This window comes from Dryobates pubescens, chromosome 17 (genome assembly GCF_014839835.1).
Source record: "Dryobates pubescens isolate bDryPub1 chromosome 17, bDryPub1.pri, whole genome shotgun sequence".
Lineage (NCBI taxonomy): Eukaryota > Metazoa > Chordata > Aves > Piciformes > Picidae > Dryobates > Dryobates pubescens.
Genome location: NC_071628.1, coordinates 16,275,552 through 16,563,909, shown reverse-complemented (window position 1 = coordinate 16,563,909; position 288,358 = coordinate 16,275,552). Strand labels below are relative to the sequence as shown.

The following is a 288,358-nucleotide window of genomic DNA, read 5'->3' as shown; positions in this document are numbered from 1 at the left end:
TACTACAAGACTTTGTACAAGACACAATAACCTTTTTTTTTTTTTTTTTTGGCATAAAATGGCATTGTTTCCCACTGAGCTACAAAACCTCTTTCCAGCTTTCACTTAACAACTTTTGCTTACCCTGTTCATGGCTTAAATGATAGTAACTATTCAAGCATAAACCAATTCTGCATCCCCTGCGATAGTTCAATGTGGTTTTCCACTGTGCAGTACTGTCTGCTGATTTATAATGGATAATTATAACCTATTCATAGACCCATACTTAACTGCATATAACTGTATTTATATAACACTTATAGCCATGTTCTGGAGAGGATGAACCAAAGCATGTGTTGCAGGTATGCATCCAGAGTAACAGCAGAAACTAGGAATAGATTAGGGTCACTGAGAGCTTTTTACAGCAAATCTCTATAGAGCATTTGGAAGATATATTACTCAATGAAACTGTCTGGAAAGAGCAAATTATACCGCGTGTGAAAATGTTACTTAATCTTGTAGAGTGATCCATGTCTTACAAGTGAAGGAAATTGTCTCCAGAAGATTTCCTCCTGCTTCTGCTTGCACTGTGAGAGACCTATAAGGATCAAGATAGGTTTGGGCACAGATGACAAGTCTGTAGTTTCTTTCATGAAACAATGCTTCCCACAAGAGCCTTGGATGCAAGCTAAAAAAAAAATAAATAAAAAAAAAAATCTAGTGAAATGCCAGTGTAAACAAAGGACAGTTAAAGGTAATGTCCAGTGTATGTATGTGTATATAAAATATCTATATATGTAGAATATATATTCATACATATACTCACATATCTATGTGGACTCAGTTTTCAACCTGTTGTTTTCTGTACTTTGGGAAAAGACTCTATGAACTTTGTCTTGGGCTCCAAGGTGGCCCATCATAGCTAGTAAGTTTCTTGAAAACATAAGCCAAGAATTCTTTGTACCATTTGCTTGGAAGTGGTGCAGAGGGAGGATAGCCACTTGTGGAATTAGTTGTGTTATCTGTAGTTGTTGCAAAGTTGTTTTTAGTAACCAAGTGCATTATTTTGACACATCTGACAACTATTTATGAACAGTGCAACTTAGAAGAAGCTGAAGTATTGTTCAAAGTTATAGCAATGATTGTCTTAATTTGACCAAAGGAGGGGGGTGGGATTTAAATGTTTGTTCCATGTTTGCCTTTTCAGATAGCTGTGCTTGAAGTAGACATTTTTTCATTAAATGTGCCTGCAGAAGATATCATTAGATCAATTCTTTGATTCAAAAAGGTAGAGAGAGAATATTTATGAGGGAAGAAAAGAAATAAAATCCTTGTCGTTAACGGTTTGCAGCAGTGAGGAACAAAAGCTTTAATATTTCATCTGTGAATTAATGATCATTGAAGAGGTATTGTAGTTGTGTTAAAATGATATGATGCTCTTCATGTTTCTGGCATATTGCTAGTTCATTGTTTCAATGCTTTCTTGCGATGAATTATGCTGTATTCTGTGTGCCGTTGTCATTCATCTCTAAAGCTGTGGTCTGTTATTGTGGCTCTTAAAAGCTGGAAAGAATTTAGTATAAGTACTTTCAAAATAATTGCTAGGAAAAGAACTACATCAGTGTCGTTGGTGTCAGTGTAGAGTTTGTATCCATTTACTGTCAGATTTAATATCCTTATGGTCTCAATCAATAGGTATGTTCACTTGATGAATAGTTCCATCAGTGAACAGAGTCCTTGTCCCTAGGTGCTGGCAGTCCATGAGTGGATGAATTTGTAGAAGCACTCATAAATTGAGGACATTTTAATGGTCCGTGTTGTGAAGCTGGTCTCCTATAGAAACCAGCTGGCATCCTATAGAAACCATAGAGACAGACTCCTCCAAGGGACCTCTCCAAGTAGCTTGATGAGTCAATCCCCTTCCTTGGAGAAGCTCAGCCTTCCACTGCAGCTTCTGAGTAACTGCACCAGCTGGTGAACATCTCTTTGAATATGAATATGTGTCTATAGACTCTTCCATTCTGTACAAAGCAAGATACCAAAGAAGGATGTTGGAAAGATTTCTCCACGGAAAGGGGATGCAGATTTCACTTACAATAAAATCCAGATGAAAGAGAGATTGTCAATGATTTAAAAAAAAATAAATATTTCAGTGTTAGGAGTGTGAGTTTATGCAAGTATGACCTTTATTCCTGCTTTAAGTACAGCTTAAAAGCAGAACATGTTTGAGATGCTGCAAACAGTAGGAACCAGTTGATTCAGTTTAAATGTGCATCCCTCCTGCTGTGACAATTAGCAACAAGATGATAGAGAATTAAGCATGAAGGTTGTTTCTTCAACATTAGGTTCTGGATGAAGCGTAAATACTGAAGCCAAATATTTGCATAATTAATATTTTGTCATCCCTACTGTTCAGTGAGGATCAGTTCAAACTGTAGGCACACCAGAACATTAGGTAATTGCTTCTGCTCTTTCAGGAGCTGATACCAGATTTCTGTTCACACTTTTTGTTTTGAAGGCTATAATGCAGACCTGTTTAGAAATGCATAAGTTGTGAAGAATTCAGCTTCATGTAGTATTGGGAATTAATTAAAAATTATCTCCTGTTCACAAGCACACATTCTAGAATTGCCTGGCAGAAATTCAGAGTAGATACTTACTTTCCAGAGTGATAGTGAGCAATGTCTTCTCTGCTGACTTTTTGAAATTTTATTATGGAAGTGAAATTGTATATTAAGTGGTAGATGGGTGGACTCATTCTGTGATAGTGGAAATTGATCTGAAATGTAATTCTTTTCTGAAGAAAAAAAATCTGAGCTTGCTTTGTGAGTTTGGAGAATGGTAAAGAAATGTTCTTTGAAGTGCTATCACTCATTTCTGTACATACAGACTAAATATATGTAAGTATATAAAGACCTAAAAGACTTTTTTCGTAGTAGTAATTGCTAGACTTTTACTCATTTAGGAGAAAGCATTTGTGGACCTGTTGGCTTTCTAGTGTATAAAATTCATTGTAAATCATTAAAAAATGTGAATATATCCATGTATTTTCATGGATACATTTTCAGTTTATGACTAGCTCCTTTTGCCTGAATCCTATCACCGAATTGTAGCAATTCAGGCACTACCTGTGTCTTCATTTTGCCACGCTCATTGCTTGGTGAAACCAGCATGTTGCCTCCTGGTTCATATTAGTACTCTCCTTTGGATTCAAAAGTAGTAGAATATGGGAAAATAAAAACCCTGTTCTAAATCAGTGCAATTTGTAAGCTAACTCAGTGAGAGCTTTTGAAATGAACACTTGTCTGGACTGTGGTTGAACTTTAGATAGGCTGTGGTTTTGTCATTCAGTCTACTTGTCTAATTGGACAAGGGATTTAAAGAAAATGCATCAATGGCAACACTCAAAGTGTTGTGGGACTTATATGCCTGATTTTAGACATCACATGAGGGGAAGGATGATCTGAAAGTAACAGGTTTGGAGGACAGCATGATGGAGGGCTGAGGGGGTGGGTTGGTTGGCTTGTTTGCTGGTTGTTTTGTCTAATGTAAAAGCAGATTTTTCCCCTTAATATCTAATTCTTGAATTTGAGAATCAGGCAAAGAGCCTTGCTGGAAGAGAAAACTTCTAAGTTGTTATGCTGGGGCTTCTTCTGCATCAAGAGCTTCTGTAACCTGCAACTGTCATTTGCAGATGAAATCCCTAAATGCAGGTATGCTTTGAAACAAGTTGCTTATTAGAATGAGCTATCCAAATTCCTTTGCATCTCATTTAACATGAGAACAAATTTCCAGTGTTGGTGTGCCTTCTATACCCTTGCAGGCAGCAATCCAAAGTCAGGTGGCACTGCTACTGCTAATGTGTCCACTCTATCTTTATGAGCATGTAGTAAGACAGTCAAGAAAGAATCAGTTCTTTCTGTAGCCTTGCACAGACACAGGATGCACAAGAGGCTGAGTAAACAGCAGCTTTAATTATTCTTCTAACTCGGGGGGGGGGGGGGGAAACATGTGGCACTACAGTGTTTTAGGAACATCATAGCTGAAAAGTTGTGTTTTATATTAATGTAATTAGTTTTAGCTTGATAATTACATGGGAGATCATGCTGATTGAAGTAGAATAGTCTGGTCAAATTATTTTAACAGTGGCCTGCATTGCTTTACAAAATGTTTCACATTTGGTGAGTTCAGGTCATTAAAAGAACATAATAACCTTGGATCCATATCTCCAGATTAATTTCTAGTGAATGGGATGCTGTCTGGGTGAGCTTTGCTTCTTGAAATCTGTTTTAAGTGAAGAACTTTCAAGTGCATTTCTCTTAATTTGCAGCTTTGTAGATTGTGGTTTGCAGTTCTGATACCAAATTGTATTGAACTGAATTGAACCCTTTCTAACATGATGTCAAATTCTGTTTCATTTTTATCTTGTGTAGGGTGAGGTGGTTGCTTTTTCAGTACCAAACTGAATAAAAGATCAAAGAGTACTCTGTGACTCAAATGTTCCAAGTATTGATATTATGCATTTACCCATCCATTTCTGGATACTTTGCCTAGGCAAATGCAAAGAAGTATGCATTCTAGAGAATGAATTGAGACTTTCCATTTCCCAGTACTCCTTAAAATACTCTTTGCAACTGTTAGAGTTAACCAGAAGCAGAGTAGATTAAACTTCAGCTCACTCAGCTGGCTTAGTTGGTATATTAGAAAGAAACACAGTTTCAAAGCCTTGTTAAAAGGCATGAAACTTTTAGTGTTGTGTTCTTACTGATTTTTCATTACTTGCATGATGTGCTAGATTCTATGGTCGTGTTCTGGCAGGGGGGCTATACTCGGTGATCTCTGGAGGTCCCTTCCAACCCCTAACATCCTGTGATACTGTGATTAAACCTAGTGATGCTGGCTATGACTGGTTCCCAGTGTCTGGGTAAACTAATACTAGAACAACACTTGTACTGCAATATATATGGTATAATCATGGAAGAGAGTGACAGGGACACCTAGAAATTATAGTAACATTCAAAAAGCCCTTTGGAAGGCAGTGGCTGCACTGCAGGATGAGTTTTAAGAGGTGTATTTCTTGCTTAAGTGCCATATGTTTGGGATTTTTTATCATAGCTAGTGTTATTTTGAGCTTCTTTTGGCACATGTGGTGAGGTGAAATGGTTCAAAACCCTGCTACAGTCTATTGCTGATAGACATAGCTCAGCAATAACCGCAGTATACCCCACAGCAGGTCCACTGTGCTCTTCAAGTAGCATGGACTGTATCTGTTGCATCTAAGCTAGTGCTACAAGACTAACCATTGGGGCAGCTGATTCCCACAACATCGTCCAGGTGTAGGCTTGGACATCTGAAATCAGAGTTAGCTCTCTTGGATTTTATGATGCTTTTTAGTTTTATTGATTTTCAGCGTCATTATACTGACCATTATCTCAGAACAATAGTTCTGATTAAGGGCAGAAATAGACATTGCAGGTTATATAACTGTCATTTCTACTTGAACTTCAGCTGCTTATATTGACAAAGGTGTATTAAAAATGCAGGATTGTATTAATCACAGAATAGTATGGGTTGGAAGGAATCTCTGGACATCATCTTGTCTAAACCCACTGCTAATGCAGATTCACCTAGAGCAGGTTACACATGATCACGTAGATGCAGATTTTGGAAATCTCCTGAGGAGACTCCACAAACTCTCTGGGCAGCCTGTTCCAGTGCTCCATTACTCACACTGCAATGGCCACTTGATATTTGAAAGTGAAGGAACTCTATTATATCTATGTTCTGTCTTCTGATAAAAGATTCCACTCTAGAATCTAGTTGTACTCTTCTCTTTGGGTGTAATGAGTTTGTATTTTGCGATATGTAGCCATTCTGAGCAGATGACTGCAACAACAGACACTGAAAGTCTTACTTAATATGCTTGCAGTGGCTATGTCTAAAGTATGCTAATATTGCTATTAATGAAGCCAGCAATCATCTGGACTTGTTCATCTGTTTATGCTTGAAGTTTGTACCCTTCACTCTAATTTAAAAATGCAGCATATATCTTTTGCTGCTTTGTGTTACCCTACTAAATAAAAAAGCTGATAAGTAGGAAGCTACTCCACATACAGCAGGACTGCCAAAAATGGGAGGTTTTGGAGGAGACTGAAAATAGAGCAAAGCTGGATTCAAGAGCTAAATAGCTTATTGCAACAAAGGCCATTTTTTTTCCTCATAAGAGCAGCACCTTTCACTTGCTTTGGCCTTCACACTAGTTTTCTATAAACCTGCTTCCAGTTGTAATGGAATTTTATTTTCTTTATAGTTGTTTGATCCTCTGTTTACAGTTGCCATCTGGCTCATTAGTCCTGTTAGGTTGAGATGAAGAGCTGCCTGTTTCCTGCCTTCCCCACTGGATCCTGAATATCTTTAGGCTGTTCTTTACACTCTGTATTCATTTACTACAATGCTGTTCCTTCAGTTCCTCTGTCATAACCACGTTCTTTCTTGCCAAAAAGACTGGAGAGAGCCTTGTGGAATGTTTGCTGCCTTTTTTCACCATTTCAAAGAGTTAAACATCTTGATTAAGACCAGCTCCATCTTCATAAATGCTGGCAAAATAGAGGGGCCATCCACCTGCCTCACTTCTGACCCCTTATTGATAAAGACTGGTGGCAGGCGTTCGAGTAAGGAATAATTCACAGATAGGCTGCCTTTAATCATGTTTGATAATGCAGTGAAATTCACAGAAGTGTAATGATTGTGAGGTGGAGAGCATTTCAGAGATGTTGTGAGTATGAGTGCATTCGTGCTTGTGAGGCATTACCATCTTATAGTGCTGCAAACCATGAGTCAAATTAAACATTGGTATTTATGGTTTCATTATTTGGTCTTTTTATTCTACGATGCTTATAGAGAATTGGGGGTATATAGGAATACTTAATCATAAATCAGTCAAGGAAATGTTTGGATTCTGTTATGTTTAATATGTAATTAAATTGTTCTTGAACTTCTGCATTTGCTGAGTGTAATGAGATATCAAGGGATAACCTGCCTGCTGCCCCAACACAGAAGTTAGGGGAAGAGTAACATACACAACGCAGGGTTGAGGTAAAGAGATAAGAGTTTCATATAACTTAAGATATCATAAGCATGATACATAATTACCTTAGCTAAGAATCTAATTAATTTCCTAATACAATACATGATTACCTTAGCTTAGTCTATTTGCAGAAGAAGTGCAGTGAAATATACAGGGGGGAAAACCCAGCATAAAACAGAACACCAAAACCAGTGCTACCTGACTGCCACCTATTTTGCCACCATGCCTGCAGAGAAGAGCCAACACCCATGAACCTGGAAGCCAGAAGCAACAATGGGAAGCCTCCCACATTTTGCAATCTGAACTTCAAGTCCTGTAATACTTTGCTCCAGTTAGTACTTAAATTTTTTTGAAGCTGGCATGACTGCAGCCTGGTATGAATAACAGCAGCAGGTTCAACTCACTCTGTGACAGCTGATTATCTTACATTTTTATGTTTGTGTTTTTTAAGGGTAACAGATCCATTTGAAGCTGAAGCATACTGTATTTTATTTTCCCTATTTATTTCTTTGTTTTTAAAGTCCTTTTCTTTCTTCCATTGATTAGTGCTACCAATGGCAGATTTTGCAGTAGCCTGCAGTCAAATGATTTCCCTCTCTGAACAGAAAAGTCCTTGTACTCATGTTGTCTGTTTAGTCTCAGTGAGAATTATGTAAGATTTAAATACCCTTGCAAGATGAAATGCCAGACCTTACTCACAGATCAGCTCTTTAACATCATTAGAGGAAGAAACTGTACTGCTTTTTTAATTACATTGTAGCATGGAAGTCAAATTAGACAAATTTTAAAATGCTTACTCTTTCAGTTACATATATTACACAAATTCATTTAATGATGGCAGGTTTTTATATACTGATATATTCTTTTATGTATATGTATACACACACACATACACACATAGATACACATGCACCAGATATACCAATAACATAAAACATTCAGTTGTATGATGTGTGGGAAATCTGTTAATTCACTGTTGTAATAACTGTGTAAATTGTGAATAGTTGACACTGCTGTGTGCTGTAAAGCATACAAAGAGAGGCATTATGTTACAATAACTGATTAACAATTTTTCTTTCCAAGCTTTAGCCCTAGGAGTTGTCTAGTATCTCAGGGATTGTATATGCAACTCTATTCCTTCAATCTCTCACCAGGAAATGGGGAATGCCTCACTTTTCTGTAGTTTCTTTTCAACTAGTGAAAAAAAGCCATTGGAAATCTGTAGTACTAGTGAGTGAGAACACTTTCAAGTCTCCTTGGGTAACATCTGCCAAGTAAAGCAGCTCTTTGGCCATCTGCTTCAGATTGAGGGCAGTGAGAAGAGGAAGATACTTAGCTAAAGCAAGAAGATTTTATTTCTGTTTTTACCTAAATATAAATATTTAGCAAGTCATATATTACTTAAGAATGTAATTGTTAACTTTAATACAAATAATAATTACACCGAGTATAGAGATTGTCAAGAATAAAATACGTATTAATTTTTCAGTATTAGCATGGGAGGTCAACAGCAATTACTCTACAAGTCAACAAGAGAAAGAGTTTTGGATATCCTTGATTTATTTAGAGACTAGTTTCTGTCATATCAAAGCAAGCATACTTTTCCCTGTTTTTCTTCACCAGTGAGGAGTGTAAAAGGTCTTTATAGTGACCACTTGGAAAGTTTCTTGCCACTTTTATGTTTGTAACAACTCTCTTCTATCCTTGCATCCCACGTTGTCCTTTATGCTGACTCTAAAAGACATTTCATACAAGTGCAGACACATCTGTGGTGGAACCATAATGTAGGAGAGAAAATTAAGAAAAACATCATTTCCAATTAAGGCTGCACAGAGAATTTAGGCAGACAGAATGTAATTACAGATTGGAATGTGTCCAGTGTTCCAGGTCTAACAGCTCTATAATGAAATAAAAATATTTTGTTTACAAATATTTTATTCTCATGAGCACATCCTACTTTCAGATCCAATCAATTTCAGCATTACCCCAAAGAAACAAATGGCAGCTTGATACTGTGAGTAGGAGTTGCATTGTAGGGGCATTCTTTTATTGCTTTGTTCTCTGATTTTTATCTCCTCAACCATGAGATGTAATTTGTCAAATTTCATTTTTCTGGTGGTTTTTTTTTTGGTGGGTGGTGTGTGTGTGTTTGTTTTCATATTCATCCCTACAGAAGATGAAAAAATAATCTGCTGATCAAAAACAGTTGCTGCATTACAAGGTAGATAGGTCAGATATTTTTTAGCTTTTCCCTTCCCCTCTGCCTCTCATAATGGCTATGAGAGGGGGCAGAAATGCCACCAGTTTGGTCTTTATCTTCTGTTGCAGTGAACTAGTATTAATTTAAATACATTCCTTATTCCTTGCTGAGTTTCCCAAAATCTATTCCTGAGGGTCACTTTACCTGTTGAAATATTTCTGGTTAATATATAAGGATCTTTATCTGGAAAAGTAAGTGCAGTGTAAGGGTGTGGGGAAATAAGAGAGTTGTCATTATGTTTTAATGATCTAAATCTGTTCTTAAAGGACATTCTTTATTGTATATTCTTGTGCACACAGCAGTGACAGGGGATGGGGGTGGACAAGTGAGTGTTTATTATAGTGATAGGGTGGTAAGAGTTCTGTAACTGTTGATACATTGCCTGGCTGCGTTCCTGTGTGGCCTGCCCTAGCTGATCGTGCTTTGGCAGGGGTGTTGGACTCAATGATCTTTGTAGGCGCCTTCCAACCCCTAACATTCTGTGATACCTGTTGAGTAAATTGCTTGATTATTCAGAATGTATTTGTGTTGGATGTGAACTCCCTCTCAGTGCTTGAGATGAGCCTCAAGTGCTGTGTCCAGACAGACATTATTTCAAGCAAACCAGCACTCAGACTTGAAGATGATTAGTGCAACCCACCCTTGAAATGATCCAGATGAGAACACTGTGTCTTTGTTATTTTTGTATTTTCAGCAGCATTTTTGTACTTACATAAGCCAGACACCAAAAACCCATTGACCTTCAGCAGTAGAGAAGCACCTACATTTTTTTTAGGAATATAAAATAATCAGTTTACAACAAGCTCTTGCAGGAATAAAATGCATTTCTAACCTGAGCAGCCAAACAGGAAACTTCAGCCACAGAATATCAGTGAGGGAGTTTTATTTTGGGCTAAAATAATGCAAGCTGTGGATTTCATACTCATGCCCTCCCATATTGTTTTATTAGCAAATTTCTACAGTTGGTAAAAATTCACAATAACAAAAGTCTACGGAGTGAAATTATCTTTGCATTTCATTTATCCATGTGTGAAGCTCTCCATTTTCTACATATATCATACCTAAACACAAGTTGTCATCTTCAATGCAAATGTTCCTGGACAAAATATTCGTGGACTGTGATTTACAGAACGTAAGGCTGTGTGGTTGGATGACTATGTATGGCCTTAAACACTTTGACTCTTGAGTCTATTACTCTGACAGTGCCATTATAATCCTGAGTAGTGTTTTTAGTACAGTTGGTATGAATTGAGTGTGTTTCCTTTTTTAAAACAGAAACACAGCCCTCTCACCCCCCTTCCTAGTTTCCTTCTCTATCTCTAAAGCAATATGCAAACATGCTTGTTTGTAATGTTGAAAATTCATTAATTTAAACTTGCTTTTATCTTCCCAGATACAAGAAAACTGCAGCTTACTGAACAACTCCTGCAGAAAGGAGCTAGGTTCTGTTAAATACTTAAGTATGTGAAAAGAACCTCTAGCTGGAAATTATTCCATGGCTATAAAATGCATTGATTTTAATTTTATCTAGTAAGAGGTAGTCAGGCAACACTTTCTGCTAATTTTTTTCACTGCACGCACTTGAGATTTTAAAAAAGGTAACATAGTAGATTAGAAAATACCAGTAAACCAGCTCTGTATCAATAGTTTGTGGACAAGAAAGTCCTCACTTGTGCCCTGAGTGCAGATTGTGCTGTTTTAATGAGGTCCTGAGATGCAGAGTTCAATACCCAGTTAACTCTTAAAACACTGCTGATGGCCAGTTGCTTCTCTGATGCTGATACATCATTCCTTTAGGAAAGAAACACTTGCATATGTTAAGAGGTGCATAGGTTTCGTTTTCTTAAAAAAACAACCAACCAAACAAACAAAAAAACCCGCAAAACCTGCAGCATAGCATATTTGGACTCAGGAGATTGCCACATCAGTGTGGCAGTCCACATTACAGCCAACCTTCACCTTGCCCACTGTGTCATCGGAGCAGACTTCATAGTGGAATGCCATCAGCGTACAAGTAGGAATTTGAAAGCATTGGCTTGATTTGCTTCTGCTCAGGATAGATACAGAGAAGCTGCATCTGAAGCATTTGGAGCTGTGAGATGTTTTCCATGGACAACAGGCCTGTGGAGAGGGAAGTAGGGCCTGTTACTGTGGAGAAAATATAATGTCTTTTCTTCATTTACATGGATTCTGGGTCTTCACAAACTGTCCCTATTGCTGGTATAAGAAGGAGAAAACAAATGAAGTCCAGTAGCATACACTGTGATGGCAAGTCTCCCATGGTAACTGTTGGCTCATTTTCCAGGTTCCATGTGTGTGTTTAGATTAGCAAGCCTGTATATGTAGCAAGAGGAAAGCAGCAGGCGTGAGTAGGATTCTTATCCATTTCTTCCTGAGTAAGTAGCTTCATATGAAGCCATCTGTGACAAAGAAAAACATTCCTATGCATAGGTATATGTCTTCCTATAATTCTGTAAATAATTAATCTTCCCAAGCTTTCAGGAGTCATGGAAGCACTAGAAAATCAAAATGTTACATGATTGATAAGACGTCTTCTCAAGTATGTTATAATGATCATCAGCTCTACCTGGTAGACCAACAGAAAGTGGTGAGGAGAAGGATCACCCAAGCTCTTACATGTAATAGGAGGATGGCAATGAAATGCATTGAGCCAATGTTTGGTAATTCACAGGATCCCCACTGTAGATGTATAATTGAATTAAATATTTTTTTCTGCTTACTGAACATGAAGATATTTTCAAACTGCATACTTTCTTGTTCATGCTCTCCATAGCAAGTGCACCATGGACAGACATTGCAAGCTAACTTTTTGCCTTCTTTCAAATAGCTCCAGTAGTTTGAACCATTGCACATACTCAGAAGGAAGTTGTGTAAATTGCCTTCTCTTAAACAGACATGGATTCAAAGTCCATTACACTCAGTGGGAGTCTTCAGTATTAATGGCTTTAGCAAATTTAATCTCAAACTCATAGTCAATTTTGTAACCCTATTGCAGTAGGGCTCTGTCTTGTACCCTCTAATCCTTTTCACAGTCTTATTCCTCATCTATGAACTAACTTCCTTCTTCAAAGTGGGTCTGTCATTTGAGAGTAACTGTACATTTTGTTTAAGCTGCTTGCAAAATTTTTAATTAGAATAGTGTAAGAACCAAATTCCCTCAAAGATTTTTACTTTACTTTGCTGTTATTTAAGATTATGCAGTTTTCCAGGGAAATACCCTTTCGGAAGACAGAATGAGGTTAGCAATACAAGCTTCAAAGTGGGTTTAGAGAGTATTTGCTTAAAAAAAATACATTTCAAAAAAAGTCACAAGATAATACTACTCTTATGCTCTTTGCAGTACCTATTATGAGTTTGAAAGTAATTAGTTTGTCTAGAAACTTACTGTGATACTGAAAAGACAGTAAAATGTTGAATTTTTAATTAGAAAATGCAGATGTATATAGCTATAGTCAGTCAATATATAAGCTCTAAAGTAAATTGAATGCATTTTCAGAACTGTATTTACAACTTTATAGAGCAGTCTCTAATACTGGTTCTTCAAAGAAGTGATCACATAAGTCTCCTTGTAATTTGTTTCCTTGTGCCCAGAAAAATAAGAGTCTTAAAGAAACCCAAACACTGAATCATTGTCTTACTTCTTGCTGTTCCTAAGTGCAGACCACCTCCAGGGGTATGACTTTCTCTGTCAAGGCAGTGTTAAACAGATATATTTGATGTAACTACATATTCCTTCTCCAATTGCCTGCAAAGCTTCAGAAGCAGAACTTTTCAGAAAACCTGAAGAAATTGAAGTCCACAAATGAAGACAGTGTTTTGTAATAAGTTCCCATTTCTTTGACTCTCTGATGATGAGGATGGGAAATTTTTTATAAATTGCAGGCATTGGGTGCAGGGCTGGATGCAGTACTCTAGGTAGGGTCTCATGAGAGCAGAGTAGGACAGAATCACCTCCCTTGACTATGCCTCTCTTGATACAGTTGGCTTTTGGGGCTGCCAGTGCGCATTGCCAGCTCACGTCAAGCGCAATGATAAAATAAGGTAAAGGACAATTATGGGAGCAGATTGCATCGTAGTGTAGTGTTTAGTCTGTCATTTAATTTGAAATTCATGCACTTTCCCATCATTTCTTTTAACTTCCTTCATAATTTCAGCACACTAGCTCCAGGCATTTCTTGTTATATGCTGCCTATTTGGTTGTGCAATTCTTTTCTGAGAGGTAAAACCTGAATTTGTATTTTAGTAGCTTCACGACTAGGAGTACTTCACGAACCTATTACTCCAACAAGGACTGCTGGCAGCTGTGAATCATAAAAATGCATAATGCAACTGTAGTTGCAGGCAGGATTTTAAGCAGAATAGTAAAGTAATAGTTAATGTCCAAATAAAATTTGTATGTGCGTAGTAACAACCTTTTCTACACTATAATTCATATGCTGAAAAAAAAACCACCAACAAACCTATTCAGACATAGTTCACAGATGTTTTCAGGCTAGTAACACTGTACTTGAGTGTGGTGGTTGAGGGAACGCCCAGCTCTCCGTCCCCCACAGAGAAAGAAACCACAGCTAGCTCAGTCAGAGAAGAAATGCTATATTTACAAGCAATATGGAATACAGGCTGTATATACACAATATATACAGTATTTACAACATATACAGAAATATACAGCAAAGAAAAATAATCAGAACAAAACTCCCTCCTCCAGACAGAGGAGGGTTCCCCCTCTGTACCCCTTCTCTCCCCCTACCTCCCTTTTTCCCAAAAAAGGATTAAAGAGAGAGAAAAGGTAGTTATTAAGGAGGAAATTCTTTGTTAGGCTTCAAAGCACATGCAGGGATTACTTTTGCTTATCTGATATTCAAGGTCAAGCTCCGGCTAGTTGCTCAGAAGCAGACAGGCTGGAAAGGGAGAACAGAGTGGAACTGAGAAAGATTCCAACTGCACTAAAACTTAAAGTTGCATTCTACCAATCTACCAAAGAAATTCGTTTAGACCTATCTTTGTTTTCAAAATATTCAGCCAGAGTGTTCCAGCACTGTCCCTTTCTTAAAGGCATAGCCTCAAATGGTCACATTGTGCCATACTGTTCAATCCTTATGAAGTTTCCTTTGCATGCAGTGTATGGTATTCCAAATGGAGATGGTACAGGCACATAATTTTTTAATGCATGGTCTGTGCTTTGACTCAGGGGTGTTTCAAAATACCCCCAACCTGCATCATTTCCTGGTAAAATCAAATGTTCCCCCTTCCCTTTTTTTTTTTTTTTTTTTAATTTTATTTTTATTCCTTCCCCTTTCCCCCCCCCCCCAAATCTCTGTTCTAGTTATGTCAGTGTAGCTTACAGTAATAAATTACTATCATAAAGATAGCTATTAGTAATGCAATAACATCTGGAAGCCAGTCAGTAATTGGTCTCTGCTAAATGTATTACACTGTATCTTTTCTCTGGTAGCAGGAGTGTTCTGGCTTACTCTTCCAGTGAACAATGTGCTGAATGTTGTAGGAGACTTACATGAAGTTAAATTCAGACCTTTTCATTGGTATGGTGGTACAGTCACTCTGTAGGGAGGGGCAGAGTGTATTCCTTCCACAAAACCCACCAACACAAGTACTGACAATTCTTTACAAGCCTGAGCAATGTCTGCTATCGGTTTGTAGTGTGTTTGCTCCCTAAGCATATCCTCCAGGAGGACATCTTTCTCGATACTCATCTGTTGTCCCTGCAGAATCTGCAGTCTGTTTGTTTGCCTTTTTCAAGTTAGACATGGTTTTCAGTAAAATAAAAACGGGTAACTTATTCAATGAGATTTAAGCACAGTCATATGGGCAGTAATTGAAACAAATGTTGTGAATAGAAACCAAAAAGACATTCTGATCATTTCAGGGATTTTTTTTTTCCCAAAAAAACCATACCTGTTTTCATAGGGAAATTCTGTCAACATATTCATAAGCTCAAGTGCAACTGTTTAGTAAATTGTGATCATAGAGGTTGTGGGCTGAACATTTTTGCAGGTACAGTTTCAGGAGGTTGCATATCTGTTTCTAAAAATCTTTGTTTTCAGATCTTTATTGTAATCCCTCATTATATGTCTTTCCTTATTTTCCTGCTAAGGCAAATTCCTGGAAACCTATTGAGATCTAGAAATCCATCATGTGACCCCCCCCAGTTGGACATCAGTTTTGTTAAAGTTGTGGTCTTCACTAGATTCTGACATTTTGCTCGAAACTATGTGTTACTTGCTTGAATATAATATTTAAAAGATTCCAGACATCATACAGGTCCTGCTGTCTCTCTAAGGGCACGTTGTCTCCATTGTAGTCAATTCTTCTCATATTTCTAATATCTCAATATCTAATATCTGGTTTAGTTCTTTAGGTGGATTGGATTGGTTGATAGGTTGGACCCGATGATCTTGAAGGTCTCTTCCAACCTGGTTTATTCTATGTATTCTATGAAGACAGTTGCTCTCCATGTCCCTTGTGAATTCACTTGCCTTTCCTCCTGAGTGCCACACCATTTTCATCTTCCTCCATTCTTCAGAGCAAAACACAACCAATTGTTATCTTGACCAGCTAGTTTTCAGGCATTCTTCATTTCAGAAATTCATTTTTGCTTTCAAGAATAAGCAACATCATGGTGACTAGCTTTTTAAAACAAAGGTTTTTTGTGGGGTTTTTTTGTTGTTGTTGGTTGGTTGGGTTTTTTTAACCTGCAGCAGTCTGGATTCTCTTTAGGGTAATGGGAGCAATGTGTGTAATTTATGTAAGTAGTAGCTAGTTTTCCTCTCCACTCTACTTCATATTTAAAGCCAGTATCATGACTCTGGTGATTGATCTCTATTTGGTTCTGGGACATCGTGTCACAGAATCAGGTGAGAAGCAAGGTGGAAATGCAACAGGCAAAGCAGAGGTAGTCATGTGTTTCAAGCAGATGCCAAATGCCACAGGTTCTGTGTGTATCTTGACACTCTCTTAGCATGCATGTTGCCTTCTGGAACAAAAAAAAAGGCACACACAGAGTCATTTAGGTTAGAAAAGACCCTTAAGATCATCAAGTTCTACCGTAAACCAAGCATTATAAAAATTACAATTGTGTCACAGGGCTGTTGGGAGAGTTTGGCTTATTTAGGTTTTTGTTGGTTGATTTGATTTGAGCCCTTATTTCAGCCCAGATCTAAGTGTGCATATTTGTTTTGAAAGTTGGGCTGAGGTTCTTCAGGCATTTAAACTGCTTTAAATGTATTACCTAAAGCATCGTTGTTTGAAAATCTTAAAGTTTTACAGTTTAGACAAAATATTTTGTTCAATATTTAGGTAGTAAGTAATAACAGATATTAAATGGTTGCATTTATCTCATCTCTGATTCCTGCCTTACATTCTACAGCCAGTCAGGCAGTGTATTACAGGAAAACAAAATCTGCTCATACCATATCTCTGGAGGTGTTGAAGGCCAGGTGGGATAAGGCCTTGAGCAGCTGAGTCTAGTAGAGGGGCATCCGTGCCCATGGCAGGGAGATTGGAGAAGATGATCTCTAAGGTCCTTTCCAACCTAAGTCATTCTATGATTCTATAAAAATAGCCTTTTTCTGCCATGGCTTTATGCCCATATGTCCCTCTATTAAATAAAAAATAAAATAATTTAAAACCCACACCCAAACCAAACCAACCAAACAAAAAAAGCTGAAACAAAACCAGAAAAAACCCCAAACAAACAAAAATCTCAAACCACCAAAACCTCCAAATCTCAAGATTTTGTACATCGTGTCCCATATATACTGTGATAGAGTATTCATCCTCTGTGCTGACAATCTTGTTAGCCAGATGGGCAAATTGGAACAAATCTTGGAGAAAGAGTTAAACTTCTTCCCTGTAGAGTTTTGACTTCACTGAAGTTCTGCCTAGTCTTTGTCTCTTCCACGCAACTTATTTGCTTGTGTCAACTGGCAGCATGACTCACTCTGCCTGCGTGCAGACCAGCATTTCCATAGTTGCGCATCTTCAGCAGCTTTCTGACTCAGCAAGAGCTCGTGCTTTGCTCTGTCACAGAATAGCAGGCTGAGTCCTCTGCAGTGTGGGAACTGAAAATTCATTGCCCTACAGTTTCCTTTGAACTACTCTGTTATGAAAAATGCATCTTACTTTACCAGTTCCTTTAAGTACATCTGCTTTCTAATTTTGGTCTGCTGTCACATATGTTGGGTTCTAGCTACTCTCTGATTTAATCATTTAGACTGGAGGCGAATATAAAAGCAAACACAACAAATCCTGTTATAGTAGTTACACTTTGGGCTATAATCTATTGCATTCACCAAATGCTATCAAACTTAAGCAACAAAAATGTGCTTAGGGCATAGACATGTGTCAGGTAACATGAAGGAAGAGTTTCTTCCTTAATGTGTTTTCTTTTTTGTGGAAGCGAATGGAAAAATCAATGCTGATGCTGTCTGGAGGAAAAGTACTATGGAGCACCTGTAGCTTCATGAGGCTCCCTAACACAGATAATACTTCCAAAGCAGCTACACATTTGGTGGCATTACGGAAAGACTGTTGAAGTTTCCATAGTTAGTTCATGAGAAAACATTAACCATACTCACTGGAGGTGAAGGCCCCTTATGAAAATTGTCAATAATAAAAGCTCATTGATCAAACACATTGCATACTAATGAGGAAACTTACACATTAAAAGTGCTGTCTCTGATATCTCAACAAATAGAGAATATTACAGAACTATTTTTGAGCCTAAATGACCTAAATTAGGTGTATGTATCAGAGACAAATACTGCAATTCAGAAAGTGCTCTGGTTTGATTCAAAGAAGTTCTTAGAAAGCATCTTTCTCTTGCTGTTCATACTCTGCCTTCTGTGCAAAGACATTATACCACTCTTCTTGGAGCCTTTGTGACAAAGACCTGGAACTTGCAGAAGTTGCAAAATAATGGTGTGGTTTGTATATAATGCTGGGCTTCTATCACTGATGTAGGTTTGCAGTTAAAAATATAATAAAGCCTGTGTCTGAAGATACAAATCTCAGAAACTGAACTGTGCAGGTTTTATCTTGCTGCAAGTAGATAGGACATTTTCCAGTGCATAACAAAATAAGTGGCCTTTTATTATTGTATTTAGTGGGCATAAATCCAGTCTTTCAAAACTGAAGTTGGACGCTTCAAATCTTCTGCAGTGCCATTCATTATGGGTTGGCTTCCGTTGGGTGCAGAGAACAGCCCGTTGAATGATTGCAAATGAACACTGAGCTTTTTTAAAAGGCAGGCAGTAGTGTTGGGGCCAGAAGCTGTGCTGGCCATAGGACTTTTCACTTATACCCCATTCATCCCACACAGATTGCTTCAAAATTTCAACAAGGTTGTTACTCCTTCCCATGTATCAACTGGCACACTAAAAGCCCTGGCATATTGTTGCAACTGAAAAGCTACTGGCAGTCCATGAATTCCAGTATATTTTTAGCTACAGAAGCCATAGTTGTTTTGAGCTAACATATACATTTTCTCTGCATATTTTTTTCAGAACAGTATGCAAGTGTTTCTTTGCATCTTTGAAAATGTTTTATTTCAACTCTGTCTCCCTGACTTCTGGACTCTAGAAAGATTTCTCTGTCTTTTACAAGCACTGAGGTACTGGGTTATATCCTGAAATGTTCAGGTGAGAGGAAAACCTCTGTGGGTGTTATTCTCATGTGTGCATATTCCGAAGTAGCATTATATCATGTCATGGCTGTTACATTTTTGTTGGGTTTTGGTTTGGATTTTCTTTAGGCTAACTGCTAATCCTATATAGCTTTATTACAGGGACAAGTCACTGCAGCTCTGAAAACCCAGTGATTTATTAGTACTGTCTTTACAGTGAAGGTATAGATCAGACACTGATGCTAGGTTTTGAAATTGAATGCTTTCATGTTCTGTTAATAAATTGCCATTTTGAATGTAGTCATTGGAGTGTAAAGTATTGTTCTTTATTCTCTCTCTGTGCCATAATCTGCAAATTGCTTAGCAGCACAAGTAAATGTTACATAAACATGAAGGTTTTCTTTTAAGCAGCAGAAGCAATGTGAAAAAATAGAACAGTGAAAAGGCTTTCGTTTGTGGTTTTAGTCCTGTTAACCTGGCAATCAAATAGCATCTTATATTTGCAGTAACATGCAGATTCTGTTCACAGGGTTTTAAGATTTATTGATATTTTAATACCATTAGGTTAGCCTAAGCCGTCAGTATTGTCAAAGAGAAAAGGTATTCTGATAGTTTTTACATGTTTTAAACTGGATGGCTGTGATTAAGAGGTTATTCATTTACAAACATGAAAAATTAATTATGTAAATATTAATTTTATTATGAAAAGTATCAATAACCAATGAATCACTATTTTATATACGTACTCTAGTGCACGATTGTGAAATACATCCTATAAGTGGTTTAGTAGTTACAATTTGGACCCAGCTGGAATATTTACAGAATTAATTTCTATTAATATAATGAGGGGTGCAATTCCACTGCTTGTCCACCAGGAGGTGATTCAACAATATGCTGGTGGCTGCTTAACTATATACAGAAAGTGTATGTAGTGTCAGAGGCTTGAACTGGAAATGTTATGCTGCTAGTCGCGGGTGCTTTGAACTGAATGTTAGTGAACGCAGAGCACGTGGAAGATACACAGCGTCCTTTGTTTGTAGCAAGGTTAGGTGCTGGGCTGTGGCAAGCTGCTGTCGCTGGGGCTGGCTCCTGGGCTGGTCTGGACAGCAACGGTGGGAGCAACCTTCTCCCTCCCGCCGCAGTGGAGGGGGCACAGAATGTAGGCTAGCCGGTAGGCAGGCTCCCTTTGCAGGACTCGGGTGGCTCCCTCCAGAAGGCCGGGAGCGGTCCTGCAGGGTCAGCCCGGCAGGGCCGGTAGGGCTGGTGCCTGGATGGGGTCAGCCCTTGCGGCAACGGCCTTCAGGGCCAGTGCGGACAGCCCTGGGGAAGAGGCGTGGCTGTGCAGAGTGGCAGCTTCCCCATGGCTTGGCTTGAAGGAGCGGGCGGGACCCTCTTGGTGTGGTCCCAGCTGTGGAGCACAAGGCACGAACGGTGCTCTAGATTTCCCTGGGGTTCACAGGGCACAGAGTGGTGGAAGTGGTGGCTCCTCTTCTCTCCCACAATGGTGGGGTCACGCAGGCATGCGGCTAAGTGCCGCTCCTGCTTTATGCAAGCTGGTACGCATGGTTGTGGCTCGTCAGTCTGCTGCTTAAGGCTGAGGCAGACGTTTGGACTGCCAGACTCACCTAAGTCCCTTCCCCGTCAACTAGGGCAATCTTACCCGCGGGGGTCCAATCCCCTTGAAGACATGGTGGGCTCTTCTTCTGACTACTGATGGGTGGCAATACAATGCTGTAGCTTCCCAGGCTTTCAGTGAGGGTCCCTCCTCGGGAGCCTCTCAGGGCAGAGGCTTGACGGGCCTGCCCGGATGCTGGCTTCTCGTCTTGCAGAAGCCGCTAGTTTGCTTGCTTGCAGGAGAGAGAAGATTTACTAATAGCGGCTTAATAGCAAAGGCTGTGGCACGTAGGCAGAGAGCTTGTTAGCTCAAGCAAAGAGAAAGAGGACAAAGAGAAAGGGCAACTTGTTTACAAGTTGGGGTAATACTTGTAAATTTCTCGAGGCTGGATTTGGCCAGTGGGCACTCTCTTAAACAACCAGCTTTAGCCTATAGAAAGAGTGAAGCTAGAATTATGCTTATACTTGGTAGTAGCGTGACCATCCCATGTGATAGGTGCATCCAGTTGTTTATGCTGCCTGACTAAATCCTTGGCCTTTGTTCCCCTCAGGAAAGGAGGGGGATGTGTCCGCACATGCTGGGACAAGTTTCAGTATCTGTGGGCATAATTCTGGGCAAAATGTGCCTTCACCACAATGGCTGATACTGATAGTCTCCTTAGCCACAAGACCCAGTACTCTGAAAGTCATTGCCACCCACATGGCCATGATATTGTATCTCTTCATGTATAAACTCCTAAACCACAGCAGCTTTCAGGGGGCACATTGACCATTAACTTCATGCTAGAGAGTGGTAACATACAAGAGTCTGATTTTAATTCCCATTCACAGGCATTTCAGGGGTGGAGAAGGTGTGATGGCAGCTTTATACACAGTGCCAGGCAACTGCCTTGTGTGTGCTGAGCTAAACCTGTCTGACCCTGTTGAAGTATAACAGTAAGTCTGACATAGTATGTGCTGCTTTTTTGCACTCCAGAAGAGAGGGCAGGCATGCTGGCTTGGCAGAGTGAATAGGCTCAACATGAGCCTCACCTGAATATCTGATATCGTGACTTGTGGCAGCTGTTATCCAAAGACAGTGTGGATTCAGAAACCACTACATGCTTGTATGACTTGGTGCGTTAACCTTGTCCAAATTAGTCTTCATCAGTGGTGGAAGCAACAACAAAATGAAGTCTTAAGTTCAGCAACCTTTGATTTTTACTACTGGCACATGCTCATCAGGATGTTGCAAAGGTACGATACTGTTTCAGCATGTAGGCAGTACAGCTCATCTATCTCTAGAAAACTACACTTTAGGGAATATTCTGTTGATTAGATACTTTTTCACCAGTAGCCAACAAACAAAATTTTCAGCTAGCAAACCCAACAGTTTATTCAGCTTGCATGGATTTGGTTTTTCTCTTGTTTCTCTCTTATGTGTTAAACTTCAAGAAGTAAATGAATAGTGGCATTAAGGCCAGTTCAAAACATTTGTATTTCAATGCTAACATTGACAACTTGTGTAAGACTGAAGTAATATGTTCAGTGTGGGACTGGTTTACTAGGAGGATATGAATGTATTTGTAATTATCAAAGACCTCTGTCATCCAAGACTGATATACCCAAAGGCATTTTTCTTTCTTTTATGGCCATTCATGTTTTCTACTGCTTGAGTTTGTTTCCATTTTAGCAAAATGAGAAAGAATCAAGAGTGTCTTGATCTAAATCTTTTATTTGTAGTGGACTGAAAAGGTATTGGATTACTTATATGACAGTCATCACCTGATGGATGTAACATCTCTTTCTAATGCCCTTTATGCAATTTCTTAATGTAAAAAATAGTATAACAAACGGAAAGAAAATCTGAGACTTTGGTTTACCATCTTTTCTTCTAAAAGGAGGTGAAAAGTTGAATTGTCACAGGTGAATTGAGATTACATCCTGCAGCTAGAGAGAATGTAAAGAGAATTTAAAGAAACCTTTAAAAAAATTCTTACATAGTATTATGAATTCCTATATAAAATAATTTAATATTTTAAATACTGTTTAAATAATTTATCTGTATTTAAAACTAACCTTTTAAAATTTAGTGTTTGGAACTTTTTTTGGCATTAACACTTAAATAATTTTTTTTCAAATATTAAAAAGTCTTTTCAATATTCAATACAATTCAATATAAAACCAGAAAAAGTAATATACATTGTTCACACATAGTATTGTACATGACGGCTGAGCTCTAGAGTGAGCTTTTGAATTTGTCAGATAAGCCATAGCTTAGATGTGGTGAACCACTTGCTTATCCTCTCTCTAGACTCTTGAGATTATAACAGATCCTTACCATCAATATGTAGTCTTTAATATTATATACACATACTGTATACAGTATTTGATTTCCATCTTTAAGCCTAGAATTGTAAATAAATACTTTGTCACAGCATTTAGATCAAAATACTGTTTAGCGCATATACAAATATATTTGACACACACAATTTGACAAGAAACATAGCAATTTTGCTCAGCTCAGCTATAGAAAATTTAACTCATGGATGCAGAATAACATAACTGAGAAGTTGCCACTGTTGTATTTCAAATTTGTACTACCAAATGTTTACAGGTTGTGTTAACAGTAGGATTCACTTGTCCCCTCAGTGCATTTTCATGAATCCAATCAACAATAAAGGCAGTAGTGTAGGCATGTTGCTGGTGTCTTACAGCTACTTCATCCAACACCTGGTATTCACTGACAGTATTGCAAACTGTGACAGAATTACAGACTTTGGCAGGACTTCACTATATACCAAATACCAGTCTCCAGTTTTGAAGTGTAGTTGTCTGTCATTGATGAAGTTTATTGTCAAATTATAAATTATTTTCTCTATCCTTCTTTAGAGAGCTCCTGTATTTAGAGAGTTGATACTGAGTATGGATTCTGGTTGAAAGAGGGATACTCTCATGCTTCCTGCATTACATGTGCCATGTATTATGATTGCAATAGTTGTATCACATTGTACAAGGTTGTCCCCAAAAGCCTTCATTATTTTCTTGAAAAATTCTTCTCCGAAGAGAACCCCAAAACTTTACAAAGACTTAATGGAACACTTTGTGTAGCCACTTGGGGGTATTTGCAGAAGGAAAAAATATCAATGCAAATCAACATTCTCACCAGAAAGCCTACTCTAGAAACATTACTCAGAAGAGCAGCACATGCCACATGATATTAGTTACTCACAAATGAAAAAAATCACATTTTGGATTTTGAACTCAGAGTTTTCTATTCATATCCAATCTACAACCTGGAACCTATTTGCAGGAATTATTGCATGGGTAATTCTTAATAATTATTCCTGAAAATGTAACTTCCTTCACAGATAACTCTGAGACATGCTTTCAAGAATGAGTTTTTTAAGAAGAAGCTGAATACTTTACTCATGTCTTCCCAGGGTGAAATTCTGAATGAATCCTTGGGAAGACAGAATTCATGAACTGTGAGAAATATTCTGTCTGCCTTTCATGCCTCCTGCCCTTTTCTCTGGCATGAAGGTGCTTGAGCAAGGTGTTCATTTAGGTGACTCTGGGCTTGGCTTACATGCCATTTGATTCTCTTGCTTTCAGGGTAGCAGACTCTGAGAAGGAAATTCTTACCTAGGAGAATGAGAATTTCATTCACTTTATTTTTAGCCAGTTTAAGAGATAAATTGAGGAGTTGAGTTTATTTTACAGTAAAAAAGACATTACAACAGGCCTCCATTTTTGTCTCTGAAGGCCTCATCCAAAACGTTGGGATTCTGTAGGATCAAGAAAGCAGTCAGTGCTAGAGTAATCCCCACATCTTTTATCACTTATATCACTGGTCAGGAATACTGGTGTGTCAGCATAAGACTAATTCTCAGCTGGTTTGTACACACGGAGCTTCAAGGACTGGTATTCTCAGCTCAGCTGTTTTCATTCAGACACTGAAGTCACATAAAACTAAGCATTTTTTGATGGGAGAGTTTCGGAATCACAAGTAACATAAAGTGATGAACTGAAGCTTTGCCTTTGCAAATGTCTGTCTAGACTTACAAGAATCTGTATTTAAATCATAACCTTTCCTTGGGCATATATTCAGTGTGTATATATAAATATATATTTATACAGTTTATAGTATGTCAGACCCACAGAAGTTTTGTTATTCATTAGTGCTCTTTGAATGATAAACTGAGCATGAAAGTTTTCTTGTAAAGATGTGTTATGATGACTCAACAGAAGGAGGTCTAAAATACCCTTAGCATACAACAGATCAACAATTTAATTTTGAAATTAAAACCTTGATCTCAGGATTTAATGGCTTCTTTTTGCTTGAGATTCTTCATTTATGCTTAAGCCTGTACAAGACAGTGAGTGACTTTTTCCACATTGGACTCTGGCTAACAATAAAGAGACAAGTGTGTGTGTGTGTGTTTGGGTTTTTTTTAACAAGTGAGGAGAAAGACATCATAAATCTTTCACTTTCTTCTTGATAGTTTAAAAGGTCACCAGTTGAAAGAATGTCTTTCTAGGAAGAAGGAAGAATAGTAAACACTGCAAAAATTACTGTGAAGACTGTTTAGGAATTCAGGCCAAACTTCTAGGTCAAATCCAGAAAGACACAGAAGGACAAGTTATGCAATGTATCATCTCAACTCTCAGGTTTCTAGTACCTCAGCAAATTCAGAATCATAACAAAGCTGCACATGCTCTACGTAAATGCATGGGAGGAGTTAAAGGCCTGACTGGTTATGAATGAACCACAGCTCAGTAAGAAGCAGTAACTGAAAAGCACACCGTTTCTCCCTTTTCTGCTGGTTGAGCTTCCATCTATTTGGATTTAATCCTCTTACAAACATGTTTATGATCACTTATTCAAACAGTTAAAATAAGCTGCCCTCTATGTTTATAACAAAGTCTGGAAGAAGTGACATTCCTGGCATTGCCTACCTGTTATTTAGTAATAGTTCAAGAATGTGTAGGAGACGGTGATGCAATACCCTGCCATTCTGAAGGGACTTGCAGTCACTTTACATCTCCCACAAAGAAGTGCTGAGAGGAGCTGCACACAAGCAGCTCAGGGCAAAATTCTTGGCTTTCCTTCTGAAATGGTGCTGCTCTTCCAAAAAGAGCTCAGAACCAGAGAGTGGGACAAAAGAAAGCAAACAATGAGAAGCACTATACTCATTAAAAACAAGTGACCAAACGTAAAACACACTCTTATTTGCTACATATCATACTTCAGAGAATTGTAGTTAGAAGTTAAGCAAAATCTTTAGACACAGCTTCTACAAAGTTTGGAGCTGACATTAAAATACCAATGGTACAAATGATTGTGAAGACTGAAAAGGCCATCAAGCAGAGCCGATCCACTACAGAAGCTGCAAATTTCCATTCATTGCAAATGGCTTCTTCTTCATCCTGGTCTCTGAATCGGTTTGCGATGTACCTCACCTCTTCCAGGATCTTAGCCAAATCTGGGTCACCTTCAGAGGGGTGACCACTGTGCAGCAGGTTTTCTTCATCTGTTGGTGAGCAGGTCATTCTTCCACAGATCACCCCTGAATCAGTGGTAGGTGTGCAGTGGACCCCTTCCAGACCCCTAAACCCAATGTATAGCATATTCCCATTACTGGATTGCTGTCCACTCACAGTGTTCATGTCCATACTTGATAGGCTACATCGCCGCTGTTTATGTTGACAGGCAGGACGCACCTTATCTTCCCCTGGTCTTTTCATCCTCAGAAACCAAGCACACCAGTTGAGAAGGATGATTCTCGTCTGAAAGAAAATTGTTTAGAATAAGCATATCTTCAAAGCCACTGTTTTTGGACTCTTTTGGTATTTTTGCAGCCTTGGTGACCGTCTGGTGCATGGTCTTTGTTTAGTCTGCACAGGACTTACAGAAAATGGTGCTAGAGATTTCCAGCTGATCAATTTGCCAGTTATTGAGGTGCTTTCTTATTCTAGAAGTACTATTGATTGCCTCAGGCTGACTAACACTTTTGGGAGTCTGTGCCCCCACTCTGGTGAAGGTCTCTGTAGGATTTATTTTTCCTTCCACGTGAACGTATGGCAGCCTTTTCCACTTTTGCTAGAAACAATGAATTAAAATATAACCACTTACCCAAGAAGAGTTACTTAATAGTCTTAATAGTGCTGCTTTAGATTGTAGTCAATAAATTACAACTCTTTCATTCATACTTGTGTTCTTATCTTAAATTCACATGATGTTACTATTTGGATGAAGCTGCTAAAACAGATGCTAGACTGGACTGTACCACTGAGCTTTACAATGTCCTTGCATTGCTTTCACAATAGATGATTGCAGATTTTTTTAAAAATGTAAAAATTACTTTGTTTTTGAAAATACTTAGCAAATTTAATCAGGGTATATAATTTTGTTTTCCCCATTGCATTAATGCAGCCTTGCAGAAAGCACAGGCAAGCCAGAGACTGTTCCATTTGGATACAAGCTTCTGCAATTTTTTTCAATCACATTTTAAGAGCTCATTCCAGTGTTTCTTTCCAGAGCACTAATAAATTATTATTGTGTCATACAATATGTAACTCTTACACTGTAATTAATGTTAGATTTGGTCCATTTACTCTGACTCTGGATTGCCACTCAAAGTAGATATTATATCCAGGCAAACATCCCAACCAGAGACAGACTCTATTTACATGATCAGGCCTCACTAGGAAGTGAACTGAGTGCCCGATTCAAAAGCCATTGTTACCCAAGTAACATTTAATGGACTTCAACTTCTCAGCACTAAAGCTCACTTCTCAACCTCAAGTACTCTGTTTTCTGTCTCCTATAGATCATAAAAAATTTATTTATTTATTTTATTTTTGTTTTCTCTTCACTGAAGTTCATTTTAAAGTCACTACCCCAGAAAAGGCCAGGAAATATCTCATTATCTCTTGCCCGTGAGGCACTGCTGTATGCACATTCTTTTTGGCTAGTAAGGATAGTAATAAATCATTGTTCTAGAGAGAAAAAACAGAGAGGTCTTCCCATCTTCAGTAATACCTGTTTCTGCCATTTGCTGAGTGAAGTTCAGAAGAGGGCAGAGCTAGCTGATGATGTTTCTCAATATTTAGTGTAATGTCAGTGTAATGTTCTCTGTAAAAATAGCCACTCTTAGAAGTACATTATAAAGAAAGTCTTACATGCTTATAAAAATACTCTTGCTTTTTTCCCCCACACTTTACAGCTCTTCTTGACTAGAGATGTAAAGATGAGGATTTTAAGAGCAAGTTTCACTTCCGCTTTAACAGCCATGTTTAAAAACATTTTAGGCTGTTGATGTTTCTGTATGCACAGCAGCTAAATATGTAGGCAGCTGCACAGTTCCACCTTGAGGGTAGTGTATTTGATGTATTCTCCATCAGCACCTTACTCTTCTTTCTGCCTGTTTCACTTTTTACAGCTGCAGCTTATTTGAACATCACTTCATTTATATATCAAGGTTTTAGCAAAATCCTGAGTTTTTCTAGCTCTTGTGAAGGAGATTCTGAACATAAAAGCAAGTTCAGGTATATTCTTTCTCTCTTGTTCACACACACTCTTTAAGAAGCCAGTCATACAAAACTTATCTGGGTAGCTCATTTATGATGAAGTAACATTTCAAAACAAAATGTTTAGAAAGGATTTATATGTTTGTAAGAGTAAGAACTAAACATGGATCACTAGCTACTCTATCACATTCCTGATCTGGATGCAATGGATAATGAATGAAAATCAAACCTTACCCATTTAGGCATTTTCCCCCCATCTGGATCATGATGATGGTATTGTAGAACAATAACAGTGACAACAACAGAAAGACCAACAATAATCATAGTGCTGGCAAAATATTGAGCTGCAAAATAAACAGATAATTACACAAATATACTTTGGCTGATACTGCCTTGTAGCTATTGTAAGGGGTGTTTATATGCACGCATAGTTAGAATTACATTCTTTTTCCAGTGTAATGATACATATGCTGCTTCAGGTACTTGTGAAAAATTTCTCAAAAGCAGAAAGAGTGGAGGTTGTAGCCAGGTGGGGGTTGGTCTCTTGTCCCAGGCAACCACAACAGAACAAGAGGACACAGTCTCAAGCTGCACCAGGAGAGGTTTAGTCTGGCTGCCCAGGAAGGTAGTAGAGTCACCATCCCTGGAGGTGTTCAGGAAGAGACTGGATGAGGCACTTGTTGCCATGGTTTAGTTGATTAGATAGTGTTGGGTGATTGGTTGGACTTAATGCTCTTGAAGGTCTTTTCCGGTCTGGTCTGGTCTGGTCTGGTCTGGTCTATTCTATTCTATTCGATTCTATTCGATTCTATTCGATTCTATTCTATTCTATAGATAGCCAGCCTTTAGTAATTGCCTTTGTGGAACTCAGAACCTGCCTTTTCTATGCACACTTGAAAAAATACGTCCTCTAATTTTCTTTCTCGAGTATTGTAGATACTGGCTAGTATTCCTTTTGAAAAGTCTGTCTTTCTGTTGAGCAATTACAATGGGAAGATTTAATCATATTTAGCTTTGTATTCCTAATGTCTGGCCAACTGTGTTGAAACCACAACAACTTCTCCCACTGAAAACCAACTCCAAAATACACATAAGAGTCTGTGTTTTGTTCAGAGCAGAGAGCATGGAAATTATTTAGGTGATCACACCCATCAGAGCCTCTCATTGATTGGCAACATCTTTCTGATTCAATCACAGTAGGCCATTGTACAGGTGCTAACTTCCCTTACTGCTACCTTTCATGCAGTCACTGCACTTCATTTGATTAAAAGTGAATAAAAGTTACAGTTAGCTTACCAATTAAGGGCACAGAATCAGATGTTGCTGGCATAATTTCAGCCACAAGTAACATGAAGACAGTGAGAGACAATAAAACTGTTATACCTGAAAGAGAAATGTGAAGTATGAAATCAGTTCAGTAGCTTGCAATTACAAGGCAGTAAGAAGGAGAAAATCAATCTGGACCGATCTTTGCAAGATGTATTTCCAGTGTTACCTTTGCAGCAGCGCATTAGTGGTACTCCGTTCCTGTACTGCTTCAAGTTATGATCAACAGTACTGCCAAGCTAATACCAATGCTTGCACTGACATATATTTTTAGATCCTTGTAACTGCTTTTATCACCATTTGTTAATTAGCTAATGTAAATCAAAATAATTCTCCCTGCTTGTTTGCTTTAGAAACACAATCTGATTTAGAGTATTTGAGCATATGACACTTGGATTAATTGGCATGGAATCTACAAGTGGTGTAATGCATAGTACTTCTGAAAAACAGATTTGTTGTCTTAGGCAGACTTTGAAATCTTTTGATAATAGCTGCAGGGCTCTGCATGTGGCTACGTCCAAGCAGTCTTGACTATTTGGTTATGGATTTTGACTTATGTTGCTCAGTGATGAGTTCCCTTCTTCCTGGAACAAGGCTTAAAACTCTTTTCTTGGGACCAGTCTTAAACAATAAGGTGTCATTGTCAGGTGGAAAAGGGTTTAGCATCAAAGAATTCATCTGAAAATATCAGGAAAGTCATCTTGATTTGGGAGGCTACTACTCAATTAACCCACATTCTGAAGAAAGTCAGTTTTGGTTTTAGTTTGTGACAGCTATGTTCACTGAGTGGAGGCCAGCATAGTTGCAGTTTTGTATCAGATAAAAAGTTTCCTTCCATAGTCAATTCCCATCTTAAGGATCAAGTACTTAAAGTTGTCAGATTTGTTTCACAAACCAATACTTTAATTAAAGTTTCCTACAAAAATTAGAATAGGAGCAGTTAGAATCAATCTTTTTGAGGAGACACCTTAGGCTTTTAATACAACTCACTATTAAAAGGAAATATTAAGAAGAATTCTGTTTTGAAGTGTACAAATGCTTATATGTAAATGTAAGCTTTACTCGGTAAAAGTAGAGGGTTTTTTTCAGCAAATAAATGTAAAAAACGAAATCCTGTTTCTTAAGGAAGGTCAGTCAGGAATTGTCATGCTTCTGCTTGATTGGCTCAATTTCTCCATTTCACAGCTTCAGTGTATGCTAAGGTGAGCACAAGGGTTAAACATCACACAGCTTCAGCATTTAAATAGTAAAAATAGCTCATGAGTCACAAATAGGGCACACAAGCAATTCTTACTTGCATACTAGACCTATGTAAAAAACATTTAAAAGGACAACTTCTTTAATTTTGGTCATATTTGCAATACCCCATTAAGGATTTACCTAGTGAGATCTTTTCTCCCGAGTCTGCTGGAAGCAGAAAAACTAACAAAGCAAGTGACGATATCAGTACACAAGGAATAAGAAGATTGAGTCCATAATAAAGAGTCCTACGTCTCATAGTTACTGTGAATGTTACATCTGGGTAGGGTTCTTTGCAACATTCATAAAAGCTCTCAGTTCTCTTCCCAGGAACTCCTGTGTAGGAGGGAAGATGAAGAAAACCAGAAATTAATGTGAATAATCTGTATATTATGTAGAGAATATTTATTAAAAGGATATATATAGCTTTACTTCTTTAAGCTTAATTCCCTTTTAAGTCATTTTTAACAGATAATAAAGGAAAATCAAACAAAAGATACTTAGTGAATTCAAGCAGCAATTTTGTCATTGACTTTTTATGTTGATTTTTTTTCTCACAACTGTTCTTAAGAGTTTCAAACATAATTTATTAATTTAATTTCTGTCTTCATGTCCCAGTCATAATTTCATCCATTTCAGTGGCTGCAAGTTCATGGTGTAAATAAGAAATCAGCAGCTTGCCTACTAGATCCCACTCTCCATTTGAAATATAGCCAGATATATCTGCTTCTTGCATCTGTAAGTCCAAGGACCAGCCTCCATAAGTCCAGGATCCAAACTTCAGGTTACACTTCTGAACATCAAAAGGAAACCAGCGCACATCAATGTAGCAGGAGCTTTTAAATATGCCTAGATTGGATTTGAAACAAGAGCTCTTAATTTAATTGCTTTTCCACATGATTTCAAATACCACAAGTATTTCATGTTTCTTTAGCAGACCTTGTTCTACGTTTTGCCCTCTTTTACTTGTGAAGCACATTTAACTTGAGCTGTGTCTTGACATATAAATAGCAAAAGTCCATCACAGAAAAGGGAAAGAATGGCCTCATTAATCTATTGATGGTATAAACTCTTTTTTAAACTTTCTCCATTCGGGCATAGAGTGGCAGAATATGTAGAAAAGAGTTCATCTTTCTAGAATACTGCATTCCAGAAAGAAATGAAGTGGAATATGCATTCTCTTTCTTTCATTTTTTGTGCTGAATAAAATAAGAAATCCTGAAAGATTGTGTGATCTCTTATTAGATTTACATGCTCTTGATTTATTCAGGAAAGGTAGCATCTTGACAGGCCCTGTCATTTAGCAGCTTTCAGAATTGAATTGAAAAAACCCCACCAAATGCAACGTCTTAAAAAAATCCAGGCAAACTCCTGAAATCCTCTGGGGGTATTAGATGGAAAAGCTAATTTGTCTGGAAAGCACATGGCTCTATTACAGTAGTTTCTAAAATTCAGATTCTAGGAAGAGTTAATTCTAAGAATTACGCTAATTGAATTTGGGAGCAGAAACAGTGTGCCACTGCTGTACATCCTGAGCCAGTGGTTATTTCTGATATCAAATAAATATTTGATTTATTCAAATACTTTCTTTCCAGACTAAAAATTGGTTTGATATAGCATCCAGTGATTCATTTGAAAGAGAAGATATGTTCAAGATGGTACTAAGTAACTTGAAAAATAAACATATTAATAGAAGAAATAGCTAAATTAATGAAATATTTTTTATTAAGAGGCATTACTGTGCCTTTAACAATATGTTTTTATATTAAGAGCTTTTCTTTTTTATCTTATTTTACACTTCTGAAATAGTGCATTATGACAGAAGAATTTACATAAATGCAATTAAAAATGTACCTTGTATGGTGGCTTTCATGCAAAAGTGTGACTCACATAATTCATAAAGAATCTAGGCTCAAATCTGGCATCAGATTATGCTAGTTACATAAAGTATCGAGACAATTTGAAATCACACCATACATAAGCAGTCTCAGTTATCAAAATTCATGACATGGAAAGAGAATACCTGGTGGCAGATATTGGCAATGTCCTGAAGAATTGACTAGAACATTAGTGTGAAATGTAGCATCAAATCTTTCATCAGCACTAGAACGGGGAAGAAACAAAATGGAATTATATACTCTCTGACTGACTAAAGAATATCTGAGATGAATCTGTTTTTCATAAAAGGATTATTTCTCCCCAAAATCTTGAAAATTTTCTTCTCTCACTAGTCTTCTGTGGCCTCAGAATAACTGGCCTGATACTCTTAGATTTGTTCCTGATTAACAACTGCAAGTGAAGATGAGCTACTTTATCCTTGCTGCTCAGCTATCCCTTTACATTCATTATAGTGCCTTGGTTCTGTTATTTCCATTTGGAAAAAATCCTCTGAAACATCTGTACTGAGGAATCTGTCCTCTTCTTTACATTACCAGCAGCTAATGAATATTGAGGAGATGAATATTCCAATACATCATCCTACTCCTTTGCATGGGTGAACATTACTAATACATGTCATATACATGTATTAGTAAACATGTCATATGTTTAGAGCAGCTTCAGCTTTGGCTTCAGTGAAAGAGGAATCCCTTTACCCTGTTAGAAGTAGCAGTGTAGTGGTGCTGGCCAGGACTGCCCTGCTGTGCCCTTCCTGTAAGTCTCTACGAAGGAATTGTAAGGTTACTTAGAGTTGGCAATTATGAACTGACAACTACTGCCAAGCAACAGATCTGATGCTATGACTCCAAAATTTACCAGACATTAAAATTTCACATCGGGGTCACCATTTGTTGTATTATAGATACTCGATTCACCCCAAGCACAGCTTCTAGGACAAGATGTAAGCAGGCAAAGACATTTATTATGTTATACAGCAAAGTTATACAGTCTATCAGAAGGCACATGTGTCACATCTGAATTGGTTCTTTTCTACTGGCATGCGTGTAATTAAGGCATACAATAGGCTAAAATAACAAAACAACATTTTAACACATCCAACCAAATTTTGCCTAATTTCTCTCCTCCAGTTACAATATGTTTACATTCTTCTCCGAGTCAAAGACTAAACATAGCCACATAACCTTCTCTAATTTGAGCAAAGGCAAATCTTCCCCAAAGCCTTCCAAAGCTATCCAAAACCAACTCTTCTCCCACAATAATTTCTAGATGGGAAACAACCTATTTTCAAATATTGACATGATGAAATAAAGGCTCTTTTCCATAAAAAGTTTAATTTGCTGACTTTCACTTTATGAAAGATGTTTAGATTACTTACTATTCCAATGGATATATACTTAAATAGTACTGTGCTGTATTTCACAGTTCCCATTTACTACTGCAAGTTTTTGTGGTAAGGTATTACAGATCTATATATTCTTAAAAGTCCTATGTCTAAGTATTCAAGAAATTGTCATAGCTATTGAAATTGGTGCCTCAATTAAATTGCACAGAATGGACTGGGATGATACTAGCAGTGAGGTATCTTTGCATCTCAAAATTATTTCAGGAACTGCTGTGTTGAGTTTGCATCTGATGGCTGTTGGCCCTGGTTATAGACAGACTCTCCTTTCTTGGGCTTTCATTTGTGCAAGGAATAAGCAAAATGGGACATAGGCTACTGTACTTTGTTGTGTTGTTTGTGGTTTCCAAACAGTCACCTTGCAGGGATGGGTTGGCGCACAGGGTGAATTCAGTGCCAGCTGCTCTGGGGCAGTTCAGAGGAGATCACACAAACCCCAGGGTCTGGCTTCTTGCTGCAGGTTGTGCTTTTGTTGCATCTAAAAACCTGTGCTGTCTCTAGGTTGATTTAAACATGACAAGTGTCTTATGTCTCTTTGCCTGTTAGTGGTTTAGTATCTCATAATTTTCTGATCGCCTTCTAAAACATCATCAAGAAAATACAGTAAGACTCTGAAATGGGGGGAAAGTGAAATATTCATAATTCTAGCTGAAAGTAAAGAATAATAAATGTAGTTCTCCAACAGAAAAACCTTTATTGAGATGCCAGGTTTTTAAAAGAAGTTCAGTATTTTATATATTCTGATATAAATTTTGTATCTCAGAAGCTAAAAAACCCCAATCATTATTTAGTTGTCGTTACTTTGCATTTGATTTTCTCCTTATGTATTTCAAGAAATTACATTTAAAAAATATCTGGACTAGTCTGTGAAATATGCAGATAAGAAAAACTCTAAATCCAAATAATCACTTGCCCTCCTGGAGTTGTACTTTTTCCTATGGTGACCAGAAAGCTCCCAGTGTTGAAAATTTTGGCAACTATTTATTTATTGAACTCTGAAGACAAGCAGAGGAGTCTTGAATATTGTGTATGTAGCATGAATGGATTCCGGCCCTGAAGGGGAAAAGGTGATTCAATTCAAGGGCAGATGAGTTAGTGTAGGCCACTCTCCTTCAGCTGCACAGCTCACGGCTGGATTCTCTGTGTTGCAGCTTCTCCAGTTAGTTGGAGCACTAATTGTTGTTCTTCCTCCTCATCCTAGCTGCCTGTTTTCATGAGATTTGTAAGAAACTGGTACTGCTAAGATCTCTACTGGTTGCACTGCTAAATTGGGCAGCAATGGATTCAAAGGATATTGGGGAAAGGGGCAACAAGAAAGATCACACACAAACATGTATTCACACAGACATGCATGCACACATGTGCATAAGTCTTATTTCCTTAGAAAACCACACTTCAAGTTCTGCAACAGGTTTCCGTGTCAGACATGGACAAGTAATTGCTTTTAATTGAAATTAATAAGAGCAACAAGTAGTCTAGTTTAGGACATAAAAACATCCATGTCACAAATGCTGTCACCAAGTGCTGTTGCCACATTATTACAATTCAACAACACCAGTGACATTGATCATAAAGGTAATCATCAAAAGGCAAGAGGGAGCTGAACTGCAGCTGACACGTTCAGTACAGCTATTCTCTAGGTCTTGCTGCAACAAACAGCAGCTCCTGAGGTGAGGAAGGACGATCAGGTTAATAAACACAGCAGGGTTCTCATTAGACATATGGCAGAGAAACAGATGAAAAAACCCATCAGGAAGACAAAAGCTTTATGTCATCTGCATGGACAGAAGAATAGTGGCTACCATAAAAGAGCCAGTGCAAGATGAACAGAGCAGAGGTAAGGTATTTCCATTACTTAGGGAACAGTACATAGGCCCACAACAACTGCAAGAAAAAGGCAAGTTGTAAAAGAGCAGACAGCTCTCAATGCTTCATCTTTTTAAGCTAAACTAATTCCACAGTGGGAACTACTGGCCAAAGAATCTCTCAATGTCAGCCAAATGTTCTGCAGTAGAATGATGGCAATCTGTCTGTCCCTGAAATAAACCCAACTCAGAACAGATAGCTTGAAGAGGAGAGCAGCAAATATTGTAGCTATTTTTGTAGCAGGAGGAAAGTGACATCAAAACTGGACATGGGAAAATACAAACTTGCTTATTTACTATCCTGCCTCCAGTGAAACCCAAAATAAAACTAGACAAGCAGTCAAAAGTCAACATTCAAAATGAGGACATAATTTAATAGGAAATTTCCTCTACTGGACCATTAAACACAGAGAGAAATGTTTTGGTTTCTAATCATCTCACAAACCCCAACTAGGTAGGCAGGGAGGGAGGTGGTAGGGAGGATGTCATTATTTACAAATTATTTGCAAATACAAATTTCTGTTGTGTAGATAGGACACTGATAATTTTCCAATATTCTAAACCCCCAGAAAGTTAAGGGAAAGTATTTTAAAGGCTAGGCATTTTTATGAGATTATGACATCATTTGCCTTGCCTTATCTGCAATTGAACAGGGCACCAGATAGCCTCATCTAGGCTCCCTTTTCCATGTGAGGCTGGACCAGCTCATCTTCCAAGGTCCCTTCCAACCTGAGCTGTTCTATAATTCTGTGATATTTTCTTCTTCCTCATATGAAAAAAGAAAAAAAATAAATAAGTGAGTCTACCTGTTATAGAGAAGAATATCTGGCTTCCAGATCAGTCCATCAGGAAAACGGACATTCTTCACTCCTGGGTATTCAGACACATTCCACTGTAGATAATGATCTGTCCAGTACTAAGACAGTACACACACACAAAAAAAAGGGAAATCAGGCCAGCACATCCCCTGGTTTACTGTAGTTTTCTGGGGCTGCAGAGCTTGAAACAATAGGTGTTTTCTTGTTAAAGAGATACTGTCTAGCTTCAGGCAGTGAAATGTTTGGACAGTATGAATTAGGTGACCTAGAGCTCAATGGAAAGCATAAAGATTACATTTTCAATTCACACTACGGTGCACGTAACAGCCTACTAAAGATTTGGGGTCCTTATCTCAGATGCTAATTTGGGATAGAACAGATTTGCTTTTACAATTCATACATTGACTTCAATAATGTTTATTTTCATAAACACCTTTGTTTACTGTTGTGGCAAATTCTCAGGTTTTAATAACTTGACTGTAGACATGAGGTAGAGCAGCTGATAGACCCTGCTGTCAGCAAAAACAACTGAAATGGCAGAATGGGCATTAGCATAGAAGGTCTTGGCAGCTCCTGTGGCCTGAAGTTAGGCAACCTGTGAGGCAGATGCTCAGCAGCACTGCACTGTTCCACAAGCTTCTTTCCTGGCTGACGCTTCACTGGATGCATCCACCCTGTGGGGTAGCTGTGCTCCCTTCAACCTGCCCTTGACTACCAGCACTGTCAGGGAGTCTGACACAGCCAGACCATCAGGGTTTGATCTGTATTTATTGTTGCTAAATCCCCCATACTGCCATTCAAACATGGTCATACACAGTCATAAAAAACCCCACTGCCCCAACGTGCAGGCAGCTGAATACTGTGGCAGCTCTGGCAAGCTGGTTACCTTCCGAGAAATACTAGGCTGAGCTACTGTATTTTCCTGAATTAGCATTGGCTGATAAGATGTAGCATAGGGTGACATGGAACAATCCAAAAGGTGATAGAAAGCTTTAATACTAAAATCTGTGTCAGAGATAATGGTAAGCAGATTGTATGGTTGCTCTGTTTAGCCAGGTATACGAAATGCTTATCCATCCAGCTGGACAAGAGCTGCTTCATTTTGTTTTAATTTTAGGAGCTACAGTCTTCACTGTAGCTGAAGTACATTTTATGCAGATTAAAGCAGCAAACAGCTCAGGGTACTTGGGTTAGTAGTAATCTGTGTGACTAGGCAACGCTCCTGCTGTAACTTAGATGAGGTTAGAGATCTTGATACTGAACAGTATTGCCATGGAGACACTGGTCACGATCAAAGAGTCTGCATGTATAAATGCTAGATTTCTATTCCCCTTTCTCTGAGGTTAGTTTTTGCATTTAAGTATTTCAGTGATGGTTACATAAAATATATTTAAGATAAATGGCTGATTATGCACACTTATCAAGTGGAGAGGAAAATTCAGGGAAAAACTTATTTCAGACCATTTAGCATAATAAAATGATGTATGTTTGCCTTAAGCATGCTTTGAATCTGCCTAGCATACCACTAATAGACAGTTAATGTGCAGACTTCTCTCTTTTTTTATAATGTGTACATAAGACAGGAAGAATGGCTGCATTTTTGGTAATAATCATGGGATCTGATCATTGCAGTCACATGTTCCACATGCTAAGGTGAATAAATCAAAAGAAACATAGAATATATAAAAGAATCAGGAATTTTCTGACAAAAAAGAATAATTTTACAAATCTCAAAAAGAAGAAGGATGCTATGGGACAAAAGAGAAAGAAACAGCATTTTCTCAAGTATGAATTGCCATCAGTTTTCCTAGTAAGAAGTGATAGCAACTCTTGTTCAAAGCCCAAAACTTATGGATTTAATCCTACTGTAAAACAACCTGTAAACTAACATGGGGTGACTGCTTCCATGCCAGCCTTTCTTTGTGAATAAATGGAATAGTCACCCTGTCCTTTGCAGGTCATCAAAATAGCTTTTCATTTGTTTCCTAAGGCCTACCAAAGTGCTCTATTTAAAAAATGTTAACAGTAAAAGAAAAAAAGAATACATTTCAACTGAACTAGCTGATTAAAGAAACTGAAAGGTGTAAAGTTTCAGTGGAAGCTGGATGATTATTTTGAATAATAAAACATTTCTGTAAACCTTTACTTAACCCAAGCAATTCAGTTTCTCTAGCACAGATGGGAACTCAACTAATGGCAAATTCTTCTCCTAGATGCTATGGCATGGAGAAATCTCCCCATCTCACCCCATCTTTGTAAAGCACAAACATATGGTAGAAATATTTTGTGGAGCCATTAGGAGCCCACAGAATGGTAGAAGCATCTTGTCAGAAGCATCTTGTCTTAATTAAAACATGCACAAAGATAACCAATCATATTGGAATAAACTTGTGTAGGATGCTTTGCTTAGGAGCAGCTCTCTTGCTGCTCCTTTCAGAGATGAGAAACTCAAAAATACTCTCACAAAGCTTGAATATTTGCTATCTGATCCATTTATTAAAAAGTGAGTGAAACTTAGTCCTGCCCAGCATGCCAGACATGAGTTAATGGTAGCAAAGTTCTCCTGCAGTGGCAATAGTTATGGTTAAGTACTAAAAGAGGATGTGAAATTCTGTGACAGCTGTAGCAACTAAACATTGCAACAATAGCTAAAATAAAACTACTGTTTGGAAAACAAACACCCTATATGGGCAAAACAAACTGGAAAACCACAAAAAACTGTATTGTTCCCAGCTGAACATCAGGAAACTGAACTGATCTTCCAGTACCCATTTTGGTCATGTAACTGAGATACAGAGTTTAGAGAAGTAATATACAAAAACCTGTCATGTTCCCAGTTAACTTCTGGTGAGGAAATGATTTAAACAACAACATTTTGGACTATGTGGGAACAGCATGGACATTTTAATGCAGTTTCTTAGGGAGACAAATAGCAAAGTAAGTAGGATGGTAGAAACATTCAGTTACAACAGTGGTAGCAGCTCTCAGGAGATAATGAACCTCTTTGGAACCCTTTCCCCCTGTATCAGAACTATCTGATGATTTTCAGAGTGCCAGTGAGAACAGCTATTACAGATGAAAAGCATTTCTTGCATGTATAGTGCTCTTTCACAGTCTAATGATTTACCACAACATAATGGAGTTCTTGAAAAAGCACTTGCACTTATAGTTACTATAGCTGGGATTTTTAGGATGCCATTATCTTAGGACAATCAAGAGTTTAGGGTGACTAAATAATCTACAATGAGTTAGAAGCTTACTTAGATGTAGGGACTCAAATTCAGAAGTTTTCAGAAATACCTGAAACATCAAGATCTATAACTCACTCAGCCTTACAGTTTTCCATTCCATTTAATTTTGTCCACCGAGTAGCAAGACACAGAACAAATTCTTGAAGCTTTCCTAAACTTCAAACTACTCACCAGATTAACCCCAAAGTCCAAAGGGGAAAAAAACATGATTTGTTTCAAAACTTACCATTTGTAGCCAGATGTTTGTTGTTAATACTTGGTTTTTTTCATCCTATAGGAAGGAGAAGGAGAGGAAGAAGTTAAAAAACAAAAAAATCCCACCACATCTTAGTACTATACAGAAAAAACACCACTGGTAAATATATTTGACTATTGAAAAATAGCCAGCTGTGCTATTTCCTCTAACCTATTACTATAGAAATTTTCACAAGTACTGTTTAATGTATTCTGTACTACTGCAGTCAGGCTATTTCCTGTGGGTATCTTTCTTACCTGGATCTCCTTCCTTAATAATCTCAAAATGCAAAACAGGTTACAGTAGAGGTTGCTTGCTTTGCCTTTGTTAGGAGCAGGCCTCTCTCTAATTAACATTACACAGCAGATGTATTCAGGGAGTAGAAAAAAAATACTGAACAAAGGAAGTGTGACTAAGCTCAGATGTTGTGTATTGAGGTCATATTGAGTAGCTCCTGAACAGGCAAGTAGTATCACTGACATCACTGGAACTACACAAGAAGTGTTGTGTTATCTTTCCCAGAAAACTGTTGTCAGGCCAGAACATTGTACTGTCTCAAGCAGTTCCAATGTTAACATCTTCCCCCTTGCTTCCTGTGACTGTCTGATGTAAGCTCAGGTGACACAACAGCCATCTTAATGTTGCTTTAATTAAGAGTTTAGTTCTTCACTTCTCAGGCTAACATTGGTGACCTTATTTCTGTGGAGGTACTCTATCAGTATCCACCTGTGTTGCGTAAAGCTAATGAAATATACTATATATATTCTTCACATTAAATGCACAATCCCTGTTCCAACACTAGTGAAAGCTGCAGTTACAGTCTAAGGACATGTCATAGCAAGCTACAGTCTAAGGAAATGTCATAGCAAGTTCCAGTCAGCTGTACAGCAGCAGCTGAACTTCAGTGTTGTTCCTAAATACCAGAAGTGGCCAAACAACAAAAATAACAAAACCAAACCCAACAACAACAACAAAAAAAAAATTTTGTAGGAAAAAGAGCTTTCTTTTTTTCATAATACTCTTTACTGAAGGTCAGTACTCTTTATTCTTCATTCTTTTGCTGCTGTTTGGTGGAGTTCTAACTGAATAAAAGTCTTGAGAGACCTTTAACTGAAGCTATTTTAGAATGGCACAATAATAAAAAGATACACAGCATGTGAAATGGGATTTTAAAAGCAAGTGAAACCTTTTGAGCAGCAGCATCAGTAAATACATGGCAGTGGTACTAGGATGTGTATAATCACAACAAAATGTACAACAAACACACAGATAAAAAATCCTAGGTATAGATTGATATTGTGCATTAATGTCTGCCTTCATATGCACATTCCTCCCCTCCTTTAAAATGAAAAGAAAAATACAAAGCACAGACCATTGCTAGTGATTCAGCATTTTTCCTCTCCATTTTCTGCTTCATCACCTCCATGAACCTTACTTTAAAAAAATATTTCAAGTGAACAACTCATTTAAATAGCATCCTAGGGAAGCAGGTCCCTTTAACACTTTGGATTAAGCTGCACTGAATTAATGTGCTGAAGGCATTGCTGATGATGTCAGCCCAGCAAAGTAGTAATTAATTTGCAATAGCATTTGTTATTCTGTAACCATACACACATTAATCTGGGGCCTCTCTCAACAACCTGCTTGTGGAGTTTGAACACAACAAAACTAGTTTGCATGGGAACTTAATTCATTAATTAACCATCATTAAGAGATAATTTATTAAGAGATAATTCATGCAACCATGTGGTATGCTTGTTCCAGAACTATTGTCTGAACGGCATCTACTCCTGCATGGTTAAATTCTGAGTTAAACTCACATTTTAGTCTGAGTGTGATCTCTTTCTGCATATAAATGGCCTCAGCCTTGGATTACTGATGGTTCAAAAATTCCATTTTCAGTAGCAGGAAAAGATTGTACTAAACTAGAATGCTGCTCATGCTTAAACTATTGGTACTCCATGGGAATTTAATTTGAAGACTTGAGCTTACAGCATAGTCAGATGGACTATTTTAGGAATACCACAAAGGACTCTACCAGCAGGCATCACAGAACTAGGCTAGAGAGCCATCACTAAACAGTCAAAGTAGCAGTGCTGAGGAAGATGATAAGACTTCCAATTCAGCTGTGCTGCTGGCAGAATGTTTCATGTGCTGCCTGGGCACATGACACAAAACACGGCAGGTTTGCCTAAAGGAGACTCTGCAGAGGTATTTTGAAAGCCAGGAGTTACTCTGCAGTATAATCCTTCACTCCAAGGTGGTATTGACTCAAAAGTAATTTGTACAATGAAGACAAGACTTCAGTGAAGATGCCCCATGCTGTTTTCCTAGCATTTCTTTCTGTTAAGTATTTAGAGCATGAAATAGTATATTTGAACAAAATAACTCCTACTTGGATTACTGTAGTTAAAGTTCTATCAGTGTTTGTATCAGAAATCCCACCATTGCTCCTTGGCTATAAATACTTTGCTGCATCCTGAGACTTGGTTTATAGTGGTGGGGTTTTGTAGTGTTTGTTAGAGCAAATGGTTTCCAACATTTTAGTCATTATTGGATTGATTCACCTGTCACTAGAGGAAAGATTCTGATTTTAAAGGGTTTGTCCCTCTTTGTGGTCCCAAGTGAAATTGGTGAAAGGTGAGGCAGGAGATAGCCTGCAGAGTTTCTCCCAGCTAGGACAGTTTTATTGGACACTTGTTTTAACAAGTTTTACAGTGAACTGTATTAGCAGAGTTGTGCAGTATTCCCCATAGAATAATGATGAGGCTGGAAATGCTTCATAAAAATTCACCAGTTCTTGTCACTCTGCAGTATTTTGTAAACACTTACTTATAAAAAAGTGTTGAATACAAAAGCAAGGCAGCTCCTATTGCAAACCTCTTCTAATATAAAAGAGCAAAGTAAAAACACTTCCCAATATATTCCAAGATGCTGAAAAAATTAGTCATAGAATAAGACCAGAAACTACACTGTGTTGTTTGGATGAATGGGGTTTTTTCCCTACATATGCTACTTTATGTTAGATCCTGGCCAAGCAGCACAGCCAATGAAGAGTTGGGTTTCATTCATGCAAGGGGAGGTGGGCAGGAGGCTCCTTCTATCTGCTTGAGTCATATGTGTAGTCATGATCTGTGAGGGCAGATGGCAAATTGCTACTGGACTGCTCATCACAGTATTTCATGGCAGTGTAGTTAATGAAGGGAAAGTAGCTGACATCAGGGAGACTTGAATGTTCCTTCCTTCATTTCTGAAGGGAGAGGTAACAATTTCTGGAAATTATTGAAGGGAATTGTACTGTCTCCATTCTTCCAGTTTCCATCTCTGGTTTTGTCTGTCTCTTCAATTTAAACAGTTGTCATGGGTGAAGTTCAATCTACTGCTGATATTCAATCCCATGCTGCTGTCATGTCAGCTTCAAAATGGATGTGCTGGCTGGAGCAAAGTATTATTGGCTTGAAGTTCAGATTGTAACATGAGAGCCTTCCTGTTGTGGTTGCTGCTTTTGGGTTCTGGGTTTTTGGGTGTTAGCTCTTTTCTGCTGAGATGGCAGCCAGACAACCCTAGCTTGGGATTTTAGCTTGCTGGCTTTCTGCTTGCTACTGCTTTCTGCTGTGCCTTTTCTGCAAATAGGCTAAGGTAATTGTGCACCATGTTATCTCATTTCTATTAAACTCTAATCATACCTTATCTCAGCTCTTTATGTCATCACAAAGATTTTTTTTCTGTGTGTTACTCCCCTCACTTCTGTGTTGTAGGGAAAAGACTGTGTTAAACTAGCACAAGAGTTTAGCAGACTGATCACCTTTGAAAACACAGTATCAGATTCTCATATTATCCTTCCCCTACTCTGTCTTCACCAGAATATATAAAAGAAGGGATGAAAATTTGATGGATTTGTGAAGGACATTAAGCTGGACATTACAAACTTTGTATGCTGACTCTCAAAGGGATGTCAGGACACCTAGTATCCACATTCCATAGAAAAGCTATGCAGCAAAAAAGAAAGAGAAAAAAGAAGTAAAATAAGCCTGCACACCTATAGACTGGCATGCAGACACTGACATGCAGCACCTAGCAATAAACACATACTTCCCAGAAGATTTGTGTAAAGTCCTGACTAAGACCTGTTAGTTCCAATTCCTGCACTTCAAATCCCAATTAGTTCTTTTAACTGTGATTGGCTGAATCACATCTGAATTACAGAACAGGTAATGCCTTTCAACTGGGCTTCAATCACTGTGAACCTTAATAGAAGAACTTGCTGAAACATTTTAAAGACATCTTTTGTATTAGCAGTAGTGCTTGGTTCCTGACTGGTACTCATAGTAAGACTGAAGTTAATAATTGTAGTCTGAACTTAAAAATGGGCTGGCAGCCAGTAAGAGACACATAAGGCACTCTTTATATAAATTTTCACATTTGTTTGCTTGAGTGCCATTCTACTGAAAACAGCAGGTTAATCAGTTCATTAGCTCTTATCTCATTGTGTGAACACTTGCTTATTAAACATTCTCAGAATCCTCTGATCCACAGTGTCACATTACTAGCACCTAATGATGTTTTTTCCCCACAACATTTAAAGTCGTTATGTTTCATTTTTGTTTCACACAGCTTGAGATTTTCTTCCTCTTCCTTTTGAAAGTCATGCACTGATCTCACTAAACTGTATATAGTGAAAAAGCCTGGATTCTTGGAAAACTAGTACTGAGAGGACCAGCTGGAGTTTGAGTTGAGCACTCATAAAATGGCCAGTTGACAAAAGGTTGATGCTGTGTCCATACCTTAGGCAGCCATAGTGACAAGAGGAGTCTGAGCTCCTTGAAACTTATGGAGAATAGTGAAGGGCCTGGACTTCTCCATTCCTGCTCCTTATGGTGGTACACACCAGCAGCCTGTGTCCAGCTCCTAGCAGCAGCATGTGGTCCACTTTCACCCATCTGGAGCCCATATAAAAACACCTCAGTGGCTTTGCATTCTTTGTAGCACTAAGTCAACATGGGAAAAGATTGCAGTTATCCTCTCCTGATGTGCTAAGGTTAATGGTAAACTTTTGTATTAAAGGTGGCTCAGAGCTTCTTAGTGATGCAGGCAAAACTGAGTTTTGCTTTCTTAGGAGACAGTATGAAAAACAGTTACTTTAACAAACTAGCCTGATGAGTCTGCAAGGACACTGAAGACTGCAGCCACTTGCCAAGGACTATGTCTAGTCATCCATAGGTGGGGCAGTAGCTGCAGCAAGACTAGATCTTGAAGAACACAGTAGAGGGTGCAGAGTCCAGCTACCCTGTAATTGGTGCACATTCATTACCCCTAAAGCCCAAGGCATCACCTACATTGCACTTGCCAAAAGGCAAGATTAATTAAAATGCAAATTTGGATGGAATTAAGGAATGTTTTGGGGGAGGGCAAGTTGCATAGAAATGAAAAGCTACACACAAAGTTGGCAATGTGAAACAAGATTTTTAGGCAACATGGAGGTGAAGAACTAAACAGCTTACAAGATTTGTGAGATGAAAGAGGTTTAAACTCCTGATCCCTCTTCCTCACCTGACTTCTCTTTCACTACAAAATTACCCTTCACTTCTCCAGTAGTCAGCAATACACCTTTCTATCCTAGTAAAATGTTTTTGATGCCACATATTTCCAATTATGCAGAAATTGTGTATGAACAGGCATTACCAATGCAGAAAGGAAATTAATAATATTCTATGATCCAGCCTGTGAGGCTCAACCCCAGGAAGAGACCACAGAATACTTCTGATTTCTTGAAATAGATGGGAAAAGTGCAAAATGGTTCAATAGTAAGTTGGAAGTGGAAAATACTACTTTTCTGTTTCACTGCATGTTTCTGGAGACCAATTCAAACACGTTTATATTTGGTGTTCTGCCCTCCTGTATCAGTGAGATTTTCATATAAAAACAGAGCTCTGACATCCATAACTTCATCTTGTAGTGGTACAGCCCACTGCTGGGAAGCAGCACTCCCTCACAATTACAGCAACTATTGCAAACTTTATAGAGTTTAAGATAGTCTGTCTTACTGCACTGCCCAGTCAGTATGTCAGTGTGTCAATCCTGCATGACTTGACCTTAGGCTTGTGCTTTCCTTAGGCCAGCTTGCTTTACATCAGCTGCAGATTTGCCCTGATTCTCTTTGTGCTAAAAAAAACCTGAAAGTTACTCTTCTTTATTTTTCTACTCAGCCATTCCATGGTACTAGTGACTTTAGTGAAAGCTGAAGGTATTTAGGGCATGACCCTTTGTTCTCTTCTACTTCAAAGCCGAATTCAGTCCTGAGGCACCTTCACTGCTAGTATGCTATCTCTGTCACTTTTTCACCTTCCAAGGCAGACTCTCTCTGGCTCTTTCAGACTTTTAGGGATAGGGTGTTGTAGATGTGCTTGGGATTTAGCTTAATATCTTCTGTAGCATTAATGTGAGTTTTGAAGTTAAATCTCTGAAGTCCATCCTGAAAATGCCTTCCTTACTTTGTATGCTCCTTGACCTTTGAGGTTCTGTTTTGTTGTGGTTTGTGGGTTTTTTTAAATAAGGAGTTACAATCTTAAGGTAAGCCAAAATGTGGGTAGCTAATTAAAGTGAACTTTGGAAAGAAAACTTACTTTCTATGGATCTCTTAGGTTTGTTAGATTTATAATGTATGGCATATGAATTGCCCTTCATACTTTCTACATGCTGAAGGTCTTTCAAATAGGGAACTGCTCTGCAGAATTGCTCTTCCTTACAGAAAGGTGAGTTTTGTTGCTGGAGATAATACAAACTGGTACAGATTGCTGCTACTAGCCATTCTTCTTTCTTAATACATTGACTATGGACAGTAAATACAAAGAGAGGCAAGACAATAAATTCTGGGATTAACTGAAATACTTGGGAGTTGTACAAGAAATAGGCAGTTTCCCTGTAAAGAGACACCCTTCTCGCTCTGCCCCCTGCTTTTGTTCATAGTAAAGTTTGCTGAAGGTTCCCCAAATTTCTAGCCAGGAACTGTGCAAGGCAAATCTTTGGACTATTCCCAACAAAGCCTGCTGTCCTAAGGCTCTTCTATAATCTTTCAGGATAGAGTGGCAGTGCTATTAGAAGTAAAAAATCAGCCTCTTCACATTGTGTGAACAGTGCAGCACAGCTGAGCAAGAACCTGTACTAGAATGTGCAGCTGGAAGAGAACGCAGCTGAAGATTATTTGTGAAGGAGCTCAATCATCCATGCAAAGTGTTCTGGTTAATGACTGCTATATATATTGGATCAGTTTTATACACAAAAACAGTTTATAAATATTTGTAGGAGAGGGCCACTGTTAATCCAGTGAAGTTTCCTGCACAAGACAGGTGGGATTAAGGTCTGACTCTGTGCTCTCATTCTATTTATTTCTTGTTGTCATTTTGTTTAAGAACCATGACCTATATTCAGTTATTGTCTGACCATATTTACTAGAATTATTTCTTGTACAAACTAAGGAATGTGCCACGCTTGCTGTAAATAATGCTGGATAAAACAAACATCCCCACTCAAGCTACCTCTCTTTAGCAGACAGAGCTCTGTGACAGCCTCATCTTGCTATTAGTTCCATTGTGTGCAGATTCTCACCTTCAAAATATGACCTCTTTTCATAAATATTTACCTAATCAGAGCATAATGTATAAAGTTCTGTCCTGATAGTTTTCAGTGTGTCCCTTACGTCAGGAACATGTGAAATTTTGCAGACTACTTACTGTCTTACTGTCAACAGTGCCAAGTGAATACGGTGCTGCCATTGAACTATTACACAGCCTGAGAGTTTTCAGCCCTGCTATAAATATCCTTAGCAGTGTGGTCTTAGCACATGTCTGCTGACATTAGTGCCACATGTTTGCATGTAGTAAGGACAAGCAGAAGAGACAGGCTGAGGAACAGTTACCACAAACAGAAACAAGCATCTACTGTTGGGTGCAGAAGGGTTCTGGGACAGGACACCTTGCACCTATGCAGAGGCACAAGCTTTAGCCATGGTGAGGCCTGTTATGGTGAGCTCCTGGTTTCATATTAGTGGAAATGGTAGTCTGCAAGTCACTGGGCCACAAAGCAACCAACAGGTGGGAAGAACGGAATGAGAGAGGAGGAGAGGAATTCCTTCTGGTGTGAGTGGTGGAAAGATGCCCTGAACACTAGACTACATACAGTTCTGGTCTGTATTCTAACACTTGAGCCAGCATGCATTTAATGCAAGGTTTAGTCTGAGCATGTCCACAGTTACGATTCAGACTTAGTGACTGTAGAGCTTGACCTGCTTGTAGGTCCTAAAAAAATGAAGATCTTCAGGTCTTGTGTTCTGCATGAGTATTGAAGCCTGGAGTTCATTTGTCCCATGCATTCTTCAGGTACACAAGAAGAAGGGAAACCAAAGAGTGAGGAAGTAAACCTGAATACAAAAGACAAGAATGATTCTACTTATAGCTAAAGTTCTGTGGTGTTGTAATGGTTTCTAGAGTTAAAATGCTAAAATGTTACTAAAGCATTCTGTGCTGCTGGGATAGGAGCAGATAACTCATTTTTGGCTTTTTGAATATCTCAGGGTTTTTTCTTTAAAAAATAGGAAAATGTCCCTTGAATATTACCTGGGTTAAGCTTGAATGTGGAGTATGAGTTGGGGAATTTGACTGCATTGCTTAACTTAATTCAGATAAAATTCTGAGGGGGGTTGTTTGTTTTGTGGTTGCTTTGGTTTTTTAATTGTGCTCTGTGTGTTCTATTTTGCAAGTCTGAGAAACCCCAATGGTTTCTCCATACCAACTAATTTTACATGCTTTTGAAAGAAGCATTTCCTCTCTCCCCAGACATCTTGCTTTAAAAGAAAAGTGAAGCTTGCTCAAAACATACACAGGTCTTCCCAGATGGATGTAAATCTTACACAGCAAGAAAAGTGCTAGAGAAAGAGCAGGGAGAAGCCATCTTCACTCTGGGCAGAGCATCTGTGTGAAGTCCCTCCTTAAAATGTGGGAAATTTGTTTCTCTTCTGACAAATTCTGGCAGTCATGCTTGCCACTATCTGTGATAGGGCTTTTTCCTGGCAATGGGCTTGAGATGTGTTTCCACCAAGCTTCACAGAAAAGAAGTGGAAATTAAAACTATGTGTAGGAGCCTCGTGGTGTTCTCTTTCTGCTGCCATAGGGATGTAATTGTAATAGTCTTTTTTCTGTTGATTTTTTTTTTAGTACATCATTTTTAACAAGAGATTGTACTTAATTTGAACACATTTGCCTTTGAAAAGACAAGCAGGGATTGGACATATTTTCATATGTCCAATGACATATGTTCATATGAGCAGAGTACAACATAGCCAATAACATACTTCAGTACATCTTGTGTGAAAAAAATACTCTTTTGAAGTGCAAGAGAGGGAGGTGGAGGTTGCATGTTTTCAACTTATCTTATGAATTCCTGTGATTCACCATAGGTTTCACTTAGTTCGCATTAAATATAGCTTAAAGTGCAGTTACATTTATTGTAAGCATGCAAAGTAATAACTGTTACTTTATTTACAAATAAATCTTGATTCCATTGTATTCCATGGCAGATTCCTATTGAGAGGACTGAAACTTTGTAATGTTAAATACTGGCTCCAGGTGATGACCTATCATTGCCAGTCTGACACAGGTAGGTATCCCACATTCAAACACATGCTGGGTTCTGGGAACTACTAACCATTTCACAAGCCAAGAGGGAACAACTGAATCCCATAACCTCACTCCTTAACATTAAAATGAGAGGGAATCAAAGCTTTTGAACTTGATTTAATTTCCCAGAGGTTAGCTGCAAAACATAGAAGTTGAAAGGTCAGGTAACAACCAGTTTTACCATTAATGCCAGGACAACATCAAAGGATGTTACTCTATTTTTATTCTTACTAATCAACTTCAAGCCATAGCTGACTTTTTATTAAGCCTTTCTCCTCAAAATATTCTGAAGTCATATGGAAATGCTGTTATATCATGTGTATTTAGCAAACAAGAGCGGAATGAAAATAGGTGATTTCTTCAAGGAGAGAAGAGGAAGTTATGGGAGAACACGGAGCTGCACACAAAAATATCTCTTCCTCTCCCTTTGTGTGATCAGAGCACACAGCTCCAGTACCAGCCTGCTGCTGGCATTCTTCTATCCTATTTTTGTGAATAATAGCAACAGAAATTTCCACAAATGACCACAGCATGCTGTCCTTGGTTTAGCATCTGTTCACATGCTGAAACTGCAGAACCTTTGAGGAACACCAGAGCCACAGAGAGAGATACCAGACTAGGACACAACCATGAGGAATAGCTCTGTCCACTACAAACAGACATAATTAAAGCCAGCTTCAGAGGACCAGTTAGCAAAGTGCCATGACTCATCCCAGACAGTCTAACTACACTACTCCATCTTATCAAATGTAGGCAAATAAAGCAAGGAGTAGCTCCAAAGTTCCTATCATATGTAACATAATCCATTATCCTTGATGTCTTGGGGTCTCTGTTCAGTCTTGGATATAGCACAGACATCACCATGTCAATCAAAAAATTCCCTGGAGAAGGGTATAATACAAAATACTTTGCTTATCTTGTGAACGCCTCTGCAGGAAGAGAGGATGAATCAGCATTACAGAAATTACAGTTATTTCTTACCCTACATCTTCTGATGGATGGGTTTGAGAGTCCTTTTTTACAGGGTCTTCACTTTAAACTCTCCCTAAAATTCCATATGGTCCCCCACTTCTCTTTAATGCCTGGGAAGTGTCACTGACAAAGGTACTGAGAAACTGTGAGCTTGGCTGAGAAAAATATATTGATGAAAATCAACTATGTCTCTTTGCAAATGCAACAAGCATCAAGACTGAAATGTCAGAACACCTACACAGTCCTTCAAGCTGCTGTTTCCTGCAGCACAAGAGAAAAATCTCTCCTGTGAAAAGAACATTTCTCTCTTGTGGGGTCAGAGATTGACTGAGCACTCCAAAGTTCATAAAAATGCTTTTTTGAATGTCTTTGAATTCAGTTAGTGGTTCAGTCAAGGTTACCAGTGCTCTTTATTTTCTGTGTGTTTGTCCCTGCTTTTGCTAGCATGGATGGTAGTGGGTAAAAGGCCTGCTTCTTTTCTCTCAAATACTGAACTGACACGACTGTGTAGTTATTGTAGTTATGGGGATGCTAACCACAGGAATATGTTAAGAGTCATGGCTGAACTCAAAACACAAGCCTAATGAAGTCCAAAGTAGTAGTGCTGGATGTACATAGGTCCATCAACTCTGCACACGGGTATTGATCATCTTCCCTTCAGGCTACTACTCCCTTCTGAGGATCATGATTATAGGCCAAGCAAATAGGGCTTCACATCACTATCAGAGGGTTTTGGAGAGATGAAATGGAGAAATACAATTTTCTTATGCTGCTGCCAGCGAGCAGCAACATGGCTTCACACCACGCTATTAGTATTTTGCAGTTCACCATTAAAGCCACTATTAGAACCTTTACCTGTTACAAACCAAACTCCAGTTTCAGACAGCAGGCATGGACACGCAAACATAAGTGAAGGTTAAATACAATTGCAAGTTTACTTTAGGCATCTTACTCTTAATCTTGGAAAAGCATTAATTTATTTTTAAGTTAATTAAAAATGCAATATAAATTAGTTAATGCATTAATAATAAATTAGTAATTAAAATTCTAAGTGAATTTTAAAATAAATCTTTTTCTATATAAGTGCTTGTACATGATGTCTGCTTCCTGCTGCCAGCCCATTGTGAGATCTTGTTACTTCCCCCCCCCCCATTTTGTAACTCAGAGATATATTTAGATTGGGAACAGTTGGATTGTTTAGTAGTCTATTCAGGCAAACAGTGAGGAGTTTGGGAGAAACTGAAGAATTCACATCTGTATCATCTAAATTTGAAATAATTAACATTTGAATGTTTTCTATGTTAATACACTGTTCAAGGGTGGAAGAGTGTTTGCTTGCAATCCATTGACAATACTTTGTTCAACCGCTGTTTGCCCTATAAGATTTTTAAATGAGTGAAAACTTTTTTAGTGTGTGCTTTTCTGAATGAAAAGCAGGCACTGCATCCACCCAGGTCTCAGAATACAGCCCTAAAATAAAACAGAGAACAGAAATAGAATACCACCTACTTGATTGCTCAAGATTCACAGCTCATCAAGAGTACCATTTGAAAATGTTAAACCATGACTGGTAATCTAATCTAGTCCCCAGGCTCCTCTGCTAACACAGGTGTTCCCAAGGATGATGTTAGAGGTTATGGGCATTGTTTCAGCAGCACTCTCTGCCTTCCCTTGCCACCACCCCTGAAATTGCTGCAGCACATTTCCTGCCAACTTGTGGACCCTTACATATCACGTTCCAGGAGTGGGCAGAGGTCGTGATGGTTAGGTCTGGGTTGCTTTTCCCCACATAATTCAGTATCACTAAGGTTAGAAGAGACCTCAAAGATCATCGAGTCCAACCTGTCACCACAGACCTCATGACTAGAGTAGGGAGGACACTAGTGCCCACTGCAGGCCCACTGCAGGCTTGAACTCACGACCTTCCCCATTAAAGGTCTTATGTGCTACCAACTGAGCCACACCACTCCATACAATTCATCCAGCTCACATATTTGCACAGCACTTCCAGAAAATAAATGGGTCCAGCAAGAGCACCTGCATTTGAACTTCTTCCTCAATGTACATTGACAGGGCAGTCTAAGATAAATCATATACAGGAAGAAGCAAGTCAACTCCTATCTTTATGTGGACAGCAAAACAGGCTTTCTCAAGAAGCACCAGATTTATAGAGCATGTAATTAGTCTGTATATGCATTTGTTTTTGGCTAATTACTAAGGATTATTAGTAATTACTAGATGATGTGACTTTGCAAATTCTGTTGTCCTAATGAGAGGTTCTGTGTAAAATGTGAAAGCTTTACATTCTGGTTCCCATGATCTACATCAGTCCATCACAACTGAATCTGTTTTCTAGGGTCTTGATTCACTTGTCACAGTAAGAATGCAAACCTTCATCACAGGTGGTGCACCAGTGGATGTCTATTCACTTTTTAAGTTAATGGGGCATCCGTACCAAAGTAGTTAGAAAATAAATTCAACATTGCTTAAATAAATTAAACATTGCTTAATATTTAATAATTAAATACTATTTGTGCTGATTATGTGTATCACAAAGGATGAGAAAAATGTTAGAGAAACTGCTTTCTTTTGCTTATACTAAAAACCAAACAGAAAAAACCCCACTGATTTGTACTTCAGTTTCAAAGACCTCTCCTGTGGAAACAGAAAGCAGAACAGAAGTTCTAATTTTCACATGAACATATCTTATGTCCCCTCGTTAACTATTATCAGGAGTTTCTTTATAGGCTTTAGTCAGTCCTTTTTGCCTTCCTGCACACTGTCTTAAATTAAATTGCTTCCCATTCCATCCTACGGAATATAGACTGTGCTTAAAATATCTTTCCAGATCTAACATTGTTTGGAGGAATAAATAGTCAAAGAAGCCAAAAGACAGCTAGAAGCACAGTAAGAATGAACGAGTCTCACAGAAATAAGGTTGCAGTTTCTCATAGTGTATCAGTATCTCACCACAGCAGGGTAGGGAGAGGTGTTGTCTGCTTGTTTAAATAGATTGAGTATCAGAATATTTCAGACAGTTATTTTAAAGGATTTCTTCTTCATATTTCAAGATGAACCAGAATACCAGAATACTAAAAATATTGGAAAGCATATCCCAGCACTGTTTGTGTTTTCTAAACTTGCAGGAACAGTTAAATGGAAATGGCTGCAAGCTGAAAGTGCAAATAGTTTCTCCCTGTAGCGTGGAGGGAATAAAAAAATAAGTAGCAAAGTGAGAGGTAAATAAAACTTGGGGAGACTTTTTCTAGTGTACACGAATGACTGCTGAAAAATACAAATAATGAGTTGAAAAGCATCCACCACAACAATGCTGAAGCATGATAAACAGTTTAGGAACCTCTTCAGCACCATTTCTCAACAAACCTCTTGATTTGGTTGGTTGGTTGTTTTGTTTGTCTTCACAGATTAAAATGTCTTTTTTCCTTTTTTTTTTTTTTTTTTCAGTGAGAGATAAGCTTGTTTTATAGTCTGTTTGTTTACAGAAGCAGTTCTGCTTCTTTGAATGACAGCAGCATTTTCTTTTTAAACTTTCAAGATTTTTCGTATTATTACCTTGCCTGGTGGGGCCAAGGTATTTAATTGCAATTACTGACTTATGGATCAAGCTGCACCAGGGGAGGTTTAGGCTGAATGTTAGGAAGAAATTCTTCACAGAAGGAGTGATTGGCCATTGGAATGGGCTGCCCAGGGAGGTGGTGGAGTCACCATCACTGGAGGTGTCTAGGAAGAGACTGGATGGGGCACTTAGTGCCATGGTTTAGTTGATTACATAGTGTTGGGTGATAGGTTGGACTCGATGATCTTGAAGAGCTTTTCCAACCTGGTCTATTCTATTCTATTCTATTCTATTCTATTCTATTCTATTCTATTCTATTCTATTCTATTCTATTCTATTCTTCCATTCCATTCCATTCCATTCCATTCCATTCCATTCCATTCCATTCCATTCCATTCCATTCCATTCCATTCCATGCTATGCTACGCTATGCTATTCCATGCTATTCTATTCACACAGAGGCTTTGCTAAGTGCTGAATGTACATCACTGAAATCAACTGTGTCACACTCTGTGAAGTGAAACAAGGACAAAAGCCCTTGAATATATAAATCTAAGTCATACAAGTAACCAAGGGCAATGTAGAATGAGCAAACTTTGAGTTCAGAGAAACATTTTTAAAGTTGCATGCTTTCATTTTTCCTTTGGTCTGCATAAGTGAGTTGAACAGCCTAAAGGAACAGGATTTCTCTTGAGATTCTGCTGCGCTCACTACATATAAACAACTATTCAGCACTTTTTTCCCCCTAACTAGAAATTTTTAAAAGAAACAGGAGAAACTGAGACATAAGTGAAAACTGTTGTTTAGTAAATTATTTAATTAGCTAGTAAATGTCTAGAGGAACCATGAAAGATTCCTCACTAAATGACGTTATGCAACATAAGAACCTGAATATTAATATAGATAAATAACTAAACACAACTTTCTTAAATAAATTATTAAATGTTGCTTCTTCTGCTAGTAAAAAAGCCCAGAACTAACTTATGATCAGAGTTGATTAAAATGAACATATTAATACCCAGCATGATGTCTGCCACCGAAGTGCTACAGAAGTCAAAAGCTAACACAGTATTGATCCGTCATTCTCCCAAGTTTAGGAACTTGGCTCAGATAGAGGTGGAACTGGCTCAGAGTTTTGCTAAAGATTTTAAGCAAAGAAGAACCTCAGACAGAGGTTTGTGAGCACTTTAATCTAAATAGAAAATAAGTACAGGTTATCTAGAAAAAAAGGCTACTCAAAAAATTGGTACAGCCAACAGCTCAATCCCAGAGGCACTAGATCAAGTCAGAGGGGTAGAGTACTGAGATCAGGTTAGGACCCTCATGAAAGGGTGCCCTGAGTTACACTTAGAAAGTTTGTATAAATTCAGTATTCAAACCAGCAAGCCCCAGAACACAGTAATGTTTTCAACAGTTACAGAGTAAAATTGATGAAATTCCTTTGAAAAAGCTAAGACATATTAAAGAAAATTAATATCAGAAAGCCATTCATCTGCAGGTTTAGACTAGATCTTAGGAAGAATTTCTCTAGTAGGAGGGTAATAATACTCTGGAACAGGTTGCCCCGAGATGTTCTGGATGCCCTCTCCCAGAAGGAATTTAAGGTCAGGTTGGATGAGGCCTTGAGCAACTACGTGCAGTTAAGAGGTGCCCCTGCCCATGACATGAAGGTTGGAGTAGATGATCATTAAGGTCCCTTCCAACCTAAGTCATTCTATGATCCCTATGTAATAATTCACAGAATCAACCAGGTTGGAAGAGACCTCCAAGATCTTAGTATTTTTAAGCTAAAGCTTTATTTCACACTGTCTTGTATGCTACAACAGTTTTTATCATATGGATGTTTCTGATATTAAAACAATCTAGTTTATCAAAATTTAATTAGTTTGTAAATGCTTTGGAACAAATATTATCTTTTCAGATGTGTTTACATATCCTTTAGTACAGGGAGAGTCTGGATCTTACTATGGTTATGGTGTAAAGAATTTTCAAATATAATACAACTATCTACTCCTATACAGAGGCAGTACTGACCTGTCTCTAGTTCCAGTTAAGAAAGCACATACGAAATTAAATTCATCCAATACCACCAAAGTCTCCAGTAGATGGATTATTTCCAGTGCAACCAAATATTTCTTAAAATGTTGTACTCAGAATTTCATACACTACAGGCTTTGGAAAAAAAAAAAAACAAACATGCATCAAGTTGAGTTGAACCATTCCTTTTACTCTACTTCTGTAACAAGACAATGTTAAACTCTAGTTTTGCTCCCAGCATTCTCTGGACCCGTCCCAAACTCACATCATCTGCAGATTTCATCACATAACTAAATCTCACCATTTTGACACTGAACCACCACCACCAACAACTACTGTAACATTTTATAACCACTTCTGGGTTTACCAACACTTTATTTTCTAGTTTTCTGCTAAGAATGTTACTCAGAAAGACTTTATTACAGTCAAAATACATGCCTGACTACTTAGTTAAGAAATCTGGTATACTTTGCCAGAAGTATCTTTATGCCATGTGCTCAGTTTTGCTGAAGAAGGGTGTCTTGTTTTTCTAGTAGGTTTTTGGTTTAGTGTTGTTCCCAAGTTGGAACATGGGAAGTTCTGCTTAGATGTTAGGAAAACAAATCTACCATGATGATAAGCAAATACTAAAATAGGTTACCCATGTAGGATATGGAATCTCGCTCTGTGGAGGTGTTCACTGATCTATTTAGATATATTTGAAGCAGGGGGCGTGGACTAGATTACCTCTGGAGGGCCCTTCCAAACTGAATTAAGTCTGTAGGACTCTTCTGCTCATTTAGATGGCAGTAAAAATTGAGGCTGAGCTATGCCTATTTATCTCAGTGTATTCCAGTTCGTCATGTCTGTGTCTCTAAGCAGTAATTTGCAGTGTAAATACATGATCCTTTTGCATTAATTTCTAAGGTTTAATCTTCTGACTTTTGGGGGTGGAATTCCCTGAGATAGGGTGCTCTCAGTTGTGTCATCTTAGAGTAGATGCAAATATGTCTATGGTGTAAATGTCAGGCTAGGCACCAAATTCAGACCTTGCAATCACCGTATTAGTTTTTCTATGCCATTCAGTATTCTGTAGGAGATGTAGCAGAGTAGGAGCAGTACTGTGTCTATTCCTACTCTTCACTCTAAACCATTAGGTAGCAGTTGAATATTCTCCTCTGATGCTATTATTGGGAGTTACAAGAGAAAATAAGAATGTTAGAAGGTGTTTGCCTCCACACAGCGTTTAAAAAAGTGGCAGATCTAATTTTATCCAGTGTGAAAATTATATAGTATCAGCATATTTCAAGAGTCTATTTCTTATAAATGCATATGCTGGAAGCTTTTCCTAAGCACAAGCTAGGTTCATACTCCATGCCAGCAGTGGAATACTAAACAGACAGCTTTGTGTGCTAGTAGTGGGGTTCTGTGAGGTGAGATGGAGAGAAAAGTAAGTAGCTTCTCATCACCTTTCTTGTATTTTTGATGTCATACTGAAGCTATGACTGTGACCAGCTATGACCATTCATTAACACCTCTTCTCCTCCTTAGTATTCCTCTGTTAAGGTTTTCCTTCTGTGCTTATTCTTAATTTTTGTTTAGTTTTTTTTAAGTCAGGTACTTCTAAACATTTTCTGATTCAGATCCAGAGAGACATTTATTATCAGGCTATTCATTCAATATCAGTTAATTTCCTGCAAGGAGTTTTGAAACAAGATTTCAACAAATCAGAGAGGAAGTGGATTGGTTTTAATTTCTTTCATCTGATGTCTTGGTATTTCTCATTTCAAGAAAATTTAAGCAATTATTAGAAGGAGAAGAAACCATTTCTTCCATCTTCTGATATTACAACTCAAATGTCCGTGAAGAACACTCCTTTCAAAACTCTTTCCATTTCCATCCTCTGCCACCTGAAGTGTACCTTTCTTCCAAACTCCTTTGCTGTCTCTCAGGTCTACTGCCATGCATTCCCACTTCTCCAAGCACTCCCTGTTTCCTAGCTCTCCTCTTCCTCCCTCCCCATGTAGCAATACTTAGTATATTTTACTGTGCCAGGTTGCATCCTCATTAGACAGTTCATTAACTGCTTTCTTGTGAGCTAAACTAGGTTGGGGCATCAGCACTTACAAATCCCTTGTTATGCAGTCTTGATCCTACCATGCATGTTAATGTCACTACCAACAAAAATAAAAATTGATCTGCCTGCATAGGTTAGAAATAATTGCTCATTTTAGAAGAAAAGGGTTAAACTAAAAACAGTACAGTAGAAAACATCCACTCCATTTGGAGAAGTTTTCATATACTTACAGGCTGGAGAGGTGGGCCCATGTCAGCCTCATGAGGTTCAATAAGACCAAATGCAAGGTCCTGCATCTGGGTTGGGGCAATCCCAAGCACTGATACAGGCTGGGCGGCAAATGGCTTGAGAGCAGCCCTGGGGAAAGGGACTTCGGGGTGCTGGTGGATGAGAAGCTCAACATGAGCCATCAGTGTGCACTTGCAGCCCAGAAAGCCAATCCCATCCTGGGCTGCATCAAGAGAAGCGTAGCCAGCAGGTCAAGGGAGGTGATTTTCCCTCTCTGCTCCACTCTGGTGAGACCCCACCTGGAGTACTGCATCCAGTTCTGGAGCCCCTATTACAGGAAGGATCTGGAGGTGCTGGAACATGTCCAGAGAAGGGTCACGAGAATGATCAGAGGGCTGGAGCACCTCTCCTATGAGGGCAGACTGAGGGAGTTGGGGCTATTCAGTCTGGAGAAGAGAAGGCTCCGAGGAGACCTTATTGTACCCTTCCAGTGTCTTAAGGGGGCCTAAAAGAAAGCTGAGGAGGGACTTTTTAGGGTGTCAGGTAGTGATAGGACTAGGGGGAATGGAAAAAAAAAAGAAATGGGTATATTCAGATTGGATGTTAGGAACAAGTTCTTCACCATGAGGGTGGTGAGACGCTGGAACAGGTTGCCCAGGGAGATGGTGGAAGCCTCATCCCTGGAAGTTTTTAAAGCCACACTGGATGTGGCTCTGAGCAACCTGATCTAGTGTGAGGTGACCCTGCCCATGGCAGGGGGGGTTGGAACTAGATGATCCTTGAGGTCCCTTCCAACCCTAACAATTCTATGATTCTATGATTATACCGTCTCCCTTTTCCTATCAGCAAAATCAAAGCAGAGTGGAAGAGACTTCAAGTAAGGAATAGCAGCAGCCAGGATGCAGCCTGGCTCAATCTGTAAAATGGATTTGACAGATCTGCTCCAGACAGGTCTAACTCCCAGCACAGCTGTTATCAGCTGAGAAGCCATTAAAATGAATCTATAAAGTGCAGGAAAGTATGATGGTGACATGTTTTGTTTCTAGCTTGTTAAATCAGTAATTGTTATTGCAAGTATCTGTCATTCCCACCAGCATTTGCTTCGTGTTGACAATGAAGAAAACTCATTTGTTTTATAGTGAAGCTTAATTTACTTCATGGTTGGTTTCTTTCTTTGCTTGTCAATCCCAGATCTATGAGAAAAATCTGCAGTCAGTTTTATAGCAAGCAAAGTGAGCTGTGACTAAATGGCCAGTACTTTCAAGAGGAAAAAAAGGGAAGAAAAAAAAAAAAAGAAAAGAAAAAAAGCTTCTTACTGATTACAGAGGGACTTGGTTTTGAAAGGCACATGGGATCAAAAACTTCCAGTCATGGACTACACCCAGACTGGCTAGTGATAGGTGGATATTTGACCTTCAGTTTGCATGTTTTTTAATTAAACTTGAGAGCTCCAGAAGAAATTAACTCTGAAGTTGACTGCCTGCTGGCCTTTAGCCATTTGGGTCTCCAAAAGCCAATTGTTCTTACAGTAGTCAAGGACATGGTTATAGCTGGGCAAGGAGTGTGGGGAAGAGAGAACCCCATGATTCATTCATAGAAATGCAAAGGAAACCTTTACAGTTTAGATGCAGTTTAAGTAGGAAAAGAGTCTTGTGGTCATTCAGCTTGTTCTGTTCACAAAACATTTCCGATTAAGGCTTCTGTAGGCTGTGTCAGCACTAGGAGGGTTTGGCTATACAACAGACTTTCCCCAGGGTGGATAATACTTTAAAACACATTAGTTTAACATATTAAGGCCAAATGTGTCTATATAGAATGACACTAGAAGTGCAGTTTCTTAAAGCTGAGGGGATAAATTGGTCTGCTTATAGCCCTGTTTATTTTGGACCAAAGTGCTTTTTTGAGCTCTTCTATTCTGAAAGAATAGAATAGAATGGAATAGAATTAACCAGGTTGGAAGAGACCTTCAAGATCATCAAGTCCAACCCATCATCCAACACTATCTAATCAACTAAACCATGGCACCAAGCACCCCATCCAGTCTCTTCCTAAACACCTCCAGTGATGGTGACTCCACCACTTCCCTGGGCAGCCCATTCCAATGGCCAATCACTCTTTCTGTGAAGAACTTCTTCCTAACATCCAGCCTAACCCTCCCCTGGTGCCGCTTGAGACTGTGTCCTCTTGTTCTGGTGCTGGTTGCCTGGGAGAAGAGACCAACCCCCACCTGGCTACAACCTCCCTTCAGGTAGCTGTAGACAGCAATTAGGTCTCCTCTGAGCCTCCTCTTCTCCAGACTAAGCAACCCCAACTCTCTCAGCCTCTCCTCACAGGGCTGTGCTCCAAACCCCTCACCAGCTTTGTTGCCCTTCTCTGGACACATTCCAGCAAGTCAACATCTTTCCTAAACTGAGGGGCCCAGAACTGGATACAGTACTCAAGGTGTGGCCTAACCAGTGCTGAGTACAGGGGCAGAATGACCTCCCTGCTCCTGCTGCCTGCACTATTCCTGATACAGGCCAGCATGCCACTGGCCTTCTTGCCCACCTGGGCACACTGCTGGCTCATGTTCAGCCTACTATTAACCAGTACCCCCAGGTCGCTTTCTGTCTGGCTGCTCTCCAGGCACTCTGACCCCAGCCTGTAGCACTGCATGGGGTTGTTGTGGCCAATGTGCAGAACCTGGCACTTGGATGTGTTAAATCTCATGCCATTGGACTCCCCCCATCTGTCCAGCCTGTTGAGGTCCCTCTGCAGAGCTCTCCTACCCTCTAACAGATCAACACCTGCCCCCATTTTGGAGTCATCTGCAAATTTACTGATGACTGACTCAATCCCCTAATCCAGATCATCAATAAAGATACTGAACAGGATGGGGCCCAGCACTGATCCCTGGGGGACACCACTAGTGACTGGCCTCAAGCTGGGTGTGGCATCATTCACCACCACTCTCTGGGCTTGGCCCTCCAGCCAGTTCCTAACCCGTCACAGAGTGCTGCTGTCCAAGCCATGAGCTGACAGCTTGGGGGATGGTATCAAAGGCCTTGCTGAAGTCCAGGTAGACTACATCCACAACCTGCCCCACATCCACCAGGCAGTGACCTAATCATAGAAGGAGATCAGGTTGGTCAGGCAGGACCTGCCCTTCCTAAATCCATGCTGGCTGGGCCTGATCCCTTGGCTATCCTGTAAGTGCTGTGTGATTGCACTCAAGATGACCTGTTCCATAATCTTGCCTGGCACTGAGGTCAGGCTGACAGGTCTGTAATTCCCTGGTTCCTCCTTCTGGCCCTCCTTGTGGATGGGCATCACATTGGCCAGCTTCCAGTCATGTGGGACCTCTCTGGTGAGCCAGGACTGTTGGAAAATTATGGAGAGTGGCTTGGTGAGCTCATCTGCCAGCTCTCTCAGCATGGACTTGTGGGGATCCAAGTGGCTAAGCAGGTCTCTAACTACTTCCTCCTGGATTACATGAGAACTATATTGCTCCCTGAATCCATCTGCCACTCAAGACGCCAGTTGTCTGGAAGACAACCTATCCTGCTATTGAAAATTGAGGCAAAGAAGGTGTTAAGTACCTCTGCCTTTTCCTCATCTCTAGTTACAATATTCCCCTCCATGTCCACCAAGGAGTGGAGGTTGTCCTTGCCCCTCCTCTTGCCATTACTATATTTGTAGAAGGATTTTTTGTTGTCCTTCACAGCAGTGGCCAGTCAAAGCTCTGAATAGGCTTTTGCCTCTCTATTTTTTTTCCTACATGACCTAGCAACATCCCTAAACATTCCATGGGTTACCTCACCTTCCTTCCAAAGGTGATACACCCTCTTTTTCCCCTTTAATTTGTTCAGAAGCTCATTGCCCATCCAGGCTAGCCGCCTGCCCCAGCGGCTCATCTTCCGGCACATTGGCACAGCCTCTTCCTGTGCCTTCAAGAATTCTTCCTTGAAGTAGGTCCAGCCCTCCTGGACCCCTTTGTCTTTAAGAGCTATTTCCCAAGGTATCTTCTGAGTTAGTTCCTTGAGTAACCTGAAGTCTGCCCTCCGGAAGCCCAGAGCGGAGGTTTTGTAGCTTGACCGCATATTGAAAACTCAATTGTTTCATGGTCGCTGGACCCCAGACAGCCTCCAACCACCACATCTCCCACCAGCCCTTCTCTGTTTGTAAAAAGAAGGTCAAGCAAAGCCTTACCACTGGTAGGCTCACACAGCAGCTGTGATAAGAAGCTATCCTCCATACACTCTAAGAACCTTCTAGACTGCCTCCTCTCTGCTGTGTTAAGTTCCCAGCAGGTATCTGTCAGGTTAAAATTGCCCGTAAGAACAAGGTCTGGCAATCTTGAGACAGCCTCTAGCAGCCTGTAGAATAATTCATCAACCTCTTCATCGTGGTTGGGTGGTCTATAACAGACTCCAACCACGATGTCAGCCTTGTTGGCCTTCCCTCTAATTCTCACCCACAGGCACTCAACCTGATCATCCTTGAACTCTAGTTTCATGGCATCTAGAGCCTCTCTGATGTTCAGGGCCACCCCTTCACCCCTTCTCCCTCGCCTGTCTCTCCTAAAGAGCCTGTAGCCACCGATTACAGTGCTCCAGTCACGTGAGTTATCCCACCACGTTTCTGTGATGGCAACTACATCATAACTTTCCTGTTGTAACACGGCTTCTAGCTCCTCTTGTTTGTCACCCATGCTGCGTGCAATAGCGTACATGCACTTCAGCTGGGCTGCTGGTTTCACCCCTGACTCCAGCTTACCACCCCAATACTCCTGTCTGGAGGGACTGGTTTCAGCCCCTTCCCCCTTCAAATCTAGTTTAAAGCCCTGCCAATGAGGCCTGCCAACTCCCTTCCTTGAACCCTTTTCTCTCTGGGGGATAGGCCATTCTCAAATGCTAAGATCTTTCTCCCCCTCTGGGACGGATGTACTCCGATCTGTTGCTAGTGGACCTGGTGCCACAGAAAGTTCCCCAAGATTGAAAAACCCAAAATTCTTTTGGTAGCACCAGCCTCTGAGCCACTTGTTAATTACACCTGCCTTCCTGTTCCTTTCAATATTCCTTCCTGCAACTAAGGGTATTGATGAAAAAATTACCTGAAATTGTTCTGAAATGAATTGTGTAGTACTAACAGTAACAAAACCAGCCAAACAACAAAACCCCCACAGCATCAGGGATTTGATCCTGCTTATGAAAATAAACCAAACACTGAATGTAGTTGTACAAAAAACAGTTGTATTGAACTGTCCTGTGCCAAGGCAGAAGTTCCTCCAATAGCTATGAGAAGGCACATACTGCGGCAGGAGGTCATTTCTTGAAGGCCTTGTAAGCTAAGTCCATGGTTGGGAATGAAGCCTGGTTTAAGGTTCATTCACTCACAACTGTGTTGAGTTCTGCAGAGATATATTACAATCTGGAGTTTTGTTCAGGTGCTCTGTTTGAACAGGCCTTGAACAGACTGGCCAATCTTTCCTGAACAGATTGGTCTATTACTAACAAAGATAAATATCAGAGATGTGCAGAATGTGTAGATACAGCAGAAGAGTCCAGGCAGTAGAAGCTGCTGCAGAAGCCATTAAGGAGCCTGATGCACATGAAAGAGGAGCTAAACCAAATATCCATCACACAAGTGATATTGAGGCTCAGAGAAGTGCATGGTTATTTCTGCAGTTTGCCTACTGTACGTGACAAGAGACCCATGAAGGTGTGAGTCTATGCAGTACAGCCACAGTCTGCATAGAGTTCAGTCTGCTAGTACCTTTATGAAGTTGTTTCACGTTGTGTAACACGTCTTCTTCCTTCACCACTATCATTCAAGGAACATATGACTCCATACAGCTTCTGTTTTGCTCCTCGTTATCACATATACTAAAACTTAACTGTCATAGACAAGGATAGAACTGACATATTTTGCCTGTTGGTTTTAGTGGCACTGATACTACAACAGCTCACTGACTGCACCTGCCTACTCTGACTTTAGCAAACAGTAAATATTGCACTGGCAATATAGTTTTCACCTTAGGTTTAATAAATCTAAAACTAACAACATTGTTCATAGCAACTATGAGCATTTAAACTTGCAGAGTTCTCTGTATGTGCTGTCCTTCAGATATTAAATGAACAGTCTCAATTTTAGCAATTGACAGTTTGTGAGGGTACAAAAAGCAAGACACTTGTCATGAATAATCTCCTCTTTTTAAGAATTTTTGTTGTGCCTCAAGCTTTAAGCATCTAATGGAAAAATAATTACATTCTGAACTACTAGTTTTAAGTAATTAGCTTCTTTATTAGTGGCCATAGCTAGTTGAATTCAGTAAAAATGAATACTGTGAATCCACTTCTACATAGTTTGATCTGTCTGCCATTATGACAGAGAGAAGCTTAAATTACTCATATTTCAACCCAAATGATCCTGGAGTGTGTTCTACAAGCCTGCCCAGGAGATGTACCAAACAAGCATGGGTACAAACAGAGCAGCCAAAGTTTAAGCTTATAGAATGTAGCAATCTTGTCTAAATAAGAGAAATGCTGTAACTTGGATTTTGTCCAGGATGGCCACTTTCTCTCCTTCCCTGCCATCTCCAAAAATAAGCTCTTTAGTGGCCATGAGAAATCCAGAGCTTAGGTTTTGCATACCCCACCCCACCCTGACTACACTTCTTGCTGGTTCTAAGCAGGATTGAAAAAGCAGTCAAAGTTTGGCATTGTATCTTGAATTATTTGGGCTTTCCAATGTCTTGCAGTCTTCCTTTGCTATTACAAGTCTGCATTCTAGGAAGGAAAAATCTACCTTTATAAAGAAATAGTTTCCTAGAAGGTTACAGACTCACCACATCCATGATCTGCATGAGGCTGAGGGTGAAATAGACAGTGAGCGGCTGAGAATCATTTGCAACTGGTCGCTCCAGAGGGTTGTAATTTTTCAGTAGATCTTTGTAAAGTTTCCTTTGGAACTCTCCTTGCAGGGACTCTTCAGGCAGAGGAATAAATACATAAATGAGTAGGATTGGACATCATAAAGTAAAGATAGAATATATCCTCTTTTCCTGCTATCAGATATTAACTAACTATTCTTGCTGCATTCCCAGAAAATTGCAGCTGCAGTTCACGTAGCTCATTAGATAATACAGCAAAATCTTACAACAAATGTTTCACTCTTTCTTTTCATCCCAGCCTGTAAGGGGGATTCCCTCTTTGATCATTTCTTGGCTGGCAAGGAGAGATAAATTTTAAATGCTAATGATGCTTTGTTAACATATGCACCCTTTGGTCCAGCAGCAAGAAGTGATGAAGTGGAAATACTCTACCTGCATTTTGACACCTGTCCTGGCACAGCTATAACCAGAGAGCAGAACACAAATACAGCAGAGGGCATCAGCAAGACAATGGGAGGAAAATGGCCACAGGTTAGACTGACTATGCTCTCAGACTGCTTCAGACTGAGAACTTGGGGCAAGTACTCTCCACTTTGTTCTCTGTTCATGCAGCTATGCATGGAGTGGGGTATAGGGTGCCTGGCAGAGATTATAATAGTCAGGGATTTCTGTTCTTTTTACACTTCACACAGGGAGGGTCTTTATTCTATGGTGTTTTTTTCTGTGGAGGGAGATAGAGCAGGTCCACATGAATGGAGCTTGTCCACATGAATGGAGCAGAGTAAATCAGGGACAGAGGCAGTTCCAGAATGAAAGGAAATCTGGGTCAGGGTAAGAACAGGTCCCCTGCATGCAAACCCTCCCTGTCCCTGCTCCAGACGGATTTCCCTCTTCCCTGTTTTCTAGTCCTGAACTCCCCCCACAACATTTCTGCCCTGAAGCAGCTACCATTTAAGTGCCTTGGCAGAGTTTGCACCCCAATACTCATCGCTCTGTCCGTCGTCCATGTTCGCAGCCAGCGGCTGGCGAGCCCATATAGCGGCCCGGGACCGAGTCACAGCCACAGAGGCAAGACCTGGGGAGCTGGCTGAAGAGGACGGCGAGAGGCCGCGGAGGACCCGGGGCCGCAGCCCGCCCCGACTACCCCCGGCTGCCCGCGGAACTCGCTGTCCCCGCAGCCCGCGGGAGGGAGCGCGGCGTTCACTCACCGCGCACAAGCCCCGCCGCCGCCAGCAGCCACACCGCCAGCTCCTGCAGGCCCATTCCGGGAGACCTGGCGCGGCGAGTGAGGGTAACAGCACCAGCGGCTTCTCCTGCCGTCAAGCCCCGCCAGCCCCGAGCGGCGGATCCGGGCTGCCGGGAATCGCTGGCAGCCGCCGGCGCCCCGGAGACCTCCGGCAGCTCGGCCCCTTCCTGCGCTCGCACCGGAGCTCGCCCTGTGGCGCTGCCGGCTCAGGCGGAGCGGGAGGATGCTGACGGCCCGCCTCCTGCTTCTCCTGATGGATTTCCCTCTCTTCCCTAATCCTTGAGCGTCCCCGAGCTGGAGGGGAGGGAGCCGCTCAGCGACTGCTGCCGCAACCGAAGCGATAGGATGCGCTGGGGTAAAGAGACCCCGGCGTTATAGAGACGGGAGCGGGGGCAGCTCCCTCCCCTGTTGGGCAGCCGCACCCCACCCACAGCCGTCCCCACTCCCGCGGGGCCTGTCCCCGAGGCCCGGTGGCTCACGCCCACCCGCAGAGACCCGGGCTGCAGCGAGGCGCATGAAGCCGGCCCTGCCCGTCCGCTCAGCTCCCGGCGGGGCATCCTGCGTGCCCTGGTACCGCGGGGAAAACAGCCTGCCCGCGCTAAGCCAAAAGGCCAAAGGGCATCAGGGCCCTGAGGGTCTCGAAGCTGCCCTCCCAGATTCCCTCTTCAGCCCAAGTGCTCGGCCACTCTGCCAGCAGCCGCAGCTGCTGCTGTCGAAGGCATAAATTACTCAAAGGGCAGCAGAGTGGCCCGGGCAGGATAGCTGCTGCTTGGGGAAAGCCAGGCAGCAGGACAGGAGGACAGCCAGGTTGGGGACAGGGCAGGGCAAGTCGTGCTGGCGGTTGCCAGGAGTTTGGCTTCGGTCACATATTGGGGAGGAAGGAGATAGGCTAAATGATGTTGCACATATGACTGTTAAATCCCCAACAGAGATACAGGACTGGAAGCTCAGGTGCTAGATGCTTTGTCTAGATATGGAAAAAACAGCCATGGCTGAGGGGCATTGCATTTAGTGCTTGACAAAATTGTGATCGAACAAAATGATGACTGAGCTCCTGCGTGGTGTAGATAAAATGCACCACAGTTGGAAAGCAAATTCAATGCATTTTTTGGATTGTCTGGTTCACATTTGCAACTTCAAACACATTTTACAGTGTATGTGAGTTCTTTCAGTTCAAACCCCTGCCCTTCAATCTGGTTGCTGTGTTAAATGAATATCCTAGGCAGCTGCATTTAGGGGAGAAAGATATTGAAGGGTGTCCCCATTTGCAGTAGGTAACCAAATGCTTGTTCTTAAATAACCCAGCAAACAGCAGTTTATTAGTCCATAATAATTCTCTACTTTAAAAATCTAAGTAATCTGGTTTGTCTGAAGCACTGACTTAATTTATCAGAGTCATTGTTTAAATATTTTTAAGTGTTGAGCATGGGACCAGATGAAAGTGGGGGCAACCCAAGCAGCCCAGCACATTGGTGCATGATAAATTACAGCCATAACAACAGAAAACCCCAAACGTTTCCCTTTTCAAATGAGTTGATACACTGAACAACTTTGCTAAGACGTAGTAGAAAGCAGCAAGTGGCAATGGGAACTCCAAAAGCCAGGCCATAGCTGATGTAGGGGCATACCCTTGCACCCTCAGCAAGTTTGCTGATGACACCAAGCTGTGTGGTGCAGCAGACACGCTGGAGGAAAGGGATGCCATCCAGAGGGACCTTGACAGGCTGGAGAGGTGGGCACAAGCCAACCTCATGAGGTTCAACAAGACCAAGTACAGGGTCCTGCATCTGGGTCGAGGCAATCACAGGCACAAATACAGGCTGGGCAGTGACTGGCTGGAAAGCAACCCTGAGGAGAGAGACTTGGGGGTGCTGATGGACGAGAAGCTCAACGTGAGCTCTCAGTGTGCACTTGCAGCCCGGAAAGCAAATCAGATCCTGGGCTGCATCAGGAGAAGTGTGGCCATCAGGTCAAGGGAGGTGATTCTCCCCCTCTACTCAGCTCTGCTGAGACCCCACCTGTAGTACTGCCTCCAGTTCTGGAGCCCCTGTTGCAAGAGGGTTATGGACGTGCTGGAACGTGTCCAGAGAAGGGCCATGAGGATGATCAGAGGGCTGGAGCACCTCTCCTATGAGGACAGACTGAAGGAGTTGGGGCTGTTCAGTCTGGAGAAGAGGTGACCTAATTGTGGCCTTCCAGTATCTGAAGGGGGCCTACAAGAAGGCTGGGGAGGGACTTCTCTGGATATCAGGTAGCGATAGGACTAGGGGGAATGGATGAAGCTGGAGGTGGGGAGATTCAGGCTGGATGTGAGGAGGAAGTTCTTCACCATGAGAGTGGTGAAGCCCTGGAATGGGTTGTCCAGGGAGGTGGTTGGGGTGCCATCCCTGGAGGTGTTTAAGCCCAGGCTGGATGAGGCTCTGGCCAGGCTGATCTAGTGTGGGGTGTCCCTGCCCATGGCAGGGGGGTTGGAACTGGATGATCCTTGTGGTCCCTTCCAACCCTGACTGATACTATGATACTATACACTGTCAGAGTTCTCAGGTGTTATTTTTAGCAGTCCATCTAGACTGAGTTTCTTCTTTCTCTTTTTTTATTTAATTTTCTGCAAGATCTTGACCTTTTTGAACCATCTAGCAGAGAGGAGCAAGTCCCTATTGGAGCTTACTTATTCACAGAGAAAGTGTTATTACCCATTTGTACTTCAAACCTCCCATGACAGTGCTCTTAGTACCCAGATTTTTGGCTTGTCTCATTCTGGGAAAGAAACTAATTTTCTTTCCTCCTAATCTTGTTATCCACTGCTGTTTTGGCACAGGTGCCCCAGAATTTTCTGGGTGTACAGTAAACATAAATTGTTCAGCAAGATATCTGGAGAGGATATCTACAGTTCATGGCTGACCTCTACTGTTGGTTCATTACTTTGTTCTGTACATTGCTGACAACTGCCTTACCCCAGTGGTGAAGAAGCATGCACAGCCCCAGGCTGTTGATGGGGACTCCAAAGTTGAACCCTTCAGGGGACAGTGCCAATAATCCAAATTCCAATAGTATAAGTGCTGAAATAATGATTAATAACTAGTCCTTTGATAAAGACTTAGGTTTTGTTTGTGGCAGTCCCATTTGGTTTTGATGTTAGCAAATTAAATTTTATAGGCACTTCAGAAATTCTTCTCTTTAGATATTCTATAACAGCCATCTCCTTAATTAAACTGTGTTCAGTCAGGTGCGTTCCTTCTAAAGGCTTTACCTTTCTAGTCACATATTCCAGTGTGAATGCACACAACAACAGGAAGAGTTTACACTGGCTTTCTGTTAGACATCCTGGCTAATTAATTTCACAAATATTTATATGGGTTGATTGACCAGATACTAGTAAAGAAAGCTGAATAAACTCTATACTGAAGTCCTTCATTTATATTATAACAACAAGTTATCACTGTAAAAATCTATTGTTTACAACTTCAAAGCAAGTTGTACAGTCTGTGGTCAGCAGAAGCTCTTTTTGCCTCCAATGCCCACCAGATATAAGACTCACTCTTCTCTGAACTTTAATTCTTACTTCTGTTGCATGCTATCCAGCCAGGTGATTTAGAAGGAGCTGTTTCCCCTCCTGAGGTAATAACTTTTTAGACACAATGATGAATGCAAGTTCATTTTACAATTACAGGCTGTAGAAACTATTGTGTGTCTCCCAGCCCGCCTCCCACAGTTGGATGTTTGCCAGAATAAAACAAGCCCTTAATATCAATTTGTTTTTCGCATCCACTGGACAAAATTAGACATGGCCAATTGTATGTCTGTCTTGTGTGAATACCCAATATATTCATGGAGATAGCAGTATGCACAGATCATGTATCTTCATGTGAAGGTCAGGTATAAGGCAATGTTTGTGGTAATAGTATGCATCTAATACCAGCATACTGTCTGTTTTTCCTTTACCGGTAAACAAAGAAGTAAATACAGCCTTGTACAAAAAGCAAAAGTCTTCACTGGAGTGCTATTTCAGGTCTATTTCCAGAGTCTGAGTGAGGCACAGAGCTACTAGAGAGACAGATACAGGATTCTGAATCAATGTGTTTAAAGAAAAGACTCTCACCATAACTGTAAGATGTTTGTTTATGCCCAAAGAGTATTTTTCTAGTTTCATCTATAAGGCTAATCTCATATTGGTCAGTTAAAAGAACCAAGGACTGAAGAATATTCAGAATGACTCATGCAGTCATTACAAGATGTTGCAGTTGTCCAGGGGTTAAAATAGCTCAGAAGGTGAGATATACCCTGCACAGATTTACAGATGAGCAAAAGGCATACACCTTCTTAAGATGACAGAAGATGATAAGGTAGACCTGAGATGGGGCTGATAGTGAAGAAGTGGCCATCTTATGCTCTATGCAGCTGAAGTAACCACAGCACTTTCTGACTTTGATCTAATTATTGTGCATCTGTAGTAACTCAGGAGTTCCATACTGGGGGGGCATATCTCCTTCTCTGTCTTTCTAGAGAAGGTAGAATAGTCTAGAATTTTAAATGGTAACTTCTGTGTTTGATGAGACATACCCACATTTATTTGAATGTTATTTGAATTTACCTCTATGTTACCTTTTTTTTTTTCCCCCTCCAGTTTTAGTCAGCCTTTTAAAATGCATCTCATGTTCTTCTTTGTTGTTCACTTTGCACAGCTAGTAGTCTGAGCTAGTCGCAGCTTGTAGTCATAGCTAGTAGCCTCCTTGGTAAGAGGTAGTAGGTAGTTTTGATATTGAGCTTTCTATTGCAGGATAAATTATCAATCTGCAGTCTGGTTAATGCTGTAATTCAGCTTTGTATTCTATATATCCAGTCTTGAACAGAGGTACACAAAGATAATCTCTTCCCAAATTCTTAGCTCCTACAGCAGTACATGATTTCCAGCAAGTGACCCATTCCCAAAATGGTCTTTTGTTGGAAGGCCAAAGAAGAGCACAAACAATTCTGTTGTTTAAAAATCCCCTCCCATTTTGAACAAAGTAGTGAGAGAGAGCATTTACATTGCTCAGGTGTCAAAAGTAAGGGTTTGTAAAAGTTGCCTAATTAATTTTCATACCTAATGAATGGGACCCACAGTCATTTCTGTAATGTCAGCAATTTTCAAAATTTGTTCTCACATTTAAATTCTGAGCATAGTTACTGAACCAGTGGCAACACCATTGTGATACTGTGAATGAAGTATCTCAAATGAAATAACTACAGAGGTTTCTCAGCGTAGCTACACTCCCCACGTTTTCCTCTGTCAGAAAATAGCACAGGTTTTCATTTGCGTCATGCTTATCATATTTCCACTTTGGTTTCTGTATAAGTAATTAATTATTCCTCTCATTTTAGCCTCTGTCAGGTCCTTCTGAGTAATTTTGTAATTCCAGAGCTTGGTATTCATTTCTCACTGACACAGAATTCATAGTGTCAGAATCGTTTTGCCATCTTTTTGCATGAGTGTGAACAACAGAAAGTTGGTAAAACTGCTTTTCTTCATCGTGTTTGTTTTTAAATTACTATATTTAGGGCTCACAGAAACTAATTAATGTTGACAAGAAATCTGCGTTTTAGGCCTGCAGCTTTAACAGATCCTCATCCATAAGCATCTAAAGATCAACCTTGTTTATCTTGTCCTAAAGCGCATACCAGAAACTTTCCTTTGCTGAAGAAAAAAATTGCCATCTGCTTCAATTTAAATAACTAATATGAATTCCACCAAAGTGGTAATTTGGTCTGTAAAGGCCATGCTAATAAGGCCTTAGCCACAAATCTAATCTCTAATCTTTTCAAAGACAGAAATGTTTGAAAAGTGACTTTTTTTTCGTGGCAATGCTAAATAATGTATCAAAACAGAGAGCAAATTCATTTAAACTTTGGAGTTATAGTTGAGGCAGGAGATACCAAACAGGTCAGTCTTGCAAAGCCCAATTTTTGCAGATAAGATTTCTAAAGAGAAAAGTACTCAGGGTGGACTCTAGCAGGACCTTTGGAATTCCAGTGGTGACATTTCAGTTCATCAAATGCATACATTTTTAATATGACTAAGGGGAGAAAGGATTTTTTTTTCCAGGTCTCTGCATTTTGGCTTGGATTGCAAAGATAGTGAACTTGCAACTCTTATTTCTTATGTTGCCTAAAACCAGCATTTGCTAATGCTGCCTTCCAACTTCTCTTGCAAAGTCTCAGTGTCACTTCTAAAGTATATCAGTCCAGTCCTTATATGATTTATTTTAACTAATCACTGGCGAGGGTGAAGGTGGTGTTTTTCAAGCACGTAGAAAATGAAGAGCATGTATCATCTGCTATTTTAAAGGAGATCTTGTTCTTTCTCTGTATTTTCATCTTTGTGCTAGCATAACACATGGATATCAACAACAGGCTACAAAGGGGCAAATGCCAGTGGTGAGTTGTTAGAGATGGGAGAGGGATTCATTGCTCCTAGCTCCATAAAATGGCAGCTGGTCATGGCTCGGTGAAAAATGCTGTTTATTCCAAAAGGCTGGTGATAGCTTCTTCAAGGACACTGTCATTCAGGGAATAAAACAAACAAACAGAGTATTTTTTATTGTCAAAATACAGTGTATTTGGAGGACAGGGATCCTTCAGAGACAGAGATTTTCAAAATGAGATTCATCACTGGATTCAAAGGAACTCTCAAAGCAGCTGCCAGGTTCTTTCACTAGTGAAGGACTGTGGACCTCCTGAGGGAGAAATTGAAACTACTTTAAATACATATTTTGATGGAATCCTTAGACCGATAAATACAGACTTGGGTACCATGTGTCCAAAGTGCCGAAGAAGACTGGTTGTGGTTTTGCTGTACTAGAAAGGTAGGCCAGGCTTTTACACATGGGCAGCACAGAGTAGACCACGCTCTGACTTCCCAAACATGGCAGAAAACACCTACTGGCTCCTATGCTTGCTGAATCAGCCAAGTGTGTGGGAGTAGTGAGTCCCTTTTCCAGATGGATTTCTGATGTTATTGTTTATGACAAAGTGAGTGGGACTATTCCCTGCTCATTCCTGATTTAGGGTAGACCAGGCAGTCTCCTTGTTACATTGACTGCAAAGGCACTGACTGTAAGTGGGTGTACCAAGTGTCAGCAGCATAAATAGTGAAGCAGAAGAGTGCACTCAGGCCGCTGGAAATGAAAGTGCAAACGCAATTCTAAAGCCCTGTGCCTCCAGTACCTGTCACTTGACTAAAATCAGGCCTTGCAGAACAGCTAGTGCCAGAGAGCTAGAGCAGCAGTGGGTGTGGCACGGTCATATGAATGGATGGATCAGATATTTAAGGAATACATAGCAGATCCAGCCCTCAGTCATTGTGATTCATGTCCTCAGCACTGAAGAACATAACAGAATAAGTGACTGACTAATGGTCCTATCTTAGATATCTGAAGTAACCATTTTCTGAGCAAGCTGGGTGGCACCACTGAAAATAAACACATGTACAGAGGAGAGGCTTCCAGTAATAAACCTGCCATGAATTTCAGTGATAGTTCTTAAAATAATGCTTTCCTGTTTTCAAATAACATCAAAAGGGTTTTGTTAGTCATGAGTGAATGCAAATTGCTTTCAGTGCGTTTTTCTTGAACTAGATTTAAAAGATCACAGTTAGCTCATACAGTTATTCTGAACATTTTTTCCTAAAACTTCATTTTAATGTGACAGAGGGGATGAAAAAAAAAAAAAAAGGGCCATAGAGAGAAGAAGGAACTGTCTGTTTTTTTCAGTGATTTTAATTAGATTGGAAGATTTTCCAGGGTTGGATAAACTTTCAGGTACTGAGTTTAGCAGTTGTTTTGCAGGAGGAATTTTACACAATGAGATGACTAGGGACTAATTATGAAATATATGATAAAAATAAAGTAAATAACTTGCTTCACACAGCTCTAGAACTTTTCTTCTGCACATCTTGCTAGCATGAATCAAGAGGCCAAATCCCTTGCTTTGCAGTTCTGTTGCTATTGAATTTGATCCATTTGGTATGTTACCAGAGCACCAGCTAAATTATCAGTTACCTGAGCTAGCCAGATAAATCAGGAAATCTGCAGGAGCTTATTGAGTGCTTTCTGTTCTCATAGTTCAAGGTTATTTTTTAAACCAGATTTTTTGGATATCCAGACTTCTTTCAATTAAACTAAACTTTGAGAGATTTGTCTATTTTAACTCTATACCTAGAATGTCTAACTAAAACTGTGCTCTCACATTCACTAATTTACATAAGAGAATCTTTACTTCAATTGAAGCTATTGCTCCTACTAAATCCACTGGGATGCCTGAGCAAAAATGCCATGGGTCTCTTTAATGGCTGTAATTCCAGACTATCTTTTTATCACGGTCAAAATTGTTATTCTGGATTCCTGCTTAATTATGAAGATAATGCAAAGTGGCAGGCCAGAGGCAACAATGACATTACTAATGCCAGGCTGCAAGGATGGCTTGTAAGTAGCTGAGATGGCTTGAATATTTAATGTAATAATTTAATTGAACCGTTATCTGTGGTACTGATTTTTATAACCTGAACATTACACTGTTTTCACATGATGATGATCAGAAGATAGACTGTGTTAATAACAGTAAGGCCTTCCAAAGCACTGCGGTGCTTTAGAGCCTTTGTCATACTTTTTAAGGAGATTCTGGTCACCTGGGAACTTAAGTCTTATGGGAACCCAATGAGTTTATATGCCTGAGAGCAGGTTTTCTAAGCAGGTAGCTGCACGTTATTCTTAGGAATAAAATAAATAATAAAGCAACAGAATAGGTTTTAAAAAGTTACCCTATAATTTGTTTTAATATTTAGAGTTTAAATATTGTGTAACAAACTCATTTAAACTGTTGATTATGAAAGCTGTGAATGTCAAAGCCCAGAAACTTCTAATTAAATGTATTATAAGAACACAGTTTCCCCAGATTTCTCTGGCAGAATGGAGATCTGGTGAGCATGTCTTATGTAAGGCAAGCACAGGTGCTGTCTTCCTGCTGGTTGCTTTAGGGTAGTCTGTGAGAGAGGACTGTAACTTGTCAGCGTGATCCTGAGAATTCATTGAACAGCAGTTTGGCAGTCACATGTTTTTTCTCACTGTTGACCTGGTTTGAAGTTGAGTCATTCCAGTAAATCATTCTGTTTCTCTAATGGCCTCTGAGCTGCTTTAGGTTTTCTGCTGATTTTTTATTCCTGTGTAGCAGTTTGCCTGATTTGTGCATTAGATAGCTAGATTCAGCCCCAAATTCCAGTGTCCGGTTTTTTGGGAGGAAGTGGTGGAATTCCTTTGAGGAGGAAACAGACTTGTTCTGTGATTGTGGAAGTGCCCAGGTGATACAGAGGAGGGTGCTGATATGGTTCCCACCTGAGGAAGACAGTGGGTTTTAGGATTTGGGGCAGGAACAGGAGAGATAGAGGTGCTATATTGAGAACATGGGCTTTATTAGAATGGTAACATGATATCCTTTCTCTCCTGACCTATACTTCCCTCCCCCCTCCCCCCTTTTTTTTTAAGTTTTGTTATCTAACTGGTGCCTACTTGGCCAATATGGCTTGCCTTTAGTGGAAGGTTTAACTGAATTTTGGATGAAATTTTAATATGATGTTGGCTTTCTTAAGAGTGAGTAATTATAGAATTACTGGGTTTGTGGGGTTTTTCCATTTGATAATGAAGTGTGGGAATTCATACATAATATTGTTGGTGGTGCTAGCACCCATTCAGGTTAATTAAGAAATGTACTTCTGCAATTCATTATCCAGTGAGAATTACTGAGATATTTTCAATGCATCCAATCTCTCCAACAGGGGCTGCATAGGCCATAAAGAAAACAAGAATATCATTGTTGAACTGATGAGGCTGAGACACAAATCAGACTGGAGGAAGATGACAGACAGGTATGTTTTCAATTTTTCTCTTTGAATATATTGCTGGAGCCATATGATTTTAGAGACCTCCTTTAGGAAAATTCCTTAAAATTCAAACAAGATAGGATTGAAGTGAAGTATGTTACAATAATCAGCAGAGCTTGGTGTCTGAATCTCCAGTTTCTGAGGCCTGCAAGACTTAGCTGTGTCTTTCTAATGTTACCTTGAGCTGTGTAATTTAACTGAAAATCCATTGCTTTAATGCTCAGGAACTAATGAAAGGAACCCAGATTCATACTAACCTGCAAGGTCCCCAGTTTCTGATATCTCACTACTGTTCTCTGTCTCATGGTGTCAATATTGTTTGGATTTTCCTCTCACTCTGGATAATGGAGATACATTTCTACAAACAATTGGTGTTAATATCACACTATTATTTTTTTCTGTCTCAATCCATGACAACTGGGAATCCAAAAGGTTAAATAATGTTTGAGATTTTGCTATTAATATGGCAAGGTACAAAGAGACCATACTAGAGACCATCAATCCCTTCTGTAAAACACTATATATGCAAATTGGTAAGCAAGCAGTTTACTATATGCTCTGAACTGCCATATTCATTTTAGGGAGACTAATCTCACAAAGGAAAGCATATGTGAAATTGGGTCACAGCATTTCACATATTCAAACTTGTGTAAGATAAGAAGTGATCAATCCCCATAAAATCTTTTTAAGGTAAATAAGGTTTATTATTTATAGTAGTAACAAAGTGCATAGAATGATAGAATCATAAAATCATTCAGGTTGGAAAAGACCCCTGGGGTAATCAAGGCCAGCCATTAACCCTACTCTACAAAGTTCAACCCTAAACCAAATTCCCAAGCATCACATTTAAATGACTTTTAACCACATCCGGGGTTGGTGACTCAACCACCTCCCTGGGCAGTCTACTCCCATGTCTGACTACTCTTTCTGTGAAAATATTTTTCCTAATGTCCAGTCTAAACCTACCCTGTTGCAGTTTGAGGATGTTCTCTCTTGCTCTATGGCTAATTACCTGTGAGAAGAGACCAGTACCACCCTCTCTACAACATCCTTTCAGGTAGTTGAAGAGAAAAATGAGGTCTCCCCTTAACCTTCTCTTTAGATTAAACAGCCCCATCTTCTTCAGTCACTCTTCAGAAGATTTATTCTCCAGACCCTTCAACAGTTTCGTTGCCCTTGTCTGCACTTGCTCCAGCACCTCGACATCTCTCCTGTGTTGAGGCGCCCAAAACTGAACACAATACTTGAGGTGTGGCCTTGCCAGAGCTGAGTACAAGGGGACAATCACCTCCCTACTCCTGCTGGCCACAGCACTTCCAATACAAGCCAGGATGCCATTGGCTTTCTTGGTCACCTAGACACACTGCTTGCTCATACTCAGTTGCTTGTTTATTAGAACCCTCAGGTCCCTTTCTGCCAGACAGCTTTCCAGCCACAGTGCCTCAAGCCTATAGTGTTGCTTGGGGTTGTTGTGACCCAAGTGCAGGGTCTGGCATTTGACCTTGTTGAAGTTCACCCCATTAATGTTGGCCCATCAATCCAATCTATTCAAGTCCCCCTGCAGAGTCTCCCTACCCTCATGCAGATCAACACTCCCACCTAACTTGGGGTCATCTGAGAACTTACTGATGATATACATTGTGCCCTTATCAAGATCATTGATAAAGATGTTAAACATGAGTGGTCCCAACACTGAACCCTGAGGAACACCACTTGTGGCTGACCACCAGTTAGCATTTATCTTTTCAAAGCAGTACCATAAAATGTATCTAAACTTCTATTGTTTTCAGTTATTATGGAGTGTCCCTCTCTGGAGGTATTCAAAACCTGCCTGGATGCGTTCCTGTGTGATCTGGTATAGGTGATGCTGCTCTGGCAGGGGAGGTGGACTAGATATCTTTCGAGGTCCCTTCCAGCTCCTGACATTCTGTGATTCTGTAAAGCTCTACGTTGAGTTGTTCTATCTTCCTAGAATTTAATGGCTTATGATATACTTGAAAGGTGCTGAAATTACAATTCTCAAAGCCAGTAAAGAAGAAAAGAGTGTGGCACAATGTGGAAATGCAATCTTATATATGTAGAGATGTATATATAGTCTAACAGGTGATTATTGAACCCATTAAGATAGCCTTAATGGAGATAGTAAGATCAAAAAGGCCACCTAGCAAAGTGAATGTGTACCTGGCAGTCCTCATATTCTTACCATTTCCTGATGATGAGACAGCAAAGTCAGTGAAATCTGCTTTCATTTATAGTCTGCATCAACTTCAGTCACCTATAATGGCAGCAATGGCATTTGAAAATGACCCTTAGGAGAAAGTGAAGTCAGATTTAATGAGAATATTTGGAGTATGTGCAGTGGTGCATAATGCATGTTATTTTCATCCCTGTCACTCTAAACAAAGGAAATCTCCTCTCTCCTCTCTCACCAGCAGTTTCTACTCATCCTCTCACACCGTTCAGGCTTTTTGTATTATGACAGTTAATACTTCATTTTTCTTCTTAAAGTAGATCCTGATTTAGTATACATCACTGATACTCTGCTGAGTTCAAATAATTTTCTTACTGATCTTTGCCAGCAAAAGTTATGTCTCTCCCAGATATTTTGTAATGTTTGAGACTATTTACTGTATTATTTATCAAGATAATCCTCGCATGGATTGAGAACAGCTTTTTGTGCTGGGCCCAGAGCTTCATCTGGTGGTAACTGTACAGAATATCCTGTGGTCTTTCAGCCAAAGGCAGTGCTGGAAGAGGAACCTCTTCTGTATGTAGCAGCTCCTCGATCAGTGTGAAATGTTGGTTGCTCTTTGAGCTTTGCTTGATTTAAGATTTTGAGCTTTAGAAGAGCTGTCCCTGATTATCTTCGCAGATTTTTTTTTGTGCTTTAGGCTGATCAAAGAAAGTTCTCCTGACAGAAAAGGCAGCAGAGATCTTTAGTCCTCATTGAGTATTCCTCATGCATTGACTAAAGGCCCATCACAATCACCTTCAGAGAATTTTGCTTAACTAAACATCTGCCTCTACTGAGATTTTGCAGAGTCATGTCTTTAGAATTTTTTTTTCTTTTTGTCAAAATGCATGATGTTATTTCCAGACCTGCTTCAGTGGTAGTGCAGCATTTATGGATCACAGATACACTGAGCATCTTCCTTTACCTGCCAAGAGTAACAGTGGCACCCGGTGGCCAGCTCCATAGAGGACTTGCACCAAATTTCCATTACTGATTTCTTTCAAATTCACCTCTGAATTTCTTACACTGAGGGCTTCATCAGTTCATCATTTATCTCTCACTAGACTTTTCCATTATTGGAATATAATATTCTTAGGAGCACTCTGATTCCAAGATACAGATAACACGCTCTGACCCTGCTGGCTAAGTACTTGAGAAGTAGAACAGAGCAGGAAACCGACACTGAGAAAAGAAGGAAAGTTCACATTTCAGTTTAAACTGATGTTTGGTTTGCCAGAATCTCTGCAAGTCAGTTTTCAGAATAAGTTTCCCCTTGGCAAAATTAAGGTTTCATAGACCATAGTCTCTGTAATAGTGTCCTCCTGGCTTCACAGTTTCCAGGAAGAGGATTTTGACATGCAACTTTAAGAACACCAAAAGATACAGAGACTGTAATTCTCCCTTGAATATCTCAGCTGTTACTCAGCAGATAGGAGCAGTCCCTGACAAACTGTGCAGATATGATATTGTTGATCTATTTTGTGCAAAAAAACTTGGAAAAGAAACCCCAAACCCCTAAAAGGAAAGTAACCAAAGGGAAACATTTTTCCAGTTGTTCAAGCAGAGTAAAATGCAGCAGGCAAGTAGGAGGCATGAACTGTGACAAGCCAATTAACCTGTGGAGTCTGTGCTTTGTATCAAATATATTACAGTTTGTAGCTTCCAGCTCTTCCTAAAATCTTCATACCAGTCTTGTGCTTCATCAGCCAGTAGCTACTCTTCCTTGGCTTTGCCCATGCAGCTACCATTCCGTCACTCTGGTCTTCTGACTTGCTCTTTTCCTCTGCTACTTCTCCAGGTTTTTCACCATTTCTTCATTATTACTTTTGTCCCTTATCTTTCCTCAGTTTTTACACAGAGCCCTCTTGGTCTTTTATGTGGCTTCCTTTCACAACTGACTAGTTCAAGCACTCAGTGAGAAGGATGAACAAGGCAGGTTACACTTGGCTGGGTCTGTATGTGTATCTAGGCTTGGCTCACCAATTTTGCCCCTCTCTTCCCATCATACAACTCCCTGTAACCTGTGCTTCCCTCCACATAGCACCTTACATAGTTTGAAGGCACTGTTTAACAGCTGGCTTCATTTCAATATGGTTTCATTTAGGATTTTAGTTTTTCACTGTAGCTGAAATTTGGGAAAAAATAGCTTCAAAACGGCAAAAGTGAATTTGGATAGGGTTTTATGTGGTGCCTTATATCTGGATGAACCACACAAGACATTTTGCAAGAGAAACATTTTATTAAAGTCCATATAAATTGTTTCTCAGATTCCTTGTATGCTCTTCATATCACACCAGATTTACTCAATTACAGATTTCCAATTACAGAAGAAAGAAAAAATGGTTGGGTTTTTGTTCTGTCTCTTTTTTTTTGCTTCCTTCTTTGTTCTTCTCACTTTTTAAAACTTTTTTTAATTAAACACCAGTGATAGCTTTTCCACTGCACATGGCTAAATATTTTAGAATAGATAAAAATACAAACATGAACAAAGAATGAATTTTAAAGACAACTGTTAAGAAATATCTGCAGGCATTTCATTGTCTCCCCTTAGTGAGCTGGGCTTTCCCCATAGCTGCCATTGTAAAGATATTTCACAGTACATGGACAATACAAACCAGGAATAACAGAGGCAGTTTTGTTACCAGAGAGCATTGGAAGTCAGAGCTGCAAAAACTTCATGTATCTCTGATTACATTTTTTTGTTGTTGTTGTTCAACTTCATTACTTTCAACTATGTAGGCAATTAATATAAACTTAGGTGCTAGTCCTGTACAGTTATATGCATTTTCTTGATTGTTAAACACAACACTCTCCTTCTCAAGTTAAGTTTTTGAGTAATTTCCTTGGTTGGTTGGTTAGTTGGTTTAATTATGGTGACTTTGTGAACCAAACCTTTCATGAAAGTGATGAGAAATTGGCCACTGATTTTACAAATGGGAATATGGTTTCACAATATTAGCCAAAAGAAAGGACTATTAGAGGCAGTGCAGACACATCCTATTAACTTATGTTTACAGTAGTGCCTGTATAAATGAATAGTGGTCTTGTATATGAATAACTGTTAACAGTATAAATTAATAGAATACTAGATGAAGTACTTTATTCTTCATGACTGCTTAATCCTGCATGACTTAAAGCATGTGGAGCAATATCAAGCTATGAGTGAAGATACAAAATCAACATATATATATATATTTTCCAGTCTAGATTAATATGTAGTATGGAAATAAGCACTATTAAAATTTGGAAATCCTGTGAATGCAATTAGCAGTTTGAATCTACTAAATTATTAAAGTCTACTTAAATTGGAAGAGTTAATTGTTCAATAAAAATTTAAACTGCGTTTTATTTTACATTACATTCTCCAGACTATATTAGATTGTCTTTGTCTTTTGTCTTCAAACCTTTCAAAGTTTTTACTAATATAATGAAACAAGTCACAGGAACACATGCCCAGTTATAAAATGCTTTATATACATCTTTTACCTTGTCTCATCTTGGCTTGGTTATTAATTTTAAAAGGTCACAATACTTAAGACCACATGAGTTTAGGTTTTTACATTGTTCATGGATCATCTTCGTCTACAGCTACATTATATAACACTACTTAGTCTTCACACACAGAGAGGCACACACAGAGTAGATATTTGCAGAACTAAACAAAGACTTTTCTGATGGTGTCTAGGTTTTGAAAATCGATCATTTTACTGCCAATTCTGTCTCCCCAGTAAGTCAACAGTAGAGAAAGTCACTGTAAAAGTGTCCATGACTTCAATTAAGTATTTCACATCAAGGTGGAGAACCTTGTCAAACTGATAGTAAGCAAATTATATTAACTTGTTTGGTATTTTTGGTTTGGTTTTAAGTTTGTTTGGGGTTTTCAAGGGGGGGAAAAAAGGTGGGGTGTGGGGGAGTGCCTGATCAAGCCTGCAAAACTGGGGAGCACTGGAATGCTTTTAGCAAATTAGGTGCCAGCTTCACCAATATATTACTCCAGTTTTACGCGATGCTTAATCTCCTGAGACCTACTAGAGTAGTGCAGTGGCAAGTCAGGACCTTGGCTCTAAGAGCTTGTTGTCAGTCAATCTATGAAGAGCTTGCATTTACCACTTGCAGTGAACATACAGACCTGTGCAACAGCAGGATGTCATTTGGCACGTGCATTTAGCTTGAATTACAGACTGGAACAAGATTATAGGCTGCCTGTTTAGCCAAACAAACATTAATCTCTCAGACAAAATCTTGCACTCATGGTACAGCCTCTCCCCATGCTGAAACCTCCTGCTTCATTTGGTGGATCTGCTTCTGTAGTTCATCTTTGTCCAGCTTCATTTTCGCTTCTAGAACTTGTCGCAGAGACCCAATGCTCTCATAGATAGCTGCAAATCCTAATTGCAGGTGAGAATTAAATTAGTTCATAATCAAAAGCAAGCGTAATCACATAATTACTATCAGAATGTGGTTCCTGCCATAGCATGTTGCTTTACAGTAGGAAGACAGCAAAAGTTCTGAAGAAACATAGGACTGTAATTGCATGTTGATCACAGCCAAGCTATGCCTATGTACGTTCTGGGTAGAGTGCCTCTCAGTTAAAGAGATGTCACCTCTTGTTGCACTGAACTTTGCACAGTGAAAAATCCTTTTTAATGCCATAGGTGCAGCCACTTAATCTGACTCAAAAGTCTTTAAACTACCTTGATACAAGCAAAGACATTTTGCATATTATTATAGGTCAGTCACTGTTATCACAATTCAGAATAAAGAACTGAATAGCTGTGGTCCTACCAGCATTAACTTCAGCTTTCATTTCTTTTATATCTTCATTTATCTCGTTTTGTAGTTTGCCAATATGAATATTTATTTTTTCTTCAGTCTGTTTTGCTTCATGTGCTTCCATAGTTATCTTCTGCATTTCTTCGATTTTGTCAATTTTCTCTGCCATTTGGTTGAATTTCATCTCTATAGCTCTTTCATTCATTTCCTGGACCCAGAAAAAGAACTTTAATGAATTACTCTGTCTATGAAATTACAGTGGCCTTTCCAAATATGCAATAGATAGTAATTAATCATCCTTTATGTGGAATTCAAAGGTGTAAAGAATTACAATTTTTTTACTACACAGTTTAACTGACTTGATTACTTTAGGCAAAAACACTGATTTAATTAGAAGTGATCAGATTTATTTGAAGACTCTAAGGCTCTGGAGATGTTATACTTGACATCAGTGAAAAGAAATTAGTATTGAGGTCTGACACTCACTCTAGTGTCTCAAATCATCTTAGTTATTAATAATGCTTCCAAATACTTTCTGAAAATTATTATTAGAACATTTTGACAAAACTTACAGTGTTTTCTTTAAAAGTCAATGAGAGTTGGTCAATTTTTTGCACAAGCTCTTTTTCAGTCCTTTCATGTTCTTGTTCCAACCAGCTACGTGCAGACAAAATCTGACTGTTGAGTTCCTCAATAGCATTTTTTAATCTAAGAGCATAACAGAAATTAGCAGATACAAAAGAGCAGAACTTTTGATCATTGAGTGGTAGCTTCTTTATGAACATGGTGATAAACAAATGTTAGTTTAATACATTCTTGACACCATACTAAGTTGAATTCTTGAACTCTAAGGCTACTGAACTGGCTAAGGTCACACTGCTCTAGAAAAGGTGAAAGAGTGCAATGAAACAATTATACAAAACACATCACAATGTATATGGAAATACTTTGCATCATTGAAAATAGAATATAGTCACCCTTTCAGATGTTCATAGGTCTTAAATATGAACACAGATTTCGTAAGCCTTTATTTTAGTAGCAATTCTGGTTCATATATCCCCACTTAATGTTGCCTGTAACCACCTCAAGTTTACACCAACTGGTTGTGTCAGTCAAACTGTTTCTTCAGACAGTCTTTTTTCCAGTGAACATTTGAAATCTAGACCTGTTCTTTCTTCTGGTTTGCAAATAGTTTTACTGATGTAACTGATGGAGTCATATGAAGATGGCAATAAGCAGTAAGAAATAAGAATATGAATGGCTCAAGGCAGGACTGAGTGAAATGCCTAAAGGGGAGTTCGTATCTGAATTCACTATATCCCTAAATAATGTCTAGTAGTAGTACAGTAGCTTAGCATTAATACTTTAAGTATTTAAGTTGTATGCCCATGCTTTAAATTGGCTTGAAATAATAAGACATTGTGAATGCTGTTCCTCACTTCCTGGTTGTTTGAATTGAATTTTATGCGCTACTCTCAACAGCCACCTCCATCATTTGTTTCTTTGTACAGCTCTTGCAAAAAGGTACCAGGCCACTCTTACAAAAATCCTTAGTTGTGGTCTTTATACAAGTTCTGCTAGAACACTTAACAAGGGACTTACTGGGCTTTAAAAAATTGCTTAACCATATTAGGGGTGCAAGCAAGTCTCACTTGATAGGCCATTGTGTAGTATCTGTTAAACACACATATTTAAACATGTTCCTGCTTTTGTAGACCTGAAGATGATAACAGTCAAACTTGGAAAATTAAGGCCCTGTCTTCTAAGGCATGTGGAAGCATCAAGGCTTCCCAGGCACTCACTTCATATCCAGAAGATGGAGCTGTTGGTTGCTCTCTTTATAGGCAATCTTCAGCTTTGCTTCTTGTTGCATTATTGATTGCTCTAATCTGCTCAGAAGGTGGGAAATCTGAAACAAAATTCAGAATTTACTATTTTTTCAACAGCATTTAATCAGCCTCATCTGGGACATTTGCATAACAATAGAGTAGATCTTAAGAGCTATTTTTGCCAACACTTCAAAAATTACTGAATTTACCAGTTTTATTTTATAGTGACAAATAGACTATCTCACAAGATGAGACAATATCAGCTGTTATTTTTAGGCCACAAATAATTTGAACAGTCTTGCCTGGAAAGCAATTGCCTGGTTCCCCACTTGAGACAGCCAAGTTTACACAATCTATAGATTCCATGTTGCCACATGAGCAGAATAAACAAATGGCAAAGCACACCACCAGTACTGAGTGATGCTCCACATCCCTTCATGTATCATGGCTATTGCAGTGATAAAAGAGATGAATTTAACCAGATGTAGTTCATTACTAACAGAGGCTATTTCTTACCAAAGTTATCATCCCAGTTTTGTAAAACCTACTGTTTTACAAAGATTCATGCCAATAAGCTCCTAGCATGCTGGAATGCTAATATACTATACCGTCTTCTATAAAAGGGGAAGTGGATTTTAACCATTTACCTACTGCAAAATGAAGATGTAAAGTATTTTTGTTGCCTGAGAGAATGAAAAAGCCTGGAGATGGAGACAGGAAGAATCCTTGTCATTAATGTCATAAGGGTCTGCCTGTATGTAGTGCTCGCTTCCATTCTCATAGCCAATAGAAAAGAAACCTGACAGACAGATTAATGGATTCACAAACCCCAAAACCAGTTTTGTTTTGCAGACCTTCAGAAATTATGTTCAAGTACATATAAAATTATCCTTGGAAGGCCAAAGCACACAGGAAGAGACACTGATTCTTTCATTACTGTGGTAGTTTTGTAGAGCATCCATCTTGAGTTCACATTATAACCTCAAAAAGCCCTTCAGGCCAGTAATCCCTGACTTTTGATCATTCTTGGAATCCATTCAGATGCCCCTTCTGCCCAGCATGCTAAAGGCAGCAAATTAAGGACCTTTCAGTCAGTTAGACTGATATAATAATTCAGCTAGGTACTAATAATCTAATAAGGACTGTGAGCAGCTAAACCTCTCCATTTGTAAATCTGTCATTTCCCAGGATAATAATTAGCAGTAATCCAATCTGTGTGAATTAGACTGTAACTCTTACCCATACGTGAATTGCATTGGTCCAAATAACATACCTGTATTTCTGCCTCTTTGATTTTAGATTCTAAGATCAACTTGGAGGTGTGTTGGTCTTTACTTAGGCTCTGAAGTCTTTCATATGTAATTTTGTGCTCTGCAGAGAGTCTGGCTAACCCAGCATCACACCTGTTGGAATAAATAAATACATACCAAAAGCAACAGCTGAGCACTATATAAGATCCAGGATTTTAAAATTATCCATTTTAGAATGAGCATTTCTGTGAAATTGCTCTCTGTCTAGCAAAGTCTTATGAGACTGTAAGAATGATGATGTCTCACAGTATTCAGCAGACTGCTCCCAAATGGGACTGAAAGTCAAATAGTCTGATGCACATTCCTGTCTCCTTGGCACTGACATAATACATGTAGACAGTGGTGTTGTCAGTCAGGAAAATCACATCAGAAATGCAGAGATGCAGAATTTCAATACCTTTTTGGTTTTGTCATACTCAGACATCTGTTAAGGCGTTGTATGATTTCACCTACATGATTAGAAGCCTAAAATTGAGGACCATTTTTACACTATTGTATCTGTATCCCTCTGAGATTTACATTTTTATTTGTATTTATGAAATAGCAGTATACTATTACTATGTATTGTAAACAACGTGGGGGCAAATTTTACAGTTATTGGTCCTTTTTAGGTAAAGCCATTATTGAAAGCAATGATAATTTTGTCTCACAAAAGACTATGAATGCAGTCCTAGAACATAATATTTATTGTTTCCTCTCTTTCTTCACATTGGATCGTTTCTTGATGCTGTAACGTTTTCAGGATAAATGTGCTACAGAATATGTGCATTTTCTACCACATTTCGAAACCACTTTGGTCAGGTGGATTTCATCTACAGTAATACAATAAAGATATAAACTGAGCAGTAAAAATATAAGTACTGTAATTTCAGGTGTAAAACTTCTGTGAAGCATGTCATGTATTTTTTGCTAAGGGGAATATATAATTGGCAATGTTACCAAATCTGATCTATGAAACTGATGGAGGACAGCAGTTACAACCTGAGGGGAAAAAGAGGAAGTAAAATGGAACAAGCTAAGGCATGTGAAGTCATTATCTAAACCAATGATACATTTTAACCTGCTTTTAGTCACATTTCAGTTGGAAGGCTTTCATTTCAACATGGATTTTTGTCACCTCAGTTACAGCAACTACCGTTATCATTAAACATAAGAGGAAAGTAACAACTGAAATGACAAATGGAACATCTGCTTGGTATTATGGTAGTGTTTAAATAAGGAAATAATCAGCAATTCAAAACAACACATTGACATTATAAAACTCATGGAAATTGGTATATAACTTAGCAGCTGAGCATTGTGAGACCGATTAGTAATACCTGTAGGAAGACCAGTTTACATAGCAGTGAACCACATTTGTAGATCTTAGAATCAGGTGGTCTCTTTAGAAAGACAGGAGAAGCCAAATCTCTCCATGTTGTTAAAATCAGAGAGAATCAGAGGAATGAAATCATCTTTCATCCAGTCACCAAAAGCCTATGGGCTCAAAAAAACAGTTAGTTTTGCTTCTCTGAGGCACAACAGAAAATATAAAAAGCAACAGCTTTGAAACTGCTGTAGCTGAATGCTGGATTTAAGTTCCTCTCTATATAAATGAAGCCAATGGACTATGCATATGAAGACAAAAGCTGACCAAACCTCAGAAGTTGTTTTCATCTTAAAAACACCATGAAGGACATGAGAAATAGATTAAGATTTCTAGTAAGAATACTAGCTGTAGAACAAGTATGAAAAGCAAGCTGATATATTCAGGGGATCCACTGGGCAAGAACAGCAGATTTTGAACAGCCTGGATCAGGGAGCCCCTGTCAGTCTCACTGTGTGCGTCTCCTACGCAGCCAGTAGCCAGAATGCAGCAGATTCATTGTATGTATGAAGAAATGCCATGCATCCCAGATGCATCAGACTCATTTTCTGTGCCATGTAGGAAAAATCTGCCTACATATAATGAGTCCAGGGTGTCTGAAATGAATCAGATCTATAATATATATATAAAAGTCTATATATGCAAAGTAGGCCCAATTTGAATATGCACAGTTGTCATTTCTCTGGGTGTTTCAGCTATCAGGAAGCTTCTAGAGACAGCTACTACTATGCCTCTGACCAAGCTGCTGGTCAGACACTTTGTGGACAAATGATCACTGTCAGCAAGTTACTCTGTAAATAAATGATAAGGCACTACTCATGAGTTTTATGATCTAATATCTCTAGAAATAGAATTGGTAAATAAATCTGGGTTATATAAAATTGCCAACATCAAGGATGGGGCGCTGGAGTAATGGATCTAACAGCATCTATTTAATTTTCTGCTGAATGTGCTACTGAATTTAGTGGAGGTAATATGTTTCTTAAGTTAGTAATAATGCTGATTCTTAGGAAAATGTACAGCATCATTCATGGTGTAATTGATCCTTTACAAATTCATCAATAAATTACACTTAAGAAATGGCCCAGAGAGATGCGTTGAAATGTATATTCAGCCTTCTGCTGGAGGTGTTGGTAGACTCTGTGATGCAAGTGAGGTCAATGGGAAGGTTTGTCTGGATCGCATTCCTCCAGAGCTGTGGGTAGCATGGTTTTGGAGCTGTGCTTCAGAACTGCATGTGCATGTAGAGATCCCTCTTCTCATCATTAAAAACAGCAACTTGGGAAATAATGAGACAGTTGTTCAATAACATATTGACATGTTATAGAGTAGTTAGTGTTAGGAAGTGCTCTAATACTGAAGTTCAATGTGACATTTAGTATGCATGTAATTACTGAAACTGAAATTTGGCCAAAATCCTGATACTGAAATTATTACAGGACCAAAAGGACAGACATAGGCACAGCAATATATTAACTGATCTGCACTGATTGTTCATTTGCACACTTTTAGCCTAGAGCAAATACGATGTACTTGGAGTTAAATTAGCCTACTGTGACTACAGCCTGAGCCCATACATAGTACCTTGACTGTGGCTGAGAGCTGATGCACAGGAAGTGTGTAATCCACAGTAACTTGATCACGTTTGCAAGATTTCACTTTTTGGACTCATCTGAAAGCTAGGATGTAAAACTTGGACTAGATGTAAAAGTAAAATTACATTAAGTGAGGTCAGCTTATTTTATATAAGGAATGCTGCCTAGGGTAATCAGAAAGTGTTTATCCCAGGGAAGGTTTCTGGTAAGTATCTCTATAGTGCCAGCAGCATAACGAATGGTCACTTTGACCATGATCTCCAGATATTACTCTAATCATTATTTACAGAAACATTAATTTTCAAAGTAGAATGTGCCTGTAAATAAAGGAAAGCTTATTTTCTTCCTCATTCAGGGAAAAAATTTACGTAGAGAAGATAATGCTGACTAGAAGCTAACAATTAAATGACAATAAACTGATTCTTTTAGAGTAATGAGTGCAAATATCCAACATTCATTACACAGTCTGACATAAGGCAGGTTGGTATAATCTCATACAGCTATCACATAAATTGCAACCTAGGCAGGGTACGAGGGCGTTGGCCTAAGTAAATAAGGAAAAAATACTGGCACAGACTGTCATAGTCCACCACTGATCTCCATAACAAGACCTCAGGACAGGCAAGGGTGCCATTGAAGCTCATGCTGGCATCTGTTTATTCATTTGAGTTCTGTTATTGAAAGCAAAGACACTATATTTAGCTTTACAAGGTGTCAGTAGCTGTGTTGTTCCAAATAGGGACACCTCTTGGGATGTAGAATGATCTCAGAGTTGACTTTTTGCCCAATGATAGGGGTCAATGCGTGCTAGTTGAAGCATAGGAAGTTCACTGTGACAGTGGCAAAACAGGGGAACAGACTGCCCAGAGAGATTGTGGAGTCTCCCTCTCTGGAGACATTCAAAACCTGCCTGGATGCCTTCCTGTGTGACCTACTCTAGGTGGTCCTGATCTGATAGGGGGTTGGACTAGATGATCTTATGAGGTCCCTTCCAGCCCCTAATGTGGGGTGATTCTGTGAAGACAACAGGTCAAATTTAGGACAAGTGCCACTCCAACAAAGTTATTAGCTGAGGTACATTAGGTCAGATTAGCTGCTTTTACTGTAGCTGTCCCTGTCCTCTGTCTTCTGTGTTCAACTGTACAGACACTTAGGCAAACGTTGTACTGGAATTTGTAAATTTGTAATTGATGAAGTCTGTGTAGTGGTACAATTGCAATCTGAATTTCAAATAGCCTATAAAACCTCTCTACTTTACCTATATAGTTTTAAATATGACTGATAACTGAATGCACAGATTTTTACTTTTAAAATGTATGCAAAAAAGGTGCAACTATTCCAATCTTTGCAAGTGCAGATTGTTCTGTACTGCCCTTATAATTGTGCTAATCAATTTGTTTCAAAGATGCACCAGTCTAACCATAGTGCTTTTCAAAGCTGAATGCAATCCAAATTCCTAAGGAATTTGAGGTAATTTGTTAAAAACTAATTTCAGGAATTAAGGATGATGCTGTTAAGTTTAATATGTAACACTGCAATGCAAATTATTATTTTTCATTTTCTTGAAAACACTGAGCAAAATTAGCCTGGGAGTTTTGCCAAAGCTGAATTCAGCCCATTATCATTCATACTTCAAGATTTAAACAACATTGGAGAGTCCTCAAAATATACTTCCAGGTTGACTTTTACCTTGCAACTCTTCCTCGAAGATCTCCTAAACCAGAAAGCTGCCGCATTTCCAGACTCTTCAGGGTAGAATTTGTTCCATAGCTGAGATTGTCTCTGACACGTATTTGTTCCTGCAGCATCTACAAAGCATTCATATGCAAATATAAACTCAGTATGTCCCATTTTAATGTACAAGTAAAATGTCATTCATTATTTCTCAGTATCATCAGACACCATTTTATTACTACTTCATTAAGAGCTTTGTCTTGCATTGTACTAAACCAGATACCTTTTAGGTCCTTTATTATTTCTGAGTGTCCAATCTGCATATAAATGCCATAATATGTATAAAATATAACTTGACAATGGAATGGAGATATTAAGTTTTACTCTTTTGTTTTCACACACACACGCCCCTGTTGTTCATTGCAGCAGAGGTCAGACACGAAGTCATGTATCTGTCTATGATTAGGTCATAAAAATGAGTAGTTGGGTTTGGCTACTTGATGCTCTCAGCAAGTTGGAAGTGAAAGTTTATTGTCGAGCCATGGCATTTCCTAGTGCTTATGCAGCGCAGCCTTTGGACTGAAGCTGATCTTAGTGTCAAATTCTTTTTCTCAGGGTTTCCAGTGCAGCTTTTGAAAGCAAGCTCATTAGTACCACAAAGGTTTCTGTGTTTATATGGTAATATCCTGTACTATTTTCATAGCCACTGTAATTTGCAAACAGTGTTTCAAGTTATAAAACCAATTTATAAGCTTACAGGATCTTCAGACCTTGTCTGACCTTTATGTAGCCTATGGTAAATTTTCCTGTTAGATTAGAAAGGAATAAGAGGCTGAGATGGCATTAGTCCTGTGAAACATTCTTAACGTACCTCAATGTCCCGATTAAGCTGCCTCACTATTGCCGTTATGTTTCGGATATGTTCTTCCAAGAGCTGCCTAGCCAACCGGTCACCACCCCCTTTGTTCTGCATTCTGTGCAGAGTGGAAACAATGTCCTCCTTAATGCGAAAAGCGTGTTCCACAAGAGCCGCTGTTGTTTTCTCATGGCTTAGGATTCTGTCTTCTAGCTGATCTACCAGGCTTGCCGATGCCAACGGGACTGCTGTCAACGCCTGGCTATGCAGCGGTATGTTTCGAACCCGTCTAGTGAAGAGTAATAGCCAGATGTTGTTACATTCCCCCACCAAACTTTTCAATGTCTTTCCACTGGAGACACTGAGATACTATCTTAGTAGTGGTACTGGGGAGAAGCACCAAAACACTCACACAGAGAGGGCCTACTGTTACAAATAAGTGGGTGCTATGTTGGCCACTGTGTGTATCTTGTACAAAGGCATGTCAGGCTCTTTTTCCTACTCTTTATGAAAGCTTAGAAAGCATAGGATCTTAAAGACATCAGTGTTACAAAGGTAGTTACAACTCAGAATCATAATTTGATTAAGGATCCAAATTCAAAATCCTCTCAATGGGTTTCAAAAGCAATGTTATTTGTCTTTACAGTTTTCAGGCTTAATCAAAGCAGTAACTATAGAAGGTAGATATTGCAAAGTAAATTAAACCAGAACAAAATTAATAAGAAGTAGCTTGTGTCCATTCCTTTCTTCAGTCTCTAGCCTGTAATACCATAGAGAAGCTCGATCCCCCATGAGCAAGACAGGAGCATACACAGGTGTAGAAAGTAAGGAGAGACCAAAATTATGACAAGCTGCTTCTCATAGTCTAAGAAGTCAAATTTTCCCCCAAATAGCTTACATTTGGGTAGCCTGAATAATTGCCTAAATTTTTTAAGAGAAATCTGCACTGCATAGCTTCCATGGAAAGCAATGGAGCTCATGGGTGCTCAAAGTAAAAAAAATAAATAAATAAAAGGAGGCTGCTCATGAATGCAATCTTTCCCTGCTGCCATATTCTGTAAACAGAATTTTCAGAAGTATAATTGGAAGGTATAAGTTCAACCCCATTTTGAAAGGGGAGATGTTTTTCTTGGAACTCTGTTATTTACTGTATATTTTCCATGTTGTTTCCTGTTAATGAGCCAAATTAAGATTCTTTTCACCATGGTGATAGCAATAGAGGTGTATGAGAACTCCAACAAAGGTCTTTTGGGTCTGAGTTTCCTCATTTATTTCACACTATTAGAAGACTGGCTAACATATAGTATTCTTGGCTTTCTCAGGTTACAGTTTGAGCTATGCAATTCATTTGCAAATGGGCTAAGTAAAAGCTGAGTAAGGAATTATGATTTGGGCCATGGTTTGAATGAGTCTATGGTATTTCACTTTGCATGCTAATGCCAAAGCCCCAAGTTACAACATTACTATATATATGGAACTGAGAGACACATAATACTCTGCAATATGAAGATTTCATTTTTGACATTTGAAACTGTACCTTTCGGAAGGGGCAAGAGTTGGGAAGATTGGGCTTCGCTGGGCCATTTTCTGGTCAGTAATCTATTTCTGTTGAAAAAGTACACATTGAATTATTTAATAGTTTATATCCGGCACTGAAATGACTTAATGCTTCTGCTTTAAGTGAATCTTTTAAGTAAAGTTTAAGATTACACTGACAGCTCTGATCTTGGAGTTCAAATACTTCTTATGGAATAATTGCAAATAAAAAGTAAGATGTAAGACTGAAAACTGAAAAGGGCTAAATAGCTCTTTGTAGTGAAAATGATACTCTTGAAAAAGCAAAGTTGACAGCCTTGAAACTGAAATCTGCTGTTGACCCACAGAACTGGTTTGGCAGGACAGAGGCAAACAAAATTCTTGTCCCTGATGTATCTAGTGGTCTCAGACATCATCAATCAGTGAATAAAAAGATCTACAGGATTATCATAAAGTTTAAGAAAGTATTAGCTAGAGAATAAAAATATTTCATGGCAGCAGATTATTAAGGGTAAGGTGGGTATATTTTTAGGTAAAAGCATTGGCAGTTAGAAACCTAAATAAAATGTGTTAGACGTCAGCACAGTTTAGCAAAACTGAGTCTTTTATTGATTTGTCTTCAAATCTAAGTGACTAAACTTTGTTGTAACTAAATTCTTCTGTGGTAACTATAAATTCTGTTTAAAATTTTTAGACATAACTAGCCAGACTGTGGCAGTTGTTACAGCAGGGTAGGTCTCTTAAATAGCTTCAGAAAGACATTTTAGATATCTTGCTGTGAGACCACCACCTGACTCAATAGCTTTGTCTGCTGGCAGAAATTAATCAAAAAGACGGTAGCCTCAATCAAATCCAATGGTTCCATCCTATATAAAACAAAAAAGTATTTTTATATAAAGAGAATGAGTATGGCCTGAGTCTGAATTCCCTGGAAACCTAAAATTCTCTCTGAAAACTAAAGGCTGATGTATGAAAAGAAATTTGTAATTGCTGGTGATATCTGGTGCAGTATGCTGTACAAAGAGAAAGAGGAAAAATAAGGTTATTGAAACAAAATAGTCAAATATCAATTGAAAGAAGCTAAAGGACTGTCCTCTGAGATCTCAAAATGCAAAGCATGTTTGTGTTTTAGAAAAGTATGAAAGCACTGCCCAAAAGCAGAGAGCAAACACTGTCACAGTATGTGTCTTCTATTTATACCACAGTGCTTCAGAAACTACAAATTAGGAAAAAAAAAAAAAAAGTGGTTTTAAGAGAAGCTGGGTTGCTGAGCAGCAGTGACACCAGGCTGGAATTCAGAAGGTCTGATTTTATTTCCTTGCTCAGTCTCTAATCCTGATGACTTTGGACAAGTTATCTCCAGATCTAATGACTCAAACTCCATCTATCAAAGACCGAGATAATGATACCTACCTCCTTGCTTAAGTTTTTCCATGCATATAGGTAATAAAGTGTGGTATAAGAGCTAGGTATCATTACGATGACTTTGCATTCAAAGTCCTGCACAGACGTGGAATGTCCACTCCAGAAACCTGTTCATCACACTCATTTCCCTGTTGTAGTTTTTGGTTTGTTTTTTTAAATGATGCCAACACTCTGCAGGGGATCACTCCCAGCTGTCCCACCAACTTAGACAGTAACTGGGCACCTAGTTATTAGTAGAGCTGAGCTCATTTAGTTTTCCAAGCCATAACACATTTCAATGATCTTAATTCAGTGAAGGTATAAACACAGGAATAGCCCACTGATTTAAGAAGAGTTATGCATGTCACAGCAGAAAAGCACTGGGTGCTGTCTAGAAAAATGAAGAACATTAAAGTCTGTATCTCTGGGTCTGTACACCTCATGAAAACCAGCCAAACAAAACAACAAAAACCCTCGACTGAAGTGTTTTAATCTTACAGCCTTCAGTTCCATTTATTGTTGACTGAGAAATATGTTTGCAGCAGAGTAAGCGCAAGATTGCTTACAGTTTTCTCTTTTTCTCTCAGACTGCCATTAGATGTGCAGCTAAATGCAAATGTCTGAAGGAATTGTGCACATGAAAAAGTTACAGAGATGGATTTCTCATTTGTTATTGCTGACTTCAGCACATCACTCGATGCACAGTGAAGTATCATCAATTATCTGATTTCTTGATCTGGCCCAAGATCCAGAAAGGATGTGTTAAGATCTTGTTCAGCAGTTTTACAAAACTTTTCTGCAGTTTGGAGCTGACTGCAGTGAACAATAACAGATTGGTGTCAGAACTACTGACAAATTCCCTCTCTATGAGTGTGTGTAACACTGAATTAGACTAATAAACTTAAAAGAGAAAAAATAATATGTTGCCTAGATTCAGAGAAGTGTGATTTCACATAGCTCCAATTTTAATGGCAATAGAGTGGAATTAACTTAGATACCATTTGAGATCCTGGCTTCAGGGGCTTAACTGGTTTTTTAGAAATTTTGTTGCCTCCTGTTTGATACTGCTACAGCAATTTAAATCATGATATGTTAACCCAGTAGATTGTCGTTGGTTGATTTAATCTACTGAATATTCTAAGTATACTTGTCACACAGAGGAGAGAAAGGTTTTTCAGAGTTGCAAATGGTATACCTGATTGCCAAAAATAACAGTTCACTTGATATGTAAGGCAGCTTTTCCATACAAACATGGGGTACATCTTTATCATTTCTTGCAGTCACTGACGGCAGATACATAAAAGCTTGGAAAGAAAAATCAGACATAGGAAATGTTGAAGAAATGTTTGTAGCAACCCAAAGTTCATTCCTTGCTATTTGTGCTGTGGCATCCCTTCCCCACTTCAGCATCCTGCCTCGCGTGTTTATTTTCTGTAGGTTTTCCATTTCTCCTGTTTTGAAGAACAGTCACCTCTGTAGTGCTTAGCTCTCTGACTTCCATTATAACCTATGTCTAACAGCTGCTGTAGTACCTGTGCACCTTGCAGTGGTTTTCACATTCATTCTCATATGTCTGTGGGGTACGGAAGCATTATTCTCCCTGAAAATAACATTTCCCTTCTGTTTCTGGTGGGGAAGTGAAGCACGGGGAAAGCTATGTGACTTGCTAAAAGTCACACGGGAATCAAAGCATACTGAAATACCTGCCTAGGCAAACACTTTAATCACTCTTCTTAAAATAGAAACCGCTTTGGTTGCTGTGCAGGGAACATATGACAACACCAGCCCAGGAGCCGAAAGCTCCCACTGCTGCTCTTAGGCACTTCGGGGCAGCGTTCGGGAGTAAGTGAAAAAGTCCGTGTCGCAACTCAGCAAAAAGAGAGGTCAAAACCCGATCGTGCCAGTGAGCCACATGAAACAAACCCTTGCTAAACCGCCTCTGCGCTGCAGTGACACTCCGTGAATGCGTGTGCAGGGTAGGGTGCAGGGGGCGGCTCCCTGCCACGGGGAGGTGAAGCCGTGCCGGCCTGGTTCTGAGCCCGGGCCAAGGGTCCTCCTGAGGAGCAAGTCCGATGGCTTGATGTTTGGTTGTGCTGATGCAGCTGCGCAGCGTTTGGGTCCGAGCTAGGGTCCGAGCCTGTGCGGTGCCATGCTGGGGCATCGGCTCCGCCTGCGCCCTGCCTCGCCCGCGGCCTCGCCACGCAGGCAGGTTCGGGACCCCGAGAGACCGTAGCGCTACGCACTGGAGGGGTCATCGGTACACGCGGTTGTTGGTGGTGGAGACGATATACCACGTCTGACAGGACACCACATCGCGGACACCGCTCTACAGCCATGCAACACGAGGGGACGCAGCTGGGACGGGCGGTGCGGAGGGCGCAGGGCACTGCGCTCACTCACCAGTGCTGGCTCAGGGCAGGACCGGGCCGCCCGCCTTTCCCCTCATCCCGCCGGTCGGCCGAGCCCCGCTCCTCACCGCCACAGTGGCCACTGCTACAAAGCCCGTCTACGAAGCGTTGTGGCTGCCTCTATGCAGCCCGGGCGTCCGTCCGTCTGTCTGCCCACCTGCGGCGTGACGGCCCTCCGCCAGCCCGGCTGCGTGGAGCGGAGCGGGGCACTGCGGGAGCGGGAGCGGAGCGAAGCGAGGCGGCCGCCGCAGGCCGAGCTGCGAGAGCCGTTGCCAGGACGCCGTCACCATGGGAACGCGCTTGGCGGAGGGCAGCGCCGCGGCGGCGGCAGCCCTTTGCTGGGGGAGAGGGATATTCCATCCGCCCCGACAAACTCCTTTTAGCCATCGCTTCCTCAAGGATACCTCATAGCAGTGCCAACGCCTCGGAGTGGGTGGAGGAGACGGACCCCGCAGAGAACAGCTGAGTTCTCTGGGTGCGGGGGATGCGCGGAGCTCGGGGCCATGCCTGCGGCTGCCGTGCCAGCAAATGTCGGTCTCCAGGAAGAAAGTTTTGTGTTGGTGAATGGCAGTTACTCCAAATTTCTAAAGGTGCTAAAAACTGAAAGTATAGATTTTTCCAGAGCATAAAACAAATCCCGGCAGAATGCAGGACTAGTAAAATCAATGGTGAATAATAGTTTTATTTGCAAGATTTCTGAGTTATATTTTCAAACAAGATCTAACATGAAGCTTCAGTAAAACTTCATACGTCACAGAAAAGATGATCTGTCTGTTTGCACAGTAAAAGCATATGAGCTAAGAAAAAGCATTACTGGAAAAACAAAGTCCATAGAGGGTGTGTCTGCCTTCACTTTTGTTTCCTGGTTGTGTAATTCTTTGGACTTCAGCACAACCACCTTGGGTAAACAGAGGGTAAGATCAAAAATAAACTTTCTGCATCAGTTCACACTGAAATAGTAGACTGTCTCTGATTTTGGTTAAAATACACATAACATCCTACATTGTTGTGTAGGCCAATCATTGCAGAACTAGGAGCTGCAAAGAGTAAAAATGTTACAGTGTGCACATGCTATTGTAAAAAGCAGGGTGGGGTATGAATCCACACTCTGACTGACCTATTTATTTTAAAGTAATACCCACATCAAAGGATAGGACCAGAAACAAAACATGTACTTTCAAAATGCTTCAAGTGAGGTCATTGACAAGGCCAAATGCAGTAATTTAGGGGGTTATGTAAACTGTTCTTGAAAACCTTATGGAGACTGCCCAGCCCCTATGGGCAATCTGTTCCCATGGCTGATTAGCCATGATGGGAAAAACATTTCCTTATACCTAGTCTGAACCTCTCCTGATTGCATTTATGTTGTTGTCTTCCTACCACACACCACTGTGAAAAGTCAGGCTTTGCCATCTTGATGACTTTATCATAGGTACTGGGGACTCCTGAAAGGTCCCCCAAAGTCTGCTTTCATCAGGGGCCTGGGCTCCAGCCCCTAACCATCTCTCCGGCCTCTGCTGGACTTGCTCTAGTTTACTGATGTACACAGTTGTATTCTCTGACCTGGCAAAAATACCCAGATTAACTTCATGTACCTGTTTAGGTTTTGTACGCCTATCTAGGGATTTGTCTTGTGAAAGGACTACTTGGATATTCCGTGTTTTCTTGAGTGCACCAGTATGACTTGAACACAAATTGTTGTTTTTTGTTTACCTCCTACTGTAGTCTTGAACAGTAAAATGTACCTCCATACTAGCTCTCAGTCTACTTTCTCCCTCTAGCCCTTGGATTGTCTCTTCTTATGCTTTTCCCTAGGCATCTATACTGGCCACTGCCTGACACGGGATAGTCAGGTGAATTGCCTTTGGTTTGATCACACAGATATTGCCTTCATCTTGTCTTGCCAGCGATCATTAATTTTGTACTTCTATCACTTCCTTGATGTTTTTCATTAAAGCAGTACCAAACTCTTGTATTTTATGTAATTACATCTTCTTGTAAATGATAGTGAAGATGTAGATTTGTTTTCTTAAAGGCAAATTCAGATCACTTTTTTTATCAAGGCACAACATCAACAATAATGTTTCTTTATTCTCACGTGTTCAACTGTCTCACTCATGAATGGGGCTCCATTGTAATAATCCTAGAATTGCAGAATGGAGCACTTTAGGCTGGAAGGGACTTCAGAAGGGATTGTGGTCCAACTCCCTGCTCAGAGCAGGGCTAATGTTGATGTTAGATCAGGTTGCTCATCATAACATAAAGTTTTGATCTTAAAAGCTTGTGTAATGTTTTTTAAAAATCTTCTTCTGAGGAAGAAAAAACTACAATGCTTGTACTTTGTTAATGTGAACCTACATAACTTAGCTGAAGTCAGCCACAGGAAAGCAAGAGGCAAAACTCCTGTTACCAAGTCCTCATGGACTTCTTCCAGCTTTATGCTAGCCTTGCAAATAACAACATTATTCATACAGCTTGGTTTACAGTTGGAGAAAAATTCAGCAAAGTGAATTTGGAGTGTCTCTTATGTCTGAGGTTTTTCTTAGTTAGATCCAGAGTAAAGGAGCCACATAGTATTTTTCCTCAAAATAAAAAAAAAACAAAAACCAAACTGAGGGTGAGAAAGGGCTGTTGACTTTATTACTGTACTTTTTACTCTAGTGGTATTTTAGGTTGACTTGTTGAACATGTCAATAAGTATGTTTTCTAAACAGGTATGCTTCTTTAAGGTCAACAAAAGAGAGAAAGAAGGAAGGGATTGTGTTGGATACAGAGAAAGGGAGTGAGAGAAAGCTGAAATTATTATCCTGTTTTCCAACATGAAAACCTGTCCTAATCATTGAAATGATTTCATCACATTTTAAGTCATAAACTGCCTTTGTTTTATTGGTGATGTTTTGTTTCTCTCTGCATGTCACAAGAAGAAGTTGCTGAATCTGTGTTTTTTTTTTTTTCTGTAAGTAGAATTCTTCATTCACATTCAGTTATGAAGGCAGAATGTAGCCATCTGCATTTTAACAGAAAACATTAAGATTATAAAGTGTCTGTGTATTCTTGGGTCGTTTTATACTATCTTTCTAAGAAATACCAGATTGTATTATTTTCTAACTAAAAGTATGATGTCTTGTTAAGGGTATTAAATGTTATTTTGGCTGATTTCAGGCATTAATTAAACTATTAATTAATTTATCCTGGTCAACAGAAGACAAGTATGCAGCTTATAAAAATTTACTCTAAATACATTTTGTAAGTAAAAGCAGTAATGACTTTTTAATTTTTTTTATGTCAGTCTTAGGCACTGCCCTGACAGCTTTCTCATTGGTTATTTCAATAAAATGTCTAATCTTTTCCAGATTCACTGACTTCTCATAAGAGCTATTTCTTTCTGAAGCCACAGTAATGTTTTTAGTGTGAAGGGCAAAGAAAGTTGTATTCTGCGGTGTTTCCAGAGGTAAAGACAGGTCGGGCTTTACACTTTCCATCATCAGCCTGATTATTGTTTGGTGCTGGCACACTGTCACTCAGAAAGAGCTCCTCAAGATGAGAATGTGTGCTCTGCCTTTCTCAGAGATGACTATTATCCATTATTGGCTGGAGGAGCCCTGGCATGCAAACCATTCAGGCACACTACCACATTTGAATGGAAGTGTCTTCCCCTGCTTCTGAGCATGGATGTTGAAAAAGTATGATACACTTGATATAGTCAACTTGGGAATTAGATGTTTATCATTAAAATAAGCAGAATTAAATGACTATGTTTAAAAGCATGAAAAGAGTTCATTGTGAATGAGACTCTGCTTGGTACACACAGTGCTTAGTGAAGTTTCATGCAGGTGCAGAGCATTGATGCTTCTGGCCCTAAAAAATTTGTTCTAAGTCATCTTCCAGTCAATCTAGAGTAGATGGACCCCAATAGCATATGTAAAATGCAGTAAGCTTGGGACTAGCTTTTCAATTAGCTGTGCACTTTTTACTCTTCTTTCACAAGCTGGTTTCTCTTACTTACTATAAAGATGCTTGTATGTATGTGAATACACACACATACAAATACATGTTTCTTAAGAAAATGAACCTAGACCCTCATCCAAAGCAAACAGAAAACTCTACAAAACCTATATAGAGTTTCTTTTGTTGGCCTTATGTACGCTCTCTGGATTCCCATATATCTGTGTGGAGGGGCAACACCCTTCCTCTGCACTGACAGGTCTGGTTGCAGGACCATCTGCCTTGGAGCAGACAGAGCAGTGTTCTCCTCTAACATGCTGGAATTAAATCAATTTATGCCTAATCTCTACATTAGTTTGAAAGTTTTTATTTTGATTATAAAAAGAAACAGTAAAAATTGAATAAATACATTCTGTATGACCTAGTCCCTCTTTTTTCCTAGTAACTGCACTTCTTAATCAGAGATACAAGGAACTGCTGTGATACCAAATGATAAAACCAGGGCCTGTAGCCATGGGGAGTGTTTTTCAGGGTGGTTTGGAAGCACTGCTATCATATGACTTGGGGTCTGGCTGTAGTGGTTGTTAGATTGCTTGTATTTTATTAGAAGTGGTGGCTAGGAATCTATTAAAGCCAACAACAGGTGTCAAAGCCTGAGGAGCAGCTTTGCTAGGCCTATGGTCCTCAGCTGTGGAAGGGTTTACTCATTTGACTTCGTAGAATACTCAGCCCCTACAGATTGTTGCATTATATTCTGGTCAAAGCTGTATGAGCAACACCTGGCAGACGCCAACTGTCAGGTGAGTACCCCATGTTCCTCCTATTTGTGGGGTTCACCTAGGACTTGTTTCAGTCCCATTTCGGTATCCAGATACTTTATACTTTGCAGTATTCCTAGGGACACGAAGCACCTGAGTTCTATGGGTACGTTCACGTGGACGGAGGGAAGAGCTAGAACTGCAGGAGGGAGCAGCACGCATGCCGGGGCCCGCCAACACTCCCGTCCACCACAGCAGCAGCACAGAGGCACGGCAACGACGAAACCTGCGCCGCGCCGCACCCCGAGAGCGGGCGAGAGGGCGCGGAGAAGGGTGGGGAGGAGGAATTAGGGCTCGTACCGCCGCGCCGGGATTTTCTCAGGCGATTGGCTGCCCCGCGGCGAGCTCGCCATTTATGGACACGGCGCCCGCGCGCGGCAGCTGCCGCCGCGTCCCCGAGCTCTCGCCCCGCCAGCGCGAGCACTGCCGCTCGCGCTGCCGCCCCCGCCCCGCCCCGCCTCGGCGGCGAGCTGCGCGCGCGGGGAGGGCGGGCTCTATTTCCCTCCGTCAGACCCTCCCTGCTCCTCTGCTCCTCCCTTCTCTCCGTCCTGGGGCGCCGGAGTGTCTGGGCAGAGCCGTGGGCAGGGGAGCGCGGAGCAGCCGCGATGGTAGGCGCTGGGCTTGGTGAGGCTGCGGGTGGCTGTCGTGATCTGGGGGCCGTGGAGGGTGGGCCGGCGCTTGGTGGGGAGAAGGTGACTGTCTCGGTGCCTGTACATGTTCCTCGTGCTCTGCCGGGAAGGAGCTGCGGGCAGCCCTCATTGCCCCTCGCTGTGGAGAGGCCGCGGTGAGGGGCGGTTGTGTAATCGGTACTGTGCCAAGTGCTTGACTGGGGACGCAAGCGGGCCAGAAGCCGTGGGCTGCTGGCCCCGTGGCCCCTGGGTAGATGTCGCTGCTGGGGCGCGCCAGCTTCGCTCTTCAGCGGGCAGGGCCGACGCCCCTCTGCGCTGTCTTGCAGAGCGTTAGCCTCGTTTCCCGTCGTTTCTCGGGACCTAAAGAGATTTTGGCTGTGGGTTTCTCCAAGGAGGAAAAACCTCGTGGGAAGGTAGCCCGGCGGCGTTTGTTGAACAACAGGTGACGCATCTCCTCTTCAGAGCGCGCTTCTGGAAGGGTTTCTGCGTGGAGACCACGCTCCCCTAGCTGTGGCCCTCTAGCATCTCTGTCCGAGTGTTAGTGTCCGCTCCGGCCGCCTTCTGAACAGCTGGCCTGGTGACAGGTAGCGAGAAAACTGGTCTGAACAACAGATACAGCTCCCGAAGCCGGGATGTTTGGTCACTGCAGTTGCTGGTCTGATAGGATAAGGGAACGCGGTATCGGTAAAACACATCCGTGTTAGACTGAGGGAATACTGAGGTTCGGCACCTGAACTTGGTTTATTAGTAATTCTCTCCTGAGGATTGATGTCATCCTGAAGTAATCCAAATAATGATTATGATAACCTGTTACACAAGACCTTGTAGTATGTGGCAATAAACTACGTTAAAATCCATAACCTTTAAGCAGGTGTTTTATTAAAAACTCTTCAAAGTGGAATACTAAAGCTGTGAGAGTTAAGGTACTTAGAAAACTTTTGCATCATTCCTACTAAACCTTAGCTAAAGTGAAGTTTTACCTAGTCCGTGTGTATTTAGAGTATTAATGACTTACGTGGAGTGTTAGCTTGGGCCCTTCATTCCTGATACCTTTTAAAGGATGCCCCTCTTATGACCCGTGCCTGTGTTTTAGTGTCCTGGGGTAAATATGGTTGTGCCTGATTACACCTGTGTTGAGCACAAGTCTTTGCTTTAAATAAAGCATTGCAGAGGTTAGGAAGCTGAAGCTTGTGTCACAGGAAGGGACAGTGATACCACCAACTCGCACAGTCTCATAAGGAGCTTTGATTAAGATAGGTACCTGTGTGCACTGTGAGTTGATTGTTTAATCAGGTGGTTCATATCAACTCACTCAGGTAACTTCTGTCTCCTCATTACTTGCTAGGTCACAGACACCTGTGGCATTCACAGACTAATTGGTAAAGACTATGTATCATTGTTAAATGACGTCATTATGTGGGGTTGAAAGTCCTTGGTGCAGGTCCTTCAGAGATATCTGCCTGTTAACACTTTGAGACCAGTGAGGCTGTTGTGCACCCTTAATTCCTTTTTGATTAAAAGTTTTTATCAAAATACAGTTCTTGTAAATACTTGTAAACTAATTGGTAACATACTTGTTGAGTTTTATGGAAATAAGAGAACAGTTTATTCCACAAGATACCCTTTTCAGGGAACGATTCAAGCAGTTATTCTTCAGCATTTAATTTGATACTGAAGTAGTGTTGAATTAATCACTCTGAGCTCTCAAGTTAATATGAACTGAACTTTCTGAGATTCTGTAAGTAATGATTATTGTAAAAACAGTAAAGACTTACTAAAATACTGCTTTCTCTAAGAATTATGCTCAAACAATTGCTTGATAATCATTAGGAGGTAGTACTTTGTAACTTAAAAAGCTGGCAGAAGGGTTGCCTGACAGAAGTTACAATGACTGCTTATGAACATGAATTACTCTACCAATATCCTGAAACTATAGTTGTTCTCTCTGCTGTATTAAAAAAAAATAAAATATAAATTCCCTTATTTCTGTCTTGGCAATTTTGGTTTCTGTGAAGGGAAAAAGCAGCATGTCTCATGAGTGCTTTGTGTTTTCTAAATTTGGTCTTTTCAGCCATGCCATATCTGTAGACTTTAGTGTGAACTTTCCCTGTCTGAGAAGGTCTGTAAATGCAGGATGCTGAGTTACCACTGACGTCGGTTGTAGTCGTTTCATGCATCTTGGGTGGTCTGACACAGCAGAGCACATAAAGGCTGTACTGGTGTTCATGGGTCTTATTCTCTAAGTCCTGTGCTGTGATGCACAGCCCCTAGCAGGTTTGCATGCATGATTGTGCAGCTCTGTGCAACTTAGCAATACTTCTGCACTTTTTTGCTGCTTTACCTATCTTGGATTAACTGTGATTTCAGGAGATCTGCAGATATGGAGCAAGTGAGCTGTTTCATGGATGTACACTGTAGTGCAAGGTGGGAGTGAGCAACAGTGGGGAAAGTCTGCATTCAAGCTGACAGTTTTAAGGAATGTATGACAGCTGTTGAATTGGTTTTGTCTGAAATGTATCCCTCCTGTTGACTTTGCATTTCAGTTTCTAAAATTCAAAATAAACGATGGCCTCCAACAGTTTAGCTGCTACATGTAAATCCTCAAAGATGTGGATTATGTTAAGTCTAAAAGTACTCCAACTCCAGTGGTGGGTTACATCTTCAATGTTCAGGAAACCTCTCAGCAAATGAAGCTGAAACTTGCTTGAAGTGAAACACATTATGCAGCTTTTGCTTTTATACAGTGAGTCTGCACCTTTGTAGAGTCATTAAGTAGTTCTTGGAAATGTATTGGAGGGTCTTATATCAAGTTGGATAAAGAATCTGCATCATATTACAAAAATAATCTTGTGATGTTAATGTGACAATGTGATCTTAAATGTTTCATTTAAAGTAATTCTGAGCTCTTTAGGGAAAACTTTGTTGCCCTCAGTACTGTCAGCTGGCTTTGACTCTCTTAGGATAAGATGTTGAACATTAATTGGCAAACACAATACTGTTTGTAAGTCATAAACCTAAATAAACACCCTGACAACAAGCAGTCAGTGGTCAACTTTTCCAACTTTTTGCATGTTCTCCCTTCTAGACTACTTCTACTGAAGTTTTGTGCTACTTTGTTGGGGAGAGTGAGAATGGAGGGCTCCAAGAGAAAGCAGGTTCAGCAGTATTTGGAGTACCTCACAAATTTTTGGGCAAGCTTAAAGACAAAAAATGAAGTGTTCCTATGTTGCCTTTAACCAGCATTTTAAGGCTAAGCAGTTTTTATGTAGCGCTGTAGTCAGTATGTGCATTTTATTTTGGCATGTTTTGATGTCTTAGCACTTTTACCTCTTCAACAAAGGTGGAAGGTTGATTGTTAAAAGGTAACCTTTTTATAGCAGAACGGCATAGCTTGACGTCAGTAGAGGTCAGGTATGTTGTAGCCCAATTCAGCAAGAAGCTGGGGATGTCTTGATTGTATGTAGAGCATATGAAATTATGGAGAAATCAAAATGACATGATAGGTCTGAAAGGACTTGTTAGCCTTTAAGATTTGGATCTAAAGTAGTTAATGTGATGTGAGCTGGGACCTCATGCTATCTAAGTCTTTTTCCTGCAAGAAAGTCACAAGCAAGACACTGATGTTTCTGTGTTCAGAGGGTGCTTTTCTGTCTGGTGCAGCTCAAACCTTGCTCTCTGCCAAATGTTGAATAGTAGAGAGGGTAACAGCATGTGCTTTACATTATGTCTAGAGCTCCATTAATGGAAAAATCATCTAGATGTATGGTATTTCTGTCTGGCCAATATATAAAGTGTAATAAAACACAGTAGCATGTTCAGTAGCAAAACTAGTGACTTTCACTAGACGTGTTTTGGTTTGTTTACATTGTGGGCATGCTTGTCCTTATTTTTTTCTAGTTTAGACCTCTAGAATAGTTTATGGGGGTGTCATCTGTGTTAGAACACTTTTGCAGGAAACACTGATGCATGCAGAATGCCATCCAAATGCAGCCTTTGCAGGTGAAAACGGAATATTTGATTGACTGTGTGTACATATTAAGCATTTTTCTCATATTTTCTTATGCCTTCTAGAGTTGCCTTTTTCCCTCTTCATATATAACTTGCTTGTTGTGAAGGAAAGGAGATGACAATGCTATTAGTAAAGTATTTACAGCTACTTTTTTCTTAACATGAGGGGATAACTTGTCCCAGTCTTAACTGCTTTGTATTAAAGCACTGCTGCATTAGTGGAATGGGGAAAGATAAACCAAGCTTTTTAGAGCCTTTATGATAGCTAGTCAGGGAAGTATAGTCAAGCTTTTACTGAGTTCTCAGTAAAATCATAGTGATATTCTCATCTTAACATGGAAAGTATGTTTCCTTGCTTGAAATATTAAGGAGTTCCATATCTCTTTAGTGATGTCTTCTCAGCTTCTTCTGTAATAATTTTCTGTATTTTTTTCTGCACAAGTGTGTTTAATATCTTCCCAGTTTTGAGAATTAATTGAAAAGTGACATACATCTGAATGGTCATGTACTGCTGTCTTATACTTTCCTATACCTAATTTCTACATAAGGAATCAGCAATGCCTGCATGTTTAGATTTACATTCTAGTACAGTATATGTGTGTTACAGAGATAATGTGTAAGTGAACATTTTCAGAGCTACAGAAGAATCCTTTCTGTCAAATCTAATTAGTTGCTGCATCTAATGAGGAAGGGAGCAAAAAAGTAAGAATTACTCTTACTTCCTCAACTCCTAGCTCTTATATTTTGGCAAGGTCCCTGGATAGTTCTAGGAGTGAGATTACTGTCCTTACATGAAGAGTTTTGACACAGGTTGTAGTTCTGCTGACAGATAAGCCTGGGATTTGGCTGACTCTGTTAGCCTGCAAGTTGTCAGGTTTTTGTTTACACTTCGGTTCTGGCCATTGACACAATGTGTAGTTTATAAATGACAAAGTGATCTGCTTTCCTTTTCAATTTCCTAAAATGCTGTTGTAAAGCAATACTTACGACTGCCCTTTTTTTTTTTTTGGAAGCTGGATTCCAGGTCTAGATGATGTGTGACTACTAGAAAGCATTAAGAGCTATCTGAGGGATTTTGCACCTCATTAAATCAAGTTTTGTTCTGGGAATTAACAGCAAGACTCACAACTGGGGAAAAGGGGTGTGTTTGGTGTACAAAGGATTTGAAAATAATTCAGTCTCTCTTCAAACACAGAAAACACCAGGCATAGGCTTCAACAAGAAAGGGTTGATTTGCACTAATGCTAAGTTTTTGAATGGAGGCCAATTTGTAGTGTCCAAAGTCTCACCTCAAATAAGAGCAAGGGCTTACATCATTGTAAAAGCATAAACCTTTTTGGGAAAATCATGTAGAGATTCTCTTACACATTTTCTCATCTGTTGTAGGTCACTCATTTCTGCACTGTCCTGTTGACTGCCAGGGACCTTTCCTGTAACTTCTGCAGAAGTGTTGTGGTGGTTTTTTTGTTTGTTTTTCCCTCCCCTTTTCTTTGGTGTTTTTTTTTTCTTTTCTGTTTTAATATGGAAAAGTATTACAGGTATAAGGGCTGCTTTCTAATTTTTGAAACAGCTGTAGCCAAAGGAGTTTGCTAGCTGCTGTGTGTTGTTTGGCTTTTGTTAGTTCTACATTGGTATAAAAATATTTTAAAAGATCAGAAACATTGCAGAAAGTAAACAAATTTTCTCCGTATCAGAGAGCTGTCTTTGACAAGTTGTTTAGGCATTCATCTCGCCTGATCATTAGGACTCTTGTGCAATCTAGCCTCCTGTTGGACTCCTAAGAGAGCTTGGGTGTGAGGATCTGTATTTTAGTCAGACTTTCCTATCTCTTGCTCCCTTCCCCCACGTTCCTGAGATGCCAATCACTGTCCTGCCCAGGAAGTATGGCTATCACTCATCTCCTTGACTCATCCTCATTTACTTGCTTTCCTATCCTCCACCTACTGACTTCCTTTTTTCCTAACCTCATCTCTTGAAAAATATGAATACCCCTTGGGGAGACCAGGTGTGCATTCATGTCCTGGCAGTGCATAGAATTGGTTCTCTCTGCTTGAAGTAATTTCTATGGGAGGAAAAGGTTTTTTAGTCTAAACCCTTTTCACACATGAACCTTACAGGTGTGCTCTATTTTACTAAATGGAATTCATACAAGTGTATAAATGGCATTGAAGTTTGACTGCTTCATGTACAACAAGTATGTCTAAGGTCAAGATTATTTAATGTAGATAGCTTAGAAAGGGGTGTGTGTCTAAGGATCTTTTTTTCTGAAGACTGTGGCATTTAATTGCCGTTAAAACTGTTTGTGGATTTGGTCCATAAAGTGTTTTTCTAAAAAAAAAAAAAGGTAAATAAAATCTGAATTAATTTTTTTGTTTCTTTTTTTACTTGCAACGGAAAATGCTTTTTTTAAACAAAGCCAGTGGGAAAGCTGACAAGGCAAGCAGTAATGGTAATTGGAGCATGAGTCGTTATCAGAAGTGATGCCTGTTGGGAAGCATATTTAAGAGGTGCTCTTGAGTACAAAGAATTACCTATTAGCATAAGTTGCTAAATTCAGCTGAGCATTAACTTCGAAGTCAAAGCCAGGTGTTAGCAGATCTTTGAGCATGCTTCACGGTCAACACCATTCTGGAAGTGTAAGGACTACAAAACAGATCTGGTGCCCTGTTCTTCTGTCATCGGGGTGATTCAGAAGTATCAGTGGTGAAAGCCATTCTGGCTGTCTGGAACAGTGCAAAAGGCAATGGCTTTGTGCTCTTGAGGTGGGATGAAAATAGATGTTTTTTTAGCCTACTTCATAAAAAAAAAAGGAACATAAATGGTTTATGCAGAAGCTTGTGCTTCTAGGAGCTATTTTAATGCTTTGTTCAGCAATCTGGTCTAAATGAGAGGGTTTTGTTGACGTACTTCAAACAGGACTACAAGTCTTGCAGTGAGTGACTAGCTGCACTTGTCCTCCTACAGGAAGTGTGAGGGTTTTTTTCCTTGCCAGCTCCAAACCACTAGTTGAATCACCTTCATCAGCTGAGCCTGAATCTGTAAGCAGTTCTTGGTCAGTCTTGTCTAATGGAAGTGTTGAAGCTGTATTCGAGTCTGAACAATGCAGTCTGCTCTCCTTTATAAAACATGTCAAAGGTTCTTAACACTAAGGATTTTAAATCTTTCATGCTTGTGTCTTATGAGATAGTGTGTTGCCAGGTGCTCAATCCTGCACCTAAGACAGTTGTGTGGTTTTGATCTGACATTCCACAATGTTTGTGAGACCTGAAGTTCTAGACAGTTTACCAGTGCATGCTGTTATCTTCTGCCATGATTTGTGTCTTTTCCTGTGCTTTGAGTTGTATATTGATAAATCAGAAGAACAGAAAGATAGTAGTTGAGACATCTTGTCAGTAATATATTTGCAGTGCCAAGCAGTAGTCAAGAATTTGTCTCATCTTGCTTTTTTGTTGTTTGGATATTTACTATTTCCCCCCGCCTTGAAGGATAGAAGTCTCCACAAATGCCTGAGTGCTTTCAAATTTGCTTTTGCAGCAGCTCATAACCCTGTGTTATTCCCAGCTGTAAAGTAGTACACTGGTACAAAGTGTATTTGAATTCCTTTTAACAAATGCTGCCGACACATTCAAAGTCCTTTGGGTTGTGACCTCTGTACACTCTGATAGCCTATTTGATATGAAAATACTGCTGCTCCAGTGGGTTAGTAAGAGGATTCCAAGGATGAAAGTTTACCTGAATATTGTAAGCATTACTTACAGCATTAGCATTTTGTAAACTGTTGGGGTTTGAGCTGTAGTAGTTCTTCTGGCATGTAATCTATTCTATTCTACTGAACACCTTTTGATCACTCAAGTTTTGGACTATTTTATTGTAGATGTTATGGTATATGAACTAGAAAACAGTTCATTTGCTAAGTGAAAGCAGTGTTCTGGAGGCATGGTGAAGGAATACTTTCATTAAACCTAATCTTAAAGGCCATTTCATGGTATTCAAAAGCAAGTGCATATTTTTGGTATTTATTTTTCCTTTCAGTATTTGAGAAGAATTTGATTTGTCAATCAGTCATGAAAGAATTTGCTTTCCTGTACTCCATCCCCAGCTGTATTCAGCAAGGAAAGGGAAATGTGCAGAAGTATTTATAACAGTAATTGAAAACCGTCATAGTGCAGATATACTTTATAGGAGATTTCAAATTTGGTGCAGAGATACAAAAAGATACAAAAAAAAAATACAAAACTACAAACCCACCCATCCATGGCTTCTGAGCACAGAGGTACTAGCTGTCCACATAGTCTGAATTAATAAGTAATTCTCCACTATTGTCTGGTAAGGGAAATGAAACATGGATTTTCCATAATTGGTTTTCCTCTCAGTATTGCCACAAATTGCTGTTTAAATACAGATCATGGTTTTGATGGAACTAGTAATAGGATGTGATCATCTAAGGAAAAAACTAACTAGTCACAGTAATCTGTCATTGTAGTAGACTCTTGTATCTTAGTTGTATAACTTTTGTTGACTCAATAGTACGCTTTTTATGGAAGCAAGTCAGACTGACACTACTACTGTCAGGAGACATCTGATCTCTTTCCATAATTTGAAATAAAAGCTTGGATACTATGAGAACAGATGTATTACAATGTATGATTTAATGACACATAACTTCTGTACAACGTAGTATCCTGCTGACACTGTTCTTGTGTAAACTTGATTAATTCCCAAATTTTGAATTGCTTCAGTCCATGAAAACAAATGTCTGACTTTCCCCATTCCACTAAGATCAAAATTTCTTCACCTAGATTTAGTATCATAGTATCAGTATCACAGTATCAGTCAGGGTTGGAAGGGACCACAAGGATCATCTAGTTCCAACCCCCCTGCCATGGGCAGGGACACCCCACACTAGATCAGGCTGGCCAGAGCTTCATCCAGCCTGGTCTTAAACACCTCCAGGGACAGCGCCTCAATCACCTCCCTGGACAACCCATTCCAGGGCTTCACCACTCTCATGGTGATGAACTTCCTCCTTACCTCCAGCCTGAATCTCCCCACCTCCAGCTTCATTCCATTCCCCCTAGTCCTATCGCTACTTGATATCCAGAGAAGTCCCTCCTCAGCCTTTCTCTCCATTCACTCCTCCCACTTAAAAGCAGTGCCCTACACACAGTTTTGTTTCCAGAACTTGATGCTGTATTATTGATAGTCTCCAAAGGCTTTTTCAGTACTTCCTCTCCACTTTAAATATATGCTGGGAGCTACTATATTGGTCAATAATTGCTAGACTCAGCAAACCAAAGATTCCTACAAAAACATTCTGGTCTTTGCTGTGGAAAAGTCAAAAAAAAAACCTCTCAGAGTAGAGCCATTTAGATGTTTTCAGTTTTTAAGAGTATTCTGGCTGTTCTTTTTGTAACCTGCAAGACTCAAGTAGGCTGGAATAAGGTGACTTTTTGGAACTGATTTTCACTCGTGGAGGGGGAAGTACAGATTAAGCCTTCTGAAATGTCTATGGAAGATTTTTTAAAATGTGTAAATCTTATCCTGAGCTGTATCCAAACTGTTATCTGTTTACTTGCTCTGCAGTGGCTGTGTTTTTGAAAAGCACTTCTTCCTCTAGTAGCCGACAGCTCCTAATTACAGATGCTTAAAGCTCACATTTGGTAGTTGCACTAGTACGGAGTAGTATGAACACTCCTGTGACAGGAACATTTTACTTCCAGCTAAGTGGTGGGACTTAATGGAGCCCCATGGGGTTCATATTTGATGTCATGTGTCACATTTCACTTACCAGTAGCTGAAGGCAAAGTCCCTGCAGGAACAATGTTTCAGAACCCTGGAAGAATTCAAGTTCCACTCTGTTGGTGACTTAAGATTACAGGAATAGGCAAATAACTTTTGAGGCTGGAGTTGCAGTGACTTCTGGAGATGGTACTATTTGTTGGCTAAAGATGAATTAGGCTTGACACCAGGAAAAAAATATCTCAGATGTTTGTAACAAACAGTTCCCATTGTGACACTGCTTGTGTCTACGGAGGTCTGATTTGATATTTGGCCTTTAATGGGCAAAAGCTTGAGCTCCTTTTAAACCAGAGTGAGGGGGAAGTAGGGGTAGGGAGAATGACTTCAGAGTAGGAGAGGCCTTTGCTGTTTTGCTATATTTCACTTGGGTTTTTGTCTCTCTGTTAGATTGCAGCCACAGGGTTCAAGGCTCTATCATTTTCAGATGAGTGAGTGGATAGGTCTTCAGCAGAGCAAGAACCTAACCAAGGGAAAAAGGGTTAGACAGTGCCTGAGTATCCAGTATGTTGAACCTGAGAGTTATGTTGAGTACCCATTTCTAGCAACTTGCATGGCTTAGCTATGTCTGTAAATGTCTTACAAGCACTATGCAGTAATTACATCTGCCTGGCAATATAGGACTAGATCTGAAGAAAGTAAGAATTTTCCTAGTTTAATATTTTAAATAACAAATTGGCATGCATGATGTGGTGAACAGAACTTACATTTGATACAACTGATCTGGATTCTGTTGTAGTTTAAAAGTAGTACATACAATAATGGAGATTACACTGTCCTAACTTAAAGCTGCTTTCAAACACACAGAATGTGTATTCTCTACAGAACTTACTGCAATCTCTACTGACTTAAGGTCTCCTTGGGAATACCTTTAATGAAGTGCATGAGCCTCTCTTGTGGAGCTAGACACTGGTTAAACTTAAGTAGCATACAGTAGTAGAAAATGGTTTCCATGTAGATAATACTATTGTTAACTGACATTTTTAAAATTGAAAGGAATACTTAGTTTGCCCGTTTCTAGTGCTAGCTACCCAGCTGACTTCTCCAGAAGCTGTTCCCATGAGTACTACTGTTTAAAGCTTTTCTAGTGGTAAATAGGAATTCTGGCTCCAGGGCTCTTAATGCCTGAAATACCAGCACACCCATTCCACAGAGACCTGATCTCAATATGCAGAATAAGTTCATGACCAGCAGTGGTTTCTTCCTGTAGTTTACTTTGTGGTTTTATTCTTGGTTTGTTCTAGGAACACTTGAGAGGAAACAGAAGAACAGTGACTACTTATTCCCATATTTGGTATTGTTTTAGACATAATGGACATCCTTCTTCACTAAAAGAGGGGTGACACTGTTTCTAGATAGTCTAACTTTCCTGAAACCATGGGTTAGTTTTGGAGGGTCACATTGTAGCTGTGTGCAGTTTTCTACGTGGAGTTGTAATGTTAAGCAGTTAGGTGGCACTAATGGAATGGATTAAGGTAATTTGGCCTGCAGCTTCGCAATACCAAAAGCTTATCTTTACATAATTACAAATCCTCGTTCTACAGCAGCACTTCCATTAGTCTATAGCCTAATAGTGGTATGTTTAAAACTGGAGAATTTGAATTAATGAAGGTCACAAAGGTTTTTCTAGAGAAATGAACACTCAGCCTTTAATTGCTGATAGCAGTAGAGGAAGGAATAATTAGGACATCATGTAAGTTAACCTTCCTAACTCGATCCTTGTTGGTTTTTTGTTTGCTTTGGTTGGTTGTTTTTTCCTCTTAAGACCTGTACTGGAATGGGGTCTCATTGTATTCTGTACTTCTAGTACAGATTTTTGGGGAGGTGAACCCCAAACCCTGAATCTGCCATATGGAGAAGGCAGCAAATACAGTGTGCTTTAGAAAAACACTACAGTCTCTAGAAATATATGCCCTCTTACCAAAATAGTTAGCTGCCTTACCTGCTCCCATCCAATTCATCAGTAAAAAGATACATTCATTCTGTGACAGCAAATTTTGATCTTTAGTAGTACTGAGCTTGACCTCTTAAGTATTGCAATCTGTACTTAAACTGAGACTGAAAGTTCAACTGTGTGTGTCCTTCTGTCCCAAATTAAGCCATTGTGGTTACAGTATTGACAGAACCAAAACCCTACAATTCTGGATGAGAAAGGAACATCTGAAACCTACCTGGAAGAGTACACAACACAAAATTATAAATCCTTATTTCAATTACTTAAGTCCTTACATTTTTTTTTGTAGAAAGGAATTTGTTTGTTCTGAAAAGAGTCTGGACTGTGTGAATGATAAATCCTGAAGCAAGAATACTTGGATGTTTTGATGGTGCATCCTGTAGCCTTAGCATATAGGCAAATACTTCATAAACCTCTCACCATCACTAAAGGATGTTCTGATGAATCTGTTTTGAGGGTAGTAGCTTGAATGTAATGGAGAAACATGTTAGCACAAAACTAATTAGTCATCAATAGCTTATCTAGTCTGATACACCTCAAGAGTGTTCACCTACTGAAATCAGGCTTTCTTTTGTTCAGATCATTTCTTAATGATACAGGCTGTGGCATTTTTGCACCTGAGGCCAATAGGTAATTTTTTCAGTTGACTTGTCCAATATGTGGTTCTATTCTCAGACCAGATACATTTAAAACTGAACAAGCAGCTAACAAGGCATATCCTGATACCACTCTTTCACCTGAGGGCTCCTGGAGTCCAGCCTGGGAGTGCAAGCTGAACTGCTCCCCATCAGTTTGATCATAACCTGGACCTCTGATACTCAAGGACAATTAAATAGCTCATAACTTAGTAGGGGGGAAGAGACTTGAATCAAATCACCAGTGGTAACTTCCTACTACTCTAGAATGCACTTAAGACTTTGGGGAGTTCTTCCTATTCTACAGCTCAAAGTATGCATCTGGAAAGTTATGCGTTAGCTATGGTTATGAAATTAACATCTGAAGCAGACGGTACTTTGGAAGAATATCCATTTTTATTTCAAAATACTTTACCTGGGGGTGACAATTCAATTGTGTTTGGGGTGTGTGGTTGGTTGGTTGCTTGCTTTTTTTTTTTTTTTTTTTTTAAATTCTATTTGGTTTTTCCCCAGGGCTCTGAAGTCATTTTGTGATTACTCTTTACAGGAGTAGAGTAGTAGGCTAACTATAAAATACTAATCTTGTTGCTGTTTGCTCATTGACACTGCAGGTGTGCAAACAGGACAAGGAGGGGGTGGGGGAAAGGAAGTCAATATCATCTGATTGCCAAAACAAAAAAAGCACCAATTGAGTAGCTAAAATTATGTTCAAGCTGGTAACAGGATACAGTGAACAATGAAGAATGCTTTACCTTCTGTAGCCCTTTAGGGCTTGTTTTGCAATTGTTCTTGACCGGTTGGAATTCTTGAGGTGGGCAGAAGTCGACTTCATTTAAATGAACCCACTTATTCTTTTTTTGTTTTTTCTTTTGGCATATCATCTCAGTGAGATGCTTAGCCACTTGGTTTTCATTCTTGATATCTCTGAAGACTTAAATATACTCAAGAACTAAAACTGCTTTTTTTTTTTGAAGGTTTCTAAAATCAGTTAAATTGGGACATGCAAGTATTAGAACTAGCAGACAGGGGAGTACTTAGTGTTCTATATGCTGCTGTTGCTACAGTAAAACATTATTTTTCATTTTTTTCCTGTCTCCCAGTCTCTAGAGTGCCAGTGTGCAAGAATCTCACAGGTTCAGTCAAATTAGGTTAGAGGCTGAAGTGTCCTCTTCTTGATGACAAGCAGCAGGACTGGAGGAAGTAGTTTCAAGCTACACCAGGGGAGATATTAGGAAACAGTTCTTCATTGAAAGGGTTTTCAAACATTGGAATGGTCTGCTCACGGCAGTGGTGGAGTCTCCATTCCTGGAGGTGTTCAAGCAGTGTGTGGACTTGATGTTTAAAGACATGGTTTCATTTTGACCCTTCAGTGCTGGGTCAAAGGTTGGACTGGATAATCTTTGAGGTCTCTTCCAACCAAATATGTTCTGTGATCTCTTGATGCTAACCTCTTAGAGGAAACCTGTGCTTGTCCTTATTCCCATTGATCAACCATGTGTTTTTGAAAAACTCCAGCTGGCTTTGTGGTCTCACCTTTTGGCTTCTGCAGTTGTGTTCACCAGGCTTTCCCTTCTATGACTTTTAACTTTCAGCAAGCCTTTACAGAGGTTCTCTATTTTCATCTGCAAATCCCAAAGGACATGCTCTACTTCATTACAGACTTAGTGTGATTTTTGGGGTTTGCTCCTTAAATTTTATCTATAATAGTACATAATGTGATGTAGAAATTATGCCTTGAATACTAGTTCTAAACAGGCTTCACCTTGCCCAGACAGCTTCTTAAATGGTGTGTGTAAACTTTGACCTTTTTATGGTCCCTTTTAAAGTATCTGTGGCAGTGCATACTGAAGAGACACTTGTAATGAAGCACACTGTATGAAGGCAAAGAACTTCTATTTTGTACTTTGCAATAAAGTGATGGAGAAGAAAATGGGTGTGCAGATGTTACCTCCATTCCTGAACCTGGTCGACTGAGTCATATTATTACTTAGATGTAATTTAAGTAATTACTTATATGACATGTGACTTTTAAGAGTAGATTTTTTAAAAAAGTTATCATTATAGTACTCCTTAGAGCTACTGCTGAGGTGTGCTGGGAAATTGAGTGCAATCAAATATACACACTAGTCAATTTGTGCATTAGCACTAAATTGGCAAAACACCACTGAAGATAATTCTGTAATGGGAATCTATGAAATTGTTGGTGTTAGATATTGGCACTGTACCACAGACTGCGGGTGTGTTGTAAGACACAGTAATAACTAGCATGACAGAAGGGCTTTCTTGTATGATTCTAAATGCAGTGTTGTAGCTGCTGTCAACACTACGTGAAAGCAATACAACTACTTCAGAACTGGACTTCGTTATATAAAAACCTGTCCTAGTAAAATGGTCCGTGGCACCTGTAATCACTATGAATACTGAAACCTCTGACGCTTTATTTGAAAGGTTTTGTGCCTTTGATAGCCCTTCTGCTGAGCAGTGGGCCATTACCAACTCATCAACGACTAAATTACTGGTATTGCTCTCTTCGGAAACTTGATAATGCTCTTCTCTTGCAAACACTATGTAAATCAACACTTGCTAAACATGGAGATTTGAGGGGAGCAAACTCCAGAGCAAAATAGCTGCAGGCTACCTTCTGTTCTTGCTCTGTTTTAGTGGAACGAAAATTGTTTTGGCAGCCGGGCATTGCACAAGGAATATGCAGAAGCACATCTGCATAAGTAATAATATAATTCCTTAATCTGCAGACTTTTAAGAGATGCTTTCATTAACTAGCATGCTAGCTGCACAAGTTTTTCATACAGTTGTTCAGATTAACGTTTTGTAAGGGATAGAAAAAGGCACAGGCAGAGGGCTGGGATGGTTAAAGATCACATGCCTGATGTGTGATGTGTTTTTCCACTGTTGCTTCATTAGATGATACATAGAGCTGTGCATGCTTAAGGAACCTTGCAGAAAACACACTTTTCTCAGTTACTGTACCAAAGTGTGTAATGGCATCAGTGAAGGTTTTGAGAATGGGAGTGTAAATCCCAAACCGACATCACTAAATGACCAACTTTATAGTTTCAAATCCCACCGCATTTGCTGAAATGGTTAAAGCATTCCATACCTTGTGACTTTAGCCTCTTGTCTGTCATGCTTTAAGTCATAACAGGATAGCATACTGGCTTCAAGAGACTATACCTAATTTAGAATAGCTGTGAACTGTGTACTCTGGACTAACTCCACTCCAGGTCTACAGCTACTTGTAAATGCTACAGTAACATAAGGAAATGTTATGTGTTAAAACCTAACAGCTTTTCACTAAATTAAATTCAAATTAAATCAGTAGACATCTGAAATGATAGAATAAAATTCTGTGGTACTGCATATAAAACTTAAAAGATTTAATAGGAAAGTAAATGGGGTTATTCATCTACATATTAAAAACAACTGGATGAGTCATTCTAGGCTGCACAGGCTTTTAATTGAATGTTTCTGCATTCAAATGGAATACAACCTACAGGAGAGGCCTTTTTTTCTGTTTCTAAACAACTTACAGATTTTACTAAAGAACAATTTCTACCAGTATGTGGTATTTTTATTTTGAAAACCCTGAGGGTAAAACCCTGAGGCTTTCCTTAATAGAGGTAACTAACAGCTTTTGTTAACTGGATGTTTTAACAATGGAGTGAGTCTGAAGTACTAAAAATTGTATTCAAAGTACCAAAGACTTCCAAATGGGTGCAGTTGCTGGCACCCTTATACCTTGCTGCCTTTTTTGTTGTTTTTATTTTAAAAAACCCAACAAAACACCATATGCACAAAACCCACACTACCCTGTTTGTGTAATGAGTTACTCTGCTTTTGTTGAATTTGGTCCCACTAGACTTAGTTTTGTTGGGGGTTTTTGTGTGCTTGTGGAAAGGTTACCTTGCAATGTGTTGAAGCTCCAGTTGCATAAGCAATGAAGCAAACATCCTTCACTTCAGTGTGTCAGGTTAGATGGAATCTGTTTTGACTAGTCTTTCAAAATCTGAAACAACACACAAGGAGGAATACCTGAGAGATGTGGATTATGTCCTCCTTTTGTTTTATTACTTTACAATAAGGATGCTGCCTATAAAAATGGATAGGCTACCTCAGAATTGTCTTTCCTTACAGTACTGAAAGAGACAAACGTTTGTAATTGGCCTACATATTTTTTGTGGAAGCAAAGAGAGAATGGTGGTGGGTTTTTTCCAACAAAACCTAACCAGGCATAAATTAAAATGATAGAATAGGTTGTCAAGTTATTACAGATACCTGGCTATTTCATGGGTTTGTTCCTTTTTAATTATGTGGTCATAATGAGACGAATTTTGTTTATGAAAGCCTCACTGAGTTTCAGTATTTTAGGTGTTGAATAATTCATGCTAATCTTTGTTTGTGACACCAAAGACCCTCAAGCAACTTTACCATGTTCCTTTATTCACAAATATTCTCTGGTTGTTAATTTTTGCACACAAATTATTTGGCAAAATTTCAGCTATGTTTACAAAAAGATTGGTACTGTGCCAAGCCTCAGCATTGCATGATGAGAGCTGCTCAAATCTTTCCCATTCCTGGGTGTTTTTTATTTCATGTAAAAATGTTCCCACACGCTGTTTCCAGTTGGGTCCCTCTCTCCCTCTCCCGACTGGGCTTCAGTTTTTGGATACTTTGCATCTCTTCACTGTACTTGAGTGTTCAAATAAAGACCTTTATTTGAATCTGGTGTCTTCAACAGAAAATGTTAATTTTCCGAGAGGATGAATGAACTCATGCATGAAGCGCTTTCTTTATCCCTTAATTCCCGTTTCTGAATCTGCTTTGAGTAGCTTACACTATCCCTGTTGTCATCTTGTCCTCTGCCCCTGAATGTTTAGGTTTGGTCCTCATGTGCACAATGGAAAACCTGGAGTAGTCTGCTGTAGGCTGAGGGAAGGAATTGGACTCGCAGCCTGGCAGGGGAGTGTGCTTTCTGATGACTCCTGTGAACTTGAGAAACTGTGCTCCCAAGCTACAGTGGTGTTGAGTATCCATTTTGACCCTTATGTTGGAAGCAGATACTAAGCACTTTGCAGGTCAGGCCAGAGATGCATGTACAGCTGAGAAAGTGTATCCTGTTGAGTCTCCTACTTGTGGTTTGTTTGGTCTGATGTATACAACATTTATCAAGATTTTGTTTCCTCTTTTTGATCAATAGCAACTTTTTGGGATTTGATTTGGGTTTAAAGATTTAGTCCATTGGAAATATATATAACTAATTCCTGAAATGGAATGCTCAAAGGAATTCTCGTTTGTATCTGTGTAATAATTAAACAAGGAAGTGTTTGTATGCACTGAAATAAATCTTACTTGGATTCTTTGGAAGAGTTAAAGGTTTAATCAGTGCATCAAATAGTCTACCACAGTGTCTGGAGTCAAATCTGATTTCTTGAGTGAATAGTAAAACATAAATGTTAATAAGGAGGATTTTGTGGGTTGAGCCGCATGTATCTTACCACCCAGGTGTCACCTCCACTGTAAGTGAGTGAGCACCACTCCCTGAGCCTTGCCCCTGTTGCTTTGAGTCAGTACTGCTGAGGTAAACATGAAGCTGCTGTACTCCTGAAGCTTTTACTCTGTTTACTCAGCACTCTGTGAAATAAAAATAAACATAGAAAGCAATTTTTACATTAGAACACCCCCACACACTGAGGAGCTCCCCTGGCCCCCCCAAACAATCTTCTCCAGCTGCTGTCACCAGTGAAAGGAATTGACAGCTCACAAGTGAAATGGTAATTTTGCTGTGGGGGAAGCACTCCTGCTTCTGAGTGAGCAATAAAAGCTTTTACACTGTGTATCCCAACTCCCAATGCTGCAGCTGTCCACCACTGCAGGACTGGGGTTCCTAGGGCTCTCATTGGTCAGGTAGTCCTCCCCACTACAGGTCCATATAGAAATCAAGTCACCTGTGCTCTGTATCTGAAAACAGGCCAAGGACAGATTATGCAGCTCTTTAATCAAGCATGAATGAAGCAGATATTCTTGATGCCATCTAACTGGGAAAATCACAGATAAGCCTAACAATGTTCCTTGAAATTCTGCAAGCAAGACTTTAGCAAACCAACTCTATCATGGAGCACCACCCTTGTATAACACAGCAGCGATTGTCGTCTTGTGCCCTGCTCATACCAGTGGAAACAATGCTGCACATGTGAAGGGCAGGTCCCAGTTACAAGAGTTGGGAAGATAAAGGCTAATGTATCAATTAACCAAGTAGGTTAATTTGAAACCAATGACCATTTCAGTGCCCGCATTAGGAAATGAGCTGTCAGCTGTTTATTTCATATTTTTGGCATCTAAGCAGTTAAATGTTACAACTCTGAGCAGTGTATTACACTAATAAAGTTCTGTAGTGTCATCACAAATGTATTTTTTGCTACATGCTGTTGAAAACCCAACCTTGGCCCCAGTTATCTGCTGCGTTGCAGCTTTTGCTGTATTATCATGCCTATTACAACAAAAAGTGTTTTTCTTAAGCCTGAGCTGTCACAGGCATGTGATTGTGGCAGTCTCCACTTAAAGTCAATATTCCCCCTGGTTTGTAAATATGTTCAGAAAAGAATTGTATTTTCTACCTAAAAGGGGAGGGGAACAAACCAAAAGAGACTCAGCAGCAGTTTTTCAAAATTGTTTTAAATTCAGATGTGACTCATGATAATTATTTTGGCACAATTGCTGCATGCTATCAACTAGATACAATCAATTGTATGTAGAGCTATATACAACCACCTAGATGAAGCTGTTGACATAAAAACAGTGGGGTTTTTTTGGTTGAAAACAGCAGTAATTACACAAGGTCCATGCCAGTTTCTGTAGTCTGCCCAACCTGTCGTATTCTTACCCGCAGTCCATTAGCAAGTGCTGAGATGAGGGCGCATACACCCAAAGAGGTGTAGTTGTGCAATAATTTGAGAAGAAAATAGTATGGTTTCATGTGTAGAATATGGTATTCTTTATTATTGCTGGAGTGGGGTAGTGCATCCCGTTGGAATTAAAGTGGTTTGTAGTCAGAGGTCACAATATATGCTAAGCAAATGAAAAAACCCTGTAAGTGTAGGGTGATAGGCAAGTAAGAGTGTCTCTGTAGGGAGCATAGTTTTAATTGAAAGAAATGGGCATGCTGGGGCAGAGATATTTTTTTTTATTACTAAATCTTTAGGCAAACAAAACAGAATACATTTACTGAGTTTGTTTCAGTTTCTTTGCATATTTGGAAAGCATCGTTTTCTACATCTTTTCTACAACAACACTAAGTAAATTAATTCTGTCACCTGTGTGTGAGAGCCAGTACATGGCATTAAACCTCTCTGTTTAAAGGGGTGGGGGGTTGGTTGTTGGTTGTTTGGTTTGGGGTTTTTTGGGGGGGGGGAGGGAGGCGGGGCTGATGAGGCAGTACAAAATGGTGTTTGTAGGTCAGGGTTCAATACCCAAGAACCAAGGTATAGTGAGGTAAAATTTTAGAATGCATAAATAGCATAAAAGAGTAACGCTGAAGTAGTCACATTGCAGTTACAGCTCACTCTTCTTCAGAACCTACGCTGGGCAGAATGGATAAAAGCAGTCTTGGGCTAAGCAGCAAGGGTCACATCAGGGTTAGAAAGGGTGCCAGAAACAATGGTTTGGTGGTATCTGGGGTTCTTCAGGCAGACCTCCTCCCCTTGATCGGTTGTTTCAAGGGAGTTGAGGCAAGCGTCTTGTGACGGTTTGCCCCAGGGAAGAGTGTTGTGGTGTGTGGGCCACCTAGGAGTTCCTGCATGAGCTGCTTTGTAATTAATTAACTGGGTAACAGAAAGGTGCTCTTTTCTTCTTCTAAAAGTAGTGGACTACAGATTGAAAACAAGTGGCTAGATTAGAATTATTTTGATTTTGTTAAGATTTTTCAGTGATTTAGTATTTTAATGGGGGGAAAAAAAATAGAGCTATTGTGTGTATGCTGGTGCAGAATAGAGAAAAAAAACCAAACCACAACCAACCATAAAGCCTTATCAGCCTGTGAAAATAGGGTATGACCAAAGTTTAACATGCATAGTTTAAGTGTGTCAGTATATATAATGATCTTAATGAAAAATCAGAAGTCTTACTGGTAGAAATACAGTTCTTGAGCAAAATCATATTGCTGTATAGTACGTTATGCTATTTAAGTTTTCCAAAGATAAGTCATGGGTTTTCCAGGTGTAACTGAAAGTACAAGCTGTAAGTTTTTCTTTTGAGTATTGTATTTTTCTGCTTATAACTAAAACATGGAACTCCTTATGTAAACATTTGTCATTGAGAATTAGATATTTCCAGTCCTTTAAAAGTGCTAGTGATGTCTGTAGATGCAGACAGTGGATTTTTGTAACTGATACCCTTTGGTTATAATGGAGTAGTCACTAAATGGGGTTTTAACAGATGTCATGTTATTCCCTGGAAGTTCTATAAATACTACAATCTATATTGTTAATGCTTGCAGAACTAATACTGCAGAAATGTGGTGATTTATCCTTTCATCTATCAGTGTTGCCTTGTCAATGTATCAATTTAAGTACTAAGTAATTAATTCAGAAATAAATGAAAAATACAGAAAGGGAAACTGTGACAGAAGGAACAGGTAACATCAAAGTCTAGTCAGAGACCATGTCTTCCAGAAGGAAAAACGGCAAGCGTTTGGTCCTTTTGTGTAGAATGCAAAGAAAGAAATGCGTAACTGAGTTAAAGACTATTGAGTCTTCCCTCCCCTCTTTCACACCCCCTCTCCTGTATCTTTGTGGAGCAGTAAGTGTTGAACAACCAGACGTTGAACTGCTTTCACCAGTTAACTTGAATGACAGAATCAGTGTGCCCTTAGTCTGCTGATGAGAACGACCATCCTTGAAACTATCATTGGAAAGGGTAACTGGAGGCTCCAGGAGTGTGCAGAGAAGTTGTTTTCCAGTAAAACCCTCTGTTGCAAAGTCATCAACCAGGGGTACTCCTGGGGAAAGGCTTTGGCATTAAACTTCGAGCTTAGTGTCTTAGCAGTATCAGTCTGATAAAGAAATAAAAAACTTCATTTTACCTTGAAACAAAAGGGTCAGTAGAAGGGAGGAAAGGAAGAGCTGCTTTCAACTGCTGTTCATGTGTAGCCAGTGCAAAGAGGGCAGTGACTGAGCAGAAAGGAATTCACTGGGTTGGTTGTGGCCTGTGAGAATGGTTTGGTGCTAAAGCCTGGGATTTCAAAAGCTGGGAGATGGAAGAAAGCACTGACATCAACTAGAACAGGGCATGGCTGGGGTGGCATTATTGCGATCTGCCACTGGTTTTACTTTCTCCAAAAATGTCAGCTGGCACTGATCTAGCATGCACCACAGCATCAAAGGGCTGTCTTCTAGCAGTGTGTCCATGAGGCACTGGTTCATGCACAGATCTTCTGAGATTCCTCTTTCTGGAAACCAGATCATAAGCTCCCATTTGACTTCAGCTTCTTATTTAGTTTCAGGATGATTAAGGAAAAATATTTTCAGTCTGAATGCTATAGGAGAGGCAGTGACATTTTGTCTGAATTGACCAACTGACTTTTCAAACCACTCTATTGCAATTAAGTCATAATACTATTTTTTTATAAATGTGACACACAGAGGAAGACTCAAAAAAAAGTCTGTGAAGAATTGATTCTTCCCACCCCACCAAAAAAAAAAAGCCCCAAACCAAAAAAATAAACCAATGTTTCTTAAGGGGTGGAAATAATCTCAGAACATCCCTTCCAGGGAAAAGTCAGGAGGAAGAACCAGCACACATCCTTTATTTTTTTGCAATAACAGTGAAGAAGGAGAGAAAAAGTTCACATACACATATATGCCCTCATCTTGCACAAGTGCTAAAATCAGTTTTAATATTCTCTAGAACTGGTACAGCAATTTTGGTTAAATGACACAGTATTTTGCTGTATTAGGTGCATGGTTGTATTAACCCTTTTAAAACCTGTTTTTAATGGAGAAGAACAGCAGATATAAAAGATTTATTACACATTAAGGACTGATGCAGCCAGGGAGAGACTTTGTTGTAATTGTTCTCTTGCATTTCCTTAATTTGCACAATGAGCATGTACCGATGTAACCAGCATATACAATGTGCAGATCAAGAGCTAGTGTGCATGGATGCTGCTCAGTGAAATAATTAGCAAGAGGTATGTGTGTATGTACATGTTAATATCTATACATATGTACACATTCATTCACATTCCATTCACATTCAAATTTGATATTCGTGCCATGAGGAACAAGTCAAACTTAGAACACCTCTGGAATCTGCTCATTAAGTGAAGTAAGGCAGTTAATGTCTAAGAGCAAGTCAGCTATGTTAAATAGTTAACGCTCTTGCACTCCCTTGAGAAGATTATTACTTGGAACATTAGGTCACAGCCACCCAACAAACTGTGGGATAAGCAAACATAAATTTGCAGTTCATTAACTACTTTCTGGTGTCTGCTCACTGTCTCTCTAAGTTGTGTCAAAAATACATGCGCATTAGCACGACCTGCTTTTAAGATCATTCCCATCCTTATTTTGTTCTCTCAAGTATGGGTGCCTTTTCAAAAAATATTAGTGAAAATTAATACTGCTTCAATACATGATCCTCCCTGTCAAACACTGCAGCATTTTCATTTTGGGTAATGTTCTGTTATTTATCTTACAAGAATGCTGATGTCTTTCCTGACTCCTGAAAATGAGCATAATCTGGATGCCCTGTAGACACCTCACATTCCCACGATGTGTATTGTTTTACAAGCATTCATTTGCTATTCAGGCTTTAGTTTCTGTCTCATTCCTGGGCCAGGCCCTGCTGGAGCAGGCCAGGCCGCACGCACACAGGAGCTGATGGGAGCAAGTATTTTGGCAAGGGGATCTCCTGCAGCCTTTAACTAGCTCTGGAGTCAGTCCTTCCCGTCACATGGGGCTGCATCCACCCCTGTCCAAGATCAAAGAGTGAGAACTGATGACTTTTCCCTCCAGAAATCTCTTTCTCATAGTTTTATTTCTGTAGCTGTGTTTTTTGGAATGCTAACATGCTAGTAGCTTCCATTCCTCAATATATTTTTGGTATTTTTAGTTCTCGCTATAAAATGCCTGTCCTGCTGCTGGATGCTCAATATTTTAGCTTTGCTCTTTCCTCAAATCTTAAAGCACTAGTCCCCATCTTATTTCCCTCATGTTAAATAATTTGCCTTTTATCTTTGTCCATCTGGCTGTGTCTGCTGCCTTCCTTTAATTTCCTTTCTGAAATAACTTGACATCATTGCAGCCAATATCTGCGCTTTCTAACATTAGATACACAAGAGCTATTTTTGAGCACTTTTGCCTACTATGGCTTCTCCATTTTGATTACCTCAGTTGAGGGCCAAAATTTGCATTAAGTGTCTCTGCAGTATTCTCTACTGAAGGCAGCAGAATCTTTCATTTTATAGAAATACAGGAAAATTTTGTAGAAATAGATCATACAAGTTTGCTATTTTGGTGGATGATGTCATTGCCAGAAGTTGGGGGGTTTGTTTTTCTTTTAAATTTATTTTTTATTAGATGGCAAAACTGGTACAAATTATGCATGTATGAAGCTAGTGACAGGCCTGCATTGGTAGATGCATCAGTGTCAGGTGGAGAGTAGATGTTGTGCATCTGTTTCAGTTTTGTGACATTTGGTTGTGATGATGGCTGTGTGTCATTTAGTGTTGTATTCATAATACTGATCTGAGTAGATACACATGCCTCCAAAACTACTGGGATTTCATGCAGTAGTTCTCTGTCATATCTGTCAGATTCAGGATGGTAATTTTTCCCTTTGTGGGAACCAAGAACGATTATTTATGGCATGTAGGTTGTTGTGGTTTAGACAGTTCTGATGCAGAGAGAAATAAGGCTTGCTCTTGGGGGCAGAATATACTGTCTCCTCTGATCCCTTATTTTTAGTGCTTTATTTTTAGACATGCTATTTTTCAACAGCTTTCAATACAAAAATATTTGCTTTCTTTTTTTCAGTTAAAAGAGAAGCCTGTTGTGACACAGCATGACTCAGTCTTTTTATAGCCACATCAAATACGTGTTGCTTAGGATGATGTAAAATTATACAAACAACAATGAAGGCAAAAATAAGAAACCAGCAGTTGCTATTGTAACACAAAGTGGAGGGCAACCAAAAAATGTAAATAAATGTTTCATCAATATTTACTTATACCAAACAAAACAATAGTATGCTTGAACCGTGTCATACCAAAAGTAGTACAGAAAGTATAGACAATGTTTCATATATAGAAAGTATTTTACATTCCCCCCCCCCCCAATATTAATGCAGCAGTTGTCTTAAATCTGTTAATGAGTGGCTGTTGAGGGAGATGTACAAAGTGATTAATATTTAGGTTCTTTAGAGTCTTGATTGCTTTGATGCTGAAGATAACAAAGTTGTTGCAATGGAGAGCACAGTGCTGCCTCATCAGTAGCCAGGTGGTAGCTGTGTTTGCACTCCTGAAGCAGTATGGCTCAGGAACAGTAGGCTCCTAGCTCACAGGGTCATCTTGTGATTCATAAATATTATTCTTGTCAGTGCAAAGCAGATCTGAGGTTGAGCCTAAAACAGCAGCCAAATGAATAATAACAGCTGACAGCAATGCAGTACACGCCTTTAATTCCAGCTTCACCCGCCCAGCCTCCATTCCCTGTGCAACCTCAGATGCTGGATTTGAAGCTCAGGGAGAGCCTGAAACAGGCCTGGCAGCCAGGTTGTTCAACACTTGTGCTTCCACTTCTGTGGCTTTTAGCAGGTTATTATGTTTTTGGCATTGTGTGTTTTTGTTTTTTTAATTATTTTTCCTAATCTGCCAAGATCATCTTTTTTCAGCTGCTTAGGTAGCTAGTGCTGACACAAGACTTTCATTTGCTTGCTTATTGTGCAGTAAGATCACATCTTTCACTGAGAAAATCTGAGAGAAGCCAAGATATTACTTGCTGACATATGACCTGCATGGATCTGCCCAGGAATGAACCACAAGCCCTGAGCCTCTCTGTTTGCTCAGGTCTGACCATGCCACAGGGGAGCTCTGTTCAAGTAACTGAGTCCCCACTGTGGCTAGTGCTGACATGGGGGGGTGGGGAGGGGATGGTAGCTCTACTGGCCCTTCTGCTGGCTCTGAAGTTCCTGGTCAGTCCCAGGAAACCCAACCTGTCCTGAGAGTCGGTGGAGTGCAGCAGAGGGCAATTAGCAGCTGACTCACATAACGTTAGGGGTTGGAAGGGACCTGGAAAGCACATCTAGTCCAACACCCCTGCCAGAGCAGGATCACCTAGAGTAGGTCACACAGGAATGCATCCAGGTGGGTTTTGAATGTCTTCATAGGAGGAGACTCCACAACCTCTCTGCACAGCCTGTTTCAGTATTTTGTCACTCTCCCAGTGAAAAAGTTTTTTCTCATGTTCACATGGAACCTCCTGTGCTCCAGCTCACACCCATCCACCCTGCACAATACCAGGACGCCACATAACTAGGACAGGTGTATATTGTCTCCAGATTAGAGCACTGCAATTTTATGTGGATGTTTATAGCTCTAGCTAAAGCAAAGGTTAAAATTTAAAGAAATAAGCAGTAAGAAGAAGTCATTAGTATTTGCAATGTAAGCAATTGAAAAGCATTTCAATTTGTAAGTATGTATCTTTGACCTTTAGGAGGTGTGCGCTCAGGAGAAGTAAGAAGTGTTGCTTTTACAACTGCTATGATGTGGGGGTTTGTTGTTGAATTTTGGGTTTGTTTTTCCTTTATATGACAAGTGACAGGATTTTAAAAAAAAGTTATTCCAAAACTATATAAAAGGGAGTCAGTTGTCTGGACATGGTTACAGTACCAGTTGGAAGTTGCAGGAGTTGATAAACTCGGCATAGATTCTGCGGTCATTATTCATATTTGGAAGAGCAACAAAGAGGAGGTAGCTGAGTGTCCTGTAGAAGCAGCACTCCATGTTTTGTTGCCCAGACCAAGGAGGTGCTAGCCACTGCATGTGGCCATCCTACTGGTGATAGGTTCCTGGAGAAGGGAAGAGTGAGAGCAAAACTTAATCACAGATGCAGTTAGGCACTGTTAAAGCTTGTGCTTGTCTCTAGATGCTAGGGAGAAGACTCTCAGTAATCTGGTGGTGATTTGCTGCTTCTCTGTATATTTGCATGTAAGGCCATGCTTTAAGGGACAAAAAAGTAGTCCCAAACTACTGATAGAAACTGCCATTTAAAGTGTACTTAGTGTTACTGCTCTCAACTGTCTTCTGTACTCCCACTTTCTTGGGTATTTAGGCAGCTGCCTTTGTATTACATCCCTCTGCATCCTTTTCCATTTCTCTGCTTGGGATGCTGCAGTACTTGGATTTGATTACAGCAGTGTGCAGACCCTGGGGAGGGCTGCTGTCAGGGCAGGCTAAGCCTTCCTGCCCCTCTTGCTTGTGTGCTGGTTTGCGTTGCTTTTGGGAAAGAACCCTTTGGCCTGGTAGCATGTGTGGTTTAATCACAGTAAGCAATAGTCACTGACTTCTATAAAGTCTGCTGTTTTGCAAATTGTGTGCATGTTTTCCATGTATCTTGTGGTTTTTGTGAGCCTCATTGCATTTATTGGGTTTGATGCCACAGTTTCTAATAGGAAGTTTGATTACTTCCCCCACACTTATTTCTTACACATTTTCTATAGCTTACTCTGTTCTCTGATACTAAATCACATTCTGTATGGCTTTGTGGAGAATGTAATTGTCTGCATTTATTTTGATACCATACCTTTTGTCTTTGTTGCCAGTTCCTTTTTCTGAGTGTAATGTCACAAGTAGCTGATGAGTACACCGTAGGAAATTATGCTTCTCTGTTGGACTTCTCTTTTCTTCAATAATGCAACCTTCAACTGATCTTTTACAGTCACATGTTGTACAATGTCCAAAAATTAATTGGTTCCTTCATTTTGTAAGTGCTTCCCACTCATTACATTGTGCAGAATTGACTAGGTTCATGCAAAGTAAGCTAGTTTAAGATTATTATTATTTTATTGCAGCTCGTGTAAGATTGTGAATGTTCAAGAAAATTGGTGAGATTGTGTATTTTTGGACATTTACCTCTGCTGTGCTATACTTAAAAAATTTGCAACTGTTCTTTAGTATTGTTCACAGTGCAGGAGCAGCATCAATAGGAGCAATGGCTGGAGACTTAGAAAACACAAAAGTTCTGTGCTTTCTGCAGTAGTAAAGTGGGTCCACTTTTAGTGCAAGTTAATCTAATGTGAGATAAAAATCCACTTGGTCCTTATTTTTCATGTCAGTTGAGACAAGTCTGACCTATAGGCTTGTCTCCATTTGCTAATATATGGTACATATTAAATCTGTGTCTCAAGTTTTGGGAGTTTTCCCCCTGTTAGATGCAGTGAAGTTTATGGAAAAATGTACTGTGAGACTAGTTCAATGAACACTTTTAGCCATTCTTTTAGGTTAAAATGAGAACCTTGTGCTCCCCTGACTTCATTTGTAGTTCTCACTCCCGTGTCTGGTGTTGGTACAAGTGCTTGAATATTTACTCAAGGAAACAATTTGGCAGACACACTTTTGTTAGCACAGTTGCACAGGTCATTTGCTCATGGGGAAGTGTGTACACACAGAAGTTGTACCTCTGTAGATTGCTAATGCTCCATTTCAAAATACTTGAGGGCAGCCAAAGTGTTCAGAGTACCTACATTTTATTATTTAATCTCTGGAAGTATGCATTATTTTATTTGCAAAATGCTTTATAATAACAAGTATATATAACATCACATTATCACCAAGGTTGGAAGAGACCTCGAGGATCATCAAGTCCAACCTATCACCACAGACCTCATGACTAGACCATGGCACCAAGTGCCACGTCCAATCCCCTCTTGAACACCTCCAGGGACAGTGACTCCACCACCTCCCTGGGCAGCACATTCCAATGGTGAACGACTCTCTAAGTGAAGAACTTTCTTCTCACCTCGAGCCTAAACTTCCCCTGGTGCAGCTTGAGACAATAACGTGGTGAATATTACTTGATCCACATATGTGAGAACTGTGTAGCAAAATCACACTGTTTGAAATTGTGGTATTAAAAAATGAGAGGAATACCCAGCTGCCGTTTTCTGTGCCAAGGTCCTCCTTGACAGCATACTCTGTAACTTCTTACTGTAAAATGTTTAATTCCAATATCACTGATTTCAGTTAAGAATTAAAACATGAAAAAGCAAGAGGGCAGAACTCTGTTAGCATTATCTGCCAGGCTACAGAAAATAGGTTTGGGTTTGGAGAACAGATTTAAAGTTGAATTAATAGCATTTATCTAGACTTCATTTAAATTTAGTTGTGGGTGTATTCCATAGAACCTAACTACTGTTCCAATCAGCTGGAAAAAAAACAGATTTTTATTTCAAGTAGTAGAGCCTGAAATGTCACAAGTTTTCAGTAGCATCCTGAAATAGTTTCTTTCTGTGTGGAAAGAATATCTGTTTAGATGTCAGTTAAGCATGGTGACTCACAAGGTAGCATAATCTGCAGAACATCTCTGAATACTTACTGCAGCAGGCTCACGGCTTCCCTTTCATTAACAACAGTCTGAAGGATGGAGAATGCACTGTACTCAATCAGGTGGTAATTATCCTCATTACTAATAGCTGCCCTGTAAGAATGTAGTCTTTACATCCTTAATTTCCAATAACTGCATCTCAGTTGGAATAATTGTGGTTCTTTCCTGTTAGATTTAGAAATATCTGCCCATCTGAAATCCTTTCTGTGTGTAGACATTCACAAGACTCCTGTGGTTTTGAGGGTAGTGCAATTCTTGAATAGTTCAGAGGCAAGTCAGACATCACTTCTGTATCACAGAATCGCAGAACCTTAGGGGTTGGAGGGGACCTTGAAAGATCATTTAGGCCAAACCTCCTGCAAGAGCAGGATCACCTGAAGTAGGTCACACAGGAATACATCTGGGTGAGTTTTGAATGTCTCCATAGAAGAAGACTCCCCAACCTCTCTGGGCAGCCTGTTCCAGTGTTCCGCCACCCTCACAGTGAAGAAGTTTTTCCTCATGTTTAGATGGAACCTCCTGTGCTCCAGCTTGCACCCGTTGCCTCTTGTCCCAGGGCAATCACTGGACATCGCTGAGAAGAGCCTGGCTCCGTCCTTCTGACACTTGTCCTTCACATATTCATAAACATTATTGAGGTCACCCCTCAGTCTCTTCTCTTCCAAGCTAGAGAGCCCCATCTCCCTCATCCTTTCCTCGTAAGGAAGATGTTCCATTCCCTTAATCATCTTTGTGGCTCTGTGCTGCTTTGAAGCAGTTCCCTGTCCTTGAACTGAGGGGCCCAGAACTTGACACAATATTCCAGATGTGGCCTCACCAGGGCAGAGTACAGTAGGAGTAGCTAGCTCAGCCTACTAACCACACCCCTTCTAATACACTCCAGGATACCATTTCTTTTCTTGACCACAAGGACACACTGCTGGCTCATGGTCATGTATGCTTCGATGTAATATCTGGATCAAATAATGGAATTCAGTTAAAGAGAAATACTGGAATTTGTGTAGCTGGTTTTCAGTTATTTTATACTAATGTGAAATGTAGTAACCTTTTGGATGTGCTTACCTGCAGGGCAGCAAAGGACACTACAGATATCACTGGCAGAGCCACAATGTCAAGCACAGTGGAGTGGATGATATGGTCCTTCTTTCCAAAATCACAGAGGATTCCATAGTGGAGAACCTGAAGAAGCGATACATGGATGATTATATTTTTGTATCCTTTATAGAGGGTATTTCAGTGGACTTGCTTAGCCAATGTAAAACTAACTACACTTATGTATTCTGTGTAAGCATATTACTCAAAGATGCTGAGCATTTTATGTGACAGTTCACCTGAGATTAGACAAAATGCAATGCCTTGTTAATGGAGCTAATTATGAGGGCTGAAAATAAGATCTGAAAAATTATTTTAAGGTGTTCTTAGTATTTGGAATTGTTCTTGTGATTGTATCCTCATGATCCATGAAGCTACTGCACTAATGCTGCTTCTAAGAGCAAGAATTGATAGGTTTCAGGTGTATATAAGTGTCTTGATACCGGGTTATCTTCTGTACCTCCCCAATTCTAATACTTTCAAAGCAGCATTTCTTCTGTGGCACAGCCCCATGTACAACATACTCTGGAACTGTTAATATTGTGAGTTATGGATTGATGGAAACAGGTGGATGTGGGAACATCTGCAAACCTACAGTGTTCACACTTAGTATTTTTTCCTATGGTTAATGAAAATATGAAAGATTTAAACTGAACATATAACCTAAAAAGAAAACCAGATTTCAGCATTTAATTCATATGAAAAGAATTCCATGACACAAGAATAGTCACTATTTCATTTTTAGCTTTCACCATGTAACAAGAGCTGCAGTAATTAGGTTGGTAAACACCAGTCAATCTAGTTATACACTAGAAAGTGATACTGTTTTTTCTTCTGCTATAGCCTAGTTTTCATTCTTCCCAGTTGCATCTAGATGTGGTGTCTGGGAGGCAGGAGAGAGAGAGAAAAAAAGAGAGGCCCAACATCTGGAGAATAGTTTCCTTGAAGAGTTTAACTTTTTAGCAGAAAGGGAAGGAAATATAACATCTTCTGGCAATTCACAGAATACAGAATTAACCAGGTTGGAAAAGACCTTCAAGATCAAGTCCAACCTATCACCCAATACCATCTAATTAACTAAACTATGGCTCTAAGTGCCTTATCCAGTCTCTTTTGAAACACTTCCAGTGATGGTGACTCCACCACCCCCCAGGCAGCCCATTCCAATGGCAAATCACTCTTTCTGTGAAGAATTTCTTCCTAACATCCAGCTCATATCTCCCCTGGCACAGTTTGAAACTGTGTCCTCTTCTGTCACAGGTTGCCTGGGAGAGGAGTCTGATCCCCACCTGGATGGTTAAGAGCTTATTAGCAGGCCAATTTATCAAGGAGTGATAGAGGAAAATTAATATTGCAGTTAGGCTGACATTTCCAGCAGCAGAGGTTTTTACATGTGTGTGCGCGTGGGTTTGGATTCTCTGTTCAGTAATGTGCCACAGCATGATTAAATGTGCCTTACAGAAACGTGATAATGTAACAAAGCAAAGCACTCTTCCTGTAAGTAACACAAGCACTTTTGTCCGCGTGGAATCTGCATCTTCCCTGCACTGCATTCACAAAGTCTTCAGTGCTCTGTGCTAAAGAGATGGGTTTATGTTTTCTCTTCTAAACACAAGTGAGATGAACGTGGAGATGGTCTTTCCACTGAAGCAGGAATAATGTTTTCCAGGGGAGCTTGTGGTCTCATAAGGGATCACAGCCTTCTTTTAAATTCCTTTGAGTAGGGAGAAAAGACTGTTTTTGCAGTTCTGCAGAGACTTTTCCCTGTAACATGGAGATCATCTCTTGAGCCTTTCAGTGGTTTGTATGTTCACCCATGAATGAACAATTTCTCTGCTACATTGCGTAGAGGTTACTGAATTGCCCCAGAAAATGCTGGTATTGTTTACCAACAGAAAGCTGTCACTTTGGATATTTATATTGGCACAACAAGTGCTTGATTTGTTAAATTCAAGACCCAGAAGTTGTCACTCTTCTTTGAACTAAATTTAGAAATGCATGAAGAAAGCATTGCAAATTGACAATACAGAAGTAATGTTCACTGAGTTATACTTCTCTAAATTGTTAGTTGCCATTTTGTGCTGTGGCACCACAACAGAATAAGCCAGCAGGATAAATTTGTTAATTTTTCTGTGTTTGTATGGAAATCTTAGATACTAAGTTTGCTTATGAACAATTCCAGATTGTTAAATGAAACCTGCAGTGCAGTATTTTGGACTCCTTGACACGAGTACACCCCTGACTCCCAGCTCAATGCCTGTAAAGTAGTATTGGTTATGTATGTATTCTGCAATTCTAACTCCAAAGTTTCCAAAGTATTTTGTAAATGTAGGTACATGTGCAGCTGAATGCAGAGCAGTGAAATAATTAACATGCAAAATGTTGCAGAAAACCTTTCTGGGACTAGTAATAGCTTGAAACCGAGTGTCTCCTTACAGGGCAGCCTGCAGGATACGACTCCTAGGGACTGTTAATAGTTACACTCATAAAATAACACCACATACTGGATTACCTAATTCCCTTAGCTCCCCCACTAGTACATGCAGATGAGTAATTGTCCAGTTTAGCTCAGTAGTGGCTGTTTCCATTCTGTCTGTGCTTGCTCAGCACTATCTACATGAGATCAGAATGTGTCACTATGCTATAGTCTGCAAAGGTCAAAACAATCTTTTCTAATACTGACAATATGACCTCCACCGTTACAGAGAGTAAACCACTTCAAATACACTCTTTCCTTTCTCTATATTTTTTTCAAGGTGTGTTGTGTTTGAGCCTCTAATATGTTTCTCTACTTAGCTTGTCCTAAAATAAATATTTTGATAATATGAGAGTATGCCATTGACTGATATGTTTATGTTTTTCTAAGTCTGCTAATTGCATTTTAATTAGAAGTTACTGCAAGCTGTGGGGTTTTTACTGTTATCTGAAGCTGTGCAATGTTATGCAGTATATGGAAAAGTTATTTGGCAGTCACTAGTGATAAGATAGTACTTCATGAAACTTGTAGTTACCTTAACTTGTTTTGAATACAGACATATATTGGTTCTGTATTAATCTCTGTGAATCCTTTCAAGCAAATGCCCTATTTTGGGGAAAAAGAAATTGAAATGTACCAAGGAGCAGTAAGTAAAGCGGTCTAAAATGTACCACAGTATTCAGAGGCATGTAAATACTATTCTGCATGGTTAAACTCTTGTAAGCATTTGTTGCTAGTTTTGGTAGCATTGTACTAGCCAGGGAGAATTTGGCTGATATCCATTACCATTTATTGAGTCTTCAAATTGAATTCCCTGGAACACAGGGTTAGCATTTCAAGAAAACGCTTGTATTGATTAACTCTATTCCATGTCAGGTTTCTCCCCTAAAAATGTCCCTCCTGCTGCAAAGGCAGTTTTTAAGATACTGCATGAATAAAGTGTAGTGCACAATAAAAGCCAGCCAAGATGATGACTTGAGAACTCTCTGTCTTGACAAGAACAATAAAAAGGAGGAGATGCCAAAATTAGATACCACTTTTGAAAATACAGTTTGAAGAGTGAATCAGCACAAGGACCTGAGGGACTTAAAATGCAGTTTTCTGTTCTGCTCATCTTGGGCATGTCCATAAATTCAGGAAACTGGTTGGTGTGAATGGACTCAGCAGATGAGAATGAAATGTACAGCACCAGGCTCTCTGTAGCCATTTAGGTAGTTTATTGTTAGCATGTGCCCACTGGTGGAATGAGCTTAAATTACTTGAGTTTCTCTTGGATAAGTAATATATTTCAAGCACAGAACATTTTTGGAATATGGGGTTTACGATAGTTTGGGAGAAAATTATGGATGAGAGAAAGATCAGTAACGAAATCCAGAGATTTGTTTCTATTAAAACCCAAAATTTCTGGGTAAAATTCAGTATAAATTGCATTTCAGGATCGTTTTTACAGGAAAATAATTATTTCAATTTAAATAAAAACTTACATTGCTTTTTCTGTGCTGTTTAATGCTATATTGAAAAATTATTCTCTGTTCCCTCTCCCTCCTAGGCACAGTATGAAAACCCACCACATATTTATGCTCTTGCAGACAGCATGTACAGAAACATGATTATTGACAGAGAAAACCAGTGTGTCATCATTAGGTAAGAAAAAGATCTTTTTTAAGAATTATCTTGTGGTGTTAAAGCAGAAAAATTGGTGTGTTTTTTTTTTTTTAATATATATATGTAACAAGTTCTGTGTTAAAAATCTTTTGTGTCCATGACCACTGACCGTTTTTGGATTTTCTAGGATAGCTAAGTACTTTCTGACCTTTTTTTCCAGTGAAATCCTAATGATAGCTTAGCCATAAGAAATCTCTTTCATGTGCCCAATACCAAAACAATGCTTGACTGAGATGGATTAACAGCTATAGCAGCCACAGATACTGTTAAAGCCAACATTCTCACATTAACTACATTCACCATACTCTGTTCTTAGTATTGTTTCCCTTTTTCCCTGTTAAAAATAAATATACTTTTGTTTCTCTAGGAATTCTGCTTGCCTTTAGACAAGATGAGGTGAGAGATACTGGAAAATTAATTTTGTCCTTACTCTATTTTAATTATTAGTGTGAGGGAATTTACTGTAAACTAATTACTGAACTTTTTTCATGACAGGCATTACTTAAGTCACAGTCAAAGTGAGTTTTGGGTCTAGAAGTGTGCTTTGCTCTCATTTGTGGGCGTATGATGTAGTATGATAAAGTGTGCAGAGAGCACATTATTATTAGTTCTGCAGGATATTTGAGCTTATCTGACTTTCCTTCTTACATAGAAAACTTCAGAGGCCCATTGTAGCATTCCTGGAACTACACTTTACTTATTGTAGTGGTCTCCAGAGTGGGGTGCAAGAACTCCCAGGAGCTGTTCAGTGAAATCCATCGGGATGCAAGAATAAAGTAGTACACCTTTCATGGTAGATGTTTGTGATTTATAAATAGAAATTCTCTGCATGCAGACATTGGGAGTATGTGCTCAGACAGTTTTTCTTAATGATGGTGTGTGTAATAAAAAGCATTGTGAGACCACTGGCCTATGTGACTTTCCCAAGAAACAGGGAAAAAAAAGAGGGGAAAAAGTAAAAATAATTCAGTTTGCATGGTGTCTCAGGAATGGAGACATGAGGATGCTTAGGCAGGAAAAGCAAAAAGCAGTCTTCTTCCCTCCTTTTGTCTGTACTGCACAGAATTACAAAGGAAGTTTACTTATATGAGTAAGGCAGTTATGCTGGAGTTTGATTTCTCATCAAGTTCATGTTCTGCTGCAGTGTGGTGTTTAAGCCTCTACTTGAACCAACAGACTTTGCATTTCTTCCTTGCTTGAAGTGGCAGCCTTTCTAAGCTATCAACAAGGAGTTGTTCAGTCAAGATTTTATTGACAAGGAATTGTCTGTTGTGGTTTTGAATTCCTCCTGGGCTTTCATTGTCCTTTAAGAGCGTGGAGGTTGTGATTAGCATTTTTCTTTTATGTAGCAATAAAAATGTTTCTCTAGATTGTTCTTAAGCTTTTACCTTTCTATGAAGCTGGGGACTTTACTGTCTACCTATGGTCTCTGTCAGGAGATGTTGCAGTTGCTTTAAAGCAGTTTTTAGTCTTCCTTATTTGTAATTTTAGTTTATATTTTACATCCTTGTATCCATATTCAAGTACTGGAAAGCTACGTATAATGACCGCATACGTGAAATGACAATGCATCCTAAATAGTACAAATGTATGGTAATGGAAAGATCATTTACCACCCCATCTGTTCATAGTGAACAACTCATGTCTATCTTAAGTCTAATAAGTTCAAAATTTAATATGGGGTTTCTAGTCAGGTTCTGTATCTCAGCTTGCCAGAGCACCGGAATGACTGACTGTTCTAAAATGCCTGTACAGAATCTAACTGGAAATATGGTTGAATTTTAATAAGGGACTGGAAGAAATATAAACCTAACACAGTAAGAAAAGCTAGGTAAAAGTTCTGATTCTGAAGGGAAAATTGTTTCATGAAAGTTATGCTATTGGTGTTTCTCTGAGCATAATTAGAGAAAGCAGATTTTCTATGTAAATAGATTTTAAGACTTACCCAAACACATCAGAGTGCTTTATGTATGCAGTGTTCTTTACTGGCAGACCCAAGAGATCTTGATAAATATTTGTTATTAAAATTTCTGTGTTGTCCTGGCAAGGCAGTTAAGTATTACATCTATTGTTTTACAGTAAGGGATACTGCATTAAATGTAATTCAGAAAATTAGTTTTGGAGAGAAGGTTGAGACTGTGTATCAGATCTTGCATCTCTGCTCTAATCACTGATTTTATTTCCTCTTGAAGAATGTAACAAAAATTCTTCTTTCTGCATTTGTAGTCTTACTCTGATTTCAGATAAGTGTTAATTAATGTTGCTGAACAAAATGTTATTATTCTGAAGTAGCAAATAGTGCTAGAAGAATCAGTGTATCTTTCAAAACATTATCCTTTTTGTTAGTGATTGAGACTATGTAATGTTTTTATTTTTAGTAAGAAAAGTCTTGAGAAATTTGTCAGTACCACAAACCATTTACTTTAAGCCATTATAATAGTTTTTTTCAGATTTTAAAACTACCATACTTCCAATACATACTTAAAACTACCAAGCTAGAAAATTATTTTTGCATCATCTTAAAATAGATTTAATAGCAGAAGAGCAGTAACATGTCTGTGACAAAGCTTCTGTATGAGAATCATTTGGAAGGACTGCCACAATTTCCCTCTTAGAGCTGACTACCTGAGCTTTACTAGTGGCGAGGTACCATACCCTCAGATAAAGTTACTTTGGTACATAAATAATGCATCATCCTGTTTTATTTTAGTTTAATTGGAGCAATTTACTGGTCCTTGATCAATAAAAGCATAAAACTGAAAAAGTGTATACATGCATAAATCTAAAGCAAACTCTGACAAGCAGTCTTTCAGCCAAATGAATCTAATATGAAGGACCACTAACAATAAAATGGAACTCTATTCTTCCAGGTCAGTTTCACAGATTCACAAATTGCATTGGGTTGGAAGGGAACCTCAAAGATCAACTTGTCCAACCCCCTTTAGTGAGCAGGGACACCTCCAACAAGGTCGGGATGCCCAGGGCCGCATCAGGGCTGATCTTTAATGACCTTGGGGGTGGGGCCTCAACCACATCCCTGGGCAACCTATTACAGTGTTTCATTGCTCTCATTGTAAAGAACTTCCTCTTTATATCCAACTTAAATCTACCCTGCTTCAGTTTAAAACCATTGCCCCTCATCCTATCACTCCCAACCCTGCTAAATAGTTGTTCCACAGCCTTCCTGTAGGTCCCCTTCAGATACTGAAATGTTTTGCTAGAGCTTTCTCTTCTCCAGGGTGAACAGTCCCAATTCTTTTAGCTTTTATCACAAGCAGAGGTGCTCCTGTTTTTGCCAGTTCCTATGACAGAGATTCTCAGACGAGGGTGAGGGTGGTTAAGATGCAGGAACAGGTTGCCCAGGGAGGTTGTGGATGCCTCCTCCCTGGAGGTGTTCAAAACCAGGTTGGATGAGGCCTTGAGCATTGTGGTCTAGTGGAAGGTGTGCCTGCCTGTGGCAGCAGGGTTTGGAACTAGATGATCTTTGAGGTCCCTTTGAACCCAAACCATTCTATGAATCTATGAAAATATAAGGCACACATAATATGAGAAAGAACACAAGGATAATTTATGCATCAAATAAAATCTTACTGAAATGTGTTTTTCACTGTATGATGAATAATACCTGATCAAATTAATTCAGTTTTTGACCCCACATCCTCCTCTGTATTCAGTTGAAAACTGTGTATATAAACTGAGGAATATGATATATGATCTAGTTTAGACTGAGTCTCTCTTGTTTTACAACAGGATGAACAAATTTACTGTGAGCAGATTTTGAAGAAATATTTTAAATATTGAACTATTGTTGATTTAGTGAGGAGAAAGTTCTTCACTGAGAGAGTCATTAGCCATTGGAATGGGCTGCCTGGGGAGGTGGTGGAGTCACCATCCCTGGAGGTGTTCAAGAGGGGATTGCATGTGGGACTTGGTGCCATGTTTTAGTCATGAGGTCTGTGGTAACAGGTTGGACTCAATGATCTTTGAGGTCTCTTCCAACTTTGGTGATTCTAAATACCATCTGGCAAACTCTCTCTGTCCCTGTGAGTGTAGGAGATAGTAATAATAAAGGCTTTCTTCTTGAGGATTACAAAAAAATTACTCAGAATAATGAAAATCGTGGTCCACATTTCACAGATGAAGTAGTACCTTTTCAGTTTTCCTGTTTTATCTGTATAACTGCAGTCAGAAGAAATAAAAGCATGGAAATGTTTCATCAGAGGGGTGGTGGGGAAGCCTTTCAATATTTTTGTACTGTTTGGGAGCTTTAAAGATGTAAAATGATATTTATAGTGTAACAGTTTGGGAAGCTTTTTCAGAATTAAACATTTGAAAATGTCTCCATTACTCATGCTGATAAGGAGCTCTGGAATGACATTCTCAGCAAGGCTTTTTCCTGTGCAGGGCACGCTGATGTTTCTCTGACAAGCATAGCTAAAATTTGTGCAGGAAAAGATGTGCATTTGATCCATATCCAGGAACAAGTAGGAGCAGGATACAAGAGTCAACAACATTCACTGAAATTATTCAGAAGTTTAAAGATAGCACAGATTTTTCACACAAGAAAAAATATCATTTCAGTTATCTTGATGACATTGAACTGACATCCATGTGTTGGGGTTTTTTTGTATTAGTATAATTCACCTGGTTATGATACATTCATTAAGGTCAAAGCTGCCTTCCACCAAGATTTATTAAGTCTGGAGGAATTCTGTTAGCTTTAAGGTATTAAATAATGCCTGAAGTTGGATTGTCTGGCATGCCAATCTTCTTTCCTTCTTGAGAAGCTTACTAATTGCAAGAAGGCAAATCTACTGATGATGTAAACATTATTCACCATTGAAGTGAAATATTATAATGGAAGGAAGGAATTGTGAAAGCTAGTATGGAATATTAAGACTTCTTATACCCTGTGCCAAGAAGCATAGTAACAGGAAGGTAGTTCTTCCGTCATTCAGGATGTGATTAATAATGTCTCATTATTTTGTTCAGGAACACCTAAAACAAAAGACTCCTGAAGTGAAGTAGGTTTCTGGCATGACATTCAAAGCTTGGATTTTCAAATGAGTTTTTGTGTTAAGATCTGAATCATACTAAATTTAGATGGGAATTGAGTTCTTAACACACTTATTCTCGTTTGAGCATCTTGCTTTAAGTGTATTTATTTCCCAGTTTGCATAGTTTCCCCATGTGGATTCTGGTGTCCATTCAGGATGATGTGTTCAGAATTATTTATTCACAAACATATCGAAGTACCATCCTACAATATTATATCACAATCTATATACTACCAGCCTTCCTGATGTAAATATGTAGTGTATTTATTATTGTTCATTGTTAAGGTACCTAATCTTGGCTGAACATGAGAAACCTCAGATTACTCCATTCTAGTTATTTAAAAACTAACAGATACATTTTTATGTTCCTTTTCTCATAGTGGAGAAAGTGGTGCTGGAAAGACTGTAGCTGCTAAATATATCATGAGTTATATCTCCAAAATTTCAGGAGGTGGCCCTAAAGTACAGGTGAGTTGATACAGGGTGAAACTGAAGCATGGTCTAAGGATTTACTGCAGAGGTAGTATGACACAGGCAGCCAAGAGGCACTCTACTGAAGAAGCTTGTGGGTGAGCAGATACATAACAAGCCCTTAAGAGCAGGGAGAACTGGACAGTTGGTCATTTGCAGATTGCTGGGTTTGCTTGTATGATGGGAGCCATATGAGGGAAAACCACAGATCCAGAATAATCTCTGCTGAAAGTTTTGTAGCTCTCATAGAACCCTAGAATTGTTAGGGTTGGAAGGGACCTCAAGGATCATCTAGTTCCAGCTCCCCTGCTCTTGCTGAATTATGTCTACAAGCATTTATGTTTTTTAATTAGTTAAAGGGGTAGAAGGTACTTCTAATTACTGCTCTTAACCTTATTAAGAACAGCAAGCAGTGGCAAATTGGACTAGCTTTTTGGGGTTTTACTACTTCCATTAAGTCTTTGATTTGTCAGAGTGCAAACAGCAGGAACATCATCTTGTTTTATGAGGTTATCTAGTCAAAATTAGACATCTGAAAGCCGTCTGAAACAAGAAGTAGTTGCTTTTGTTTCTAACTATGCTATTAATGTCCATTAAAGCCTATCAACTACAGCTAATTGAGTGAATTAGCTGTAAAAATTCCCCTAATGACCTTACAGTGTCATTCATGCACTGACAGACAGTGGTAGGTAGGTAGTAGCACTTTTACCAGTCCACTCTTCTGAGTGCTTACTGTTACTTTTTTGCTTTATTACAGTCTCTTATGCTGTATGTTTTTTCTGCTTTGCTTAGTTTTGCACAACAGTGGTATGGTAACATTACAGAGAGTAAGTCACTGACCAAGAGAATGATCCAGAGAAAGCATGCATTGTGTTATTTTTGGAATAAATATGGCATTTTCTAAGGATTTTTTAATTTAAAAGATTTTTGTGCAAAATTTAAAAAGTTGATGAAGTTGGTAAGTGGCCCTGAGTGTTTATTCTGAAATAAACTTCAATCTTCTCTTCACAACCCATCATGCAGTGGGTTTGTTCCAAATCTAGTATCTTGTCCATACTTCCAATTGGTTGGATCAGAGGTAAAGACACTTGTAACACACTTGGTTGCTCTCTAAAACAGAGAGATAGTAGCATCATGGATCCCCAAAAAAGGTTGCTGGAGCACTTGCAGATTGCTCGATGTCATGTCGTTCCTGGTTGGGATTCCAGACCTGCAAAAGGATTTAAATGCTCAGGTGTAAGAAGGAAACTTCTAAAAATCAAGATACAAACAGAGAGGAAACAAACGGACAAGACTGATTTATTGACTGTGTTACTTGGCAGAACAGTGAGCAGAAGGACTAGTTTTTAGCTTCAGACATTTTGTTTATTTTTGAGGGACATTTTAAAAATAGGAATTGGAAAAAAGATGCTCAGTCTTTTCCCTATCTGTTCAAGAGGATTTTAAAGATGCCAGCTTTCTTGCTTTTTAAATAGATAATTTAGATGTTGTGGTTTTCTGCAAGATCTGTAAGAACTTTAAAGGTGTCTCTTTCTGATTCTTTATTTCTCTTGCTTCTAAAATTTTAGCATGTTAAAGATATTATTCTGCAGTCTAACCCTTTACTGGAGGCCTTTGGGAATGCAAAAACTGTACGGAACAACAACTCCAGCAGATTTGTAAGTCCTTCTACCTTAGAGAATATTTTATTCCTCCAACTTCCGTGCTGTTACAGAGATGGTATTGAGGAGTGTAATCCAAACTGACCACAAGTGAGGCTAATCTAAATTAAAGTGTGTTTTAAAATCACAAGTTACACATTGAGAGGCCTGTATTTCATTAAGTGTAGGCTTTGCATTTGTTTCTCTTACAATATGTATTGCTGACAGTTTCTTTATGTAATGTTGAGTCTGCAAGTAGATAACTTAATCGTCAACAAACTAGTGAGTTCTCTGCATTGGTGAAATAGATGCAGTAATATATATTTTTTAATTAATTGATTAATAGTGTCAGCTTTAAAAAAAAAGAAGATTAAATTATCCATGGAGTTGTTTGATGGAAAACGCCTTTATACACAAAATATGGGCAGGAATTATTTTCAGTCTGTCGTTACAAAATACTGAAGATAATGTAATGAAATGACTGGTCATTAGGGAATACACTGCAGGTGCTGTTTATAAAAGTAGCACATAGGCTTTACAAATTTAAGATTTGTTCCTCAGCCAGTGTGAGTGTTAATGCAGTTAATGTCTTCATGAAAGAAAAAGCTAATTGTGTATGCTTCCAAGTACAGCATTATGTTTGCTGTTGGTTGAAAATGTGTTCAATCTACTTCACATATAGGTGAATCTTACGGTTTCCTTTATACTAAGCAAGAGTCTCAGCAGTGAAGAGAAGCCACTGACTTCCTCTTTACATTTACATTAACACATGATATGTTATCCTGAGTCTAGTGCTGCATAAATGCTGAAAGGAAAACTGATGGGTGATAATTCAGGAATCTGAGCTTAAGTTATGCCTTGAGGCAGCTATGTCACTGCATCCATAAAGATGAAGTAGCCTAGTAACCTTCCCTGAGATGCTGTGTAAGTGCATGATTTCAGATATGTACTTACTAATCATTCAACAGCTTTAATTATTTATTGCAGGGGAAATACTTTGAAATCCAGTTTAGCCCAGGTGGAGAACCAGACGGAGGAAAAATCTCAAACTTTCTATTGGAAAAATCTCGAGTTGTAATGAGGAATCCTGGAGAGAGGAGTTTTCACATTTTTTACCAGGTCAGTAGTGTATAGATCCTGTCTGAGTTTTTTTAAATAACTAAGACCAGTTTTTCCTTGTGCTTGAAATGTCATTCCTAACCCTGTGAGAGTACTGAAAGTATACTTGAGAAGGTAACCTAGGTATCACTGGGAAGCTTGGTAGCATGCTAAGACAGCATCTAACAGAGACCTGCTTAGCTACCTTTCAGCACCAGAACAAAAATACTTCAGTATTTAAGAGGCTTTGTTTGTAAATTCACTGTGAACTCCCATATGAAAAAGTCCAGTAGAATGTAATAGAAACTGAGAACTTTCCAACAGATTTCTTTCTAAACTGGCTTTTGTAATGATACCTTCTGCTCTGTAATAAGAGCAGAGAGATACCAATGTCAGTTAAGTTTTCTAGAACATTTAGGAAGTATCTGTTTGTTGAATCCTCTAAGCATCCCTGCCTTTTTTTGTGTTTCAAAAGGCTTTTCTGGCCTTCAGCGGTGAGTTCCTAATCTGTTGAAATGCTATTGATCAAGCTTTACAAAATTAAAGACAGTGCATTGTAAGTGACTTTAAGCAGCTTGACATAAAGTTGAAGTGCCATTGTCAGAATAGAACACTTCAGGAGCAGTGTATTCTCCTGTTCTGAGGTATATGACAATTTGTACTGTCCTAGTGATATTTCCTTGTGGGCTGGAGGTGCTTTTTGACACAGGAGGTAAAAGATTATGGGTTTTTGACTATTCTTGGGAGCTTAGTTTGTTTTTGACTATTCTTGCGAGCTTAGTTTGTTCATTCCTTCCTATTGCAGCTATGTCTGTGCGCAACTGTGTAGACTTTACATAGGCCTGAGGAGCCTCTCCTCTGGCATCACAGAGTACAGGAACCTTTTTTAACTACTACATTATTTATTCTTGGTCCTATTGGCCTAAGTGATGCAAAGAAGTGAGACTTAAGATGTGCTTCAAAGCAACAGATTATTGGAGCAGTTCAGAACTTGCTCAACATATGCCATAATGGGCATAAAGGATACTTGGCCTCACAATTAGACTCACAAATATACTTTCTCAGTGTATTCTTTTAACTCTGACTGCTTTTCAGTAGGCATGGAAAGAAGTTGCTTCTGAAGGTTTAGATAATACATTGACAATTGGAAAAACTGCATTGACTTATCTTTATAAGGTAAAGACAATGGAAGACATTCGAGTCAGTCACAAGTTCTGGTTTTGATTAGATGTGGAATTTACAACTGAACCATTCATGCAAATACAAATGGGAATATGGTCTTTTAAGTTAAACATAAAACATAGGCAGGATTCCTTGGCATAGTACTAGCCAGTCATTTCAGGTTCAGTCACCTGTTTCCAACCTGTCTCATCTCTGCTGAGTATTGCTGTATGATTCCTAATTTGGGGATTTTTATTCTAGTTAATTGAAGGAGCCTCCTCAGAACAAAAAAGCAGTCTTGGCATTACTAGTATGGACTACTATTACTACCTGAGTCTCTCTGGGTCTTACAAAGTTGATGACATCAATGACAAATCAGATTTCCAAGAAACACTGGTGAGTTTTTCACTCTGAGATTGGCATAGCAGTGGATGTATGTTCACTGTAATTTTATAGCAGAGACATGGTATTAATGTGGGAATGAGAAAATCAATGTCAATATAACTAACTGATGATATTTTACCCTGAGGAAGAGGCATGTAACACCAAAGAGGTCCTGTGTTGCAGCTTAGCAGTCTTGGAAAGATAGATACTTTTTTTATTGAAGGTATTTTGTTTTCTGCTTGTTCCTTTTCATAAGGTTGCAAATTCAATGAAATTTATTTGAGTGCTGGAAATCTGTAGTGTGAAAAATGTGAAAATGCAAATGTAGTGAGGAACTTGCGTTAGAAGAAACTATAAAAGAATGCCCAGTTCTAATTGAATTCTTAGTGGTGGCTGATCTACCATAACTATTTAAAACAAAGCAACTGAAAGGCTGGAGAGTTGAGTCAAGGGGAACCTCATGAAGTCTAACAAGGGCAATTGTAGAGTCCTGCACCTGGGGAGAAATAACTTCATGTACCAATATAGGCTAGTGGTTGTCCTGCTGGAAAGCAGCTCTGCAGAGAAGGACCTGGGAGTCCTCCTGAGCAATTAGTTCACCATGAGCCAGGAGTGTGCCCTTGTGACCAGGAAGACCAATGGTATCCTGAAGTATGTTAAGAAGAGAGTGTGGCTAGCAGGTTGAGTGATGTCCTTCTCCTCCTTCTCCTTTATTCTGCTCTAGTGAGGGCACATCTATACTGTTGTATCCAGTTCTGGCTTCTACAGTTAAAGAGAGACGGGAAACTGCTGGAGAGAGTCCCAAGAGAGGGCTGCAAAGATAACTGGGGGACTAGAGCATCTCTATTATGAAGAAAGGCTGGGAGACCTGGGGCTGTTTAGCCTAGAGAATACTGAGAGGGGATCTTATCAGTGCTTATAAATACCTAAAGGGTGGTGTCAAGAGGATGGGGATGGGCTTCTTTCAGTGGTGTCCTGGGATAGGACAAGGAGATAGGCACAAGCTAGAACACAGGAAGTTCCACCTAAACATAAGGGAAAAACTTGGAGAATGACAGAGCACTGGAACAGGCTGCCCAGAGAGACTCTTCTTCCTCTGCAGACTTTCAGAACCCACCTGGATGCATTCCTGTGCAGCCTGATCTAGGTGAGCCTATTTCAGCACAGGGGTGTTGGATGAGATGATCTCCAGAGGCCATTTCTGACCCCCACCATTCTGTGATTCTGTGAAAGGGTAGAAGAAAAGACTTAGAAACCATAGATCAAGGAACTTTATCAAGTGCTGTTAACAGTTCATTGTGTGACCTTTATGCAAGGAACATCAGCTTGCTGGTCTCTTGTTATGAACCACAGAATGTTAGGGGCTGGAAGGGACCTCCAGAGATCGTTGGGTCCAACCCCCCTGCCAAAGCAAGATCACCTAGGGCTGGCCACACCAGAGCACATCCAGATTGGCCTTCTCCAGAGAAGGAGACTCCATAACTTCTCTGGGCAGTCTGTTAAGAGAAATTCACTATGTAAAATATATAAATAAAAAGATGTTTTTATATGTTTATGTAGCACATCTGAAGGCCTTAAAAAATAGTTACAATTGCATTCTAGCTAATTTGTTATTTTAGAAAACCAGTCAGCTCAGAAGACATTCTATAGGTTACCATATTCTCTAGACTCAAAAACTCAGTGTTGCTGTGGATTATTTTCTATTAAGTAGCTGAAATTCATAGCTGCTTTTAAAAGCCATTCAGTACAGCTTCACAGTTCTTGGTTTCAGTAGATAAACTCTGTGTAGAAGGAATTAAATAATTTACAATGAAATGGTGTATTCTTAGCGTGACACTTAAGAGCAGGTGTCTGTTTTTACGGAGCTTTATTTTTCCCAGACTTTATTTTGTTAACACATCTTCTCAATGTTTCTTTATTTGATTTAAATAATACAAAAAACCATGGAAGTAGGACATCTGGTACCTTTTGAAACTTCAGTGCGGGCTGTAATGAAATTTGGTTGCCTTAGGTATTTGAACTGGTTTGAAAACCTCAGTTTTAACATCAAAATTTTAAAATAACTTCTGTGACTGAACTTCTGTTGAACAGATTCTTCAACAACACATTTTTTTTCCCCACAGCATGCCATGAGTGTGATTGGGATCTTTGCAGAGGAACAGGCATTGGTGCTGCAGATAGTGGCAGGAATACTACATTTGGGAAATATCAGCTTCAAGGAGGTTGGCAACTATGCAGGAGTGGAGAGTGAGGAGTGTAAGTACCACTGGAAATTGTTACAGAAGTAGCAATGAGCTGAAACCCCAGATAAAGTGAACTGCAGCCTTGACCTGGTTATCCAAACACACTGCATCATTTCTCCTAGTGCAAGGCTGCTGATACAGACTTGCTCCAAAACCAACAGTACCTAGCCGCCTGGTCTGTCTTGTACAGTGCCATTGACTTAATAGGTGTGCAGTTTGGCATTTTGAATTTTAAGAAATCCTTTTCCAAGCTTTGACTATGAAATAATAGAAATAGAGTGAAACACTTCCAAGCAAACTTGAGCTCTGCTCCTTTCAATGCAGCAGCATGCATTCGTCAAAACTCCTGTTTGTAATGTGGTTTGTTTCACCTTGTTGCCCTGCAAAAGCAGCTACCAACTTGTGGAGTATCTCTGATCTTAGGTGCACAGTGTCCATGCCCCTGTATGTGTTTGTTCATCCAGAAGAGATGCCTTGAAAACAGAAATTCAGAACTGAAATGCAGAATTTGCATGCTATAGTTACTTTCCCTGTCTCAAGTTTCTTGACCTATACTTTGTCATCTTGTACATCTTCTGTGTAACTCTTTATTATCTCTGTGCCCATCTTTCATCCATTTTTGCTGTTCTATATAAGCTAGGCTGACATCAGCAAGATGTTGAAAGATTAATGGATCTTGAGTTTTAGACATTTTTGTCACAATTTATACCTTGGATCTAATGTTGATTTTGTACCACTGTGATCAATTAAGGACAGAGTGGATAAGTGCACTTCAAGCTTACACGTATCTGTGTGCTCTCTAAACTCATTTCAAAATGGTCCTTATGTTTGGGAAAACTGCATTTCTTTAGTTTTAGGTAAGTTAAATATGAATAAAGTGTCTTCTGCAGTCAACTTCCCACTCAGTTGTGTTAGTACTCTCTTGATGCTTGTTTTTTAAAATAGGGAAATAAAAGTTAAAAATTAGTAAATTGTATTTCTTAATTAGAGAGAATAGTGAGTGAACCCAAAGGAAAAAAAATGTGGCATTTTATACATCCAAAGAAAAGTACAGGATTTTTTACATGCCTTAGGATTACAAATGAGCTACCATGCTTCCATTTAAATCACAGTATGAAGTTTTTCTGTGAAATCAAGACATTTAATAGCCAGGCAAGATAGATACAATGTGTTGTACCAAAAAGTAACAAACTGAAAAGGCATGAGTTGAAAATAAGTTAGCAAATGTGAACATATTTCTGTGATGAGCCATGTACACTATATTTCTCTTCCTTGCTGGGCTATGAATACAGAAGTTGTGTATGATTAATACATTGGGGGGGGAGGAGGAACCAAAAAAACCCCCAAAAAACAGCTGAGAGAATGAATATAGAGCTTACTCATAAACATGTTGCATTTTAAAGAAGCCAGAGAAGAAATCACATTGTCTGGTACAAATTTCTGCATTATGAAGTTGGGTTCATTTCTCTTTCCATTAATCCAGTTTACTGCTTGGCCTAACCAACTAAATTTCTAAACTGAATTTGCTTGGCCTAGCCAACTAAATTTCTAAACTGAATTGTAAATTTCTAGCCTGGATAGATGTGAGAGATAAAACACAACGAAAGACTACTGGTAAGTCATGCTTTGCATAAGTTTGAAGCAATAAAAAGTTTAATGATTTGGTCAATTATGTTCTTGTTATTACATAACCAATTGCAGAAAAACATGCAAAGGCCGTTCTTCAAGGCACCAAAAACTCTAGTCTCTTACTCTGAGTCAGAATCAAATCTATACAGACTGTTCTTGACAGACATTTAGACAAATGCTTCTTGGAAACTGCAAGTGATGATTATCCGGTATAGTGCTTGCTTTTTTTATACATATATATGTGTGGGGTTTTTTCCCCACCTACTAACTTATTCTCATTATTTATTCTAAGTCTTCCATGTTGGAAATCATGCTAGATACTTCTGGTTTTCTCCTGGATGCAGAAAACAATTTAGACTGCATTTGCAGTGTATTGTAAGATTTGTTTTACAGTTTCGGGTTCACCAGTGAAGTGAACCTAGTAATTTTCAGCTTTTCTTTGCAGATTGTGTTTAAAATTATTCCACAGAACCCCTGTTGATTACTCTTTGAGGATCACTTTTCAAGTTACATGCATATGCTACTTTATAAGAATTTGTGGAAGGTAGTAACCAGGGAAAATAGACATCTTTAGAGTGGGAAGTTTATATCAAGTCATGGCAAGCTATTCCTCTTTTACAACACTCTGAAGTAAAGGTTTCTAAGTGGTTCTTACAATTTCACTATCTACATGAATTCTTATAGTAGCTAAATACTCTGGCATCTTTACAGTACCTGTTGGCATATTTGGTCTATAATTGCCAACATTCTTTTCCATAGTAAAGCATATGATACTTGACCTTTTCATGTACTCTTCAACCTGAGTTCTCAGTAGGTTACCAGGGATGTTGCCAGTGATTCAACTTTGATAACTTTAGGGTAAGTTACCTTGGGTAAATTTAATCAGCTTGCTGATGGCAATCAAATTTCAGAAAGCTATCTGCAGTTTTAAAGATAATTTTGGATTAATATACTCAAGAGTTTAGTGAAAACATGCTGTGATATTACAGATTTGTAAAGCACAAGTGACTGTGCCTTAATGATTATTTTACATCCTCCACACACCAGTAAAGCAGATCCAAGGGCAGTAGATCACGGAGGAAACACTGTTAAAGGATTATGCGGTTTAGCAGAGGCGCAATACCAGCTCCAAGTGCTGCCCTTGGGAGCTATTTCCATGTGCTTTCAAGGTTTTCTCTTTTTTTCATTCCTTAAGGTGTGTGACACCTGCAGCTAACACCTGCACCATGTGCTAAGAATGCAGAGAATACTGAGCTTGTGGCTGTTTATTGCACAGATGTCTTTTCCTGGTCTACTGCAGAGTACTTCTAGAATAAGGGATACAAAAAAAACCCAAACCAAATAAATGGCAAGGCAACTGAAAACTTTTTGCAGTATCCAAACTTAGAAGAAGGGAAAGAATATTAGGAAGTAGATAGCATATTATTGATTATATTTTAAAACTTTACTGTTCACAAAGAATTTTCCATTACTTTTATTCAATATTTGAGCTCTACATTTTATTTCCATCTCCTCCAAGAGAAAGCACATAGTTCTAAACTATGACCTAAGCAAGCTTACATGTTTGAAGGACTGAAGAACGTACAGAAATAGTTGCCTGTTGTACTTTAAGGTGGTCTATCTTAAATTAAATCCAGGTAAGTGAAGAGTTGAAAATGTCCTTGGGGAGCTTCAGAAAATTTTGAAGACCTAAATTCCTCCTCTTTCTTTTTAAGTCCATACCCCATGAAGTTTATTACTGCTGACTGTTATGAGAGATATACCTAATATTTTTTTCCTTCATTCTGTTTAGTTTTTAACTCCTAATACACCAATGCCAATCTTCCTTGCAGTTTTGGCTTTCCCTGCTTTTCTCCTGGGAATTAACCAGGACCGCCTGAAGGAAAAGCTGACCAGCAGACAGATGGACAGCAAGTGGGGAGGCAAATCTGAGTCCATTAACGTAACGCTGAATGTGGAGCAAGCCTGCTACACCAGGGATGCACTGGCCAAGGCCCTTCATTCCCGTGTTTTTGACTACTTGGTGGATGTAAGCTGGATTTTCTTGGAGTATCAAAACAAGTACACTAGGCATGTTCATTGCAGTGATTTTCTTGTTCATTTCTTTCACCCAGTATGTTGGTTTTTGCCTAAACCTTAGCAGCAGCACTGGTTAGTGCAGTGGGAACGTGACCACAGATATCAAATACAAGGCACTGGTTATTTGATAAATGCCACGGTTGCTCTGAATAAAATGAGCTCTGCTTTCAATCCTGTATTTGCTCAGTCTCCTGCCACTGTCTCATAGGATGTTCTGGCATCTCCTTTCTGTCAGCATCCATACTTCTTAGAGTCTTATGTTCTCCTGTGTAGTTTGGTGTCTTCACATGAGCAGAACTAAAAGGTTATGGTTCTCTGCTCTCCCAGCCCACTCTTCAGTGTCCCAATGTATGGTGGTTTTAGGCTATGCCTTTAACATTTAGTTACAGATTTCGAGCTGAAAAGTAAAAAAAAATAAATAAATCACAATTGGGTGTAAAAAGGAAAACAAAAGGTTATTCTAAACAAATTCATTGGGTAAATACCTAGAATAAATGAGCTGTACCATAAAAATTCTTCCCTTTTTCTCTTCTCTTCTGATCTTGGCTGGTTTTGCTTTGCTTGGGAGAGATAATCTGCGTGCTTTGTGTGGCCTTGGCTAAATCTAACCCACTGCTTCTCTCTCTGCTCCTTTCTCTCTTGGGACAGGGAGGTGGGGGTGGGGGGTGGGCAATGGAATGGGGGTTTTGTGTTGTTTGCTAATTGTAAATATCTGTATAATATTGAAAATACTGTACATTTGGTACATATTCATTGCATTCCATGGTAGAATGTAGTTTTTGCTCGTAAATACAGCTTCATTTGCTTCTAACTGAGTTGGTCTGGCAAAGTTAATGTTGGGGGGAAAACTTCAATCCACCACACAATGTTATGGCATTTGAGCAAATGGTCAAATTCCATTCTCCATGCTAAAGTAAACTTGTTCAGAATGAGATCCTGGACTGGATCAGTGGAGTAGAAACCTTACTTTTGGCCACAAATGCTGGCTAGATGAAGGAGAAATATTCTCTCTGGTGGCCCTGCTAGTGTTTCCAGAAGTCTCCCTCATCATGGCATCTCTAATTCCTGTGTCTGACGCTACAAAGTAGGGGAGTACAGAAAGGTGAAAAGATTCATAGTACTGTCTGGAAAATGCATTGAGTGTCTGACTTAATTTTGTACAGTTTTGTTGGCTCCCTTCCTTTAACTGAGTCAGTTACAACAGTAGTTCCAAAGGCTCACTAACCTGGAAAACAGGATAGCATACTGTTCATTTCCTAGCTGTCAATAACACTTTATTAAGAGAAGGTAAAATACCTTATTACATATATCTGCATTCCATGAAATACGTTTTTTTTTGAAGAAGCTCAGTATTTTATATATAAGATTAAAGGATATGAATATATACTTTAACTATATAAACTACACTTCATTTTACATTTTTTTTCTGTTTTATTAGTCTATTAATAAGGCTATGGAGAAGGACCATGAAGAATATAACATTGGTGTCCTTGATATTTATGGATTTGAAATATTCCAGGTAAGGCAATGCAGTACTTGGGTTTTGGCTGATCTGACCTGGGAGAGATTTTTATTATTTAGATGGGAAAAAATCCAGACCAGAAAAAAACCAACAAATCCTGTGGCCAGAATAAAGGAAAAAAATCTCAAGCAAAACACAAAACCAATCCTGTTTCCTTGGCATTGAGTTCTCATTGATAATATCTGACTTAAAGCACACAAAGTATTGAAGAAAGGAGGTCATTGATCTTAAAAGAAAGGCCTGAGATTCCATGGGATACCTATAAGTCAGCAACCCATCTATCATTGACAGTGTTTCTTTGAAGGTTTTTGCCAGCATAAGAACTATATATAAATTACTGTATATAAAGCATGAGACTAATCTTGAAATTGTTTCCTTTTCTGTAGAAAAATGGTTTTGAGCAGTTCTGCATCAACTTTGTTAATGAAAAGCTACAGCAGATTTTTATTGAACTGACACTGAAGGCAGAACAGGTAACCAGACATTTATTGTATTTGAATTCATAAGCTATTGCTTTTTTAATTGGTGGAAAAACTGAGGTTTTATCATCTGCTAACAATAAAATTTGCTTTGTTAAGCAAGATACAAGAAAAAACACTTTGTCATTGGCTAACCCTAAAACTGGAAACCACATCAGCTACGGAAGCGAGTCCCTCACAGTGTGTGCTAATGCAGTCATATGACTCTGCCCAGACATGCTGCATATTCTGACTCATTGGCAGGAGTGGAAAGCTGCCGCTTGCTTCTGTCCCTCTGCTTTCCTGGGACACAATATGCACTTCAACAGAAATACTTCTCTTTTGTATATACACATATATGAATTAAATTGATTACTGAAAACATGAAAAAATACTTCTGAAAGTGTTTGCAGTTCTCTGCTGACAGTCTTACTACAAAGACTCACTTCCCATGAAAGTGAGCTTCTGTATGGGAGGGCAGACAGAATGCAGCTGAGAGAGTATGAGCTCAGGCCTGGCACCAACTTTAGGACTCTGTTTTCAAGAATGCACATACACAATTGCCTTTGTATAAAAGTAACCGATCGTTGCAGTTGGGCATACAAATGACCTGCTGAGTGTCTAGCTGACATCATGTATGCAGCTGGGTGGGTCAATCTAATAGAATTTTAGTATGATTTCTCCCCCACCCAGTCAGTTTCTAAATGTCTTTATGGTTACAGTAATTGTGTACAGAAATAAAAAGTAGAACTGTGTCTCTATTTCATGTGCATTTCTAAATGTTTTCCTTTGCGGGGTCTGATCCTTGATAAGCTAGTCACAATTGTGAGTATAAAAGTAGATTAGGATAGGAATGCTTAGGTGCATGGTCAGGATGCTGGAAAAGTCATACCTTTGACAAGTCTGTCTGAACGTGAGTAGTGCAGTGTTTGTGTGCATGTAGTCCATTATCAATCAAGTGCTACATCCACGCTGCGCAGCACTATTTGCATCTTTCTTTTTGTGTAACAGGAAGAATATGTGCAAGAAGGAATTAGATGGACACCGATAGATTACTTTAACAACAAAATAGTGTGTGACCTTATAGAGAACAAAGTGGTAAGTATTTAGAACAAACAGATGGATAAAATAACAAGATTTTTTTTCCTCCAAATTCTTTGGGCAGCTGCTTTGCCTTCAAGAACATTCGTAGGAAAAATGCTGTCGTTCAGCCACTGAGTCATGCTAAACCTATATATAAATCTTACATAAGATGTCTTACAAGAGCTCTATGATCTATGGCATCTAAGATATACATTATCTAAGATATCAATCAAAAAGAGAACCATAAGATCACATGATTGATGTGTGACTAAAAATGTAATGATGGAAATTAAAATCTTATTCACCAAAATTTATTATGAACTTCATGACATTTGCTACTGCACATCTGATAACGCTCTCTGTGTTCCTGGGAGATGTATTTTGGTTTGGGGAACCTACAGTACCAGCTTCCTTTTGAGGTATTGTCACAAATTAAGCAGAAACAAGTGAAGCAGTAGTCCTGGGAGGTGGTGTAGATAAAAGAAATTGTGTCTGTGTTCCACAGAATGTTTTGAATCTTTAAGTCTTCATGCTCTAATGTGGAGAGGCAACAAATGTTTAGTTGTTGGGGTTTTTTTTGAGAGAAGTAGGATTTTTTTTCCATCTAGTTCTTTGTTCTCATTTGAGGCAGATAATTTTAACAGTAGCTCGAGTAGCTCTCCGTTTAGGAAAGATGTTGAGTTGCTTGAATGTGTCCAGAGAAGGGCAAGAAGGCTGGTGAGGGGTTTGGAGCACAAGCCCTGTGAGGAGCGCCTGGGAGAGCTGGGGTTGTTTAGCCTAGAGAAGAGGAGGCTCAGGGGAGACTTTGTTGCCATCTACAACTACCTGAAGGCAGTTTGTGCCCAGGTGGGGGTTGGTGTCTTCTCCCAGGCAACCAGCACCAGAACAAGAAGACATAGTCTCAAGCTGCACCAGGGGAGGTTTAGGCTGGATGTTAGGAAGAAACTCTTCACAGAAAGAGTGATTGGCCATTGGAATGGGCTGCCCAGGGAGGTGGAGGCATTACCAACCCTGGAACTGTTTAAGAAGAGACTGGATGGGGCATTTAGTGCCATGGTTTAGTTGATTCGATGGTGTTGGGTGCTGGGTTGGACTTGATGATCTCAAAGGTCTTCTCCAACCTGGTTAAATCTGTGTTCTGTACTGTAGTGACTTGCTCTTAAATGCACATCAGATTTTGCCCATCTCCTATCTACATCAGGATTGCTAGGAAGAGGATAGGATTTCTATTGCAATTTTAGCTATCTAGCTCTTTAGTTTGACAAACTACAGCACGCTTACCTCAGCTATGTGTTTCTTACTTGGTTCAATCAGAACTATTGCTTTGTGAAGGAATTAAAAATAAAAACAAATGTTGTGCAGGGTTGGGTTATGGTGGTGGTTTTGAACAGCAGTCATTGTTTTCCCCATTGTTTCCCACTATCATTACACAAAGTAGCATTAAACTTCTTGCATGCCTTTTTCTGCTGTCCAGAGACTTTAAAAGGTAGACATCAGGAGTGTCTTGACTGCTGAGTGGTGCATTGTTTCAGAGTTAGAATCCTACTTGTGTACAAATTAATCTCTTTTGCAAACTTCACTGATGGGGAGCGAATTCTTCTTCCTGGGGCTTTGCTCCAGTCTTTTTGTAGCAACTTATTTACTGTTGGGTGGTTAAAACTGGCATCATAGGTTTTTTTCCTCTCACTTCTTTTGTTGTTTTTGATATTCTTCTCCAATGCAATTAGAATCCCCCAGGAATTATGAGCATTTTAGATGATGTGTGCGCCACAATGCATGCAGTGGGAGAAGGAGCTGACCAAACATTGCTTCAAAAACTCCAGATGCAGATTGGGACTCATGAACATTTCAACAGCTGGAACCAGGGATTTATCATTCATCATTACGCTGGAAAGGTAATGTGGAAAATCATCACTGAATTCTGCATAACTTATAAAGAAAAAGAACAGTAATGAAAGGAAGGGAGAAGCCCTGTAGCAGGCTGGTGTTATTTTCAACAGCCAAATTATCTCAGGAAACAATGTCCTCCTTTCAGAGCGTAGGAAGCTTGGAGCAAATATGCTCTAACATAAGTCCTTTACATAGGAGAGGTGAGTCTGGGCCTTGCTGCTATCAAATATACTATCCAGAACTTAATAATAAATGTAACAAATAAATGCCCCATGATGATTGATTATAATCTTAATTGTGGGTTATAGTACCAGTAAGTTTAAAAACATGGGAAACAAAGGTGATCCCCAGTTGATGATACACCAGTAAAATTAGGAATGTAATGTACAGTTCCCTGTTCTTTGGGTATGTTTGTCAGACTGTTCATGATTTCCTGAAGTTACAGTTAATAACATTAAATCCTTATTATGTAAAAATTTTTCATCAGTAGAATTCAGTATTAAATTAACTTCTGTCATACTCTATTCACACTAGCTCCATAACAGTCTCTTCCTGAATTTTTTAATTATATGGATGAAATCCCTTTGTTTATTGTGAAAGAGTTAAACTAATGATACACACAAGGATTAGTGATTATTGTAGTATCTCCTAGTTATACCAGATGAACCAAAAAGTTCAGAACAGCTACTGATGAGGACAGAAGTAGAATTTTCTTTAATTATTGGGTTCTCAACTTACCACAAACAATCAATTTCCACCTTGGCCCAGGTATCTTATGATATGGATGGATTCTGCGAGAGAAATCGAGATGTTCTTTTCATGGACTTGATTGAACTCATGCAGAGCAGTGATTTGTACGTAAGCAAAACTTGCTTAAAGCTAGGAATAACATGTTAGTTTAGATGGATGCAGAGGGCCTACAGCTTGTGAACTTGTAAACATCATTGCAGTAGAATGGCATCACGTGCATAGTATCGACCTTCATTTTCTGGAAGTCTGAATAAGTAAGGTCCTGCTGTGTCAGAATCAAACAGTATAATGGCAGCCATGTGTTTTGGCCTCAAATAAGGCCATCAGTGATTTGGCATTCTCTTGGAACAGGCACTGTTTTAAGAGATGAAGTAACAAGTTTTTTTGATGATGTATTTTAATCAATTGATGCTTACTTTTTAAGAAGCCTGCAATTCTTTGAGTCTAGTATTCTGGTATCATGTCTTCCAATGCTCACTAAAATAGCAGGGAATCTCTATGAGGAATGAAGCTCAATGGAAATACTAGTCTTAAAATAGGTATAACTCCAGATTAATAGAAATAGCTATTTATATTCTCAGCTATCAACTGATACACCATATTCCTTGACACTCCTGCATTGAATTGTCTTTCTATGACAACACTATTTTATTAATTCTTTCCTAGGCCTTTTATAAAGGCTCTGTTTCCTGAAAATCTTCAAGTGGACAAGAAGGGCCGTCCTACCACTGCGGGCAGTAAAATCAAAGTATGTCTAGCTTTGCTGTGTTGGTATATGCTTATATGGACATATAAAAGAAGGGAGTCTTCTTTTTTCCCCCTACTGTCCAGTAATTTTAAAGGATAGACATCAGGAGTATCTTGATTGCAAAGTGATTTGTTATTTCAGCTGTTAGAATCATGTTTGCCTAGCATCACTGTTCATTAAATGTTACGTTCAGCTGCATTCCCATGCAAATGAGCAGTTGATGGTAGTGATAATAGTACTTGCATGTGCATAATGAATGAGGCCCTTCACTCAGCCACTTAATATCCTACAATTAAGTATAGATGGCTGGTCTCTTCATAGTGCAGAAATACAGCAAGGCCTGATCCAAAAGCCACTGAAGTCAGCAGAAGTCTTTTTACTGGCTATAATGTGCCTTGTGTAAGGCAGGAAGTGTTAGAAGGCAAGCATCTTTTTGGAGACTGGTAAAATACATGCTTAGATTACACACTTGCAGACTGTGGAAACCGGTGTTTTTCCAACCTCTTTCCTCGTATTCCCCCTGGCAGTCAAAGTCACCTGATGCATCCCTGTTACTCCATACTTCTATTTAATAGTACCTTCTGTTTACTGATAAATTTTTCATAAGGTGCATATTATGCAAGGATACTTTGGTTGCTTTGGAGAAAGACCAAAGTCAGCTGGATCCAGTTAAATGAACCCGGAGCAGACAGTTGATAATTTTTAGAATTCTCTCACAGGATTACCCTGTTCAGCTCAAATTCTGTTTCTTTCCCTCAATGTTACAGAAACAAGCAAATGACCTTGTTGGCACTCTGATGAAGTGCACACCCCATTACATCCGCTGCATCAAACCAAATGAAACCAAGAAGTCTCGAGACTGGGAAGAGAGCAGGTATGGATAAGCAGAGTATGTAACAAAAAATAATGCTACTAGTGGGGAAAAAAAGAGAAAAAAAACCCAAACAAACCAAAAAACCCTCACAAAAAATCATAAATGGGTAATGATAGGTCATACAGACAAACAGAACTAGATCACACAGAATCACAGAATGCTAGGGGTTGGAAGGGACCTCAAAAGATCATCTAGTCCAGTGCCCCTGCCAGAGCAGAACCTTCAGAACTTAAATCTTGCATGACCTCCCCTAAACTTTGAAGGTAAGTTGTGCTCACTTAGTGAGCACTTAGTATATGCAGTTCTTAGTTTTCCTCCTATATGCTTCTGAAATAATCGTTTGCAAAACACACCAAAGGCATTGTACATCAGTTCTAACTTTTGTTTTATGCTTTGAAAACGGCTTGTGTTAAGTAGCTGAAAAACCAACAGGATCTCTGTATCTGCTTCTATGTATCAAACTTACCAAAAAGTCTCTATAGCCAAGAATATGTAAGGCTTCTGATTTTGCTTCTTAACTTCTAAGTTTAATTAGCCAGATATTTAAAGAGAATTGCTAGAATGTCATACTGGGTAGTTACATGGACGTGAAATAGAAGTCTAAATCATCAGCTTAGTTTCTTCCATCTATTTTAAGGCATCTTTAACTATATGATGCTTTATAGCATCTTATTATCTGACTGAGGTAGGCGATTGGTACAGTATGCATACCATGTGAGGTCCTACTATATGGTAACATTTACTACTATATACCAAATACTTTCAGTATTGGTAAAAGTGCTGGTTATTTTTATCACAATGAAAACACTTGCGAAGTCTGGTAAAAAGCATTCTTGAGCATATCAACCACACTCCAGAACTCACTTCCTGCCATTTGGCATACAGACTAACGTGATTACATGCAGATGTAGAGCACATACAGAAGCCACAACTGGGACTGCACTTTAAAGTGTCATTTAGGTCTTGGCTGTAAATGTAGACCCCCTTTTCTCTAGCTTTTCCACTCCTGAAAACCCTTCTGTGCAGCACGTGATTTTCTACTGAAACTGGGGACCAAAGGAGGAAAGTAAGTGATCATGTAAAAAAGTGTCTGAGACTTTTAACTATAAATTAGTTTAAGGGCTTTTAAAAGCAATCATTTACATACTGGAAAACAGGCCTATTATTGTGGAAGGTGTTGCTAGGAAACCAATTAAACAAAAACCTAGTCCTGAGAAGAGGCCAGTTTTCAGGAAACCCCTTTTAGAGCAAAAATGGGCAAGATTTCTTCTTGTTTTCCCATAATGAGGGAAATGCAGCAGCTACTGGTAACAAGTGAAGTATAAAGGACTATATACTATCAGCCTTGGACACAAATGGAAGTAGTTCTTGTAATGGCAGTATTTATTCCTGTTCAAAAATTCTAACATTCTCTCCCATTTCAAAGTGTGATTCCCTAGATAACTATGCTAGGACTTCACATAGGGGATTCATATGCAGTTAGTGACATCTCTGTAGTGTGGTATGAATAACAGCAGCAGGTTCAACTCAATCCATGACAAGCAGTTAGTGACATGGCTGGGGAAAAGAAATTTATATGCATATGACAACTCAAGCTTAACTCCATAGTTTCATGATTTGACTGTAAGGAAGCTGCATTGAAGGAAATACAAAGCATAACTGAGTTGCTGTGATACTTTGCTGAATGTTGGCCTAGAGGGTTTTTTTTTGTTTTCTTCTCTGATCACAGTGTTGGATCATATCTGTGCTGCCATAGCAAATGTGATGGGAGTAGCATATCTAATCTTACTAATGGCATATTACTAGATGGTGAAAATGTTACTGAAAAAGGAAAAACACATTCACAAAGACTGAGTTCATGCTCACAGAAGCCATGTCACTCCAGCTTTGTACTATTGCTGAATAATTCCAGAATATTTATCATCAAAACATAGCTCTTGTATGATATCTAAACCTTGCGTAATAATTGGGGTGTTCTTGCAATATGTTTTTTATTCAGGTCCTGGCACAGCCACTTGGACTTGTAGTCAGAATTGCTGCATTAGCTGAATTCCCAGACCCTGACCTGCTTGAGGTTGATGCCTGGAGTGTGCCTTTTCTCAGAAAGAAAAGGAAAACCAGAAAAATGTCTTAAATGCTCTGTTGCTGGACACTAATACTGGCAGGACAGTAAGAAAGTGGGAGTAATCCTGTTGCTCCAGTGCATTATTCCAGATGTGAGCAGGAGGGAAAGCTATAAACAGGAAAATGTATTTTTGTCCACCAACTTTTGTACCAGAATTCTTGGAGGGTGTTTATTCCATGAACACCGCAAGATTAAAATATGCAGTGTTCTTTATTATGAGGTAGCAGAACAGTAGCTTCATTTAGTAAAATACCTCTCATCATTGTTCTTTAAAAAGGAGAAATAACTGAAGGACTTGCCATTTGTAGCATGGGATTTTAGAAGTTTTTTTCAGTTTATACTCTTGAGTCATATGAAAAGAATGTCTTGGTTAAAAAAAGAGGGAAAAAAAAATCAATGGGCAATACTCTTCAAATTGAAATTTAATATTTCAAAATAGCTACAGAAAGAACACTGAGGGAACCAAGATTTTTTCTGGATTTGAAAAAAATCTTTGGTAACATTAGAGAAGTGTTGAGCAAAACGAAATTAAATGTCACCTTACAACATGTTACAGGCTTCCAAAAAACCCCCAAAACCTAAAAAATGCGCTTTTATATACTGTTTGTTAAACATACAGGACTAAAATAGTAACAGGCCTTGTATTTCTGACCAAAAGCTAAATCTTCTAGAAAATTGCCCTATAAAAGACCCATAACAGAAGCCCCTGAACAGCACTTGACAGCGTTAAAAGCTGACATTGCTTCTTCCAGCTACATGACTTAGATGGGGAAATGAATGAAATGGAAAGGAAAACAGCAAGAATCATACATTGTTAAGGAAGCTAACTAGAATTCTTCAATTAAATAGTAGACCACAGGATGTGCAAGGAGGAGCATAAAATATTGTACTGCAGCTCCAGAAAGAAGAAAAGGTGACAAAAGGAAGCTTTTTTTCCCCTTTGCTTTTTTTTTCCCTGCTTTGAGATTCATGGGGTATTTGTTCCCTGTTTAGAACCTAAGAGAACGTGTTTTGAATGAGGGAACTGTAATGGTGTTGGGATAATGATGTTTCAGTTAACATGTGCAGCAGAGTCCCTCTACAGCCATTAACACTTTATGTGGACTGGCAGTAGCTCAGTCTTTGTTTGTATTTAAAGTATGCCATTAACAAGTTTACCAGTGTGTTTTGGCCGGTCTTGTGCCTGTCTTCAAATCCTTCCTCTGCAGCATAGCAAAATCAGGAGGAATGTCAGCTTTTCTTGAATATATGTGCTTAGCTTTCTTCTTTCTGATTCTAGTGTATTGGAAGTTTTGGCATCTGGGGCTTTTGCCAGCTATCAGATTTGTCCCTTTCTCTGGAACAATCAAATAAGAGCTACTGTGTGCTATTGCTGATACTTGAGCTATGTAAAAACACAGGTGAAACCTGCAATAAAAAAACAACAAACCACAAACCAATTTTCCACTTCTTTGGGTGCCAGCTGTGTAATTGTACAGGGAAGAGTTACTTCTCCTTTTATTGATAATAACATTAGTTAACTAATTAATGCATGAATTTCTGAGAAGATGGGAAGTTAAACTAGGAAAACATGCTAAGGTAAATGTGCTAAATGTATTTCAGTAATGTAAGCAACCTGCCTTGAATAATTTTCCTACCATGCAATGTGCACGGTAGTGCATGAGAATAGATTCATATACCTGTGCATGAATTGTAGAAGTCAATTGTCTTTAAACACAATGTGGACTTTTAAGAGTACCTCAATCCTCAAATATGTTGAAATAAAATGGATTGTAAATCTTGCATTGTTTTTGCCCACAGGGTAAAGCATCAAGTCGAATACTTGGGTCTGAAAGAAAACATTCGAGTGAGAAGAGCTGGGTATGCCTACAGGCGGGTTTTCAAGAAGTTTTTGCAGAGGTAGGGGTTATACTAATTTTGAAGTATTTATTACAGAGTTGTTTCTGTGATGAGGAGGAGTCAGAGTTCCAAGTTTCAAAAGCTTTTCCCCTTCCACTTACCCTTTTCTTTTTTCCCCATTTACCTTTCTCACAGATTTGAAAGTGTCTTAAGTCTGGCTTTGTGTCATTTAAAAGTCTTTTAATTTTTCAGTAAACTTAACCTGAGACCTCAGTTCTTTATGTAGTGCTGTTCAGAGGGCTCCTCAAAGGGAGCTTTGAGTTATGAGCTACAGAGCCTGGAATCCCAAGCCTCTAGCTGCTAGTCTTTGTTTCTAATGTTACAGCTCTAGTTCTCCCAACTCTTCCTTTCCTGTGACAGAAGATAGGTAAAGAAATACATGCCTGCCATTCAGCCATTTCAGTGTAAAATGTAGCTTTATTTTAAATTGCTCTTTGTGTCCTTTGACTGGTGTTCAGACAGCTGGGAAATGGTTACAGCTCAAATCACTGCATCTGCTCACTCAATGGAAGCAAGTCAGCACTAAGACCAATCCTTTTTTCAGTGTCTTAGGACCAGCTGTTAAGATGATTAAGATAACTAGCTAATGAAATTCTCTTATTTAAGAGCAGTTTCAAGATTTATACTGCATTCATCTTGAGTTTTGTAGAAATTTGAGACATACAGCTAATAAGTGATCAGTTTGAGCACATGACAAACCTGCCTCTGTGGGAAATCTGTGTTACAGTTGAGAATACAAAACAGAAAAACCCAATTGGTTGTTGCAAGGAATGGAGTGCAGCTAATCAGTGCACAAAACAAAGCCACTGCTAATACAGAGAACATTCTAGTCATCTAGTAACAGACAAGCCTAAAATATTTTAAAGTATGAACTCAATTTTTGTTATGGAATAATTTTGAAGATCATGAAGAAAAAGGGATTTAAGCCCAGTGAATATGTTCTTCAGGTTCCAGTACTTAACACAGTCTGTTGCTGAGGCGGAATAACAGCTTAATAATGTGTATTAAATCCAGCCTCCACAGTTGTTGAGCTGTGAGGGTTGTGCAGCTCTAGCAAAAACTGCCTGAGAAGTCTGCACAAAGGAAAGCTACATGGTACCTCTGTAAGGTGGACAGATTTCTATACTTCACGTTGTGTAGAGATCCATAGGCCACCAAACCCATTCTTTATGGAATTCATCCATTTGGTGCAAATTAGTCATGGTAAATTTGAGATCTTGTTACAAGTAAAACTCTTCCTTGAAACTTTCCATTCACAGTTCCCTAGCATCCAGAACAAGCTCTATTCTGACACCCTGAGTCAGTGTGAGTAGAAGTGGGCTGAGACCTGGGATGGACAGGAAATGCATGCTGTACACTTGTTTTCATTGGGCGTTCCTTGGCAGCTCCACGTAAGTGGAGTTTTCTGGGCTGAATAGACTTTTATGTACAAAATTTACATTTGCATGCAAAAAGCCACAGTCACTGAGAAGGCCTATGTGTTTCAAAGCATAAGCAATCTGAAAGCTCAACTCCATACTCCCATATTTAGACACAGGACCTAACTGCTTACTATGAATTTATAATAGATGGTGTCAGTCATGATTTGAAATTGTTTCAGAAGCAATTTAAAACATGTTTAGAAGTTGTGCTGAAATCTTCTGTAAGATGAAATTACAAACACATGAAAAACCTACAATACACGAATAGTGATGTGGCTAGGGTATGGGAAGATTGCACAAGTGTGTTAGAGGAAAGTGCTATTTATACACAGTAGTGAACAGCAATAGCATTTTCATGTTAGAAAATTGTGACATTCTTCATTGGGGCATGGTATAGAATAACCTATTCTTCTGGCCTGTAGATGTGTCACACCAGTAAAATGTATGAAGTTAGTTTTAATTTATGCAAAAGGAGAATTTAAAATCTATTCATTTTTTGTACCTGAGAGCTTTACTTACATTAAAAGCTCCTAAAAAAAATTCTTCCCCTGTGCCCTCCTTTATAGCTCAGATGTAGGAAAGAATTCATAATGTGCTGAAATGTAGTGTCAGACTGTTGTGTGGAAGGTAGCAGTTTCAAATGCCTTCATTAGCATCAGCTCCTTTAAATTCAGACTTGCTTAGACCCACCTATAAAACTATATGAATCTGCAAAAGAGACTGTTGGTTAAATAAGGTGGAAGTTACTTGAAACCTAGCAAAGAGTTACAAGTCCATCTATTTATTCAATGATATGCCAGTAAATTAAATATATAAATGTACATATGTCTGCAGACAGGTTATGTTGAATATACGTTTATATTTAAGATAAGAACTACTTTGTTACAGGAGCATTGGTTAACTAATAATAGATTTGAACACAGCAGCAGCAGACCCTTTGGAATCCTACTGAATTATTCATCAGCTAGCTTTCTCTTTTCATACACATGCTATTCAGAGGTGTTTGGGGGTTGTGATATGTTCCTTTTAAATTGTTTGCTATTTTTCTGTTTGTTGTGTTATTTAAGTTGCATGGCACTGTTTCTGCTTCCTGGCTGGGTAACATTTTAGATATGACAAGAATGAGTAATGAATGTTCCCTTAATGAATTTTCTAACAATTTCTTGTGTCATTTCTGAGAACATTTTATTAGGAGCTGCTAAAATATTCTTAAGAAACGAGAACTTGGGAATTACAGCAAACTGAGCTTAATCACTTAATCACTTTTGTCATGGGTTGAATGGTTTACTAATCAGCATGACACTAAAAGGAGTTATAAAGAGTAATGGATGTAAAAATTCAGGGGGAAATTTGTTACAACATATTTATCTGTTCTCTGGTCTCATTGTCAAAGGAGTCTAAATAGCTGCTGCTAAAGAAGTTAGTTACCCATAGAGATGCAGAGGCAGTGCTTCTTGGTGGGCAGTGGAACAAGGCAGCTTTGTCTCTCCAGCCTGGCAGTTCCAAAAGCCAAAGTTAGGCCAGAAAAAGTGATCAGTTTAAAAAGGGTTGCAACCTGGCATCCACTCCAGTTTCAAGGCTTAAAGAGAATAACATGTGACAGGAGACTACTCACCTCTTCACATCAAAGATGTATCGTTTTAGCATTTGCCCATCTCCTTCCTTAGCCCCGTGTGGTCAGTTACCAGTGTTTTCTCTAGGTTGCGCCAGCACCATTATATCTTTCCTCTTGTACCAGAGGCACTCTGGGACAAAGACAAGAATGGGTCCTTGCTAAATGCAGACCAGCTGTTGAACAGGTGGTTTAGGAGCATGAGCTGGTCACTTGCTTAGAGGCAGCCTTTGTAAGAATAAGACAAGCAAAGAAGGCGTAAATGGAAATAGGCCACGTGGTTCAGAGTGAATCTAGAATACCAAGGGTGCAGGTAGTTTGGTCTTGCTAAACAAGTACCATCTAAATACTGTGTATTTTCTCACACATCAGATTTCTCTAAATCCTGCCAAAATTTAGTGCTTCCCCAGGGTACCACCAGGAGTCGGTGGCACTCTGCTGCTGTTTCATCCCAGGTTTTAATCTCTTCTCCTTGGTGGTTAAGGTACGCCATTCTGACCAAAGCAACCTGGCCTTCCTGGAAGGGAGAGGAGAAACAAGGAGTTCTCCATCTGCTTCAGTCAGTCAACATGGATCTTGATCAATACCAGCTTGGAAAATCTAAAGTCTTCATCAAAGCTCCAGAGTCTGTAAGTGTGGCAGAACATGAATATGAAATTACACCACAATATGAAATTATTTTGCTGAAATAAAAGGCCTGCACACTCAGAAGGTGAGCATTATAGCTGCTGAAGTGGGAGAAGCAGAAGAGTATACAAGTCAGCCTGGGTAGGTCTGTCACAGGTGCCTCAAGTATACAAGGATTCAGGCAGTTTTATAATGGGTACTATACGTAAGGACCCTGCGTGATTTTGACACTAATACAAGAAGCGTTAAGTGCATCAAGAAGAGGAGATTGAATATGAAGATGCTTGTGTGTCAGGTTGCACTGAGTAACGTTTGATCGGAGTGTGTCACAGCATGGAATATCATGGCATTAGAACATATCTGACCATTACCCCAAGAAAACAGGTCTCTTCTCAGTACAAGAACTACTGATGAAAATAGAACAGCCCCCAGTGGCAGTATGGATATGTTACACATGACTGAGTAAATCAGTGTTCCGGAGTGACTGCAACTCAGTGTCACACATAGGGAGGCATCATAATGCTGTTTTTATCCTGTGCTTGCTAGCACACAAAATCTGTTGGCAAAAAGTGTTTTTACATCAACTTCCAGGAAAGTTTGTTGATTCACATCTCTCAGTATCAAAGACAATCATCTCTCCCATGACTAAGTACTAGCTAAGGTTATATTACTTTGGAGAAACACATTTTAGATGGTCAATGAAAATATTTCTTTCTACCAAAGAGCATCTGTTGTGGTTGATCAGAGTGAGGGGAAGCTTTAAAATACATACTTTAGGAAAAGAAAATACCTTATGAATCATACTTTAACTCAGTGTCTTCACTGAACTTCCTCAGTTGCAGGTGCTAGATTATTTTTCATTGAGATTTTGCAATTAGCATTATTGTTAGGGAAGTCAGTGGCAAGTGTTCATGAAAGACAACTTTAATATTGTTACTCTAACCTCAATTGCACAAGGGCTTGATTATGGCTTGTTGAAGCTGAGAAAGTTTTTGTATCAGGAGCACTCGTGTGCTGAAACCCCATCTAGTGCTTGTGTGTTGTGAAGATTACATTTTTTTTCAGTAAGTTTGCTGTAGATGGAGAGTTGCCAACTGTGAAATAAGGGTTTATATGGGTGGCAGAAAGGAGGCTTCATTGTTTATGCTTCCAGCAAACACCTGAATAAATAACTCTGTGCAAGGGCAAATGAGGCTCTGTGGAAATGGCTTGCACTAGATCAAGTTTCTTTTCTAAAGATCAGTTGAATGGCATTGAGGTTTTTTAGATTTGCATGGTTTAGGGCAGCAAATTCAAAAAGGATCCTAAAGCCCAGGTGGGCTTCCTGATACACCTGCTTTTACTAGTATTAGCTCTTTTGGAATCTAGAAAAGTCCTGACAAATATTTAATACACAGAAGAGGGAAATAAGAAGGAATAGTCATGTCAGTGAGATGGTTTAGTTCTTTAATTGTTATCCAAATGCTCGTGCTGTATCCGTCAATAATTGTGAAGTTCTAATGCATTGAATGTAGAGATTTCAGTGGGGCCCGGGAAAGTCTCGTTTCTGTTTTGATGAATCAGCATTTTCTCTTGAGTTCTTGACAGCATTTTAAACCCCAAAATGTTACTATGTCATACTGAAATACAAGATCCTAGCTGTAAATCCTGCAGCCAGATGACAAACTTCACTGCTGGGAGAGAATCAAGCCAAGGGGCAGAAGAGTATGAAACCCAGACAGGAAATACGGTTGCATATTACACATTGCACAGATCCCCATAGGCATGGTAGCATTCTGACAACAGCAACAGAGATTTTGAAGAGCGTGAATATGGAGCCTGGATGGACACCCAGTGGAGAACCTTGAGTTGCACTGGTAGAGTATATCACAGAGAATCCATATTCCTGAGTATTCACTGAGTATCAAGATTAATGGGTAAATTGGTAAGAGCCAGAACCACTAAAGTTGTCAGAGACTTCCTCCAGAAAATGTTACCATTCAGATCTCAGATGCCCTACTTGAGGAGGCACCAACTTGGGTCTAGAGTAAAATACACTGGAAAGTAAACCATAGCTTTTTCTTGAACTTTCAATGTAAAATGTTTGGCCCACTCATTTGTCTCTTTGTACAGCTATTTTTATTAGAAGAGATGAGAGAGAGGAAGTATGATGGATATGCCAGGGCCATCCAGAAGGCCTGGAGGAAGTATGTGGCCAGGAAAAAATACGTACAGATGAGAGAAGAAGGTAGGTTGTAATTTCTGATGACCAGTATTTCACACGTAGTTTCAGCAACAGAAACAGTGCTACCAGAGACAAAGAAAATATAGAGCAAACCACTGCATTGCAAATGATTGTCTAGCAGTGACTGAAAATTGTTGGAACTTAAAGGTACCACTGATGAGTCTGGCTGCTCTGCGTGCATGGATTTCTTGGGCTACCCGCAGTTTGCTCTCAAAGCCAAGCCAGACCGTGTAGGACAGGGATCAGAGAAATTTCAGGGGAAGCAAAAAAGGAAGAGTTTCCTACAGTTACACAGGACCTACATTGTCTGTAGTTCATACAAATCAGTCCAGGGACTGTGTTGCTTAGTTGCATGTGGGACCTGGGTAATGTCAATAAACAGCATTCTGGGTTTGGGCAAGTTAATATTTAATTTCTAATGAGAAATTCCCTAGTTCCAGAAGTGCTCCCTGATTAATCAGAACTGCTGAGCTTAGCGTTAGGAACAGATACAATAATCACACGGATCCTTATATAAAGGATTGGGAGCAGTGCTTCGCTGTTCTTTCCATATTGGAAATAATTTTGTTATCAGTTACTCCCAAAAAATCTGCTTGAAACAGATCTTTCAGATCATAGATGTAGAAAATTGATGTTAATTGATGGTGGGTTTTTTTATATTTAAGCATCAGATCTGTTGCTGAACAAGAAAGAGAGAAGGCGTAACAGCATTAACAGGAACTTTGTGGGAGACTACATAGGCATGGAAGACCATCCAGAGCTACGTCAGTTTGTGGGCAAACGCGAGAAGATTGATTTTGCAGACACTGTAACTAAATATGACAGACGGTTTAAGGTAGGTTTAAGAGCAACATCCACCAATGATTAGTTCTGCTAGGCAGTTAGAGATGTCTTCACCATCCAATAACAGAAACTATCATCTTAGTGTCATACCAGCTTGAAAATAAAGTGTCTTCGACTTAAAACACATAGGGAAGGAGTTACACCCTTGTGACTGGAACACCGCCATTAGCGAACCTCTAGACCTATGATGAAGCCTTTACAGGAGGACTTGCTGGGCCGAAAAATACATTAGTTAGGAAATGGGAAACAAAACAGCTTTCCTGTCCTGTGCAGTCTGACTCCATAGTCATGTGATTTATCACATCAGTTTGGGGGGGGTTCACTTCAAAGACTAGCAATATTGCCCCAAATGCTCGTATATTATATATCTTTGGAACAGCATCACAAGACAAGTGCATTGATGTCCACAATTTTGCGTTTCAGAGCGTGAAGCGAGATCTTGTCCTCACTCCAAAGTGCATATACCTGATTGGGCGCGAGAAGATAAAGCAGGGTCCGGAGAAGGGCCAAGTGAAGGAAGTCTTAAAGCGAAGGTTGGAAGTGGAGAGAATTCTTTCTGTTTCTCTAAGGTCAGTACCTAGAAAATACCTTTCCATTCCAGTAAGTGTTACAGTAATAAACACTTTTGTTTGTAGGCAGTACACGAACATTTTCCAGCTAGTTGTTGAAATGTTTTGCTTACACTGGGTCCCACTTATCCAGTGAGTCCCCCAAAATGTATTCTGTGAAGCAATATATTCACCATGTACAAGCATATTCCAGTAAGTTTTTGGCTCAAGCTCAAGAAATAATTCTTACGTACAAAAGTACACCTTGTGTAAACTGTTTCCTAAAGGGTTGTTTCTTCTCTGGTGAGCTATTAAACCCTTTCTTTCTAGTTGGATGTCAAGCCAATCTCAGATGGTCTGAAATATCTGAGGTGTCCAAGAGAGCTGAAAAACCCAGCTAGGTGAACAAAACCATGAGACCAGTAGATTCTTGCCTATTTCATTTCATCCCTTTGAGGATGAGTGAACCAAGTCTCTGGATATTTCTGCATTCGTCATCACAGTTTATCAGAGCTGGTAGCTGAGGGTAATTTAAACCAGGGTAACAAGTGTGCTTTAAATGTTGAAATAAATTATTATTGTAAGAGAATAGAAAGCTACACTTTTCATATATGCTTAGAAAAAAGTTCCCATTAGCACAGCCAGAAATCATCTCACAGACATGATCCAGTACTCAAACACAGCTAAGTTAATGTTTTTTCAGAATTCTTTACAGCCCCTTCAAGATGAGGTAAAGGTCTGCAAGAAGTGTCTGCTCACAGTACCTTTTTCAAAACCTGTGGCTTATTTATCATGTATCTTTATAACAAAAGTTGCAACAAATAACTGTAGTAGATCCAGGTTAAAGATGAGAGTGGAACCTTTTTAAGTACTCCCAAGTTTGGACTGCGAGCTGTGCAAGCCTTGAACAGATTGCACACAGATGCTTAAACTGGGACGGTAGCATTCCGCAGACACAGTCACATTGAGTCAGCTAAAAGAAAGGCTGCCTGCCAAGTTAGTGAAAGCTGTTACACTCCTCACATGTAAATAACAGTTCCACAGAACCTTCTGAAGCAAAACACAATGTGCTTAGCTCACAGGAAACATGCATATTATGCTATGTCTAATAATATTTTGAACTTTGCCTATGGATTTTATTTTATTGTAAAACACATCTGGTAGATTCAGAACTACAGGCCATCAAACTGTCCAGCTATTCCTCCAAACCCAAATCCTAAAAAACCTGTGGGGACAAGAGGGTTTCCCCTGTTAGGATGTTAGTGTGGCCTGAGTCAGAATGGGTCTTAATCCAAGGGATCTCAGTTCTGAAGTGGCTTAGTAGACATACAACACTCTGGCTGCAGAGGCTGTAAAAGTTATTGCCGCTCTCAAATCTGAAACAAGAGTTAGCACTTGTAACACTCTGCAATTAGTAAGACCAGAGTGAAAGCTTCATTTCGTACATGTATTACCTTATTACCTACTATATTTTGGGGAAACAACAAATAAAACAACATACACAAAAACAACACCACCAAAACCCCCTAAAGCAGTTTTTCAGGTATCAGGCTCAAAGCAAAAATTGCATTTGCTCTAACTTGTATTCTCTCATGTGCCTTCAGAACTCCAGTTTATCATTCCTATAATTTTCCACACCTCTAAGACAATTGAATTCTGACTGGTTCAGAAGTGAATCTCAAACCTTTGTACTGGAAGAAATACAATAACATTTTCCCCAACCTTATCCACAATGGATTTAGTTCTATTTTGTATTGCAGCCTCAAAGTTTCAATTCTTACTTGAACTTATTTTTCATGTAATACTAATTTTAACCTAAGTCAATACAAAATTAAATTTATTTTAAATAGAAGGGAGAAAGAGGATAATTGAATTCTTGTATTGCTATGTGAAAAATACCTCTCAGGAAACCCATGCACAATGGATGGATGTAAGCTCATATCAATACATTTATGCATAATAAAGGCAGGATAATTGGCACTATCTACATGTATTAACACTGCCTAGCAATTTAAATTACTAAAGGAGTTGCAATTTAAAGTGCAAATGCCCAGCTTGGCATCCTGAACTTGGGTTCAGGGTACTGACAATGACAACCCCTACTCATGAAAATGTTTTTGCATTTTTAGTAACAATAAATAACTGAGCTTTATAATTCATCTGATAAGGAGTGACATGGGACATCCTAACAGTATTGTGCAGTCAGACTGCCAGGCTGTCTTGTTAGCAGACAAGACTGCGGACTGGATAATATTTACTGTAAGGCTTAGGCTTTTCTTGCATATCTTGTTCCCAGAATCACACACAGAATCACCAAGGTTGGAAGAGACCTCAAAGATCACCAAGTCCAACCTGTCACCACAGACCTCATGACTAAACCACGGCACCAAGTGCCACGTCCAATCCCCTCTTGAACACCTCCTGGGATGGTGACTCCACCACCTCCCTGGGCAGTCCATTCCAATGCCTAACAACTCTCTCTGTGAAGAACTTTCTCCTCACCTGCTGAGGCTTTAGATTTACTTAATGATAGAAAAGGGGGTCATGCTCTTTCTCTCTGTTTTTATAGGATTCTCATAGCAATTTTGAATACTAACCAGGTATGTTTGTGGTTTCATATACCCTTTTCCAAACTAAGGGAAAGATTTCAGAATTCAAAATGAGATTACAGATCACATGGTTGGTAGGTAGATATTTAGGCAGTGATGCAACTTATCCTTTACCTAATGCTTCAAGTGTGTTAGAATTGTGTTTCACACCTGACAGTCAAGAGCCCCATGAAGCTATTTTTTAAATCTGCATACAAAGGTACTCACAGTCTGTAGAGGGAACTGTATAGTCTCCAGTAACCAGGTGAAAAGTGAGGGTCAGAAAATTAGCCCTCTTCCCCTCTTTCAGATTTATAGTCAGCAAACAGGAGAATGAGTTGGGAGGAGCATGCCCACAATGGAAGGCTGTTGATTGCTAGGTAATTAGGTTCAGGAAACAGTGATTAGGGCAAATAGACTTAATTTTCTCTAACAGAAGGCTCTTTTTTTTTTTTTCCTGAGATGAATGTTCTTGGAGTTCCTTATGTCCTTAATTTAGTTTTGGAGTTACCCTGAAACATTGAAGCAGGAGTGTATAGATTTAGTTGAGATATCATCACCTTCTTTGTGTGAAGTATTGCTTGCAAACCATTGAAGGAAACTATTTCTTAATAACAAGCAGGTAACTTTGGCTTGCCCTTCACCTGGCTTCCAAAGCAACCTGCCTGCTTGTCCACAGCCTTACACACTGCAATGTAGACATTCACATTTTTGAATTCTGTATGCTGTTTTTACAGAAAAAAAACGTTGAAAGCTCCTAACAAATACTGATTCTAAATACAACAGGATTTGAAGTGAAACAAATAATTGATACTCAACAGGCAATGTGCTTTTGTCGAGCAGGTATTCTTTATTGCAGTGCTGAGGAACCTCTTCCTGAGTCAGTATCACCTGAACTTCAAATGAGCAAAGTTTTTATAGCCCCCAAACATTTCCAAGAAACAAAACATTCATTATTTTTCTGAGAACTCATAGGTTAACACCCCTCCCTTGGCTGTTATAGTCCTTAGGTGGTCTCTAAGGACCTCTGGTGGTTGTTTACTTCCTCTACTCTTCATCACTAGTTTTTCTGTTGAACTTTAATCTTCCTGGTCCTTTACTCCATTTGTGATCAGTCCCGGAAAGTTCAGCCATGGATCTCTGCTCTGGAGATAAGCTCTTCTCAAAAGATTACCAAATGCTTACATATATTGCTAATGATTGTTTTATGGCTGGTAATTCTCCATGAGGCTAAAGTTGAACTTTTGCTTCAGAAAGGTCCATTTTTCCAGACACAAATACAAAATGAGAGTGCCTTTTTCACTTAGTAGGTGATATGCAATGTATTGAAATAAATTGTCATTATAAAATGGTACCTTCTGATACTAGTAATGGCAGCAGAAGATTGACTAACATCAGTGACAAAGGAGCAGAAAATCTTGGCTTCAGGCTCCCTGCAGTGGACTAAACAACTATGAAAATAAGCCACATGTTTTCTGCCAGGAAATACTTAACTGCCAGGAATACCCAGCTAATGCTCCTTTCTTCAGTGGCTGTTCTCCACTTTGTGAAATACCATGTTGATGATGTGGTAATTGTTTTGTGTCATAAGATTAAGTAATTCTCAGGTCTACACAGTTGTCTAAAGTCCTGTGCTGTCTCTTCTGATAGCTACACTTTCCCACACTATCGCTCAGATGGCTGCATGGAGATATGGGTGAGACATTTAAAAGGAAGGGATGCACAAAATTCATCTACCAGGGAAGGTCAAAGGGTGGATTCCAGCATGAGGGCTCATGAAAAGAGAGAGAGGAAAGGCTGTTTCTTCTGACTGCAAAGCAATATTAACTTGATTTAAACTGATTATGAAATCACACATCAAAATAGAAATTTCTTGTGGGTAGCTGCTCAAGGGACAGTCCCCTCCCTCCGTCATTATGCTTCCACCATTTTCTTGTGTTTGATCTAAGCATTGTGCTCCCATTCAGTGACCTGGTTCTGTAAGCTCAGATGGGATGGGCTGACCAACTTCAAAATACAATTTGTGTGGGATAAGCAAATTGAATCAGAGCATCCTATGGTTGCTTATATATTAATCAAGTCAGGAAGTAAGGGAAGGAGCCATGACCTCCATTTTCAGGTCTTGCAGTTTTCTTTGGAAAGCTTTGTTTATACCTTTTAGTGGAGAAGACACAGAAGCAGACAGACACTAATGTAGTTAGAGCTAGGAAGTGGTAGCCTGCTGTTAAAAGGAAGAACAATGCACATATAAACACCAGCATGCTGCAACAAGAGTAATTCTGGCTAGGAGTGACAGAACTGGTTGCGGGGGGCGCTCTGAAGAGCAGGAATCAGTCTTCCAGATTACTGATGTGGGCGTCATTTACTTTGAAGTGGTTTGCAGCATCCTCAGCAGGAGTTGAGGCAGAGGTGACAATGGAACCAAACACGTGTGAATTTTATACTGTGTTAAACCAGTCCAAACTAAAGCTGGTGGAAATTCCACATTTGCTTGCTTTGGGGTTTCAGTCTTTGTTTAGTAACTTTCAACTTTCCAATTCACCTGTAATCACAAGTTTTGACATTTTTGAAAGCAGTGGACTGGAGCTGTAAGTTTAATAGCACATACGCTTTTTCTGACAGTAATCACTCAAAAATGGCCAAGTAGTATTCCTGTCTTTCAAAAAGGATTGTTTCCAGTATTCCATTATCAACTCCTGAAAAAAACAACCAACAAACCTGTTCTCAGAAAGCAAGACTCTATAACTGATGCTGCTTGGGCTCAAAAACTAACCATGAGTAGCGCACAAATGTCATTGTAATGCTGATTGTATTTGCTGATGAAATTTTAATCTGGATGGTATATGCTGTGGTTTCTTTTCAGCACAATGCAGGATGACATTTTCATTCTACATGAACAGGAATATGATAGTCTGCTCGAATCGGTCTTCAAAACAGAGTTTTTAAGCCTCTTGTCAAAACGATTTGAAGAGAAAACGCAAAGAAAGCTACCTCTGAAATTTAGCAATATGTGAGTTGTCTTTTCCTATAGGCTTTTAAGAATGAAATATTCTTTGTTCTTGTCACCAAGGCAAATGAGTGAATGCCCCTTAGTAAGTCCTGACACTGTATTTTAAACTAATAAGCAGCAGCAGTGTGAGAAGCTGTATGTGCAAGGAGACCAGACTTTCTGAGTAGCTTATCAGAATAACAAGTTAGGATTGTACCTGGCTTGTCTGCCACTTTCCACTGTCTGCATGGAGGAGTTGTCTTCATTCTAGTGAACATCAGGCTCAAGGGTCTGCAGCTTCATGCTACCAAGTAGCTCTGTGCTAGGAGAGCTGTAGCCCCACAGCAAGGGCCAAGCCAGCCACTGCACAACTAATGTGCAGTCACAGTGCAAGCTCTCTATCCCTGTCATGGCTGTCTCCTGTCATGTGAAGGGGGCATCCTCTTCTAGCTTCTTAGTCTTAACCAAGGAGTAGAAGCATCATGATGAAGAGTTTGAAACAGTTCTGGAGACATAATGTAACAATCTGAAATTCTGGTTTGTTGTGTGGACAGAGAACTTGCAGGGTGAAAGGCTAATTCCAAAGGCGCCTTATTAAGTAAACAATTTAGAAACAAGCCTGGAAAGCTACAGAACATTTGATGTGCATTTTAGCTGTAAGCACATGCTGGAAACTAAGCCAACAAACATACACTTCTGTGAACACTCCTACCTACTAAGCAGATTAGCAACAGCAGGCCTTGGATTCATGTTCGTTTCCTTTGAAAAAGTGGAAGAATTACAAAGGTAAGAGGAGATTATTATTTTAGTTTGGAAAGAGTGTAGGAGTACAACTGAGGTGTGTGACATTCTTGTATACTTCTGTATGCTGGAAATCCAAAGCCAGGAGCAGGAATACATTTTTTGTCCGTGTAAGATGTAATGTGTTATCCCTCTGGGGTCTTGGCCAAAAGGAAAGCATCATTTCCTTAGATCACACCTGAGTGCAGCTCAGAGCAGATGGAGAGTGTGGAAATGCTGGGAATGTGTGTGCATGTAAAACCATTTAAATTGTAAAGATTGATGTATGCAAAAATGTTTACTCCCAGCACAGGCACAAGGCCCACTCCTAAAGCATGGACTGGTATACAGCAGTATGCCAATGCACACATGCACAAAGCTAGTGTATATATACAGGAGCATGCTTACAAAGAGAGCACTCAAGCTTGCTCCACTAGAGTCTGCTGAAAAGGCAGTGACATTTGATGGTAGACATATCTCTTACTCAGACCTCTGCCCATTTTTCTTCAAAGCTCACTGTACTTTCCTGTCCTTTCCAGGACATCTTAAATTTCCTTCGAGTAGTTTTACTGGGAATGTTAAAACATCCTTTAAGAAGACCATTTAGAAGGTGTGAAAATGAGATGTAATTAGGTGGTTTATGTCTGCTAAGTCACTCGGGGAATACAGATTCTCAGTCTAAGCTTGTTATATTTCTAAGTTATCTTGTCAAGTAATATTGTCCTGATTTCACATAGGAATGTTATGTTTTTTTAATTCATGGGTCCATGTGCTTATATTAGACTTGAAATGAAGCTGAAAAAGGAGAGCTGGGGGCCCTGGAGCAGTGGTGGGTCTCGACAAGTGCAATTTATGCAAGGCCAAGGAGATATAGCCATTCTCAAGCCAAGTAATAAAGTGCTGCAGATCAGCATTGGACCAGGGCTACCAAAGAATTCTCGTAAGTATGAATTTCCTTCAGAAATTCAGAGCATGGTTGACCCTTTTTCTCCTTGCTTGCCTCCTGCCTCAGCATATTCTTTTATTATTTCTCTCTAACACTCCAAAGAAGATCCAAGTTATATATCCTAATGATACAACAGAATTCCATGCTGGAATTTTGTTCCTTTTGCTGTATACCAACTGTTTCTGAAACATCTGAAATACTCTGCCCTGTGACAATCATGTGACAGAGTATAAATGGCACAGTTAGCCAAGCAATTTGGAGAGAAGTCTTCTGCTCTGCTCTGAGCTCCTGCAGTTCATACAGTCTTGCTGATGAAGAAAGGTCTGCATCAGGACAGGACAAGATGTGATAGGAGGAAAAGTAACCTTTCCAAAGACTGTGCTGCAAATATACCAGCCTCTCGGGTTTTGTGTCCTACATTTTTCTCACGCTAATTTCTGATCAGAAGCAGTATAGCCAAAAGTACTGCTGTGCCAGCTATACCCAGCTTACAAGGCAGTTCATAAAACTAGGTCTTTTGGGTCTCATTTACTGTAGCTTTGAGACAGCTGAACTGGATCACAAAGGGAGAACTAGCCTAATTCCTTCTTGTTGCACCTGAGCTTTAGAACAACCTGGTCAATACTATGGCAGTTAGGTTTGTTATTTCTGGAGATCAGCTCTTTCTGCTCACAGAGTAGGGGTCTGACAGCCAGAAGGACTTAGCTAATTAATTGTGAAAGGTTGTGAAATGTTGCTGGTTTCTTTCAGGTCCTACCAGACGGAATTTTACCCAAAGTAGAGGGTATTCCAACAAGTCTCAAAGTCAGACTTACCCTATGAGAGCTGCACCACCTCCACCTGGTAAGTCCTCTTAGCCTCAGGCAAAACCAAAATTCCAAATTGAGGCTTTCATTTTATTCGTGTTATCTGGTAATTTTTTACCTGTTAAAAAAGTCGTAATGAAGGTCCTGTCTGGAAAACATACATTGTAAGCAATTTATGAAGTGTACTGCAGACAGTCAAACTGGTGTTCCACCTGAGATACCCTGGTTGTCATGGATGCTGGCATGTTCAGCTACTGAGCATGAGATGCTGAATCTAAAACTAACCCTGTCTCCTTCTCCAGCTTCCCTGCAAGGGTAAAACCTATACCCTTATCAGGCAATGAAACTGCTTTCAGTGCCAATAGACAGTAGAATGTAATTTACATCTTAATTGTCCTACCCTGTTAGGTAACAACTTTTGTGTATGCTGAATGCTGAGATGTATCAGCTGTGCCAGTAAGCAGCAAGGCTGTTCTATATGGGACTGATGTCATTAGGGTGTTTCACTTCTGCCCTTGAGAGATAGGATTAATTTAGCCTGTGAACTCAGAGAGCAGAACAATATTGCATTGACTCAAGATTTCCCAAATGTTTTTTCTTTTACTTATACTCCCAGACTGCTGTTTGTTTGGTTTGGTTTAACAAAGGGCTCTCCTTCAGTCACCAGCTGTTTATTGAGAAGCACAGTGCAAAAGCTGTAAATTGTGTGTGCAGCCAGCCTTGGTCACCAAATTAACCAGACAATTCCCAATCCTTATTGCCATGTAAGTCAAACTAAGGACTGCATGATCTGCAAAAACTGCTTGTAGTAAAGTGAGAAATTACTGTAGTTAAAGGAGTTGACCTGTCTGCAGACACAGTAAATAATCATCCAGGATGATTTAAAAAAGGCAAGCCTGTTCTGTTATTTTCAAAACCTCTTTCAGCAGTTCTTTAGCTATGCAAAAAAGACAAAAACAGTGGCTGAAGAAGTCTTGTGTGTGCAGACTGAGCCCAAACTTGCTTCAGGTAGGCAAAGTAGTTTGTATGTAGATTTGCACACAAGTCAAGTCCAAGGCACCAGTAGATGCTTGTATCTGTAGTGTAGTCTTTTGTAATGGTAGATTCATCTAGCACTTACGACAGCTCCTGAACAGACACATCAACAGAGACTTCTAACTAGAAGAGCCTGTCTTGTGTGCAGCAAGACACTGTGCTTTTTGGATGGGATTGATGTCATCAGGGTACTTCATCTCAGGCCTAGAAAGAAACAATTAATTTAGCCTGTGAACTCTGAGGCAAGAATATTATTCTACTGACCCACCATTTCCTAGATGTTCAGCTGTGGAGCTGAACTTGATGTTTATGACCAGTGAAACAACACTGTATTGGTCATGCAGGATCACAGAATCATAGAATTGTCAGGGCTGGAAGGGACCTTAAGGATCATCTAGTTCCAACCCCCCTGCAGGGATACCTCACACTAGATTAGGTTGCTCAGAGCTCCATGAGCCTGGTCTTAAAAATGTCCAGTGTAACTTCTGAAAGTGAAAGCTGTGTTGATCCTTTCTGCATTAGGGTATCATATTTGAAAGGTGATTAAAAGCGGTTTATACAGACCTCAGATGAATTACCATAGCATATTTTGTTTGTTTTTTGATTAAAACCCTGTTGTCAAGTAGCCAGTGGTAGCTGGAGAAGTAAGACTGCCGACAGCGTTCCACTTAGACCATCCAGGCTTTTTGGGCACATTCTTCCTTGGAAGTCACTGAGAATTCTCTCCCTCCTGCTCTCACAATGTGGGAAGTAACACCCTTGATCATTTCAAATGTATTCTGCTATTTTCACTTCTGTTGTGAAATTAGCAGGCCTGTAGCTGAACAGGCTGTATGTTCAGAACAAAACAAACCTTTATATAAATATAATGTATGTGTCATACTAGCCTGGCTTCCAGAATGAGTTTTATATATCATTTTATGAAGCTCTGCAACAGTATCAAGGGAATAGCAGAAGCAAAGACTAGCTGTGGAATGCAGTAAGGTTTTCCTAAGTCTTCTCTCTGCAAAACTGTTAGTTCTGCTAATTTTCAGCAGCATTAAGTGAGTTGATTTTTAATATAAGCATAGCTCCCATTTTGTTCAGTGGGAATTTTAGGAATGTAAAGCATGTAGAGTTGAGCTCCTTAGGCCCTGATCCTGCACACAGCCCAGACATGGGTGCCTTTATTTTGAATTAGAGGCATGATTATTTAAAGCCATTTACCTTTATCACCACCTATAAAACTCAAACCACAGCTCCCCATCACCACTACCACCCCACCTTACCCCGTGGAGGAAAGTCTTGCTGGTTAAAATAGACAAATACAGCAACTTAAAAAACAGTCTACCTGTTGTTCAGGGAGTTAGATGGAGGTTGAACTTATAAAGAGACCCCCAGCAATTCTAGCTAGCTTTAGCTCTTATCTGAGTAACATCTTATGCATTTTTTTAAACAGAGGTAGGGTGATTACATTCTAGCTAACACTAATAAGGTTCAATTCATGTGAGAGCTCAGCTTCAAGGCACATGTCTCAGCCTTGGGTAACTCACAAGGATGTGAATGAAAAGTAGATCACCAGCAGACCCTAAACTGCATATAAATCAAACTTGAATATTTCAGCATTATTTTGAAGTTCCTTGATAACTGAGCCATTAACACAAGGAAAAGATTACCTTTTTTGAGCTGTATTTTGGACTACATCTGTTTTATACTTCATTTACTTTCTAGGTCAGCAACAAAATGGAGTAATAAATGCCCCACAGTTTGTACCAGTTCCCCATGCCCCAGGAAATCAACGGGCGAGTCAGAAAAACCTGTATACAAATATGACACGACCAACTTTACCAAGGCAGCTATCGGGAGGATCAGGCAAAATCTCACAACAACTAGAAAGCTTGGATTTCCTGAAAGTACCTGACCAAGGAGCAGCTGGGTAAGATTTTTGTACTACATCTGAGAAAAAAGTGTCAATTCTTGTGAATAGCTTCACGCATTCAAAATGTTTATGGCTGATAAACTTGTGTACATAGATGACCAGATTGTGCTATTGAGCTGTACTCAAAGGTATCATTATCTTCCATAGGATTTCAAAGCACATTGTGAGCCTTTAGGAATGAAGGTGAACCACTCATAGTTTAATATCTTGAATTTGCATTGTACCTTCTATTTAAGGGTATTAAGACACTTGGCAGAGTTTCACTAGGCTTGCTTTCCCTTCTGGTGCACAGGTCATACACAGTAGATGTGTATTTTATGGCAGCTCTCATGCCCAGAACTGCTGGCTAATAGTCCTTTTGTTTCAGCTTTGACTCCCAACTCACAGACTAGACTTCTTTATAGGAGAAAGCTTGGGCAGTGTGACACTCAAGATTATTTCAGAATCAAATGGACTTCTAAGCTGCACCCTTCCAGAATATGTTACTATAACAACCATACAAGATTTGGGGGTGGGTAAGTGATAGTTTTGTATGTAGGTATTTCTTAAGAGTCAAGAGTCAGAGTCAAAAGCATCAATCACCAGAAGTGGCAGAAAGACACGCAGAATCCAGGCATGACTTAGTAGAGGGAAGCAGAACAGGTGGTTCTCAAGTCTGAAACTAACTGCTCCAGATCTTGAAAAGAAATCCAGAGGCAGACAAAAATCCCTGAGTTGTGGAAATCATCAAGACTTCAGTCTGTCAAATATTTATGGGACCTGAGAGTCCCAGAACGTTAAAGGCCTTACAAAATTAAAATTTTCAATGACTGATGAGTTCCCACTTTAATTTCACTCTCTTGTAGAACATCAGTGGAGCTTTACTATACAGTGGGAATCTGAGTGCTGCCTGTTCAGCAGTTCTAGCAGAAATACCAAACTGGTTTTGAATAAGCAGTTTGTATTTCCTATTGGTGATGCCTTCCTATTTGTGGGATTTAATTCTGATGTAACCAAGTGTTAGAGGAGTTACTGTTAGTAACAGCTGGTTGTCCTAGAGCATATTAAGCCAACAAGGAAAGTTATATTAGCAAATAAAATATGCATTCTGGTAAGGTGTAATAGCTTTGCACAGTAACAGTGCACTGACAATGCTATAGTCCACAGCTTTTCAAGTATACATTTGTGTAAACATACATCTTTGTTAAGTAGGAAAGCCCTGAGTATGGTGAACAAGCAATTATTCTTGCACCTCTGTGCAAATAGCATTGAGAGGATAAAAAACCAAGAAGAAATTTGGACTATTTCTGATGAGACTTCTGTATTTACAGGTTCTTAGCAAATTACAGTTCAGTGTCTTCCTCAGCTTCTTCAAATTGCCTCTCTCTTTCCCTCCCTTTCAGCAGTCTGTTACCTCCCGTTGTAGTGAGACAGGCTCCTACAGGTAGCTGCTGACAGCACTTAGCTTCACCTTTCACCAGCATCCTGACTGACTCCTTGTGGATGCTGAGTCTTCGCTTACCCCAACAGAGAGCACCATATAGCCCCTGAAAGGGATGTAAATTTAGAGTAAAACCAGACACTGCTCAGGTATTTAAAATACTCCCACAGTCTCATTCTGATATTACATTATTTCAACCTTATCTTACTTTGTCCACTGTTGTGACACAGCAGTGACTTGTCATGTTCAAGGATTTTTGTTGCTGCCCACATGCAGTCATGATATTTTTACTCTGAGCTGACAGTTGTGACCCAGGCTCCCAGACCTGACAGCAGATCATTTTGCCACATAAGGGAGAGCTTGCACTTGGGGTAATCTGGGTGAACTAAAGATCAAGTCAAACTCTCACCAAGTTTCAACCTGACCTTCTGCAGACCTTTAACATTCCACGGCCCTCAGCCCTGGAATATTCTGAAGGATTAGATGCAGCAGGTCTGTGCCCTTCTCCAGTGATCCACATGAATGGGCATTTTTAGAGGCAACAAAAGAGTACTTATTTTTAAGCATATCAAGAACAACTTCAAGTACCAACAGACCCTTCCCAGCTGTCAGTCAGTAGACAAGCAAATAGGTCTTCTGTGCTACATTCTCTACATTCTCCTGTTGGCCTAAGCATTATTTTGTGTTTGTGTCCCAACAGGTTACAGTACTGAGTTAGCAATTACTTACAATTTTGCTTCTAGTGAACATTAGACACCTTGCAAAAACCAAATAAATAAGTGTATACAGAACTGACAGATCTCCATTATCAAAAGAATTGCACAGTGGGGGGCCTTCCAGTTCCTACACACATAGAGGTGGCTAGCTCTCCAGCAAAATAAAGCATGTACAGAATGTCTTTTCAGTTGTACTAATGGCAGTTATCTTCCCCAACTCTGTACCCTTTGTTAGCCATGAGATACTGTAAGCTTAAGATCAGTCTTCAGATAAGGAAATCAGAAACAAGTGGCCACTGCTACGTATATTAACAATTCCAAAACTGTCAGCACATGCTAATGCTTTCAGATGCATTTCCAGCCTTGTAAAGTAGTAACTTCCTTGCCTTTAAGTAGTGAATTTCTCTCATTGCATGTCAACTTACTCTGTTAAAGCTGTTTTAGTTAATATTAGACTTCTATTTTGTCATGTAACACCACCACTCCGTGAGCCACTGTGATTTCTGTCAGGCAGCTGTGACTTGTAGTAGCCGAGTACATGAGATAGGAACTATCATGCTGGATTAAAAAGGTCGGTTGCATCATACCACAGTTCCTAACAGTATGGGTACACACCAACAATCCCATCTGTTTCAGTCTTCACAAGGATAATTAGCACGTGTTAAAGCTTCTATTACTTAGTTACCATTTAAAATGGCAATTATGATCAGTGTAAGCCTATGGAAAGGAAAAAAAACCAAACCCACCAGCAAAACACACTGTATTAGATTGACATTTTCACCATCTGCCCTAGTTTTCACTGGTAAGTGTAACAGTGCTAGGAAAAAAGCCACCAAAAACCCCCAAAACCCAAACCAATCAGGCACGGCAGTAACTACAAACAAAAGAAGTAGGGAATGAGCTCCCTTCTGGATGGATTTAGTGGAAGTCAGGCTTCTGTATAAGAAGTCAGACAAGTGTGCTTAGTTACACAGCATACAGTTAAGAGGAAGGGGATGTTGAGGAGTAAGGGTAGTTTTGTTTTTTTCTTTCAAAGTAAGCCACAGTTGTAGGCAATGTGCAGCAGCAATACAGATGCTACTGTGCAAGATAAGGGAACATCTTAAAAGGGCACAGCAAAGTAATTTCTTAGACCTTAGCATGCTCTCTGAAGTATGGCTGTCAAGATGATGATGGTCTCTGTTCGGTGGTGCCCAGGCACAGGACAAGAAACAACAGGTATAACCTAGAACATAGGAACTTCCACCTCGACAAGGGGAGGCACTTGATGGTGAGGGTGATAGAACACTGGAACAGGCTGCCCAGAGAGGTTGTGGAGTCTCTGGAGTCTCAAAACCCACCTGGATGTGTTCCTGTGTGGTCTGCCCTAGGTGGTTCTACTTTGCCAGGGGCCAGGTGGACTCAATGATCTCTGGAGAGCCCTTCCAACCCCTAACATTCTGTGATTCTGGGCTAGGAGTTGCTGTCTGCCTAGTAATTGGAGTATTTTAACCCAGTGCATTTGATGCTTTGTTAATGCTACCAATAACCACATTCTGAGCACACAGTCACAAGACTCATCTGTAATGGCCACAACACTAACAAAAGACAGCTACTGTCCCTGCCAGCACCAAACCGTAACGAGACATATTGCAGTAGATGTTTCCAGGAGCATTTTATTACCAACTTTCAAGCGGGGCCTGCAGTCCCCCTGCACACGCTGTGCTTGCGAACAGCCGCACCTCCGACAAGCGAGGCCATGCCCTGAGGGTACGCCCCAGCGGCCGCTGCTGGCGGCAGCCCCCGGCCGTGAGAGAGCGCCCGCTGCTGGCGGCGCCGGGAGCGCCAGGGGTGTACTGGGGCCTGGTCAGAACCCCTAGGCCGTGGGCACAGGCCAGGCATCTGGCATCAGCCCTCCTTAGGAGGCTGTTAGCAGAGCTGCCAAGCAGTGCTTCGGCAGGTGAGGGAGACAGCCAAGCCTCACACAGGCTTATTAATATCTCACTCTACAGTGCTGCCAAGAAAACAAGCCACCCTCTCACTACCTGCCTCCTGTTGTCACCCTCAGCTAGCACAAGTACTGAGGACTCAGCAGGACCAAACAGTAACTTAGCCAAGTCAGTAAGTCAGTTTTCAAACAGGTAATTCCCAAAGACAGCCCAGAGCAGTGTCAGGCACAGAGGCATGGAGGAGGAAGGCATGCCTGGCACCTGAGAGGCTTTGCCTGCTCACTGGCATTCCCAGCATTACTATCCTCACACTTCTGCACTATATTCATTAGGAAAAAACAGCAATAACAGACCAAAGGAAAGACTCAGTAAGTGCCATCTTCCTGGGGCTTATGAGCTCCTCTATTAACATACTGAAAGGGAACCATTACTATATTCAGCAGTAGGTTTCAGAAAGTTTTTCTATAGGACTGTTTTTTTTTCCCCAAAAGGGAATGCTCTAGAGGTCCCTGTACACTGAGGGAGCTTGAAGAGTTGTGAATGTAGGTATAGCAAACCTAAAGCCATTACAGATTTATTTTTAGCACAGGGAAGGATGCACTGGTCCTGTCACAGCTTTGATTTCTAGCTCTCACTAACAATCCAGTACAGGCCTAATATGTAAAAAACTAAAATCACATTTCAGATGTTCTTGTTCTACTATGGTTACAGAAAAGCTGAGCTACTTTCTGAAGATTTGCTTTGAATTCTCTTTTAGTTTTGTACCTATGTCTAGGTTTCACTTCACACCATAAATCTCCCCCAAACCAAAGTCAATAGATGCTGAGTAACAGGAGAAAATCCTCCATCCCAGTAGCCAAATTTAGAACCAAAATGCTGTTAACCCATACTTAAAAGTTAACTTTCTGGTGCAGTTCACTACACAAACTGAGAACTAGGCACAGACATATTGACAAAAACTTAAGTCTAGGACCTCAGGTAAGCAAGCTCTGCAAGAGCTGTGTGACGTTGTCATGGCATCACATTACATGGTGACCATTCAGTCTTCTCCATCCCCATCCCTGCAACGTTTTTAGCCATTCAACACCCTTCGTATTTATTTTAAACTGACATAGTGTATCTAATACCTCTTCTCTCTTACAGCCTTTATTAGCCGATGAGCTGGCAAAATGCATTTCTTCCCTCTTTTCCCTTCCTAATCTTTGGAGTGGTCACAGCTGTGAGTTTGTGCACCATCTCCCCTGCTGCTTCAGTTGACTATAACAGAACACATCCATAGACAGCCCTGGAAATCTGAGGCAACCTAAAAGAGATGCAGTCTTTCTTACAGCTTAGTCACAAGAATGGTAAAGTAGCAAGCCTGTGAGCTAGCACTTTGTTTTTCATACTGGAAACTAAATTCCTGGTGAAGTTGGGGCATGGGGAAAACCAGACTAAACTATGTAGATACCAAGATATGCATGAACTCCATGTGCTCATTTGTTTACATTCCAGCCTGAACACTAAAATGTCTTGTATGCATTTGAACTGCCATTTGGAAGTACCAATTCATCAGTAGGAAAGAAATGGCTACTCTGTCCCTTTTGCAGGGAAGTCTTACATTGCTATTTTTAATTGATGTGACATTTAAGAGAATAGTTTTTTCCCTTGTTCTGCAATATTCTTTAGCATCAATTTAAGACAGAGGGGTTGATAAAAAGATTAGGTTCAACTCAGAAGCTTTGAAGCACATTGCCATTTTTTTCTCCCCTCATCAGCGTTCGGAGGCAGACAACAAACAGACCCCCACCAGCTGGAGGAAGACCAAAACCACAACCAAAACCTAAGCCTCAGGTACCACAGTGCAGGGCACTGTATGCATATGATGCTCAGGACACAGATGAACTCAGCTTTAATGCCAACGATGTGATTGATATAATTAAAGAAGGTATGTAGAGATAAAAGTTTCTGTTATGTAAGTACTAATCTTGAAGGTACTGCCATTAAGTAGTTAAGACACGACTTTTTGTGCCACCTCACAGTTGTTACCTCATTAGGCTTGCAAATGTCTATGATAGCTCAGGGAGAAGTATCCACACCATAGCAGTCTGTTAGATATACAATGTATGTATAGTACTGCAGATCTGCACATCTATGTTAAGAGCAATTCCATCACAGGCTTTGGCTATAGCACAAGAACCAATAAAGTACTTAAGTAGTTCCAACTCTCAACCTCCTAAGGCATGACAATTAGCAAGGTCAGGTTCTGTCCTCTCAGTCCTTCACAGTAAGGCTCTTACTGTGTGGAACAGCATTACAAGAGCCTGAAAAGTATACAGAAGTTTACAGATTCTCTTATGTTGCTTTGTCATAGATCCTTCTGGCTGGTGGACAGGAAGACTACGAGGAAAACAAGGTCTTTTTCCCAACAATTATGTCACCAAGATATAAAAGACTGTCAGACAAAAATTGGCATGAAGTTACCAGTAGTTCAAGATGATTCCTCTTGCCTCCAGGTGTCTTCTGAGATCTACCATTCTCAGCAGTAGTTTCACCAGTAAAGTTGTATATGAGTAGGAAGAAAATGACCCAGAGCACAGACCTTGCTCTTTTCTCTCAGAAGCATACAGCAATGGACATAATGACCAATTATTTATTATATTTAAAACTTGGGGTTTAAGACCTATGAAATGAAGAGTGCTCAAACATACCATCCTCAGGGTGCTCTGCAGTCTGGGACACGGGACTTTCAAAGGGCTGTATTTATACTAAGTGCCTTCAGCTGAGTATCAGTAACCTTTGTAATTTTCTACTGAAGATAACATTAAATGCACATTTCCTCCAGTGCAGATCATTCTGGGGGACATGTTAAGTATGCTGCTACATGTCAAAAATATTTAGGCTCATTTGGGATAGTACTATCCACAACCCCATGTGATGGTATATTTAAGTAATTCTGTACAGAGTTGTAATGGAACTGGTTTGTGTTTGCTGATGTGTTTAGGGACTTCACCAGGAACTGTAAGAAGCTAAGAGAAACCCACATAGTACTGTATGCTAAATGATGTTGCCTTTCAAGATTTATAATTTAATGTGGCTGGCCCATGTTGGATTTATGTTTAATGCTCTACCTGTTATAAGAAGCAACTTTATGCAGAGCTGTACATTTATAGAAACAGATCATATACTGTACATAAAATCTGAATATGATAGAAATGTATAAGAATGTGTAATGTAGTATTCCACTATTCTTGTTCATGAAGTAGTTCTACTAGAATTTTTATGCCAGGTACTTACAGATATGCACTACTCCTTTGAAATGGCAAAAGCATAACCTGTTATTGCTTAAGTCCGATTGCCTCCCACACCAGAGTGGCTGCTGCTTGCCATACAGTTACAGGCATTCCTGCTTTGCCGCCTTAACCTCCATAAAATAAAACATAAGAAGCAGTTAGCTGAACAGGTGTCATTTCTGTGCAGTTTGTTTTCAGTTATGCATAGTAACACTGTGTTGGATTTTACTGCACTGATTTCTAAAACAAAAAACAATCCCCTTCCTTTGGCTCTGCCCTTCTCACTGCTGAATTTTTCCCTTAAGAGCATTTAAAAAAACAACGTGCATATGTGAAGAAGCTGCATAAGCTCTATCTTAAAGCTAGAACTCTAATCCCTTCCCTTGTAACCCTAAGTCAGTCAGTCACATTTAGGCACACTGAAACCTCCATTAAGAGATGACTGACTGCAGAAGCTGGCTTTGGAAACTGGTCTCAGTCCAGAGGGTAAAAAACTAAATGGTAAAACACAGACAAGGGATCAAACAGGTTTTTCAAAAGACCAGCTGCAGTAAGTGCTGTGCTTACTTGTCATGTGGGAGAGTAAAGTCCCCAGCCTGAGAAGATGGTGGGGAGCTGGCATCGAAGTCTAGGCTAGGCTAGTTTTGTAGTATTGGGTTCTTAACTTCTATGCCAGAGCCACCACACTCATGAAGAGGAGACATTGGGAGAAGGGGGATAAGGAGTTCAGTATAATTTGGAAAGCACCTAAGGGGCTGTAGCTTTACATTAGCTATGTAGGACTAAGTAGCTGGCTGCTACAGATACTAGCCTTCTCTTTCCCCAAACTTGAAGGCAACTACAAAAAATGGAATTCCTCCACACTTCTCTGGGACAAGGTATAAGGTACGAAATAAGGTACATACTTACCACCCTTCAAAGCACACTAAATAAAAATGGTTTGCTTGCTCGCTCCTTCTTATGTTAAGACTAAAAGCAACAAGTTACTAAACATAAGCTATTATTAAGCCTGGAGATTCTAATTGGAACAAACCACTGAGAACAATCATCCACATCTGTCTAGTTCTATCACAGTATTTAGTTAAATGTCCTGCTTGGACATCAGGTTCCAAACATGCATATGCAGCAGTCACTTTTTATTTTAAAAAAGGAAAAGCTTTATTTCTAGATGCAACGTTGTACTACAAATAAAACATCACCTTCTGAGCAGGTCCGAAATGGTGGTGGTAGGGCTGGAATGCTACAAACCACAGTAGTTTTGCCTCAATAGGTAAAAGTAAGGACAAAGTGCAGGCAGCATCAAGACTTGGCTGCTTGGTGTTATGGCTAGAGTGATGAAGCCAGGTCCTTGATTATCTTACCACTCAGTTCAGGGATTGTGCTGATCGTTAGTAGTTTGCTGCTTGTATACTTGTTCTTTATAGCCTAGAAGTAGAGGAATGGAGTTATAAAAAGACTTACTACAGTATTTAAATACAGAGAGGTAATTTGAGGTCAATTAGGCTATGAATACTTGGAAAACACATGAATAAACAAGGCTGGAAGTAAGCCAGGTTGCAAAGTAGCAAAACCAGTTGTCTACAGTCTTTTGAAGTTGGTACTAAAGCAGCAGCAGTCTCTCACAGACTTGTCACAGTAGTGTATGCTTTAACATAACTGACAGAACATTTACCTAAGGAGCCACAGTATGAGCAAAGGTATTTCTACAAATATTTAATTAGTTATACTTACAATGTGTTTTATTAGATTCTCATTTACTTTGACCACATTCTTGGCCATATATTTCATAGTCATCACAAGACTGTCTTCTGTATATCCAGTGTAGTACACGTGCTTTGTACCCTGCAGCACAACAGTAAGAAGTTTGAGATTTATGAAGTGGAGATTGCTGCTCAAGGCAGAATCACTTCAGGCAGCTCCATGCCCGAGGCTTGAGTGCTATGAACTGCAGTACTGTCAGTCTAGGTGACAGATCCAGAATAACTTCTGGTGTGGAGCAGAAGTCTGGATACAGCAATACTAAGAACCACATCTCCAGACTTGCAGAGAGCATGAAACAAGCAGCCCTCGTAGGAGTGACCACTAGGTAAATTACAATCGCTACCCACAGGCCATGATTTCATTGATTTATGTATACTGTGATAATTACTAAAATCTACCATTATTTATAGGATGGCCTTTAGTAATGTAATACTTACAAAAAAATTCATACCAGTGTTCACACAGAGAAAAAAAAACCTCACAGTTCTTAGCAGTTTGTTTTACCTGCAACTGTGCATGAAGCTGTCCAACTGTCTTTTGATCACCAGCATTATTACTGGCCTAAAGAGCTGCAGTTGTTCTAATGGCTCAAAATTCAGTAAGAGAGAAACCTCCTAAGAAGTTTGATTTAAATACTTACCCATTTGTTATGTCCCAGGATCTTTTGGGACAAGCATAATGCAGCAGCAGCAGTCTCTGAAGGATGAATGTGAACCATGTCATAGTCTACCAGTGTCAGCTCCATTAGGTATTTTGCTAGTGTATGTTGCTTAGCATCAGCCTATCAGATTAAAAACATGTTAATCCATGAAGTTTCACTTCACCTTATCATAATAGTAAGTACAATAAACAATCCTGAATTAACTGACAAAAATAGTCACCCAAAATCTTCATTAAGGTCTAGGGACCATACTAACAAGCACTCATCTCCAAATTAAGACCAGAGTCCAGTCTAGTCTAGCAGTCACTTGGAATTTGGATACAAAGCCAAGTGGGGAATTTTTAACAAAACTGCAGTATCAGGCACTGCTGTGCCAACCTAGTGATAGGAGCACTTCCTCTGCAATACACTGAAGAAGAAAGAAACTAAGTAAATGTAAAATTACTTGAGATTTTTATTAAAGCAGTCGGCTAACTTCAAGAGTTAGCCTGTGGTTTGTTAAGGTAACTGAAGCTCACTTCAAGTGAACACAATTTACTCAAAGGCAATCACTGAGGTAGGAAAAAAGTACCAAGTCAAAGAGAAAGCTTTTGATTATTAAATAGCACATTTCTATGCAAAACTTACCTGCAACACTGCTCCCCATTTACTAGGAAATACCCTGATCACCAGACAAATGATTACTCTAAAAGCAGGGCTTCTCCCCTAGGTATGCTTAACAGTAAAATCACTGCCACTAAAACTGAACATCGTAAATACAAATGTGAACCACTACTGGCTGCCACAGGGCTGTATTTTCATGTTACTCCACATGGTGGAGCTGCACAGCTGAGTATGTCTTGATCCAGCATGCACGCAGAAAGCAAGATTGTCTGACAAAGAGCCAGAAGCAGTCCTGGTAGATTTTACACATACAGGAAAGCTAATGAAGACAAGTACCCACCTCCCCAGCTTTTGATGCTCTCCTTAAGAAGTGAATTGGAAGAGGTCGTCCCAAATCAAAGTTCAGTTCTCTAAGAATCACCATTTCCATTTCTCTAACTTCTTCACAGGTGTATGCATTGTCAGTAATGTAAACAACATCTGCTACATCAGGACAGAATATCTCTTCGTATTTTGAAGCTATAAGTAGTGCTGTTACACCCACCAGCTGAAGTCTCTTACGAGGTACAGGATGGTTCTGCAATGTAGGAATATAAAAAGCAGGCACAGAAACATCACTCTAGATAAGCAGATTCTACTTTACCAGTTTGATACACCAGTATGACAGTGCTCAATTTTATGAGATTTTCCACTTTGAGTCAGAAGTGTCTCTAGGCTGACATCCTGGTTGGAGTCTGTTATAGACCACCAAACCAGAATGAAGAGGTTGATGAATTATTTTACAGGCGGCTAAAGGCTGTCTCAAGATTGCCAGACCTTGCTCTTACGGGCAATTTTAACCTGCCTTTATCTGCTGGGAACTTAACACAGCAGAGAGGAGGCAGTCTAGAAGGTTCCTAGAGTGTATGGAAGATAGCTTCTTAGCACAGCTGCTGTGTGAGCCTACCAGGGGTAAGGCTTTGCTTGACCTTCTGTTTACAAACAGAGAAGGGCTGGTGGGAGATGTGGTGGTTGGAGGCTGTCTGGGGTCCAGTGACCATGAAATAATTGAGTTCTCAATATGCAGTCAAGCTAAGAGGGGCAGCAACAAAACCTCCACTCTGGACTTCTGGAGGGTGGACTTTAGATCACTTAAGGAACTAATTCAGTAGATACCTTGGGAAACAGCCCTTAAAAACAAAGGGGTCCGGGAGGGCTGGGCCTACTTCAAGAAAGAATTCTTGAAGGCACAGGAAGAGGCTGTGCCAGTGTGCCGGAAGATGAGCCACCGGGGCAGACGGCCAGCCTGGATGGGCAATGAGCTTCTGAAGGAATTAAGGGGAAAAAAAAGAGGGTGTATCACCTTTGGAAGGAAGGTGAGGTAACCCATGAAATGTTTAAGGATGTTGCTAGGTCATGTAGGAAAAAAAATAGAGAGGCAAAAGCCTATTCAGAGCTTTGACTGGCGACTGCTGTGAAGGAGCAGATTTTGTAGGTTTTTAGATGTAACAAAGGATAAATTCTCTACTCCTTTAAAAACAGTCATTGAACAAGTCTGTTAATGCAAACATGAGCTGAACAAGATCTTACTTGTAAGAAGCGATCCAGAAGTGCAACACACATATATAGTGTTTCCTGCAAAAGCTGGAATCTTGAGTGGACCTGAACAAGCCAGTCAATTAAAATCGCACGCATACGTCCATTGATCATCGTCCCATCAAGGTAATGCGGGCGGACTGACTGCTTCAGCTGTGGAGAAAGAGCTGCATAAGCAACAAGATCAACACTAACCTGCAGAAGCACAGACTCAGGATGTCATACCTCAAGTTCTCTCAGATACAAATAGATATCTTTCACGTAGTCGCTGCACAGCTGGGGGTTCTCCCAGTCCTCAGCATCAATGTCTTCTACGTTGTTGAGTAAAACATCAGAGAAGGCTTGACACAAATCCTCCTCTTGCATAGATACATCCATAGGGACGGGGGACAGAGCCTAAGAAACAGTTTATAGTGCTTACACATCTACAACGCAATCTAGTTACTAATGCAATTTCTTAAGAAAGTGGAAACTGAGCTTGCATTCTAGTGCCACAAACTTTCAACAAGCTGCTGTACAGATTCAGAAGCCTTTCTAGGAATTGCCAGCTAAAGCACCAACTTCATTCAAATACATCAACAGTTAGTTCTGCCTACCGCTTTAGTTTTCAAGCACAACATTAAACCAAAAACATCAGTGCAGAGACGCTGCTTTTTCAGCAGGGAAATGGGTTACATCTGCAGATAAACTACTCTAAAGATAGAGCAAATCAAATTAAGAATCAGAACAGCACTGCTGCTTCCTACCTTTATAACAGTTTCTTTCAATGCACAGTTCACAGCAGCTGGAGGTTTAGGTGGTACAGTTACATTTGTTATCTTACTAGATCCTTTCACAGGCTTTGTAGACAATTTGGAGCATTCTGGTTTCTGTTCAGAAAACAATTACTATTAGTACAGCGCTAGTAAGCTATCTTGTCCTTACAAGATTTCAAACATTCCTTTACCTTAGCTAAACGTGTTCCTCTTGTTGCAACTTTATTTCCAATTTCTTCCAAAACAGCCCTTTTGCCAGCAAGGTGAGTTCTGGCTTTACTTCTGAGTTCAGGCACAGCATTCTCCATCCCTCTAGTGACCTAAAACAATAAAATTGCAGCTTTAAGACTCAAGAGACCCACTTCGTTTCATTCTGAGATGTCTAGCTCTGTTACACACTTACCACTGTTGTCACAATGTGCACCTGTGTGTGCTATTACTCAACCAGCATTTATTTCCTACTAATCCACAAAGACAAGTCTCCTCTGTGTAGGTTTCAGAAAGTACTGTACTCTCTAAAGAACACTAAAAGATTAGAACAATACACCCTTACGTCATTCTTCATCACTGGCAGTTTTATAACGTTAAAGTGCTTAGCTACTACTTAGCTATTTACATGCTTTGTAACTGCACCAGTACTCGCATAAAGATGAGCAAAGCAGTATCACGTAAATTAAAAAACAAAAACCATACAAAAATAAATATCCTTTGTATGGCAGAGCAAAGGGAACCACGTTTCAAGAGTTTCTCGTGAAGGCTCTCTCAACCCGTAGGAAAGTGGTTCTTGTACTCTTTCTCCCGAACGCTTTCTCCTCACTTTGAGGGGGAGGAGCAGGCGGCCAAAGCCGGACACAAGCTGAGGGCTGCGCGCACCTCAAAGCCCAGCCCGGGTTCAGTCTCCTCCCCTAGTGCAGCCCAGCCAGGCCCCGCTCCGCTCTAGCCGTTGCTCGTACCCGCAAAAGCACGGGTCGGGGGTGTGTGTGCACGTATCTCCCGGTCAAAAAGAGGACCGAGAGGTGCTTCCAGTGCTCTCACCCATCCTCTCCCCCCAACCCCGGTCACAGCCTTTAGCTACCTGAAGGGAAAGAGCAGCACAGCACAGCACATGGACGTCCCGACCCCTCTCGCCCGCCCGCCCTCTCCTTGCCGGGACCCCTCTCGCGCGCTCGCCCGCCCTTCTCCTTGCCGGGACCCCTCTCGCCCGCCCGCCCTTCTCCTTGCAGGGACCCCTCTCGCCCGCCCGCCCTTCTCCTTGCAGGGACCCCTCTCGCGCGCTCGCCCGCCCGCCCTTCTCCTTGCCGGGACCCCTCTCGCCCGCCCGCCCTTCTCCTTGCCGGGAGCCCTCTCGCCCGCCCGCCCGCCCTTCTCCTTGCCGGGAGCCCTCTCGCCCGCCCGCTCTCTCCTTGCCGGGACCCCTCTCGCCCGCCCGCTCTCGCCTTGCCGGGACCCCTCTGGCCCACCCGCCCTCTCCTTACCGGGCCCTCTCTCGCCCGCCCGCTCGCTCTCGCCTTGCCGGGCCCTCTCTCGCCCGCCCGCTCGCTCCCTCCATCCCGGTCCCGGTCCCTCTCCCTCTCTCATCGCTGTCTCCCTTCCTAACCACAGACGCAAGCAGTACTCACAGCGGCGCGACGAGCAGGCAGCGCCATGGGTCCGGAGCTAAGGGAAGGCCGGAGCGAAGGGAAGGCCGCAGCTGCTCGTCAGAATGCTCACAAACCCTCCTGTGCCTTAGGCAAAAGCAACTACCCCGTGCCCCCGCGGCTTCTCTTAAAACCCTTCCCGCTCGCCTATTGGGCAGCTTTGTACGATGCAGGTGCACGATTGGTCCATCTCGCCAGGCCCCGCCCAAAGAGCAGAAAACGGCCGGAGCTACTTAGGGGGAGAGGGGCGGGCCGGGGACGCCAGCGCTCGAGGGCGAAGGCGGCGCGTGGCTGAGCCACGTCACGTGGTGTTTAGACCAAGCCAAGGTCAGCACGAGAGTTTTTACCTTAAAAACTGCACACAGCTGTGCGCTTTAGCACGGAAGACACGTGACGAGGGGAGTTGGGGGAATTAAAGGCCATGCAAAAGCCGAGCCCAGGCGCAGCTGGTACCCACGCTGCCCATCGAGTTTACAGATGAAAGCAGAGCCGCCCCCAGCAGTTGCTGTACTCGATGAACCAAACCTCCGCAACGCTGACTTGGCTACAGAACCAATGTATCTGTGGATTGGGCTTACCTCACTCAAAAGAGCAACTCGAGACGCTTCACCGAGGGAAACAATGCCAAAGAGATCATGCTAAAACTTTTTAGATTTCACTTATGACTTGAGGAAGGTATGGAGTCAGCTGGTAACAACCTAGTAACAATCAGCTTAACAACTTGTCCTGAGATTCAGGAAATTTGAGTAGTTGCCTGAACTGACAGAAAATTCTGATCACAACTGATAGCGACAGTTGTGTTTATTCACATATGCGCAAGATAATATTTTTATATGCTTCGTAACGGCAGTTCTCCTGAATTGCCACGTTCCAGGTGCTCTATTTATCAACATATTTAACTGTGATCCTTCAGTGAGGGGATCTTTTTTTCTTAGGCACTACCTATAGGAATACACATATGGAAAAGAATTGTTATAGACCAAGACTCACAATAGCAAAAGGGGGAAAACAAACACCACAACCTAACAAAAAAAGAACTTGCTAAGAAACAAATTTTGAATGATACCAGTCTAACATTTTATTTTATTGCATACAAAAGGATTTTCTTTGACAATGGAGTTTTATATGAAAAGTAACTTGATGCATACTGTTGAGAATCTTCAAAGTCAAAGATGCTGCAGTAAACTTAAGGCAATGCATCTAAGCATATAAAGCACAGTAAGTGGTGGAAATTTTCAAAATCAAAAGCCTATTCTTTATCCTTCTCTTAAATTATTAAGTCACAACTTTCTGGAACAAAAGTAGGCTGCAGCTTTATTAGCCCTGCAATAGCATGTAAGGTCGGAGCACTGTGATTCCTGGCAAATACCTACATGTTCAACACCACATTACAATGTTATGCATACATTTAAAAGCAAGACAGTATCAGTAGCAGTTAAACAAGTCAATTAACGGACCACTAAAATACCTCTAGTACCAGGCACCCAAATCAGGTGCATAAAAGATGTCCTAAAAAAGAAACAAATTTCCCAAACTTGTGCTTCTTTGTTCTGTGAGGAAGTCAAAATTGATTCTATCACATACCCAGGGGCTCAATTACTTCAGACACCTTGCTGGGTTTTTCCATACTGTCTCTCAAGTACCTTCTTGGAAAAAGTATCATCAGATTCCAAGAATCAGTGGTCAACTAATTTCCCTCCTTTTCAACAGTCACTGAAGAACAGAACATTTTTACCAACACAGCTTCAACTTCCACATGCTCAAGAAGCTTCAGCATTAAACCATGTCAGGTTTTGAAGCACTCAAATCATGTGTTACCTCTCTCCCATATACCCCATCACAGAAGCACAAAGTGGTTTTAAGTTCATTTTAGTAATGCAGTTAAGCTTGAAAACATCCATTTATCACACAAGATGGACTAAAATTTCTCTTCACTTAAAGCTTCAGTGGCAGAGGTGTTACATTTGTTGCCAGCAATAGACACTGTACTGGGAAATGCTACTCCTAACAGATTTAAAAAAAAAATTAGAAAAGAGAAAAAAAAGGGAAGCAGCTTTAACCAGACAAAATCAAGCATCAGATCAGATAAGGTAATATTTAGAAAGGGATCACTTATTTAGTGTGAACATAACAGTTCATCTTGTAGGTTTACTGTAAACCATTTTACACTCAATTTAATTATGAAAGACAAAGACAAGAGAAACTGAAGGTATTTATTGTTCAATCCACTTACAAAGCAGGTGGCTTAATGCAAGCTTATTGACATGATCATAGATATGATCCCCGAGGAACATCTTTTCCAAAGTGACAGCAACACTGTCTCAATGTTTTTGCACATTTGCATTTTGCAATGTTGAGCACATTTAAATAAACTAGAATCTATTATATGTGAATGAATGTTGATGAGCAACTTGAATTCTGATGTGGATTAAAACCTCCTCCAAAGGCAAAATGTTAGTACATTATAACTTAATTCTATATACTATATTATGCAGCAAATCTTAACTATAGAAAATATTTCAATCAGTGATGGACTGTTGGTAATTTATAAAGAGGGAATCTATAATCAAGGCAAAAACTAGGTAACCACAGATCTTGTGTCTCATTTTCTACAGAAATTTACAGGCTTTCAATTTACTAATGAAAAAATAAAACAAGAGACAAGTGGATTTAGCTAACTATTAAGTTTAATAAAAATCCCAAGACAAGCCTGGATCTTTAGAAGTTCTATGAATGTCTGTATATCTGCCACACACAAAAACCCAAAAAAACCCCAATCAAACAAAAAAAACAACCACCCACAACTGAAAAGAAAACCCAAACCCACCAAAAAACTGAAACACAAAAACCCTGCAGCTCTAAGTCCTTATTGAATGGTTTAATATTAAAGACAGAAACAGACAAACAAAGAACAAACAAAAGAAAACCCTCCTCAGTATGTGCAGATACTTCAACTTAAGTTAAAAGACGACCAAACAGGTCTCTCTGTATTTCCCTAGTAATTCTTTCAATTCTTTCTGCAAGCATCTACAATCCAGCTAACTAAAATTAACATTTAGTGTTCAACTAGAGCTGTTTCACAGCAGCAAATATTTAAGTTAGGGATTCAAATTTCTAGGCGTAGGAAGAAAATGATAAATACAATCTGAACAGCAGTCTAAATGTTTTAATATTGACATTCAATTATATCTGCATTGTGCTGAAATTTTAAAAACAAACACAAAAATCTGATCAGACAAAACCTCTGCTGATGAAGATGCTATATGTATCAGTCAAACAATATAGTTTGCATTCTGTTCCCAGTATTAAGGATGTTCTCTGACTCAGAACTGATATTGTAAATATACAGCAGCCATTTTTTCCTATTTAAGGAATGTCTTGATACATAATATTATCCTTTTCTAGATGATCTTTATACATTTAAACTAAAAAATATGATTAAATTAAGGAATCTGAGGTTAGTAATGAATGAAATCATACTTTCAAAGCTTGATACTATGTAAAACAAACTGAAAAACAAGACCATACAGTTCTACTTCCTAAAGCAGCTAATCTTGCCTGCAAGTTTGGGGTCACAAAGCCCATAATATGTGCAAACAAATGCAATACAAGGAACCATGCAAAATACAGTAATGAATTAAAAGAAATAATGTAAAACCTAAAAACCCAAAAGGTTTATAAATACTCTGAAACTCAACTGTCTTCTACATAAACTGTAGGTCTAGCATTAGTTGTACCATATAGCAGAGCCAGCACTCTAGGTTCAATGCTTCCAAATCTGCGCAGGTAAGTCGTGCCATCTTTGGTTGACTGCAGTACCAGGAAGGACGAGAGGGAGTGAGAAGGACAAGAGTTCTGGAAAGTGGTGTCAACTTTCGCTAGGCAGCTGAGCCTCAATGTCCACTCTGCAAATGGGGCACTTCTTGTTAGTAATCAACCACTGATCTACACATACTTGGTGGAAAAGGTGCATACATGGAAGGCGCCTGTTATCAGAACAGGAAAACATTAGTGTTAACAAAGTATTTCTGTATCAACGTACCCACTGGAAAAAAGCAATGTGGTTTTGCCACTGAGGTGTCTATTCTTTTGGCAGGTGCATTTTTTATTTTTAAAGATTCACTAGCCTTTCCAGTTGAGCCTGGGTTTTGGATAGAAAGAAAAAAAATGCATATGGGCAATGAAATCAAGTGTCAGCTAGCTTCTGCTGCATTATGTGGTTTTAAACCCGTTCTAGCTTAAGCAGCATTACTCCAGAAAACCTAAAATTGGTAGTCCTGATTAATTCAAAGTATCAGCTTGGACTCATAACATAGGCAGTCAACTTATGGAAGACTGTAGACAATAACCTACACTCTACCTGAAGACAATACAGACTCAACAATGTATGTTTCCAATTGCAAGCTGTTTTATTAGTTCAATGACATATAATCTTTAATTGTAACTCTTAACCTCTGCAACCTCTGTTGTAGAGTAGTGTACTGTATTCAAGTATAGTCTCAAAGCCAGGACATTATGTTCTGATTTTCAGAGGTACTATTTACCTGACATCTTCACCTTCCTCCAATATAGACAAGCAGATGGTACACTTTTCCTCTGTGTCTTCTTCTGTTCCTTCGTCCCCATCTTGTTTGCAGTGCAGTTTCCTCTGTGAGAACCAATCAGTTGTTACCTTATTAGTAGAGATGACATTATTGACAAACTGAGTAAAATCTGTTTTTAACACATATTCAACATACACTTCTTTGAAAACATTTCATAATATTTATCCAAATGTATTTGAACCAAAATGAATTAAGAACTAGGACCTGGAGCAAAATCACAGGGCATGTCAGATTTAACTACTGTTAATTACAAAAGTCTCCTAGACTGTAAAGATATTAATTCCATATTGTTGCAACCAGTCCTTTTACTTGTTGCATATGTATAAATATCTTACTTTTATTCAAGAAGAGGCAAAAACTTTAATAATTAATAAAGTCCTTTCAAACCTATCTTATTATTTATCAAGTCTGGAAAAACACTATGTAAATATGGATGGGTTTCCAATACAAGTATCTCCTAGTGAGAGACAAGTTTCCAAAAGTCTGTACTAGATGCAAAACTTCCTAGTGTCCCAGTCTTCCTAATGGGATCAGAGTACAGGTTAAAATGACATGCCAAGCAGGTACATCATGAAAAACTGATTACAAAACTGAAGTCTTACTTGATCTGATGAATTATTACTGAAATCTGTTGACCGTTTAGCTACTAATAGTTATTTCTTTGCTTACAAAGCTATTAATAACTTCTGGACAAGTTACTAAATCATAACAAACCACTTTTATCACATTATAGCAGCTCTTCATCTAGGGACCAATTTTTTGGTTTTCTTTGTACAACAAGCGGCATTGAAATTGTTATCTTGAAATTGCAAGACAGCAAACATGCACTCTCTGAAGCTGACCTTTCTGCAGTTTTAAGCTAAATAAATATTGTTAGATTTTCAAAGAAATAATACAGACAGGTCACAATCTCAGAAATCCTCACCTTTTTGTATTTATGTGGATATGTACATCTTTCTATAGTTCCCTGTGTCGCTCCACGGTTAACATTGCCTAATCGTTCTTCCAAGTGAATCAGCTCCTAAAAAATTATCAAAGAATAAACAGTGTAAGAACTGTTACTTCAACCACTTTGAGTAAATACTCCTTTTATTGGAAGCCATTTGCAGAACACCAAGTTCACAATTACCAACTTATTCAAGTACAGGCAAAGTAAGAGAGTATGTTGTGTGGGAATAGTGATGGGCTTCTGTAGAAAAACCCACGCAACACTGCCTGGTATTTTAAGTACAGGAAAACTACTTTACTACAAAAAAAAAAAAAGGAAATTGTTTGTCAGCTAGGAATGGTTATCAGTATGTTCACATGTACTTGCTTTTCTAATGAGGAAAATGCAATTAAAATGCACTACATCAGTATTTGCTTTTTAACAGTCATGAAGGGTTAGAAGAGAAAAAAGTTGCTGAAGTTTAAACATGACCAATTTATTTTTCTCCAGCAATGAGTTTATTAGAACCATGAAATGTCACTGAAGATGTTTTCAGTGGACTAGGTCATTAACTCTCTGCATCTGATACCTTTGCTTTTCTTTTTTTTTTTTTTTTTTAAGCCCCCTTCAGTTTCAGTTTTTAAGACCCCTTCAGGACAGCACCGTTAAAGTTGCCAGGTGTCCATAGGAGGATAGGATCCTAGGATAGCTATTCAGAGACACCACTGCCTTTTACCAACATACCATGTGAATACTACATCCTACTTTCTGGGTTGGTGGGCAGAGCAAGATGTATTGTCAGTTAATAACCAACTAAGCCTACATTTTCCAGGGGACCTTTTATTGACTGACTTTTCAACATGCTTTTATCACACTTCATGATAGTGAGGTCATTCTATACATAAAAGGTATTTTCTTTATGATTCTTTTACAGCTGTATATAGAACTAGGTCTAGCATACACCCTCCCCATACTCCCTCACGACATATTTTGATATATATCTAGTTTTATTCTATTACAAACCTCAAAATTGCCCCTGAAAGGGCCTCTGAATGATGTTCCATCCAATCCCGATGAAATGTAACGGATGTGAGGGTAGCCCGCCATGTCTGGTACCTATTCAAACAGCAGACATTGAAGTTAAACCTATTCAGAACAGTTTCAGTATTCTACTGTCCACTTTGCAAAATTTAGATTCCTTTTGCTTTTAGTGAATCACTTATTTATATTCCTCACCTTGAGCATACAATTCCAACTGATGGCATTATACACCACCATTTCAAGCTCTCTAAACATAACTTGAAGCAAAACAGAAGTGAGACTAGATCCTTCGTTACAACCTCTCCACATCTGCGTTATGCACTGCTTGGTCTCACTTCCCAAGCCTGAAAACCTCAATCTACTGTGTATAAACTACCGTCAATATCTAGCTATTTTTGCAATATAACACCTGAAAACTACATATGAAGTTGCCAAAAGAAGTTGCTATAAATTCTCAAATATAATTGAACATCCTCAATGTAGAGGCATCTTCAAATGTAGAGGCAAATTAAAAAACAACCACACAATCACACTTACAACTTCCATCTAAAGTTACAGGCAACTTTACATACACTCTACATTCAAACATCCAGTGACTTCCTTGCTTTCTTGTATATTAAGGGAGAAAAGCAGTGAACAGAATACCACTGTTTAGTGATAGACCCTTTGGGTACTACAAGCACCAGTGCTTGTCACACAGGAAAGCAGAAAGATAGTTAATACACAAAGGGCCACTTTCACAGTAGAGCTTCTGCATTCCATTTTTACCCCTACAGGATGAGTGATTAACAGCAGTGACTTTTTTGTCAGAGTTGGCACTACACTGTCACCACTTAACAAGCACCATGTTCAGGTTGGACTCTATGATCTTTGAGGTCTCTTCCAACCTTGGTGATACTGTCTAATCAGATTCTGTTTTTTTTTCCTGGGAAAAACCCAAATATACAGAATGGCAGAATAGTAAGGGGTGGAAAAGACCACTGAAGATCATCTAGATCATCTAAGTGTAACACCTGTGCTAGAGAAACTAACATCAATTTTTAATGACCAGGTAATAAAGCCCTCAAAATGATCAGCAGATGCAGTTTATGTAATCATGTAATGTGCACCAGTATGAAAACTGTAAGCAGAAGGTCATTTGGAAATAACATTAAGTATGTAAGTACTATCTTAGTTTCTCTTCTATCAACTAGTAACATTTTTGCTGCTGTATATTACACCTCAGAAGTCAAATCATGAGGCTGTCAACAAGTCAGGCATCCCAGACATTATTTATGAGGTCAGATATTAATGCGTGGCTTTTCTTATTTCCAGTAAACATTTCTAAACTTAACATATATGAAAGTGTAAAATTGAATTGATGCATTCTGAGAAAGCATAGGCTTAGACAAAGTTACTTGCATAACAAACCAATAAGCTACCTTTTTGTATTTTTCAAATCCAGCCTGGTAACTAAAAGCTGACAGAAACAGAAAAGAGTTCTCTGACCTGAATATACCAGACTAAACTAGTGCAGAAAGTCCAGTGGAGAGCCACTAAGATTATTAGGGGACTGGAACATCTGCCTTATGAAGAGAGGCTGAGAGAGTTGGGTCTGTTTAGCCTGGAAGAGACTGAGCAAGGATCTCATTAATGCTTATGAATATCTAAAGATGAGTGCTAGGAGGACTGAGCCACAATCTTACCAATGGTGTCCAGTGACAGGGCAAGGGGCCATGAACACAGGAGGTTCCACAAAAACATAAGGAAAAAATTCTTCACTTTTTGGGTGAGCACTGGAACAGGCTCTCCAGAGAGGCTGGTGAGTCTCCATCTCTCAAAGCATTTAAAAGCTGCCTGGACAGTTCCTGTGTGATTTATTCTGGGTAATCCTGCTCTGGCACAGGGGTTACACTAGGTGATCTTCAGAGGTCCTTTCCACACCCTACTAATCTGTGATTCTGTATATTATTTCACTTTTCTTTCAGAAAAGAGAAACATAATCTGATTATTTGAACATGGTAAGTGATGACCAAGCAGTGTTAATATAAGCCACAAATGCAACCACAATATTAGATTTTTACAAGTCAGAGTAATAGAAACTAACATTCCAAATATTTCCAGAATCCTAATACAGGGTGTGCTTCTCTCACAAGCAGTCTAAATATCTGGTAGATCTTGTACTAATTACAGCTGGAGATGGGAAACAAACAAGGAACACAACTACTGCAAACTCCAACAATGCAGCAATTTAAAGATCTAAGTCATTATGCAAGATGCAGAGTGTATTTACAGAGAATATATACTAATACCTTAATCCTACATGATTGCAACTACAGGATTTTACATCACCAGCCATGTATATTCCTCTTCATAGCTACATGTTTCATGGAAATAATGTCTGTTGGTGTCACAGGTCTCACTGACAATATAAACTACAGGAGTAACAATGGAATTTGGGAAACTGCATTAAAAATACAGTACTCTGTAAAAACTACATTGTAAGAAATCGGTCTCAGATAATCAGTGATATATGATCCATTCTCCATTTCAGTGTGCAATTCTATTTGGTCTTCCAACTACAGAAAATGCATTTAATGAACTAGGTGAACTCACCTACACTATTGTTCCATGTTTTTACTAGGCATAGACCTGTTCAGCATCATTTGGAAATTCCTGTTGCCTCTTACTACATTGTGAATTGACTGCCTGAACTCAGAGGATAAAAAAACTCCTGATAAAACATAACCTAAGTCTCAGGACTGACTTTCCCTGATTTTTGTGTGTGTGTGTTTTTCTGTTTGCTTGCTTTGCTTTATTCACCTGGATATGTAAACAGTCTGTTGGAAAACAAGGTGTCTGATAGCACAGATACTACATCACATGTATACTGCTGTGAAATGCAGTAAGTGAAGTTCCATCTGCTTTGAAGGTCAGATTTTACCAACTGCGCTGACATGTACCAGGACAGGGCTTCCATTTGGAACAATTCTGCCACTGGAGTCTATTTACTTAAGAAACCTACTAAATTTAAACACATCAAAACCAACCAAGAATTTCTCTGAATACATACCACAACAAACTACTGAACTTAGCCAATGGAAACATTGGGCAGGACAATACATTTTCATGCTAAGAAGTTGGTCTTCATATTATTCTGATGGGGAACAGCACAATGCCTCTGCAAAATTATCTGAACATACATCATGTACAGGCTGCTCTTACAAAATTTTGAGAGAGAGCAGGGAAAAACACTATTTTGAAAAACCATCTCAGCAAGAATAAAACAATTCTTTTATGCCTGCAGAAATCAGTCTGCTAACAAGACCAAGATTTAAACTGATAGTTTTTTTGACTACTAGAAGCTGGAGGACAGATGGACAAAAGAAAACTATCAGTAATGCCTTACTGTCCTGGTTTCGGCTGTGATACAGTTAATTTTCCTCCTAGTAGCTGGTGTAGTGCTGTGTTTTGGATTCAGTGTGAGAATAACATTGATAACACACTGATGTTTTAGTTGTTTCTAAAAAGTGCTTATCATTAAGTCAAGGGGTTTTCAGTTTCCCATGGCTCTAGCAGGTGTACATAAAAAGCTGGGAGGAAGCATGGCCAGGGCAGAGTGAAGCAACTCTGTGGGGGCTGGGGTAACTGTTGGTTGCTGGCTGGGGTTAAACCATGACACCAACTAAAAGAACAGGGTAAGAAAAATTCCTTTGACAATTACCATCAAGCATCAAAGAGATGATTTCAGCTCTCTTGAAACAGTTCCACACACAAACGTGTGTTTTCAGAATTTTTCCTATTGAAAGCAAGAAAAAAAGTAAAAGCTTGAAGCCAATGAAGAAAGTAAAGAGTTAAAGATAATGACAGTCTGCACTAGCGCTTGTATGCTTCAAATTATAATATATACTCTAAAGCAATATGCTCTGGACCTGCACATTCCAGTACAAGTTTGTCAAAAACTGTTTCCTGTAGAACAAGTATCATGTTTCTAGTTTATGAAAGGCAGGTCTGGCCTGACTGATCTGATCTCCTACAAGTGACCTACCTAGTGAGGGAAATGCCATGGACATTGTCTACCTGGACATTAGGCAAAGCCTTTCATATTGTCTCTCACAGCATTCTCCTTCAGAAACTCATGGCACAAGGCTTGGATAAGTGCACTCTGCACTGGATTGAAAACTGGCTGGATAGCCAGGCCCAAAGAGTGGTGGCGAATGGAGCTAAATCTGTCATGAGTGGTGTTCCCCAGGGTTCAGTACTGTGGCCTGTCCTCTGCAGTATCATTATCAGTGATCTGGATGAGAGGATTGAGTGCAGCCTCAGTAAGTTTGCAGATGACACCACGCTGGGTGGCTGTGTTGATCTGCTAGAGGGAAGCTTTACAATGGGATCTGGACAGGTTAGACCAATGGGCTAAGGCTAATTGTATGAAGTTGAACAAGGCCAAGTGCCAGGTCGTCCCCCTGGGTCACAACCACCCCATGTTAAGCTACAGACTTGGGAATGTGTGGTTGGAAAGCTGTGACTCGGAGAGGGACCTAGGGATATTGGTTGATAAGTCAACTAAATAGGAGTCAGCAGTGTTCCCAGGTGGCCAAGAAGGCCAATGGCATCCTGCCTTGTATTAGAAACACTGTGGCCAGCAGGAACAAGGAGGTGATTATCCCCCTGTACTCAGCACTGGTGAGGCCACACCTCAAGTACTGTGTTCAGTTCTGAGCCCCTCACTACAAAAAGGACGTTGAGGTGCTGCAGTGTGTTCAGAGAAGGGCAATGAGGCTCATGAAGGGAGCTGGGGTTGTTCAGTTTGGAGAAGAGACTAAGGGGAGACTTCATTCTCTCTACAACTACTTGAAGGGAAGTTGGAGGGAGAAGGGGGCCAGCATCTTCTCCTTGGTGTCAAGTTACAGGACTAGAGGAAATGGTTTTAGGCTGGGCCAGGGAGGTTCAGGCTGGATGTTATGAAATATTTCTTCACAGAGGGGGTTCTCAAACATTGGAATGGTCTGCCCAGGGCAGTGGGGGAGTCACCATCCGTGGAGGTGTTTAAGCAGCATGTGGACCTGGCACCTAGGGACCAATCAGTGCTGGGTTGAGGGTTGGACTGGATGATCTTAGAGGTCTGTTCCAACTGGATGTTTTCTGTGATTCTGTAAAACAAATCCCAGTGATAACACTATCCATTTAGCTGCTTAGGTCCAGATTAATACAAAAAAAATAAGTAAAGCTGATCAATTAATATCTTTATAAGCCAAATTCAAACAAGGAAAAATTGTAGTTTTCATAGAGAGACACTGTGCCAAAGAGCAAGCAATGCATGCTGCATAGCTGAAACCAAACTGTAGCTGGGAGGAACATAAAATGAGCACTCTTCAAAAGCACAAAATACTACAAAAAAATCCAAATAACAGTAATTCATTAAGAAAAAAGAAACAGCTGCATCACAGAAGTCTATTTTCTTATTTGAAAAATGTAGTTAAATGTGGTGCAGCTAATCAAGGGTATTTCAAACCTAAACTTTCATATTAAGCTACTATTGTTACACGAAGTTACAAACTTGAACTGAATGTTCTAATATTTTAACAGGAAGTTTGTTACCTTTTTTAAAAAAAAAACAAACACCCAAACACAACAGATCAGCCTGTAATATTTTTTACAGACACTTTTTGCCTCTCTTAGAGCTGTGATACCTGCGTGACTACACTTTGAATGACACTATCCTGACCAGCACATATCTATCATAAAGTACTGGAACTTCTTTACCTATGCTTCCAATTAACTCCCAATTTTTACAAGTGAGTGTAAAAATGGCCTCAACCACTCTGAGTCCTTAAACAGTAAAAGGAACAAAACAGTAAGGTTCTGAAATAGAAGGCGGCGGGGGGTGGAAAGACAGACAAAAAAAAGGAAACAGCATATGGAAGCTGGAGGTATAACACCAAGGAGAGGTTAAGTTACCATAAATACTTAAATAATTATCTAGAGATCTCCCTCGGACTTGGAAGTTGCAGTTTAGGTTCACAAATAAACTAAGGATTTTCTTAAGGCTTGCATCAATCCTATAGAGATTTATCACACCATAGCTAGCAAACTGTGAAGTCCAGGTAATTTTCCCCCTTGAAATTCATGATCAACAAGACACTATTTAAATGGACAGAAGAGGCTAGGGTCAAGAGACTGGAAAAGCATACCATATCCCAGGAACTTATTTTGAGTAACAGGCAGCTGAAACAATTTCAGAGGCATCCCAATAGCCTCTGTTATTTAAGATATATTTCATAAAGCACAAACTTAAAAACAACCCCAAGAAACCAAAACCCAAACCACAAACAAAACAACACAACCCCCACAAGACACTGCCCACTACCATATCACACTACTATGCATAATATGATCTGAAAATTACAGCTATGACAGCTTGAGTATTTTGAAAACAAGATTAATAGAATACTCTGTCAGTGGCAGGTTTGTTGCTTAAGTTTTAAACAGTCAAAATCCCAGACCGGCTGTGGTAAGTTATTTACCTATACAGGAGTTAAAAGGCACAGAGGGAACACTGCTCACTTCAGGTCTATATTGCATTTAACATTTACTTATCAGTGTAGATCTGAAGAGATTTTGGTTTTCTTTGATTACAGAGATAAGATTGAAAGAATAAAAACCAAGACCTTCTAGTTTTAACCTTCTACTCTACCCTCCATTAAATGGCAAAAGAACAAATTCAATCCATAAAAAAACCTCACTTTGTAAAAAGCATATTTGAAATATACAGCACTGACTTTTTAAGTTTCCTAGCAGCAATCTCCTATTCAGAGCAAGCTCCCATTTTAAAGCTGAACTAAATTACAATTTCTAAATGGATCTCTGCAGACTTCTGAAACTTTATAACAAATACCACATTATTCTCCACTTTTCTGATCCTTACTTTTTGAAGTCTGAAAAATCTTAGAAATATTCTAATCTTTGCAGTTACAAAGAGTAACCAATCTTACAGCTAAACATAGTATCCTGGTCATTCAGGTAACTGTGAAATATCTGAAAACCAGGAGACATAGGAGAGCCATCAGAATAGAGAAAGGGATCATTTCAGGTTGCCCTCAGGCCAAATTCAGAAATATCTTCTAGAGATTTATTTTTATATTTTTGCTCCTTTCAGATTTCACTATGAACTTGGATGCCTTTTCTGTCCTAAAGCAACGGAAGAAAGGGAATTCTGCTTGGATATGTCTTGCAGCTGTAAATATGGTTAAGCCAGTCAGAATCATGGCTGGTATTACAGTTCATTATGACAACATCATGTCACTTTCAACATCCACCTCAGCTTATTAAATTACAAAAATTTCCATCCTGTACACCCATATGTGACAATTGGTGCTGGGTACTTTGTGTCAAAAAGCCTTTCATCAACAGTGCCAAAGACCAGCCAAAGTCACAAAGTAAACAGAAACTGAAGCGGCATCTAACAGGAAGCACTGGCATCAGCAAAGAACAGAAGAACAGATAAATCCCTCTGTCTCCTGTGCCTTTGCTCTCTGACATTTCACTAGTTGTTCCATGCAGTGATCCTTCAGCTGATTCTTCTTAAAAAAGTTGGTTCAAGTTCACAGAACGGTATTTGTCCAGAAAGGAATTCAGCATAAAAATCACTTTGACAGAAGATCTTTTCCTTAACACATACATGGCATTAAAGCAGTAATGATGGGAACACAAGCTTCTCTATGCCAGGGTTACATTTAACAACATAATTGTGTTAAATCCAGGATGGAAGCAGCCTAATCCTTGTCTACAGAGACAGGAAGGAAGCTGTTTATCTGCCTTTAATCTAGGACTCCTCCTGAAGCAACATTTAAACAGGTGAAAGTTTTTTCAACCAAGTTAACAGAAAAAGAGATTTTGTTTTCTCCACCCTCTATTTAGACTGTCAAAGCTACTGAACATTATCTCCCTTAAGATAACTTTCTTGTTTTCTCTCCCTGAGCATTAAACTGCAGTCTACATTCCAGCACTGAACTGGCAAAGAATAGGTTATCTTAAGGAGAAACTTCTTTACTTTGAGGGTGCTGAAACACTGGAACAGGCTCCAGAGGTTATGAAGTCTCCTTCTCTGGAGACATTCTGTGCAACCTGATCTAGGTGAACCTGAGTCAGCAGTAGGGTTGGACAAGATGATCTGCAAAGGTCCTTTCCAACCCCTATCATTCTTTGATTCTGTGATCTGCATCCAATTAAAATCAAGAGTGCTAGTGGCATTAAAGACCAAATAATCCATTAGGCCCTTTATAGTCTGGGAGTAACTTGAAGAGTTTCTAGTACTCCAAGACAAGACAGGGGAAAAAATGCATTCTGCCTGCTTTTTCACAAATGACTTTTTTAGCTGAGCTACTGCAGGAACTATTTTAACAGACTCTCCCTCTCCCTCCAGTAAAGTTGCATCAAGAATCCAATTAATGAGGCCTGTAAATGGCAATTTAGTACCCTCTGTACTAACTGAAAGAAGAAAGCATTCTTCATACCATTTACCATGTAGCACACTTAGAGGGACTCTAATCATAGTTAAGCCTCTCCTTCACTGCCCCTTTTCCTAAAGTTACAAAGGAAACTGCCAGGTAACAGTTGCAATCAAGCTGTTGATTTTTAATAAGAACTAAAATGGCACTTCAGTTTAATATCCAGTTGTTTGCTAGATGAAAATCTTCACTACACTACTTGCTCTGTATTCAAAATCAATTTTGCTGACAGATCTGCTGTAGTCTCACATACATCCAAATGAAGAAATCTTTGGCTTTCATTATTGCCATAGGAAGGGCAGAATGCTTCGAACTTACCTTCCAACAATGCTCTGACCTGCCTTTATATTCTTCTAGTTTGTGTAATCTGAATACTCAGAACACAACTTTAAAGTTGTACTAATACGATCTGATCACATCAAGAATCAAAACAGATACCAGACATTTGAGGAAGTACTGCTTAGAGCTCTGTATACACTGTTAAACATGCAATCAGTAAAGCATGTACAAAAACTCATAATACCAACACCTCCCATTAATTTTCATCCAGAGATTCATGAACTACTGTTATGCAGATCAGATATCTCTACACAAGCACATGAACATGTTTCAGTAGAGTTAAAGGCACCCTAGTTCACCTGCCACTTTTACCAATTAGTAACAGCCATACTGAGGAAAAGAACAAGACTCCCTGAAGTATTTTGTCACACATTCAGGAAATACTTCTGAAGACTACCATAGCTTGCTTTCACTCTACTGATTAAAAAAAAAAAAAAAAAAAAAGATAAACAGTGGGGGCCCACCTCCTTGCTTGTGTAGCATATTTTAGTTATAGGAATACCCCTATGAAAGTTAAAATACAGTTGAAAGTTTCTTATCATATCATAATATAAGGATGAACTCAGAAGTTTCTAGAAATGTCAGAACAACGGTGGAAATAAATCCTGTAATTGACTTATCCCTGATATAATAATGAGATAAAATAGGCATATGTTTAACTTGCTGCCTCCTAATGCAATTGTAGTTTCCTGAACTATCAGGAGGGTGTTTTTTCTCTAAAGTAACCATATAAAAAGAAAAAAAGAATGCAGAAAATCTTCATTTGAATAGATGGCATACAGAAGACATGGTTATATAGTAATAATCTCATTTGCTACACTAAAATACCAAATACTACAGACTGCTGGAGCAAGTCGGTGGTAAGAACGCAAGCTGTGCATCAAGGTGTTACCAAACCTGGTGTATCAGGAAAGTACTTAAGGATTATCATCATGTTTGTTAGTAAAACAGCAAGGAACAAGCAATATAAGACCTGACTGTGAAGAGAACACTATTACACTATTGGTTGTAAATTTACATTTTAATCACTAGATGTCAATTCCGGCTACTAACAGAGGAATCACCAGCACATGCAGGTTGGTTATGAGTTACAATTTTAGCATTTGTCTACAGATGAACCCATAATTTTGATAAATTATCTAGCTTTAAGAGGGTTAAATAATATGGGTTAGCTACAGAGAATACTCCAAGAAACACTAAACAGACTGTTTTAAAAGTAAATTTGTGTCTCTGAATGTTCAGTAAACAAAATTAAGAATATTTTAAATAAATCTAAAAATGTTTTTAAAGTAATACCCTGTAGAAATCAGAGAGTTATACTGATTCTCATTGGTTTTCTAGTGCAGATGAAAAAAATTATGTGTAACAAGGGACTAGTTTACACTCACACTTCCTCTTAACTCTTTATGCAACAAAATTATATACTTTATTCTATAAAATTAGGTTGATGAATATCAAATATTGACAAAAACTAGATTTCTAGATGGAACTCTAGCTGTGCTGTATACATCTTAAAGTACCAGTGCTAATCCTCATGCACTAGGTGGGAAGTTGGTATATTTAACAATCATTAAGCTCATTAAAGAGGAATCTGAACTTTAAAAATCAGATGCAGAGGGTCAATGTGTTGAAATACAAGTTACAATTTAATTCAAATATGTTTCACTTTACAAGAGCTGAAGTAGAAAGATTAGTGTCCTATACTGTTTTAATAAACTAAGCCTAGATGCCTGGCTGGGAGCAACACACAGAAGCACTGGGCCATTTTCTTCCTCAGCTGAATCACTAACTTTTGCAGCAATATATACTTGCCCAATTAAATGCAGTAGACCTTACAATAACCAATGATCACAATTTTTCATAAGCTACCTCCTTACCATTAGGGGAAGAGCCCCTATTTGCAAGTGATGAAGTCGAGGAGGTGCATGGTAGTGGGCCAAGTGAGGATGCAAGGGCCCTGGAGGATAAGTAGCTGCAGTCACACCAGCTTCAATTCCCAGTTCCCTGTCCAGGAAAGAAAGTGGCATTACATCTTGACTCCTAGATAAAATTCCACTGCTTTGGAAAGCATACACAGCTTTACTTAAGAATACTTTTTAAACTCACTTATGTTTTGCTGAAGAATCATCAATCTTACCATAACTTAGAGCTGGTTTTAAATCAGCTGTGAAGATTAAGAATGATAAATCAGTAGAGACAACCCCACATTTATTGTGCCTAGAACTATTACTAGTGGGAGGCTTCTCTGCAGCTCACACTATGGGAAAAGCAGCTGTCATGCATGCATTTCTTCCCTGAGAGTTAGAAGTATCTTTTTTAAAAATAAATATACTGTGGAACTGAAATATAACCTCCCCGAGTGGGACTGTTGCAATTTTAAGTAAGTTCAAACAAAGAGGAGAGAGAATAAATCAGTTTGCAGCTCAAATCCAAACCTCTATTCTATGTAAGAGCATAAACATATGGATAGTCCTCATTAATGTTTTACATGCCTACTTTAAAATAACTCCCTAAGAGTCAGTAATACTCAATTTCATTGTAAAAGCAATGGATACCCACCCTTCCCCCACCAAAATATATTTAAGATACAGCTCAGAACAGTATTTCGAAGCCTTATAAAAATTTTAAAACCACAGTCAGCAGTATCAGCACTTGAAACAGCACATGATGGGTCTCTTGTCCTGAGTCCCAAAGAACAAGCATAATATCTTCTTACTAACCAGGCAGATCTCTCTGGAGCTTGTCGAGGATGGGAAGACATTGTCTGAGGCACATGAATGTGGTGCCCATGACCATAATTGGGATGCATTCTGTGAGGATGTGGAGGAGGCCGCTCATGAGCACGTCTAAACAACACAAACCAGCAACAATTAATTTCACATACTTGTTGGTATCACAGAGGCAACCAACATCCATAATCAAAACATTACAGACTAATTACTAGATTGCATTTAAAATCAAATAATAAAACTTCCTACTCAGTATTTTAGTTTTAATTTTAGATATCAGTTACAAAACAATTATAATACAGATTTCATATTCAAAGACAAAGCCTGCTTCAGCCACTGTGATCTACCTCACACTTGGCAGACCTGACTACAGAAGGATTGACAAAGTGTTTAATCCCAACCTTGAACTGCAAAGGAAAGCAAAGATCTTGCGATGGTACTGTTGAGATTCAGACATTCACAGCTATGCTGCCATTTATTTCTAGTAAAACTATACCAACAGAATTAGGAAATTTAACACACTAATCAGGACATTTTTCTTGAAATATATTCACATCATAGCTCAAATAATAAAAGCACACAGTTTTTAAGCCATGCCAGACGGTATAGAACAACTACAGAAAAAAAGAAAAAGAAAAAAGGGGGGGGAGGGGGGAAGGAAAAAAAAAGTCAACTTGCAAAAGAACCCTCTGTCTGGTGACTTTTATTTTACCACTTCCAAGCTACAGAGTGAAATAGACTGATGTTTTTCTTTCCTTTGCTTTCAATGCAGAAAGTAACTTTTTAAAATTCAACCTAGATCCTTCAGATCCAGTACTACTTTAAACCACTTGACAAAGTAGATTAGACATTTTGTAAATGTATGCTTCCAGAGAATGAAAAAGTTCCCTAACAGTGCACTGTTCTCCTAATCACTGTAAACTGACACTACTCCAGAGAAGCCTACCAAGACTGTAAAAATTACGTTGGAAGTATTAGTTTTCTGCAATACAGACCAACATGACAACAGACCTATTAGCAGAACCTACTCCTAGTCTCACCTCCCTTCACAGTTCAGTATCAAGTAATTGTGGGGGAAAATCTGGAAGAATGTATTTTAACAAAAAACACATTTAAACAACTTCCATACTTGCACCAAAATTCAACATACTGTAGACCCATTTATTCCTAACACAAATCTTAATTTCAAAGAAATACATTTGAAATTATTTCTCTGAATGTAAAACTCCTAGGCCATCCATCCTACAATCTTTATACAAAGTGGGTGGTCAGATTAAAACACAAGATCCATATACTATATACAGATACACTCTCATACACTGCCTTTTGCATATTTTGTGGCTGTTTCCAAAATCCTAAGTAGTTATAGCTGTTATACCCACCCTTGAGATGATAATGAGAAGACTAACCATTCCTTTACTTCCAATCCTGAAAAAGTCCTATATTGTTAAAGTAAACAAGCTAGACTACCCCATATGCTATTTCTAAAAATTAAGGATGAGACAACATCTTGAGAACACGCTGAGATATTGGGATGTGGAATTGAAGGAACCACAGGTCTGCTTGCGGTCTGTATTAAGTAACAGAGCAAATATACACTAGTTTCTGGTTGTCAGAGCACCATCTGATTTATATGATGTTGGGCTAAGACATAAATGATGTTTATTTTGCATGTAATTCATATGATGATTAGCAAGGAAAATAAATACCAAGGGTGGAACAATTCCATAAGACCACAAAAAGTATAGAGAAGCAACCTGACACTGGTGATTTCAGAGACATCAAGGAGGAGCCTACTACTAGCATCTGACTAGCTTCTATATATACAAATAAAATTCACTAGGCTAAGAAATGCCAATATTCACATTTACAATCCCCACACTACAGAAAGTTCCCAGAACTGATATATTTGCTACATTATTTTTGCCTTGAAACTGTGTATTGCTCTCTGACATTCACTGCCTTGCATGTTCCAAAATTAACTTTTGAGTATGAGTGCATACTCATGGGCATGCAGATGCAGTACACCTGTATGTTTATGTTAAGGTGTTCTGTTAAGGAGTTATGACATTTGCATAATATAGATAACTAAAGAACAGGTATAGGTTCTGACAGACTAAAACTTTAGTGACTTGACTGTGAAACTATTAGAGTGGGTCCAGAGGAAGGCCACAAAGATGGAGGAGGAAGGTTCTGCTCCCCCTCTACTCTGCCCTAGTGAGACCTCACCTGGAATATTGTGTTCAGTTTTGGGCTTCCCAGTTCAGGAGGGACAGGGATCTACTCAAGAGAGTCCAACAGAGGGCTACAAGGATGATTAAGGGACTGGAGCATATGCTGTATGTGGAAAGGCTGTGAGACCTAGGGCTTTTTAGTCTGGAGAAGAGAAGACTGAGAGGGGATTTAACAAATGTTTATAAATATCTGAGGGCTGGGTGTCAAAAGGGAGGGGACAGGCTCTTCTCAGTTGCACCCTGTGATAGGACAAGGGGCAATGGACATAAACAGGAGGAGAACATAAGGAAAAACTTCTTTACTGTGAGGGTTATAGAGCACTGGAACAGGCTCCCCAGCGAGGTTGTGGTGTCTCTGGAGACTTCCAAGACCCATCTGGATGTACGTGCACTAGATTCTATGGTCCTGCTCTGGCAGGGGGATTGGACTTGATGATCTCCAGAGGCCCCTTCCAACTCCTAACATCCTGTGCTGATCAGAGGGCTGGAGCCCTCTGAATTAAACCTGGTAAATGGTCTCTTAAGATAAATCATTAATTTTATTTTAAAGCATTTAGTTACATACAAAGGCAAAACATACTATCAAGGAACACGTTTGAAAGGACCTTATGATGTACTTTCTAGACTGTCCAGCTTGAACAGGAAGTCTGTTATCTGGAGAACGAGTAATTGGCAGGAGAAACTTAGCTTCCCTTCTTTTCCATGCCCTATTTGTACCTTACCCAGAGACGCTACTGAAAGATGTAATGGAACAGGTTCAGTCTTAATGCTCACTGTGATGGTATGTAAAGACACTTCTTACCATGGTTTAATACTAACAGTTCCTAACCATGCAATTAACAGTTTGAGATTCACATGCAACATTTTACAAACCTGAAGGAAATGAATTATACGTTTAGCTATTGTTCTGAGTACATTTGTGACATACGTTGGGTGTTGCATCATTCTTCTTCTCTGGACCTCCATCCTCTGGATCACTTCATGAGGATGTAGCCTCTGTGCTGGAGGTGCTGTTGCAGGGATGTGATGGGATATAGGCTGATGTGTCGCAGGAAGATGCTGTGGTATTGGAGCAGCTGCATTGGCTAAAGGATGAGTTGGTGGAGGAGGTGGAGGTGGAACAGGATGAGAAGATGCATGAGAAGATATGGAAGGATGAAAGGGATGCACTGGATGAGGGATTACATAATCTACTTGAGGTGGAGGTTGTGGCTGTGGAGGAGGATTTCCATGAGAGTGAGGACATGCAGAAGCTTGATGGTGAAGAGGTCTGGTCAAAGAAGCATCTGCAATGAAAATATCAAGTGTTTTTAATTTGGTCAGTAGTAGGTTTTGACATAAATTAAGTATCTTCACACAGGTGCTTCAATATTATTACACCAATGTAAACAGTGGCAACATAGGAGTATGTGTTTATGCAATTTTTAAATAAAGTGATTCCACCAATATACCCTACAAAAATCCAACACCTTCTGCAGCCAGAAGTATTCCACTTGCCTATATGATATGTTGGTAAAGGAAAAAAGAAACAGTAATTAAAAAACAATCAAATCTGTGTGAGGCACACTGAAAAATGCAAGTATGGTAAGAATTTTTACTTCAAGTTTGTTGTCTAATTTAAAAAAATTCGATCTTCCCAACTCCCCTATTCTGTAGAGGCAACAAAATCCAAAAAGAGATCACAGCCAAGCTTACAAGGATTAGAGATGGACCAAGGAAAAAGAAGGAAAAAAGCCTTGCTAAAAAAATACAAAGGAGATGAAAAATCTTTTCATAGTAAACACATTTTTTTAGACTTGGAATGCTATAAAGGGTCACTCAAAAGAAAATTTTGATTTCAGCATGACCCTGTTCAAATCCTCAACACAAGCTAAACTATTATTTAAATGTATATTTCAATATGTGTTTTGCTAGGTCAGTGATAAGATCAAAGCAAGCAGATAGCAAGACTTTTCCTATGCTGCCAGGGAAGCTGTTTTCTCGTTTGTTCAGTCCACCCCAGCTAGGTACCCAATACTTACAAGGAGAATGCATATAATGCCGACAGGAAGAGAGCGATGCCTGAGGAGGAGGCTGGGGCTGTGGCTGTGCAACCATACTTGATCCATATCCATCTATTGTTATTGACTGGCTTGGGCCAGCACCAGCCTGATGCCCATAAATTGCAGTTCGAGATGAAGAACCAGGACAGCAGGGATCAAAAGCAGATGTTCCATGAAAAGCACCACTTCCATGACTTCTTATACCACTGCTGCTTAAGTCTACTGGCAATGCCTGCTGCGTAAACAAACCATCTTTTCTCAACCAATTCTTCACACATTGAAAATAACGTCACCCTCAAACATAATATAAAAAGTGAAAATAAATACTATCATAAGCAACCGAGATTCAAATTTTTAAGTTCTAAGGCTCAAGTCTGGAATATTCTTTAAATATGGTTAACATTTTTTATTCTTAAATTCTTGAATCCGTTGAGAGAGACTTAAATCTGTTACTCCAGATCGTGTAAAAACACCCAATCCCTCTATGATGGATAAAACAGAGTATTATGGGAGCTACATGCACCACATGTGTTTTCCGTTGTGCCTAACAGAAACCAGATAGATAGTTCTGCATGTTGTAAACGGTTTGTGCAGCATCATTTGCTTATAACCTTAGTGGTTTAGAGCTGTGATTTTAGTTACTTCAAAACTCTTAGTAAACAATGTTTTTAGAAGAGCAGCTCTTACATTTCATAAATAGAACATTAGATTTGCTTTTTTTCTGCCCTTAAAGGAGCTCAATTATTTGCATTGCAAAGCTGCTATGATCAACACAGTGTGTCATTAATAAGATGCCAGCTATCAATGATTACTTGTTAGATTTTGACTTTCAAGTTTTGTATGTCCATATATTATAGCTCAAATTTTCCTTTTAAAATGCCTGCTACAGAACAAGAAATTAATCTGCAATCTGACATTCTAACCTCTCATATCTGCAACAAATTGAAACCATAAAGGGAGTCAAAAGAATTAAACATGCCTGGTCATGGTAACTGCTGCCAGAACTGCTGCTTGCTCCACAAGGTGCAGGCACTGGAGGGGGCCTTTCAACAGGGCAGCTGGACTCACTGAATGAGGGAGATAGTGGAACAGCCGGATGAGGGTTGTGGTGGTGGTGGTGGTGATGTTGAAAGTGGTGGCCATGCTGCTGAAAGCAGCTTGTATGTGGGTGCCCCAATGCATGATGAGTCTGTGAAGGTCCTCCACAAGGAGAATGCTGAGGGCAGCACGATGGTAACCTTGGCATGGCTGGAGGGCCAGTTTCCAGTGTTGTATTAGATGCAGTTCTTCTTATATCATCTTGAAGCAAGTTAATATTGAGGTGAAACAAATTAGTAAAGTTGATCACTTTAAGCAGTGACTTAATTTAAAAAAAAACAATTGTACTTCAAGATGAAGTAATTAACCAACTGAAAACCAGATCTAGACTAAACTAAAACAAACTGGACATTAAAAAAAATATTTAACCGTGCCTTACAGATGCAACAAAACTGATTGGTCAGGTAGATGTGTTCATGGGAACCACTAGAGGATGTGGACTGACACTTGCCTTATTGCACTTTGGACTAATTTGAGACATGTTATCAGTAGAGAAAGGAGGAAAAATTGCCCCTGTGGTTTGTGTGCAGAGACCTCAAACTCTCATGCAACTGTGGTCAGTTCAGGTGTTTTGAACCTCATCTGACTTGCATATAGGGGCAGAGCACCTACGTTTCAGATATGTTACAAGTTCTGCTTGTATATGCAGCTCTATTATAGCTCAGTATCTATACAGGTCTGTATAAATATGCTTCCACTGGAGCAACCTGCAGGCAGAGGTTCAAGGAATTCATATACATTCTTCACTGCCTTACAGTACACTTTAAAAACCCCACCCCTGTAACACACTGCAGTGGAAGACTTACCTCCCTGAAATACATTCTACCTCACTAAAAGCAAATATGTGGTTCATTTGATACAATCAAATCATTCTAGTAGACAAAAGCAGAAAGCACCAGCACAACTTCCTTCATCTTTGGGGAGCAATTAATGGTATTTTTCAGATCCCTGCCTTCTCAACTTACTACTATTACGTTCAGTCCTAAAGTTCACATGCAGTTTAAATCCAGCAAATGTTAACTAACTTCCCCTATCTCCTTTCTGCTAGGAAGAAACACAACAGTTTAGAAAACTCTCTTATTCTGTACCTCCAGCTGAAGTACCAGCGGTGCTGCCACTGGGAAGACTAGGAATCGTCTCTGGTGCTGCAGAGGGCTGGCTGTTGGAGATGTTTGGAGCTGCATCAGAGGCCTGCTCTGAGGTAGACGTACTAGAACTGTTACTGGAAGCAGAACTCACGACCTGTGGCTCCACTCTAGATGATGTGGTTGGCACAACTGTCGGCTCTAGTGAAAGAAGAAAAAAACTTTCATGCTCTTTAAGCTCTAAAAGCTGCTGGTTGATTTGGATTTTTTTGTTGTTGTTTTGTTTAATTGTTGCTGCCATTCATTATTTTTACAAGAAATTCCTGATCCTGATCTTGCCAGATGCTATGGAAATTAGAAGACAGAAGCCTGACACGTACAAAATACAGACGTTAATTCTGTTTCATTCATGTGCGGAGGGGGGGAAAAAAAAAGGGTTTTGTTTTGTTTGTTTGTTTTTAAATCAACTCAAATTTTAAGAATATACAATCACTTCTCAAGCAAGGCTAACATATCAAGTTTCATTTACTCAATACTCAAATACTTCATGATGAAATCTTTCATAAATCCACAGCCAAACTACTAAATGAGTAAACATTACCCTTACCACTTTTTTAATGCCTACAAAACACAGAAAAGAACCAAATTAGATCATTAATCAAAGACTACATAATAACACCTAAATTAGCTGTACACTACTTCATAAACTTCATGCTAGATACATTATAATAAAGGCTGCAGGAGAATAAACTTGGCTTCTAGTCTCAATACACATTAAAAGCAAATTCATTAAATCAGCATTTGAGACTTCTGTTACAAGCACATTGTAAAGGTAATAGTCATCAATATCAGATTCAGGGAAATACACCAAACACTTGATAAATCTTGACTGTAAACAGATTTAAATAAATGATGACTCCTTGCTCCTAGACACACAGAAGTCCTAGCAAACACAAGTTTGTTTTATTTCTGTGCCGGAGAGCACTGCAAGCTAATATCCTGCAATATGTTCTTATTCAAGGTATCTCTATTTTTGGGGTGGATTGGAAAGTTGGAAGTGTTTGGATTTAATTTTGTTTTTTCAGTGGTTTTTAAGGAAGAAGATGTGTCCTCTGATCATTCTTGTGTCCCTTCTCTGGATCCTTTCCAGCCTGTCTGTATCTTTCTTGTATAGCAGAGGGACCAAAACCATACACAGTACTCAAGATGCAGCCTGATCAGTGCTGAGTAGAGTGGGAGAATGACATCTCTATCCCTGCTTGTGATATTCTTATTAATACAATCCAGCTTCCTGTTGGTTTTCTTTGCCACTGCAGCACACTGTTCACTCATGTTGAGCCTTTTGTCCACCAAGACCCCCAGATTCCTCTCCACAGTGCTCCTCTCAAGTTTAGAATTGATGTTTTTTAACAGAAGAGTGTAAATGATGCAATTAACTCCGTTCCCCTTACACTGGTCATCCTTTTTCAGAAAAAGGAAGATATTTCTCAAAGCAATGCAACTTACCATCTTCATCCACTGTAAGGTCCACTACTTCTGCTGCGTTCTGTCTCAGTGGCTGTATGACTGTGGAAATCCTGCTGCGGTTCCGCTGTTCTTGAGGTCGTGCAGCATGAGAACTAGAGCTTTGTCCCCAGTGCGATCTTGTGTGTCCAAGAGTCGAACGAGACCTTAAAAAAGATAACACCTTACATATCAACTTAAATTTTGCTGTTACTACATTTTTCTCCTCAGGAAGAAGCTGTTTTAGGTATTGTTTCATTATTATTAGAGAAGCATTTCGTTCTGTTGAAATACCCTACTACTGCGCATTCACTGTGTGTGTAGTTACAAACTTTACTGCAGCCTTTTCCAGATAACATAATGGCAAATACCCAACAGGCAGAGATTAAACATCTTCATGTCAGGTTCCTAAGAAATGCATACAGGCAGCTTCATTATGAAACTCTACAACTGCAGTCAGGCAACAATTATAATTGATGTTAAGTTTTAACTTTGTTAATAGTAAATGAAGTCTCCAAATCCTACTCCTATGCAGCCTGAAACAGTAGATCTATGAATGATGACAGACGTGCAAAGACAACAAGAATCTCTAAATTTCAAGTTCTTTTGCATATTAACTTGTGATAGAATATTTTCAGAACATAATTTTAGTACTTCAGTTTACATTTCCAAGATGTCCTAACAATTCAACTAGTTCGACATGTTCAGGAAAAATACATTATGCATTGTGTTTGTCCTGAAGAGAAAATTGGTTTGTGTAATATAACATTTATGCCAGTAAAGGTAATTTTTGCAGGAAAACTTGTTTACTTCAAATTTAAAACTGCATTAATGAAAGCACTAACTATCTGAAGACAAACAGATGGAATGTTTTAATAATTTACTGCCTATTGTTCCTTCATCATTATTTTACAAAAAAAGGGGAGCCATTCTTCATATTCTACATTTTTGCCTTCACGTTCACCAATATGAAAACATAAGCAATAGGCAGGCATCTCCAACAGTCCCATGTATGTGACAACTTGAAATTTTCTCCTTCCAGGAAATCCACTAACAGATTCTACAAAATCTGACAAATACAGAACAAAACAAAACTTCAGAGGCTCCATTAAGTCCCTTGAGATGTCTCTATACCAATGCAAGAAGCATGGGGAATAAAAAAGACGAACCAGAAATCAGTGTGGGGACAACGGGCTATGATCTCATTGCAATTACAGAGACATGGTGGGATAGCATCCATGACTGAAATGTTGTGGATGACTATATTCTTTTCAGAAAGGATAGACAGACAAGATAAGGTGGTGCAGTTACTACGTGAGTAAGCAAGCAGCTAGAATGCGTTGCGCTTAACCTGGGATGGGTGGTGAAAAAAGCCTTAAAAGCTTACAGGTAAAAGTTAAAGGACATGCAAATATGAGTGACACCATCGTGGGTGTCCACTACAGACTACCAAACCAAGAGGAAGTTGTTGAGAAGGCCCTTTATGGACAACTGGAAGGAGCCTCCAGATTCCATACCCTGGTGTCATGGGTGACTTCAATCACCCTGATATTAGTTGGAAAGATTATACAGCCAGGCATACTCAGTCCACAATTTTCTGATGCAGGTGGTTGAAGAACCAATGAGGAGAGGTGATGACAGACCTTGTATTAACAAACAAAGGAGGTCCAGTCAAGGACATTGTCATGGATTGACTTAAGCCATTGCAGACATTAAAGTAGGATGCAGCCTTGGCTGTAATGACCATAAAATAACAGTTTAATACTGTTTGAGAAGCAAGCTGGGCAAATCGTAAACTTCTACCCTGGACTTTAGGAGGGCTAACTTTCTCCTACTCAAAGAACTACTTAGAAGTGTCCCATGGGCTAGGGCTCTAGATGGTAAGAGGGTCCAATAGAGCTGGTTAATATTCAACCACCACCTCCTCCAAGCTCAAAAAAATTTTATACCCTTGCAAAAAAAGATATAATCTATTAGGAGGCAGGAGACCTGCATGGATAAGCAAGGAGCTGCTGGAAAAACTCAAATGGAAGTCTACAAAAACTGGGAAAAGGGCAGTTGGGAGGATTATAGAAATACTGTCAAAGCACGTGAAGATGCAATAAGAAAGGGCAAAGCTCTCTTAGAACTAAACGTACTAGAAAAATGAAAGATAACAAGGGCTTCTTTAAATACATCAGCAGTAAAAGGAATAGGGAAAATGTGGGTCCATTGCAAAGGAATGATCAAATGGGTAGATGAAAGCAGAGCAGTGGCTATCACATATCTTCACTTCAGCAAGGCTTTTTTATTGTCTCCCATAACATCCTTGTGGGCAAACTCAAAAGAAGTGGGTTAGATGACTGGACTGTGAGGTGGATTGGTAACTGGCTCAACAACAGACTTCAGAGAGCTGTGATCAACTGTGCAGTGTGGCTGAAAGTCTGCGGCCAGTGGTGTTCCCTAGAGATCAGTACTGGGTCCAGTTTTGATCAGTATTTTCATCAATGACCTGGCTGATATGAAACTGAAGCAGGGGGCAGGCAGCGGTTCATATCCCATCATGGTGTGCTGCCATCCAACAAGGTCTGGACAGACTGGAGAGATGGGTGAAGGCAAACCTCATGAAGTTCAATAATGACAAATGCAGTCTTGCACCTGGGAAGGAATAACACCAGGCAGCAGTACTGACTAGAGGTCACCCTGTTAGGAAGCAGCTTTACGGAGTAAGACCTTAGAGTCTAGTGGACAGCAAATTATCCATTGGACAGCAACATGCTCTTGTGGCCAAGAGGGCAAATGGCATCCTGGAATGCATTAAGGAAAGCATGTCCAGAACATCTACAGAGGTTCTTCTCTCCCTCTACTCTGCTCAGTATTCCAGGTGTGGTCTCACCTGAGTCCAGTTTTGGACTTCCTAGTTCAAGAGAGATGGGAATCTGCCAGAGAGAGTCCAAAGGAGAGCTACAAGGATGATGGCAGGACTTAAAACTCATCTCTCTTATAAAGAAAGACTGGGGCTGTTTAAGTCTTAAGAAGGATGAGAGGAGATCTTACGAACTCTATAAATATCTGAGGGGTGGGTGTCAAGATGAAGGTGCCAGTCCCTTTTCAGTGGTGCCCAGTGACAGGACAAGGAACAAGAGGTACAAGCTAGAACACAGGAGGTTCCACCTCAACACAAGGAGACACTTCTTTACAGTGAGGGTGATGGAGCACTGGAACAGACTGCCCAGGGGGTTGTAGAGTCCCCTTCTCTGGAGACTTTCAAAACCCACCTGGATGTGCTCCTGTGCAGCCTATGCTAGCTGATCCTGCTCTGGCAAGGGAGTTGTACTCCATGATCTCTGGAGGTTCATTCCAACCCCTAACATTTTCTGATTCTGTGAAAACTTCCAGAGAGGCATGAAAGAACAGGAAAGCAAGCACAGCATCAGCTTCAAAAAAAGTAGGATGCCCTCCTGAAAAATACTTAACTCATACCCAAATATTCAACATAGCCTAAACTTGCTCTCTAGGACCCCACTGTAAAGATTTGCTTCCCCCAAAACCTGCCCAATAGTTACACTAACTACAGCCACCTCAACAGATCCCAAGTTAGTTGAATTACCAAGCTTTCATAAAGCTGTGGTTTGCAGGTTTGGGGTTTTGTTTGTTTGTTTGTTCTTTTGGGGGTTTTGTTTTTTGGGGGTTTTTTTGTTAGCTACAGTATATTATTTCATTGGGTTTGGGGGTTTTGGTTTTGTTGTCTGTTTGGGGGTTTTGTTTGGTTTTTTTCCTTTTTGTCACTCTGAGTAAAAAAATGCATACTTGCATCCTGGTTAGAATTTCTGTAGCATTACCTTATGGGCTTTTAATGATACAAAGCCTTATCAGATAAACCTGGAGCCAAGCAAAATGTCTTAATACAAAGAGCTGCAAGTCTCACCTGTAACTTTCACCAACTGTAACAATCTCCACTTCACTATCGGTTGAGGTAACATTTATTTCTTCATTAGCAGTGACCTGGGGAGTGGAGGATGCTTCAATCACCACCACATCTTCATCAATGCTTCCTGATAAGGAAAAAGGAAGAAACTTTGTATACTTTATTTCATGAGCTGCCATTTTAGAGACTAAAATTTCCTAGACTTAAAATACACATAGGCAGAAAATTTTATGGTGTATGCCAAAAATCTAGGTGTAGCTGTCAAACACATAAGGTAGTTATTAAAGGTAGCTACGCTATCTAAATCTTGAAGTAAAAAAGGAATGAGACAGAAGACTGGGGCTGAGGGTAAATACGCAATCTTACATTCTACTGTGCATTGGAAGCAATTACTGTGAATTTTATGAGCTGTAACACCAATTAAATTCAGTCATCTAAAATAAAACAAAATAAACTTTCAAACTAACAAAATTATCACAGTTTAAAAAACGTTTTTGTAGGTATTCAAGTTTCAAGGCTAAGCAAAATTGGAGAAAAATTATCCACCGACTAATGCCTGATCTAGTGTGAGGTGTCCCTGCCCATGACAGGGGAGTTGGAACTAGATGATCCTTATGGTCCCTTCCAACCCTGACCGATTCTATGATTCTATGTTATTTATTTCTACAACAAAATGAAGACTACAGATCCATGGGTGTTTCTAAACATCTCTACATCTGCACTTTCAGTGACACTCATAATGACATACTAGACAGCAAAAATGGTAAAAAGCAACAAAGCTCCCCCCAAAAAATCAATTTAGAAACAAATTTTAGAAAAATATCCACTTCAGGAAGAAAGACTAAAGTTCCAGCCTAATACACAGGGAAACACTTCACTACAACTGTAGTACTGACAGCAACAATGTTGAGCTATCTAGAATACTTCACTGAGATATAGGTTATTCGCTATAGTAATACCACTGAACACAAAATAACTTACTAAATAAATGAGCTAGTAGCTTAGCAATAGCAAACTACCACTTTGATATTTGCAAATTTCTTCAAAAAATGAGGTCTCAGGGGACAGGCTCCTTGACAGGTCAACAAGCAATGCAGGGTACCTACAGCACATGAGCAGCAATACAGCTATCAAGGAGAACTTCCTGAAACGTGAGCAAGCCCATAACCAGCATAATTTTATGAGGCAAACAGCTGTTATCTGTGACCTTCTGGGTCACATATTAATTCCCCTTCCCCTCATTCTTGAGGCTGTGGAGTTCTCCCTCTCTGGAGACTTTCAAAATCTGCCTAGATGCGTTCCTGCATGATCCACCCTATGCGATCCTGCTTTGGCAGAAGGGTTAGACTCAATCTCTGGAGGTCCCTTCCAGCCCCTAAACATTCTGTGATTCTTTGATTCTCAGGCTCTGAAGGTCCTGTGAATGAACTAAACAAACTGAACAGTTTTCTTTATCCCCTCGCTATCAGCCTCAAGGTTCCTGGGTGTCAGGATGATTACTCCCTTCCTTGCTGGCCTCGATAATCCCAGGCACCCAGCCAAGCAGGTGGTGCTGATGACCCCTCCACATAACAGAGAGTAATGTCTACACAACCAAGCAGTGTGGGAACCTGGACAAGAACTGCTGCTCAACAGTGAGATCCAGGATCCCACAGGGACCAAGGGTGCCCCCTACCGTCACTTGCTTCCTCCAAGGATTGAATGAGTGACTTGTATTCTTTTATATAAAATTTTTTGAGTCTAGATTATGACTGTTATATTCATACAGCAAACCATATATTAACATCCACTTGATCTGGAGACAATCTAAGTGATTAGAAATTGTAAGTTAAATTGTATTACAAAGTCTATATTATGCTACTTACAAATTGCACTACACTGATTCTACTTTTAGAAATCCTGTCCCATTCTTATCATAACTTCTATGCTATACTAATCAATATACTGCTAAGAAAAGAAAGCTTTAATTTTAACTATGGTTTACTACTATCATTCTAACAAAGATCCCCAAAAGAACCTGTCTCCTTAGTGTTGGTCACACTAGGTTATATAACCACAGTTTTTCTGTACTTCGTATTATTTGGAATGTACTTTCCAATAGCTGTGCATGCTACCAGAAATTTCAAATTGCTTAGGAGTCTGAACCCTGGTGAAAAACACAGTCAACAATAAGAGTTTAGGGGATCTTGTCCAAATGAAGCTAATCCAGAACTCTAATGATCGTAACCAAGCATATAAATCTTCATCCTATCAGCAGTGCTTCTGCAAGCCAATTCTAGAAATAGCATCTTCTCATCATAGAAAGCTACTGCAGCTACACTGAAATGTTGACATGAGTTCCACCCTTTTATTACTGTTGCTATTTTAAAGCTCGAATTCAATGCAGACAGATACAGCAACAATGGTTAATGTCAACTGTTCTTAGTGTCAGGTGTTCTTTCCTCACCACTTTCTAGTTCTTCCCTAACCCCTCTGAAGTGGTGTGATGGAAATGATACATATTCGCTTCCCTGTCCACTAATGCCACTACGACAAAAAAATGCATCAGTTACTGTGGGAAAAGGAGAACATGCATAGTTCTAGAAGGGATTAACTGAAAAATAATCAACTCTACCACAGGCAGTTAATTTCCATTTAATCCACATTATCTTAGACGACTTCAGGTTATTTTAAGATGATCATGTTTAAGATTTTCATGATCATGTTTAATATTTTCACTAGCTTCACGCTTTTAAAACATTGGACGTCTATATTCAACATTTTTGGGTTAACAGACAACAAATATGTTGGAGGAATCAATAGTAGTGAATAAACTCAGACTCATCATTCTAAGCAATTTTGAACAACTGAAGCAGCTTCTCATCACTGCATTCTAAGGAAAGAGGTATGGCCTGTCTAGCACTAGCTGCTCAAAAATATGAAGTAACATGTTAGAGCCTGACATATAGGTCACCCACATAGTGTCAGGTCCTCTGAGGGCTAGCGATAAGTTTCTGAGCAACCTAAATAAAACACAGAATCAAAATTTTCATTTCACAGCAAAAAAAATGTTGCTGCTGGCAGTCATTTTAACTGTAAGTCCAGTATTTCAATTAAAACCAACTGGTAACACTCAGCTTAGAATATACACCTCCGAAAGTACTTGCACCTTCAACTGTTACTGTGTCATTGAAACATACAGAGTTGTTTTTACATTGTCCTTAGGCCCCCAACTCTCCTCCATCTCCTGAAGGAGCTTCATCTGGTTCCCTAGATCTATGAGGGTACCTACCTTTTATGGTAAACAGTTGGCAAAACAATGTAATTTGTTCCCAGGTGTCAGGATTTTTGTACTTGTTCACTACTCTCACATTCCCAAAGCACAGAGTTCCACCAGAAAAATAGCTGAAGCCCTGCCAGAAAAGGTAAAGGAGGAAACTACCTATTATAGTGTTTGGGGTTTTTGGTTTTGTAAAAATATGGGGGGGTTTGGGGAGGAAAAAAGGCCATTTCAATTTTAACTACAAGAATGAAACTACTCAACTAGCTTTAAAGGATCTGCTACTTTAATTTCTTGCAATAATCAGAAAGAAATGTTTTCCAGAAAAGTATGTGCTAATTAAATTTAGTGGTTCTTGAAACACATCATCCCTTTAGATAAACACCTGTACTGGTTTTGGCTGAGGCAGAGTTAATTTTCTTCACAGTAGCTGCTATGGGGCTGTTTTAGATTTGTACTGAAAATAGTGTTGATAACACAGGGATGTTTTAGCTACTGCTAAATAGTGATTACACAGCTTTTAGGTCTTTTCTACTTCTCACACCACTGCACCCCAGTAGGCTGGGGGTGCACAAGAAGTTGCGAGGGGACACAGCTAGGACAACTGACTCCAGCTGACCAGGGGAATACTCCATACCATATGCAGAATAAAAACAGGCAAGCAGGAGGAAGTGGGGGACAGATTTGGAGAGATGGTGTTTGTCCTGCCAAGTAACTGTTACATGTGACAGAGCCCTGCTTTCCTGGGGATGACTGAACACCTGCCTGCTGATGGGAAGAGGTGAACAAATTCCTTGGTTTGCTTGTGTAGCTTTTGCTTTACTGACCAAACTGTCTTTATCTCAACTGAGACATCTCCCTTTTACTCTTCTGATTTCCTTTCCCATCACACTGAGGGGAGTAAGAGAGCAGCTGTGTGGTGCTTAGTTACTGGCTGGGGTTAAACCAAAGCAAAGAACTATTTTGTGATATGTTCTTAATTCAAATTGCTAACAAGTTATCCCTAAGATGAATCACATCACCTGAATGTTTATTAAAAATTAGTTTGTCACCATATCTTTTAAAACTGTATTTTCTGATCATTATTACTATTTTCCTCTTTTCTTAAGTCTATCCTCTAGTAGTTTTACATATAGATGGATCCTTGTGGTCCCTTCCAACCTTGACTGATTCTATGATTCTATCAAGAAGGCTGGAGAGGGACTTCTTAGGATATCAGGTAGTGATAGACTAGGGGGAATGGAATGAAGTTGGAGGTGGGGAGATTCAGACTGGATGTGAGGAAGAAATTCTTCACCATGAGAGTGGTGAAACCCTGGAATAGGTTGTCGAGACCCCATCTCTGGAGGTGTTTAAGAGCAGGCTAGATGAGGCTCTGGCCAGCCTGATCTAGTGTAAGGTGTCCCTGCCCATGGCAGGGGGTTTGGAACTAGATGATCCTTATGGTCCCTTCCAACCCTGATTGATTCTATGATTCTATATATGCTGCAGGCCTCATATTCTTGGCAGAAGCTCTTTGTCCTTCAGTAAATTCTGTAATTTCAGCAGATGCATATGTAAGCTTCATGTGCCAATGCAGAGAAAAAAAATAATCTTCCCTAACATTAACAAGCTAGCAATACAACTCTTTCCTCATATAGAAACACCATCATGCTTGCTCACTACACAGAGAAGTTCCATAGTTATTTTTCCATCTGGCCTCATTTCTATTCCAGTTAATTCAATAACTAGAAGTGTCTTATAAAACAACAGAGAGCTATGCAAAGTGTTAATCACACTTTTATCTTACTAAAAATAGGACATAGGTCTATTCAATTCCTATTTTATCTACAATGTAAATAAAATGCTCAAAACTTTCCTATCAATAGATATTCCCACTGGAAAAAGTATTAACATACTGCAAGCCAGAATTACTTCTCCATTCACTGCAAGTGTAGTCTGGACATACAGCCATCGTAACTCACATTCTTTAAAGCATATCTTATTTAAATTACAGCTGATGTCAGTATTGTAATCTAAAATTAACTGGTGCAGAGATAGTCAATTTTTCATTCATGACATGAGAATAAACAATTTCATAAACAAAGTATTACTTTCAAACACTACGGAAATTAAGCCATTGGACAATGCACTTTTCCATTTCACTAAATGAAACAAATTGCAAGCTTCAGTCTTCTTACCATCAAAATAACACCACACTGAATCACTGAATTATCAGAAGTTACCTCAACAGTATGAATATTCACTAATCATTGCAGTTTTTAAAGAGATTGCTCTCTATAATGGTTTTTTGAAAACGCCTACGGAAAGCCTGACTACAGAAATACTTGTTCAATGCTTCAAGGGAAACAGAAGCACCTAAGTAGTATTAATTGAATTTGTGTTAAAAAAGGGCAATAGATCAACAGTTCAAGCAAATTACAAAAAAAAAAAAACACACCCCCCAAAACCCACTAACCTGAAATTTCTATTTTAAGTACATTTATCATAGTTATAAATAGATGATAGCCTAAGAAACACAACCAGCATTTTCTCATCCATATACTAGTTTCATCATTGCATGGTGCCCTGTGTGTCTGTGTGGAAAAAGAGTTAATGCTCCTACACCCTTTTACAGTCACACATATCTTCAGCTTCTCTGAAAATGAGAAGAAACTATTGACTTGGAAACAGAAGTGTTCACACAGCAGTTCTCCACATTATTTTTTCGAATGGATGTATGCAATCCCCATACATGATTTACAAACCATACTCTTCAATACGCTTTAACACAATTGGCAAATGTAACTTTCCTAGGCTTAAAAAACCAAACCACAACCACTACATTTGTGTCCCCACAAATATGCCCTTAAGAGAGACATCTATGTAAACCAACTGCAAGAACACAGCATTGAATTTATCTAGGTAAAATATCTGGTGTATACACAATACTTTACTTTCCACAACTTCAGGCCTTAGAGTTTTCTCCTATTATTTCTATTTTCAACTGAATCCTATTTTGGGCTCTCATCACAATAAGCACTTTTTTTCTCCTTCTTATACATTTAAGTAACCAAGCACAGTTAATTAGGTATTAGCAGATACTTCTACATTCTGAAATCTGAATTGATATTCCCACAAACAGTTAACAAAGCTAGAATAGCTAAAATTCACATAATTCAACAGCTAAGAAAAAAAAAAAGAAAATCTGTGGAGCAACTCCACAGCAAGCAACTAATCAGATTGAGTAATCAGATTCTTTTACATTAATACTAGAGAGAAGATTTGTTGCAATTATACTTGAAGCTATGAATGTACTTTTCCCATCAAGAACTTATGGTGTAATGTTTACACTACTTGCAGTAAGTCTATTTGTGGTATAACTTGCTAAGAAAACACAACTGCTTCAAAGCACATTATAAAAACACGTATTGTACATGATGAAAGCTCATTCATAGGAAGTACCTCAGAAACTTTTTTTGTTTTACCTGAAGGAACAGCTGTACTGTTCTGGTGGTTTTCACCAGGAGACACAAATAAGTCTTCCTCCCCTTCAGTAGATGAACTGGAAGAAGATTCACTACTGAGATCATTCTCACTGGAGCTGCTGGAGCTGGGTAGTAAAGCATACTTTCTTCGAGCTAACACTTCCCGCTTTTTCCTCTGCATTAAAATTCGTTCTTTTTGGTTCTGTGTCCGCTGTGACGAACTTGTTTTCACAAATCTCTTCCTGTATGGAAGTCTTCTTAAAGAATTGTTGTGAAAACAAGGCCTTTTCATTAATAACCCAGGTACAGAGTCCGCCTCAGTCCGAGGCCACTTTTGTGACCTTGCGCTATGAGTTCTACTTGTAGTATTCAACACTGCCTGAGGGTGTCTCATAGAAGCATCTTTTTCTTCATCAGATGTTACTGTGTCAGAGTCTCCAAAATGTAGGCTAGATGAAGGTGAAGAGATACAGTCACTAAAAGAAGAATCATTGTCTTCACTCTGTGTTTCTAGATGCTGTCTTAATCCTAAGATTCCTTGGTTTTCTTTATCAGGACAATTTTGAGTACATGAAGGACCAGCCTGCTGGCTCTTGCGTTTTTTTCGCACCACAATACTTTTGTCTTGGTCTGTATGGTTGCCATTCATGTCCTTCTGCTTTTGAGAATCACCACATAAATGAGAGAACTCATTTCCTACTTTACTGGCAATCATCTCAACTTCTGCAGTGAAGCTTTTTGCTGCCCCAATAGGCTCAGGGTTCAAGATGATCCCCTTCAGACTCTCCTGTCTCTTTGGTGCATCAGAAGGAACTTCACTCTTCATATCCGCTTTTAGAGTATAAACTATATTACATTCAGGAGTCCATTTAGACATGGAAAGTTTTAAGAGAGGCCTAAAAATAAAAATAGATATGCATTAAGAGAAAGAAGCAAAATTGAAATAGGAGAAAAGCCATTTACTGCTAAGACTAATCCCCCACTGGGAGATGCAGCAACTGAAATACAACTGTTTCATAATAGTAAGACTATTGCTTAACAACATCATTTAGAATTAAGATAGAACTCTTATAACTCGCAGTGAAGGGAAGTTCTTACAGTCGATGAAAACAAGATCACTTACAGAGTAAATACTGAGGTATGTTGTCTGCTAAATTCACAGGCAATGTGTGTTTTACCAACTCTTAAACATGAGAGTTTTACAGGCTACTGCTTATTTTTAGCTAAGTTTCAGTGACACAGTTCCAATAGCCATCAACTAAACTGCATCCTGAAATAAAGCCTGCATCATCCTCTATGACTGTATATATGGATAGTAAACACCTCTAACACAATACACACTACCGTACAGTGACAACTGAGCTATAAAAATCAATGTCTTAGAATTCATGGTCCTATTCTGACATGAAAAGGAACAAAACTGCTGCCCAGAAAGGTTGTAGAGTCTCCTTCCTTCTCTGGAGACTTTCAAAACCAGCCTGAACGTGTTCCCGTGCAACCTGAACTAGGTAAACCTGCTTCAGCAGGGAGGTTGGAGTAGATGATGTCCAGAGGTCCCTTTCAAGCCTGTTCTGTGTAAAACAGGACAAATTTTGACTGTTATTATTATGGGGTAAGTGATAGGAATCCATTTATTACCTAGAGGTTTTTTTAGAAGTCCCTATACATTCATAGTAGAAAGTCATACACAAAGTGATTTTTAGTCCATGTACTTCTGACTCTATTCTGTGACAGAAACTGAATATATCATGTTTCCTTTATAGTTGGTACCAGACAGGTTCCACTCCCTGTCAAAATATTAGGCTGCCAGCATAAACAATGCAACATTAGCCCAAAAGACTATTTCAAAGACAATTTCCTGTAGTAGTGGAAGACTCCTAAGAAAGACAGGCAACACTAAACTCAGTAATATATTCACCTTCAACCTGCTTCGTCTGGTATCTCTGCCTTCTGTTTAAATTCACAAAACGAGGTGACAAAATAATTGAGTTCCCATTGTGATAACCACTAAATCACTCTTCACTAACAGCAATTTTTTTCAGTCTCAAATTAATAAGGCTATAGTACACATTTGACATTTGTACTACTTGAGCAGTCAAGCACTCCCTCCTTTTCTCCCTCCCTCATCAGTTCCTTGACAGACCATCTCCTACTCTCTTCTAGAAAAAACATTTAAATACACTAAACCAGAATGCAGAGCTGGCCAATCCGAAAAATAAATCTCCCAATCAGATCAGATCCCAATCTAATTCACCGCACTAGCACACAAACAGCTATGCCTAGCTTGCAGCAGGTTGCCCTGAACTATCAGAATGCTGTGTAACAAAAACACAGGCAACTATACCTTATGTGGAAATGATGCTTCTTATGCATGAAATCACAAAAAAAGTCTAAGGTAACGATGGGAAGATCTACAGCAGGTCAAGCAACATGCCTAGTCAGGTCCACAATCTTCTGCCTGAGCCTTTGAATTCTTCAGAACGCTATACCCTCTGACAGCTTAGAAAGTGTTGCTGTTTTCTACTGGAATTACACCAGAGAAGTATGTTTCATATCAGTTAAGTCAAAAGCTAACTGCAGGTAAATTGGACTAAACCTCCTCAGCATATACAAACAAACAAGATTCTTACTTCCGCTTCTTCAAAGCGTAATTCACAGTAGAAATTTATTCTTTTCAAGTGTTAAACAGAAAACTTATGTCCTGGACTATACATATATTTATTGCAGTATGTTTTAGTGGAATGCACTAACTAGATAAGGCTACACTCTTCTCTAGGACTGGAAAAAAATAATTGCTAAATTAGGGGAAAAAACAACACCTTGGAATAAAACTTAAAGTAAGACGTGTAAGAACTAAGAAGTGTCTGTTAAAGCTGTAGAATTCAGGTACCTACCCTTTTCCACTCCTGACAGCTCCCAAGTAAAATACCAGGTCTCACATGTTCCTCCCTATGCACATACTTGCCATCACATGCATGCACCATCTTTCTTTGAAACATGAAAATTGAAACTTTCATTTTTACAAAATTTCAATACATGGACAGAAAATGATAATTCAAGCTTGTTATAAGCACACAGAGAATAAGCATAGGCTTTTGCTCATTCTCTCTCAAGGTCACCTTTAAGGCAGTATTTTGGTATGTTATTTATGCATCACTGTTTTTAAAAATGCCACACTTAGTCTAGTCAATATTTTCCATAGTCCAAAAGCAAACCAGCCCCTCCCACAAAAATGCTGTATTTCATAGCATTGTTTTTTCAGAAAATCCACAAAATATTATGACTGGAGGGAGGTGGATTTATTTATTCATAGCTTACAGGCTTCAAAGACAGTCATAATTTACTATCACATACTACATGTCCAGCCTATAATCAACAATGTCATTCTAAAAAATTGTAATTTTATTCAATTCTGAAGTTTTCTCAAAAAAACCCAACAATTAAAATGTTCCTCACTATGTGAACACAATCAGGGGCTGGTTTACAAAAGTCTCCCTTCTAATCACTGGAGTCTCCCCTTCCCCCTTCTGCTCTTATTGTTCAAGTCCATCATGGAAATCTCCCTTGGTATGTTAAATTTTGCATTCTGAATGTGATTATCTTTGTATAAGCTCTATTTACCTTAGCACAAAGACCACTGTGCTGAAATACAGGTAGACTACTTAAATTACAGCAAAACAAAAAATCAAAACCCCAAACAAACAAAAAAAGGCAAAGAAGTTTATACTTTTTAAATTCTCAAACTACTGCAAGACGACAAAACACCTAAACCACCACACAGTGCAAACACTATATACTAGTCTCATTCTGACAAACAGCCTACATGTAATAGCTAACTCAGATTTACCCATCCTTTACATTTGCACTCTTAAAACAATGGAAATGTCTGCAGTAACTCAACCTAGTAAACAAGAAGTCTTGATTTTTGCTAACCAACAGAGAACCTGAAGAACTGATTACTCACAGGAGAGCTGCTGGCATCCAATTAAAAATTACAAAACAGCTTACATGTGAGTATATTTTTGAAGTGAATAGTAGCAATCAACAATGACAAATAATCCATTTCTTCACTATTTAGAAATGCTATTACAATCCTTTTGTTCAAAGATCTGACCAAAAAAGAGACAAGGTGGAAGAAGAGCTTAGTATTTGTGTAGACTCCAATCCATTTGAAGTATTTTCAGTAGTTAGGCATAAGAAATACCCATATTACATATAATACAAATGCTTTTTACACAGAAGTCAAAATTTAAGAGGGACTACAAAAATATCATGCAAATAGTTAAAATTCATTAGAATGACATAATCTGCTGTTAAATATTTAGACTATTCTACAAAATCTCCCTCTAATTAAAAAGTAGTCCTCAAACGCTTTTTCCAAGAGCGACAAGATGCAGCAAATAAGCTCAATGAATATCAGTGATCCTCCTTCCTAATCAAAGTGTCTGCCTATTAACTTACAGAATCAATACTTTGGAGAAGAAAAATTATGTAGTAAGAGTAAGCCATTTTAAGTAATGACTCTACGAAGAGCTGTTAAGTTCTTGAAAACTATAAATAGATTCTAAGTTCCCCTCTAAAGTGCATGACCGTGTACATGGCTTTTACCATTAACACCAGAAAATAAAGACCTTTGATACTAATAATGCCAAAACATACAGCAGTGCAAGAAAATTCATGCAAACTAGGGAAGTCCCTCAAAATTGCTAAGCCAAAATACAAGCTCGAACTTTGAACTCTTTAGAGCAGACAAGTTTATCGTCACATATAAAAGCAGGACACATTTAAATTAAAGATGGAGCAACGTATTTTGTCATTAAGAATTAATTTCATTACTAGCAACTGAACAATTACAGCAATAAAGCATTATAAAGCAGTGAAATGGTTCATTACACATCTACTCTCTTTTTTTTGGTGTAAATTTGGTTGATTATCTAATGTATTATGACTTTGAAAATGTATTTTTAGATACATTTTAAAACAGCCAACTCCATTCACCACCAAGAAATAATCTCTTTCAGGTGTCAAAAAGCACCTTGATCAATTCCCTCCAGCTTTGGCTACAGTAAGCACACAGTGCTTTGACACATGACCAGCCAGTCACTTCGCAGAAATGCCTACGTTAAGTACATGCTTCTTGTATAACCCCAAATTAGTGGTCTCTGTCCTGTTAGTGCAATACACACACCTACATCCAGACAGCCAATTCATTCAGCAAATTTCTACACTTCTAGCCAACTTGATGAAAAGCAGTGAACAAAAAAGCTTTCTTTATAAAGCAGTTAGTAGCTTATTTCCTCATTTTCCCCATCTTTTATTTCCTTCAATTACAAACACAGTATTATTTCCCCTTGTCTGATGCACTCCCTACCACTCAGACCCTAAATGCACTTACAGACAACCCAGGTATGCAGTAGGGTTAAGCCTAGAGACCAATGCAGAAAGAAATTCTTTCCAATACCACAGCTCTCTAACACTACCAAGAACTTGCAGAACACGCTGTCATCATTATCACAGAAAGAACACAGCAATTCCACGTCCATAAAAATGCTATGCTGTCTTAGACCATCTACGTATCCAACTCAAGTGTACATATATAGAATGCTATCAGGCAAGAAAGTATTGAAGATTGTATGAGAAAGGAAGCTTGTGCCAGTTGCATTTGTAGTTCCTTTATTCAGGCCTCTTATTTCTTATTCCCTTCCTTAATATGTGGCCTGCGTCAGATTTTACCTTTAACACTATTTTTGCTATGACAAGCTTAATACTGGCACTATTATCTCAATGAAAAAAACTCACTGTTGAGGTCTGGTATGCACAAAGAAATCTTCCATTGTGTATACTGTTCCTGCCACAGTACTGTATTTTTGACAAACATGGCTATCAAGATCTCAAAGTATGAACCACTGAATGAAAGTATTGCACAAGTTGTATTTTGGAACACCAAGAGTCATTCCTTTCCTCTCCCTAAAAAGCTGTACTGTACTTTTATTCTTTGGCAAGGCTTGGATAAATCAAGACACGTTGAAAAAGCTTATAAAATTCATACAAGACCTACAGCGAAAGTGAGATAACATAAGTACTACCACTTCTGTTTCTCAAGGCCAGAGAACCAAAGAGGACTGATTCATGCATGGGCCTAACACAAGAAGGTTAACAGAAGACTTGGGAGCCATGTGAGAAGATGCACTTCCAACACAATCCCATGAAGATTTAATCTCAGTGCTATCACGCCCCGTTCCAACAAAAATAAGAACGCATGGAGCAGTGCATGAAAAAACCCCACTTGTTAGACTGAAAGAGGCAGCCAGGCCCTACTTGTATCATTCCGACCAAGAAGGGTCAACCCATACAATGCAGTATTAGCAAACCAAGCACAATTGGATTTTGAAACTTTATTGCACTGTTCCTCACTTCGGTCGTTCATTTTCACGACTTCATGAAACAAACAGTGCTCAAAACAAAAAACAAAACAAGCAAAAGCTTGGTTTTGCTACTAATTTTTAGCATACTATATATCAGTCTGCTAATCTCTGCCAGAACATAAAGCAACTGACAGTTAAAGATCTATACCTCTTTATAGAACAACAACAATCAGAAGGTAATATAGAACACTGGTATGGTTGCTTTGATATTATGTAGCATTGAATATGTCTTTATTCACAGGATAATATGAAACACCATTACAAACTACTCTCAACTTACTTTGTTTGCTTTAATGCAGCCAACCATGATGACATCCAATTTTTGAATGACAAAATTACCTGAAAATTCTCCAAACAGAATACTTACCTTTGCCCTACAGAAAAGTTACAGTATTTCTGAAGAACATGTATTAGTATTAGATACTAAATATATGATAATGTTCTGGAGACAGGTTCTTGTCTGCAGTCTCCCAGAGACATTTAGCCCAGACAGAAGGGTTTGTCTGTGCTTTGCAGAGGGGTGCTACAGTTGCACAAGAAGACAAAGCAACACAAAGCAGGCTTATTCACTCCTTTTGGGCAATTCTAGGAGCAACTACTGGCTTGAAAAATCTACACTTAAAGTGAAACAATGTTATTTCAGGTACAGTACTAGTCTGATTAATCTTTGCAAAGTCATCTCAAAGAGAAGTCAGACCACTGTAACTGTCCTGTAAAGTACTGTAATCAACAGTATCCATCCCCAGGGACCAGCAAAGTCTCCATAATTTTATCTGCAACAAAAATTCCTCTGAGACCTTCAAGGCTTCTTTCCTAATGCATAAGTCAATTCATATCAGTGAAGCAATTACCTTGCAACAGACCTGTCAAGCCACCTATAGAATACCTACAGAATGTCTCTGTTATGACATGTTATTATTCACCCCTGAGAATTACCACTACTGTATGGTTATGGAGAGACAATTCAAAGTGTCTCTCGCATCGTCTAAAAGAATCCAGTACAGGACAGCTGCAAATAGAAGAGCTCTTCCCTAAAGACTGATCTGTGGCCTAGCTCCAGCTGGACTAGACAGAATACATGGAGCATGTGCAGCTGGAAGTGCCCCGTCTCTGTCAGCTGGCAGGCTAAGAGCAATTCTGCAGATTCCTACAAACAAGTTAGTTCTCTCACAATATACTATCATTCAGTCCAAGAGCATAAGGCACCCACAGAAATTCTAGTATCAAGCATCAGCAAAGCATTATCATGCACATGCCCACCTGGGCAAGGAATCTGCTTGGCTTTGCATAATGGATGCAAAGAAGTGGATTTGACAAACATGATGTTAACAAGCACATTCTTCAGTCTAGACATTTCTTTTCTCTGTCCTAGGCTTGCACTCAGTTAGCTACATTAACACTATGTAAATCATGGTTTTAAGACATAAGCATTATGATTTGATAATCAGGAATGTTTCCATTTTAGTGAACTCCAAGACAAACACAACAGCAATGATCTTGGGAATAAGGAGTTGTAGCTTTACAAAAGAATGACAAAATACACTTTTTTATAATTGGTGCTTAAGACCTGAACCAGGAATTCTGCCTGCAAAGACAGCTAGGTAAGTTCTGAGTTATACTGCTTATATAAAAATACTTCAAAAATTTATTTCTTGGTCCCTCTGGCAGTTTTGACCCCTGAGGTACGTGTAACTGTCCTTACCACTTAAGGAGGTAGTAACAGCACAGGAGACTTCTCTACTTGTCACCCAGCAAAGCCAAGTGGCAGTGGGCAAATAATAAAAGCAGCCAGTATTAGGACTACACCTTACTGGCAAAAAAACCCCAAAACAAAACCCAAAACAAACACCACAACCAACAAAAACCAAGACACAAAAAGAACAACAACAACAAAACACAAAACCAAAATGCCACCAAACCAACAACCAAAACCCCAAGCAAATAAAAAACCACACCAAAACAACAAACAGAAGGAAGTCACTTGCTAGTAAAGTCATGAAACAGACTTCTCAGATTTCATTACATAAACACTTAGTACAGACGACAACACTTCAGTTCACAGCAGCTACTTTTCCAAATAGCATAAACTATAGGGGGAAAAAAAACATATAAAATAACAAAACAATCTTGTTAGCAAACTTTCAGTTACATGAAAGGGTTTTCTTTCCTTCCTTCCCCTCTGCTCCATTAGGGGCCTTTGTTAGGCCTTACATCAGGCAACCAACAAAATCACTGAAGTTAATTCTGAAGGAAGTTCACCAATATAACACTTTGGAGATACATTTTGTGTTCCCTTTAAAGAGACTTTGGAAGATGCTTGTCAATGTCACACTGACAAAACTTGAGAGACTATAACTGGGAGTAGCTGTCCTATCCCTATATTGCATATACGTCACACACAACATTATTCAATATACACATTTCTAAATCTCTTCTCAACCTCTCTCACATGCAAACAGCAAAAGCACTACAGATGTGGTGACAAAAACTGACCTAGAGGAGGCTGCCTAAAGGCCAGAGGATGGAAATCTTTATGGAGCATCTGGCTATGGCAACTCCATCCTTCCATACTTGGCTCATTGTTTACACACAAACTAAATAATCCTGTTCCCAGTTCTACCCCCCACAGCAATTTCCCCCCATTTATCCAACTGCCTAACATCCAAGCCTCCATAGTTTGCCAGCTAGAGAGGAAGCCACTATTACCTGTATCTTCTTAAAATAATGTCCTTGCCATCAGAAGAAATACAAACTGAGGTGAAAGATGGGATAAAAGGCTGTAACTGCAGTCATCTAAGTGTTATTGCAACATGGCCATGTCCACTGAAAGACACAACTGTTACAACTGATCTGGCTATGTTAAGCCTGCAAAAGTTGTTAAATTAACAAGTAGCCACAGATGTGTTAAAGATACATTTTTAATACACTTTTACAAAAGCCACTCCTTCATAAAAGACATTTCTGGAAGGTCAGAATGTTCCCATTCAGATTCTGAAAAGACATGTGAAATATGCATGAATACTAAGAGCTGTTGTTCACCCCTTGGCTCCCAATACCAGACATAACCACAGCTGTAGCTGCCAGGACTTCATCCATCAACAAACATATTTCTAAATATGCAAGACATCAAGAGTCTTAAAACAGTAAGCCTGGTGTATCATATACTTTTAACTAAATTAAAATCAAAATGTGCACATAGCCTTTCCTACTTCATGCATTCAATAGGTCATTTTATAGAATTGTACTGTGGAGAACAGCTTGGAACAGGTGACCAGATGTTCACTTTATAAAATGAACCAAGATCACATCTTTCAATCTTTGCACACCTGCACAAAACCAAATCTGAATTGGTGGCAATGTTAGCTAACAGGCGTTTGGGGGTTTGGGGTTATTTTTGCCTCAGGTAGCCTTCTATCCAACAAAAAGATTAATAAAAACATTTAAATTGGTGAAAGAATACTTTGATAGGGAGGACTGCAATTATATGAACTACAAGCAGCTTTCAAATTTGTTTTTAAGAGTGACAAAATATTCAAATACTTTAAATATTAATTTTCCTAAAAACTGTTTCTACTAGGTCTACAGAATTAGTCTAATTTTTTAATTTTCTACTGGTTACTGGAAGACAACGTAAGGTCTCATTTCACTACCTCAAACCCTAGTTTTCCTTTATTGGTTTATAACATGGATATTCCACCATGATGAATGCTACCTCGGTTTTCATATCAAGCAGTCAATTCTTTTTATTTCCTCAAAAACTTGAGGTAAAGACATTGAAATCAAATTCAGTTGGGCTATTACAGCAAGATCCTACCTCCTGTATTAGATCTTCTTTTGGAGTACTTGAGTTTCAGCAATTCAGGCTATCATTTAATTAACTAAAGTAATCAAGCCTTATGTATGATTTCATACAACCTTTCCAAGCCATGAAACATCTTACTCAAAATTCACAAAAATTGCACAAATGTATGCTCAGCCTTCATCACCAAACATAGCTCTTCAACAAAAAAAAAAGTACACAGACCCCTCACATCTGCCCATTTCAATAAAAGTTACTCAGAGTTACAAACCTACCTACCTACCTCTGAAGGTGCTGGCCTACATTTTCGAATTAATGCTGCTTCCTCGTTTATTGGGGAAAAAACATCTGACAATGATTGACTGATTGATTTTTTTAACATGGGTTAAGAAACAGAATACAACTTTTCCAACAAAACAAATGACGCTGTAACAAACCCTATTCCGCACACAACCCCCCACTCACTTCCTTAAAGAAAAACATACACATTTTTATGGAGACAAAACCCGAGAGAGTGCTGCGGATTCCCGCAGTGAAGGTGCTGCTTTGTGCGTCAACGAGGCACCAAGAGGGAGGGGGGGGAGGAGAAAAAAAAAAACACAAAACAAACAAAAAAACCCACACCAAAAAAAACCCCTACACAACAAACACAAACATAAAAATCGGCGTGAAGTTCCCACCCGCCTAACTGCCCCCGCACCCCTCAGGCCAGCTCCACCAAGACGCGGTTCGCCTCGCCGCGCGGCTGACCGTTGCCGGTGACTGTTGTGGGGCAAGGCGAGAGGCGGGGCTGAAGAGGAGAGCCCACTGCCCCCCTCCCGGCCCCTGCAGGCCTCACCCGCCGGGAGCGGTGCATCACCCCTCCCCCCACCGCCCCTTTCCCCCCATACCTGAGACTGTAAGGCCGTGGGGGAAGAGGCGGGTGCCGCCAGCTCCTTACTCAAGGCCGGAGATAAGGAAGCGGACCCGGCGGGCACCGCAGGGACGGCGCGCCGCTGCCTGGCGCGGCCCGGGAGGCCACTACCTCCTCCGCGGCGTCGCCCTGCCCCGCCGCCCGCCCCACGCGTCGCCGCTGTCCCCCGACCTCGCCGCAGCTCCCAGGGCCCCGGTGACACGATGCGAGACAGGCGACGTTTTGTTGTTGCGCAGCCCCCGCCGCTACCGCCGCTCCCTCCCCAGACGCAGCGCGACACTCGATGCTGCTTTACAGCAGTCCGCAAAGCGCAGCCGCGCCGGCCCGCGCCCCTCCTCCCGGCAGGCGCCGCTGACGGAGCCGCGCCCCCTCCTGGGCGGAAGCGGTGGCGCAGCACGGGGCTGCCTGTTCGCCCTGCGGAGGACTGTGTCAGCAGAAGTCGAGCACAGCAGCGCAGGCGGGATAGCAGCAGGCAGCACTAGTCCTGGACAGTGTTGCTCGGGGGCCGCGACACTGCTACTCCTAATGCATTTCTTCTTCCAGATTTTGTATTAAACCACTAGCTTTCTACCCAGAGATGTCTGTTCCTTTTGCGCAGAGGTGTTTGACGGCTGCCTAGCTGTGGCTAAGCCATTGTAGTTGACATGTAGAGTACCAGGCCTCTCTGCCACGCTGCCAGGGATGCCACGGCTGCCTGCATTAGTGGCAGGGTGCTCAGAGAACAGCATGGGTACTGTATGATAGTGCCTATGATAGCTGCAGGTGCATTTATTCACTTCAGAAAGAGGGATTTAATTTGCATTTACTGCAGTAATGCCTTTACTGATTTACCAACAGGTGCGCCTACCCACTCTTCCTATTTACCACTGCACTACTGCTGTCAGTAAAGCTTGTAAGGAACTCCTGCAGTTGAAATACATATATTCTATACAGCGATCAAGTCTCAGGCATACACCACAGAAAACATTACTTTACAAAGTTTGCAATTTGCACTGAGGGTGGTGAGACCCTGGCCCAGGTTGCCCAGAGATGGTAGATGCTCTATCATTGGAACCATTCCAGGTCAGGGTGTCCGGGGCTCTGAGGACCTGCTCTATCTGAAGATGCCACTGCTGACTACAGAGTGGTTAGACTAGATGATTTTTAGAAGCCTCTTCCAACCCAAAACATTCTGTGATTCTATGAATGATCAGGAAGCCTGTTTTATTTGTAAATGCTCAAGTCTGCCAGTGACCATGGTATCTTTCTGCCAGGGACAATCTTTCATCAATGTTAGCATAAACATTCAAAACACTTCATCTTAAAACACTTGCTAGAAACAGGTTGTATACTGTCAGTGACAAACAGATACATAAATCCAAGATTTTGGAGCAGAAACATGCAGTCTGATCTACCAGTAGTGAAGGATGTGATACACCACCATCACCAGTCAGCAGTATACAAGAGTTCTTACATGTGTTAAAGAAGCCAAGCAACCTTTATGCATCACTACAGAAGAAATGGTCATTGGCAAAAAATGCATTTTGAGACTATTTGCAGGTCTCTGAATGGAATTTCCTTAAAGCAAAAGTGGGTAATACAACATGGAGACTATTTCTCAAACAAGGAAAAAAGGCTTTACTTCAATAAATGTCTGCTGCAAAAGAAGAGGTATTTTTAGGGGCCAGGAAAAAGATTACTAACCAAAGACATATACAGATAGGCAAAAAGTACAGAAAAAAATATAAAAGGGGTTAGACTACAAACTATATGAAGATAAGTTTTTCAGCACTACATCTAATGTGAGAGCACAGGAAAAAGTTAGGTCCATGTAAAGACAGAAGAAAGAATCACAGGTGATTTTGTGTAGTTCCAGAACCAAAATAATAATAATAATTAAGTTTTCAATAAAGGTCATCCAGCATTAACTTGATACCTTTTTCTACATAGGTTGTACATAGGTGTGTGTTTGGATATTAGTTCTTATTTCAAGGCAATGCAGAATGTCTCATCCAGACAGACTTCAGTAAATGATATTGGAACACATGAAATAACCACTGAAATAGTGAAGAATGGGAAGCAGTACAAAAATGAGGGGCATAACTAAAACCCACAACAGCAGACAGAAACACTGGAAAGATCATTGTATCATATTCAACAGAGGTCACAAATGGCTTGATTGTATAAGCAATTTTAATATTTTTCATTAATGAGAGGAAGTGAAATTAAAATACATTAATAAAATTTGTAGAAGGCAGTAGGGCGAAAACTTCAATAAAGGATGTAATTTAGAAAATTATCAACATGATGCGGACATAAAAAAAGGCAAACGTCTGTACAGTATTTTAGTGAAAGGCTTTTTCAGAGAGACAGGTTTCAATGCTGTTGTAAAACTTGTTCCTGAAATAGCCTTACAACTACTTTATCCAGCTTTTTTAATATGTATTCAGGGAATATGAACTCTAATCTTAACAGGTCACTCAAGGGAACATAGCATATATAATGTGAGAGAAAGCTAATGAAATTTGACAGGATTATCTTATGAAATGGGACGGAGGAGCATTTCCTCTAAGCTGATCAGAGACTAAGACCAATTTGAAAAACAAATACACACACAAACAAACATCAGCTAGTTTTGTATTTACCTATTTACTTAACAGTATTTTTGAATACTCTTGCCAAAAATGCCAGAAAGGCAGTTCTTGGCAGAGAAAATGTACAGAGTCTCTCAATACCCATCCATTGAAGGTCAAACAAAGACCATTTCAAAACCAAAACACAAGCAACTATAGAGTGACTAGAAATGTCAGTTCACAAATTAAAAAGCAATGCACAGTAAATACAGTGTTGATTTTCTGCCAATGCAAAATTAGTGGCCACCTGATTTGTAAATGCTTTAACTGTATATGATTTGATAGACCTTTCCTCCTTAATAAATTAAGATAAAAGCAGAATTCCTAGGATCTTGTTTAGCTATGACTTCCTAATTCCTGTTTCACTATGGACTACCAGCTGACAAGAAGCTAGTAACTCATCCTTAAATTAAAACTTGATAGAAATTAAATTTGTCAATTATTGACTGGCTATTAACATAATTTTTGAAGTAATGGAGAAAATGCACTGAAGTGCCCAGAATTATTCACAATTATCTGTAATTATTTTTTTTAACTTCTATCTATGCCCTTTGTTATATTTATTAAAGATACTTTGGCTATTATCTCGGGAAACCGTTTTCTTAAAATACTTTATGGATTCCTTGGGCAAAATTAAAAGATTTTCCTTAGCTACAGAAAACCAAAAGATTAAATCAATTCATTCTAAGTCACTAACACAAATTTCAGAACAGCTTTCAGGCTACAGTGCCATCAATTCATTCTGAACTCTTCAAATTCTTCTAACTAGAGCTAAACCAAACAATTTATATTTGTACTGCAGAGCCTGGCAAAACTAGAGAAAAAAAATGTTATTAAATATCAAAATATAACAAGCAGGAGATTGCACTTTACATTTTTGGCAGAAAGACAAACCTCTAAGCAACCCCCTATCCTGAGGTACCTAAAGTAGGTTGGGTTCATAGCTGGACATAGCTCTGTTGTAGGAGTGCTGTTTCAGTTTGCTCATTCATGGCTGAAAGCTAGGCATAGCTTTTTCCAGATACAAACACCAGCTTCTGGAACACAGTCCCACTGGGCATATGGTCAAGGTACAAGCTGCGTGCCTTCAGAAAGATATCTTCACTATGAGCGGTTAACTGCAGCCTGGTAGGGTCCAGGACAGTATGAATAATTGTCCTGATTTTGCTGGCATAGAATTTCAGAATCAATTTTCTATTCAGGAAAGGTGCCTTTTTGAAAAACATCAGCACCGATGTGGTGAGATCAAAGTTGGTAAGAAACTTTGCTTCTGTTCATAGCCAGTCATTGTATGTGGGTCTCCATAGTGATCAGGGCCTTCAGCAGTTTTGAGCTAGCCAGGGTCATAAAACCAAGAAGAACGAAAGCCAGGGCTCCTGACTCAAAAGGGCCAACATAACTATTCCATACCATAAACACCACACTCACTGCAAACTGGAAAGTTTGCTGGAGACAGTTTTTTTTCCCTCAATGGTCATGCTTCTGAGGCCTCTCTCCTGTGACCATTGTGCTTCTGCTGGAGCTGTGGTGCTCGCAGTGCCAGGTATCCAGCATTCACTGCTGGGAGTGCACAGATCAAAACCACTAAACAAAGTATTAAATATTAGGGCTTTTAGTTATTATTCTATTGATTTCCATTTCAGCCCACAGGTCTCCTTTCCTCTATTCCCATTCTCGGGGATGTGCGTGCTGTGGGATGATAGAACAGCTGGCTGACTGGAGGCAACACCATACACTTGCACAGGACTATGTACCTCCTGTAACAAATACTGCACAAAATCACTTGCAGCCAGGGTACTAATCCAGATGAAATAGCCCGTCCTTGACGGTTACATCATATGTAATAGTGCAGACTTAAAATAGACCACACTGAAGCATATATTTTAATGTTTGTAAGTGTTAAGTAAATCTACAATTACAAGTAATGAACTGTAGAGCCTCTCGTGGTAGTATGCTGCATAATACAGAAAAACACATCATGAAAACTGTGGGATTGATACCAGATGATACAAACTCTCACAGCTCTTATCAGCCCAGACCCTATCAGTAAAAACTGGAGAAACAGTGAAAAGCTAAAAAATGCTGCAAGATTTTTTTCCTACTAGCAATTTGTCATAATACAAGACACTGATGCATTTGCAGAGTCAGAAATAAAACTTGACAGCCATTTGTTCTGTATATCTTATGATGATAAATAGAGGAAATTTTCTAATGTGATTGATCTAAAAGCTTTCAAAATCCTGGAAAAGAACGTGTACCACAACTGTCTATTTTTAAGTACAGTAAAATGTAGATAGAGACATGACCCACTAAGTACTCATTTAATTTCATATTGTACAGCCTGATAAGAATTTTAAAGGTTAGAAACAGCATTTTCACAACACATTATATCAGAAATTATGCAAACCCCTATCAAGGCCTCAAACATTTAGATATGCTAAGCAAGATATTTTAAGTATTTGTCATATAATTATGTAGAAATAGCTACTTAGCACTTCTAATGTTCTGGGTTTTTTTTAAAATCAAACCCAAATATGCTAACAAACAGATCACATGAGGTATTCCTTCATAGTCTTTCAGTGCTGGTACAATAACGGGACCGAAATTACTGGGCTTTTTGGTATTTTAATGATGAATCGGCAGCTATTTTTAGGGCCATTAAATTTAAAACAAACAAAAGCATCTCATATTTAATGATCTGACTTTACAGTAAGAAATTCAATAATAAAATAAAGGAAAATATTAGAATTATAATCTACTTGTACATCAAACAAATAATCTCCAATTGCAACATGAGAGCCACTTACATATCAGAAATTTCTGCAGCCTTCTGACTGCTCATCAGACAGTGTATCAATGAAACATCAAAGAGAAAACTATACACTCAGAGTAGAGCTATTTTTTATAGAGGTGATGCATATTAAATTATCAGTGATTCTTAAATTCAAAATGTCACTACTGTCAGACTGAAGATGTCTACTAGGTCCCAAAATTCATTCTTGCTTTGTCTGGAGAGGAGAAGAATACTTCCATAAACACACCAGCTAGTAATTTTTAAAATAAGCTTGGTCAGAGGTTTGAATACAGATAATGTCATTAATTACTAAAAGTGAAGTTTGAAATTGTAGTAACCTGGCAATGTAGCTGAAGAACTAGGACAAGACTGAGTGCCTTTAAGACTGTAAAGGGGACTCTTCCTGTTGATTTCAGTTATTCTAGCACTAGCCCAATTTCTCACTTTTCAAAAATGGGTTAGGTCCAAAAAGGAACTGAATCATTGCATCATTTGTTGCTGTAACAAATAGCTTTGATGCAGTCAGCACCCAAAGCAGAATCTGAAAAACCTGGGATTTCTGAAGCAAACAAAACCTCAAGAATGAAAACACACATGGCAAAAATCAGTTCTTAAACAGTATGTTAAACAGAGAACTGTACACCGCTTTGCTGATAAAATGATACACAAGAGACAGGGTTCTGTTTACTTGAATGCACTTCTTTTGGAGGTGACCTTCCAACAGTCCCAGCTCCTCCCCCTTCCTTAAACCAACATCTCCTCTTTTTAGAAGGGGATATGGACAAATGAGTGGCTGTGTGAAGAAGAGAAAACTGGGACAGTCTGTTCAGCTCTAGATGAATGCTCTAGCCAGGATACTTCCTTAAAGAAAAATAAAATAAAAGGGCAAGAACTACTTCTCTGTACTTTAAAAACATTAACTATCACTGCATTTTTAGAGAACCAAATCATGTTCAAATCACAGAATATATCCAACTGCACTGAACCATAAAAGAAGATTAAATACATAGCATTTGATCCTCTATTTTGCTTCAGTGTAAGTCTGGCAAAGACTGGTCAACACTGCTTAAACTGAGATAGACTTCTATGCAGAAAACCAAAATTACAGACCCCAGGGGAAAACATGAAAACAATATATAGCCAAAATTTATATGAAAAAAGAAATTATTATCTATAGAGTCAAACAAGAAATTAGAAAGCAGGGAACTTAATTGAAATTCCTGGACAAAATCAAAATATTTGTAGATACCTGGAAAATAACAAAGTGATAACTAAGAGCCAGCATGGTTTGTTCATGACAATCTATGAAACCCACCTAATGTCTATTTGTGGTTCCACTGACACAAATAAACCAAAAATCTTCACTTCAGCTAGGCTTTCAACACTGTTTCATTGACATTTCATAAAGTACATGTGGGAGCTTAATCTGGATAGAAACAACATAACTCTGATATAAAAATGGTTGTACTCAGAGCATCACTATTAGTAGATTACTGATAAAAATCTAAGTTTTATTATAAAAACTCCTTACTCACTTCAATATTGTATTCTCTTTGGGTAAAGGCTTTCTAGTGGTCATGCTAATAAACCTGCATCTGACACCTGGTTGAGAGGCACTACAAAAGGTAAAGTCAAGATTAGAGTTGCTGGAGGGGTGGGGGAAATCCACACGCACAAGCGTGAAGTTGTGAACTTTGCAAGAAACACATTAACAGCACAGAACAGGCAGAAAAGGAACCAATATCCACCACCAGAGTGGATCACAAGCAGAACATAGTAAGTTAATGAGGTTGAAAGAGGTGTATGTCCTACTGAGATGCACAATAAGAAGTGTTGTCACCAAGATAACTTGGGAGAAGGTGTAGAAAGATTGGACAAGAGCTTGAGGGGTACAAACCCAAAAGGTCATGTGTTTCAGAACTCAAAAAAAGAAAATGATCCATGCTTTTAATAATAAACAAAACACATGACAAAAATCCCACCAAACACAACAACCACCACAGCAGATAAAAACATGACTATGCTAATAATCTTAGTTTATGTGAAAGGATGCTGCAAAACGAAAGGGAACACTGTCCTTTATAATTACTTTTAATAAGATGGCTAATTTGAAGCAAAAGGGATTTAATCTAGACATTTGACTAAGGATAGTTAAGGACTAGACTAGAATGCTTGAGGAATGAGTGGTATCTGTGTTTAAGGCTTTAAGAACAGGTTAGGCACACATCCATCAAGGTTGTTTCCGTAATAGCTTATTGTGCCTCGAGGCAGGAAGATGACTGAGAATCTATCTCAAGGTCAGTTTTGGTTCTCTTGGTTGTATTTTACTGGGGGTGAACAGAGTGTACATCTTTGACATCTATATACATCAACCAACAAGCACTGAGGTTTACGTAAGGCAAGCAACTCCTATAGAACAGTATGAATGCTGCAGTTATTAGTCTTCTCATCTTTCCTGAAATTGGACACAGTACACATGTGTCCTCCAATACTAGAACCTAATCAATCAGTTTTGTATTTGTACAATGCCACAGTAAGCCTTGATAGAGACTGTTGCATTGCTGAATTCAAAATAATATGCAAATTAAAAATAATTTTTCCATGCAGTTTAAATGTTACACACTCCTAAAAATCTGTTTCTGTAGTCTACAGTTAAAGAGTTCAAAGTCAACCCTAATGTATTTGACATTAATACAAGTGTTATCACAGAAGCCAGCATAAGCAAGAACACGTACTAATTGCTTAAGATTGCTCTTCTTATAAAATCTTGGTATAAAGTGCAACAGGAGCCTGATATATCTAAAACACACATGCAATTATCAGTCCAAATTGTATTTTTAGACTTCTGTGCATGCTTAACTTTTAAATACATAGGTATTAGTCATTGTTAACTGATAACTAGTTAAATTATTCTATACTTCAAGTGCATTCTGAAAAGAAAGATGACATTACAAATCTTTGTAGTATTCATGATTTAATTTGCACAAAAAGGTGTTTAACCAAGATATATTAAATAAAATGAACCCTCATTGGTTTTACATTCAGTAATGACAAATCTTCAAGTGTTCCCTACAGAATGTGAATGAAACAAGTTAGGAGGTAACACCTTCCATTACTTGGTACAAATACAGGCTCACAAATCATAAATACTTTTATTTGTTAACCATTTAAAACACTGGTATTATACTTCCAGAATACTTCAAATGAAAAAAAACAACCAACAACCAACAAATAGGTTTACTTCTCTCTACATCACTCTTCTCTAACCTGTAAAAACTATTGGAGCTACTGATTAAAGAAACTACTATTTCACCCGAGTAAAACTGGCAAAACCAGCATCAATTCTTCAAACATACTTCCTCAACTCTGAGATGTCAGTGGCAAGCAAATGGAGAAGCACCAGAAATATGTAAGTATTTTATTTAGGAAAAAAATTACATTATTCTGACACGACTCCAATGAACACTTCATTACAGCAGCAAACGAACAGCAGGCAAGACGCCACTCAGCCAAGATTTCAAAGGGCTACAAAAAGAACACCTACAGTAGATTCCCGCTACGGGAGAGCACTGCCGGCCGCTCAGAGTGGCAAAGTGGGGCGAACGGCTGCTCGCAGCTCCGTTAAGGCCCGCTGCAACGCTGTACGCACCTGAGCAAACTCCCTACGTGTTTGCACTAATGCGCATAGGCAACCACTGCACTCTTACTAAAACGTACTTTTTCCCCCTCCGGAACAGGCTCGCAGCTACATGAAGTCTTCAAACACAAGCTCTCAAGAGAAACCAGCAAAGGACAAGCCGGCATAACTACGGTTAGCTTAGTACTTCCCCGGGCCGATCCTAACCCAGGAACCGGCGACACCTTCCCGCCTCAGTACAAACCCCCGGCCCCATGCCTTCCTCCCGCCCGGCTCGATCCCCGGCGCCCACACCGCCCCTGGGCACCTCACGGCTCTCGGCACCACTACCAGCAGAAGCAGAAACAAAAACCCAACCCCAAACCATGCGAGGCCATGATCCCTCCTTCCTGGGCGGGCTCCCAAAGACCGAAGCGCAGCTCAACAACCCCGCCCGCGGCCAACCTCTCGCGGGGAGGTCCCGGGACCAGGTAAGCCGCAGCACGCCTGCGCACACTTCCAGGTCGGCCGCGGACTCCATCCGGGTACTCGGCGGCCTGGCCGGGCGGGGGGGTTCATTGTGCGTGCAGCTGCCGCGCTCAGTCGTTCTAAAATGGCCGCCGCCGCCTCGTCTCCTGCTGCCGCGGGGGCTCCGGCGGCAGTCACCGCTCCGGCGGTGGTGGCGCTGCCCCTCACTGAGAGTAAGAAAATTACCGACCTGCGGGTCATCGATCTCAAGTCGGAACTGAAACGGCGCAACCTGGACATCACTGGGGTGAAGACTGTGCTCATATCCCGGCTCAAGCAGGTGAGAGGCCGGTACAGGCCGCGGGGGCTGGCCCAACCTAGCCCAGCTCGACCGGCCGAGGGGCCTGGCTCGCCGCCGCTGGCTGCCTGGCTCCAGGGGCGGAGCCCTTGTGGCCCCAGCGGCTACCCCCCGGTGTGGGGGGCGGGACGTCTTCCTCTGTCGCCGCCGGTGTCGGGGTGAGGGTCTGCCGTGACCGGGCAGCCCTGGTAGCGGTGCCTGGCCCCGGCAGGGCGGCACGCCCCTCTGGGCCACCGGGGTGGGGGACGGGGGCCGGACCGGGCTGGGCTAGCCTTGGTGTCCTGTTGGTGGAGCTCTCCCCGCGGCCTTCCTTCCTTCCTGCCTACCTGCCCGCCGCACCGGGTGCTGGAGCTCTTCGGGCGGCCGCCGGGAAGAGCTCCGGGGCTGGTTGTTGCTGTAGGGTTTCTGTGCTTCTCTTCCTCTTGTTTTTTGTACTGCTCTTAATGTCATCATGAATGTCGTAGTGGCCTTCTGATGTTGTTTCCAAAGAGAAATGTGCTGATCCTTGATAAGCTTAACTTTGAAAATGTTACTTTAATAGCTTAAACACCTGTCGTTTTCACTAGCGTACCCTCTCTCTCTCCTTCAGCTGTAAGTGAAAGATTTAACCCAAAGTGTTTTATACGCTATTTTTAAGATAGAAAACAAATCTGTTTGGTTCATTGACTTTTGCTGAAGTCATATTGTCTAACTTCCCACTGAAATCTGTTGTAATTCTATTTTTTCTCTTATTTAGGCTATTGAAGAGGAAGGAGGCGATCCAGATAATATTGAAATAACTGTTTCAGCTGATACACCCACCAAGAAACCAACAAAAAGCAAAGGTTGTGATCTATTGGTTGTATTCTTGGGCAGTTTTTCTTGCATATAGCATATTAGAGGAGGATTGTAGTTTGGAAACAGTTGTGGTGTCACTGTTTATGACTTCTGTCATGCAAAATATCATTTGCTTACTCATCTATTTTCAGTCACTGTATAGGCAATGTATAGGGATGCTGGATATATATGGAAAATGGGTGGGTTAGGCAATGTGTTAAGTGGTAGTGGCTTGCAGATCTTGGAGACTTCTGCCATGTGTGCTGAGGCTGTGTAGACAATCTGAGAGATTTTTGGAGTATGCTTTGTTAACAGATCCTGAACATGGAGTGTTACAGGTGCAAAGTGGCTATAGAAAGTGCTGCGTGCCTCTGGTGCTGGGGTGTGTATCTATGTAATGCCCAAGAGTATCTGTGGCAAGAGCAAAGGAAGAACTAAGAGGTTGTTCAGCCATGAGAAGGTACTGGACTAGGCTAGTGATGAGTGTATGATAATATGTGGTAGGGGGTCACTGCATGAAGTTAATTGTGTTGTGTAGGTTTATTAGTATAGCTATTACTGAAGAGAGGGTTTATAAATATGAATTACCTGACTGGGCTCTGAAGGCTTACTGTGAAATGTCTAATTAAGAAATTTTAGTTTTTCTGTTGTAGAAGATAACTGTTTAGATTCTATACCAGTCTGGTTGGCAGTGATTGTGTTGTCTGTTTTCTCTTGCATAAGTGTTTAACTATTGCTTTGTGAGTTTGGGTTCTGAGGGATTTTTGTTTTCTGTTGTTCTGGGCACATCTGTAATGAAGTAATAGAGGGAAAGGAAGTACGTGTTTTATGCATGGCATGTATGTTCAATGAAGAATAGTAAGAATGTTAATGAATGTGCTGTAGATACCTGTTTTGGAAATGATCAGTGTTATGCCTCTGTCACTTGTCTTAGAAGTGGTTATTCCTGCTTTTGTCTGGTGCTGTAGAAAGGGAATAATAAAATCAATTTGTTTAGAAGGCTTTTTACATACTAGAAAAGTGAAAGGAAATAAACTGTTTAACAATGTGGTGTCGTTATCTGTGACATTACTTCCTGCTCTGGGAAGGTAACTGATGCTTAAGAAAACTGCATGGAAGCTAAATAAGGAAACACTTCCACAATTTTTCATGCAGAGATTTAAATACTACTTGTTCTGTTCTGAAGAACACTCCTCCTACCTGCTGTTTTTCACCCTCCTTGTCTCCAAACTATTATCACGATGTCCATAATGTTCTTGAATCAATTTCTTGTTTAGTTATACTATTTTTCCTTCTGCAGAAGTACTTGGGTGATGCCACTGCCTGAGGCAGGAGTTCAGTAGCTGTTCTCTGCCACCTCTTCTATGTAACTGAATCATAAAGCATACATATGACATGTACATTGTTGGTTAACCTCAGAGTAAAACACAACCTTCATGAAGTTCTTACCTACTCTACACTTTGCAAGCTCGAGCTTTTCCTCATTCCTTTTTGGATTACAAAAATCTTATAAGTAAATTTTGTGCCAAGAGTATGTGAGGTTCATGCTGTATTAGCCTTGGTGTGGAACAAGGAAAACTTATAATTTGTCTGGGGAAGATCTCTTTCTCTCTTTTTGGTTTGGTTTTTTTTTTTTTAAGTCTCATTGGTTTGCCTCTAACTGTATGCAAGAATATATTTAACTATTCTTTGTATGTGTTAACTGCTGATTCTGATGTCACCTCCCTCACTGGTGCTTTCAGCTGAAATGCATTACTAATAACCAAAAGGTATCCCTCAAAACTTTGAAATATAGCACTTCAAAAATCTATACCCTAATATGCTACTGGGAAACTTTTAGAGGCATGTGGAAGATGCATGGCCTCCATCTGAATTCAGTAAGAATTCATTTAACTATCTTGACCCTCCTTGTGTGAGGAGGGGCTCTTTGCTATGAATAGTCTTGCTGCCTTTACTGATTTTGCCTTTTGTTAATGCATGCCCCCCCAGCCTCCAGCTTCAGACTAGCACTAATGGATCTTCAATTATTTTACTGCTGTTTGGTGGTAAAATTAACAGTGCTACTAGTCCTATAGTTGTTTGTTGTGTTTCTTCTCCCCGTGCTATTATGGTTGTAGAAACGAGGGTAGGAATATTAGGTATTCACATATGAAGAAAATACAGCCTCAGAAAAGGCCACGGTGTGGGAGTAATGGATAAACCTCCTCATAGCAGCTAGAGAAGTGGGTGGGAAGGAGGGAGGAAGTTTTCCCTTCCAAAAAATCATGAGCTGTGTCCGATGGCACTTCATTATAGATCTGAATGTCTTTGTACCCAGGTTTACTGAAACTCTTGAGGTCCATGGAGGAAGTGGGATGTCTAACTCACTGGCACTGTCTGTTAGAAAAACTTGATTTGGAATATTAATGCAGGCTGAATAGACAGGAAATAGTGTGTGTGAGTGATATATTTGTTTCCCCTATTCTTGCTTTTTTCTGTGTATACTGATGAAAATGAAGACTAATAGGAATGAGGCTAAAAGTGGGACTTAACTTCCTAGAATAGGCTTTTGTAATGGCCTGATCAATTGATTCATCAACTAAGTAGGTACTGCATTTTTATTTTTTTTTTTTGCTGATCATTAACAAGCTTTTGATGATGATAATACAAAGCCAACTTGCTATGGGATGAGAAAGTAGCATCTGCAGATTACTGTGTGTAGAAGAATAAAACCTTGATGAAACTGCTTTGAATGTAGACCGTCTTCCCCTTTTCAAATGAACAGCAGCTTGCCAGTGTCCAACACCAAGTTCCACAGCGTAAGATACTGTATGAAAATGGAGTAATTTAAAATAGGGCATCTACTGACTTGCCCAAAATTGAGATAATGTGGAGGGAGCCATGTGATCTTCCTTGTGAAAGTATATAATTCCAGGATTTTGCATCACAACTTTAGAATCCCTCTGCAAGCATTCTTTACTTCCAACAAGACTCTGCTCAATCCCTTAGGCAGTTTGTTAAAATCTAAAGCTTTGGTCAGGAGCCAATTTAATGAAATATTTGGGGTGCAGAAGAACTGCAGAACAACTAATCAGAGGAGAGGTATACAGGTGAGGTCAGTTGGTTTTGCCAGTTACTTTGAAAGCTTTAAGTTGGAACAAATACCGCTCTATCTTTTTAGCCTCAGCTGTGCCTCTCCACCCTGGAATTTAGTAGGCAGGGATGAATTTCTGTTTTTGTAAAAGGATGGCAATTTTTGGAAAAGGCTGTTCTTTTAAAGACTGGACATTGTGCTGCTTGTTCTGCTATCTGAAGGAAATTCCTGCTAGCATGAAACTTTCTTGAAGCGTTTCTCATGTGAACATTCCTCTGCAGTATTTACACTCAAGAAGATTGTAGCATATCGATACATTGCAACTCTGTGATTGAAAATTACTTTTTCTGCCAAATTTTGGAATTGGTGTGGATGAAAATCATTTTAGGTTTACCCATTTGAACAGAGAGTATTAATGTGATCAAAGATGCTTATTTGCTGGTCTTCAAGTTTCTGAAGCCAGTTAGATACCTCTTACTTTGTGTCTTAAGTACCCTTCTAATTTCCTACAGAATTTCCTATTTGACAATATGGTTTCTTAGACCAAATGCTGACAGCTGACAGTAGCTGGCTTACACTATTGCCCAAATAATTTTGACTCCTTTATTAAAACTCTCTATTACTTGGGGTTTTTTATTGTGGTTTTTTGGGGGTTATAGCATCATAGAATCAGTCAGGGTTGGAAGGGACCACAAGGATCATCTAGTTCCAACCCCCTTGCCATGGGCAGGGACACCCCATACTAGATCAGGCTGGCCAGAGCCTTGTCCAGCCTGGTCTTAAACACCTTCAGGGACAGGGCCCCAACCGCCTTCCTGGACAACCCATTCCAGGGCTTCACCACTCTCATGGTGAAGAACTTCCTCCTCACATCCAGCCTGAATCTCCCCACCTCCAGCTTCATTCCATTCCCCCTAGTCCTATCACTGCCTGAGATCCTGAGAAGTGCCTCCCCAGCCTACTTGTAGGCCCCCTTCAGATACTGGAAGGCCACAATTGGGTCACCTCTGAGCCTTCTCTTCTCCAGACTGAACAGTCCCAACTCCTTCAGTCTGTCCTCATAGGAGAGGTGCTCCAGCCCTCTGATCATCCTCGTGGTCCTTCTCTGGACATGTTCCAGCATGTCCATAACCCTCTTGCAATAGGGGCTCCAGAACTGGAGGCAGTACTCCAGGTGGGGTCTCACCAGAGCTGAGTAGAGGAGAGAATCACCTCCCTTGACCTGCTGGCCACACTTCTCTTGTCTCCTCTTGATGCAGCCCAGGGGTTGTTAGTTTTTTTAAAGTTGTATATTGCTGGCCTTCAAAAGAGGAGCAGAGAGGGGGATGTAATGTGTTAATGATGTCATCTGTCCTTCAGTAATATTATATTAACAAAATGTGAACTCATTGTGTCATTTTTTTAGTTGTTAACATCTGTAACAATAGTTCTGTGATTTGAATTTTTGAAACACTGTGCTATGCAGTGAGTGTGTCCATAGGTCACAGTTTTCCTGCCCAGTGAATCACTCAGCTGCACTGAAAATAGGTGTCTCATTGCTATGTTACATACATGACATGATCTGTGGGGTACAAGTACCTTGATTTAAATCTTGAATAACCTGAATTTTCTATTTTTCCCAAATACTTTTTTTTCTGAATAAATTTTCTAAATATTCTTCCTGAGCTGCTTTGACCTTCTTTTAAAAATTCTTTAACTTTTGTTAAGGCAAGCAGGAAGCTTCTTTGTTGTTTCTATGCTGTAGCCGGTTCCTTTGATCTACTTTGCAGTTGCTGAATAAAATAGTAAAGATTGAGAAGTGACTTCTCCAAATGTTCTTGGTGATGTGTGTGCCCTTGCACACACTATTGCATGTCTAATTAGACCTCTTAACGTTCTGAGGCATGTTTTAATTGACTCACAAAGTGGGTTTTAAAATTCTGTTATTATTTCTAGGTATCCATCCAGTGGTGTTCAGTCAATTTATCCTTTCAAACTTCAAAGTATTTCTGTCAAGATAAACCCAACTGTAGAGTCCCTACTCCTTCTCAAATGTTTTACCCAAGACTTTATATGGAAATGAATGCATTCTCCTCTTTTGAGGAAAGATGCACATAAATTATTTGTAGAGAACATTCATTTTAAATGAGACTTCCTTCTTGGATGTTGATGAGTAGATGTATAGAAAAGAATCTTTCTCTGGAGGGAGAGAATTAATGGGCTGAAATACCTGAACTCAGTATTGATTATAGAAATGTCAGATATCGTAAGTTATAATTACCACTAGAAATATTTTCACATGCAGACTGAACCTTAGAAACACTTTGCATACATGGGTCCAATATTAGAAAGTTGATTTAATTTTTTTGCATTATGATATATCATGCCTTATTGAAGCCAAACCATACAATCTGTAGGTGTGCCTGCCATGTGCCGTCAGATAGGAAGAAGTTATGTTGGCAAATACTTCCTAAGTGATTTTGTTAAGTGAGTGGTGTCTCTAATGAGCTGCATTAGAAAGTGTTACGAATGTTTGTGTGATTACAAATGATGGCAAATACTATGAGCAAGTTAGTCATAGAGTATCTTACTTTGTGAAGTGCATCCTTTCTAAAAACCATTCAGGACTAAGGTATTCTGCAGACACTATAGAAGACTTAATTGCTCTTGTTGCCCTATGATACTGTTTAAGAATACAGAAATATAACTGGATAATTTGATGCTGTTGTGGTAAATGAGGCTATTCAAATTGCAGCAGATTTCTTAACCAAACAATACTGTAGAGAGTTTATTCCATTGTAAACATTTTCTTTCTCCTTCCTTCTTTTTGCCTCCTGTTTTTGATGAATGTTTACCATCAGTTGTGACAGTGCCCTGCTGGGGGGCAGGGGTGTCACAGGAATACCAGAAGAAATGCAAATGCTAATTCTTTCAAAGCTTTATGCTGAGTGTATCACTCTATTTCTTCATGAGATGCAGATGTCCAGTTTGTTCAAGGATTGTCAAAAATACCCTCTTCCACAATTCTGTTTACATTCAGGTAGCCTGAATTCTTCATGTTGGGGACCATAAATGGGTAGAACAAACTTATGCTACTGTAGGCTTTGTAAATGAAGTGAGAGCTAAACCTGCATAATGTTAAACCAACATTTTAAGGGTATTCTAAATCTACTAATGTCTAAGGAGATTAATCATTCTCTATGTAAAAATTCTGTTGCAGTTTTGTGGTGTGTAGCAATTGCCATTTCCAGAAAAGAGATTGAGCATGGCTTATAAAGGTGTGTCATCATTCCAAGGTGAATTAGTATTTGTGTTGTCAGGCACCCAGATTCATGGTGTGTGCTGTTAACACTACTGACATTTTCAATAGGTGCTTCATGGATAAACTTGTACAGAAATTCTATTAAGTGTTGGCAACTTGTAAAGACAGTCCAGCTGTTCTGACTATGATTTTTAGCATACCTTTTCATCCCAGTTATTTTGCCTGAAGTGATACCAGTTCACAGAAATAGTTTCTGAAAGGTGTTTGTTACACCTTGTTACCATTTCATTATGTGAAATGATGAGCCATGTATGTGGATGAGTACCATTGTAGAAAAGCTTTGAATTTTGGGGGGTGCTAGCTTTCTGGCAAGTTACTGTACAAACATCTAAAAACTGTCTGTATCAGAACCTTGAAGTGCCAGTTTTGAGCAATATGAGTCTAACCAGAGCAAAATAATCTAAAACACAGAGCTAAGAGGGAAAGCAAACTTCCTACCACTTTCTGACTTCAAGCTGGAAAGTGAAGGTCATTGTTTAATTCTCTTTATGCCTTCGAATACTTCTTATATTCAGAGTAAATGGGACTTACTGCAAAGAAAGAGTGAAGAAACAAAAATGAATGAATTACTAATGAAGTAATGAAAACATGTATTCATGTCTGGCTTAATCTAGCAGCAAGCAAAAGATATGGACAGCTTTATTACTGAGAGGTATAACTTTGTCTCAATGAGACCATGTCAATAAAATAGAGTTCTTTAGCTGCTATTGCAGAATGTTGGAAGTAACTTGAGGTTACTTTGTCCATTTTTTTTTTCTTTCTGTTCCCTCTAAAGGCTAGGTTCTAGTTCACCTGCCACTATTCTCGGGCAACACAAGTGAATTTACATAACTTTCACGATAGTATATGCTAGAGAGTTGCCAACACAGCAGATGCTAGAAAGATTTAGCATGTCTCTGTATTCTTAGCTGGATATGGGATGCAGAAAAAACTTGGTCTTACAGGTTTAACACAGTAGAGAACTGAAATGTAAGAGTAAAATACAAAGTGATTGAATGTGTGTGGAAATCCTTGCTTCTTCTCACTGCTTTTATGGAAGTATTCATAGAATGATTTGGTCATCAAGTTCTAACCCCACTGCCATGGGCAGGGACACCCTTCACTAGACCAGGTTGCTCAAGGCCTCATTCAACCTGGCTTTGGAACACCTCCAGGAAAGGGGCCATCCACTACCTCCCTGAGCAGCCTGTTCCAATGTCTCACCACCCTCACTTTAAAGAATTTCTTCCCAATCTCCAGTCTAAATCTCCCCTCCTCAAGCTTAAAGCTGTTCCTCTCATCCTATCACTATAAGCCCCTGTACAATGTCCCTTCCTGGCTTTTTGAAGGTACAGTAAGGCTGCTATAAAGTGCCCCTGGAGCCTTTCTTTCTCCAGGCTGAACAGCCCCAACTCTTGCACCCTGTTGACGTAGGCCTCTGATGTTCTTCGTGGCCTCTAATCATCTTTGTAGCCCTCTTCTGGACCTCCTCCAGCAGTTCAGTGCCTCTCTTATGCTGAGGGTACCAGAACTGGATACAGTACTGCAGGTAGGGTGCCATGAGAACAGAGTAGAGGGGCAGAATCACCTAGTTTGTGCTGCTGGTCACAGGTTTTTTTGATGCAGCCCAAGATAGGGTGGGACTGCTGGGCTGCAAGTGCACATTGCCAGTTCATGTTGAGTTTATCATCAGCTGACACCTCCAAGTCTTTCTCCTTGATACTTCCCTTGAGCCACTCCTCACCCAGCCTATATTTGTGCTTGGGATTGCCGCAATGTGGGTATAGGCCTTGTTGAACTTGCTTGAGAGATGAGCCCAAGCCAACCTCATGCTGTCTGGGTCCCTCTGGATGGCATCCCTTCCTTCCAGTGTGTCAACTGGACCACACAGCTTGGGCCATCCACAAACTTGCTGAGGGTACACTCAATCCCACTGTCCATATTGCTGACAAAGGCATCAAATGGCACTGGTCCCACTACTCACCCCTGAGGGACACCACTTGTCACTGGTCTCCATTTGGACATTGAGCCATTGACTGAAACTCTTGAGTACAGCCATCCAGCCAATTCCTTATCCAGCAAGTGCTCCACCCCTCAAGTCCATACTTTTCCAATTTGGTGGTCAGGATGTCATGTGGGACAGTATCAAATGCTTTGCACAAGTTCAGGTAAATTACATTAGTTGCTCTTCCCTTATACACTGGTGCTGCAGCTCACATCATAGAAAGCCACCAGGTTCATCGAGCAGGATTTTCCCTAGCGAAGCCCTGTTGGTTAATGCCAAGCACCTTGTCTTCATTTTCTGTATACTTCAGCAAGGCCTTCAGGACAATCTGCTCCATGATCTTGCCAGGTGCAGAGGTGAGACTGGCTGCCCTATAGTTTTTGGGGTCTTCCTTTTTTCCCTTTTTGAAGATGGGGGTTATGTTTCCTCTTTTCCAGTCAGCAGAGACTTCACCAGATGGCCATCACTTTTTTCAAACCTGATGGCAATTCCATCTGCCAGTTCCTTCAGGACCTCAAGATGGATCTTGTCAGGCCTCATGGAATTGTGCACCTTCAGCTTCTGTAGGTGGTCTTGAACCTGCTCTTTGCATACAATGGGCAGATCTTCCTTTTCCCACTCCCCATCTGTGTTTTCTCAAACTTGGGCAGTGCAGCTAGAGCCCTTACCAGTGAACACAGGTGAAGTAATCACTGAGCACCTCAGCCTTCTCCGTATCTGTGGTGACCAGGTCTCCATTCTCCTGTTGGAGAGGCCCGGCATATTCCCTAGTTGCCTTTTTGTCCCTGATGTCCCTTCTTATGTCCCTCGTCAAGTTTAACTCTGTCTATGCTTTTGCTTTTCTAACTTGATCCCTGGCTGCATGGGCAACTCATGGCCTGTTCTATCTGTGACTGTAGATTCTGTCACAGAATTCTAAACAGTAATAAAGAATTTGGGTTAGTCTTGCTTCTAGGCATCAGCTTTCATGCATATCAAAACCTGTCCTTTTCAGTGCAAGTTCACTTCTCTCTCTAAGGAAAGCTAGCTTCCTTACCTATACCTGTGCTGCTGGCTTTTTGTACAAGTCAGTTGTGTTACAAATATAAACCAGGAATATTTTGGTTGTTTTAAATAAAGTAAAATCAGTGGCAAGATTTGAATTTAGATCTGAATATTTAGGTCTTGTGTTTGGAATCATAGAAATAACTTCTGTCATGTGTCTTTTACTAGTGTATGCCTGAATGCAAAACAGCAATATGCTGTATATAGGAGTACTGTCAGAGTGCCACCTTTTAGTGAAATGGATAAAACCAGCTGGAATCTAAGTAAAACCAAAACAGTAGTCTCTTTTCTTGCCTTGTAGTTGGGCAGTTTCCAGCTTTGAAATTCAATTTCAAAGTGTATATGAAAGACATGGGAAATTAATTGCTGAAAAAAAATTGACTATTACAGGCAGCGAAAATGTCCATAATTGTGTCAAACTTCAGCTTATGGGTTTTTCCTATTCCTTTTAATTATCTGTAGAATTGATTTAGCCAGTCATTACAAGATGAAGGGATGAAGCAAGATAGGATGTCAAAAAATAAAGCATTAAATGCTGATTGTGACTGCTGTCTCATATATATCTTGAACTGATGCTGAGTTTCAGCAGAAGATAGTAAAGCCACTTCCTAACAGAACTGCTTTTGTACCCTGAGCTACTGAAGACCATCACATAGGCTAATCTTTGACAGAATGAATCAGAGAGACAGAGCACTCTACAAAGGGTGTGTTTGTGTGAGGATATTTATATCTAGTGTTCTTCAGTCTTGTTTCTGCAGATGATTAAGGAAATGTAATGGGTTCTGAAGGGGACTGTGTTTAGTCACATCTCCACAAAGCTATTTGCTGGAAGGACAGAATTCTTCAGTGGAACGTGCCCTTACTATGGTAAAGAATATGTTAAAAAACCCCAAGTGCTTTACCAGACTCAATTCTTCTGCTAATTGTTCCCTCTAGTGATGAAAAGCACTGATAAAGGTGTTTTAGAGAGGCTTGCAGTTGCCATACTTGTGAATGTTCAAAAAGCTAGATAAAACACTAAGCATAACCTGATCATATTTGGAATGTAGCTCTACTTTTCAGCAGAAGGTTGGGTGAACTGGATGACCTGTAGAGGTCTCTTCTAACCTAACTTGCTCAGTGATGCTAATTATTGTATAAAGCAAGGCCTTTCCAAAGGCTTAAGTCATGAAGTCTAGTTAACTCCAGTAATTCTATAGATGTACAGTTTAATATTCTCCTGAATTCCACTATTACTCAGAGTAGAAGGATTGGTATTAAAATCGATAAACTAGATGTAACCTCCTCTTTATGCCACAGCACTGATTTCTGCCCCGCCCCGGCTTGCTCAGCTGACACTTTCTCCTCACCTTGAAACTGCTAGGTTTTTGGGAGGGTTATATTATAGTGAACAGCTCTGATCAACTAGAGCATATGGAGAATAATTAAGGATCAACACATATTCACTATTTAAAGCAAGTGTACTCTACATAGCAGCTCTAGTCATTAGTGTATCCTGTCATTTCAGGTAAAAAGCAGGAAGCTGATGAATTAACTGGTGATGCTTCCGTTGAGGAGGATTCCTTTGTCAAGGTAATAAAAGTATGTACCCTTTCTTTTTTTCCACCTTATATTTAGTATTAATGTTGTGTTAAATTATGTGGAAATTTGGAGTATTGTTTTCACTGTGTTCACAGCTATGTTGCCTGAATGTGTGAAGGTGTAGAGTTTTAAAAAAACATGCTATAAATCTCTATTATAGATGTGATGCAGAAACAGTGATTCTAGCAGCGATTCTTTCAGAGTATAACTAGTACCCTTAGTTATGTTAAATATTTGCTGTTCACACCAAAAGGAAAGCGAGTTGGAGACTCACGATGCAAGTGATCAAGATGGAAATGACGAATTAAAAGACATTAAAGAACCTGTTGAAGATGAAAACTTGAATTCTAAAGAACAACCCTCTGCAGAAAAGAAAAGATACCACAACCCAGAGCCAGCAGAGACAACAGAAGATGCAGAAAAGGATTCTGAAAATCAGGTACATTGTATTTCACATGTGTTTTTATTAGCAAAATGTACATTTCTCCTAGTATGCTTGTATTATTAGGAGGTCAGAACAAGCTACTGGTCCTTTCCCCTGGTAACTGTAGAGACATACATAATCTGAACGCTGAACTGAAAGCTAAGTCATGAGAACTGATAATGCTCACCTTATTGAGTGTATATCCACTAACTAAAATGTTTTATGAGTTAAATGCATCTCTTGACACTCTGAATGTTTAAGTGCCTGTCAAACATTTTGTTGAGCAGGACCTTTTTATGTTCTCATAGGATAATGAAGGGCAAGACCTAGAAGACTACGCTTTTCCAGCTGTCCATGTAAGTTCCAAATCAGTTCTTTTAAGGTGATTTTCATGTCTGTTCTGTTGGAAATAATCACTTTAGACTGTTGTTTTGTTCCAGCACGCATCTTAGAGTCAGTAAAGGTAACCAGTATGGGAAGCTTTCATTCATACTGTTTTATAATGCAGCTAATCCAAATGCTAACATAGTATATACATACAGACAGGAGTTAAAATTCCTGTTTTAATGTGGAAAATTGCCTTTTGACAAGGTTTGTGGAGGGAGTGGGGTGGTCAGTGTTTGGGGTTGTTTCTTTGTGGTGGTTGTTAATACTAACATCTGTAGCATCTTGAAGTTCAGAAATTGATTCTGAATGACACAGAATTAACGGAATTAATGTTTGAAAAGGGATGTCTCATACAGCATGTCTTGCTCAGTGAGGCTAGTGATAAATAAGTAAATACCTGTTAAAATCAGTTTCATTTTTAAGTACTTAGTGGAGTTTCTGAGTTCTGTCCTACATTTCTAAAGCTTATCACATACTGCTCATGTTTCACTGAAGGCAGTAATTAGCAGTGTGACATCCATTTGAAGGCTTTAGCAAGACATGGGACAGTTTAGAAATAGTCTGTTAAGGGTAGGGGTAGAAAATAGTTACATGCTTCATCCAAATGCAAGCTGTAAGTGTTACAGATGGATTTTCTGTATTTGATAAGGGAGATGCCCAGGCTGGGTTTCTAGATCATCTTTTTCTTGAGAGCAGTTTTCAGTTTGTTAATTTGCTTTCATACAATAGAGATTCTGGGGAAAACATTAACTGTCCTGCTTAAAGTTTAAAATTAGAGGACATTTAGTCTTGACTTCCTTTTCTTGCAGGATGGTGAAGATGAAGAAAATGAGAAAGGTATGTTTAAAGTTTAATAGAGTTAAGACATCTTTAGTCTGGTAGAGAAGGCAACATTCTCTTGAAACATTCAATCTCTTTTCTAATACTAGGCTTGTCTCCAATACTAAGTATCAGTTGTCTCCTCAGCACCTGGAATCACTGCAGTCAGTGGGTTTATTTAACTCCTAAGAGTAATTTTACTCTTAAGAGTTGATTACAGTTCTTAATCAGTTACTGTGGTGGATGTATAATACAGTTGTAATACTAGGATTCTTAATTTAAAAACCCATAGTATTCAAGGACTCTGATTTTAATGTACGGTAAGTCTTGATGCAAAAGCTTCCAACTTGCACTGCAGTAACTGATGCTTAATGGAGTGAAATGATACACCCTTACACTGAGCTTAAGCACCCAACAAGTGTATGGACCATCATATGCTTGGCTGATTGTCACTTAGAAATACCACTTGTATATGGGATGGTAAAACAAGTATTTGGCAACCCATGGAGTGGCTACCATTTTTTTAAGCTATGCTCATTAGCGAAACTATAGAAGGAATGTAATGGATTTGGGCAAATAGACTTCCTGGACAGAAGTCTTAAGGATTCTACGTATTGTGGACTAGAAAGGACGTGGAACACCATCACTTTACACAGGATGGAATAAACACATTACTGAAGTTACAGGATAAAACTTCAGACTCCATGTTTACGAGGGACCATATGGCTGAAGTGCCTCATCTACACAAATCCAAGAACATGATTGGAGATGCCTGTGGGACTGAGACGGAAAATCTGTCCAGTGGATGAAGACTGAGAACCGTTTATCTACGAACTCTAGATTAAAGCTCGCTCCTACGTGTTCTGCAGCAGCCTTGTACGCCTCACTTCACTACCAAACAACTGCTTGGAAAGGAAAAGCAAAAGAGAACACTAGAATGGAAGACTGGCTGAAATTCTCCAAGACTGTAATTCTTTCGGATTTGGGAAGAAGTCCTAGAACCTGGAAGATTCAAAGACAGCTTAAATCAAACTGTGAGCGTCCAAAGCACCTCTTTTCTTCTGGAACGCTAAATCCTAAACTGGAAAAACGGATACTTGCTATGAAGAACGGGTACCTCCAGGATGGAACCATATTCTCCCTCCTAATGTTTTGGTATTTGTCCCTAGAAAATATGTTTTGCCATGAAGAATAAGTGATCCTGGGTAAAGGATTTATATTTGTGTTAATACACCTTGTGTTTTTTTTCTAACCTTCCATCAGTGCTAATAACTGGCTTTGTATTTTCTAGGTCCTATTCTAGCTGATGCATATGAAATTGTTTAAACTTCTTGTTTTGCCATATTTATTCCTGTTAAATCCTCTTAGATAAAGCAGGTTCTGGTGATGGTACACAAGAAGTATCTAAACCTCTTCCTTCAGAAGAAAGCCTAGCTGAGGCTGATCACACGGCTCACGAAGAGATGGAAGCTAACACCTCTGTGAAAGAAGCTGAGGATGATAACATATCGGTTACAATCCAGGCTGAAGATGCCATCACTCTGGATTTTGATGGTGATGACCTCCTAGAAACAGGTAAAAATGTGAAAATTACAGATTCTGAAGCAAGTAAGCCAAAGGATGGGCAGGATACCATTTCACAGAGCCTGGAGAAGGAAAGCAAGGACTATGAGATGACTGAGAACCATAAAGATGGTAAGAAGGAAGACTGCGTGAAGGGTGATCCCATCAAGAAGGAAGCCAGAGAAGGTTCAAAGAAAGCAGAATCTGGAGACAAAGAAAAGGATACTTTGAAGAAAGGTCCCTCGTCTACTGGGGCCTCTGGTCAAGCAAAGAGGTTTGTTTTTCTATGTCAGTTCTTTTCGATACTGAGTACCAGCATTCAATAAGATCACTCTACATTAAGGGGGTAGCAGCAAGAATCTTATAATTAGTATCCTATGCTCCTGCCTGTAGTTCTTTTTGACCGCCATAAGTTACCTTTAAAAATTCAAGATCTTCGTATAGACACTATGTCCTACTGATTGCATTGTCGAATTGTCAGCATTTGTTTATTTTTTGTTTTTCAAATTGACGATTTTTGTTTTTAAATGTCCTTGTGATGATGGTAATGAACAGCTATCAGTTCTAAGAACACAAAATGAAGTCAAGTCCCCGTCCTGAAATCTGGAGAAGAGTGCCATATATCCACTGAATAGAGTTGTCAGAAAATCTAGATCTTCAGGCATCTTGGGGAAAATCAGTGCAAGAATCCATAAGGGAATCATTTGTTCAAATACACAGTCTAGCCCTTTTTATTTTTTGAAATGTTAACTTGTCTACTAGTAGTATTAACTGCAACACATACAAATTCTGTATTTTCAATTCTCTTCTGATTTCTAATTTGCTTCTCTAGCTCTGCTAAGGAATCTAAAGAAAGCAAGACAACATCCAAGGATGATAAAGGTAACTATTACAAATTAGGGTAGTGTTATCTTCAACTAAACACTTTCCTGTTTAAAAATTGCTTGGTACGTACTAAACCAGCATATGTAATTGAACTCATCCATCTGTGGGACATCATGCTAGGGGTACAGTAGTCATTAGCTATGTATCTTTTTTTGTTTCTCCTTGTGCCAGTGTCCTCATAAGATCAAAACTACTTATTCTAAATATTCAGCAAAAATATATTTTCCTATTTCAAAGTACTTCTGGGAGCAAATTCCACTTAAAGCTTCCCAAGTCTTTTGTTTTGATAAGATGTAATTTTTAGATTAGGAGGCTGTGACTTACAATGGTTTGGGTTGCTGTTACACACAGAATAAGCCAAAAAACAATTGCAAATACTTAAATGTAGTGCAAATGAATTTTTTTTTTTTTTGGTCTTATTTTAATTCTAGCTCATTTTTAAATAAGTCAAAACCTCAACCAAGTGTAACAGCTGAGAAATCAGCTAGCAAAACTGCACTCATGGCTGTTCCTTAAAGTTTGACCTACTACTCAGCCTTGGAGTTTCCATCTGTTACCATAAAGCCCCATATTATGATTACAAATTCATGTAGTGGAGCTCAAGAGCATGTTAAGGTCACCAGTTATGCTGATGCTTCATTGTTGAACAAATGCATTTGTATAAACTCATGTGTCTCTTTATTTTGCCTACCAGCTCTGCCAAAAAACATTGTTTATCACTGATGAATGAATGGAGTGTTAACTGATAAATTACTTTGTAAGAAGGAATTTTAGTGACAGACATAATTCAGTCTTCTGTAGATACATCTCTTTTTATGATAGCTGTATGTTTACAGTGAAATTCCATATAGAGCAAATCTGCTTTCATGTAGCACATATGATAACTGCAATGGTAACTGTCATAAAGCTGTCTTATAATACATAGCCAAAGCCTGTATAGTGGCTCTTCAGTGATATTTAATGACATTCTAAGTGCCTCACAGTTAATCCTGGATAATCAATAGATTTTGAGTTAGACAACTGCAGTTTGTTGCATTTTGCTCTTATGTAATCTTGATGCATTGAAGAAAGAAAACTAACATTTTTCCTCAAAGTGGTTAAATTACCTTTTAAAACACTGCATACCACCAGATTTTTTAACTCTTCTGGTGGAGATCCAGTTCTGGTCTTGCCTGTGTGACCGGCTACATGTCAGCATATTCAAAAGCAGTTCATGCATTTAGCAGCAAACAACAGCAAGCTGAAATCAATAAGATTAAAAGATGCTGTGAATAACACTGCATGAATCTCTTGAGTTCTTAGTTCTGTTTTGGAAAAATGACTAATATTTGGGGGGAGGGGACAGGGGAGAAGCAGGTTGGCATTTAAAGCTTCTCTTCAGTTTTTTTCTTAGTATATGGGAAATGTTTTCTTGGTGAGTTGTATCAAGTTCTACATCCAGCAGTATTTTTAAAAATCTCTTCTGGATGAAGGGCAGACAGTTGAAAAAGCTGTGGAAATGGACCATATTATTCTGGAGTCTAGGATTAACTAAGATTCCTCTATTTACCTTTGTGTTATCTTTTTGGTAAAGAGAGCACTGTAAAGATGTACCAACGAAGAAAAAGTGTTGGATGCTAAACAAAATTTCTTGGATGGAAATTATTCATGAGAGCCAGAAGTTGAAGCTTAATGTACATACCCATGCCTTTAACAAAGAATGGTATGATTTTTCTAGCTCTGTCATTTGGGTATGAGTTAGGCAAGCTGTTGGTCTCAATCCATGAGTAAATGAATGAAATCTTACAGCGGATATTTTTTTTATATAGAAGTCTTTTCAAGAAAGGTAACCGGATAAACAGTTACTTAAAGGTAACAGACTAAGTTTTTCCTTTCAGCTACAGTTTAGCACAACGTTCATGGTATCTTTTGTCTCCTTAATTTTTTGGCTGTTTTGTAAAACTTGTTTCAGGAAGTGCAAGCAGTGTTAGTGGTAGCAGTGGAAGTTCAACTAGAAACCTGTGGGTTAGCGGACTGTCTTCCAACACAAAAGCTGCTGACTTGAAAAATCTCTTTGGCAAATATGGAAAGGTACTTTGTGAAGTGTGATAATGTGTGTTGTGTGTGTCAGTTCTGCCTCTTCTATCAGTTATTTAAATCAAGTTATGACTCAATTTCTGTAAAAGTCTGAGATTGTGTCTAACCAGTGTCATCTAAAAAAAATCCAGTATTTTCAGCCTCTGAAGTAAGAGTGAATGCTTTCAGGAGGAACCTTATGTTAATTTTAACAGAATTTTTTCTTTCTGTTGAGGTAAGATAGATGCAAAAGGAATGTCACAAATATGACTGGTTGGGACTGGCTTTCAAAAGGTTTTAAAATTAATTGATGATGTGTGTGTTCTTTTGCAGCAACTGTATTGCACCATGACTGTAAAATAATCTGCTAACCAGGAAAATTGTAGTATAAACAGTCCTTTATAGAACTTGCTGCTTTGAGAGACTGTTTTTAGACTGTGTTCTAAGGGTTATGAATGCAAAAAACAAAAGTAAGGAAATGTGACAGTTGAAGCCTGTTCTTTTAGGGACTCTTGTAATGACAATCTTTTTTTTCCAGGTTACTTAAACTAAGTCTGTTTTTCTGGATTTTGGTTTCATTTACCATGCAATTCTGCAGAACAGTGCAGAATCCATATAAGCTAGGCAGTCTTCAGGAAAGAGTTTTTATTGCAGTTCTCATTTTTTCAAAGGACTTGCTGATAACTATGTGAATTCATGATGTTTGTATAAGCCAGTGCAGTTACATTATTGTGTCTTGGGAACTAGCTATAATCTTAGTATTGTGAATATTAAGTGTGTCTACTAATTATGGGATATCTGTTCTTATTAATTCAGTAGTAATTTTATTTGATGCCTTCACAAGTGTTGAAACCTGAGAGTATTATCTTGTAAAACCTCCTATTCTTTGGCCATTTTTACTGTAAAGATACTTGGTCCCTGTGTTTACTTACCTTCCCAGTTTTAAATTATTTGGAAAATATTTTATTTCTAAGTGACTGTACCATTACAGGCTGTTAGAAAGACAAAACTGCTGCATTAGAGTATGACTACAGCCAGAAGACTGGCTGAGTAGTTAGAGAAATGCTAGCAAGGAGCAGGAGCACAAAGCTTAATACTGTCTAAAGAAGCAAGTGTCAAAGACCTTTTTGCTAAAGTTGCTTAATTGGCACACTTGCTATGTGCCTTTGAAGAACTGGCTCCTTTATCACATTACTGCATAATAGTGCTTAAACCTTCCTGCCATTAACTGGCAGCTGCTGCCAACTTCTCTTGGCGGGGTCAGACATAAACTGTCAAGGTCAGATCAGTGGTGTTTCTGTGAATGAATTCTGATGGAACCTGTCAAAATAAACATTAAGTAATGTTCATGAGGTTTTGACTAGTCAAAACAGAATGTGAGCATTAATATGGCTTGATGTGACAATTGCAATACAGTTCTCAAAGCTGCAACTCCCCATGGAATTGGCATAGATATGCAAACCTAGAGCATCAGTCTTTCTAGTGGAGTGGGGGTTGTGTTGCTGCTGAAGTGATTGTGTTTGCTTGTGGTTTTATATATGACAGTAAAAATACTATTGGGATACCATCACTTTCTTACTAGAAATGTCTCTCAAAACCTAAATTTTACCTGTTTATGTAGGTACTTGGTGCCAAGGTGGTCACAAATGCACGAAGCCCAGGGGCAAAATGTTACGGCATAGTAACAATGTCTTCTAGCACAGAAGTGGCTAGATGTATTGCACACCTTCATCGAACAGAGCTGCACGGACAACAAATTTCTGTTGAGAAAGTAGGTTTAGTAAGACGAAAATGTTTCCAAAAATAGACTCATCTGCTGTAAGAATGTATATTAACCATTTATTTTTTTTAAATAATACAGGTGAAAGGTGATCCTTCCAAAAAAGAATTGAAGAAGGAAAGTGATGAGAAATCTGGTTCAAGTAGAAGCATGGGAGATAAGAAGACTACATCAAGTGATAAAGCCAGCAAGTAAGAAATTTCACATACCTTCTGAAGTTGTGAAAATCCTGTAAGTTGAGTTTTCCTCATGGTGTTTGTGTGCTTCTTTCCCAACAAGAACTCCGTCAACCAAAAAAGAAGAAAAGAAATCTGAGAAGTCCGAAAAAAAAGAAAGTAAAGAAGGCAAGAAAACAGAAGGTAAAGATGAGAAGAGTGATAATGGAGCAAGTGGCCCTAATCAAGAATCCAGTAAAAAAACTGAAGAAAAGAAAAGAATAAGTATGCAATATAGCCATGTTTCCTCCTGTTGAATCTGTGTGTCCGACTTGTTTTGGGGGCATGTTCTTACTCTTACTGGAAAAGCAGACAGTTAAACACCTGTTCTTTTTCAGACTTGAGTAACATGCATTACTTTAGAAGTGATATGAAAGCTTCCATACTTTATATTACCACTTTAATTAGAGATGTGCTGGTATGCTTCTCCTACCAGTACCAGTTCAATTTAGAGATTTAGAAAAATCACTAAGCAGAGTCTATAATAGGAAAATGCAGGGAGGTGTCTGTGTGTTTAAAGCTTTTTTTCTTTCTTTTTTTTTTTCTTTTTTTTTCTTCCATCTCCACTCTTCACTAGGTGGTAAAAGCCCAGGTCAAATTGTAGTTTTAGACCAAACGAAGGGAGACCAAGGCCACACTAGGACATTTAGAAGGGGAAGGTTTGATAAAGTAAGTATTTATAGATTTGATGCAATTCTTACCTGATTTGATACTACCTTAGAGTTGATATTTTGAGTGAGGAGTCAATAAACTATCACAAACTGTTAAGCTTAGATAGCTTTATTTGCATTAGGATAGCTAAATAGTTAATGATACTTGAATATAGCATCCAGAAATCTCCCTAAATGAATAAGACTACTGAAATAACCATTGTAATCTCTGTCTGTAGCCACAGATATTGAGGAACAAAGAGCGTATTATTCCAGATAAAGTGAAATTCAGGGAATACAGAGGTAGAAAGGATATCTTGCCGTTCGAAAAGATGAAGGAGCAGAGATTACGAGAACACATGGTTCGATTGGAAAGAATACGACGAGCTGTTGAACTCCGAAGGTAGTAATTCAAGTTTTTCCCTAAAGGCTATTGTAATATATGGTAATTGATCAGATACTGCATTTAGAAATCTTATCGGAATGCATTTTGTCAAGCCTTTTATTCAGATGTTAAAGTCTGGAACTCTACAGTATCTTTATATGAATTAACAGACTACAAGATTTTTGGTTGGCTTTTTAATAGCCATATATACCCACACATAGCATAGTGTTTGTTATGGGAAGCATATCTTAAAAAGCGCTACCGCATGCGAGTTTTCTTTTTAAAAAGATGAGTGGTGGTCAAAAACCACGTCTGGGAATTTTGTTGGTTTAAACAGGGAACTGTTGTTTATCTAAATGACAAATGAAGCATAAATAAAAGGACTAAAGGGCCACACTTTGTTCTGCTCTTTTCGTATGGCCAAACGTTTGCAAAGGGTAATTAAATGACTTGTATAGTTAGCTGGACATACCTAAACCAAGGAATTCTCAGGAAGCATGAAGCTTAAAGGACAAAATGCCTTTCCTACTTCCTGTAAGCTTTACTATATAAGTCAGGACAAGGCAAAGTGAAGTTGTTGACAGATGACAACATAGAAATATGAACCCAACATTGGACACATCAGGAATAATGATTCTAGATAGAACTTTCCCTGCTATATCTTGTCTGCTTAAATGGCTCTATAGAAGAGGTTAAACCCACTTTTGCTACTCGGGGCTCAAAGATCTCCATGACCAAGACTTCTGTAAATAGCTTTCTCTTTTTTTTTTTTAATGTCTAAGATGGTGTTTGCTTCAGATGAGAAAAATTTTCACATGAGTTTCTGCTACCTCTTTCTTCAGGCGGAGAGAAATTGCAGAGAGGGAGCGTCGTGAAAGAGAACGCATAAGAATAATGCATGAACGAGAAGAATGCTTGCAGAGAGAAAGGGAACGATTAGAAATTGAAAGGCAAAAACTAGAGAGGGAAAGGATGGAACGGGAGCGTTTGGAAAGAGAGCGTGTTCGTATCGAACAGGTGTGTGTATATTTTGGACTGTACTGCACTACACTACTTTTCCATTCATCTCATAAAATAATCACCTGTTGTGTAACCCACAGCATACAACAGTAATCCTTACCTTGTGCACTTGACTTGCAAGTAGTTCGATGGCAAATTCTTGCTACTGGTTTACACAGTGACTGTATTTCTGTCACTAAAACTGAAGTACAGCAGATTATATTGCCCATACTAGTCTTCCATGATTTTACTAGATCTTTCCTAGAGGATGTTACTGCAGTCTTAATGAGATGTGTTTCTGGGCAACAAATACAGTAGCAATACAAGAAATTGCCTGGAGATGCTTCTGTCATAACACCCAGTAGCTTTTCCAGATCTGTTGTCTGCTTCTTAAGAGAAACATTCCTTGTGCTCTTTTTAATTGAAGATGCTATGCAAGTATTAATTACATCAGATAACCTTTTAATATAAAACTACTGGAGATAATTTTTTGTACTCCCTCCCTGTACTATAACTATCTGTACTAAAGAAGGGGTTGGTTTGTTGTGTTTATTCACTCTTCCCTTTCATGGCAGGAACGTCGAAAAGAAGCAGAGCGTATTGCTCGTGAAAGGGAGGAACTTCGTCGACAACAGCAGCAACTTCGTTATGAACAGGAAAAGAGAAATTCTTTGAAACGTCCCCGTGATGTAGATCATAGGTAATTCCCAAACCATTGGTCTATGGCGCTTAGTAAAAAACAAACAGCTGCCAGATTTGGTTCAGGCTTTTGTACCTGAAGCAAGTCTTCACAGAAGAACTACATTTCTGGTATTTGGTTTTTTAATATCAGATTATGGCAGGCATGAAACACATCTGTAAGACAGACTCTTGAAATAAGAGAAGCATCCCAACAATTCTTACTGTACAAAAAGCATAATGCAACTGGGTGTGTTTGTGAGAAGAGACAAACCTTAATGGTTGAAATGTCTAGCTTCTACTGGGTGGGCAATTCACAATTCTGGTAAATGCAAGTCAATACGGTGGCTTTTAAATCTTACTGAGGCTGATGGTGACTGTCATTTGCTATTTGAACCACATGAATTGAACTGTTTTTAATCTTTATCTGGTTGTAAGAATGGGATGGAGACCTTAGCCATAAAATTGACATATCAGAGGTCCAGTGCAAGATAAATGAAAGTCATCATGGTAGATGAAATAGCTTAACGCTAATACTTCTTCACCAGAGGAATAAAGATAGCTTCATTTTTCCATGCTGATTAGGCACTTCAGTATCTCACATTCTTACAGAGACTCTATACCTGAAAGTTCCCATTAAGGAAGGCTTCCTAGGAATCCATTTTCAAGGCAAAAGTTTACTGAAGTTATTTTTATTTATTCATTTTGAGGGTTTTTAATTTTTTTTTTTTAATGCCCAAGATGATATACTATTACTTAGATTTCATTCTATGATATATTGATATTTTGTCTGTTTAATTTGCACTTCAAACGGGGGGGTGCTTTATTTTATTTTTTTTTTTTTCCCCTTCTCTTTATTTTCTCAAACCTTTTTGTTCTTTACTATGTGGAAGTCTACCTTTTGGTAATGGTTTTCCAAAGGTCAAACATCTTTAAAACAGATTTAAAATTTAAAACTGATTTCACTTTCTGCTTAATAGGCCTTGATTTGGAGGTGTAGCTAATGAGGGCTCATTTGTTTTGCTTAAAGGAGAGATGATCCTTACTGGAATGAGAATAAGAAGATGCCTCTTGATACAGATGCACGTTTTAGTCACAGTTCAGATTATAGTCGTCAGCAGAACAGGTTTAATGATTTTGATCACAGAGAGCGGGGCCGATATCCAGAAGGTTCTGTTCCATCATCATCTTTTGATAGGTAAGTTAAGATCCCAGGGCAGGCATTTACCTGCCAACACTTGTTTGGATTTCACTCTTAACTGATCAAAATTTAAAATGCTGCTAAAGGCTTCATACAGTTCTAGTGAAGCAGAATTGAAATCGTGTCCTGAAATTTATTGTCTTCAGGTCTGGACTTTTGTATAATGGAATCTAACTTGTTTTCCTCTGAGGAGAAAGCTCCTGGACTCTTACGCTGCAGTGAACAAGAATTGTGTTTTCTAGCTGACTTGAGGAATCTAGCATTTCCTCTGCTTTATACTAGGCAAAAAGGAGGCCCTACAATTGCTTAAATTATACAGACCAAAATGTGAAAAGATAAATGCATAAAGGAATGCTGAACTGGCTGTAAGAACTTGAGCTCAAAATGACAATTGTAAAAATAAATGTAATTTGGAGTGGGAAGGATCTTTGAGATACCTACCAGATACATAGTAATAAAGATGATGTAATAGAAAGGTGAATAGTATTTCTATATATGCATGCATGTGCAGAGAAGTGGGAAAATGGGGAACCAGCAAATTACTTTTTCCCTCCTTTAACAATTCAGGCGAGAACGTTTTGTAAACCAAGGTGAAGCAAAAAAGACTCGCCCAACAGCACGAAGAGAAGAGCCAGGATTTGAGAGATACCCTAAGAACTTCAGTGACTCCAGAAGAAATGAACCACCACAGCCACGAAGTGAACTTCGTGATACAGACAGACGAGAAGTGCGAGGAGACAGAGATGAAAGAAGAACGGTGATAATTCATGACAGGCCTGAAATACCTCACGGTCGACATCCAAGAGAGCCTGGTTCAAATCCACCTAGACAAACAAATTGGAAGAGTGAGGGAAGCATAAACACAGACAAACGGGATGGCAGGTATCCAACAAACTAGTTAAGGTGCTGATTCTTGTGAAATTTACCCAGAGTAGCAATTCCTCAAGAACCCATGCAAAGCGAGAACAGACTTGTTCCTCAAGAATGGCAAAGTCACTTTCCAAAAGTATTAGAAAGAGATTGTGCGTGTCATCACATAAGCTAAACCTCATATGTAAACTTGGTGCTGAACTTGCAGCTGTCTGTTGTTAATCATGTGTAGCAATATGATTATGAAAGGAGGCCTTGGTGCAAGACTGCAGATGTAAACAACTGACATGTAGGCTTTAATTATTTAGAGAGCCATACAGATCTAAAAGAATGTTTCTGAAGCTATCTTGCAAGTTCCTAGGAACCTGAAAAACAAAAAGGAATCTTAGATGTTTATTTGTGTTATGATTTGGTACCAATTCTATTATACTGAAACCAAAATTTTGATAAAAGCAATTTTTGCAGAGGCGAGAGGCCAGATCGATCAGGAAGAGAAGTGTCTGGACACGTGAGAGGTGCACCTCCTGGTAGCCGTAGCAGTGCTTCTGGGTATGGAAGCAGGGAAGGAGAACGAGGTGTGATGGGAGAACGAGGTGGAGGACAAGTGAGTCATCTTTTGTTTGTGTGTATGAATGAGAGCCTGAAAAAAGCAAAATCATGCTGGAAAAATGGTAGCATCATACAGTTCTTCAGCAAGCATTCTGGCTGTTTTCATTGTTTATTTTCAAGGGTTTTTTTTGTGCGTGTTTTTAATAACACAAGAAACGGCAGAAAACAAATGCCATTCTTTCTTTGTCTAGCATCTTTCAAGTAGATCAGAGCAATACTTGAGTTGCTGATTAGGTTTTTACCATCCTGTATTTTCAGCTTTTAACCCTACACTGGCTGCTACTTCCAGTGCAATTTGTCACTGCAATCTGGAATGTGCTGAGAGAAAACCCTTTTCTAAGACTTGGGTTTGAAATCCACAAACTGAATTGCTCTATGTTACAAGGTCTGAAGCATTTAAAGAATAGTATTTCTCTTTCTGTAGCTATATGGAATATGCTCATCAGTGAGTATGAGATAAGGGCAGAATTTGGGAGTAAAGTGATTGTGAGCTCACAGGATCAGAGGACCACAGGATGTTAAGAGCTGGAAGGGACCTCCAGAGATCATCTAGTCCAACCCCCACTGCCACAGCAGGACCACAGAATCTAGCGCAGGTCACACAGGAATGCATCAAGATGGGTCTTGAAAGTTTCCAGAGAAGGAGACTCCACAGCCTCTCTGGGGAGCTTGCTCTGTGACTCTCACCATGAAGAAGTTCTTCCTCATGTTGAGGTGGAACCTCCTGTGCTGTAATTTGTCCATTGCCCTTTGTCCTGTCACAGAGTGCAACTGTCCACTCCCTCTTGACACCCACCCCTCAGTTATTCATAAACATTTATTAAATCCCCTCTGTCTTGTCTTCTCCAGACTAAAAAGGCCCAGGTCTCTCAGCCTCTCCTCATAGGGCACATGCTCCAGTCCTTGAATCATCCTCATAGCTCTCCATTGTACTCTATTGAGTAGATCCCTCTCCCTCTTCAACTGGGGAGCCCAAAACTGGATGCACTATTCCAGGTGAGGTCTCACCAGGGCAGAGTAGAGGGGGAGGACAAGCTCACTGGATCTGCTGGATACACTCCTCTTAATCCCCCCTAGGATACCACTGGTCCTCTGGGCCACAAGGGCACATTTCTAACTCATGGATAAATTGTTATCCACCAGGACTCCCAGGTCCTTCTCCGTAGGGTTGCTCTTTAGCAGATCACCTCCTAACCTGTACTGGTGCAGTTTATTATTCCTTCCCAGATGCAGGTGCTGCACTTATCCTTGTTGAACCTTATTAGGTTCATCTCTGCCCAGCTCTTCAGTCTAAGTCTCACAGGATGGCCACACAGCTTTCAGGTGTATGAGCCAAGCCTCCCAGTTTGGTATCATCATCAAACTTGCTGAGCAGACACTGTCCTCTAAGCAGTGTCATTGATGAAGATGTTGAACAGGACTAGACCCAGCACTGATCCCTGGGGGAACTCGACTAGTTACAGCTCTCTCCAGCTGGACTTGGCACCATTGACCACTACTCTTTGGACTCTTTTGTAACCAGTTCCTAATCCATCTCACTGTCTGTTCTTTTATCCCACAATTCCTGGGCTTGATCACAAGGATGTTATGGGAGACAGTGTCAAAAGCCATACTAAGGTAGACTACATCCACGGTCTCCCTGCATCTACCCATTCGGTTACATCATCATAGAAGGCTATCAGATTAGTCATGCATGATCTCCCCTTGGAAAATCCATGTTGACTACTGCTGATCATCATCTTCTCTTCCAAGTGCCTAGAGATGACTTAGAGGATGAGCTGCTTCATCATTTTTCCAGGGATGGAGATGAGGCTGACTGGTCTGTAGTTTCCAGGAACGTCTTTCTTGCCCCTTTTTGAAGGCTGGAGTGATGTTGGCTTTCCTCCAGTCCTTAGGCACCTCACCTGTCTGCCACAATTTTGTAAAAGTGATGGAATTTAACTCCCTCCATACCCACAGATGTTACTGGAAATGAGTTTGGGTTTTATATCTAGAGTTATAAATAACAGCATTCTTAGGTTAGGTTAGCTGCCTGTGGGCTGAAATCTTACAAGATGCTTGACTTATATATAATATATAATCTGTTACCTTAACTTCCTTGAAAACCTTCTTTCCCATTTGTCATTAAATATGGCTTTCATTGTGAAAATGGCTGTCACTTTCTTGCCAGCACTACAGTGAGGACAGACACGTCGTCGAACGCCACAGTCGTGAAACTGGACCAAGAAAAGAATGGCATGGACCTAGTTCTCAAGGAAGTGGGTATCATGATACAAGGAGAATGGGGGATGGCCGTGGAGGTGGCATGATGTCTCCACATGCAAGGTACAAACCCTGTTCTTTCCTCTCAATTCCCTACTGAGCTCTGAAAGCTTTGGTTGTGCTTAGGAAGTGTAGTAGCCTCAGTGCAAGCAACACTGCTTTCTGTGGATGGATGGGTTGCTGCTGCACAACATGCAAACCCATGTTTCCATGATTGCACATGGCTCCAAACTTGCATTGCTAATTCAGCTGAACAGAAGTGAGTGACTTGCGGAGACATGGTTTCAAGTCTCTTTTTAAGACTTAACACTTTGATATGAGATGCAGCAGTGTTTTTACCTGTACAGCAAGAATTCAGATACTTACAGTAACACTTTTTTTAAAACCTTTGTTTCCAGTAACTCTTCACCAATCAATAGAGTTGTACAGATCACAGGCAATTCCATGCAGAGGGGAAGTGGCTCAGGATTTAAGCCATTTAAAGGTGGACCTCCACGAAGATTCTAAGATCTACAGCTGCTTGGTTTCAAGATAACTTATTGAAATCTCTTGTAAACTTTCTCTGATTAAAAACAGGAAATCTTGTCTGGAAGTCCTGGTTAATTTTTTTTTTTTTTTTAATTTAACATGATTGCTTTCCTCTCAATTTTGGAGGCATTTTAATAGTTACGTTGTCATTTTTGGATAGTTTTTGTGTATCTTCGATAAGCATTTTCCTGGAGGCACTAGAGCTGTGTAAAAAAACCAAATTGGAACCAAAATATTTGTTAATCCTGTATAAAATAATAGGTTGCAGCTGTGTGCTAGTAGTTTAATTTACCAACATTAGCTCTGTGGTGTCACGCTTCCACGTTAGCTCCTTCTCACAACATACACAACTATAGCCTCCATTTGGAAGGTTGTCCAGGTTATGATCTCTGCTTTCTAATTTGTAGAGAGATAAGATTGTTCTTTCATTACTGGGTATTATGTAACCTATTTTTGCAGAAGGTACTGTTACATTGAGTGCATTTATGTGTATTCTTGCAAATGTATTCTTTTGAAATAAACCTTCATATTCTGTATAGCTTCTAGTAAGTCTTTGAAATAGTCTTTGGGCAAAGACGACAGAATTAAACAGACATTTTGGTATAGCAAAACACAGGTGCTATTAGCTTCCAACTAAAACTTCTTCAATTGGGTCTGTCACAATTATTAAATTGAAGATCTGGACTCACATTTGATCAGCATTATGAAAGAACAGTACTAAAAAGTAGAACACTCACAGGAGCCCTGAAGAAATTATTTTATAGTTTCCTCTTTGTGTTTAACAAAGCAAGCTCTGGCAGAACTTTGATGCAGCTTTCTTTTTCTTAAAACCAGACCATTGCACATAGCAGTTGGGGAATCCAATAGAGGCAGCCTTGTTCAGTTACACCCACAACTGTTCAATGATGTGGTCTCAAACAGAAGGGATGTGTATTTTAAAACCTTTTGGGCTTGTTTATTACTGAATGGCTTATACTAAATCTTTCTTGACCAGGCCAAGTCAGAAGTGGTAAGCAGTTATTCCAGGACTCCTCTACCACCCAGGCAGCAGAAGTCCACAGCTACAATGCTGCTGTTCAGCAAATTAAAAAAAAAACAACAAAAGGGTGGGAGAGTAGAGGTGGAGCAAATCTAATCCCCTGCACAGCTTTACCAAATTGTAGACATGCTACCAGAGCACAAGAGCATGTAAAGTAGTATTTGAGCAAAGAGCTAGAAGTTTTTACTTGTCCAGATTGTCTTTTAAAGAATGATTTAAGGCAAGAACCAGGAAGAACATACAGATGTTGCATATTGTTATGTTCTGTTTGCTGTGTAGAACAGCAGCTAAGTATCTGCAGTGTTCCAGAGGAAGGAATTAAGTACCAGAAGATGAGTTAAACTGGTTTTGAGTAAGTAACCCTTCAGGAAAGAAAAAGAGAAACATGGTTTAACAGCACTTCCTGTAAGGAATTGTTTGTGAATAATAGTCACAACAGATAAATATTTAGGCTTAAATGAAAGAAATATGCTGTATCAGGAAAATGTGTCAGGACAGTTTTGTCCAATACATACATTAAGTTACTTTGGCAGCACAACCTCTGTTGTTCAGTTCCTAGGAGAAAATATTACGTTCAGTTTATTTTGTCTTTTTTTTCAGGATTTTCCAAAAGACTGTACAAATTAGCAGTGCATTTTAAATAGTGTATATACATTTGGCTGCAGTCTGTGCTTCATTAGGTGCACAGATACAAGTCAAATAGTTGCTGTAACACAGGTTTGTTGCTCATAGATCAAGGGGGAAGTATGAACATGCGTAACCTTAAAAGACCAAGCTCTAGAGAGGTACAAAATTCAACCTTGCAATGTGACTCTATCTTACCTACAGTAAAACAAATCTAAAGGTGCATTCCAACTGTTGAAACTATAAATATTTCCTGACTCTCTCGTGCTTAAGTAAAAATGAGGTTGTGCATATGTAGATATTTCACTTAAAATACTGAAACAAATCAGGATGCTGGAGGGGGGAAAAAATTTGAAAACAAATTGCCAAAACCTAAATATTTTAGAAGTTCAGATCAACATAAAGGTGGGGTCACTTCATAATATTATGTTCCGTATTACCATACCCTGAGACAAGAAAAAACTTGAGTTGAATCATTACATTGGTTCAAAAATTTCTATGTGTGACTGCAAAAGACAGTATTACAAAGAATGTTTCAAAGGGAAGCAGTCCTCTAATTTTCTGTCTTTCTTTCACAGAAAGTATATGCATTTATGGCAAACAAATAATCATGCTAGCATTGTTACACCTGCCACATACAGTAAATTACAATATGGACTCAATGACAGTATGTACTTTGAAACCATACATTACAGGGAGAAGTCCATATCGTTGTGTCTTAGGTATTAAGGTTGTTTGCATTAGCTGGGTAAAGATGGCATGGTTATGTCTATTTCAACCACACTGTGTCTTCCTGAGCTGCATTACTGTACATTAAAGGAACCGGGGCACAACAGTAGCTGGCTAACACAGCTAATCTTGTAAAACTGCCTATTCTGTATTCATTGAGATGTGATTTTTAACAGCACTAATATTTTCTTATGTCTGATTTTGTAACTAATTAAATTTTATAACTTACTACTGCCAAAAATAATGTTTTGGCACTGGTAAAAAGCTTTGTTTATCCTTTAACTGTTCTAGAGCTCTTGTATTTAAAAGCATCAGAGCTGGTAAGTGTAAATACTGTTTTCTGTTGCTTCTGCAGCTGAAGGCAGAAGTGTTGCTTGATGTCTACTAGATAAGAAACAAACATTAACTCATAAGCATCACAGACACATTAGCAAGCCCTAAAAAATACTCAGTACAGATATTAATGACATGTGGCCAGCTCATATAAACGGGCAGGGGGGAGGAAATCTTGTGTTGCTTTTGGTCTTTTTTAATTCCCCCAAGAAATGATGAAAACCAAGGATGTACTCACCACTCATCTGATTTCAGTTGGCTGAACACATGGGGTGTTTCTTCCAGTAGCAGTATTAGCCTTTCCTTGGCAGGTGTAAGTGAACCAGAAGTCAACAGATTTCCGGCAAGAATACCAGTCCACATTTAGAAGAAACCTAAAAATGTTAAACTACGTCAGGTAGCACTTCCAAGACTGCTTAGTGTAACCTGAACTTTGAAAAATTACAGCTGGTCTTGGTCTATGCTTGTTTGGCTACTGGCATCAAGAAAAGATAACTTGAACTTCAGGCTGAGACAGACAAAGCACCACATTACTTCATCCAGCTGGGATGGAGAATGTAAGTTTGTGTGGGCTAAAGGTATCTCCTGAGACAGAGGTAGATCACTTACTCCCCCTGTGAGTTTCATAGTAGTTAGCATTTAAGCTGCATGGGACCTCAACTGCAGTTGGGTCAGCACTAAAAGAGTTTTTAGAGATTCATTAAATTAATATAAGACTTGTATGAGTTTGTATCCCTGTCTGTCCTCAAGATCTAAATGCCCTGGCTTAATGTTTGTGTCAGACAAGCCTATTTCACTGTTAGCCCCAAGCAAGACTGTTAGCTACATCACCACCACCTGTTTCCTTAAATGCGTGGCTTCACTAGTGATGAAAGCACTTGCAGTGCCTTACCTTCAGGTTTCATCACCAATTACCTTTAGGGAATTGTGCCTTTCTTAACATCATACTGTTGAAATAAATCACTTTGCAAGCATACTGTTTATACTAAACTAGCAAACTCTTCAGTTGAATACTGAAACTTACCTCAATTAGTCCTGTGGGTTTTCCCAAGCCTAACAGTGTTTTGTTGAAAATGTTGGTATGTTGTCACGTAGAGGTAAATACGGGACTGTGAATTCTAATTAACTATATACTTAAGGTAAAGAACTTGAACTGATAAAGAATCACTCACTTCAGCACATAAAGCTTCTCCATGAGCACAAATAACCCTACAGACTAGAAAAGGAACTCTCAATGCAAGTTTCGAGGTTTCAGCAAGTTCTCTAGAGCTAACTCTCCAGGTTAAGAGAGCTCACAGTGACAGAGGTGGCAGAATGACCAAAATTGAACAGTAAGACAACTGATGTTCAGTAAACATATTCTGAGATTTTGGAGGGGGGGGTGAGAATAGCTCATTTTGACCTAGAAGCATTATGGGAATGAAGAACAGCACCTACAGGGACAGACTGCAAAACCATTATGAAATAAACATGCTGGTCATTACCTGGATGAGTGCTGCACTACAGCTGTTTATGTCTAAAATAACAGCAAAATTAAGGACAAATCCCTATGAACAATCTCAGGTGGTGGTGTACAGACTTATGTTTTAGCCTATCTTCCCTCATCAATGTTTCCCTACAGCACTTCTTCCCCATTGGGACAGATAGCAGCTTATCTTAAATAGGTTGCTTTCCTCCTGGACAGCTGTAAGAACAAGAAGGAGATAGATAGATATATGGAAATATCAAGTAGACTTCTGTGTAAATGATTCTGTATGAGAAAGTGTCATCCATCTTCCCAGATTTCCCCACTACCAAACAACACTGCTAACAGTCTACTGCTAGTTCTGCTTAAAAGTAACCGCATTGAATTACAAGATCAAATGCATTGAAATTCTTCCATGTGACATTTGCTATCCTTGGACTACATGAACATTTTTCAGTGTCCAATTTTTCTTGTTACCAAAATCTTGTTATAGCATAGATGGAAAAAATGTGAGCACTGTGTTTTGAACAAACTAAGGCTTGTTAATTTTGCTTTTCTCTAACATGCTTTCTAATGCGAATACTGCATCGGTTAACTTGCATTTCCTGAGTCAGCTGCTGTTTAATGTTAGAAAAAAGGTCTACTTTTATATAAAATAAACACAACTTACTGAATTAAGAGCTGTATTTAAGGATGTGCTTTGTATAAACTTCAGTAATTGACTATCATAAGCATCCTAATGGTAAGAAAGCTGATCTAAGCAATGAGCTAGCTTTGGGTTCTCAAGTGCTTCCTGCTGAATACACCAAAAGATGCAATTTCAATAACTCAAAATTGTCTTTTATTACATACTGGAAACTTTTTTTTTCCAAGAACCTGTGTATACAAGTTTGAAGAAACATTTATGTGAAATACCAAATGAGTGCAGAGTGACTGGTAATCCAATGCAGGTGTACACAGAAGAGCATATGCTTCACTTCTAGCAAGTGTGCCTGTGATCCACAAGAGCAGCTCTGAAGACATTCTCAACAAATACTTTATAGACCTTTTGCAATGTGTTTAAGTGAATTTTCAAGAATGTTAATTTCATCTTCTGGTGTTACAGTCTTCCTCTGGATCTGTCCTGCTGGTTTGCAGACTCCTTGGGAGTGTCACAAGAAAGTGGTATATCTGAGCATTTACAAAGTGCCTTTTAAAAAAAGCAACAAACATTTTTCACTATGGGAGTGCTCTTTTTTTTTT

At 39.5% G+C, this 288,358-nt stretch overlaps 6 protein-coding genes across 13 annotated transcripts; 2 read left to right on the top strand and 4 right to left on the bottom strand.

Moving 5' to 3' along the window:
- Positions 1-25,030: 25,030 nt before the first annotated feature.
- CHRFAM7A (CHRNA7 (exons 5-10) and FAM7A (exons A-E) fusion) lies at positions 25,031-67,198 on the bottom strand. The gene is made up of 10 exons (XM_054169045.1): positions 66,769-67,198; positions 65,516-65,655; positions 40,140-40,184; positions 36,651-36,760; positions 32,705-32,784; positions 31,363-31,530; positions 30,823-31,017; positions 29,413-29,499; positions 28,351-28,460; positions 25,031-26,373 (listed from the first exon to the last, which is right to left on the bottom strand). The coding sequence occupies exons 1-10, from the start codon at positions 66,821-66,823 to the stop codon at positions 25,855-25,857; spliced, it is 1,509 nt and encodes a 502-aa protein (XP_054025020.1). The 5' UTR covers positions 66,824-67,198; the 3' UTR covers positions 25,031-25,854.
- Positions 67,199-82,136: 14,938 nt separating this feature from the next.
- FAM81A (family with sequence similarity 81 member A) lies at positions 82,137-97,886 on the bottom strand. Its single transcript, XM_009911247.2, has 9 exons — positions 97,693-97,886; positions 93,890-93,957; positions 92,368-92,641; positions 91,512-91,630; positions 86,825-86,954; positions 85,525-85,631; positions 84,295-84,430; positions 83,735-83,930; positions 82,137-83,337 (listed from the first exon to the last, which is right to left on the bottom strand). Exons 2-9 carry the CDS (start codon positions 93,934-93,936, stop codon positions 83,198-83,200), a joined length of 1,149 nt encoding a protein of 382 aa, XP_009909549.1. The 5' UTR covers positions 93,937-93,957; positions 97,693-97,886; the 3' UTR covers positions 82,137-83,197.
- Positions 97,887-103,011: 5,125 nt separating this feature from the next.
- Positions 103,012-190,365, top strand: MYO1E (myosin IE). 2 transcript variants are annotated; one of them, XR_008462675.1, is made up of 28 exons: positions 103,012-103,071; positions 133,167-133,310; positions 136,223-136,312; positions 137,216-137,310; positions 142,769-142,856; positions 144,428-144,517; positions 145,487-145,618; positions 147,020-147,154; positions 149,266-149,398; positions 152,847-153,043; positions 154,532-154,612; positions 155,002-155,088; positions 156,085-156,171; positions 157,884-158,051; positions 158,815-158,900; positions 159,463-159,544; positions 160,312-160,418; positions 164,344-164,442; positions 167,960-168,104; positions 170,215-170,329; positions 170,992-171,161; positions 171,593-171,738; positions 177,169-177,315; positions 178,857-179,014; positions 179,771-179,863; positions 182,572-182,776; positions 187,987-188,189; positions 188,601-188,714. XR_008462675.1 is itself a non-coding variant. In XM_054169286.1 (28 exons), exons 1-28 carry the CDS (start codon positions 103,069-103,071, stop codon positions 189,271-189,273), a joined length of 3,330 nt encoding a protein of 1,109 aa, XP_054025261.1. In that variant the 5' UTR covers positions 103,012-103,068; the 3' UTR covers positions 189,274-190,365. The 2 variants fall into 2 exon arrangements, 1 of the variants encoding a protein (XP_054025261.1); XM_054169286.1 differs by lacking the exon at positions 187,987-188,189 and adding an exon at positions 189,197-190,365 and having other exon boundaries at positions 188,601-188,770.
- Positions 190,366-191,058: 693 nt separating this feature from the next.
- On the bottom strand, positions 191,059-197,162 carry CCNB2 (cyclin B2). The gene is made up of 9 exons (XM_009911246.2): positions 197,090-197,162; positions 195,662-195,790; positions 195,462-195,584; positions 194,941-195,111; positions 194,710-194,868; positions 193,481-193,717; positions 192,517-192,657; positions 191,847-191,957; positions 191,059-191,540 (listed from the first exon to the last, which is right to left on the bottom strand). The coding sequence occupies exons 1-9, from the start codon at positions 197,114-197,116 to the stop codon at positions 191,442-191,444; spliced, it is 1,197 nt and encodes a 398-aa protein (XP_009909548.2). The 5' UTR covers positions 197,117-197,162; the 3' UTR covers positions 191,059-191,441.
- A 1,991-nt stretch (positions 197,163-199,153) lies between these two features.
- On the bottom strand, positions 199,154-254,539 carry RNF111 (ring finger protein 111). Of its 7 annotated transcripts, none has more exons than XM_054169021.1 (14): positions 254,457-254,539; positions 233,833-234,728; positions 227,107-227,233; positions 223,203-223,366; positions 221,700-221,897; positions 220,493-220,812; positions 219,493-219,748; positions 218,400-218,757; positions 215,229-215,354; positions 214,386-214,512; positions 203,663-203,755; positions 202,637-202,732; positions 201,652-201,779; positions 199,154-201,093 (listed from the first exon to the last, which is right to left on the bottom strand). In XM_054169021.1, the coding sequence occupies exons 2-14, from the start codon at positions 234,707-234,709 to the stop codon at positions 200,976-200,978; spliced, it is 2,988 nt and encodes a 995-aa protein (XP_054024996.1). In that variant the 5' UTR covers positions 234,710-234,728; positions 254,457-254,539; the 3' UTR covers positions 199,154-200,975. The 7 variants fall into 7 exon arrangements, with proteins under 7 accessions (XP_054024996.1, XP_054024989.1, XP_054024992.1 ...); XM_054169014.1 differs by lacking the exon at positions 254,457-254,539 and adding an exon at positions 244,947-245,253; XM_054169017.1 differs by lacking the exon at positions 254,457-254,539 and adding an exon at positions 244,947-245,253 and having other exon boundaries at positions 201,652-201,755.
- An 11-nt stretch (positions 254,540-254,550) lies between these two features.
- On the top strand, positions 254,551-283,675 carry SLTM (SAFB like transcription modulator). Its single transcript, XM_054169022.1, has 21 exons — positions 254,551-254,799; positions 255,554-255,641; positions 266,543-266,616; positions 266,870-267,055; positions 267,349-267,396; positions 268,237-268,264; positions 269,615-270,083; positions 270,642-270,691; positions 272,646-272,764; positions 274,371-274,520; positions 274,611-274,720; positions 274,809-274,969; positions 275,322-275,413; positions 275,634-275,797; positions 276,622-276,796; positions 277,354-277,478; positions 278,487-278,654; positions 279,225-279,539; positions 279,993-280,131; positions 282,307-282,461; positions 282,797-283,675. Exons 1-21 carry the CDS (start codon positions 254,605-254,607, stop codon positions 282,903-282,905), a joined length of 3,120 nt encoding a protein of 1,039 aa, XP_054024997.1. The 5' UTR covers positions 254,551-254,604; the 3' UTR covers positions 282,906-283,675.
- Positions 283,676-288,358: the final 4,683 nt, after the last annotated feature.

Excerpts from the sequence above, each read along its gene's own strand:
- CHRFAM7A (XM_054169045.1), bottom strand. The coding sequence starts at position 66,823 with ATGGGCCTGCAGGAGCTGGCGGTGTGGCTGCTGGCGGCGGCGGGGCTT. Across the intron at positions 31,018-31,362 it reads TGGAGAGTGGGATCTAGTAG|GAGTTCCTGGGAAGAGAACT; the intron begins GCAAGCTGCTGA and ends CCTCCTACACAG. Across the intron at positions 29,500-30,822 it reads GGGAGAAAAGATCTCACTAG|GTATAACAGTTTTATTGTCT; the intron begins GTAAATCCTTAA and ends TTTCTCTTTCAG.
- FAM81A (XM_009911247.2), bottom strand. The coding sequence starts at position 93,936 with ATGGCCCAGCGAAGCCCAATCTTCCCAACTCTTGCCCCTTCCGAAAG. Across the intron at positions 83,931-84,294 it reads TGACTTTTAAAGAAAACACT|GAAATGAATGAAAGAGCTAT; the intron begins GTAAGTTTTGTC and ends TTCTGGGTCCAG. Across the intron at positions 83,338-83,734 it reads GAAAGCTGAAGTTAATGCTG|GATTTGCAGCTATCTATGAG; the intron begins GTAGGACCACAG and ends ACCTGCAATTAG.
- MYO1E (XM_054169286.1), top strand. Across the intron at positions 171,739-177,168 it reads ATTCTTTCTGTTTCTCTAAG|CACAATGCAGGATGACATTT; the intron begins GTCAGTACCTAG and ends GTTTCTTTTCAG. Across the intron at positions 179,015-179,770 it reads AGGGCTACCAAAGAATTCTC|GTCCTACCAGACGGAATTTT; the intron begins GTAAGTATGAAT and ends GGTTTCTTTCAG.
- CCNB2 (XM_009911246.2), bottom strand. The coding sequence starts at position 197,116 with ATGGCGCTGCCTGCTCGTCGCGCCGCT. Across the intron at positions 195,791-197,089 it reads TGCCTGCTCGTCGCGCCGCT|GTCACTAGAGGGATGGAGAA; the intron begins GTGAGTACTGCT and ends TTATTGTTTTAG. Across the intron at positions 195,112-195,461 it reads TGAAAGAAACTGTTATAAAG|GCTCTGTCCCCCGTCCCTAT; the intron begins GTAGGAAGCAGC and ends ACTGTTTCTTAG.
- RNF111 (XM_054169021.1), bottom strand. The coding sequence starts at position 234,709 with ATGTCTAAATGGACTCCTGAATGTAATATAGTTTATACTCTAAAAGCG. Across the intron at positions 220,813-221,699 it reads CGCTGGTACTTCAGCTGGAG|ATGATATAAGAAGAACTGCA; the intron begins GTACAGAATAAG and ends ACTTGCTTCAAG. Across the intron at positions 202,733-203,662 it reads CTTTCAGGGGCAATTTTGAG|GAGCTGATTCACTTGGAAGA; the intron begins GTTTGTAATAGA and ends ATAATTTTTTAG.
- SLTM (XM_054169022.1), top strand. The coding sequence starts at position 254,605 with ATGGCCGCCGCCGCCTCGTCTCCTGCTGCCGCGGGGGCTCCGGCGGCA. Across the intron at positions 266,617-266,869 it reads CCTTTGTCAAGGTAATAAAA|GAAAGCGAGTTGGAGACTCA; the intron begins GTATGTACCCTT and ends TCACACCAAAAG. Across the intron at positions 270,084-270,641 it reads GCCTCTGGTCAAGCAAAGAG|CTCTGCTAAGGAATCTAAAG; the intron begins GTTTGTTTTTCT and ends TTGCTTCTCTAG.